General features: G+C 45.1%; 2 protein-coding genes across 7 annotated transcripts in view; one reads left to right on the forward strand and one right to left on the reverse strand.

The window, feature by feature from the left end:
* Positions 1-10659: 10659 nt before the first annotated feature.
* On the reverse strand, positions 10660-193181 carry PAX5 (paired box 5). Of its 3 annotated transcripts, none has more exons than XM_045515200.2 (10): positions 192126-193181; positions 178749-178914; positions 173406-173603; positions 166246-166310; positions 162750-162878; positions 130719-130894; positions 90038-90167; positions 53120-53221; positions 23332-23418; positions 10660-16672 (listed from the first exon to the last, which is right to left on the reverse strand). In XM_045515200.2, the coding sequence occupies exons 1-10, from the start codon at positions 192169-192171 to the stop codon at positions 16596-16598; spliced, it is 1176 nt and encodes a 391-aa protein (XP_045371156.1). In that variant the 5' UTR covers positions 192172-193181; the 3' UTR covers positions 10660-16595. The 3 variants fall into 3 exon arrangements, with proteins under 3 accessions (XP_045371156.1, XP_074217944.1, XP_010951182.1); XM_074361843.1 differs by lacking the exon at positions 192126-193181 and adding an exon at positions 184755-186005; XM_010952880.3 differs by lacking the exon at positions 192126-193181 and adding an exon at positions 184725-186005.
* A 30930-nt stretch (positions 193182-224111) lies between these two features.
* ZCCHC7 (zinc finger CCHC-type containing 7) overlaps positions 224112-288358 on the forward strand; it is a 214916-nt gene continuing 150669 nt past the window's right edge. For 2 of the 4 annotated variants that reach the window (XR_835149.3, XM_010952881.3), the window contains exons 1-2: positions 224112-224250; positions 228963-229593. Coding sequence is in view for 3 of the 4 variants with exons in the window: in XM_010952881.3 (XP_010951183.1) it covers positions 228984-229593 (610 nt within the window). In the remaining variant the exon portion in view is untranslated. Of the gene's footprint in view, positions 224255-224281; positions 224497-228962; positions 229594-288358 lie in introns of those variants that run through there. The other 2 variants (XM_010952882.3, XM_045515202.2) reach the window with 2 other exon arrangements.

Raw genomic sequence — 288358 nt, forward strand, 5'->3', positions numbered from 1 at the left:
TGGGGTGGGCGCCAGTGTTGGCTAAGCAGGATCCAGTGCCCAGGGGCTTTCAGAGGGCCTTGTGAGGGATGAAGATCACCATAGGGAAAGTCAGACCCAGGGAGCCCTCTGTAACTTTGATCTCTCAGTTTTGACTCTGAGTTCTCCTGGTCAGTACTTGATCTCTTGCCCTTGATTCATTGAGAATCACAGATTTATCGAGCTTTTGAGATGAAAGGACTGGAGAGCACGTGGTTCAACCTTATGTCCCCTACCCTGATGTGCAGATGGAGACACTGAACCCCAGCTGAGGATCTTCTGACATGGATATGAGGGGAATCAGGCAGGAAGATGACAGTTCTCTCTAGGGGGGTTCTCAGCTGATCCCCCCTGAGTTTCTGAAGCAGGTCTGGGTCCTCTGCCATCTTCACCCAAGTTGACCTTTCTCAAGCCTCCCTTCAATTCAGTTCAATAAACATTTATTCAGTAATGATTGACTGAATAAATAATAAAGGACTGTCTCTACTCTGACCCACGCAGTGTGCTATAGGCCACGGAGACATGGTGGTGGGGCAGAAACTGCTGCTCATGTGCCAATATCCATTCTTTCCTTTTCCCACAGTAACAGAATTCATTGCTGGACAAATAGGGCTACTCAGAATAAAGGTCACCCTTTCCCGTCTCCCTTTCAGTGATATGGTGCCATATCTCCTTGTCTTCTCTGTCCTGCTGCCTGGAATCCTGACGCCACCATCTTGGACCTCAGGGCTGAGGGACGCAGCCTGGGAGAGGCACGGATGCCTGAGTCTGGTCCCTGTGGGCCTCCTGCAGCCAAGTTACCACATCAGCCCCTGGTTACCAACTTCTAGACACCGTATGTGAGAGAGAGTAAACTTACATCTTATTTAAGCCACTGGAGTTTCAGATTCTGGAGTTTTAAGACATTCATAGTTAATTTGTTCTATTATAGGCAGGAAAATAACTACTTAACCAGGGTTTGAAAAAAAATCTTGCATTCTTTCTAGCTTTGCCAAGAAAACATTAGACTTTTTAAAAGGGAAATTTTATTAAGGAGCTAGATCCTCTGGCTGAAAATATTTTAAATGAAGAGCTATGTGTACATACACACATAGACACGCCCTCCCTACATACATATATGCTTATATATTATATGCATAAGCTAACTCTGCAAGAATACATGGGAAATAGAACTGGAGGCCTTGGGGCTGGGCTGGGAAGGAGACTCACTGCCTGCTTTTTCGTTCTGTTTGAATTTTTTTTGAACTTTTCTTTTTTGCAGAAGGAGGTAATTAGGTTTACTTATTTATTTTATTTGCTTTTCTTAATGGAGGTACTGGGGCTTGAATCCAGGACCTCGTGCATGCTAAGCGTGTACTCAATCAATGAGCTATACCCTCTCCCAGTGTCTGAATTTTCTAATCATGTGTGTGTTATATTTTTTTTAAAGCAAAAAATTTTAAATGAATGAAATACCATTTTACACTTTAGAGGTCTCAGTCCAGTCACTATCAGATGAAACTTTTCAGTGTTGCCAAATGGTGCTTCAGCTCCTCCTTGGGCGTCTCAGGGACGGGTGCACACTCCGCCCCAGACAGCTTCATCTCTCTGTGGAAGAGGAGACAATTGGCAGGCACACCAACCTCTCTGAACCCGTTTCTTCATCTGGGGAAATCATAGACCCTCCTCCCAGGGCCGTGGCATGTGCACCCAGCATTTGGCACGTCCTGACTCCTCAGCAAAGGTGCTGATGGCTGTTACCATCCCCCCACGCCTGCCTGTCCTTCCCACCTGCGCCGAGGCACCTCCCAGACACTGTGCCCCTATAACTATTGTCCCATACGGGGCGCTCCTCAGTGACAGGGACCATGCCCTACCTCAGTCCCCCCACAGAAGACTCAGCACATGCCCAGCTCAGACCCCAGCACAGAGCAGTGATCAAAGAGGTTGACTAGCTGAAGGATGGAGAAAACAGCGGGCAATTCACTTGAAACTTCAGATCTTCAGACCCCAGTTGATTCATGCTTTTTACTGGAATTTTAGTTCTTCTTGGATTCAACTTTAGCTGCATCAAGGCGTGCCCAGTGAGGCATGACAGAAGGAGGGCTCTGGGAGCTTGGCCTCATGGTATCACACAGCGAGTGCTTTTCTTAGGAAGAGTCAGAAAATCCCCTTGGCCTCTCCATCAGGACTTCCGCTGTGCTCTGTGCGGGGCACCAGGCTCTCATGAACTAAGCCTGCAGCCAGAGTGCAGTGACTCTGACACTTGGCTCCGGGGTCACACAGCCTGGCTTCACGTCTTGGCCCCACTGTTCACCAGCTGCGTGAGCTCTCCAGGCTCAGTTTGCTTATCTGTAAAAGTGAGGCTAATAATAATTTTACTTACCTTATGGGGTTAGTGTAAAAATTAAATGAGATAGCACATGTGAAATCAACTTATTATAGAGTCGCAATTCTTTGAGGGATAAACAAGATATAGCTTAATTTTTCCTGCAGTGCCTCCAGCTGTGCTATGTAGAACCCTCTCCTCCCCACTTTCTGCTAGGGTGGCAGGGCCTTTATTGACATCTTGGTCAGATTCTAGAACTTTCTAGCAGCTTCCAGTTATTAGAAGAGTTCCATTCTGGAATTTAACACTCTGTCGTGTTCTTTCTGAAACTTCAGTCTCAAGTGTAACTCAAAGCTGGTATTCTCCCCAGCTCCCCCAGGATAGATTGGACCTTTCCTCCAGCTCCAGCAGCCTGCAGAGAAACTGTATCACTTCTCTGTTGTTACATAACAAATTACCACAAACTCACTGGTTTAAAACAGCATAAATTTATTATCTCATAGTTTCTGTGGGTCAGGAGTGTGGGCATGACTTAGCTGGGTCCTCTCCTTGGGGTCTCCCAAGATGGAAGTCAGGGTGTTGGCTGGGGCTGCAATCTTAGTTAAGGCACAGGGTCCTCTTCCAAGTTCACTGCTTGTTGACAGAGTTTTGTTCCTTGCAGTTATGGAACTGATGCCCTCAGCTCCTAGAGGCTTCCTGTCACTCCCCGCCACATGGCTCTCTCCACAACATGACATTCTGCTTCTTCAAGGCCAGAAGAAGGGCATCTGCTTCTATGACCTCTAGATGCTCTTTAAAAGAAATCACCTGCTTAGGTCAGGCCCACCAGGATAATCTCCTTTTTGATTGACTTAAAGTTAACTGGTTAGGGTCTTTATTTATATCTGAAGAATCTCTTCTCCTTTACCATAGTGTGATAATCCCATTGCCTCCCCTCCCCTCCTGCATGTGGGAGATCTGGCTCTGCTTCTTCTGCTCCTTCAACCCCACCCTACCAAAGTATGTCTCTATGGCAGCCTCAAGCTTTCAGATGTCCACTTGCCAGGGAGAGGCTCTTTGGGGCAGAATTCCAGCAAGGCAGGCAAAGGATGTAATCATCTATGGTGCCCCCATGACTCTGTTCTCCTTTCTACTGTTTCAGTCAACAATAAACGCAAGGGCAGGTCACCAGATCTGCTGGCCAAGAAGATACCCATACAGGAAGTGACATTCCAGTCTCTTCCTGAAGATGCCTCCAAACTTCTAAGGGATCCTCTTAAAGCCACCCTCCCTGGGCTTTGGAGAGAGGCAGCTGCAGCTCTGCCCACAGGGCTATTATTGAACCTGCATTTTTTCCCTAAGTTCCCCCTGCCCCCAACTCCCTTTCTGTCTTCTTACATTTGTAGGGGTGGAGTGAATGGGGTGAGATGTTACTGGGCCATCAGATCCATTCTCTGAATTGTCACCTCTCAGCACTGCAGGAGGTGATGGGACTCAATTGTTAAAGGCTCCATGAACTTTTAGCTTCAACTTTGGGCTTTGGCTGTGCAATTCCTGGATAACGGGAAAAATCCACTTAAGCATCAGTGCCTGGGAGAGTTACTGCTCAATAAATGCCAGTAGGATTATTGTTCAAAACTCAACCCAACTCTGTAGTTAGAAGCAGTGTGGATCAGAGTGACAAGTTGTAGGACTCCTTTGGTTCTTCCAGGCCAGGAGTGTGCTAGTTCTCTAAGCCCAGTGTCAGCTTGAGTTCAGCTGAGGTGAGGGGCAGGGAGCTGGGCAGGACACACTCAGACCACTCTCTTGCTTCAGCCTGTGTTTCTTTCATTGCCCCAGAGTTGGTAGAAAAGAATTGGATAAAGCAGAGATTGAAATTCTCTGGAATACATGAGTGTCATGAGGATACAGCCTGGTTATCTGTCCCAGGTCTGTTGTCTCTTCTCTGGCACGTGGCTGGACTGAATTTCTCAGCCTCTCTTGCGGTTGGGTGTGGCCACAGGACTGGGTTCTGGCCAATTGAATGTGAATGGAAAGGAAAAACCTCCGAAGGCATGATCCTCCATGCTCTTTCCTTCTTGGTGCAGACAAACGAGATAATCTTGGAGGCCACACGTTGAAGATGGCAGAGCCAAAAGATGAAAGGAATCTGGACCCCTGGGTCACCTTGTGGAAGGCTCCCTGCCTCCTGGGAACACCCACATTTTAACAGTTGTGTAAGTGGAAAACAGATTCCTATTTTGTTGAGACAATGTGGTAATGGGGGACGTTTGTTACTTTAGCCAGCCTTAACTGATACATGAGTTCACATGGTAAATGAGGGGATGAGTCTGCACCCACAACGTCCATGCTTTAAGAACTTTTAGGAGTTTTAGAAGTTGGTCTGCCATGCTCTATAAAGTATGCACAATGTTTTAATTCCATTTCCCAGAAAGGTTTTCTTTCCAAACCCTCTTTGGGGGCCTTCCTTATTAAAAAGGCCCATTTATAGAAACTACTACTTAGCGTTTTTGGAACTTGTTATCCTATTCAGCAGAGTCTAAGTCAGGAGGCTTTGAACTCGGACAATTACTGCTCTTGATTAACAACAAGAACTGATGAGTTGGCCTTTCCAGCGTGCTAAGCAAACTCAGCCAAGCAGAAAATATCACTGAAGGGGAAACAACGGGAAGTGATTTTCTTGGTTATATTACGAGCTGTTGCGATATTTACACATGTTTGTGGATAATGTGGGAAACTCTGCTGCTTGTGTGCCCTTCCCGATGACACTATTGGCTTTGAAACGCCATGTTTCTCATTTGACCTGGGCTGTTAAACGTCATCCTGTGACTGCAAGCAGCCGGCCTGGGGAAAAACCACAGACCTGGGAGTGGGAGTGGGCAGGCCTAGGTGCGAGACCCCCGCCATGCTCTTTTAGAGTCCCTGCTCCTCCGGGTGACCCTGGGGCCAGCAGCCAGGCCTGGGGGTCAACAAGCAGCTCTGGCCTCGTACTGTTGGACAGCTCAGTGGCAGCACAGAGCAGCGTCCACTTCCTTGCACCCTCACCCAAACTGGGTATTTAAAAGAAGATCTTTTGTTGGGGGAGGGTATAGCTCAGTGGTAGAGCACACGCTTAGCATGCATGAGGTCCTGGGTTCAATCTCCAGTACTTTCATCAAAAAAAAAAAAAAAAAAAAAAAAAGCTAAATAAACCTAATTACCACCCCACCCCAAAAAAAGGAAAAAAAGGGATCTTTGTGAAGCTGAATCATGTTGTTTCTAATCTTGAATTGTACATTTACTACTATTTAGTATGTCTTCACTTCTGAATGACCTATGCATGTCTTTGACCCATTTCTCTATTGGGGATAGTAGTAGTTTTCATATAATTGCTTTCAACATCTTCGTATATTAAGGGCATTGCACCTCTTCACATTTTGTAGGTTTATTTTCCCAGGTTATTTGTCTTTTGTTCTTATTAAAAAAACATTTTTTGGTGTATATATAAAAGTAAAAGAAAATGAAAGAGTCAAACATTTCTGTTTTACCTTGAGACTTCCATCTTTATAAGCTTATGAAGTCACTCTCAATATGGAAATTTAAGATATATTTATCTATAACCCCCTAGTTTTATTTTTTTTAATTAAAAATAACTGTTTAACCCACCAGGGATTTATCTGAATGCAGGATGTGAGGTAAGGATCTTCCTGGGGGCTACACTGGGATTTGCTATCTGGGAGACAGAGCCTCTGGCTTGTGTGGGGCTTGGACCGACAGGGGTGGACATCCCTGGGCAGAGACGACATTGACAGGCCAAGGAGGAGTTGATGTGTTGAGTTGATGTGTTAAGGGCACATCCAGGCTGGGCTTGGGTTGGCGGGGGCTGGGAGGGGTTCTCTTTTTTCTCAGGTGATGCTGTGGACTGAATTGTGTCCCTCCAAATTCATATGTTGAAGTCCTAACCCCAGAGCCTCAGAATGTGACTATGTTTGGAAATAGAGTCTTTAAAGAGATAATTAAGTTAAAATGAGATCATTAGGGTGCTCCCTCATCCAATATGACTGGTGTCCTTACAAGAAGAGATGAGCTAAGTACAGAGGGAAGTCCACCTGAATACACAGGGAGAAGCCAGCCATCCACAAGCCAGAGAGAGAGGCCTCAGAAAAAACCAACACTGCCGATACCTTGATCTCGGACTTCTCCACCGCCAGAATTGTGGGAAAATACATTTCCACTGTTTAAGCCACCCATTCTGTGGCACCTTGTTATGGCAGCCCTAGCAAACGAACACAGGCGGGCTCTCTGGTAAGGGCCCTCAGACCTGGTTTTTGTTGGGGCTTGCAAAAGCTCCCATTACAGTCTTCTGTTGAGACTGAGTCAAGATAGCAATGTTCATTTTTTAAAATTATTTTTAGTGGGGGAGGGGATAGTTCAAGTGGTAGAGTGCCTGCTTAGCAAGCATGAAGCCCTGGGTTCAATCCCCAGTACCTCCTCTAAAAATAAGTAAATAAATAAACCTAATTACTACCCCCCCAAAAAATTTTTTTTCTAGTTATTTTTAAAATGCATACATTGCACATTCACTAAGAAAAATCAGGACATACAGATTAGCAAAAGAAATAAGATTACCTGGGGTGCTAATGCCCTAGTGGTCCAAACTCACATTGGCTGTGTGTCCTGCAGGGGGGCCTCCTCCTGATTTGTTCCCAGTGGTGGTCACCCGCCTCTCATCGGGCTACATAGACCATGTGTCTCTCCCAGAGACAGCTGTTACATCGTGTGTAGGGGAGGCCACAGCAATGCTAAGGCTGCCAGAAGAGTCCCCTTAACCCATCACCTCACAGCTGGCCAGGAGGGCCAGGGGCTGCCGGATCTGCAGGGGCTGGAAATCCACCTGCTCCCACCCCACCCCTCTGCAGCCTTCCCCCTCTGCTTGCACTCACCAGTGCCTTCTCCTCCTTGAGCAACACCGTCTGCTAGGAAAGACCTGAGCCCAGATTAGCCCTTACTTTTGACTCCGTGGCACCCACAGAGCCTCCAAAAACAGCTTGGGGAAAAGGCCACAGTGCTTGGTTAACTCAGAGGTAAACCATCTACCTAGTGTCTCCTCCTGACACACCCTTATTCTCATCCTTGGGGCTTTGTGCACGGTTTCCTCTGCCTGGAATGCCTTTGCTTCCTACTTTCTCTAAAATTTCCTGTTGGAATCTTGTCCACCCTTCACAGCTCAGCTCAGTAATCACCTCTTCCAGGAAGACTTTCCTGATCACCTTTCCCTCAAATGAATGGAATTCCCCCTGGGAGGCTATGCCTCGCTCTCTGCCCCACCCATAGGTGGCACTGGTCTTGTTGCCTGGAATTAAAATATGCATGTCACCTGCCCCAGATGGCAGGCTCCTTGTTGGTTCATTTCTACATTCCACCTTTGTTTTGGCCTGTTTGGGTTGCCATAACAAAAATACCACAAACTGTGTGGCTTAAACAACAAACATTTATTTTTCACAGTTCTGGAGGTTGGGAAGTTCAAGATCAAGGCCTTGGCAGCTTCAGTGTCTGATAAGGATCTGTTTCCTATATCCTCACACAGTGGAAGGGATGAGGGAGTTCTCTGGGGTCTCTTTTATAAGGGCACTAATCCCATTCATGCCTCCACCCTCCACCCCAAAGGCCCCACCTCCATATACCATCACATTGGCGAAAAAGTTTCAGTATGTGACTTTGTGGGGGATACAAACGTTCAGTCTATAGCAGCTCTCCTCCTGCATCTAGCATTGAGTCTGGCTCAGAGAAGCTTCCAACTAGAGTTTGACCTTAGGATGTAATATTTTTCCTTCTTTACTGCAGAGAAAATATCTTGGCAAAACTCACATCTATCATTTGGAAAAAATCTCACGCAATGCATACATGTGTTTCTACCAATGTCTCCCAAGCAAATGTTATGAGTTTTATACCCATTGGACAGATGAAGAAACTAAGGCTCCTAGAAGTTAAGAGACTGCTCACATCAGCAAACAGAGCATCAAGAACTGGAGCTGAGACTCCCAGCCAAGGCTGTTTATCTCTTTGCCTTTTTCACGACCCTGGTGTAACCTCATTCCCTCCCATGGTCACCTCTGTTCCCAGCACCCAGCATGGGGCCTGGCTCCAGTGGAAATTTGAGGAACAAATAAGCCTAAGCCTTAAGCGTCACGTGGCAGGCCTCAGGCATCCACTCTCCCTCTCTGTGATGGTCACTGAGGGTGGACGTGCTGCTGGAGGCAGAACATGCCTGAGCGTGTTCAGGGTGGCACTTCCACCCTCCTTACTGGAGGCCTTGCCCAAGACCTCCATTCTGCCGTCGTGTGGGGGCTGCACATAGCCTGGTTACTGCAGATACCCGTGCCCCATACCCGAGGAGGGCAGGCACGAGGCCTCTGTACTAGGAGAATCGGGGACAAGGGCTGCAGCATCCAGGACAGAAACACGGCTCTACCTCACCAGTTCCCCGTAGGTTTGGAGTCCAGTTTTCAGTTCCCAAATGCTGCTGCTGCTGCTCTTTGAAGTTTGTGCCTCTAAGTCCTGAGCATCTCTCTCTCTCTCTCTCCCTCAGGAATCACCTTCGTCACCATCCATTGCAGAGATGAATGGAGGCCACTCAGCTGGCTTTATTAAATATGAATGAGTCGCAGCCCATGGCCCCCATGCGGTCACTCGCCCACTCCATCTCTGGCAATTACTGCATCGCACACACTGTGCCAAGGGGCGCAGTGGTCCCTGCCTGCCCTTGCAGACTGACACCACCCAGCAGGGGCAAGGCTTTGGCTGCAGCTGCCTTGGCCCCTGATGGAAAGCCACCCCAGGGTTCCTATGCAGCCAAAACACTCAGCTCTGAAGGCACAGGGACAGGGCACCTCTCAGAACGTTCATGGATTCTTGGGCTCTGAGCTCTAGCCAGATATGGCCTGTGACTTTGGAGCCCAAAGACAAGGTCTCCTGGCAGGAGTGGCTTCTGAGCTCTGCTGCTGTTAGAGGTGTGTGGGGTGCGCCCAGGCCACTTAGGTTTCAGGCAATTAAAGATCCAGCCTGGATCAGGGTTAAGAGCGTGTGTGCATCATGCACCATTACTGAGCATATACTCGTGTGTGTTAACCTTCACAAGAACCCCCTAGATTATAAGATTCATGTTCACAGGGTCCTTGTTTCCCCAGTTCTCCAGTGTCCCCAGTGCTGGGGGCAGAATAGATGTCAACTACTCTTTGTTGAATGAATGAATGAGGTGGGTGTTACCATTTTGGAGCGAATGAAATTGAGGTTATAAAACTCAGCCAAGGTTTCCCAGCCAGTGAATCAGAGCCAGAAGTCAAATCCAAGGCAGGGGCTCAACCTTACTCCCCGCTGCCATGGTGGCTGGCAGCTTGGCTGGAACCTCTCGAGAATGGGGACTTTGCCTCTTCCACCTCAACCCAGGCCAAGTCCAAAGCCACAGCACACCATTCTAGCTGCATGGATTTGTTTTGACCCCGATTTTATCAGGAGAGCCAGTAAAACTCCCCACAACCCCAATGGGCTTTGTCAAAGTTGTCAAAGACCAGGGACAGGGTATAGCTCAGCGGTAGAGTATGTGCCTAGAAGCAATGAGATCCTGGGTTCAATCCCTAGTACTCCCATCAAAGTAAATAAATGAATAAAAGCCTAATTATCGCCGCCCCCAAAAACAAAATAAAAAATAAATAAAAATTTAAAATGTGAAATTATAAAAAATATTAAAAAAAAGAATAATTGAAAAATTAAAAAAAAAAGTAGTCAAAGACCATCTATGAAATTGTAAAAACAAATGAGATCAAATTCTTTTCCTGAACTTAAAAAATTACTTTTATTTTAGGAACCAATAAAATTATGGCAAATATTTACAAATAATTATCTCACATAAAGGTTACATAAAATCAATTCTTCACAAGTAACAGTCACTCATGAAAAGACACACAGATATTGAAACTACGCCAATCTTATTGCAAGTTTCTCCAACTAACCTAAAATAAATGTGTTGCAGTCAACCATTTAACTTAGAATAAAACCACAAATTCCAGATTTGACGAGAAAAAAAAAAGTGAAAAATTTAAACCAAAATCCCACCCCTGTTTTTTCCCAAGTCCCACCCGCAGCCCCTACCCTCCTCCCAACAAAAGAAAAATATGTCCAACATCTTTGGCAAATTGGCACTGCTGTAATTACATTCAAATATTATTACACACAAAAGCAACACACATCACTAAGAAAAAAAAAAACCACCAAAATTTCAAGTCAGTTATTTTCTACTAGAAAAAAAGAATACAAAACATACACATTTTTAAGAAGCTTTTTTTTTTTCAATCTATTGGAGACAGATCATCTCCCACTTTCAAAGGCAATTCAATTGTGTGGGTTTTTTTGTTGGTTTTTTTGTACTTTTTTTTTTTTTTTTTTTTTACAGGTAAGCATCTATGCAGGCATCACAAACTTTGGCGGATACAGTAGATATGTATTTCTTTGATGCTGGAAAGTCAGTCCCTAAGACAAAGTCAACCGTCTCAAAGAATGAAAAGCAAAATCCATGTGTCTTCCTGGCAAAGAGTTCATTTGCAATGTAATGTGCATTTCTACAAATACTCAATGTCCAAAGGCCACTGGGCAGTGAAAAACCAGGGCAGCAACTTCCAGCAAGAGTCAGGGCAAAACCCGAGTCAGATTTCCACCTCTGGCCCAAAGTCGGAGGCCCAGCAGCTGGGGCTGAGAAGTGGGCCTTCACTGCCTGCCAACCGCACTAAGTTGGTGGCTTGGGGCCAGGGCACGGGCCTGCCTCTTTCTGGGCCCCACAGTGGGCTGCTGCCAGGTCTGTTCACCTCCTCTGACCAAAGGCAAGAAGAGCAGGCAAGAATTGGCACGAGGAGACTCAGTGCTTTCTCTGAGTTTCAAGTATGTCTGAGATGTCAGGGTGCACGTGCATTATGTGCGTTTATACACCCACAAGGGCACGTATGGAGGGGAAGGCCAAATTTGGAGGCTCTGAGCTTTTGCAGGGTGTTTAAAATAGACTCAGGATTTATTTATTTTCTTTTTAGCTTTATAGCAATTAATTGGCTATTGATTGGTTGGAATGTTCAACTCTCCATTTCCTCAAATACAATAAAATAGTTTCATTAAAATGTATTCATGCTTGAAAATAAGGGAGCCATTAAATGGTTTCCTTTCTGTTCCACTCCAAGGGAAACGCACCGTTTGTAAATCAAAAATCCATCATCCAAAATCACTTGTTCTTAATGGTGCTTTTGGAGAAGATGAGGGATGTGGCTATGAGCATAGCGACTGTGGGGATCCGGGTGGCCCTGCAGCCACAGGGGTGAGTGGGCCCAGGCGAGGGTGGGGGAGGCTGCAGCCAGGCCTCCTCCGGCCTCAGAGTCAGGAAAGGGGGCACATCACTCCCAAGTCGTCCCTCCACCTGCCGTTCCCCTTGCTGCCCTCTCCCTGCCACGCTCAGAGCTGCCCACAGCTGAAGGACAGGACTCCTACTCCCTCCCTCCCGCCCAGAGGCCAAATATATTACCTGAGACCACCTCCCTCTTAGAATTCATCAAGATTCCCTCAGTAAACAGATAAACTGCTGCATTTTCTCCTTGTGTGGCTCAGGGGTCTAAGTTGTGGGAAGAAGAGTAGACTTACTGAATGGTGCTTGTGTTTACCCTTAACTTGGAGATGAGCAAAAACAGGCCCCCTGGGAACATGTGGATTGAAACACTAGAATGGCAGGGATGTGACCCCGAGGTCTCCTTTGATCCAGGGTGAGGGGTCCTGGAACAGGACCCCAGTGTTGAGAAATTACAACGAATGAAAGATAGACTGGTGCCTGCCTGCTCCCGGCAAGCAGCCCGAGTCCGAGGGCTGCAGCCTCTCATCAGGAGAGCGGGTGGGCAAGGGAATGTTCGCTCCCATCCCCTGCGGCGGCCCCGTGGGGCCTGGCCGTGCACACTGACAGTGGGTAAGTGTGGTCAACCATGAATATGCAAGAGGAAATCCTGAGGTACGGGGACAACAGGGGACAGGGGCTGAAGGGGCTGCTGGGAGGTGGGGCAGACCAGGCTAGGAGTCATGGCCTGACTGTCCATCTTTCCAATAATGTACTTTTGTTACCTTTTAGGAAATGCACTTGCCTCGGACCTCTCCGGGGCCAAACGAACTAAAGGAATGAATTCTCCAGGCGCACTAGTGTGCGTGCCTGGAAACTGTGAACGGTAGGCTCCTGCATGGGTGACGGGGCCAAGGCCGCAGAGCTAGCTGCCTCTTAGCAGGGTCACGGGGAGCTGGTCCACCCCTAGTGCTGCAGATCCACCCACTCTAGCCTGGCCCTGGCCTCTCCAGGGGCCTGGATTGTTCTCTACCCTTGTGGCAGTTGTGTCTCAGACATAACTTATTTCCACGTATTTGTCAGGAGCGCTTGATTTGTTTTTCAGATTCACTCTCCATGTCTTGGAGCTACATCTAACCAAACTGTCATCCAGAAGCGGGTGGCTGAAGCCAGAGGCTGTTGCTCTGGGATGTGACTTCTCATAAAGGGATTTCACCCCTCAGTGCCCTGTGGCCACGGCTGGGGCTCTTTCTTGGACACATGAAAGGCCCCAGCAGCACTGACCTCCCCTCAAAGCCAACAGTCCCCCATCCCTACCACCTCTACCACCTCCATATTGTTACAGCAAAGCCTGAAGTCTGTTCCACAGCAGGGAGGACAAAGAAAAGAGGAGTGTGGGGACATCTCATGATACTGGAGGCCTGCACCGTGGGAGTCAGGGCTGTGGTGCGGCGTGGGACCAGCTCCAATTCTCTGCAGGTCTCAGGCTCAGCAGAGGAGGAAGGAGTCTGGATGAAACCTCAGAAGAGTTGGTGGGAATCTGGCAAAGACTGCAGTTTTCAGTATTAATGGGAATCAAGTTGGACCAGCAGAGCCACCAACCCCCTGGCCCCACTGTCAGGCAAGCCTCTGAGTCCCTGCTTTTTCTTTCCTCATTGTGGGTCTGGGGGTTTCTAGGGGATTGAAGGGTATCTCTAAGCCATATATTCCCATGACAGGAACGTGAATCTGGAGAGAGACTGAGGCCTGGAGATCTGAGAATTCTCTTCACCTCTATCTTGCCGTGTGAACCTCAAATCTCAGTTTTCCTGTCTGTAAAATGGGCATTGTGATCTCTGTCCATGGGATGGTAAAGGATTGCAAAGCACCATACAAATGTCAGGTATGAAAGGGCTAACCCTAACTAAGGCGCCTCAGGAAAGGGATGTTGGGTTTGATATGTCATCAAATTTTTCTAGGTTGCAGATAGACTAACAGTATGAAAATTTTCTGTAAAATCTACATTGTCCTTTTCAAAAAGTCAGAGCTGGAACACGGGGCTGAAGGCCCATAGAGGAAAGCCCCAGGCCTCCTCCAGTGACGCTGGTGACAGCCCTGGCTTTGCGTTTTCTATTTAGAATTCTCTGGCATCTACTCAATGGCTGTGTCCTTTGGAACCTTCATCTCCAAGCTCCCAGGCAGCTCTGCTGGGTGGTGCGGGAACTTGGCAGGAGCAGGTACGTGTGCGGGAACGTGCATGTGCATCAGTGTGCTCGTGTGCTTCTGCCTGGCAGCCCAGGAATCAAATGGTTGTCTGATAAATACAAATGCAATTTGATGACCCGCAGAGCCTCATGGGAGAGAGAGAAAAGGCATGGAGGGGGCTCACCACAGGTCAAGAGGAGGAACAGGACATGGAAAGGGGTGCACTTGGGGCCAGGTGAGCTTTGCCGAGGAAGGATGGTGTGTGCCTCCAGTAGCTGGTTCAGGGAAGGCTGAACCTCCTCCCAACAACCTGAGACCACAGGAGGGACCAGGATCCAAGAATGTGGATGCCAGAGGTCAAGAGGCTTGTGCTGCAGACCCCAGACTCCACCAATTTCTCTGAAAGAAAGGGAAGGTGGGAGGGGCCAGGTAACATACCTTTCCTACCTTGCCCCGAAGGTGGAGGCTGGAGTCACTCCATCGGGCTCCTGGAGGCGGGCTCTGGCCCAGCTACGTCCCTTCTTTGCAGGGCAGGTTTGCGGATGGGGTGGGGATGCCCCCAGTGAGCTCACTGGTTCCACCTCTGCCCTGGATGACTGGACTTCCTTGGCAGTTCCACCAGCCCCAGGACACCTGTTCTGAGGCAGTGGGCCCAGAACCATTCCCTGCTGCCCTGACCATCAACCTCCCACCCCAGGGATGGGAGGATCACTGTGTGCCAGGGGCCAGGGGTCTGAGTCCCAGCCTCACCTCTGCCAGTCACTTCCTGGGGACTCCACCTTGCAGAGCCTTAGTTTCCCCTGAGGGGAGCTGACCTAGGTCTTCCTCAAGGCTGATTCTCACCCCACTAGGTGTTCTTGTTTTTCAGTAGGTCCGAATATTAGCAGGACTCAGGTGCCCACTATGCTTGCTCAGAAGTGGAGGGCCCGCCCCTGATGACCTGTCACAGCCCTGGCATTCTGGGAGAAAGAAGGGGAAGGAGAGAGCTGTTGGGTGATCCTGCAGGAGACCCTGCTGTACCAAGGCAGCTGAGGCTCAGAGGGGAATGGTCTTGCCTGGGGTCCCAAAGCAAGGCAGACGTGCAGCCAGGACAAGACTTCTCAGGCCTGATAACCTCAAGGGCAGGCCCTTTCTGCTTCAGCTCTTTGCCAACTTGGTGACATGCAGACATCCGGCACACTGTCACAGGAGAAGGCAAAGTCTACTGTCATTGCTGTAATTCAGCCCAGATTTGGATGGGGCCTCTCCCTGGCTGTTCTGAGTTGGCAAGAGATATCATGCAAGGAATTGGGGCCCCAGGCAAAGAGATGGTGGCCCCTGGCACCCCCATTTCAAAACCACTCCCAGTTCACACACCAATTCCACACTGCCTGTTCTGCTCCTCTCCCAGGAAGCTTTCCTCTGTACCCCAGATCCTCCCATGTGGCTTTTCCTGACCACTCAGCCCACAGTGAGTTCTCCCAGCTCTCCCTCCAGGCTCCGGGGGCCCTTGGCCATGGCCCTGCCCATCCAGCCCCGTGCAGCAACAGGTGGATACCCACTCTGCAAAGTAGGCACCAACCCCCACCCGAGCACCTCCATTCCTGGCGGCAAACTAGGCTCCACGAGGACGGGGAGGGGCTGGCCGGTAAGTTCTGGCTGACTGCTGTAGGTGTTTGTGGTCCTCGGTCCAGACAGAGTCCTTTGTGTTAATCATCGTCTACATGGCAGGGACAAGCTTGCCCAGAATCCACTTGCTGGCGTCCTGGAGAGTGGGAGATGTGTCCATGGTGGGTGAGCCTGGGCACACCTCAGAAAACATATCCGAGTTCAGTTCAGTGGTGTGAGGGGCTGAGGGGTCAGGAGAGCCTCAGGCCCCGCCTTGGACCATCATCTCCTGGGGCCCGTCCAGCCCTAACGTTCCAAGTCCACAATGCAATCAGCACCTTGGACAACATCTTACTTTAGAACAGTAGCTGAGGAATCTCCCAGACGGTTCTCTTTGAGTCCTTTAATATGGAAAAGAGCTGCTCACACTGCATTGGGCCCAGGGAAATGGGGGGCAGGAAGCCAGGGCATCTCCCCACATTGTGTTTCTCCTGGGGAGGGGTCCTGGTTGGGTGGTGCTTAGAGCAAAACCAGCCCAATGAGACTCTTAGTCCAGACAGTGAAGAAGTAGCAATGAGCAGGAGGCTGGGCCCCGAGGTGGGGAGGCTGGGCCCCGAGGTGGGCATCCTTAGTCTCAAGGACAGCTCCAAGCCCACCTGTAGGGGACACCCAGGGCAGAGGGGATGCTCTGTGCACAGGTCTAAGACATCCTGTGACGCTTCGGGAGTGCTGGATGCGTAACGGGTAGGCAGTCTGCTCAGTTGGACCCTTGGGCCCACAAAAAAGCAAGAAGGTATTTACATGGGTTCTGTTGAAGCAACAAAAGCAAACTCTCCTTCCCAGGCCTGGGGCAGGAAGACAGGTAGATGGTCAGACAGCTGGGGGGCTGGCAGGCTGGGCTGGCGCTGCAGGTGTCTGCAGAAGTCTGTTGGTTTGTGGAGATCCAGTCACCATCGGGAGAAGCTCAACGGACTCTTAGGAATGGACAGGTGTCCAACAGCCCTACCAGGGAACCCCAGAGTCCCTGGCAGGAAAAGGGGAGAGGGAGTTTCAGGCGAGTGGGGGGAGGTTGCTGGGGGACGGTCTCGTTCGGCCCCTCTGGCTGTCTTCGGAGGGGGCTGGGAGGCTATGGCCCTCAGTGATATGTGTCATAAGTGCTTGGCGCCTGCCTGGCTCTGGGGGTCAGTGACGGTCATAGGCAGTGGCAGCTGCAGGCGGGGCGGCTCCTCGGGCAGCGGCGCTGTAATAGTACGGGGAGCCTGGAAGAGACAAAGAGGCCGTGGAGGTTGGAGGGAGACCCTGTGCCCCCTTTCCGCCAGTGTCCCCGACCTCTGTCCTTCCTCCCCCTACCCCAGTCCAGGCCACTGTCCTCTCTCACCAAGATCTCAGTCGCTGAGTAGGGCCACTGCCTGCTCAGGTTTCAAGCCCTCCTCACCACCTGGAACTGCGGTGGGCAGGTGGGCCACATCCTCCCTGTCGCCTGTTTGGTAAGTAACATTTTGCTGGAACCCAGCTTTGCTCATTCATTTCCTTGTTGCCTGTGGCTGCTTTCGTGCGGCTACAGCAGAGCTGAGTATTGTTAACAGAGCCCTGCCGACCTCTGAATTTCCCTCCCACACCCCCCACCCCTCCCACTCACACTCAGGGACCCTGCTCCAGCGAAGTCAAACTCTGTAGTGCCTCCAATATATGTTAGCGCTGATGGCAGCTACAATACTGCTGAGCCCTTCCTGCCCCACTCCATGTCCTTTACACTTGTTGTCTCATTTAACCCCACGGGGCAGGAGAGTTAGCCCTGCCTCCGTGCCTTTTCCATGCTCTGCTTCCTGTCTGGAACACTCTGGCTACACCTTCACCCTCTTCCCTGTCTGCTGAATCGTTCCTCCCCCTTCAAGTCCGAGAGCCCCCCTACCCCGTCTCCTCCTTTAGTATGCCCTTGCTCTGAGCCCACGCTCCGTGGCAGGCTGGAGCATGCGCTCTGATGACTTCTTTCTGTGCTTCTTCCCCCTCGCCTGGACAGAGAGCCCCACAAAGGCAGAGGCGGGGTTCTGTTCTTCTCGGTGGTGTCCGTCGCCAGGAGCCAGGAGCCTGGCACATGGCATGTGCTCAGCTGGGTTCGTTGAGTAAACAAGTGACAGCACTGGGTGAACCAACCAGAGTAAAGACTTAACTCATTCATTTATTTTCCGCCCCTACTAGGTGCAGTGCTGGTCACTAATGAACAAATGCAGGCCAATGTTCAGAGTCAGGAAGGGGATCAGAGTGCTGAGAAAAGAGCTCTGGGAACTCATAATTATTCTGCAGGGTCACGCTTCCTGGAGGAAGCGGGCTGGGCTGGACTTGGAGGACACAAAGATTTGGACATGTGAGTATGTGGGAGAAGGGCAGGTGCAGCCCTGTGTCCTGTGACCTCCAGATGGAGCCTTTGTGGGGCCTGTTGTATCCATGTCGGGTTCCTCCTACTATCTCAAGGCTGCTTTCTTTGACTACATGCTTTGAATGACGCCGCCAGGAGGCCTGCTCTATGCTCAAAGTCCTCCCGAGGGCAGAAAGGGTCTGGGGTGGCTTGGGGAGACCAGCAGGTTCTCAGAACCACAGAGGTTAGAGACACCAGGCTGTCTCCTTTTTCAGGGCAGGAAAATGAGGCTCAACAAACCAACATCATGTGCCCAAAGCCACAGAGCCTCTCAGGGCCAGAGCCTGGCCTGGCATTTCAGTTGTTGGCCCCTGGCTCAGGACTCTTTCTGCCCTGATGCAGTTTACGGCATGTACAGCCATTTTGGAGGGTTGTTTCTCCAAGGGGATGGCAGCTGGATTCCTGTCAGCCATTGTAGACTACGTATCTACTGGGGCAGGAAGAGTAAGCTTCTTAATTTCCCACAGGAGGTGAGTTATATATATTCTGAAATCTCACCCAAAACCCAAACCAATTCTGGCAGTTCTGCCAGATGCCATAACTGGGCACCAAGACCTAGAGATTGCCAGTCAGGCTCTATCACTCTTGGCTGAGTGACCTTAGACAAGTAAATTCAATCTCTTGAGCCTCAGTTTTCTCATCTATAAAAGGGGATCACAGAGGGGTGACATGAGGGCGCCATGAGGTGAGGATGCAAAGGTGCTTTCGAAATGGACACTTTTCTAAGCGGTTCATATTCTTGAACTCTTAATTTCCACAACAGTTCTACCAGATAGGCACTAGTATTGTCCCCATTTAGCAGATGAGGAAACTGAGGCACAGAGAGAGTAAGCAGTTTGTCTAAGGTCATAAAGCTAGTATGTAATCAAGTGGGCAAGATTAGCATGTGCCACCACTCCTCAAAACCCAGCCCCAATTATCAGTCATAATTCTCCCTCCTCGGCCCGCAGGAAGGCAGTGTGGCTCAGGTAGCAGTGACAGTGGGGGAGCAGGCAGCGCCCTGCTGTGCTGTTGTGGAAGGCACAGACACCAGTGCCATGCGGAAGTATTCCCAGAGATGGATTTTTCTGCTGCCTCCTCTGTCACCTTCTTCATTGGAGCCCTGACTCAGATGCCTGTCAGCCTTCTCTGCTCTCTCCTCTGTGGAATGGGGACAGCATTAGGACAGTCACCCATAGAGTATCTGCAGTGCCAGCCCTGCGTCCTGCCTTCAGACAGGTCTGTGTGTGTGTGTGTGTGTGTGTGTGTGTGTGGCGAGGGCCAGCCCCGCAGGCCTGGGCATGGCACAGCAGCAGAACCACAGGGGCTGTCCCCATAGGAGAGGGACAGGAAATCCTGGCCCGACCCTCTGAGTTTCCCAGGGGTCAGCTCTCATCCTGGGCTCTGACTTGCTCTCCTCCCAAAGCCTAATCTCTTGGCCAGGCTGTCCAGTGGCCTCAGTGGGAGGGCCCCACGGCAAAATCAAAAACGCATTTACCATGAGCAATGAAAACGTCACCTCACAAAGTGCTATCTTCCTGGTGCCCATTAGACCTCCATCTAGAATAAACTTGTCTTTTCTTCTGTCATTTTTCCTCTCTAATTCACATTATCATCAATTTACTTCTTGACACAGTCATTCCGGGCTCCCACTCACTCTCTAATCCTTTTACAGCGGCCACAGGCACTCGGGTTCTAATCCTAATTGACCACGGCCGGCCTTTCTTCCTGCTGCCAGCCGCTGGCCCCGCCTGCCTGGGGCCCCGACGGGGTGTGGGATCCCAGACACCCCACCCCGCAGACAGCTCCTGGGGAGGAGGCCCAGCGGGGAGGGAGGTTCTTCTGAGAAGTCAGCCTGCAGCTGCAGGAGGTGGCATTTCCCATCCTCTCTTTGGCGGTGTGTCTGTGAAGGAGGCTTTGACCAGGCCAGCTGAGGCGTGGGCTGGGTGTATGAGGGTGTGAGCACACCTGAGTGTGTGTGTGTGAGAGGGTCCTACACGTTTCCACTGCCCCCACTGACCTAGCAGAGCACAGAGGAGCCTCAGAGCTGGTTTCCCCTCTGGCACCCTCCCCACAGAGCAGAGAAAGTCAGTCTACTTCTCCAGCCCAGTGGGAATCTTTCAGCTAAAGCCCTGAAGGCCCTGGGGAAGGGCAGGCTGGTGGCTGGAACAGGCCTGGAACTTATTTGCAAGACTATGGTAGAGTGAGCTGGCATCTCACTCATCTTAAGGAGGGTATGATCATTGCACCCAGGGCCTCAAGAGAGCATCGTGTTCAGCCCCCGCTTGAATAAAGCTGCCAGCCGCCATTATCCTCATTTTACACCTGAGGCAAAGGAGGCCCAGATTGGTTGATGAGCTGACGATGATTCCCCAGGTATAGACTTGGGCAGCACAGGGGTCATTTCTCATGTTTTTAAGAGCCCAACATTGTTTAGCCTTTTCTTGTGTCTGCAGACTTCCGGGTGGTGTGAGGCCCGCCTCCCTGAGTCAGAAGTCAGACTCGTTCTCCCAGCTGCCCTTGCTGCTGGGGCACAGGTGCGTCACCTGGGCTCTGCTGATTAGCTCTGAGTTTGACCTCCGCTGGGAGGGGAGCCGCTTGAGGAAGTGGGCTGACCGACTCCACCTGCTGGGGCTGGGTGGCAGAGGCACCAGCTCCGGGTGGTGGCCGGGCAGAGCTCTCAAGCACCTCCTGAGGCACAGAGCTGGCTGTTTGGGGGTGCCAATGGTGGGGTGTTTATGCTGGAGCAGCCCTGGAGGTGTGGCCGGGTGTGTTCCTGGCTATGTGTCCCACGTCTGTCTCTTTGGGCCTCCTGGAGATTCTGGGAGCCCCCAGTATTCCTTAATAAATTCACTTTCTGCTTAAACCCGCCAGTGTTGTTTGTAACTGAAAGCCTGACAGACAGACAGAATAACCTGGAATTTCAAAAACAGACCAGAGCTGTTCTCACCGCATATGTGGTCTGAGTATTTGGGACTCTCAAGGCTTGTTTCTGTGGAGAGATGAGCCTCTTCTCCTGGCTATAGTACTGTTCAGACTGAATCGGTCAGGGAGAGGAAGAGTCCCACATTGCACATTGATAATGAATACAGGCTCTAAAGTCAAGGTGACTCGAGCTTGAGTCCTCATTCTGCTACCTGCATGCTGTGTGACCTCAGGTAAGTTAATTAACCTTTCTGAGCCCCACACTTCTTCTATGAAGATAGTATGTGTCCCTTTGGACCACTGAAAGGATAAAATGAGGTAACCCATATGAAGGGTTTTGCCCAGTCCCTGCAAGTGCTCATTTGGATGAACAGAATTCTGATTCTTTTTCCTCTTCTCCACACTGGCTCTGGTTCCTCTCAAGGCACTGAGCACATCCCAGCACAGACACACTTGCCTAAGGCTCCCTCACCCCCAGCCTGTGAGTTCCCTGGGATAGAGTCCACATCTTTTTCACACCAGACACACAGCCCACCCATATAATTGGTGATGTGAACTGGATTTCACTCCAACTTGAGCAGCAAAGTCCTCGGATGTGGTCTAGTCCCATCCTCCCCTCGCCATCCTCTTGGGCTCCTACCTGCTCATACAATCAGGTACAGACTTCTGTCTGGCATTCAAGATCCCCCAACTGTGGCCCCACAGGCCACCCACCTCCTACTCCACCCCTTTGACACACTTGCCTGAGCAGCTCCTTTCCCACTTCTCTGATTCTTGAGCTCCCAGCAAATGAGCCTACTGGACACCTCATAAAAATTAGAAAAATGTGCCTACTCTGGGCAGCCGTAGCCTCGTGCTAGGCCTTGGGGCCTGTGCCATGCATGGGCTGGATTTCAGGCCCTACTTGTCCCCCTGTGCAGTACACATCCATACATGGAAGTCCTAGGTCAATATGGACCCACTGGGGTCATAGCCCCAACACAAGGGACCCCTCCCAGAGCCTAGCCCAGGCCACCTTTGTGCCACATACCCTGTGGATCCTGCAGCAGCACTGGGATCAGGGCCCTGAAAATGAGGCCGATTTACAGGGAGTAGCTCCCAGGCTCAGGCCTCCAGACCCATTCCCCCTACCCTAACCCCTGTCAAAAGACTGGTTCAGGGTCAGCCTTTGCCTCCTGAGACTGACAGCTGGGCCATCTCAGAGCCCAGAGCCTCTTGGCGGGGGTGAGTGGTTGTTTAAGGAAAAGGATTGGGTGAGTGGAGACCCAGTTCAATACTTAGAAATAATTTTTACCGAAACCAAAAAAGAAGTCTGAACAATCAGTCCACAGATTCCAAGAGGCCACAGAGAGTAAGAGCCCAGTCTTCTGTAAAACAAATCTCCAAGCACAGGGCCCGGAGCACTAGTTGGCGTTGTTCCTTACTTTACCTGAAGTTTTGCATGATACACCAAAATGCTTCAGGCAGCCCAAGGCTCAAATGCATGGAAGGATGGCAGCCAGGAAGGGATGGTGTCCCTGTCATTGTCCTAATCACCAAAGCAGGTTGGAGAAGGGGCCAAGGCTGTGACTTCACGGCCTCCTTTGCAAACCCATGCCTGGCAACTTGAGTCTGAAGACACCAAGTTCTTGCTTTTTTGGTGAAGTCTATGTTTCTCAGTCCTCAAATAATTCAGGATCCAGGGAATTAAGAAGGCCTTCTTAAGCTGGACAGACAAACCTGGACAGAGGCCCTTCCACATCTGCCCTCTGTGGGACTCCCTCAGCTGATTGCTGGGGAGGGTTCGGTGTTGCTGCCTGCAGTCTGATTGGCTGGCTCCACCCCCAGGGTGAGTGACATCTGTGAGCCTTGGGCTCCTGCTTCTTGCTCCAGAACCTTCAGAGCCTTTAGCTCCAGATGGCACTCACCAGCTGGTTTCCTGTAAGTTCATTGCAACAAAACAAAAGGCTCTCCTTGGCCTTTTGAGGGCTGAGTTAGCTCTGACTGGTCTTTGGGGTGACCCAAATATCTTTGATGATGTACACAGATCAGGCTGGCCCTCGCCATGGACAACTGTAGTCGGAGGCATGGGCAGAGACTGGGCACCAGCTGAGCTCGGACCCGGTAGGCCTTCAGCCACAGGGCAACCAGTTTTCAATGGAACTGGCTCTGGTGATGTCCGCGGCAGACATCACTGCGATATCCGTGACTCAGAGTCTTTATCAAGACAGACAGCCACTACCAATCAATTTGAGTTGGCCTCCTAGCTGCCTCTCATTTAGAGATTTCTCACTGAAATACTCAATAATTCTTAAGAAATATGTTACTCTTGGGCAGGCACTTTTCCTACAGTGCCCTTTTTTCATTTGTTCGCCTTCTTTGCCATCTCCCCTTAGCCACCAAAACATCTAGGGGAGGGCTGAGGCATGAGCAGGGCTGGAGTGGTGTTTAATGTCCTGAGGTCCCATCACAACTCCCATATTGCACGTGTCTGGGGCCAGCTACCCACCCCACCTCAGCGACCAGACTTCAGGATGTTGAGGGGCCCTGGCCCAGTGAGGGGGCCCGATGGGGCAGCCGATGGCCCAGGGGCCCCACCGGGTCTCCACCAGTACTCACCAAGCAGCCCCGGGTTGGGGAACCTCCAGGAGTCGTTGTACGAGGGATACTGAGGGTGGCTGTAGGGGCTCCCGGAAAACTCACTCCCTGCATGTGGTGGGCGGGGAGAGAAACAGGAACCAAATGTCAGGTCAGCTTTGGAAAATGCCAATGTCATTTGTCTCTTTCACAAACTGCAGTACATTGTGTAACCAATAAAGGCAAGTCCGGTCCTCCCCCTTATCAAGTGGACAGCTGTCATTGGCATTGTCTATACTTCCCCCTATAACCTTTTTCTTATTAGTGGGAGTGAATACCAGCCTCTCACACATGTACCATGAAATTACCATGTGCCAGGTGTTCCCTGGGGTTATTGGCCCATTTTACAGGTGAGAAGGCTGATGCCTAGGGTCTCTCACAAAATAGTCTGGATACACCCTACCCAAAACCAAAGCCCCAGAGTGCTTTGTTCTCAGCCCTGACTGAGGCCACTCCAGGACCCCAATGTGGATTCAGTGCCACCTCCCAAGTGTTTCCTGAGTGGCTCTGGACTGGGGAGCCAAAAATGACCCCAACGCCACTCAAGCCCTCTGTGCTGTGAATCCAGAGTTGGCTATTCCCGGGGCCTCGGTCCAATGAAGAAGACGAGACATGAACTCAGGCTCTCTGCCAGAAGGAGGCAGATGGCACTTTGCTGAGATGAAGGGACAAGCCAAAGGGCTGGGAAGCACAAAAAGTGAGTAGATTGGAGCCACCTGGGCATGGGGGAAGGGGCAGCTGTTAGCTGCTCTGGGCAAGCAGGAACTGCAAGCTGCACCAGGCTGGGGCCAGCGCTGGGTGTGGGCGGCAGGGTGGGACTGGCGGATGCTCCACTCCTGCCCAGCGGCTCGTGGAGCCGTGATGCTTTTGGCACGTCCCTGTGCTCTCACTTCCAGCCTCAGGAGAGCCTCTCAACCACTGGCTTCTCATAATCCCTGCCCTCAAACCTTGCTGCCTTGGCTCTGCGGCAGGACAAGCCCTGCCTGAGTCCTCCCTATGATGGGGCTCCTGAAAAGCAGGGGTCCCAGTGCCTGGCACCAGTTGTGCAGGTAGCTGACTGACTGCTGAGTGGCATTTTAGGCCACTGGTTACAGAGCACTGGCCCCTCCCTGGCAGCGGCAACAGGAGTCACACAGCCCCATGAGACCACCCTAGGCCCAAATGTGCTTCCATGGATTCTTAAGGATGCCAAAGGGCCGAAGGGCATGAGCCTCTAGAAGGACAGCCACTCAAAAGTCAGGACCTGGAGCACTACTCTTCCTCTGGAGGCCTCAGCCCGAATGTCAGGCCCCTGGGGCTCTACCAGGCACAGTAGGAGCAATAAAGCAGGCCTGAGGCCAGCCGCTCCCACCCCCGGGCCCCACCAGCCTCCTCCCCACTTTCACAGGCAACAGCAGGCAAAGCTTGTGTGTGTGCGTGTGTGCATACACACACACGCACACACACACACACACACACACACACACACACACACACGCAGACACGTGCGCGCACGTGCGCTCCTCCGCTGGCCTCTCTGGGGGCCACTCCCAGCCTGACAGGCTGAGCCTTCCAATTCTCTGTTTTTTATGCCTCAGTGGTCAGGGTGTCAGGTTCTGGCGGACGAGGGAGAGCCTGGTGACAGTGCCGGGCCGCAGCAGCCCAGCCTCGGCATATCCATCAGCACCGGGCATCTCCTCCTCCTCCTGGGAGGCCAGCAGAGGGGAGCAGAAAGAGCCAGCCGCCTGGAGAAGGGGGACAGCCACACGCCCCTCAGGGCTCCAGGTACCCATGGAGCTGCCCATCAGAGGCGCTTCCTGACAGCACTGCACCTAGCCTGGGGCCTCGGGCTACACGGGCAAAGGCATCTCCACCTAGCAGCATCACGCCCGTCTACCTGGCCCAGTACCAAGGCCACCTCTTCCAGGAAGCCTCTGTGATCTCCAGCCCCCAAAAGTGCAAATCTCAGGCATATTCACCTGGAGTTAATTAGTTAATTGTGTCCTTGTCATCCATCCTGCACCCTCCACCGCCCCCCCAACTCTGTCCCCAAATTGGCAAGGGGCTGTAAACAGCTCCAACTCTGCTAGAAAACAGTACCTAAGCCAGTGTTGCCCACCATCCTTGACCCCATTCCCATGAGCCTGGCTGAGAACCCTACTTGGATACCTCCTCCTCTGGGAAGCCCCTCTCCTGCCCCTCAGATGCACTCCGTCTCCTGCCACGCCCCACAGCACCAGGTTCACCCTGACCTGTGAGGGAGTCTCCTGAGACGTGGGCGCGTCTGCCCTGCAGGTCAGTGTCTGGCTCCGCTCTGCTCCACGTGCCACCCACCCCTGGTGTAACGCCCCATCCACGGCGGACAGTCGCTGCTCTGTGAGTCAGTGGTAGCTTGCCTGCCTCTACCTGTAACATGATGCTCTTGCACAGATATCCGCATGGCTCTCTCCCTCACCTCCTTCTAGACTTTGCCCCTATGTCATCTCTGAACCATTGCATTTCAGATGGAAACTCCTCCCACCCCATCACTCTTTCCTGCTTAATTTTTCTCCATAGAACAGATCACCATCTAACACATCTCGTTCGTTGTGCTTAAGTCTGCCTCCTCTACTAGGATGTGGGCTCCACGCGGGCAGGGAGTTTTGTCTGCCGAGTTCACGTCTCTATCCCAATGTCTGGCCCGGAGCCTGGCATCTAGCAGGCCCCGAAAACTCTTTGCTAAATGAGTGAAAGAATGGGAACTCCTCAGTCAGCCAGGGACACAGATGAGGCTCTCAGGACTTCCATCACTGTACCCATAGCCAGGGGTATGTTACGCCCTGCTGTGTGCAGGACTCAAACCAGTTTATCTGACCCACTGCCTGAGTTCCATCCACCACACCATCCTGCTCCTCAGTGGAAGAAATGAACCCCCACCCTGCCTGGTGTGTTAGAGCAATGGGTAGTGGGTTCCCTCAGCTCACACAACTGCCCGGCACAAAGGATACCTTGGGCCCTCACCTCCTTCCACAAACTGCTCCATGCTTTTGGCATCTCTCAAAAATACCAGCCCTTTAAATTCGGAAACCTTTCCTTCACGCATTAACGGAAAAGCCAGCTTGCACCCAGCGGCTGTCACTCAGGAGGCAGTGGGCCCTCTGTCTGGGAGGCACACAGCACACGGACCCTCCTCAGAGGCAGCTCGTGGCCTGTCTGGAGCTGCTCCCACAGAAGCCCCCAAGGACTCTTTCAACAACAAAACATGGGTCATGATCTCCTCCACCTCCAGCCCCTAGGAGCAAGCAGTCCTGAGGAGAAACCAAGACTGGCCCTCCTGAGAGCGGGCCCCACACTGCCGTGTGAGGGGGCGGGGGACGCCCACAGGGTGGGTGCAGGCGTCCAGGGGCAGGGTGAGAGGGAGCCTGCCCATTGCTTGGTAGGCAGCCCTCCACTCACTGGCTGTGTGACCGTGGGTAAGTGATTGAACCTCTCTGGGCAGACTGTTGTCATCTTGAATGTAGGGCTAATAAAAAAACACGTCATACATCACAGGATGGTGAGAAGTAAGCAAGACAATGTTATTGGAAGAACAAAACTACCCTCTCCGTGCCAAGGAGAAGGGGAAGTTGGGGAGAGAGGGAAGAGGAAAAGCCTCTTCTCAAGACTGAATCTGGCCCTAAGAGGACTTTTATAGCTTCCTCTGAGTTCTTGGATATGCAAAAGGAGGCCCAGAGCTTCTGTTATGGAGACTGGAAAAGGAGAGACAAAAGGAGATGCCCATGCCCCCTTTTGAGGAAGCAGCTGGGTGCTGCATTTGGGCAGCCAGTGGGGTTGGGATGAAAGACTGTGGTCCAGGAACACTGTGGACCAGGGGAGCCCAGGAACTCTGTGCAGTCAGGAGCCTGGGCCAGAGGCAAGTGTGTGAAAGTGAGCCTCCCCGTCTGCGTCTGGGGAGGCTGGGAAGAGAGAAAGGACACGGGTGGTCAGGAGCATCTTGTGGGCGTGACGCTCCATCTCACCATAACCCGGTCCAAAATGCTACAGCGGAGAACGCTGGGGCTCAGGGCCCAAGGGACTTGGCTTCACACTGGGTACCTGAGGCCGTAGCAACCACTCCCCTCATTCCCACCCAGCCCCAAGCAACTCACTCCTTCAGGATTAATGGGAAGAGAAAGTGGCCCCCTACCCTCCGCACCGTGGATTTATCTTACATCGAACCTCACCAAGCTCTGCCACGACCCATAGTCCCAGCTTATTTGGACTGGGCGAAACTCAGAGAGGATTTCTCTCAACCACCCCTCCCCCAGGGCCACAGAGCCAGGCAGGGACAGCAGGGCCCGAACACCCCACCGTATCCCCAGGTCCCAGGGCTTCTGCCATCCCAAGCAACCCTTCACTGAGCTGGGCCAGCAGGGGAAGAGACAGTCCTCCCCTCCCAGCCTTCCCCACCCCTGTTACGGCTAAAAATGTTCAAACACACAGCACAGTTGAAAGAATTTTGCAGTGAACACTTGTGTACCCACTACCTAATTCCACCATCAATATTTTCTCATACTTGCTTACTCTCTCTCTACCTCTAGTCTTCCATTCATCTTATCTTTTATGTATTTCAAAGTAAATTGGAAACATCAATACATTTTCCCCTAAGTACTTCAGCATGCATATTATTAACTGAAATTCATTATTTGTTTAAAAGTTTTTTCTTTTGATGTAAAGTGTACACATAATGAAATGCACAAATCTTAAAGGTACTATTGCTGCGTTTTGACAAATGTATAAACATGTGTAACCCAAACCTCTTTCAGGATATAAAATGTTACCATCACCCCAGAGAGGGAAAGTTCTCTAATGCCAGAGAAGGGGGTCTTTTGACCAACAGAGAACCCAGTTATCTGAGGATCGACCAAGTCATTTCCCCATGAACGTGAAGCTCTGAGATGAGCACGGGCAGCCCAAACCCCGATTGCTGAAAGAGGTCTTTGACCCACAAATCAAAAGCCCTTCCAAAGCCACTAAACAGAAGAAAGCTGAGGAAGAGATGTTCTCTCCTCAGAGACCCAGAAAGAAAGCAGAGGCTTAACAAATTTAGGATAAATAGTAGATTTCCCACAAACAGCACCATCTTTCAAACACAGAAGAGCAGGCTGTCAAAACCAATGAGGTAACTACATAGGACCGATTAAAATTAAAAGTTTCAAGGAAGCCACAAGAAAATGCACTGAATGCAGCTCTCCTGGAGATTCCAGGGCCGAGTATATCGTCAGAATCAGAGATGTTTTCAGTTTCCCCTTCTCTAAGAGCTCAGAGACGGCAAGAAAGTCAAAGTTTCCTAAAATTCTCAGAAGTGACAGGTAAACAGGCTCAGTGTAGCTCTTAATTAACCCAAAACGACACCTGCCAGATGATGGGGATTTGCAGAGCGCGCTGGGGGCCGACCCCATCTGCAGATGGTGGGCTCCCACCTCTGCTCGAGACCTTGGCCGGCTGTAATTAACATACAGAAAGTCTTTCAAAGTGACTTCGCAGCCAAGTTCTGTTTCTGAAGGATTCAAACTGAGCTTCGAGAGAAAATCTTTGCAGAGGACGAGGAGGAAAGAATGATTTGAAAGGGACCATGAGATTTCTCCAGCTCCTCCCTGTGGTTTTGTAGAATGGCATGAGGTGCTGTGGCTCAGGGGTCAGATGCTACCTAGGCAAATACAACACTGGGTGGGTGCAATACTGTAGTGCCCAACACAGGCACAGTCAGCCTTTCAAATACATATATATATAAATTGTATATATGCATGATTACATTATATACCACATGTGTTGTTATAATATACACATTTACACATAATATATACACACATATATGTGTATCCATATAATATGTATAATATATACATACCCTCATATGGGTGTATATGGATATGTGTGCGCGCGCACACACACACACACACACACACACACAGGATTCTGGGGCTCTGTCAAGTCTCTCTGAGTGACCTTGATCAAGTCCCTTCTCCTCACCAAGACTCGGTTTCCTCATCTATAAAGGTGGTGTGTATGGGAGAGATTTAAATAAATGACTTCAAAGGGCTTTCCCGGCCCAAATTCTTCCCCTTCCTACCCTCACTGCACCCACCCCCAGGCTGGCTCCCTTGAAGGCCAAGCTTTCTCAACCATCCTCTCTCTGGTGCAAGACCTTCCTGGGCTCCCGACAGAGAAAGGAAAACCCAAGCAGTCTCAGTAAAGGTCAGCCCTGTCAGCCCGGACAGCCCCGCACACAGAGCATCGATCAGGTCCTGGGAAAAACCTCTTCTCCCACCAGCCACGAAAGCCTTCAGAAAAACAGAGAGAGGAGAAAAACAGAGAGAGAGGTGGGGGGAGAGTGAGGGGGAGAACGCAGAGTGTGTCTCCTTTCTGCTTCTCGGGAGAGCCACGGACTTCGCAGTTGCTGGCTAGGTCACAGCGAGCCCGTGTTGGAGACTAAGGCTGAGGCCTGGCTCTGCCACTGACCAACCATGAGGTGGTGAGGTGACCATTCTGGGCCTCAGCTTGGTCCCATGTAGAGAGGAGGCTGTTGTGCCTTCAGCCCACCTCCTTCAGCCCACTTTTTGTAGTTGTCTGCAACTACAAAAACTTGAATGCAAGGGCCCTTCAGGGGACTTAGGGGAAACAAGCCCATGCTTGCATTACTGCCTCCAACATGGGCCACAGGGCGTGCACAGCCTCCAGCCGCTGGCCGCCCATCAGAGGCAAGAACCGGGGCCCTCGCGTCACATGGGGCCCACAGAAACATATGGATGGGTTGCCTAGGGTTTGGGGGGTTTTGTTTGTTTGTTTATTCCCCACACCGTACATTTCATCCCTGGCTGCCCAGTGTTTTAAAGGGGCAAGTGTGTCATCAGGTACAGAACAAGCAATTTACAACCGTCTCGTCCCCCAAGGCTGACTCCCCCTGCTTCTGTGACGTGCCTGGCCCCTGTAGGTGTTTCAGTGTGAGACCCTTCAGTGTGAGATAAGCTGTAGCATATTTTGAGCAGTTCTGGTTCAGTTTTAATCTGCTCTCTTGCTGTGGTATTATTCAAAAATTCTGTCCCAGTGCCCTCACCTAGCAAACAATGGACAAGACAACCTTCAAATGTCTCACTAGGGTGCAAGACAACAACCGATCTGTTGGTGGGGGAGGGCAGGGGGGTTCCTGGTTTCTGGTGTGTTCCCTAATCTGGGAGTGCCCACAGGCAGCACACTTGTGAGGATCAAGCCTGCAGGGTAATGCCCAGAAGCCTGGAGGTGGGATTCAAGGCCCTGTAGGATCTGTCCCAATGAGCTTCCCAGCCACACCCCTCACTGCTCCACTGCTCGAAAGCTATGTTCCAGGCCAACTGCTGTTCCCCACGTGCTCTGTGGAGCGCATCTCCATCCACTCATGCTGTTTTCTTCATCTGAAATGCCACCTTCCTCTCCTCCACCTTGTCAAGACCCAGCTCAAATACCACCTCCTCCAGTTAACCTTTCTGGATTGATCATCCCCACTGTCTCCTGAGGTCCCAGCCCTGGGTCCATCCCTGACTATGGCCCAGAGCACTTCCTGCCCAGACTCAGGGTGGTTGTAACCCTATCTCACTTTCCCCGTCGGTGAGTCTGCGGCTCCTCCTTGAGGGCAGGAGCCAGGACTGATCACATGTGACTGACGGATCCCAGCAGCCCCTGCCGCTCCCAGTGCAGGGCCCCACCCATAGTACCAATGCCGGCTGAGTGAGCATGGCCTGTGCCCGACAGATGTTCCTTGGGCCAGGCTCTTTCATCGTCAGACAGAAGCAGGTCATGAAATCATGCTTCAAAGCATTAGGGAAACACTGGTCCTTGATACCTGATAGAAGTATGAGACAGAAAGACAGAGAAAGGCAGCAAAACCACAGAAAAGAGAACTGGGCAATGTTTGCTGCAGGGGCCAGGGTGCAGGTCCACAGGAGGAAAGAGACACTCTCCTGAATGGCTAGGACCCTCACCAGGCCTCTCTGGGCCTCCCTGCCACATAATGACAGCACAAAGGTTGGCTCATTCCAAAAAAGCAACAAAGTTAAAAGAAGAATAAGAAGAGAACAAAACCCACTGAGAGTTAGAGCTCAGAAACCAGGACCAGACTGCATTTCATAGGGCCAAGGCTGGGCTGGAGAACTGGGAAGGTTTTTCCTTAGTACTCATTTGACCATCAGAAGATGCTCAGTACGGAAAACTGAAGACTTTCTTTGGGTGAAAAGAATGTGGCCAGAAGCCCCCATTCCACAGCCTACTCTGCCAAGCTGCAGGTTCTACAGAGTTCTGTTGGAATTACGTTGAATTGCATTCCCAAGGAAATCCAACTCACACATCTGCGATGGATGTCTAGCAAATTCATGAGTATTCTGGTAAATCCATTCAATTCTGCATTCACAGTGGCCCTACTCCATTCACAGCTCTGCTCTAGGCTCCCTCGACCCTCCCCAGGGATGGTGCACATGCTGCAGTCCTCAGGGAACTCCCTGTATCTAAGGGGATTCCTTGGACCTAGAACTAGACATTCAGGCACCGGCAAAGGGTGAGAAAGGTTTAGAAACAGAGCAGAAGTTATAATTTATTCTGGATGGGGTATCCAGGAAGGCTTCTTGTAAGAAGTGGCCATGATCTGGACCTTGAAGGACACTGAAGCTGCATAATTCAGTGGGTTACTGAAATACGCCCCTATGCACCTCCCACCAGAGTCGAAGTGCACTGCCCCTGTCCCCATGGAGGGGAGCCTGGGGTGAGGCAGCCTCCAGCTCCTCACAAAGAGGAGGTAGTTCTGCAGGACACAGCATGTCCTGGTGTGGAATGGCCACAGAGGCCTGACCCTGACCTCCTTCAATTCCCGGTCAAGGCAACTGCTGATGGAGCACACTGACCAATAGGCCCAGAAACCCTTGCACAGCTCTGAACCACATTGTGATTTTGGTAAATAATTGTAAAAAGGCGGGCACTGATACTCTGCACAGGTGGTGAGAGCAGCTGTGGCTGCCACTCTGTGTGGATAACTGAGGCTATGGGAAAGACCAAGGGCATGGAGCTGGTCAGTCCCTGTCAAAGCCCCTCAGCCACTTAACCTTAAAAAGTCACTTTACCTCTCTGAACCTGAGTTCCTTATTTGCAATGTGACACTACAACACTCACAGGACCAAATTTGAAACTTTTTGTGAATCAAAAAGTGTTCTATAAATTCGAGGGGCTAGATTTGATGCTTAACTCAGTCCTTGGCACACAGCATGTGCTCTGTGTGATGGCTGAAAAAATGAATGCACAGGGGCTTGTTGTTAATGAAAGTTAAATTTCCAGATGATTCTCTAATATTTCAACAAGTGCCTCAAATTCTTGATTGTAGGGAAAGCCTTGAACTAGGAGTCAGGGCCCCAGTCTTGCTCTGTCTTTAATGCTGTGTGACCTTGAACATGTGCCTTTCAGGTTCACTTAGCCTCAGTTTCCCCAAATGAACTATGGTGGGTGGGAGGTAGAGAAGATTGGTTTCCCATCTCTCTGCATTAAGGAATACTTTTTCCCTTCTGACTTCTGCTCGAATGCCCTTTTGCTTGCTTAAATGATGAATCCAACCCCATGCTCTTAGAAAGTGTTCTACGAGGCCTTTTTGTGAGCAAATAGACAATTTCCATCAGGCTGCCGATGAAGCTGAAACAAGTCCCCAGTCCCTATTATCAGCTTCCAGACTCAAAAAATAGCCCAGCCCCTTCCAGCTCAGAGGCCCCCTAACCTCCCGGCACATTCCCAAGCCTCCTGAGACGCCTTCTCTCAGCCCAACGTCAGCCCAAAGCTGAGTTACATTCCTGTGACCTAGACCTTGGCCTGTCCCTCAGAGCAGCCAGGGGTCCTCCTCTGAAGAACTCACCTCCCCCTTGGCTGGGCCTGGCTCGGCGCGGGGGCCCGAGCGTCCTGCCGCTGACTAATGAGAGGGAGGTGACATACCTTGCTGGGAAGTCACAGTGCTAGTGCCGACCCACACCGCCTGCCATCAAATTTTAATGCTGCTGCTGACATATTTATGGAATGCCTCACCAAGTGTTTGCAAGGAGACCAGACAAGATTTACCTCCACAATTACTACCTTGATGCGCAGGCTTTGCCCTGGGCTGGGAACTTGTGGCACAGCGGCCTGGAGCCCCAGGGTGTCCCGAGGATTGCACTCAATTCTGCACACCTTTCCTGCCCCCAGCTTGCAGGGCCTGGGGCCGGAGGCGGAGATGAATCGGACACGGTCCCTGCCCACTGAGAGCTCGCAGTCCGCAGGAGAGGGCAACATGCACATAAATTACTCTGGTCCTGGGTGGCTGAGGACCAGAGCACAATACAGGTAGAGAAGCAGGCTGGGCTGAAGAGGGGAAGGGAGTTATGTCTCGATCACAGTCAGGGTCAAGATGAAGCCTAAGACCAGGCTCTGCGGAGCCATCCAGCTGCTCAGCTCTCCTGGTCGCTCCTCTGCCTGGAAGGGCTCCCGGGCACTCCACCCCTCCCCTCTGCTGGCCTCAAGGTCTCAGCAGCCCTTCTCCTTCAGTAGCTGTGCCCCCTTTCAATCCTTGGGGTTCCCTCTCCCAAGACTGATGGATTGGATATAGCCCCCCCAGCTCCTCACCCTTCTTCACCGTGTTAAAGAATCCCCTTCTCTTGAAGTTGCAGGGCTCTCCCAGAGTGGAGCTTCCCCAGAGGGCAGGAATAATGTACAGGGACCAAGGCCAGTGGTTCTCAAACCTGGCTCTCCATTAGAATTACCAGCAGAGCTTTAAGAAATCCAGACAACTAGGCCACACCCCCTATTAGTTAAATCAGAATCTCTGGGATGGGGCCAGGTATCAGTATCAGACGAATAGTCCAAACTTCCGAGGTGATTCCATGCGCAGTGAGTTTGAGAACCAGTGGACAGGCACTTGCTACTCAGAGTGTAACAGCATCAGTAGGGGTCCTGGACCCCTCTCTAGTCTTACTGAACCAGATCTGCTCTGGAAGATGATCCCCCAGGAGTTTGTGTGCAGTAAAGTTTGAGAAGCACTGACGCACATTAAAGCGTTTCCCAGCGTCCTCAGAGGCACACTGTCTGGTCCCCTCTGAAACTAGGCCCCTAAGAAGGCCAACCTTGAAAAAGGCTAATTGCCACAGGCTGACCGCTAAGAGGGGCTGGCTGGTGTGGCTGGACTGCAGGCAAGTGGCTGGGCACCGCCAATACGTAGTGAGCTTGATAAGGCACCATGCCTCAGGCCAGTTCGCACAACCGTTAAGGCTGGACCAGGAGGCAGGAGTCCCAGTGAAGTCCTGTCTCTACCACAGACTCATTGGAGCAAGGCTCCTCCCCAGTCCAGGCCTCAGTTTCCCCATGAGTGAGAAAGTCAGTCCTGAAGTTGGCTGATGGAGTTGGCTGATGAATTTGGCTGATGGAGACCTCTTCTTTTTTAAATTCAACTGACACTTCCATCAAAGTCCCTGCCCTCAGAGAGCTTATAGTCTAGTGGTACAAATAGACAATAAACAAGACAAATAAGTAAAAAATAAAGCATACAGTATGTGTTAATGAGAAAACATAAGGTGGTGATATATTAGATAGGGTGCCTGGGATGGCTTCACCAAAAAAGCTGACTTTTGAATAAACAGGCGAAGGAAGGGAGAGTCAGCCATGTGCATTCCTATGGGAAGAGCACTCTGAACAGAGGGAATGGCAGGTGCAAGGGCCCTGAGGCAGGAACATGGATGGCAAGTTGGAGGGGCAGTGAGGAGGTCTGTGAGGCTGGAGAGGGAAGGTGAAGAAAGGCAGTTAGAAGATGAGGCCGAGGAGGGAAGTGGGAAAGAGGAGGTCATGTCAGAAGTTTGGCCTCTACTCCAAGTGAGCAAAAGAGGGACATGACCCTACTCAGATTGTCACAGGCTCACTCTGGCTGCTAAGGTGAGAATGGACTTAAGGGGACAAGGGTGGCAGTGGGGATACCAGTAAGGAAGATACTGCAAATATTTACAAACCTACCCATAGACTGGGTACCTCTGGCCACTTGGAGCCTAGTGCCAGGAGGCTGGGAAGGGCCAGGCTGTGTGGCCACCCAAGCAGATGGTTAGCTGGCCAAAGCCAAGGACACTCACAGGGTGAGGCCAGATGAGGACTGCTGGGTGGAGGGGAGGCACTTTGGATTCCAGTCCTGGCTCTGCGTAACCTGGGCCAGCCTCCTCCTCTCACGAGCCTATAACAAAAGCGATTACCAAGGCACCCACGGAGTTGTGGTGAGGATTCCTTGAAACTATGGATGTACCAACTGCAGGTTAACTGAGGAGGAGTGTGGCGGGGGGCAGGTGGTCCTGTCCTGTCCTGCCCACACCCAGCAACACCACACGCAGGAGGGCGATGCATCCCGATTCTCCACCAGGGGGAGCCTGGGCAATTCTTCCTGGAGCGGAAATTAAGTTTGCAGGCATCCATCCTGTCTCATCCAGGCAACTGCAGAAGCACACAGCATGGCCCACTGGGGTGGGAAGGAAAGCGCCCCTGAGCTGTCCTCCTGGCCTGGGATCCTGTGCTTGGCGGGGCTAGTCCTTTCCCACACGTGTTCTGAACAGCCCAACAGCATCTACTGAAAGGTTGCTACCTGGAAACCTAGTTCCATCAGGCTCACATCATGGCCCCCAAATAAGAAACCAAAGATCAGGTGGAAAGGAAAAGCCACCCACGGCTCAAGGCATTTGGTCTGAGGTAGGCATGGTGGATGGCTTTTAGTTCACCCTGCACATGATCGTGTGTTTGCTTCCTCTCTTGGTCCCCACGTTATTCAATGTGGCTTCTCAAACCTTCACTGAGCATCTGCTCCGTGGTAGATTCTGTGCTGGGTGGTGGATGGTGCTGTGATGCAGAACAGACTCAGGCTCATGAGCTTCCTTTGTCCCTCAAAGAGCCAGGAACCAGCTAGGGTTTTGAATTTCTCAGGGTCTCTCTCACCTCTCCATTTATCTAAATGGAGATTTAGCTGGAAAGTTCCAATAAGATTCCCTGAAAACAGGCAAAGGCGGCAGGACAGCCATGATGGGATGAGCAGGTTGTTCACTGCACAGGAGCAACTAGCTGATTAAGTATATGGGGACTGAGATCCAGCCTACCAGCTACCTGCCCAACCCTGAATCTTGGAGTGGGGCTGAATCCACTCCCGGGGAGGAAGGACCAAGGTCCTGAGAAACAGCCTGGGGCAACGTTAAGATAAGCTCTGCGGCTTCCCCTCTCTCTCCTGCCGTAGCTTCTTCGCTCTGCTGTCACAGATTAGGAGGGGAACAGAAGGATGGAGACAGTGGACCCCAAAGACTATCATACCTGGGCCCATCTGGGCTCTCTTCTTTCAATCCACATTTATTCAGAACTGAGGGTGTGCCAAGCACCGTTAAGAGGCACAGACTGCCTGTAAGTTGGTGCCATCATGCCTTTCACCGTGGAGGCGGAAGCACGACCCACCTCTGATGGTCCTGCATTTTCTCGTGTTAAAAGTTCTTCAAGCAAGCAAGGTTCGACTCGATTCCGGCCCTTGCCACTTGGGCAAGTTACTCTGTGCTGAGGCCTCAGCTTCTTCCTCTGTGAAATGGGATACCATCAACACCAGCCCGGTGGGGTTACTGTGAAGGGCAAGCAGGCTGGGAAATGACCAGCCCATAGGCGTTCTCACTAGATGTCAGCTACTTCGTGAAAGCCAGGCCTTCTCTCTCTTATCCTCATGGCAGCCCTTGGTGGAAGACCATAAGGATGCCTCCACCACAGAGACGCAGAGTGGGGAAGGCGAATTTTCCCGAAGGCTAGCCAACATGGAGGCAGGACCAAGGCCCAAGGGTGCTGAGTCCTGGCCCAGGGCATCCAGCCCACATCACACCCTTCTTAGCTTCCCCCAGTTCTCCATCACAGCTGGAGAAACCGCATGCATAGATTCGGACAGAGATGTTGCAGGTAAGGAGGAGGCTGAGCAGGGATGTGTTGTCAGGCCTGGGAGACAAAGAAGGGAGAGTGAGGCAGGAACTGGACAAGCTCCTTGTGGGTGTGCACGTGGGAGAAAGTGCCCCAGAGTCCCCCCTGGGCCACTTGCAGAACCCACGCACCATGAGGGCCCCTGTGCCCCAGCCAGGTCCTGAGTCAGAGGGCCCCACTCCACCCTCACGCTGCCCAAGACTGGTGGACTTGAGTGCCGGCCGGCCTCCCCCACCAGTCCACCCGCCCGCTTCCTCGCTTCCTCTGGCTGGCCGGCGTGGTGGCAGGCCCTGCCTGCTCCCCGGGGAGCCCGCCGCCAGGCCTGATGGCGCTGACAGAGGGAGGGAGGCCGCCAAGCTGTCAGTCTGGAGGTGCCCCTCGGAGCCCCTCCTGGCTGGAGCGAGGAGGGTGGGCCGGCGCTGGAGCTGGGCTGTCAGGGCCTTCACAGAGATGAGGCCGGAGAGGCGCTGCCTGACAGCTCGCCCACCGAATTAGGACCATTTGCATGCTAATTTCCAGCGCTCTAACGGGCTGGCAGGCTGGCTGGGGTGTGGAGTGTGCAGAGAGAGGCACTGCAGCCTCCCTGCCCGCGCTGGAACAATGCTTGACTGATCTAGCTGCGTTAACGAGCAAATTATGGTAATTTTGTTATTACAAATGCATAGAAATTTCCAAAGCGGGCAGCCATTCAGGGCAGCTCCCTGCTCCTCCCCGCTCCTAAATACTGAACCCCTGTTTGTACACATGGGCCTGGTACCCGCTTCAGGGACAGAGATTTCTGGGGGCCAGGCTTCCCTTGGAGCCCTTCCGGGGAGGCCCAGGGTGAGCTGGCCTTAGGCCAGAGCATCTCTTCCTATCAGCAGAGGAGTCCTGCAGCCCCAAACCTCACCCTCCTGTGCCCAAGGAATCCCTGCCTAGTCCCTAGGGCTAGCAGTCCCACAAACAAACCACACTCAAGCTGGTTTCTTTCCATTCTGAGCAGGTAACATAGATGCTCCGAGGTCTTGGGAAATTCAGTTATTTCTGTGCCCACTCCATGAACTGGGTTCATTACCCAGGAGGAGCTTAGGGATTGTCTGATAAATGAATGAATGAATGAATGGGAGAGAGTAAGTGAAGGAAGGAGGAAGGGAGGAAGGAAAGAGCAGGAAATAAGGAAAGGCAGGGAAGGCTATGGAGGGAGGGAAGGAAGGAAAGAAGGAAGGAAGGAAAGAAGACTAAAATTTATCTCACAAATGAGGACAATTCAGACAGACCCCACCCGGTCAGCTCACTGGTGGTGTAATTAATCCAAGACCTCAGCAGAGGAGTTTATTTGCCAACTGGCAACCCCTCCTGGCATTTATAATTGTCCACTGCTAAAATCACAATTTGTCCCAGTTTTTCTGGTGATCTTCTTTTTGATTAAAAGTATGTTTTTGGAACCCTGCTCTGGAATGCATCCAGACAGAAACCTTTTCCAAGAAAGTGAGCTCCCTGCTCACAGCAGCACGGCGGGGGTAACTCCCGCTGCAGGGCCGGCACAAAGCACTGGCTCGATGTGGGACCCTGTTAAAACCCAGCCCACTTGTGCGGGGCCGGCCGGTTCCCTCCTGAGCCTCTGCCTGTGGTCCACTGGCAGTCCTCTGATTTTATGACAGGGATCTCAGGTTCAGGCTGATGTTCTTGAAAGGTCAAGAAGCTGCCTCAAATCCATTTTGGAAGTCAGTGGGGGATAAATCATCAATTACGGAGGAGTGCAGCACCGAGGAAGGTCTGCTGCATGAGGGTGGGGGAGCCTGAGCCGGCTGGGCCCTCGGAGGGGCGTGTGGGAGGCAGAGACCAAGTGTGAGCCCAGACTTGGTAACCTCAGCTGGGGTCGTGGCCAGATTTTTCTCTCTGTCTGATTTTCTAATTGGGTCACAACTTCCAGAGGGAAACTAGACCCAGGAAAGGAAAACAATCATTTCTTTTTGTCCAGCTGCCTGACTGGGGGAGAAGCCGAGAGCGGGAGGAGCTGGGGCCTTGGCATGGCCAGTGGGTCCCAGGCTGAAGCTCCGTCCGGCCTGCATCCCAGGAGATGCCCTTGCAGCTGGCCAGGTAGGGCTTGGGGAAAATCTGGACTCAGGAAGAACATGCGAAGGGTGGCATGGGTGGGGTGGGAATGCTGCTTTGAGTTGTTCTAGAAGCCAGGTCACCCAGAAACCACCCCAGGAGTGCCAGACCTGCATGAGGTCAGGAGACACAATGCTTCCTTTTCATTGCTTGGTGAACAATTTTAGGGTAAGGGGAAGATATCCCACTAGCCTGGAATCGGGAGGAAAAGGACAGGCTGTTGCCACAGAAAGGTCAGCCTGGTTCTTCCTTTGACTTGCTGTGTGACCTTGAACAAGTCCTTTCCTTGACCCCATCTGCACATTCCTGGGCTGATTTCTAAGGTCAGTCCAGCCCTGTCCAGCCCTGGTGAAGGGAGAAATAGCTACAGAGTGTACAGGGGCCGTTTCTTCGAGGCATGTGTTAGAACAGACCCCACCCCACACCACATAGGTGCACCCCGATCTAGACCTGAGCTACCTGCCTTCAGTACCGCTGCTCCAGTCAGGTTCCCCCAGCTCCACAGGCAGGGCCCTCACTGGGGCTTCTGCTGAATCAATGCCTTTGCTGCTGTCCCCAGGTACCAGCTCTACACTTCCCCAAAAAGTTCCTGGGGGGTGGGGGGTGGTACATGGCTGCTCTCCAGATTCCAATTCCCCTGCAGCCACTTTCCCCGCTGCAAGTGTCTCTGGCTCCTTCCTGGGGAGTTCTCTTTCCAGGAATCCTCCACTCAAAGTAGCCTCAGAAAGTCTGCACATTCACAAAGTTCTGGGGCTGTGGGGATTTGCTTCAATCCAAGACTCCTTGGTACAGATCTGGGACCTCCCCTTATCTCAGATCTGCCTGCGCAGTGCCCTTCCTTCTCTTGGGTCATACAGAGAAGCCACAGTGTTTCTAAGAGTCAAACTCCAAATTGGCAAAGTCCCTCCTTTGTCTTCTGGACCAGACCTCTCACAAGCTGTGTGACCTTAAGCAAATCACTTTTCCTAAGCCTCAGTTTTCATCTCTGTGAAATGGGGCTGAAAACTGTACCCTCCTGACACGACGGTGTGGATATGCCGAGATCACACACGGAAAAGGCTTGTATGTTGTGAAGACCTGTCCAGGTGGTGGTTCATATTCTTCATGTTGTTGTGAACAAGACCTCAGGATGGCTGCAACTGTCACGCATCCTGCTCTGGCAGGACAATGCCCAAGACGTGTGTGACCTGGGATTGCTCCTCAGACAAAAGAACACGGTAACACAGTTGTCATCTTAAAATCTCCCTTCCTCCCGCTTTTATGTCTCTTGCTCTCTTTCCCACTCCTTCCCTCTCTCTTTCTTTCTCTCCTTCAGCCCTGGATCTACGTCTCCCTAGTCGGGTCCTTTATTTGTGCCGTTGCACATAGACTCCTTATAAAGAAAATTCATTTGTTCAGGGTCACCGCGTGGTTTTTCATTAAAAACAAATTACCCGCATTCAGGGAGGACATCTGGGCTTCTCGGGTCCCATTAATGACTATATTTCCAGCCTCCCCGGCCCGGTTGGGCTCCCCTTGCCTGTCACCCTGCATTCCCAGCCCCGGGAGGACAATGAGAGTGACAGTCAAGCGAAAGGGAAAACATGAGGGATGAGGGCGAGAGGCGAGTCCCCCGAGAGGGCAAGGAGGGAAAAGTGAAAAAAATAAATAACTCAAACAGAGGGTAACAAGGGCCATTGTCTCAGCGTCTTCCAGTGAAGAGCCAGAGCAAATATTGGAAGAGTGAGCGGGGGTGTGTAAGTGGAGCTGAAGCCCTGTGTAATTACACAATCGGGCCCCAAACCCCGGCCTCACGGGTTGGGAGGGGCAGGTGCCTGATTCAAAAAAATCCCACCCGTATCCACGGTGCACCTACTGTGTGCAGGGTCTGGGCAGGTGGAGGATTCCAAGAGGAGCAACCAGGAGATGGGAGCACCCGCTCACTCCCACTCTGACTGAGGCAGACTGCGCACTGTGCCCTGGCGGTGCTCAAGGGACAGAGGAGCCCCGGGGCGGGGTAGGGTGAAGGCCTCCTGCAAGAGAGAGCACTAGATCGGGGCCTAAGAGGATGTGTCGGACATGGACGTGGAAACCAAGGAAACCAAGGTCTTCCCCTGGCCCAGAGCCCATTCCCTCTCACTCGCCATGGGCACCAGTGGCTGGGTGAGTTCCCAGCGCCAGGCCCGGCTGCTCCCTGGACTGGCTGGCTGTGCACCCTGGGGAGATAAAGTACCTCTCTGAACCTCAGCTCCTTGCCTCTGAGATGGGGATACACATTCAACCTAGGTGCTTTCAAATTGCAAATTGTCATGGGGGTGGGTGACAGAGGTGGCTCCCTTATGGACTGTGAAGCACCGTGCAGGTTGGGGAGGCTTGTGTGTGGAATTAACTTATGGGCAGAGGCAATTTGGCTTCATTCAAAAGCATTCTCCTTCTGGAGGGCAGGAACCAGGCCCCACTGCTCTCTTTGCTCTGGAAGGCTCTGGGCGCAGCCAGAAGTTCTCTGGAGAGAAGTGTCCCAGGTCAAGTGACACTCAGGCTTAGCAGTGGCGGTTGGTCCAGCTGAGGGCTGACGGCTGATTAGGTCTTGGGGATGAGGGCTTACTTTTCAGTGGATCAAAGGGGAAAAACCCAGACGGCCCCAGTAGATTCAACCTGGGTTCTGGAAGGACTCCAGTATGTACAGAAGCACAGAGCGTCTCAGAACCTTTCTATTCGCCATCCCTGCCCCCCACTGAAGCATTCATTTTCCCCCTTCTCACTCCACCTCCCACCGGCTAACATGCTGCTCCATCAACCACAAGCCTGAGAATCCCCCTTCCTAGACTCCGTCCCTGACGCTGGCGGCACCACGGGGGACTGGGGAAGCTTTAGCTCTGCCCCTGGCCTCCCCATTCTTTGATGTGGACAATGGCATTTGCTCAATTTTCGCAAAACTCTCTGCAAAAGCTGCTTCAGACACACCAATTGTCCCCCACCATCCCCCTTAGATAGAAATTCTGGAGATGTCTATGCCTGACACTCCCAGTCCAGACTGGGTCCCCGCCTCTGTGCTCTGGGCTCCCGGAGTCCCTGAGCTCACCTGTTACTACACCTGACCCCACAGGCCCTACTGACTCACTCGTCTGCACTATATAGACTGAGACATTTTCTGTCCCTGTCTTAATGGATAAGGGCCATGGCTCTCCCCTCACATCCCTAGACTATGTCTGGCACATGTAAGATGATCAATAAATGCTGGAAGGAAAGGAAGGAGGGGAGAGGAAAGGAAGGAAGGGACGGGGAGGGTATAGCTCAGTGGTAGAGCGCATGCTTAGCATGCACAAGGTCCTGGGTTCCATTCCCAGTACTTCCACTAAAAATAAATAAATAAGCCTAATTACCGCACTCCCCAACCCTCAAGAAAAAAGGGAAGGAAGAGACAACGGGTGGATGGGCAGATAGGATGGATGGATGGATGGCTATAGCAACCTGATCAGCTCAAGGCCCCAATATTATTTTTTCTGCTCAGTACAGGTCAACAGGAGATCAGGGGCTCTCCCAAGCCCCTCCTTCCCAGACACCCAGGAACTTTCCTATGAAGGCTGCTCTTCACCCTCCCTTACATCACACGTTAAATGTATCACAATCATGATACTTTTTGCTTGAAAAACATGAAAGGCTAAGTTTCTTCTTATTAAGGGGAGGGGGTCGTGCCACCCCCACCCCCCAACTCACTGTCCTGCGGGAAGTCCTGGCTGGGATGTTTCCCTCTTTAAGTTATTTTTCTTTAGAAATTATTTGGCCACAATTAATTAATTTTGATCCACTATATTTCTCAGCAATCAAGATACAGACTAGGGAATTCTTACAAAGGGAGAAAAATCTAACCTAAAATTGTTTTTAAATGTGATGAATGTTTTATGAACACTAAATTGAATAGTTCCTGAAGTTAACCTAATGTTACAATTTGTAGATATTTAACTGAACATTTATTAATGCCAGTTTTCCAGTTTCCTTTTTTGAATTTCAGAGGCAAAAGGAGTTTGAGTCAGGCCTCAAGCTGCTGTCAATTCCTGAAAAACTCTTAGGCCCTTAGCCAAGGACCTCTCTGGGACTTCGCACCACCCCCCACTCTCCCACTCATTGACCTGTGGAAAGTCCTGGCTGGGATGTAACCCCCTTCTTCAGGAACTCAGGTCTGGTTGGGGCTCACAGATAATGTCCTGAAAGTAAAAGGAGAGCTGACTGGAAGGAGTCAATTAGGTCCTGCGTCCCAAATGGGCAGATGGCTGCTATCAGGTGGCTAAGGGGCCAGTCCAAGCCCTGCATACTGCGAGGTGCTGGCTCCTGTGGGGAACCTTTCCAGGAGGGACTGCCTGGCCCAGGCTCCTCTTAAGGCTTCATTCCTCTTCCTTTGCATGCACCCAGGTGAGCCAGGTCCAAAGCACCTTTTCCTCTTTTGCCCCAACCAGGACTCCACCACGGAACCAGAGAGAACTGTCCCCGGCCCTCTTGGCAGACTTTCTGGGCAGAAGTGGCACTAGGAGGCGATGCAATAGAATGGCTTACAATCCTGGGGCTCAGAGTCAGGCCGCTCTGCCACTTGTGGTGCGGCCAGGTGCTGAGGACGGCTCCCGTGGTGCCACTCTGCAGGGACTATGCACAGCTGGGCCTCAGCCCTTGTCTGATCCTGAAGGATGGTTTCCTGGAATTGGTCTCAGCCAGCAGGATTTAGGAGGATGAAGGCTCATGGCCCAGCAAGGCCACCCATTCTCCTGAAGACACCCACGCTCTGGGCTGTCAACCTGCATGCCACTCCCTGTGCTAACCTGGAGCCAACTTCTCAGGGCGGGGAGGGTCTTAAAGGCTCCCAGGTCCAACCTGCCCCCACTCTACTCCAACCAATGCTCAGATGCCCTCCAGATACTTCAATTTCTTCTAAAGCAAATCCTGACTGTATTCCCCTGATCTTCCCAAAAGGCATCACAACCCAGTTTTTGTTTATTTGTTTAAAGAAACCCCATTTATAGGGGCACCTCAGGAAGAAAGTGGAAGTCAGGAACCCAGACATGTGGTTTCTGGCACATATGACTAGGTACCGCCAATGCCATCGAAGGAGCAGAGATGGGGAAACTAACAAGTGGGTGGGACCCTGAGCCGCCCAGAGGAGGTGAAGGAGTCCTCAGCACCAGCTCTGAGCTCCCCCAGTGCTGGCCACTTCCTGGGCAGCCTGCCCTTGCCATGGGCTTGACATGTGTGAGAAAAGGCTGAGATGTATTGCCTCCTACCTCCGTGCTCCCCAAAGGGACGATCTGCTTAGATGATGGAACAAATTATGGTCATCTTTGCTGCCTCTCTTGTCCTAAGGTTTGAGACCCCAAAGCCTGTAAGAACTTATCCCAGGTGTGGAGGCTCTGAAGGCCATCAGTGCCTGTCACGGCAGAGTTAGGGGACCCTCCATGTAGAGACCTGGTGATGGGAGTGTGGGACGAGCACGTCCTGAGATCCCCTTCCTTCAGCTCCATCCCTTGGAAGTGATTACCCAGTTATACACGACAGCCCAGAGCCATTGCCTTAACATCCCAGCCCCAGACCTGAAGGGAAATTGGAAGGGAAACTGCTGCCTACATAGAACAGAGGTGGCAGGGCTTGGGAGCCCTCCAGTTCAGCGAGGGATGATATCAGCAGGCAGGGATGTCACAGACTTAGAAGCCCTTGTGCGGCAGGACCAGAAAGCACCCCTATGGAGCATCTAATCCGATCTCCCTGCCACATGCCTCCTGTTTCAAAAGAGAGCAGGAAGTCCCAAGGCCACGTCCCAAGGTCACACTGTGTCTGGCAGCTGGAATCAAAACCCAGGTCTCCTAAATTCCAGTGGGACCTTCATATCCCAGTGTGTGTTCCATCTCTGAGCCTTTGCTTCTGCAATTCTTTTCTTCCCCAATGAGGCAAAGCACTTATTAAGCCCACATGGGGTTCTTCCCCAGCCCCAGCATCACTTCAGTGCTGCATTCACATGGGGCTTTAGTTACATGGACTGTCCGGATTAGTCTACTCCAGACCCCTCATTCTCCACTCTAAGAAGGCACAGCAGCCTCACCTCTGACTCATTTCCAGATCCGCCTGGGCCAAGCCTTCCATCTGTCAAGGCTGCTGTTTGCAGCATTTTGTGCCCCAGAGATTTCCAGGGATTGAGGCTCTGGGTCTTTTCACGGAAAGCTCATCACCCAACAATGCCCCTCCGATTTCTCATACTGGCAAACTCACCCTTCAAGGTGCAGCTCAAATGGCCTTGGGGAAGCCTTCCCTGATTTTCCCTACCCCACCCTATGGCCTCAGCAGACCTAGCAGCCCCTCTCCTGCATTTTCTCAGTGCATTCCTAGATTTTCGCTCTAAACAGAGCATGCAGGGATGATTTTTTATATCTGGCTCCGCAACTAGACTATGAGATCCCTGAGGGGAGGGGCTGTGTCTGCAGCACCACACCTAACCCAAAACTGACACCCAGAGTCTCTCAGGAAATGTTTGAGAATGAATAAATGAACAAATGAATGGTCTCCTGCCATTTCCTCCTGGCTGTTCCTGGCATTCCCTGGGGTCAATTGTTAAGTTCCTGGTGTGGCAGAGTGAATAGAGACCACCAGAGGGCAGCAAAGAGTCAGAAACGAGCAACAGGTGTGCGCCCGGGAGCCCAGGGCTGGCTTTGAAAGGTGTGGAGGGAGTGTGGAAAGTGCCCAGGCCACCGAGGAGCAGGAGCCCTGGGAAGAGGGGAGTAAGAGCTAAGAACAAAGGGCACTCACTCTCTAAGCAAACACTCCCAAGCCTGATGCTTGGGCCACTTGGGGAGCACTGGTCCAACTTCCCACCTGATGCTCCCATCCCTCCACCAAGTCCTCACTGGCTTCTGCTGGCCCCTCCCAGGCCTGCCCATTCCCATACCTTCAGTTCTAATTTTGGCCCAGAGAGTGGGAACAGCACGTCAGACTACACAGTGAGGCCAGACTGAGCTTGGCCAGAATCCAGGCTTTTGCCTCCCTGCCTGGTGCTGAACCTCCCACCCCTCGAGACTGCAGGCCTTTCACAGAGCAGGCGAGGCTCGGAGTCAGAAAGGGGCTTGCTACAGATGAAAGAAACCCTCCCCGCTTCCCCTCCAGACCTCAGTACCCTTCCTACCTTACACAGCTGGTGCTTCGGTAACTGCAAACCTTCATTTCAAATGATCCTCAGAAAAAGCAGGCAGGGCAGCTCAGAGAGGACACAGAGTTCACGCACAGTCACACAGCTAATCAGTGCTGAAGCCACACTGCTTCCACAGCACCCGGGGGCAATTCCACATTTCTCTCTCTGGGCCAGACCTTGCCCCTGTGCTCCTGACTTGCTTCACCTGTCTGCAGAGCTCCTCTCTGGGATATCTGCTTGGCCTCCAAAAGTCGACAAGTCCAAATCTTAACCTTGCTGGTCACTGGCCTCCTCCTCAGCCAGCTCCCCTTCCCATCAACCCCACTTACCCAGACTGGGCTGGCTGGACCATGCTCCCACCACATGAACCCACTCCAGTTGCTGGGCTCAGCCCCCTGCCCCACCCTCCTCTTCAGATGGCCAAGGATACACTTGATACAGCCCAGTTTACAGTCCCTTTGCCAGGATATCTTTGTCAGTTGGACCCACCTCAAGTACCTCTGCATTTTCTCCAGGGCTGGCATTCAGAGTCTGCCCTGCTCCTGCTTGGCAACATTCTTGTTTATGGCTGGATTTTTCTCTGATCGGTTCCTGTATCCATGGGCTTCACGAGGTGTGAGCTCTGCTGGAGAGCTCTTGATCTGATGCCAGCCAGCCCAGGCCAGCTTTAGGCATGCTTGCCACGCCTCTCAACTCACCACCACACCCAGCTCAGACTCTTGTATAAATAACAGCAATAATAATAATAATAATAATAATAATAATAATAATAATAATAATAATAATAATAATAAAAATTATATTATATTATTATTATTATTAATAATAATAATAATACTTACATTGCACTTAATATGTGCCAGGTAAAGGTCTAAGATTTTTTACATATATTACAGTTGTCCCTTGGTATCTACCAGGGATTGGTTCCAGGACCCCCGAGGATACTGAAATCCATGGATGCTCAGGTCCTTTATATAAAATGGCATAGTATTTGCATATAACCTATGCACATCCTTCTGTATACTTTAATTCATCTCTAGATTACTTATAATACCTAATAGAGTATAAATATGATGTAAATAGTTGCTGGTGCATGCCAAATTCATTTTGCTTTCTGGAACTTTCTGTAATTTTTTCCCCAGATATTTTCTGTCCATGGTTGGTGGAATCCATGGATACAGAGCCTGCAGATACAGAGGGCCAACTGTACATCATTTAATTCTCACTCTTACTATCATCATCACCCTCATTTTATAGATGAGGAGGAAACTAGGGTCTGGAGAAGTTGTGTAACATGCCCCAAGTCACACAGCAAGTGAGAAGCAGGGTGGTGATTCTAAACAAGGCAGTCTGGCTCCAGGGTCCATGCTCTTAACCACCCAGCCTCCCTGCTTCACCATGTGGCTGCCACTGCGGGCCCTTGGACAGCCCAGCATCCTTGGCAGCTTTGTTCCAGCATTGGGCGGAGCTCTCCCTGCAGCCCAGCCCCAACCACCCCTCACCACCACCTTCTGCATTTCAACTACTATTGCCTGAGTGCTACTGTGGGCCAGGCACTCTGCCAGAACCAGGGACCCCAGCGATGAACAACACAGACACAGCCTTGTGTACTGCATAACCCTGATGTACTGTGCAGACCTGGGGGAAGGCAGACAAGGAAAGAGTAAACCACTAATTAAATTCCTTGTATTGTGCTTAGTATCATGAATGAATACAGCAGGATGCTTTGAGAGAGGCGTGATGGGGGTCCTGTTTTTGATGGTGTGGTGGGTAAAATAACACCCCCTTCACCCCCAAAGATGTCTACATCCTAATCCCTGGAGCCTGTGACCATGTTAGGTTATAGGGCAAAGGGGAATTAGGGTCGCTAATTAACTGACCCGAAGATAAGGAGATCATCCTGGATTATCCAGGTGGGCCCAATAAAACCACAAGGGTCTTTATAAGTGGAAGCAGCAGCCAGGAAAGAGCAAACTTGGAAGACGGCAGCACGATAAGGACTCAGTCCAAGGTGGGGCCAGAAAGCAGGCGATGCGGAGTGTCTATGAGCTGGGAAAGGCAAGGGAACGATTCTCCCCTGGGGTCTCCAGAAAGCACCAGCCCTGCCAACACCGGGACTGCAGCCCAGTAAGACTCACTTTGGATTTCCAAGCTCCAGACCTAAGATGAGAAATTACTGTTGTTTCAAGTCGCTAGTTTGCAGTAACTCATCACAGCAGCAAGAGGAAACTAACACATATTTGGTAATGAGGAAGGTCTCTCGGAGGAGAAGCCCTCAGGGGTGGGAAGGAGCCAGGCAGCTGGGCAGTTGGCGATGGGAACAGCAGAGGGGGCTGAGCCCGTTAAGCAGAGGAATTGCCCGGGCGAGGAGGTTGGCGCAGTTGCCTTGGTCCGGGGGCCCTGCGCCTGCCCCAGCCTCCTCGCTGGCCTCAGTGGCCCGCCCCACCCTCACCCTCATCTCCCACTTCTTCAAGAAAACAAAAGTCATAAGTTACTTGAGCGATGTAACTGAGCAGCAGCTAGAAATGACGTACACCAACCCACGGCAAGTGGAGCGCCCAGGACCGGAGGAGCCCGCCGGGTTCCTTCTAGGGCCTCCCATCAAACAGCTGCATTGCAAAGGCAGTTGGTTACCTTCTTAGACTCACTGAAGCCAAAGGGCAGGGAACGCCCCTTCCCTTCCCCCAGCCCAGAATTTTTAAGAGTTTCAAATGCCATGTCGATATCCGTTAGCTTGTGCAAATATCTTCAGGCAGGAATCAACTAGTTATACTGGTCAAGACACCATGGAATCTTTGGTGCAAAACTTTTGGCATTTGCTGGGACTTGATGAAAATAAAATCTGAAAACTGTCTCCGCTCTGAGCCGATGTGATGTGCCGAATTTGCTTTATTCGATGTAACTGATCAGCAAAGGGCTATACAGGGTTACAGAGCCGCAGGGACTGAATCTACGAACACTAGAGAAGATCAAGAAACAAGACAACCCCGATGGTGGAATCAAATGCGAAATAAACAAGAGTCTAAGCCTACAAGCTGGCAGTTACTACGGAAAAATGTAATGTCTACTTTTTCAGGCCACAAAGTTCAACCGCCCAAGTGTACCTTGGATGCCACTTGTCCTCGATGCATCCTAAAAGCAAACCTTGTCCGTGGAATCCTTCCCCTACACACGGAAGAGGTGGCAGCCAAATGTTTCCCAAAACCTAGGGTAGGAAAAGCAGCTCACAAGGTTTCGGTTTCCCTTGGGAGTCACTGCCAGGCGAGGAGCCAGGACGGTTCCGTATAGTGAAGCCGACCGTCGCCGTGTAACAGCCTCCAAGAGACAAAAGCGGAACAAACGATTCTCTGAAGCCTTATTCGGCTTGTTTCTCCGAAGGCAGCCAACATGCCCTTGGGGGTCTGTGAAATGGTGTTGCCTGCAGTCACAAGTGAATGACTGCCTCCTGGATCCAGCAGCCCCCGGAGTTATGAGTCAGAAACCTGAACAAGCACGAAGTTGAACCCCCAAAACATGTGGTGGTATATCCACATCCTAATCCTTGGAATCTGGCAACACGACTTATGTGGCCAAAAGAACAGGAGGTCTGCGTAGATGGGATTAGGTCAAGGATCTGGAAAGGGGACGATTATCCCTGGGTGGGCCCTGAACACGGCCACACGGATCCTTACGAGAGAGAACTTGAGCGAGACGCCGCACACACACACACATAGAGAAGGGACATGAAGATGGGGCAGAGAGAGGGTTGCAGATTGGAGTGACGCAGCCACTAGCCAAGAAACGCCAGGAGCCACAGAAGGTAGCAGAGGAAAGGAACAGGTCTCTCCCTAGTGCCTCCAGAGGGAGCACGGCCCTGCCGACACCTTGATTTTGGCCCAGTGATAGATACTGAGTTCAGCCTGCTGGGCTCCAGGACTGTGAGAGAAAGTTTTCTATTATTTTAAGCCACCAAATTTAAGCTAATTTGTTATATACATAAAATTCATATGTAGGTCAATATTGATTTTCATTTCTCCCTCCCTTCCTCAGCCAACACTCAGAAAAAAGGACCTTCTCTGTGCTATGGGCTATGAGGGGTGCGGAGGAGGCATAAGGCGGAGGGCGCGGCCTCAACCAGCTCACCTTCCGGTGGCACAGCTAACTGGACCACGTGGCATAACAAGCAATCAGGGAGCACTGTCCCCAGATCGGGGCCGCACCAGAGGCATCAGGGGTGGTAATGTTGCCGCTCAGCCCTGGGGGATGAAGCCGAGTCCCAACAGGCTGACATGGGAAGTTGTCTCAGCCAGAGACACAGAATAAGGAGGGACACCGACCTGTCAGAGTGAGAGGCAGAGTGGGGACCAGCGAGCGGTCAGGGAGGGGAACAGGCTGGGAGAGTTGGCCCAAAGGGCAAGTTGAGGCCAGACTGTGGTGATATCTGAGTGGCAGGCCTGGGACCTGGCTGCTGAAAGGTGGCCGTCTCTGCTGCGGGCCAACCCTGGGCAGTTCCAGCAAAGACCATGCGTGCGGGCCAGCACTGCCTCAGGAAGCCATCCGAGAACGGGCTTGGAAATCATACTGGAGACAGAGTCCCAGAGACATGATGCTGGTTTCGACTTTGAGGAACAGGAATGAAGGACCTGCCTGCTGAGCGTGGAGCCCCAGCCCTGACACGGGGTCTGGCACTGAATGGCTGGGGCTGCGTGAGACAAGAAAGCAGGAAAAGAAGGAGAAAGAAAAGGGAGGAGGGGAAGGCAGGACACATGGGGTCCCTGACAAAACGCTTGTCTTCCTTCCTCCACACTGTGCACCCTCCCTCTCCACAGTCTCAGGCAGCCACACCACCCGGCTGGCCCTGTGGCCGCCTGTGTCCAGCTGTTGCCAGCAGGTTTGGTTAGGCTGTGCCCTCGCGCAGGCCTGTGATTCCTGCCGCCTCTATTAATGGGCAAGGAGCCGCCATCCGTTCCCACCAGGGGCTCTGCCAGGCCCACGGCCATTTGTATCCCGAGCCTGGTAATTAGGGCTGGAGGAGTCATGGGGCTGGAGGGCAGGGTCTGTTCGGTTAAACTCGGAAAGTTCAGATGCTTCTCTGAACTCGGCCTCTTTGGGGGTTGCAGCGGGGGCCAGCAGGGCCGACTGGGTGGCGTCGGCTTCAACTGCCAACGTGCTATCGGACAGGACCTGGGGCCCCCACCTCCCACTCTGCTGTCACTGAGAAGCATGCGATGACAGACAAAGGGTGCGTTCCAGCTGGTGGCCCAGGACAGGAAGGAGGGCTGAATTAAAGGGCAGAAGACCTAGATTCGAGTCCTTCCACCAACAAGCTCTGCAGCCTTGGACATCTCCCTAACTTCTCTGAGTCTCAGTCTCCTGACACTCTGCCCTGCCCACCCCACAAGGTTGTAACACAGAAGGGCTCCTGGGAAAGCACTCTGCATTTGCTAAGTGCTCTGTAAATGCGAGGGGCCCGTATTGCATAAGTAAGCGCCATCTCCTAGGGCCACCCTAACTTGTTAAGGGCTGGAAAGTGGTGGGGGTGCTCTGGGGAGCACGAGGGCATGTGTCCCACTGCCTCTGCCTGCCCCATGCATGATGTCTCCCTCTGCTCTGCCATGGCCCGTCCTGGCAGCAGAAAATGCAAAGGCTTTGTGGGCGTAAACCTGGCAGGCCTTCCCAGTGTTGGCAAGACCCCGGGCAAGAGTACACACGGAGGCCATTTCCCATATGTCTCATATTTAAAAGTCATAAATCAAGCTAACAAACTGTTAAATGAAATATGCTCTGTCCTCCTACCTTGTTAAATACATCTTCACAATAACCTAGAAGGCCAGGAGCGAATTTAGAATTCTGGGACCTGCTGGCGCCTGCACCAGACCCCGGCTGCGAGGGCAAAGCCCACCTGAGCTCTGACCTGTCCAGCTTCCCTTCCCACGCCCGGCTCCGCTCATCCTCACCCCAGCTTTGGACACAGGTGTGGGTGCCCTGACTTCATGTCCAAGCTCTGTCCACACCATCCACCAAGAGCCAGTCCTTGGGCCCTGGGGTGCACGCACCTGTGACGTGGGCTGGGAGGAGACCAGGAGAGGCTTGAGGTTATTTGGGCAGGACCCCTGGGTGGACTAGAGGAGGGGTGTAGGCATGTCCTCTTGCCCCGTGGACTCCCTGGTCCATGGGTAGGGGGTCACGCCCCTGCAGCGTGGGAGGTGGCTCCTGAGCAGGGTTCCTTTTGCCTGGATCTAAGGGTGGTTCCTGCTGGGTCACAGCTTCTAGTCGTGGCTCTGCCTTCTACTTGCTGGGTGACTTATGCACAGCCCAGCCCCTCGCTGACATTTTGCCAGGTCCTGTTCAGGCTCCCTGTACAGCCAGCGAGGAGTGTTTGAGTGACAGTCAAGGGCCCCCCTCTCTCTGATGTCCCCGCAGGTACTGCTGCTGGTTGGTCCAGCCCCACTGCAGGCCCAGCTGCAGAGAAAGAGGCCGAGAGTGCAGACCTCTGCCTGATTTATTCAGGTCCACTTCTCAGAGGTGGAGAGGTCACTCGGGCTGTTTGGGGGGGATGCCCCCTTGAAACCCCGTCCGCTGTCTGCTGCAGAGACGCAGACAGTGCAAACTCACCAGGCACCATCCCTGTCAGCGTCGGCGCTGAGTAGCTGCCCTGTCCGGCGGGGGGGACGTGCGGAGGGTACCCGGGGAGAGTCGTGCTCGCCAAGTCACGGCCTGAGGAATCAAAGCAACAAATCACAGGGTGAGCATCTCCACCACCAGCTGCTTGTGTCCACAGCTTCCCGGACATCTGCACATTTGTCACGTCTGGATGCTTAACACCAGTGTGCCCCCAGCCCACATGCGCGGCACTCACACATACTCAGTCACACACACACTCAACCACCTCTCCAGCCACCCAGGCTCTACTCAGCAGGAACCAGGGATGGCTCTACAGTAACCCTGGGAAACTGGAGCTCTGGCCAGCTCCCCATGCTCTCTGTTCCCCAAGTAGGGCCTGGACTTCTCCATTTCCACACCTTTGCTTCTGCTGTGCCCTCTACAACCAGCCCAACACCACCAGACTTCAAAGACCAGCTCAACTGCCTCTCTCCTCTTCCTTGACAGCCCCCCACGGTGGGCAGGGCTCTGCCCGCCTTAGACCTGCATCTGGTCCTTACTGAATTTTCCCTCTTTGGGCCTGGAGCTTGTCATTCATTCAATGAAGGAAGCACCTCCTGACACCAGACACAGTTCTGGGCACTGGGACGAGGAGGTTAAACCCTCAGACCCCAGAGGCAGACATTCAGTGGGTGTGTGTCCATCTCGTTGCAGGCTGCCAGGTCCTGAAGGGCAGGGGTGATACTTCGTTCACCACCCACCCAGGAAACCTGCCTCCACCACGGGGCTTGGCACCTAGCAGCTGAACAAATGCGTGAATGAATGGAGCAGCCAAGTGGTCTGGGTTCCAGGCCGTGTGGAAGAAAACCCCAAGGAAGTAGAACTCTAAGGGAGGTGTCACTGAGGCTTGTCTGCCGCTCAGGGAGAGAGTGGGGCTACAGTCCTTCAAACATTGCCACAGGTATATCGTAAGGTGCTCATGCATCAGACCAACAGTCCAGACCCTGGGAGATGGGGCTGTTCAATGATTACCTTTTGGGCCCTGAGGACGGGACTCCGCCCTGTGGGTGGAATTGGCAGTAGCCCCTGAAAGAAGGAATGCACCTGCTGTCAGCCATCCTGGGAAGTGGGTGGGAAATGAGGTGGCCTTGGGACGAGGGAGCGAGGGCAGAACCTTGACCTCTTCTGGATGTGGACACTGAGGTCTGGGGAGGCCAGGAGAGGTCCAGCAGTGGCGGGAACAGCCCCTGACACCACAGAGCCAGGCTGGGCCCTGTGGAGTGGCGCAGGCAGGACACAGGTAGATGACTTTGAGCTCCAGCCCCACTAGCAGGTGGCTGGGACCACCTCTGGCCAACACCCCCAGTGTACTTTCCCACTTTACAGGATAATGAGACAGAGAAAGGTCAAGTAATTAGCCCAAGGTTGCACAGTAAGGGCCAGGGTTTGAACCCAAGCAACCCAGTGGTAAAGACCATGTGCTTAGCCAATCCACTCCACTCCACTGCCTTACACATGTACCAGCTGTGTTTTTGTCCACGTGTCTCCCAGCTGCGACACCAGGCAGAGCCCTGCCTTTAGGCCACACTGTCACCACGGCTAACTGGCTCCACCATGCAGAAAGAAATTCAACTACACAGTTTTCGCAATGTATGTGTTGGGGTGGGAGCCAAGACTACGTTGGAGGGAGGCCTCCTGTAAGATGGAGACGTTATCTGATGGGAGGCTGCCTGGTGCAGGAGGAGACCTGGAGCCAAGTCCCAGGATGGATAAGACGGTCCTGGGAAGGGAAGGGACTTGCCCAAAGACACTTAGCTAATTTGAGGCAAGGCTGAGACTGGAATCCAGCTCTTCTGTCTCCTAGGATTTGGTTCTTTCTTCAACAGAGGCTGCTTTTTTGATCACATCTGAATCTCAACAGTTTTTGTCACTGTTACATATGCTTTAAATCCCTGATCCCCAAAGCAGAAATGCAGTGTCTCGCCAAAGCATTCAACCCATGAAGCTAGATAAAAAGGCAATAAAATGAACCTAGGGACAGGAGGAGGAAGGAATTGATAAAGAAAAGAAGAAAATAATGAATTAGGAACCAGAAAAGCAGATCCAATAATAAATACACACAATAATAAATAATAAATACAACCAAGAGTTGTTAATTGAAAAGACCAATAACAGACAAACCTAGGGTGAGATTCAAAAAAGAAGACACAAATATCAAGTTAAGGGATGAGAAGATACAACTAGAGATATGGAAGAGATGATATTAAAAAAAAACACACACACAAGAAAATGCAGGAACGCCCTATGCTACTAAATGTGCAAATTTCACCAAAAGGCACAATGTCCTAGGAAAACGCGAGTCACCAAAATTAACTCAAGAAGTAGAAAATATGAACAGCCCATTCGCCTTAGAAAAATAGAAAAAGTTGTTTAAAATTATTTTTAAAAATAAGGTGCCTCGTCCATTTGGCTTCATGGGCAAGTTTGTTGGTTTTAGTTTTGGGCAAGTTCTTTTAAATCTTCAAGGAACACATACTTCTGTTATTAAGCTGATCCAAGATGTATAAAACTAGAAAAAAAAATCCTCATTTTGCCAACCTAGCATAATCCTGATATAAAAATTTAACAAAGGTGCAGAAAAAAAAATTAACAGCTAGTCTCACAATTTATTAATATGCACGCACACAATCTACCACCTCACTGATGAAACGAGAGAGAGAGAAGAATACACCATGACCAGGAAAGGTTTATTCCAGGTACCCAGGGATGCTTCAATATTAAAGCACTGGTTGGGAAATCATATTACTGTATCAGAGGAAAACGATATGATTAAATCAAAGTTGTGGAAAAGGCATGGGCTAAAATTCAATACTATTTCCTTACAATACCTCTTAGTAAGTAAGAACTGAAGTACACTTCTTTGATCTGATACCATTCTTAAACTGAGAGTCAATGTCATACTTAAGTGGTGAAATACTTGAAGCATTCTTATTTAAGTCAAGAACATGTCAAAGAAACTTACCACTGAAAACTGTCCTGAAAGTTTTAGCCAGTACAAGAAGACAAGATAGAGACAAAACAGGGATAAACCCCGGGGGAGAAGCCCCCTGAATGATCCTTACCTGGGTGTATCTTGAACCTGGAAAGAATCACAAGAAAATCAGCTCATCTACTAGAGTCAATGAAAAAGTCTGAGGAGACAGTAGGCAATGGAAACCTAGAGCCAACGCCTTTCTAGATCCAGTACTCCTCACTGTCTGTTCAGTTAAGTTTAAGTTCAGAGCTTTTGGTTTGGCTTCCAAGGCCCTCCTCAATCTGCCGCACCCCTACCCTTGACCCTTGACCTTGAAGTAGGAGGCTTATCAGCTCTGACTTCCCTGGGCCATTCCCTAAGCCTGACCCAAATTTCCTCTCATACTGTTCCTTTTTTAATTGCCCTTCTGCCATCCCTAACAATTAAACATTCCAGCCAATCTCTAAATTCTACCTTTAAGACCCTACGCTCCTCTGGGAAGCCTTTCTTAGGCCCTTCAAGTCTACGTGGGATCTGCCTCTACTGAAAGTCCCCCTTCACTACCCAATCCGAGTGCAAAGGAAGCATCGTGCGAGGGGGAACAGACACGCTGGAGGTGACGATATTAGCAGTGATAAGACAGTACTTTGTGTCAGACACTCTTACTCCTACATTCATTACCTCATTTTTTCATCCTAACCCCTGCGATTATCACGCCCACTTTATAAAGAGGGAATGAGGGATGAAAAGGGTAGGTAACTTGCCTGAGGCCACATAGCTAGTAGGAAGCCAGCTGACATTTGCACCCAGGTGGCTGAGTTCCAGCCTGAGCTGCTTTGGGAGGGATGGGAGCAGGTGTGTGGGCAGAAGGAAAAAAGAGAAAACAAGCAAAGAAGGAGGGCTGAGAACTAGGAGGTTCTGTCATTCAGGTTAGCAACTGGAAGGGTGAATAGATTAAAGCAAGAAAAAGAGAGCAGGGTTCAAAGATGGGCTGTTAGAGGCCGGAACAGAAAGTGGGCATCAATGCCTATTTGGAAATAAATTCACCAGTATTAGCAGAGCGCAGGGCCGCACGGTGCGGGGCACACAGCAAGTGCCCATAACTCTTCACAGGAGGGCGAGGGCGAGAAAACCACCCAGGGCCCTTTTGCTGATTTGATCCCCAATTTTGCTATTGAACTGCCGTGGGACTGGGCATATCACCCCACTCTGAGCGTCAGTCTTCCCAACTTTAAAAGAGAGCTCAGAGCTTAAGGATCTCCAAGAGCCACAGGCTCACGCTGGTCTGTATGTGCATATACACGCAGGATCATTTAGCTGTGAGTAGGTTTTTCTACCTTAAAATTCAACTGCACCTGCAGCCCTGGAACCTCCACAGTCAATCAATCCTGTAATGTGTGCTGCTGCTTGTCCTTACGACAACGGCAGGCAGTTCTCTGAGCTTCCACCCTCAGTGGGACCTTGTGTCAGCTCCAGCAAAGGTTCAGGACTTGGCCAACATGCGGGGGACGCATTCCATCCCCAGTCCCTGGGAGGGCCGTGTGCACAGTGAGGAGCTGACACGTGGCCACATACAGCCTATGAATGACTCTGCCTCTGAGTTCCCCACTCCTGGGGAGCTCCTTTGCTTTATCCATGGCTCCAATTTCACCCAGTGAAGGCCCCTAGAAGCAGAGGCTATAGCTTGTAGCTGTGTTTACCTTCCTTGGACTGGCCACAAAAGCAAAGTCTGAGTCATCCCTTGTGAAGGGCAAGAAAGAAATAAACTGACAGCGTCGGTCATCTCCAGCCCCTGAACCCCTGCCTGCTCTGTGCCAGGCACCAGGGTAGGCTGCTCAGGAACAGTAGTCCGTTTAACTCTCACAGTTTATACAATTCCCAATGGACTTTATGAGACTGTACTGGGAAGTCACAGAGGCTGACCACAGTGCAACAAGGAAAGGAAGGCACGCACTAATTAAGTGTGTCCGCTCTGCCCAGGCTTGAATCCTTGCTCTACCACACATTAGATACGTAGCCATGAGAGAGTTCCTTAGTCAATCTGAGCCTCACTTTCCTCATCTGTAAAATGGGGATAAGAATAGCCATCACTTATCTGGAGCCAGTAATAGCTAACACTTATGGAGAGGAAACTATAAGCCAGGCACACACATACTTGTTTATCCCCACAATAACCCTATTAGAGAGCTACTGTTATCCCTGTTTACTGAGGGGGGAACAGAGGCACAGACAGTTTAAGTGACTTGCTGACAGTCACACAGCTAGCAAGTGAGAAAGCCAGGTTTCATGCCCAGTCAGTCTGGCTGGCAAGTCTGCACTCTCCACCCAACGCTGTGCCAGCTCTGCAGCAACGACAGTAAGCTGCCTCTCTCGCGGGCGTTGTGCGGGGTCAGGGGGACGATGCACGTGGAACGCATGGTACAGCACCTGCCCACAGCCAGCACAGTAGAAGAGGGAATTCCTAGCCCCAAGCCTTAACTCCACCCTGATAAACCTCATCTCGAAAAATAAATGGTTATTTGACACCAAAAATGTAGGGAAAACATAGTATTATTCTGTTTTTTAAACAGCATAAATTCAGTTTTATAAAAAATTTAAAAAGAACCCTTTGCAGTTCCTCCTCCTGGAGGTACAGTGTACTTCTCTGGCCCTTCAGTTTGGGCTCAGCCACGTGCCTTGCTTTGGCCAACGGGGTGTTAGCAGATACTCGGCAGGTGGAAGCTCACTAGATGCTTGTGCGGTTGGGTGTGGCCCTCTGCACTTCTGCCACCACCAGGAGAACAAGCCTGGCTAGCCTGCTACAGGGAGGAGGGAGGCATGTGGAGCAGGGATGGACCCAACCTACAACCAGAGCCAAGCCCAGCCTAGATCAGCCAACCCCCAGCCAAACCCCAGGTGCAGGAGCAAGAGAAAAATGATTGTTGTTTTCAGTCCTAAACTTTGGGGTGGTTTGCTAGGCAGCAGTATCGTGGCAATAGCTGGTTGATACAAGACTTCGTAAATGTCACCTCTTCTTATTCTTATCATTATTTTCTGCTTAAGAACACCATCAAGTAAGTGAAAAGATGACTCAGAGACTGGGAGAAACATAGTTGCTAATGTTATATCTGATAATGTATTTAGAATATATAAAGAACACTTACAGCTCAATAATAAAAAGACAAAACAACCCAATGGAAAAATGGGGCAAAGGATCTGAATATACATTTGTCTAAAGAAGATACACAAAAATGGCCAATAAACACATGAAAAGGTGTTCAACATCATTAGTCATCAGGGAAATACAAATCAAAATCACAACGAAATACCACTTGGCACCCACTAGGATGGCTACAATCAAAAGGACAGATTATTACAGCATTGGAAAAGATGTGAAAAATGGAAACCCTTATACATTGCTGGTGGGAGCATAAAATGGTGTTGCCACTTAGAAAAGTCTAGAACTTCCTCAGAAGGTTAAACATAGAGTGACCCAGTAATTTACTCCAAGAGAAATGAAAACATATGTCCACATAAATGTGTACAGAAATGTTCAAAGCAGCACTATTCATAATAGCCAAAAAGTGGAAACAATTCAAATATTCATCAACTAATGAATGGGTAAAGAAACCGAGGTATAACCATACAATGGAATATTTGGCCATAAAAAGAAATGAAGTACCGATACATGCTACGACATGGGTGAACTTGAAATCATCACGCTAAGTGAAAGAAGCCAGTCACAAAGACTACATATTGTATGATTCTATTAATGTAAGTGTCCAGAATAGGCAAATCTATAGAGCCAAAAAGTAGATTAGTGGTTGCCTAGGGCTGGGGGTGAGGAATGGGGGAAAGGGAGTATCTGGTAGTGGCTCTGGGGTTTTAGGTGGGGTTCTAAATGTTCTAAAACTGACTGTGGTGATGGCTGCATGATTTTTGTGAGTGCACTAAAACCACTGAATTGTACACCTTAGATGGGTGAACTGTATGGTATGTGAATTATATCTCAGTAGTGCTGTTATTCTTTATTATTATCATCTATCATCGCCATCATCTTGAAAGAGAAAAAGTCATTTGACACCAAATAATATTAAACTGTTTCTGATAAACTGATACATAAATGTATCTTTATGGAAAAAATATATAATGAAAAAAGGATTGATAAATTGGATTACTTAATAAAACAAACCAAAAAAACTCCTGCCTGCTGAAAACAATATGAGCAAAGTCAGATGATAAGTGGCAGAGTGTAAGAAATTATTTGCAGCACAGACCATAGATAAATGGCTACTATCCCTATATATCAGGAGGTTGTAAAAATTGAAGGGAAAAGACCAAATATCCCATAGAAAAGTGGGCAAAATTCATGAACATAAACTGACCAAAAAGTATATATATATATATGTAAAATGACAAATTGAAAAGATGTTCAAGTTCACTAGTAATACTAGAAATGCAAATTAAATGCAAAATTGTACAGCCCCCTGTGGAGAGGGATTTGGCAATATCTAACAAAATGGTACACATTTACCTTTCCAACAAGCAATCCCACTTGTGGGGATTTACCCTGAATACACTTACACCTTCAGCAATACACAAATGCATACACACAAGGTAGTCTGCAGCACTGTCTGTAGCTACAAAGTACTAGAAACTAAAGGCCCAAACCCGGAGAACCCAGTGAACAAGCTGTCATGCGTGCACACCCTGGGGTGCTGTGCAGCCGTGCAGAAGAATGAGGGACCGGCGGCCTCATCCGGCACAGGAGAAAGAAGCCCAGGAGCTGAGCCCTGGCTTCCCCATGCCTTTGCAGTAGGTTGCCATCCTCCGCACAGTCGCCAAGGCTTTCAAATTTCAAGAGAAGTTCAAGTTCAGGTTCCAAGTGACTAACTTTGGAAAGTCTTGCGAAACAGTGGTAGGAAAGGACAAAAGTGACTGCTGGCATCAGAGGCAGGTGAGTTTGGAATGCTCAAAATACAAGCAGGGAAGGAGAGACGGGGCAGGGCTGACACAGCCACAGCTGATACTGGTGGAGGAAGGGGCTTCCGGAGGCCAGACCCATCCCCAGGGAGGAGGTGCTCCAGCCAGCGCAGACGGTGTCAGGCTTGAGGGGGCGTGAAGCCACCTTCATCTGCTCGACTTTCCCACAGGCCCCCTGTTGCCTCCAGAGCCAAATCTCGACTTCTGAGACTGATAGGGAATCACACAGGCCTAGGTTCAAACCCAGTACCACCATTTACTCTGTGAAGTATTATAAGTAATATATCCGAGCCTCAGTCTTCCTTTTATAATTGGAAAAAGACGATATTTATTTGGAGCAAAACAATGGTGCTTGCTGTGGCAGTATTAAGACAAGTCTAAATTCATTGCTAGCCTTCTCATGGAAGACTGGGGTCTATGTCCCCTTGCCTTGAGTCTGGGCCACCTTGGTGACTGGTCAACCAACAGAGCAACAGCTTCTTTAGAGGTTCCTAGGAGCCAGGCCCTGGGCTGGGTGCTCTATATGCCTTATCTCAGTCAACACCAACAGAAGTGGGTGCTGTTATTATCCCCATTCTACAGATGAGGAAATGGAGGCTCTGAGCAGTTGCTGTGCCCAAGGTCGTACAGCTTATAATCATGAAGGCTGACATTTCTGCAGCACAATATGCCAGGCACTGCTCCAACACCAGGCAGTGTTCCAAACACGGTTCACTGTGCTTTATAGATACTGACTCACTTAATTCTCAAAAACTCTAAAAGGTAGGTCTTATTATTATTCCCATTTTACAGATTTTGAACTAAAACACAAAGAGGTTAGGTTCGCTTCCAAGGTCCCACAGCTTGTAAGAAATGGAGCCATATCCAAACCCAGGCATTCTGGCACCAGATTCCTCATGTTCCCCCAACACACTAGGCACTTGTCCTTTTCTTTCCCCTAAACTGAAGGTCCCCTGACAGCAAGAGCCACTCAGGCCCCTCCCTCCCCTGGGGCCCAGCACACTGTAGGTGCTCAGAAAGTGTCTGCAAGGGTGAAACTAATCAAATGACATTGGTTCTGCCATCTGAAAGGAACTTTGGTTCCCAGCTGACCAGTAGCCCAGAAAGCCCTTCACCAGGAGCTCCACAAGGTAACTAGGCCTGATTTATCTGTTTTTTGCTTGGATGCAACTTTTTCTTTTTCATACAGCCCATTTCTAGGTAGGCTTTCTCTACGTACACTAATGGGGGGGAATGTGAATCCAATTAACTTCAAATTTAGCTCATAATGAACTTATCTCATTTTGCTACCAGCTCCATTCTCATCGTGTGGCAGTAATTAACCACTGGGGGTTGTCACTCCCAGACACATGACATGGAGATCCTCCCAGCCCCTCACTTCAAACCCTTACAGAATTCATTACCCTGACAGTGTGCAAACCCTTCACTCTGAATACCGCAGGGCACCACCCAGACTCCCCCTCTATCTGCCTGACTGTGTGGGTGAGCGAGAGAAAGAAGAAAGCAAGCCACTGAGAAGCCATGAATTATTGTGAACAAGATGGGAGCAGGATGCTGGCGATGACTCAGTGACCAGAGAGGGTCTGCCTGCCTTGACAGCCTGGGCTGGAGGCTCTGTCAGAGGAGGGGGGTCTCCACCCACAAACCCCAAGCTGTAAGGGAATGTGGCAGAGCTGGTTGGGGAAGGCTAAGTCCTTTGCAAACTGGTGATCGTATCCACCAGGGACTCTTACTGCCCAGGAAGCTGCACACCCCAAGTAGGGGCAATGGTGACTTGCTGTGTGACCTAAGGCAAGTCCCACCACCTCTCTGGGCCTTGGTTTTCCCATCAGAACACTCAAGCAGTAGGAACAGATGGCTTCTGAGGGTGTTTTCTGCTCCAATATTCTGTAAGTCAGATGCATCATTTTACCCTTGTGTTGATGGAAATGGAGGCTGGGGCCGGCTGCTGCAGAGAGGGGCACGGCAGTTCCTGACCTCGCCTCAGCACTCCCGCCTGCAGCACCAGACACCCTGGAGCCCCTGGCTTAAACCCTAGTGAAAGGAGGGTAAGCATCAGTCTTGTTTTCCTGCCTCCAGGACAGGAGCTTCCAGCCGGAGCTGGGGGCTGTCGGCCTGCAGGCACGTGGTTGCCGTATCGGCCCCCTCACCAAATATCCACGTGGATGGCCAGGCACCTGGGCCAGAGAGCAGCTCCTACTCAGCTCCAACTAGTTTTCAGAAGAAGCTGGAACTCTGGTTCCACTTCACTTGGGAATCTCCTCTCTATGTGACTTTTGACTTAAATCCAGTTTTTCAAATATACACTGAGGACCAAAGAAAACTTGTCCAAAGGCCATAGCCCTCAGACTGCCAATTTTCAACCTTTACCCATCCTCAAAGGCCTGAGTCCTGTCTGAACCACCCCACATCCCTACCCCTACCAGCTTCACCCGCTGCCAGCTTCACAGGCCTTTTAAGGACGTGAGCCCTGCCTTGGGTGTCCAGGTGACAACCAAAGAGGTAACCACCGTGCAGGGTGGAACAGGCCAGAGCACAGAGGAACAGCATGACAGAAGGCGACTGCTGGGAAACTGGGGCAAGAGCACACTCAGCTCCCTGGGGCCACCCAAACCTGCTGCCATCTCCCTCATTTCCACGGGTGACAGCCCCAGCCTCCCAACCATGCTGGCTTCAAAGACACCCTGCCTCCCTGAAGCCCAGTCAGTCCCCAAGCCCCTTCTGACTGTCCACTGCCTTGGTGCCTTCTCCTCTCCTCCCTGACCCTGATCTGCCCAGGTCAGATTGTTTCCTGGCAACCTCTCCTCCACCTCTGTCTTGGCCCTGCCCTGCCGTCTGCCTGGACTGCCTCTCAAGGCTTCTCTTTCAGAGCCCCGGCACCTACCACAGAACCACTCAGCTCACCCTGAAGGACAACTTGGAATCACACAGGAATTCAGTGAGGGTTCTGAAGCCAGCACTTCTGAATCTGTCTTGGTTCAATAATTTAACCAGAAGGGCAGACACGTCTACATTTTCCCAGAAAAACTTTCCTCAGAGTCACAGAGCTATGAGAAACCTTTTTGCATGTTAAGAACTATTATTTAAACATTATTTAAAACTTAAAAAGAAAAGGTCGCTAGAGTGAGAAGGATAGCCTTTCAATGTCATGGGGCACTATTTACCAGGTACACCCAAGGATCATACTTCTAAGAGAACTACCTGTATTTGATGATTCTTTACAATTTGATTAGAGCCCAGAAGTGGGTAAGTTTCATGTTAATGTGTAGATTTCTATCAAGTGGAAAAGAGAACCCCAAAGGTTTGGGTTTATTGCCCTGTAGGACATTAACCAATTTTGTATCTAATCTAGCAATTTTATTCCAACATTTTTAAAAAATGCCTTTCTCCATGGACGACATAAACCCTGTTCCTCAAATGCTCTTGGAACCACTTTTATCTTTTTATAGGTTCCCTCATTAATTTATGAGTTGAATAAAATCTTCACGTGTTCGTTCTATATTTGTACTTGAGTTATGTTCCTAAGTTTTTTAAAATTACACTTTGACATTCATTATAGGAAAAAGCCAACCATGCCTGAGTGACATGAGTTGAAGATTTTCAACCAACACCAAAGCAGGCGATAGTAAACAACTGCTACCTTAGGGGAAGGGGAGAGAAACAGCCAAACACCCGGGATCTGGGGAGGGGATTAATCCTGCCACACAATCCCCGGTGTGTGCACACATGTAGAACATACACCGCCAGGCTCGTTCGTCCCAGCTGGTGTTTGAAATGTGTGACAGTTTGAACGGGGGCTGCTCTGGAGTCTTCCTTTGTTCGGACCTGCCAGGAGTAAAGGGTATGTGAGCCGGGAGTGAGAGGGGGAGTGTCTCACCTAGAGGGGAAAGGCTGGCAGCGGTGGAGCCGCCCAATTCACCTGCACACAACGAATGTGCTAATTGCAGATGGGCCCGTGCAGTCATTAAAGCAGACCTGGCCGGCTCCGAATGACAGGTTTATTAGCCATTCGTTTAGGTGGTGTTATTTACTTAGAAATAATAACCCTCAATTTCTTTTCCCAAAATTACTTAATCCCCACTTTTGATTAATTCTGACTGGCATTCCTCTAATTGCCCTGGCTAAAGATCTAATCTGGATTTGCAGAGCAGGGAAGACAACTCTGAGAATTCATTCATCAGAGCTCTGTTTACTTTGCAGTCTCAACCCGCCCCATCCCTTCATTTGAACAGACTTCGTCTACGCCCCTGGAATCACTGGGAACTTCCAGACTCCAACAACTGTGTTTCCATTTCGAGAAAGTGTTTGGATTTCATCTGCCTGGCAATTTAGAGCAGACACTGGGCCTTGGTCAATATTTCCATGTACATTTATGACACGATCTTCCTCAAACTAGAAACTGTTGATCCAATGTAATAAACTGGCAAAGGCAGGGTTCTAATGAGCAAGGCTGAAAGCAGCTGTGCTACGCTCGTGGCTTCAGGCCTCCCTGCCAGAGCAAGCGTGGCTGCAGGGGCTGACGGAGCCAGTGTTTTCAGCAGGACGATGGTGAGGGCAGCTGTGGGCCTGCTCAGGTCTTCACTTCGTTCGTTCATTCATGTGTGCATGACCTGATCCCTATGGGGTTCTAGCACCTTTCTGAGTGCTCCAGAGGACCTGGGAGATGGGAACAATGGTAATAATAATAATGCCCACAACAATAATGATGATCATTTATTCAGCTCTTACCACGTGCCAGGCACTATTTGAAGTGCTTGTATGTATTATCTCATTTAAGTGTCACAGCCACCCTGGGGGATATAAACCTTTATAATCCCCAGGCTGCAGATAAGCTACCCAGGTAGAAAGAGGTGGTGCTGGATGCAAACTGAGGCCGCCTGATGCCAGAGTCTGTGTCTTTACCACCACCCACTCTCCCCACACTCTTCTGCTTCAACAGGTAAACTGAAAAATACAAAACACACCTCCTTTTCAACCTGCAATTCTACTTCTACGACTTTACCTATGGAAATACACATAAAAGTACACCAAGATTTACCTTTAATGGGAAGGAGGGAAGGGAGAGAGGAAGGGAGGGAGAAAATCCAAGTGTCTATCATAATGGCTAGGTTAAATAAATTATGATACTTCCTTATGACGGGATATTACACAGTTCTGAAAAATAATGGGGTAGATTTGAATGTGTGAATTGTGGAAAGAGCTCCAAGATACATTACTGAGTGAATAAAGCAAAGTGCAGAAGAATATCATGCACAGTGTGATTTTATTTGTGCTAGTAAAAAGTCAAGTCTGTCTGCTGATGGATGCATAAAAATGTTACTAAAAGTACACACAAGACACTGTTAACTTTGAGGTGAAGGACTAAGAATCGGAGGGCTGAGATTGGGGAAAGGAAAGATATTTTTTCATCTTATATTTTTCTGTATGGCTTGAATATTTAAACACATGCATGTATTACTTTTTGTTCAAAATTAACTTTTTGATTTAAAATTAACTTTTCTTAAGAACCAGACACTGTCTGTGCCCCAAGGAGCTCATGACAGTCTCAAAGGGGAGATAATAATAATTCTAAGATGCACGAAGTGCATACTCCCTTCTGGCCCCAGGGCTCCCACCTCAGCAGCCCCTGGGCCAGAGCTGTCACAGGGGGAATTCCTTGCTTTCAAGGACAGCATCATGATGCCAGGAACACCAAGTCACATATTCACAGCTCATGGTCCCCCTAGAACTCCCCCAAGCCAGCATCCAGCCCTCACAGGAGCAGCAAACACAGTGATGTCCCACTGATCTGAAATGTGCCATCAAGCAAGCTCAGCCCCGACAATTTGGCTGTGAGTAGCCGAAAGGTGGACACAAGGCCTGTTCCTAGAGCACCTCGAGGACCAGCTCTGCCAGGCCCAATCCTCGTCTACATACAGTTCCAACGACCTTAGTGGCTTGGATTCCCAGCCCCCAGCAGATTGAAAACAGCAATACAAGAAGGCAGAGAGAGACTTCTAGAGCCAGGCAGACTGACGTTAAGAGAAGTGACAGGTGACAGGTGAGCAACAAGGATGGAGACAGGAAAACAATATAATCCGACATAAGAAGCCCAAACCTCAGCAGTCCAGGGTGCTCGGTGAAGGGCAAGCGGCCTGCTTAGAGACCTCCAGAGGCTTCACTGCTGCATGGGGTGCGGTTCACTGTGCTGGTTCACAGAGAGGAACCTGGGTGCTGTCACTGGAGGGGGGTGAACTTCTGTCTCTCCAGCATGATTGTGTGCAACTCTTATCTGAGAAACTGATATGACAAACCAGTGTTTTGAAAGTTGGCTTGGGACCTATATAATCAGAAGTAGCAGATGGAGAAAAGCCCAATTGTCCATCTCAGCCCAGGATGGGTCCCTGGAGAACCCTTGTACTGTGCACGGCAACAGGAAAGACCTCCAGGAGATTCAATTGCTGACGGGAACCCCCCATGCCTCCACTCCTGGTTGTAGTACACGCCCACCCAAGCTGGCTGGAGGATACGAAAAGGTTTCCTTGCCTCCTGATGTTTCAGACCCACAAAGTCCCATGGCTGGACTGAAAGTTGGTGGTGTCTCAGTCACCCCCCAACCACACCCCCTCGACTCAGGGCTGACAGTATTCTCATTGTTTGCCCACCTTCAGGTTACTAATGTGGAAAACACTTCCCACATTTAATGGTTAGGAATGTCTTCCTTCCTGAGAGCTGGAGTCTACAGAAATAAGGTGATTTCTAAATGGAATGAATAAATGAACATACAGAAAGCATTGAGTTCTCCTGAGGTGAACTTCCAGATTGAGGGACATTCAATTTTTGTAAAAGGGTACATTGTGGCATGGTACAGAGGCCACCACCGGCTGGCAGTCTTGATTCAGACCCTGACTCTGCACTTGCTGGCTGTGTGATACTGAGCAAGTTGCTTGGCATCTCTGTGTCTCAGTTTTCTCAACTATACATGAAGATCTGCCTCATAGAATTGTTGCATGGATCAAGTCAATAAATGCATGTAAAGCCCCGAGCACAAGGCCTGGCACAGAGTGAGCACTCAATAACACCACCACGGCTCCACAGTTCATGGGAGAGCACAGCCAGGTCAGTCTTTGAAAGTGTGGCTCTGCTCACATCAAGCAGCTCTCAGAAACCTGCAATGGCTCCCTACTGCTGACATAACAAAGACCACACCGTTAGCTAAGAGCATGAGCCCACCCAGGGCCCAAATTCCAGCCCTGAATCCTACCAGCCATGTAACCCTGGCAAGTGACCCAGCCTCTCTCTCCTCACATGTTTAAGGAAGGAGGAAGGTGCCCCAACAGTTTCTCCCTGGTGGGGTGACTGTGAGTGAAGCGACTGCCTGGCTCGAGCCCCCATCACTGCCCGCTCCCTGTGCACGTGCACTGCTGTTTCTGATCACCCGTCTTCCTTCGTGCCGTGTAAAACATTTGAAGAAGGGAATGTGAAAGATGGTAAGTGAAGAAGGAAGCAGTACTTTATATGAAGGTGAGAGCCTCAGAACACTCATCCACCCACTGCTGGGTGTACCCACCGTGTGGTTGCATTCACGTACGATGGATGGATGACAGTCACTAGTTCCATGGGGCTCTTTTGATTGGCCAGGCACTTTCCTAAGTGCTTTATGCTCATTGTCTCATTTAATCAGCAAAACAATCCTATGAGATAGAAATTGCTACTATCATTGTTGCTGATACTGAGAGGATGAGCCTAGCGGTGAGGCACACAGGCTCCGGGAGCAGACTGCTGGATTCCAGCCCCAGCTCTGCTCCTTACTAGTTGTTTTGTAACTTTGGGCAAGATCCACCTCGTTTCCTCATCTATAAAATGGGGCTAATGATAACACCACCTCCTCAGACTGTTTGAAGGATTAAAGAGTTAGTACACGTGAGGCCCTTAGAAACGTGCCTGGCCCATGTCAGTGCTCCCAGCTATGCCTGTTACTACCCCCAACATTCAGAGGAAAGAGGCCATGGAAGCTGAGAGAGGTTAAGTAACTTGTCCAAGGTTACAGAGGCAGAAAATGGGCCAGGCGTGGGGATATGGGGAAACTTGCTCTTAACCACTAAGTTCCAAATCTAAGATGGGTTTGAAGTGAAGTCAAGCGTGGTGGGAGGCACCCACTGGACCTTTCTAGCTGAAGGGTGAGGTCGGGGTGGAGGACTGAGAGAAGGCCCTGAACTGGGAGTCAGAACGTCCTCCACTTCCTCATGGTGCCTTCAGGCAGGTCCCCCCATCTCTGAACAGTCATCTCGACCCCAGGCCATCCCCCTGGGAGGAGATCAGAGGATAGTAGAGTTGGGAGGAATGTGTATTATCAGGTTCTTTGCCCTCCTTCCACGTCTGGCTGGCAGCCCATTTATTTTAAGAAATAGTCAATAGGTACATGTCGAAGCTGAAAAGCTTGGACAGGTTTCTGGTCTCTTGTAAAGGGACAGAGGCTCATCACAAATCTTAAACCAGTGCCTTGGCCCGTCCACTTCTAGTCCAGAGGGTGTCAGGCTGGTGGATGTCATGAGATCCAGGCCCGGGACCCACAGAGCCCAACAAGACGACGCCCCCTACCCATCCAGTTGTTTCTCCAAACCACAGATCGAGCCTGAGATTGGAAACCACCGCCGAGGTGGCCCATGCAAGAGGCAGTCTGCACAGATGCACTGCTTGCTGGGAAAAACCAAGCCTGCCCCGCAGAGGCACCTCCCGGGGTGCACAGCAAATTAATGTGCTGCAGAGAACATGCATTAAATCGCCCTGCTGGCCTGCGCTGCGGGCTGCTGGAGCGCCAGCCCACCCCTCCCTGGCCCTCCCTTCCCAGATAGGCCGAGTCAGGTACCGGGGCCTCTGAGAAGCCCAGTGTAGCTCGGGCTCTTGTTTGCAAACCACTGCCAGTTCTGGCATCACCCATGCCCTGCCTCCCTCATGAGCCATCAGGAACCCCAAAGAGGATCACAGAGAGGTGAGAGTGCTTCGGGCAGCACGAGAGGGACCCTACCGAGCAGGGGCATCATGTGGAGACACGTGCACGAGTCGTCAGGCCGGGGTTCAATTTACCAGGTATTCATGATCTCAGTGCCCACAGCTGGGGAAACAGGCTCAGAGAGGCTCAGAGTCCTGCCCAAGGTCCCACATGTAGCAAACAGCAGACCTGAGCTTCAGTTCCTGCAGTTGGACTGTAGGCTTCCTGGAGGTGGTGGCACTGGAACTGGGCTTCTGTAGGGAGGGTTCCTCCGGGGGGATCAGGAGCAGGGCTCAGGCTGAGTCGGGTCAGGGTGGGCAGTGCTGGTGAGTCCTGTCACACCAGTGAAGGAGCCTTGAGGGGCAAAGTGCCTGGAACTGGTCTGAGCTTCCTCAGGCACAAGCAGAAGTTGGGGTGAGGTGAGTGGGAAGCTGGGATGTAAGGTATGAGGGCTGGGGTCCCAGAGGTGAGAACTGAGAGCTAGGCTGAGGAGAGAACACACATGTTCTGTGAGCAGCCTTCACACAGACTTGAAAGCCACTTTGGAACTAGTGAGCACCAGAGCCCAAAGGACACGAAAGGTGACCAGGCAGGGGTTCCAGCTGTGTTCCCTGGGGCCTCCCACGGCACCTCAGGGGCCTCTGGGACATGATCCTCCTCAACCACTGAACCTCATTTCTGACTGGTTTACATAAAGGGCTTCCCAGGAGGATTTCATCTGAACAAAAGTTCTCTTGACAAAAAATAAAGAAACTTAACAATTATTAGAAAATCACTAATTGCCTATAGTGCACAGCCAGGCCTGGGCCCGCAACCACCACAGCCCCTCTCCAAACCTCCTTTCCAGAGAGGGGAGGGCACTGATGGAACAAGTCAGGTTTTTGCCCAGAGATGCCTGGCATTTCTGTTTCTAAAGTTGCCATGCACACGTGTGCACGTGTGTGTATGATTTTTGTCAAGTCTTTGTATTTATTGAACTTGCTAGACAGGACCAAGTAGGGGAACACACATAGGCATCAGACTTCCCAGAAGTTGCCACTGGCTTCCTCCCTCTGTGCTACCAACAAATGGCTGCATCTCCATGAGCCTCACTCTACAAATCCACAGAATGGGAATACCCTTTGCCCTGCCTCCCAGGGTTCCTGGGCTTTGGAAATGGAGGAAGGAGAGAGGGAGGAAATGAGAATGAGAAGGAGGAAGTAAAAAAATGGAAACATTCAAACATGCAACCCAATGTGGCATCAGCTTGAGTTTTGAAGTCCAACAGGCCAGCACTTGCCACCCCTGCCAACCCAACACTATTTATGCGGCGTCCGTGGGTTATGTACTTTCTGCCCCTCAGTTTCCTTGCTTACAAAATGGGGACGTAATACCCATTTCACAGGGCTATTTGCGTTCAGAACCAAGTCACCTCAGAGGAGGAGCTGCATGGAGCCTGGACTCCTGGCCAGCACGCGGTAAGGGCCTCACCCCTCCCCTAGGGCTCAGGCCCTGGGTCTCCAGGTTCCCCCTCCCTTCACGAGCTCCTTCTGCTCCAGCCGTCCCCACCATAATGAACCTCACCGGGCAGGAGGACTCAGAGAATTAAAACATGCAATCAAACAGCTTCTTGACGGGAAATGCTTTAGAAATTTTCGGCTCCATTTACTTCTCAATCTAATTTTGTCCTCGGATGCACATTATGCGCGAGATGGGATCTCATGTGGTTTGCCCGCGCTCCGCACACCAGCAGGAGGCAGCCCACGTCTCAACTGCTGCTCTGTCTCTCCACCATAGCGAGTGGCATAATGAGGGCTCCCCTGGGCCACAGGGCCTGGCCTGGACACCCAGGCACCCACCACCCAGCCTCTCCCACCAGTGCCCCTAGTGGGGCATTGGGGGAGGCGTCACCAAGTCTCAGCCCCTCCACATCCACAGCCAACTTGGGCACCAGTGCAGACTCCTGTCACCACCTGCCGCTCAGTTATCTCCCTGCCTGTCTCGGGCCCCCTCCAGTAGCCCAGCCCCTCCGCAGACGGACCCTGCACTCCTCACTCCCACCACTGTTGGATCAAGTCCGGACACCCCGCTGCCCTCATTCCTGCTGGAGTAGTGTAGGTTCCAGCCCCCACCCCCAGATGGTTGGCTTTCCCCCAACTTGCCTCCAAGCCTCAGCAAGTGTTTCCGCCATGCCTTGGCAGCCCCAGGCAAAACCATCCCAGATGCCCCGCCCTGCCCCGCCCTGCCCTCTCACTAGTTCCCTCAGAGACCCTGAGCCCCCACCATGTCTCAGAGCTTGTCAGGCTGTGGGATGGCTGTACGGATGGCTGTCTGTAGAAGACACTAGACAGAGTACTTCCAGCTCAGGGACAAGGTCCCATTTGTCTGTTTCCCTGTGGGGGTGGCAGGGTGCTCAGCTGGGGCCAAAGAAATGCTTACTGGTTTATTCATTCATTCATTTGCTCAGAAAAGCTTTCCAGGCCACTCTTCTAGTTTCAGCCCTGTGTCAGGTGCTGGGGATTCTGTGCCCTTAAGAACGGGAGGCTTTCTCTTTAAGATTAATGGGTGATAACTTTCCACCTTCCCCACTGGAGAAAGGCCACCAGCCAAATCTCGGAGCTACTGAAGTTCTAGCAAAGGGAAGTGCCACCAGCCACCCCCAAGACTCCCCAGTGCTGGGACTGGGCCACTGAGTCCTTGCTTCTTTCCTCTCCCTTACTCTCTAGTCCAGTCACTCACAAAAAGTCACTCAAATCTTGAAAAAGTCAGCTCAACCCCAGCCCCAGGCCACAGGCCCACAGCTTCTTCTCACTAGGGCTTTCCCAGAATCCAGTGGAATCATTTCCCTCTCTCTCTGGGTGGTTTCTGGCCTATATGCAGATGCTCTTGGGTCTGAATTTAATGATGCCTCAAATCCTGTGGAAGGGGTTGGCTGTAGTCAATAAATTACTCAAAGAACAAGACCCTCCTAACTGCCAAAGCCACAGTGCTTCTCAGCCCCATCATCTTGGATCTCTTTGTTCACTCCTTAATTCTTCAAACATCTTTGGTCACCTGACACCATTGAACACCATTCTTTTGTTTAGGGAATTTTCTACCTTAAGAGTTCAGGCTCCTCGTTTGGGATTAGCAGATACAAACTACTATATATAAATACAATAGATAAACAGCAAGGTCCTACTGTACAGCACAGGGAATTATATTCAATATCCTGCAATAAACCATAATGGAAAAAATATGAAAAGGAATATGTATATACATATGTGTGTGTGTGTGTGTGTGTGTGTGTACAATGAATCACTTTATTGTACACCAGAAACTAACACAACATTGTAAATCAACTATACTTCAGTTAAAAAAAAAAAAGAGTTTAGATTCCTCCAGGCAGAAGTCAGAGCTTGATCTCCCAGCCTCCCTTGTGGCTCGAGCACAGGTGCCTTCCTGGTCCCAACATGTAGACACGTATGTGTGAGCTGTTAATTCGGAAACAAGTGACACAAAGAAGTAGGTATCTGTGGAGTCCATCTGCTGAGAGAGAGGTTCCAGTGGTGACGTCTGGTGTCCAGTGACAGCGGCATGAGCTGAGGGCTCTGTCTACAGGCCAACGTGTGGCATTTCCACAGGACCAGTCCTATGGTGTGGCTCAGGTGTGCTTCAGGTGCTCGGGTGTGGTTCCTGGCTGTGAAGCCTCCAAGTCTGGTTCTGTGGGCCTCGAGTGTCCTAATATCCTTTAGAAAATCCCTTTTCTGCTTAAGCAGCCAGAGAAAATTCTGTTGTTCCCACCCAAGAGCTGTGACTGCTCCAGCCTCCAAGACAGAGGGCATTCGCGGGCTGCTTTGTCCTTCACAATCGCCTCTTCCCAGGCTTCCTCATGGCTTCCTCTCTCCAGCCACCTTGTTCCCCAGAGTTTCTTCCTAGAGCTCTGCTCCTCTCAAGCCTTTTTGTCTATACAGCTTTACTGCGTGACTCATTCCTCCATGCCCATGACTTCCAAATCAGTATTCCCGGCCCTGACCCCTCCCCTATTGCTCTCTGGACATTTCCACCTGGGTGTCCCTGGGGCATCACAAAGTCCAAGTATCCAAACCAGCTCCTCTTCTTACTGTCTTTGTCTCAGCTGGAAGCTCCATTATTCACCCAGTCCCCCAAACTCCAACCAGGGGAGCCATCCTTGACTTCTGTGTCTCATCTATTCCCAACATTTGACTATTGTTAATTCCATCACTCGGAATTTTTCTTCCATATTCATCTCCACTGCCTGGGTCCAGGTCATCACTCTTTCTCTCCTGGACTTTGACAATCACCCTCAATGAGTTCAGTCTTCTTGCTGAGTCTCATCTGAATGACATCCACCCTCTGTCAAGACCCCAGGAAGGTTCCTTAGAAGATGCCACTCCCTACTTAAAGCCCCTCAAGGCTCCCCAGCATCTGGAGGTTATGATCCCAGGTCCGTGGTAGCCTCAGTGGTCTGACCCTACCTCATCTCCGGCGGTACACCGCGCCACCCCTGGGGCTGCTGGCACTTCCTCACCCACCCTGTGTTGTTCCTGCCTTTCTCACTGTTCCCTCTGTCTGGTATGCTCTTCCTCACCCGCCCTCCTCAGCCTGGCTAATGCCTTCTCATTCCAGTCAGCTCCAGTGTCACTTCCTACAGGAAGCCTTCCTTGGCCACCTCCCCACACAACCTTGGGAAGGCACAGGTGTCCCTCCTCTGCTCCTGTTACTTCTACCACATGCTTCTCTCATTGTAGTTCTACCTTTTAAAAACATTGAGCACTTTTGATGGGGCAGGAAACTTGCTAAGACTCTTCCATGCATTATCTCATTTAATCCTCATAACAGCCTTATAAGGAGAGTGCTATACTCATTTCCAGGTAAGGAAATTGAGGGTCAGAAAATTGAACTGACCGTCCCATGATTGATCAACAGCTAGACAGTGGTCCATCTAGGATTGGAACTCAGAGCTGGCTGACTCCATTCCCCAAATTCCTAATGGTGATGTTCTGCTGCTTCATCAGGGAATTGCCCTCTGCACCTGCCTGGTGTGGCATAACCTTGGCCAAGTCACTTCATCTCGCTGAGCCTCAGTTTCCTCTTCTGTAAAATGGGGCTCAAGTCTCTTCCTGCTACACCCCTGTCCCAAGGATGGAAGGAAGAAATCACTCTGTAAACTGTAAAGCATGGTGCACATGCAAGAAATATTGGCATACTTTTAGGATTTGGTTTCACTGACCAAGTTCTTTGCTCACCTTAGAATCAAAGGCCTGCCATTTCTCTTTCCTTTAAAGTGGGGAGGCCTCCCACTTTCTCCTCTGGATCAGATTGCCCCTGGGATTTTTAAAGTCCCCATCCAGCTGTTCCCATCCTCCCTCCCCAAACACAATTGTGACAGTCAAGCAAAGAAAGGCAAGAGGGGAAAAAAATCCATAAAGGCTCGGCAAAGCGGCGGCCAGTGGAATTCTCCAGCTCCTGACCACCAGTTAGTGACGTCAGGATTTATAACTGTATTAAATGGTGTGACAGGCAGCCTTGATATATCAGTTCCCCCTTCTTCCCAAATCACAGACAATAAAAGCTTTGGCAGTGAAAGTCATTCATCATCATAAAGACCTGAGACATCCCAGTCATCAATTTCACTCACATCCTTAATACACTGGAGGGAGTGCAGGAGTTGAGCACCTCGAAAAGGGGGAGGAAAAAACACGAAGAAAGATTGAACAGGAATAATTACAAAGGTCAAAGAAGGGATTCCTCTGGGCAAGGGGCAGGTGGCATGGGCAGGGCCCCAGGACCAGGCCCTGGGAGCCATGGAGTAGGAGCCAGCCAACACGGGCTGCAGGACCAGGGGAGGGAGGACAGGAAGCTCCAGCCTGGGTTCCACGGCTCCAGGCTGAGTTCCATGGTGGTCTTTTACTCTATCAGCCTCATTATACAAAAGAGATTCAAAGATAATAATAAAACCACAGGTATCTTTTGTAATCTACCCCCACATTGACACAGATGGCTATTCATGGCAGCTGGGGTCTTCTTTTGGGCAACATCTTTTGAATAACTATCCATGACTGACAGTACTGTTTGTGAAAGATCCCATAACACTGCCGGGCCAGCTGGAAAAAAGTCACAGCCCAGAGCCCCTAAGTGTACCCCCTGCCACCCCTGTCCCTCCCCTGGACCTTCTTGACACCCCAAATCCAGTCACCTTGACCATGATGCTTCCACCACAGGGACCAAGAAAGGAGATCCACCCCAAGGCTCTGGTAGATTAGGCATCCTCCCACCCCAGCCGGCTCTCAGTGTGAGGATCAGGACAGCCTGGCAGAGCCAAGCAGTCACCCGTGCCCACCCTGCCACCCCGTCGTGGGTCCCTGCCGGCTGCCCGAGCACCTGGGCCAGGGCGCCACATCCCTCTCCACCCGGACTATTGCTTGGTGCTTTTTTTCCTCTCAGGCAGGCAGGGCAACAGAGGGTGAGAAAGGCAGACGCGGGACTGGGCGTGGTGTGAAGAGCTGGGCGTTTGAGCTGACTTGTTCCTGAAGAGAACCAGGATGAAAGCGGCATGACCCTCCCCACGGGCACTTGACCAGGGGAAGGGGAGGAGAGTCTGTTTGAGGGGAGCAGTGACAAGTCTTTTTCTATTGCTTTCCTTCCTGAAAACAAAGCAACAAAAGAGCGCTCGGATCCAGGTGGAGAGTTGCTGGAAGTGCCAGGCCCTGACATGTGACAAGAAGCAGGCCAGGGAGGGGGCTGTGCTGCAGCTCTGGGCTTGCCAGGGAGTCTCCAGGTGACCCAGCCCAGGAAGGAACATGCCAGAAGGCACGCAGCATAAGTTTCCCAGGAAGAAGGAATCATACCACCTGCTGTTGCCTGCCCATCCACTCAACAGACCTCCGCTGAGAGCCAGCTGGGTGCGGTCTGACCTACAGGGTGCTGGCTGTCGGAGGGTGAGTCAGCCCCATGCCCCCTTCAGCCAGAGAGCGCCCGGGATTAAGATAAATCACGTCAGACACAACCCCTATGCATGGCCCATGTCCGCCCATCAGCCTTGTTTGTGGTTGGTTCTCCTCCATACTGGGATCTACCCAGCTTGGACCTCCCCTGGTCAGATGTCCAGCCTGCCTCTGACACACCAGGTTGGTGAGAAGCAGTGTGGCACAGTGGTCAGGGGCGTGGCCTCCAGAATCTTGATAGTTTGCATTTGAAACCTGGCTCTACCACTGAGCAGCTGTATGACTTTGAGCAAGTTTCTGTGCACCCCTGTGCCTCAGTTTTGCATAAAATGGGGATAATAAAACTTTCTCACAGGGTTGTTTTTTGCAGACTAGGCATATGTAAAGTGCTTAGAGCAATGCTTGGTGCCTAGTGAGTGGGAGGCATTCCTGCTGGTGACTCTTGGCATATTGGATCCTGTTCAGGATTGAGATCAGCTCTGGGGAGCGGGGAAGAACTCTTACCCTAGTCCCCACCCTAAATGCCAAGCCTCCAAATAGGCTATTTGACCACCCTATCCTTGAAGTGGGCATGTGACACCATCCTGGACCTGGGTTAACAAAGGCTTATAAAAGGAGTTAGTGGGTCTGGAAAGGCAGATACTCCTCTGTATGGGCAAGTCCGGATGGGCAGCAGGTGCCCCTGAGTATTTGTGCTGAAACCAGTCTTACCAAATATTTATAGAAGATCTAGGGGTGGGAGTAGAAGTCCTATAACCTCTCAGGTAATGAAAATAAAAGCTAAGAAAGATAAATTAGAGAGAGATTTTTTTTTTCTGGGCTGTGAACATTGATGGAATAAAAAGGCTGCAGATCAGTAGAAGCTAATGCATTCGGAGAAAAATAATAATTGTGATAATATCTTGAATTAAAATGTCCCTTTTGCTCATCAAAGATGTATGTGAGTGTATGAATCAATAACCTTGATAATAACCTAGGTGGGTGGAGTTTGGGGTGATTAGTAACAACCAATCATAGTAGCCAGCTCCTTTGTTCATCCATCCATCCATTCAACAAACACTTCCCAAGTACCTACTATGTTCCATGCCTCATGCTGGGCAGAAGACAATTCAGAACCTCATAGTCTATGGAGAAAGTTAAGCTGGACATAAATCATAAAATCATAAATCAAGGCATAATGGGATAGTAAGTGGGCTGATCCAGGGCCCAGAGAGGGGGACATCACTTTGACTGTAGGGTAGCTGGGGAGGGCTTCTTGGAGGAGGCAGCACTTGAGGACTGCTCCCTGAAGACATGCCCTGAAGCCATATAGGCAGAGACTGGGAGATCTGCTGATTCCTCAGTCCCTCAGCAGGTGCCATGAGAGCCTGTCACAGGCAAAGCCCTGTACCAACTAACATGCACCTTCCTGCTGTGGACACAGGATCTGAGCACCTGGCACAGTCAGTCAAAGAAGGAAAGGGCATAGCTCCTCACAGCTCATGTGCATTTCACCGCAGTTCTACAAGGAGCGGATGAGCCAGGACTATAATTTCCATGTGAAAACTGAGGCTCAGAGAGAGTGTCCCAAAGTCACCACGGAGTTACAGCAGAGCTGGAATGAAGATCTACGATCCTGACTCCAAGTCAGCCCAATACTCTTCTCCTCATGGCAGACTACTGCCACCACTGGACAACTGACAGAAGTATCCAGCAGAAGCAAAGGCTTGAGTCAGAACTGGGCGTGGCTGAGTTGAAAGATAACAAAAAGGCCGGCCTGGATAAAGGGTTCCTTTGGGCATAAATGAGGCAGATAGATGGCAGTGGACCAGTCAGGCAGAGAAATGAGGATGGGAGAGGGGAAAAGTTCCGTTCTGGAAGGCTGAGTCTGGCATGGAGGGCAGGCCTGATAGATGTGGGTTCCCTAGCTGTCCCACTTGGGGAGAACTTGAGTTCTCACTCCTCAGTGTCCCCATCTGCTCAATGAGGGAGCTGCAGTCATGATCTCCAAGGACCCACTAGCACCAACATTCCAGTCTCTTGACCCTGGGTACTTGAGGAGGGCACAATTGCCACAACACTGGAGCAGATGGAGGAGACAATGAGGACCAGCCACTGCTCCCCTGGGGTGATGGGAAGAGGTCAAGGAGAAACAGCAAAAGAGAGGCTGACTCCCTCCCAGATGATGGTTCTCCCAGGGGACAAGGGGATGTGGAGTCCTCAAGGAGACCTGTAGAGTGGGCACTGGGAAGGTGTGGCAGACAGAATAATGGTCCCCAGAGATGTCTACCTCCTAATCTCCTGTAATATGTCACCTAATAAAGCAAAAAGGACTTTGCAGATATAATTAAATTGAGGATTTTGAGACATGGAGATGATTCTAGATTATCCAGGTAAGCTTGATGTAATCCCAAGAGTCCCTAAAGGGAAAGGCAGGAGGGTCAGAATCCCAGAGACAAGATCTGAAAACAGAAGCAGAGGCCAAAGAGGACAAAAGATGCTACCCTGCTGGCTTTGAAGACAGAGGAAGGGGCCATGAGCCAGGAAGTGTGGGCAGCCTCTAGAAGCTGGAAAAGGCAAATAATAGGTTCTCCCCTAGAGTCTTCAGAAGGAATTCAGCCCCATCAACACCTAATTTTAGGACGTCTGACCTCTAGAACTGTAAGATAATAAATTTGTGTTGTTTTAAGCCACGAAGTTCATGGTAATTTGTTACAGTAGCAACTGGAAACTAATCCAGGAGGCCAGTGGAACATCCAGAACAGGAAGCCATCAAGCCTGCTCCACGCTGGACAGATTCTGCCCCTGGCAAGCACCTCCTCCAGCCCTTTGCTGCAGGGGACCCCTAAACCTGGCTCTCTGGCTCAGGCTGCTTTCCTGAATTCCAGATGTTTCAAACAACACTTACATAGCACTTACCGTGTTCCAGGCAGAGTTTTGAGTGCTTTTGAAATATTAACTCATTTAATCCATGTAACAAGGTTCGATTCCCATTTTTTAGATGAGCAAACTGAGGCACATACACACACAGTTGCAACTGAGGTCACCCATTCATAAGTGGGATAAGAGCTGGGATTCAAAGACAGGCAGTCTGGCTCCAGAGTCTGTACAAGAGATTCTGCAGTTTGATCAGCTTTCATAGACCCCAGCAGATGCCAGTCTAGCTGTGCTGCAGGTGAATGTGAGAGAGCTCTGCTTGAATACTTCTAATGACCTGGATCTTACTACCAACAGAAGCAGAATGGAACAGGGATTAGAGCAAACCAGCTCTGCTACTTACTGCTATATGAACTTAGGCAATTTCTTTCACTATTAGTTGAGACAAAAATAGTACCTAGTTTCATAGAGTAAGGGATGAAATGAACCAAAGCACGTAACAAATGTTCAATAAACATTAGCTATCACTTTTATTATCTCCGGAGGCAGCCTATTCCTGCTTCAGAGAGTTCAAACTGTTAAAAAGTTCTTCCTTGCACTCAACTAAAGCTTGCCTCCCTGTGGCTTCCCCTGATGAGCTCGTAGCAATCATACCTCCTCCCCTACATCCCTGAGCAGGTGAGAGGCAGCGGCCAGGTCCCTAGTCTGCTGTCTGTAAGCCGACAGCCCTGGGCTGCCCTTGGATGCCAGGGTTTCCTGCCCACTCCCCTTCCTGGACCCTGTCCTTCTCTGTCTGCAGCCCGGGTATCAAAAACTGAGAGGGATTCACCTCTTAGCCCTGAGGTACGAATTCTCTAGCCTTTATTGCTACAGAAAAGTTCACGAAGGTGCACTCAGAACATTAGAGAGGATGGAAGTTCTGAACCTACAGACATTGGGTGTCCATAAAACATGAAATAAAAAGTTTTAAAAATTGAACAACAGTATAAAGAGTAAAAACCCATTTGAAGAAAACAAACTATATGTGTATCACCTGATACAGTTTTTTATGCATAGAAAAAGTTCTGGAAGGACACACACCAAACTATCAACACTGCTGACAGCAGAACAGGCCAGGAATGGGGTGAGGGGAGACGGTCACATGTTGCTACATATACTTCCACACCATTTGCATTTATTTAACAATGGGCAAGATTTAAAAGGCATTATTAAAGCTGAAGGTGTTGTGAGAGACCAGACCAAGCTTCAGAGCAGAGAAACCAAGAGTTCATGGTTCTGCCAGAGAACGTTACACATGGTGTCCTCCACAAAATGTTCCCAAACCCCCTAGCCAAGGAGAAGCAATAGTTTCCTCTTGCATGCCTTCCTTGGCTTCTCCCTCGTATTTCTCTCTTTTTTTTTTTTTTTTATTTGTTTTGTTTTGCCTTGCACATGCATCCACATTTGCCTCCCCCATCAGACTGAGTATGTTGAGGGCAGGGAGACTACAGTGCGCAAGACCAAGCCTAGCAGCCTATGGTCTGATGCGAAGAAGGAGCTGGGTTTCAATGGAGAAATGAGTGAGTAAGTGAGAGAATGAACGAATGATGAGAGGCAGGTGCTCTGCTAATTGCCAGAAGCTACAGTTTGGTGCATTTTCTCCTGCGGATAATGGCAAGGCAGTGGAGATCTCTGACTAGGAGAACGAGCTAATGAAATCACTATTTTAAGAAGATGGATCACGGCAGGGCGAGCTGGGAAGCTGGAGGCCCAGAGACCTGCTCGAAGGCTATTCGGAAAGGTCGGCTTCCAAGCTGCCCGCTAGTGTAAAAATCTATGAGTGCATTACCAGGACGGCCATTCAGCTTTGTTTATTTTTATCCCACAAAATACAAGGTCAGAAACAACTAGAGTGGAGTACTTTCTGCTGAAATTATTTTTTTTAATTGACACTGCACTTTACACAAATATTAATTCATTTATTCAACAAATAGTTCTTGGGAACATTGTGCTAACCTGAAAGCAAATCATACTTTCCTTTGATGTGCATTTTAACTAAGGAGAAGCTTAAATTACATTTTGGCTTTAAAATGATCAGACCTCTGGCTTCTCTGAACCTCTGGGTATCCTTCCAAACACTTAGATTTCAAAATTCTAGTTTTGTCTAGAATCTGTAACTGTGAGTCTATTTAGCAAATACTTTAAACCCCAGTTGGATTCACCTTTCTGGAATGCAAATAGCCTTATATTTCTGGGGACAGTTCTGATCTTGGATATTGAGTTTTCTCTCTGGGCGTGGTCCCCAGAAGCAGGTTCATGACATTTTAGTTTGGACAGAGTGCGGCATCACTGCATCAGTCTGAAATGCCGAGTTGTTGCACATTCTGGAGGACTTGGCACTTGGCACTCCAGGCCCTCCCCACTGGATGTCTTGTACACTGAGCTGTTATTTGGGGAAAGCCATTCCAGGCAGGCAGAACAGCGTGAGCAAAGGCCTGGAGTCAGGGACGGGCAAGACCAGTTGGACAGCCTGTGGTTGGCCCTTTCTGGCCTGAGAGGGGGGTTTTCTGTTGGGCAGGAATCAGAGGAGACAGGGAGGATGAGGCTGGGGCAGGTAGAAAACTCATATGCCCACAGGGGCCAGAGGCCCCTATGTACTCAAAACGTTCAGTTAGCACATAACCGAGAGTGTCAGCAGGAAAGCCAGACTGCCTGGCCTTGCAGCCCACTTCACCGTATTCTAGCTGTGTGACCTTGGGCAAGTTACTAGCCTCTGTGCCCAAGGTCCCCGCCTGTAAAACGCAGCCCAAGACAGAACTTGGAAAGTGAGCGGAGCTGGCCAAGTGGAGTCTGGGGCAAACAGGAGAGAGAGTGCGGCTCAGGGAGGGCAGCGGCCCCTTCTCAACTCTACTCATGTGCAGCCACATGGGGATGCGGACCCTGGGGCATGGTCTTCCAACTTTCCAAAAGAAGTCAGACATTTTAGTCTTTATCTTCTCATTCTGAGGCACTTTTAAATTTAACTTTTTGATAGTGATATATTGATATACATAAGCTTCAAAAAATTAAAATTGTAAATGGTATTTAGTAAAAAGTCCTTTTCCTACACCTGGTTCACAGTCTCTGCCCAAACATGGTTACTGAGTATCCTTCCAGAATCTCTGTACGCTCCTGTGCACAAATACAAATACACATTCCCACTGCCCCTCCCTTCTTTACACAAAAGGTAGCGTTTTGTACATGCTATTCTTGTTCTTTTTCATGGACGATGTCTCTCCAAGATCCTTCAGGACAGGAGCACTCCCTGGTTTCTTCCTACAGGTGCACGGTACTCCACTGTATGGATGAGCTGTTATTTATTGGAATGGTCCCCTACTCACGGACATTTGGGTTGTTCTCTGATCTTTAAAGTATAAGATCTGATTTTTTTTTTAATTTTAAAAAACACATGCAGACCTATCAACTTCTGGGCTGGACCATGAGGACACAGAATGCCAGCCGAGGGATGTTCAGGTCGTGCCTGGGTCTGAGTCCACACATGGATGCCAGCCTGGATTTTGCAGACACCTCGGCTCTCACTTGCCAGTGGGAAAGGAAGTCACTTTAACAGAGAACAGTTTCAAGTAAGTCCTTTTTGAAGATTCTTTGCCTTTGAGGTTGTGAAATCTCCATCACTAGAGGTGACCAAGTCCTGACAGAGAATAGATCCCAGGGCTGGATGATGGGTTGGGCTATCCAACCTTGAGGTTTCCAGTAACTCCCGGAGTCCCTGAGGCCTGATTATGGGCTAGGCCCAAGTGGCAGGGGACAGAGAACTGAGAAATGGCCCTACTCTCTCAGCATCTCACTCATTTATACAGTTAAAAGGCATTTTCCCAGGCTGTATCTTCTGTCTGGAATGCCTTTTCCCCAGATCTTTTCAAGGCTTCTCATGGTTGGGATCTCAGATCAAATGCCACCTTTTTAGAGAGGCTCTGCTTTGTCCCCCATCCCTCTCATCACTCCCCTCAACCTCAGTCTTTCTCTACTCTCTCCTGTTTTCTTCAGAGCACCTACAAGTATGACATTACATTGCATTTTTTTTTCTGTATTTGCTGTGAATTGTCTAGCTATCCCCAGCAGGTAAGCTCAGCGAGAGCAGGGACCGTCCGCCAGGGACACCATCATATTCCCAGCCGAGTACAGACTGACAGCCCGATACACAGTAACTGTCGATATCACACTCCGTTCCAAGGCGCACAACTTGGACAGCCCAGCATCTTCCACGGGGTTCCTAGGGAAGTTCCATGGCTGAGCACCTGGTTACAGGGTATCATGCTGTATTGGAGCTGTTACTGTCATTTTTCCAGCACCTTTTGGCAGCCTGGGTACATAAGGCATTCTTCAAATTTTTGCTTTTATTTTTCATTAGGACTTCACTTTGAGTGAAGGGGTATTTAGTTGGTTCATAAAAAAAGGTTCATAAAAAACAGGTCAAAGAAGGTGCTGCCCACGGAGAGATGAATAAATGACTGTTCAGAGCAGGCTGGCACCTCACCAGACTTTTTGGTACAAGAGTCCAGGACCACACTAACAGCTACCATTCGTTAAGTGTTTATTATGTGCCAAACGCCTAAGACTCTGCATGGACGGTGCATGTAATCCTTGTAGGAGGCCGGTGAGCAAGTTCTATCTTGGGCCCCATTTAACAGGTAATGGGTACCTTGGGCACGGAGGCTAGTAAATTGCCCAAGGTCACATAGCTAGAATATGGTGAAGCTGGGCTTCAAGGCCAGGCAGTCTGGCTTTCCTGCTGACATTCTCAGTTATATACTAAAAGAAATGCCTTCTGGAAATTTAAACTGGGATTTTTTTAGTCCATCCAACCATAAGTTGGCAGCAGGCTGTGGAAGCCAGGCCCTGGGTGAGCTCCCGTTTCAGTTCTAACTCACTGGATGTAGCCTTGAGCGGGTCCCCTCCCCTCCTGGACCTGGGTCTCTCTGGCTGTGAAGTAAGCAGTTTTCTGCAGGACCCTCCCACCCTGCCTGTCTGTGGTCGGGGTATTTGCCTGAAGGAGGCTAAGAAGAGCCAACACTGGATACTGGACCCTCCAAATCTTCTTTCCTGCCCACACAATCTCAGATGCCCCCTTGGTGGCTCTCAAATCCTTCCCCTTCACTGTCTCACTATATCCTTGCAACAGCCAAAGGAGGCAGGTGGGGCAAGAATTATCATCCCCATTTCATAGACAGGAAAACTGAGACTCAGAGAGGACAATCTATTTGCTGAAAGATAGGCAGTTAGGTGGCAAAGTCCAAGATTAAACTCATTCCTTTGATTCCTGGGTCCAGTGCTCTTCCCTTCAGCTCTCAGCTATTGCTCAGATGAAAAAGGCAGAAGAGGATGGACTGACTTTCTTTCAAGTACCAAGTTTGGGGTACTGAGGCTCCAAACATCAAGCCTGGAGGATATCAGGAAATCAGAACTGGTGGTCTTGGGGACTCGGCAGCCACCTGTCTGTCTTTGTGGATGCTCATCCACTGCCCCATAAACAGTGTCTATTGCTTAGAGGGGACAGTGTCCAGGGGATGCCTCAGATCCCAGGACCTGGGTCATCCACCAGGCTGGTGTTTCCCAAAGTTGTTTAACCAGAAGTAGCCTCCCTCAGTCTCCTCCTGCCATTCCAATTTGCTGATGCAAAGAGATGGTCCTCAGGGGAAGGGGCCAGCAAAGACACAGGCTGGCCCCGTTCCTTTGTTCTCCCAGGCAAAGGATCAGGTGGGCACAGCTGGGGGCAGACTGCTGGGTCCTTCGCCGGTGCCCTGCCCTGGCAGGTAGGCACAGTGGCTGCCCCATCAGCAGGCCTGTGACCCAAGGACACACCTGCAGATAATTAGTCCCAATTAGGAAAGGCCCAAACTGCTGACAATGCAGGAATGGGCTGGCCATGTCACTGGTTTGTAAATGTCGAGTAGTTTCTGAACTGTGGCCCTGGTTGGTAGAGCAGGAGTTTAACTTAATATTTCATGTGGCGTATAAATGATGGAAAGACATTCACTTGTTCTCTAACGAGAACTTCCCTAGGCAGCCAGGAGGGTGAGGGCTGGGACAGAGCAGTATAGAGCCTAACCACCTTCCAGACCCCAGCCCGGCAGGCCTGGCTAGAGCCCCGAGCTGGGCTCCCAGTCCAGATGAGCGCCTGCTCCGCTCCAGGCCTCGTGAGGAGGGAAGAAGGTGGGAGGTGGGGCTGGAGACTCAAGCTCGCCTCTCAACAGTTCAGAACTGTGTCCAGGAGCACAGGTGGAATTAAATTAATGCTGTGTGGTGACAAGGAGTCCCACCCTAACAACTCCTGGGGGCATTCCTTCAAGGTGTTCTAATAGCTCTCAGTGGGGTCGTCAACTGCCCCCTTGAGGGTGTTTTGAACATTTGTGGGGGCTTTTATATGATTGACAGGTGTTATTGGCTAGTCATGGAGCAGCCCCACACAATGAAGAACCCTCCTTCACTCTGCACTACTGTCATGTCCTGCCAAACATTCATGTAGGGGAAAAATCTGCTTATAATTATTTAAATCTAGAATGGAACTTCATTTCCATATAAATGTGAACTTGCAGTTTCCATGGTCTTAATATACACTGAATTTTCTAGGAATGCAACTACCGTGTAAATCGAGCAAAGCTTGTATCTTGTTTTACTTGGAATGTTGCCAAAAGTTCCTCACCTATTTGTAGAATCACGCTCAAAGTACGTCAAACACAGTAAGTCTGTGTCCAGGACCATTGGGTTTACGGTGGTTCTGTACACAGGGCAAGCCCTCGGCTACTCAACTACATCTTACAGTTTAGACATGCTGAGTATTTACTTATCAAAGTACATAGTATTTAATTATAAACAATTTCATTTTAAAGTTTTGATCAACCTGGAATTTATTTTGATATAGAGAGTGAGGTATGGATTCAACAGGCCCAATTGTCCCAACACCATTAATTGAATGGTTTCTCTTTTCTCCACTGATTTGAAATGCTGCATTTAGAAGAATCCACATATATTTCGATCTATTTCCAGACTCTATGCTATTCCATTTGTCCCATTTGTCTATTGACTTCAGTTTCACTAACAGTTTTAATTGTTGTAGCTTTATCATAACATTTTAAAATACACTCTGTTTTACTCATTTCTTTATTTCAGAATTTTTCTAGCCACCCTTGAGTGTTTATCCAGTATTTAGTGTCATTTTGACAAGTTAAAAAAAAAAAAAACTCTGTTGGTATTTTGATTGGAAATGCTTTGAATGAGTAGATTACTTAGGGGAAACTGACATCTTCATGATATGGGTCTTTCTATCCTAGAACAAGTTGTATCTCTCCATTTATTCTCCCTTCGTGGAGTTTTAAAGTTTATTCCTCAGCATGCTCTCTCTCTCTTTTTTTTTGGTACTATTGTTAATGTTTTCCACTATTATTTTTCTATCCAGCTATTGTTTACTTATAAAAAAGCTAGTGGTTATATTTATAATATTATACTATTACATAAGTATTATATATTTATAATTAGAATAATTTCAATATTTTCACTTTAAGCATAATTCTGCCTTTGGTCTGAGATATTTATATTCTTTTTCTGCTCTATGATGTGACTATAAAATAGATAGTCAAAATAGAAACAAATCTTTGGTCAAGGTTTTCCTGAAAACCCAGCCCACATCCAGACTTGCCACCTGGGCCAACTGATGTCTTCTGCAGACTTCTGGACAGCTAATCCAGCCAGCTGGCTCTTAGCACCGACTTTCTACATCAGGGGTATTCAACTCAAATTCCTTTCCAGGTTAGACTTGTAGTTAAATGAGAGAGCAGGTGGGCAGGGCCTGCCATGAGAGGCTGCTGCCACTGAGCCCCTGCCTACCCGACCATGTGGGAATTTGGCCCAGTGTGGACAGATCTTCTGATTTTTCCAGGGAAGCCAGAGATCTAGTTTAAAAAAATTTTTAATGTTGACTCAAATTTATAAAAAGTCCTATGGGAACCCTCCTAACCATATCTGTGGGCTACATTAGCCCTTTGGGCAGCTGGACACCAGTTTGCTATATCAGTAGACAAGAATCTCAGAAATGCAACCAGAGTCCCAGCATTCACTGGATTATTTTCCATCTAAATAGGCAGATGGTAGAATGTCTTCTTGCGATCTACCTAAACCCATGAACCCCAACTGCAGTAACAAACCCTCCCTCTGCAGAGTAGTCCCCTTGGGGATCTCATTTGATCCCCACAAGGGCCCTGAGAGACCAGGACCATCTTACTGATGGAGAAACCAAGGCTCAGAGATGCGTCCAAAGTCACAGCAAGGAAGTGCCAGCACCAAGATTAGCCCCCAGATTATCTCCCTGGTAGAGGAGCTGACAACCGGTCTGGTGCTCAGTTGTAACCCTGCTGCTCACTAGCTGTGATCACTGGCAAGCTACTTAACTGCCCCAGGCCTCAGTTTCCTTGTTTATGAAATGGATGTGATATAATAATACCCACCTCCCAGGGCTCCCCCAAGGGTAAAACAAGTTCACCAAGTAGAGTGTCTAGTACTCAGTGACTACTAGATAAAGTGACTTACTATTATTATTAATTAGTCCAGACTTCTTTCTACCCTACCACCCTCACATCCCTAATTAGCTGTAGTTCCTTGAAAAGAATAAAGACCCAGAAGACCAAAGGCTGGGTCCAACTCTCCCCCTTTCTTCTTATATTGGGCAAGCCCCTCTCTGACACTTGATTTCTGCATCAGTAAAATAGGGGTGCTATCAGAGGACTTGTCACAGGGATTCATGGGACACCTGTGATGTTAGTAAAAGTTCATTCTGGCTGAGGCTGCCCACGCCACCCCCATCCCTGCCCCATTATTGATACCTCCCCAACTGCAGGCTCGGCTGCCTTCCACGTTCTTGGCCCATCTCAGATAGACAGGGGACCAAGTCACTCTTGCCTCCTAACTGATCCCACGTGATGCCCGGATCTGCAAACAGAGCCCTGGTTGCTCCTGCCTGAGCCCTATGAGCCCCAGTTTCAGAACTGGGCCAGCCCAGGCCTCAGTGCGGGGCCCTCCCTGCCCTGGAGCCTACATGAGGCTGGGACTGAGAGCCTGTCTCATCCGACCTCACCCCTAAAGTCCTAACCCAGGTCCAGCCCCCAGCTACCCTGATACAACCACAGCCCACTTACATTTCTCAGAACCCCCTGTCTCAGTCACTATTTACTGTGTCCTGCCTATCCGCCTGCAGGGACATCCTGGTACCTCAGGCTGGACCTCAAGGCTCTGGTCTAAGTGCCATCCCCCAGCCCCCCACTATCTGTCTGTTCAGTATCCAAGACTGCCCCCTGCCTGCATGGTTGGACAATCTCCCAGAGCTGATGGCCGAGTCTGTCCATCCATATTACCTCAGTGCTGCTGGAGCAGGGAGGGGCGTCTGCCTGTCCAGCCCTCCCAGTCCAGCCATTTCACGGTAGTGAGCCTGGTGGTGACCAGCCACTGTGAGATGGCTCTTAGATGAATAATAATAGTGACATGTGCTTGCCATGTGCTAGGCCAGAGTCTAAGCACCCTATACGTTTGACGCATTAATCCTCACAGCAACACTGTGGGGTAGGAGGTACAGATTTTACAGATTAAAGAACTATGGCCCAGAATTCTTATATAACTTACCCAAGAGCACACAGCTTGTTAATGGCAAGTTCAAAGCCAGCTGTGGGCCTCCACGGCCCAACATTTCATCTTTAGGCTGACAGCTAAAGTGGCTGGTCCCGGGCCTTCCAGAAAGGCAGCCTCAACCTCCTGCCCCTCATGACTCCACCTCTGCCTGGCAATCTGAAACCCCTGGCGACAATCCGACAGGACTCTCTTCATCCTCCAGGCTGAGGCCAACCAGGGCTGCCTTTCTTCCAAGACCTTTGAACACTCAGTCCCACCCACAGCGGGCCCAGAAATCACCAGCCTCTCTGACGCCAGGCTTCCCTGCCACTCCTCTCAGCCCGTAGCCCATCTGCCATTTGTTCTCCTCCGGCTTTATCAGAGCATGTCTCATCAAAGCCACAACTCTTGGACCCAGCAGTCCCCTACTGCCTCACCTGTTCCAGGACCTCATAACCTCATTAAAACAAAGATGGCCAGTCAGTCAAAAGCACCAAGAAACCATTTTCCTCATCACACACACATTCCCTCTCTCTGCCACTCACCCCCCACACCCTAGGTGCCCTCACCTGTCACAATGGGGTAGGACTGCGGCCCAGGCACGCTGCTCCCGATGTCGGCAGGGGTGGGGCTGGTCAGGTTAGCCTTCATGTCATCCAGCCCGCCAGCCAGCGAGGCCATGGCTGAATAATCGGCGGTCTGAAAGAGGAAACAAAATAGACATCTCAGCAGCGGGACTCTAAAACATCCCAGCCCAATGCCACCGCCACATTCTGGGCTCAGTCACCCAGCTGGGCCAGCCCAGGCCAGCACCAAGGCCTGCAGAGGGCTAAGATGCCCGGTATTGAGAGGGTAGATTCAGCTCAACAGAACAAGACAGTACCCAGAAATGGCAAGGCTCCCTGGGTGAATTGGTGGACAGGATGCAGTATAGCCTCACAAGAATTCAAACCTAGCTTCTTTGTGGCCTGCAGGTACCCCTCACCCAGCCCAGCTGGCCAGAGATGACCATCTTCCTCCATGCAGGGAGGGAGATATCAGTAACCTAAAGCAAAGCAGAAAAAGGAGTCTCATAGCCAGGAGGGTGGAAAGAAAGTTTCTGATTTAAGTATTCTCAAACCACAGGTGTAGAATCACAGAAACAAGGGTTAAAGGGAATCTGGGCCATTATCCCATCCAAATCCTCATTTCACAGATGAGTAAACTGAGGCCCAAAGGGAGGAGGACTTTGCCCAGGGTCAACAGGGGATGGTTTACCATAAACTCTTACCCAAAAGCCAAAATACCAAACCAAATGACTCACAGTTGGCCAGTGTTTTTGAACTCTGGAAGCACATAAACACCTGCATGCTGAAAACTGCAGTGTATACATCTGATTTACCAAGTCCACAGCAACTGTGTGCATTTGGCCCATGAGTCATGCTCCTTTCTTTAAGCCATTTCATGGAATCAGAGCTTGGGATGAGTCATTTCCTTGGCATCCGAGCCACTGTCAGAATGGTCTCCAGGGAAGGCTATCAAGATGCCAATGTGGATCTTCCCATTCAAAGACAGGCTTCAGTAGAAGCACGAGTGACAGATCTTATCCTCTCACCCACCTCCAGGCCTATCTTTTGGTAAAGAATATATCTGCAAACACCTAAACCAAACAATTTGGTTGTGCCAAGCTTTGGTGCAGGGAGTTTCCTCCAGGACCCTGGCATTGCCAATGGGGGACACATTCCTGTCTTTCCGGGGCTATGTCCTTGGCAGGCAGAGATGAAGAAGCTAGCAGTCTTCTGAAAGTAGTTTACAGACACCCTGGGTAGGATGACAAGGACTGAGCCACTGGGAGGGAAACCATAGGAGCCACCGGGCAAGTGGCAGGCAGAGCAGACTCAGACCTGGGCACTTTCCTGGCTCTTCTTTCTGCAAATGAATTAAAAAGTATTTTCAGGGCAGCTCAAATGCCCACCAGGATGGATGGCAGCCGTGAGTCTAAGAGGCATGGCAAGCCCAGTCACCCTGAGATGGATTATTGTCCAGAGCTCAGGGGTTCTCTGCACATTTCCAGCAGAGGCTGATTCTGAAACATGCAGAGAAGAGCACAGGCCTGAAGCAGCCCAGGTGCTTCTAAGGGAGAAGGACAAGATGAGGGACAGGCCTCCCCAACATCAGGAATCACCACTAAGCTGCAGTAATTAAGACAGTATGGGACTGGCACCGGCACAGATAAATAGACCTGTGAAACAGAATCGAGTCCAGAAACTGATCCACGCAAATATGGAACCTTGATATATGAGAGAGGTGATGTACAAATCAGCAGGGGAGGATGGACTCTAATAAACACTGCGGGGTAACAAGAAACAAGGGGGAAAAAAGAAATTGGATCTTTACTTTACACCAGACACAAAAATCAATTCCAGGTGGATTAGAGACCTAACTGTGAAAGGCAAAGGCATCTAACATGGTCAGCTCTAGGTCCAGCCAAAACTCCTTGGAAACAAGTCTGCCCTTCATGGAAAAGGAGACGAGTGGCCTGGTGATGCTCACAAAGGGTTCTTGGCCACTGTGAGGACAGTAATGGGTCCTGGCCAACCTGCTGTCCTGCTTCAGTGACTCCTCCTCCAGGAAGTCCTTCCTGACTACCATTCCCCAGGAGGCAGGAGTCCTGCCTTCACTCAGCTGGCTCCACCAAGTGGTACCAGGACAGTAAGAACCAAAATCTTCACGAATATGTCAAAGCTCACATTTATCAATCACTTACTCTGTGCCAGAAGCTTTACCTCTATTATCCCATTTAATCCTCACAACTACCCTCTGTAGTAGGTTCTTTGTTATCCCTATTTTACAGATGAAGAAACTGAGACTTCTATTATAAAGAGGAAGTAGCTTGCCTAATGTCACACGGCTTCTAGGTGCCAGAGCCAGGATGCAAATCTGCATCCATCTGATTCCAAAGTCTTGACAATCACCTTAATGATTTTCATACTGTGTCCTAACCCTGTATCACATGAAATCAGTTTACTAGTACCAACCTTTTAAAAGATGAAATTAGAATGGACTAGGACAGAAAATATCCAAGAGTCTCAGACAGAAAGAGTAAGTCCTGTTTCATTAATCTTTGTTTCATGTGTAAGTGGATATGTGTGTACTAGGTAGAGATAACAATGTATTTCTTCCTATAGGTCACACCCAGCAGAGTCTTCATTCCACGCAGCAGGGAGCTATTGGGAAAAGGTCACTGACTAGACTTTATCCAACACAGAATGGGACTTAGTCATGACATTAGCCTCCTAATTTGCTAAAAACAAATTTGGAAGTAAAGCTCATTGGAAGCTCCTCCTTCAAGGCATTGCTGTGTGCAAAGATGGGAGGTCAAAATGCCTCTGTGAGGGTCTCTGGGGTTTCTGGGCCCCCAGAGTGGGGACAGAGCCTCCCATCCCTCTTTGTTCCCGAGTGTCCTAGTGGAGGCCTGAACATAGTAGATGTTTAGAATTTGTGGAGCCTCTTGTGTGCAAGATGCCATGTGAAGACCAGACATGCCCTTTGACCTGCATTCACAAACCTCAAGGGAAAGGACATGTGGCCCTGAAGCTCCACCCAAGAGGGACAAGCACACAGAACCGTTCATTTACACAGGGTGGGAAGGGGTCAGGAAAGGCTTCCTGGGCCCGGCTGTATTTACCCTGAACCCAAGCAATCCCTGCCCTCCAGGCTGAGAAGAGCTGAAGGAAGGCTCAGAGGTGAGAAGACTGGAGTGACCCCAAAACAGGGCACATGCCAATAGCTGTAGGAGGTAAAAGCAGAAGAGGTTAAGATAAAAAGAAGACAAGCTGGGATTTGACTCGGAGGAGCCTGCACAATGAACACTTGGATGAGCAAATGAGTGAGTGACCCTTATCCTCAGGAAAGCCAGGCAGGCTCTCAGCCTGCACCCCTCCCCTCCCCACTGGCAGGCCTGCGCCTTCCCAGACTCCAGGGTAGGCAGCTGGGTCTACAAAGGAAAGCCTCTGTTTCCCAAGAAAGCATAGCCAACCTGCGTTTAAGAAAATGGTAGGAGGGTGAGTGGCCCATCCTGCCTCTTAACTTATTTAATGTCCAGATGAAAGAACTTTTTGTTATTTGATCTTGTTTTAGTTAATAAATTCAGTATCAAAGTTTGTCCAATCGCTTCAACAGTTGGGTTTGAATCATCTTTTCAAGACACAAAACCTTCAACTTGTGTTACTGGGCGTCCAAAAATCCAGTCCTCCAACCACCAATGGTTGCCAGAAGGTAAAGAGAACTTTCCTAAAGAGCTGGGGCTCAGGGGACAGCAGGACTCAGAAACCAGCCTTCACTGCCCTTTGCCATTCGTGCCTCCCACCATCGCCACTTGGCAGGGCTGGCCTTGAGCCCCATCTCCTTCTCTGGTGGGATGCCACAGCTCTCACTCTGCTCCTGCCTGAGCCAGGGGATGCTGTCATTTCACTAATTTCTCATCACTGTCTGTCCCTCTGAGCTGCCTGTGATCTTTAAAGGCAACTGCATTCTCCCCAATCTCCTGGGTTTCCTGGCACCTCACTCCCCCGGCTGGCCCCTCAGCCACTCCAGGTACTGTCCTACCTCTGCCTGGAGGGCCCATCTCATGCAGTTACTTAGAGAACTCCTACACAGTCCACAAGACCCAGCTCAAATGTCACCTCCTTGGTAAAGCCATTCCTGGGCCCCACATTCCTACAAAGAAATCATGACTCCCTTGTCTATGTGTCCATACTTGGTGCTATTTTGCACAGACCTCTATTATCACACTTCCCACTATGTATAATGGCTGTTTGTTTGTCCCCTCTAGGTTGCCTTGAGAGCATAAAGCATGGAACAGTCCTAAAGCCCCTTAAGTGCCTGTTACATGAATCAATGTATGGTCCAGCAGCATGACATGCCCCACAACATTCAACAAGTAACTGGGGAGTGTTGGAACAAGAGCTCCAAATAATATGCTAACCTCTCACCTCTACCCCTCAATGAATCAGGTGACCAGAAAACAATGTCCTTGCCTACCATGAGGTAAAGTCCCTGGGGAAGTGCCGTCACTGGTCTGTCACAGAATATCAGGCATTCAACATTGATTAGAGGCAGTTAAAGAAAACAGCCATACAAAGAGCCTTTATTTTAACCTCTGGAGACATGCCCGTCAGAATATTCAAATTCCATGTCAATATTTCCTATAAGTCATTACCAGAAAAAAGGCTTCTTTTCTCCCAATGAATGGTTAATTCACCTCTGAACAATAGGAACATTGGAAACCACTCCATAACCCTTTGTGCCTTGGCTGCCAGGAAGCTCAGTCAAATTCAGTGCTCAATCACCACAACCATATCATTGCTGGCACCTCATGCAATGATCTTACTCTTTCCTCTGCATAATTTCTGAACCTTTTTTTTTTCAGCCTTAACTTAACTATCTTAGATATATGTAATTATTTATTTGCAGGACAAATCCATTGTGAAAACGGAGGCTGGGAGAGGTAGAAAGAATCATAGAAAAAGAAAGGTGGGAAAGAAGATAAGGAGAGAGGAAGATAAGCGAAAACACATTATTGGTGCCTCTTTTCCGGTAACAATGGCATCTATTTCCGTATCTCATAGTGACTTGGGAAGCCAAGGGCTGAACAATTGGGTGCAGAGACCCTAGACATACACACAGTCACATATGCACATGTGTGTTGGTGGACTTACACCCTTGGGAGCACAGCCACCTTTTCTCCCCCCATTGCTCCTACCCAGCCACCAACAACCACAGGCAACAGCTGTGTTCCATCTCTTGCTTCTCCAAGCTCTTGGAGTTCTTTCTAACGGTGTAATTTTGGGCTTCTGCTTCCTTCCCATCAGGGCCCCTTGACTATAACCCAGGAAGAGAAACGAACTCAGGTCAGCAATTCACAGACTGTCCATTCCAAGGCAACCAACTGGGATAAAACTTCTCTGCCCACTGCCACAGACTCCTGAGAGGCCTCAAGGTCAAGCCCACCATGTATGCACACCATCCTCTCAGACACCACGCTCCAGATGACAGACTGTCTTGCACTCTCAAATGCTCGAGCTGGAAGGATGCTCAGGGGCATATCTCCCAACCTGGACAACTGAGACACAGGGAGGAGAATGGACTTCTTTAGCTAATCTGTACCTGCATCACTTATAGCTGCTGATCCTGTGGTAGAAAGAACAGTGAGCTAGGAGCAATAACAGGGATCCTGCCCTGGCTCTGCCTGTTTCTCACCTGTATAACCTCAGGCAAGACGGGCCAGCTCTCCTAGCCTCATTTTTCTCATTAATAAAATGAGATTTATGTGTAACCCCTTGCTGCCTGCCTGCCAGGGCGATTATGAGGATCTGAAGGATAAGGAGAGGGATCACACTTTGGAAACTAAGCAGCATGAGGGGTCAAGGAATCCTAGAAGGGACTCAAGGAGGCATGTGCCCCAGGAAAGTGTGTGCTGGGGGTCATTTGGGTCCCTAGGAAATTACCTGGAAAAGGACTGCCTGGGGCTGCACCAAGTATTGTCTCATCAGCACGGGGCACCACTGCCATAGCATGGAGGAGAAAAGAAACACAGACACGTGAGAAGGAGGGCAGCACAAAGTGGGGCAGTGTAGGGGGCAGGCTGCAGGGCTGGCTGCCTCAGATGGCCGCCTGGGGCCACAAGCTGCTGAGCTCCTCCAGGCTCACTGCCGAGCCTCAGGTGGCCCTCAGGAGCTGGGCCAGAGCCAGGCCAACCGCCTCGATCCTGAAGGACCAGACACCTGCCCCACTATGTACCTACCCAGAGGAGGGCAGATGCTAGAGTAGGGGAGGCATGTCCCCAGGGCCTGGCCTGATGACCTGAGATTGAGGAGGCAGAGAGGCCTGGGGCCTGAGGCAGCAGGGGTGGGACAGGGGTCTAGGGGCAGGTCTCTACCTTCACTCGCCTAAGCTTTCCCATCTGTCTGAAAACTTGCCCTGATCTCTAAGTCCCCTGCCAAGGCTGACGCTCTTTGCCTCTGACACTGGCCACATGACAAAGTATGGATTCCCTCTTCACTAGATGAATTCCAAGGCAAGAAAAGACAGATGGAGGGAAATTCTATAAATTACAGGAGACTTAGAGACACAACAGTTGGATTGCAATGTGGACCCCGATTCCAACAAACAAGCTGTAAAAACTACAACTGTAAAAAAAAAATACTATGATATATGATGAAACGATTGGAAATGCAAACATCGATTGGGTATTTGAGGACATGATGGGATTGACTAACTTTTTAGGTGTGATGATGGTATCATGGATCACGGCTATGCTTTTTAAGGCCTCATCTTGCAGAGAGTCATTCTAAAATATTTACAAAGTGATGTGATGTCTGGAGTTTGCTTCAAAATAAAGCGTGGTTGACCAAAGGTGGTATATGTGTGTGATGGCACACTAGTCAACAATAAGAAGGGACAAGGTACTGAGACAGGTGACAACATGGGTGAACCTCAAAGGACACTAATTGAAAGGAGCCAGATATAAGTAAAATGTCCAGAACTGGCAAATCTCCACACAGAAGGTGGAGCAAGGGTTGGCTGGCACTGGGTGGGGGGGAGAGGATTAACTATAAACCCACACCAGGGCTCCTGTTGGAGTGATGGAACTGTTCCAAAACTGGGCTGTGGTATTAGTGGTACAATTCTAAGAATTGCTAAAAATCACTGACTCATATATTTCAAACCAGTGAATTTGGTGGTATAAAAATTATACTTCAATAAAGTTGTTAAAGAGTAAAGTGGAAAGGGGAAGCAGGGCTATCAATGAAGCAAGCCTGGAGTCGATAACTGTTGAATCTGGGTGATGGGTGCTTAGAGGTTGATTAGACTATTCCATCTACTTTTGAAATTTTCCATAATTAAAGTAAAAAAAAAAACCCAAACAGCACATATTTGACTCATGGCACCACTCGTGGGCACCCACCAGCTGTCCTACAGATACCTGTGGAATAATGAGAGGACTGAAGGGGCCAAGAGCAGCCAGGAGTTTGCTCTCTTGAATCCCTGCATCTTCAGGGACCCATGGTTCCAAACACAAGAACATGAGGCCTCTTGTCTGCCTAGCACTGTCCAGTTTGCAAAGTCCTTGTGAGTCCATTACGTCCTTGGGAATTCTGGGGTGTGAGGACAGAGATGGAGCTCAGAGAGGGGACATAGATGTGCCAACTCCAAGCCCAATGATGGCCTATCACCCTAGAAGCAGAGTTAGAATTCAAGAAGACTTCACTCTCAGCCCTGAGGGCAAAGCTCAGTCAGTTAGGGTGGGACCTTCTCCTCTATGAAGTCCCCTAGCCACACATGGAACCCCATTCCTGGAAGAGCTCTGAATCTGTAGGCAAGAAGGAGCAAATTTCCACACTTTTTAAACCTGGGAACACAAAACTGCGCCTGTTGATTTCAATGAGTTAAACTGATTGTCAGGGAGCCTGGAGACGCGGCCTGGCCTTGGACTCCCGGGAAACCTGGGGCAGACCTCTCTCCTCTCGAGGCCTCATCTTCTAAATGAGGGAGGCAGACCAGAACCACAGGGCCCTTCTAGCTCTGAGGCCTCCCCGGGGTCTGTGCCCCGCACAGGTGGGTCCTCACCATGTGGATGGGTTTCTCCCTGATGTGGTTGAGGCTGGGCTTGGGCTACACTCTCTGGGTTGGTGAAGGTACTACTATTCTACCCAGGCCCCTGAATTCAGAGGCCTGGCAGCCATCAGGCAGGAGTGTGGCTGAGGAAGCCCACCAGCCCTGGGGCCAGGAGGATGCATTTCAAGTCTGACACAGCCAAGTCCGTGCTGTGAGCAACTAGGCCAGGCACCTCACATTCTCGGCCCCTTTTCTCATTTGCAACATGGGGATCTAGGACCCTCCTCACAGGGTCATGAGAAGGCACACAGGGAGTGATAAGAATGTCAAGTCCTGAGGGCAGGTCTTTTTATTCTCATGTTTTAGTCCTCAGAGCCAATCAACACCAATATCCCAGTGAGTTTATCAACACCAATATTCCAGGATGATTTTGCAAGATGTTGTAACTGGGAGAAACTGGATAAAGGTATATGGGATCCCTTTGTATTACTTTTTACCACTTCAGTTTAGTCTACAATAATCTCAAAATAAAAGGTTTAATTTTTAAAAAGAGTTAAAAAAAACCAACAACAAGGTTTTAGCATTTCATCCCCACTAAGCCAACCAAATAAGGATGAATCGAACTTGAAAAAGAAAAGTTTGCTGAATGGAGAGACTATGAATGATGCCTGTAAAAGTACTCCATAATCTACAAAGCTCTACCATTAGTATCAACTAAGGGAAGAACTGCCAAGAATTCTGAATGGCCTCCCTCTTCCAGGAAGCCCTCCCTGATTTCCCCTCCTCTGTGCTCCTAGAACCCCTAAGTGGGCATATCTCTACCACTGCACTTATCACTCTGCATTGTATGCTTAATTGTTCAGGGCCCTCATTCCCCAACTACAGTGTGAACTTCATGAGGATAGGGCTGTGTCTCCCTCATCTTTGTGATAGCAGCTCCTGGCCCAGTGCCCAGCTCTGAACAGATGTGACATAAATGCCTGTGGAACCAAATGAACTGGGACAGGTACCATGGCCTGGCTCTGCCAATAGCATCAGAGGTGCTTCCCAGGGTCACTGGGAGGGTAAGTGATCTCGAAGTGCTTTTATTCATCAGAAAGCACGTGATAGGCATGAATGAGGCGCGCTTGTTATTCATTTGGTTCTCCAGAACTGTGCCCGTGCTTGGATCAGCGTGGTCTGCAGTGGAATCAAGGGGCTTCCAAGAAGAGACTTGCATAGTTTAACTGACTCATCTCTCCCTACTCTGTCTACAGCCTGCCAGGCACCCCTCCAGTCACTCCCAGGTGGTGTGGGATAGCAGGGGAAGCCCCAGGGAGGAGACCGAAATCAGATGTTGTTGTTTCTGTCCAGAAGAAACTTTTTCAGCAATGACTAATCAGGCGGTCCCCCTCTCCCCGGACCCTGGCCACTTAGAGAATCTTGGTGCGCCCCAGATCTCAGGGCCCAAAGGAGCTCAGGGGTTCTAGATGCTGATCTTTGGCCGATGCTTGAAACTCACCAGCAACGGGGAACTCCCTGCTTCCTGAGGCGGCCACTCCGTGGCCACGCAGCTCTGGCTCTGACAAAGCACTAAGGCCTCCCCACTTCGGTCTGGAGTGTGCTGTCTGGGGCCCTTGCTCCCCTCTTGGGCATAAGAAGCTTGCTTCTGCTTTTCTTGTCGCCTCATCACCTGATTAACTCAGGCTGTTCTCACAGTCAACACAGAGCTCATCACAAGCTCACTTGAAATGGAAAATGATTTTGTATACAATTTTTTAAAAAAGGCATTCATTTTCTCCCACTCCTAACCAGTGTGCTATCTGCAAGCCAGAATACTCTGTGCTTATAAACCCTCCCTGGCTTCTCACTGCCTCCAGTAATGTTGACACAAACAACACAGGCCCCAATCCAAATCCAAACCTCCTTTTCTAACTTCAACTTGAATCTACCGACTTCCAGAACACCACCCTCTGCTCCAGCCACACCACACCACACTCACTACTGAGCGCCCCAGTCATTCCACTCAATGCCTTTGCTTACACTGTTTTCCATCCTCACCCCAGTCCAAATCCTTGTCCTCTAAGGCCCAGTTCAAATGCGGTCTCCTCCTGGATGCCTTCCATAAGTCTCTCTGGTTGAAATAAATCACTCCTTTCTCTGAATTCCCCTAGCATCACCCCTGTACGTCATTTAGGACACCTGTCCCATGCTACCGTATCCCAGTCATTTGGCACCATCTCTGCTCTCCCTTTGAGATGAGGAGGCTCCTACAGGCTGCCTGATTTGAATCTGGGTCCCACTAGTCGGCCTGGGCAGGAAATATTCTGAGTGAAGCTGAGGGAGGAAAGGAGCAAAGGAATCTGGGGCCCACCCTGCACCCTGAAAAATCTGTAAGTGCAGGAAGACAAGGTTCAGAGCATTCCAGCTCTTGTTCTCCCAAATGCAAGAGAAGAAATGACAAGACTTGGAGCACAAAGCTCTACGGCTGGAGGACGAGAGCCAGGACCCAGCAGCCCAGGCCTCCTGAATGATACGAAGATGCAGTGGAGGAAATTATGTGGAGGAGGGAGGGGAGCACCCCCTGTTTGGGGAGCCCCAGGGTCGGTTCAGGCCCTGGCATCCAAATCTTGATGTGGAGAAAAGGAGCAAGAGTTCCAAAAACAAAGTTCCATCTTGGGGCAGCCAAATTCCACCAGCTTCTTCCAGGGGGTCCATGGTGGGGCCTGGCTGTCCCCTCCTGCTATAGGGAAGGGAGGCGGGCAAGGAGGCCCACTACCCCCAAAGAAATGGAGACCTCTTGGCTACCAAGGGGCCTGAACAGGGGCAAAGGGAGGCCCTCCCATCCTGAGGTACCTGGTGTAGGCATGCGGGGCATCCCAAGATGCTCAGAGCTCACATTCTTTTGGATTTATTTCCCAACTGCGAGAAGACAGAAAGGTTATCCTGGGGCCATAAAGAAATGAAAAGATTTCCCTCTGTACTGCAAGATCAATGTGTGTAGGGGGTGAGCTCAGATGCTCCTCCCCTCACCTCTGCCCTGCGGCTGCTGAGTGGTGACACATATATGCGCGCACACACTCACATATGCACACACCTCAGGCCAAAGGCCACATCTCTGCCCCTTCTGCTCCTCACCAGAAAGAACCTTCTAACAGGCCATATTCTGAAAAGGCAAACAGGCACCTTTGGGAGGGTATGCCCTCTTTGTCACCAAGATTTGCTAGAGCCAGACACCGTGCAAGAAGCACCAGAAAAAGAAGGCTGAGAGGAGTGGGCCTCCCACAGCTAATTTGGACTCCAATACAGAAGACTCTACCAGTTCTCACCTGAACCGTCAGACACAGAAGAAGTCAGGAGTACTTGCATTTCCTGGATGCTTACTACACTCCAGCTACTGTTCTAGGTATTAAAACACATTCATTTATTTAATCTTTAGAATGACCCTATGGGGTAAATATTATTATCCCCACCTTACAGATGATGAAAATGAGGCATAAGGGGCCAAAATAGCGTGTCCAAATCATCACCCCCAGCAGTGGGACTCCAAGTCTGAGATCCTGAATGCCACCAGACACCACCGTCCTCCACCGTCGTCAAAATCCATCCTGGTACAGATGAGAAAACTGAGACCAGGGAGTGGAGTGAGCTGCAAAGGAGGTGTTAGACTCAGGTCCTGTCTGATCCCAAAGTCTCTGTTCTTCACCACGATTCTGCAGTGCGTCCCGATGGGGTCCTGGGCCCAGGAGAGGGAGGCCCAGGGCTAGGCCAGAACATCTCCACAGCCCTCATGACCCCCTCAGACATCTGCCTGCTCCTGACCTCCACATGTGACAAGAACATTCCTCCTCCCTGAATGCCCTTTCTCGTCCTCTCCTCCAGTCCTTGGCTATCTACCCCTTCACGTCCCGGCTTGAGAACAACCTCCTGTAGGAAATTCTTCCAAATGGGTTCAGCCGTAGATGGTGTTGCCTTCATCCTTTATTCTCGTCACTCAGTCTCAGAGGGCAGCCTAAATTATAAACTCAGAGGACAGCCATGCTCAGATTTATGTCGGCATTAGCAAGTTGTCTTAATATTAGTGGGACACAACAGAGAAATAAATGAAAACATGTGACATTGTCAGCACTGTTAAGGGAAAATCAGGCATTGGACTTGTTCGCTTGTTTGGTTCAAGTGCTGGGTTCTTTACTGAAGGCAACATTCTGGCTTTTAGAAAGATCAGAAGCCAAAGGAAGGAGACACTAGGCTTAGGTCTGAGCTATTATGCGTAAGCCCAGATTTTAGCTAATGTAAATAACAGAGACAAAACCAGCACAATAGCAATGGTGTTTCTGTTTATATGCCTCTTTATCAAGGTTAACTTAAGAGCTTTTGCTTTTAATTACTGAAAATATGTTTGCACTCTGCAGTTATGTGTTAATGCCATGAATCTTGCATTTCGTACCCGGAAAGAAAGCGTGATAACCATTCTTTGTGCCAATACCTATAATTTACTTAAACAAGCAAGCCATTGGCCTTGAGACTGGATGTGTAAACAAACACACTTCTGAAGGTTTGGTTTGAGCTTGGTTTTTTAACAATTTCTCTCTCTCTCTCTCTCTCTCTCTCTCTCTCTCTCTCTCTCGCCTCCGCCCCCCCACCACTCACACGTTAAATTTAGCCTCCTGGTTTTATTCCCTTCACCTCTCTTCCACAAATCAAACCTCAAATAATATAAAACTGCTGGCTAGGAAGAGGCTTCCCACAAATAAACAAAAGCTTTCAAGCCAAAGGCAGAGATGTTCACATCTCCCCATGCAACCATCTCAACCTCCTCTGTCTGCTCCAACACAACAGCCTCTGGAAAACCCAGCTGCCCAGGAAAACCCTTAACTCTCACGTTTTCATTTCCAGGAGAGAAAGAGGTTTGATCCCCCAAATAAAAGGAAAAGTTCAGTAATAATAGTGAGCTGGGAAAACCCAGGCAGACTTTTGCCTGCCACCCGTGTCAAGCTCACAAAGAGAAAAAAATCGTACCATCCAACATGGTTGGAAGAGTTTAATCCAAAGCAGTGCTAATTAATATCCCTGGCTTTCCAGAAGCCAGTGCCACATACAGCTGCGAGGGCAACAAGGCTGTTCTCCCTTCAATTTTATGGGAAGAACATTTTCATTACAAAGCCTCCTCCCAGACCCTCCTCTCTCGGCCAGATTAGCCGAGACGGAAGCGGATGATCTATATATCAGAACTCCTTCTCTCTCCATTAATTTTATTATTTATATCCCATTTTAGAAGTTTATTGGTGCAACTCCCTGTGCACCTGGCCAGAGCCTTGTGACAAACAGTGGTATCTTCACACATCTTCTACTCAGGGGGAGTTGATGAATTGGTCAACAGAACGTGCCAACTTTTTGAAAGTTGCTTTGGAGAGGGAGCTGACGCCAGTGGCATTTCCTGCCTCCCCTCCCCCACCCCTCACACACCATCTTTTTAAAAAACGAATATTGAAGGTTCTAAACTCACTCATTTGTGAAATATATGTGGACTTGATGGCTTAGCATGAGCTCTGGGTGCTTCCCCAGGGACTCTCTAAAACCCTAGGGGATGCCCTACGTGCCCCCACCCAAATCAAGCATCCCCAGCTGTCCCAGCAGAACTGACCCATTTTTAACTCAAGCTGCCAGACCACAGGCAGGCCTGGTGAGGCCACGCGTCTTACCATTTTATTCTGAAACCCCACGTGCTCAAAGCTGTCTCTTTCCAGCCTCCTAAAGGGACCCCAAATCCAATCTAAATGTCTCGAATTTACCTGTTTGTCTTTTATACATATAAATAGCTGCATTTCCATTCTCTCTTTGTTTCTCATTTTCATTTGGTTCTAATATCTGCATGTAAATGTCGGAAAATAGCATCTGTAATTGGAGATTATGAAGTATGGCCAGCTCCTGACAGGCTGCTAAGGAAGATGGATTATCCTCATTTTTCTGTAAATTTTGTCAATTTTGGAATTCATAAGCTATCAACACTGATCAAAATGGGACTTCACAGCTGTGTCAAAAAAAGAGCAAGAACAAGAGAGAGAGAGAGGGAGCGCGCTCTGGAAGGCGGGTGATTGCGTGCACGGGCCGGGCTGCAGGCCGCTGTGGCGTTGGCGCAGCAGATTGGATGCCCGGTGTCGTCCGCAGCCACCCTCCTTCAATTCGCCCTCCCCTTCACAATGGCACGGAGGCCACCCTGGAATTCGGCGTGGGGCTGCCCAATCCCCAGGCTAAATCAAATAACTAAATCACGCTACTGGAAGGCCACAAATCCTGCAAGGCACCCACTCAAACCCGAGGCATAATTCACTGCGGGGCGCGGCCTCCCTTATTTATCCGCGGAGTCTGCAGGCTCCCTCCGCACAGGCCTCCGAGATGTTCTACTCCTTCCAGACCATCACGGCCCACTTGAGGCAATTGTGTTGGTCTCTCTCTCTCAATTTTCCCATTACTGGGAGTAAGTACTGTTGGGACTCTGTAATAGCCCGACTGCAGCCCATATCAATAACAGATGAGGTTTAATCGTCCAACACAAAAATTATTTAGGCGCAGTAAGGACATTCAATGTCATTTGCATAATGGCATTTCTATCGCACGCACCTAACCCGTCTTGCATAAACAAGGCCTTGGGACCATAAATAATAATAAATCATGACGTCTGCACGCCTCTTGCGGTAATAGGAGTCACTCTTCGTGGAAATTATTTCAGCAGGAAATGGGCACTGTAATTTTAAAGACATGTGGCGCACGGAGGTGCGGTAAATCACGCCTGCGTACGATCCCCGGGAGCAGCCGGGGACCTGCCCCGGGCCCACAGCGACATCCCGGGGCGACAGAAGGAGGGGGGCGGGTCGTGAGGGGGAAACATCCGCGGCCTCTAGAACAGACACAGGAACGTGCCACTGTTCCAGGAAACTGCAAGCGGGCAGGACGCTCGGAGCCCAGCACAGGAATAATCGGCTTTGGACCTGGAGACGCACCCAGACCTCAGGTCAGAAACCGTCTTTGTTCCAGGAGAATGGAGGCTCCGTGAGGGCAGCGATTTTCGATTTTGATCTGCTCTGTTCCTTGTGCCTGGCTCGGGAAATATCCTAAAGACATGCAATGAGAGGAGATCCCGGGCTCAGTGAGTTGATGAGTCCTGAAAACAGGTTAATGTGAGACAGATGGAGACACAGACCTAGGGGAAATAAGGCAGGAACACGCACAGAAGTGCAGGTACCACTGATCTGTGAGTAACAGAGTGAAAATGTCCGATACACTCTAAACCGTATTGCAAAGCAGCTGTAGGGTACAGGAAAGGCACATATGGGGGATGGGGAGTGGAGCAGCGAAGCCAACAGACTGGGGAGGCAGACACAACTGGGAGAGAATCCCAGCTCGACTCATCTCAGACCCACTGCCTCCCGCCTCCACTCCCCAGCTTCCTGGTCTGTCCAGCGGTCTAACGACAGCACAGGCAACCCTCCTTTTCTGCAAGGTCTGCATTCGCAGACACCGAGGGCAGACCGCAAGCGGCTTGAGCATCCGCGGGGTTTGATGTCTGCTGGTATCCTGGATCGCATCTTCCACGGACAACCAGGGATGGCTGTATTAAGCTCACAGAGTGGTTCTGAGGGTTAAATGAAGTACTGTGTGCAGAGTAACCAGCACTTGATCAAGCTTTGCCATCATCATTATTGGTAAGACTGCTGTTATTCTTCAGGAAGCAACAGCAGTGAGTTCAAGTACAACTCTGCCTGTGTACAACTGGCCGTGGGCCTCAGCTACCTCTGGTCTACCCAACAAGAGTATTGTAAGACGGCCCCTGCCTTCCTCCCAGAGCTGCTAAGACACTCAAAGCTCCTTGTTAGCATAAAGTGCTGTCTGCATGGGAGGGATGGACATTAACAGACTTCATGAATGTGAGCAAAGACAGAAGGGGAGAGTTCCCAATGCCTGCACCATGTCATCTCCTGCCACCCCTGGCAACACCCTGAAAAGTCCCTGCTTTCCAGAAAAAGTTCTGACAGGATACATACCAAAGCAACCACAGTGTTGCCTCTGGGAAGAAGAAAGGACTGAGATTGGAGCTGTTAGTTTAAACCATATCTGTAATGTGTCATTTTACTAGAGGAGAAGTACTACTTGTGTCATTGGGATTTTTACAGCTGATGGAGTTTCATACCTCTCTGCTTTGGCACGCCCTATTCCCTCTACTGGAATACCAAAAGCTATGAACATGCTGATGGAACAGCAACTAGGGGCCATTTAAAAGCAACCACCAAATTTTTCACCCAAAGGAACTGAGAGAAACAGTAGTCATTTCTCCATCAAGTCTGCCTTTCCAGACCAGGAAGCCTGTGCAGGGAATGATGTAAATCACAGGCACCCACGATCTCTTCAAGGGGGTGGCTCCAGCACCAGCAAGGCCACCTTCAGATTACACACTGACCTCACCTTTGCCAAAACGTGGAAACTGCTCAAAGCCAAGTAAAGTCTGGAGTTTAGTTATTAGTATTGTACCAATGTTGGTTTCTTAGCTTTGACAAGTGGATCATGGGTATGTGACGTTAACAATAGGGGAAACTGGGTGAGAAGTATGTGGGAATTTTCTGTACTATCTTTGCAACTTTTCTGTAAATTTAAAATTTTTCCTGAAGAAAAAGTATATGTAAAAAAAAAAAAGCAGCAGCAGCAGCAGCCAGACTTCACACATAATAAGAGAAAAGCCCATTAAAACCACAATGCGTCCTTTTTCATCTCTCAGATTAGCAAATGAGTCAAAAGGTTGATGCTATGCTGTGTGGGCAGATGGGGAAACTGGTCTTCTCACTTCAGGGAGGAACCTCTTTGAAGAGCAAGGGCTCTATCTTTCAAAATTCACAGTGCACGTACTCTGATGCAGCCATTTCACTTCTGGGAGCTTGTCCTGCAGGCATAGTCTCATGTGGACAAGGATGCTCACTGCAGCCTTTTTTGAAAAAGAAAAAGATTGGAAGCAACCAACAGGAGCCTTGTTAAATAACTTTTGACACCCCATAGAATGGAACTCTATGTGGCTGTCAAAAAGAATGAAGCAGCACTCTATCCAGATGGAACAATCTCCAAGAAACATTTGTTAATGGAAAAGAACAAAAACAGAACAATAGGAGGGGAGTTTATATTTTATACACACACACACACACACACACACACAAACCTTACCCTCACCAAAGTATTGTATGTAAATCTCTAAAGAATACAGAATAAACTGGTAACAGCAGTTGCTTCCCAGGAGGGGAACTGGGTAGCAGGAAGAAAATGAGTGAGGAGGAGACTTACTTTTCACGGTAGACATTTGGTATTGTCTGAAATTTTTAGCATTTGCATGTACTACCCATTAGCATTTTTAAATTAAAAAAAATAAATTGAGTATTGGTCAGGTAAGTGGCAATGAGCATGCACTGCCTGGACTTGACCAGGGCGGTGGCTGCACCTGTGGGCCCCGGAGGCCCCCATCTGTCTTGCAGGGTGCCCCGCACACCTCTGCATCACGTGGCATGTCTGGCACAAGTTTCCTGGGTGGGGAATTCAGCAGCTGGCGGCCGGATGCATGAAATCCTGTGCCTGTCTATGTATCTAGAACCCTGCTCTTCTCCTCAGCTCAGAGAAGGACTGAGGCCCTCCTGTATCAGACCCACAGCTGCAGAGAGCATCTGAGCTGGAAAGGATGGGGGGGTATCCCCATTCATCAATTTTCAGATGGGAAGTTGAGGTCTGATGAGAGGAAAAGACTGGCTCAGGGGGACACTGCAGGGAAGTCGGTTAGCCCAAATCAGAGCTCAGGTTTCAGGAAAAGCAACATTTGCAGTTGGGCGCAGGAAAGAAACAGGCTCCATTTCTCTGGCTCTCAACTGCTTCATTAGCGAGATGGGAATAAGAGTGTCTGTCTGCCCTTTGTATCCCAAAATTGTGAATAGGGATCAAATAAGGTCACAGGTAAGAAAGCAGTCAGGGGTCTTCTCAGCACCTTACATGGACAGAACAACACCCCCCCACACACACACACACGCTATGTGCTGGGTGGGCCTTGAGGAAGATCCAGGATGGGTACATGTACCAACCCCTGCTCAGTTGCACAGGCTGTGCTTAGCTGCTGACACAGCTTTTATGTTAAGCTTGGCTCCAACTCAATCAGAGGTACTGTCATTATTACTCTTCCTTTCTGCAGATGCAGAAATTGAGGCACAGAGAGATGAAGTGAATTTCCCATGATCACACAATTAATAGAATTGCAACCTAGATCATGTAGCTACAAATGCTATTAATGCTGATGGCAGAGCTTTCAGCAGAGAAGCTGCTAGCAGTTGTGGAAGCTGGCTTTTTCTCCAAGATGCATGGGCACAGGAACACCGGTTGCCATGAAAGGCCATGGCCAACGGGCAGGGTCTCATGGCCGGTCAGCTACCTTCAGCACAGCCGACTCTACCCCAGGAAGGCTGCAAAAGCCCTGACCATTCACCAAAATGTGGACCACCCACTGACCCTTCTCTCCCAGCCCCTTAGTCTTCACCCAGCCCTGTTTCCCCCACTCAGAGCCTCCTCTGTCCTTAGGCTTACTCTCCTCCAGCGTTCACCCCATCTCACCCAAATCCACGTATTCTTCTCCAGCTTAGTCCCACCATCCCCCACCTCAACCACTTCACACCCCTGTCTCTCCATTTTCTGTGACATGAACAGAATCACCTTGCCTGGTGGCTCTCTGGTCTGTCTGCAGGACAGCTGAATCTACCTCCCCAGGGACATTGCCTGAGGTGAGTGCAGTCGTGAGGTCTGAGGTGGGGAGCTCCAGCAGATCTGGGTGACGTGCCCAGATCCTCCCCAGTGTCCTCTGGCTGGCTCCTAGCATCCCACAGGCACTAGCTCCAATCCACTTCTCATCCTTTCCTTTCCCTCGTTTTAAATGGCTATGCCCGGCCTCCAGAACACAAGCCTGAAGTTTTATCACCCAACACTTCTTTTGAAAATCAGAACTTCATGGTAAGATAAAGCCTATCTTGTTCGCTTACTTCAACTCTACGGAAGACATTGCTGAGGATTTGTGGATTAGTTCAACATTTGCACATGCACACAAAAGCCACATCTTTGCAAGCTATTTAATACCCGAAAAGAAGGCCAAGGGATCTCTGTATAAGGATTCGGGGTAAAATAACACTGCAGAAGAATTTTCATAATAAAATCAGAAAAGATACATGAAAGATTTTGAGAAGAATAAACGAGTGTCCAAATAAGTGTGCCTATTAGTTAGCCATTGCTGGATTAACCTTATTTATTCATTCACTCACTCTTTCATACCTCATCACTTTCCAGAAAAGATTTAAGGCAGCTCACAATGGTGCAAAAAAAATGCAAGGAGGCAGGGAGGGCAGAAAGGAAAGCAAGAGGAGAGCGTAGAATGGAACTAATGATAGTCAACTGGCTTGCATGGGCGGTGCACTACACAGGGACCCTCGCTCATTACCCCCATTTTGTAGATGAAGAAACTGAGGTTTAGCAAGGCCAAGGAATTTGCCCAAGATCATGCAGCTGGTAGATGATGGACTGGAACTGAACCCAGGCAGTTTGGCTCCAGAGCCCATGGGAGCAGGGCTTTAAATGCCACACTCTCCACATCATTAAAGTCAAGATCAAGGCTGAAGGCTTATGAATTTTCTATAGAAGAGAACACATCTGGTTCTCCTCGATGCCACTTGGAGAAGAGGAACCTGGTGTGTTACTTTACAGAGTCCATGAGATGCAAACTACCCATTGCTCATGATGCTCTCAGATTAGGCAGGGGTCCTCCTGGGCCTCCCTAAAGAGCGGGCTGAGAAATTATGAATTCCTCCAGACCCAGGGAGGATGAACACAGGTTTTTTTCTTAGGGTGTCCCTCAGCAGGTTCAGGCATCACCCCCAAAGTGCAACTCTGGGGGGACCCCACAGGTGGTTCAGTTACTCAGTTGGCCCATCTGGGAATCATTTTAGAATAAATGCAAGACTCACATAGTGCATGTTCTCCAATCATCCCTAAACACTGCTTCTTTGAACCAAACTAATAGCAACAGGAAGCATTTTGATTCCTAACAAGAGGCAGGAGGGAAGCTCCTCTGTGCCCACAGTTCAGTGTAGACCCAGATGGGAGCGGCACTGACACCCTCTTGTCATCACTGAGGGGTCTGGCAGGGACCTGGGGCTGAAGCCTTAGAGAGGTGAGCAGAACAACTACCTGCTGCAGGGACAGGAATCTCCTTACAAAATTGTTTTAGATCCACTCCAACACACAGATATTTAGATGATGGCGACCCTGGAGTTCTCTTCCACTTAGCACTGTCACAAAGGTTATGTCTCAGAAGATATTTGGGGCAGATGTAGGCACACTCCCATCTCTGGCATTAAAAACACAAAGGAAATAAAACTCCTTTTGGACAACTAGCTTTGATCAATGCTACTTCCAGTACCTTCTAAGATGAACTCTATGCCAAGATCCAAAGCAAGTAGCTTGTAAAAAGGGATTGCTACTTATAAATCTATTTAAAGGTGGGAAACAGGTCCTAAATTCTAGAATACTTGGCCCACAGCCATTCTTTCTGGCAAATTGGATCAGCTGGTCCAATTGTTTGGGCCACTCATAAATGAAATAGAGGAGTCTATCTTCAAATCCCACCACTCACCAGCTGTGTGGCCTTGGGAACGTTACTTAGCCATGCTGTTCCTCAGTTTCCTCATTTGTAAAATTAAGATAATAAAAGCACCCCCCCACACACAAAGGGGTGCTGAAGGGATTAAACGAGTTAATACTTGCAAAGCGCTCAGACCAGGGCTTGGCACAAGGTAAGTGTTCCACTATCATAAAGAGGCATGGTCATGGCCTGGAGAGGACCTTTTCTTCATCCAAGAAAAGAAGCAAATTAAAAGGACAGCATGTAGGAAACTTCATGCTGTTCCATCAGGAGGCTCACAGAGGGCCCTGCCCAGCTTCCTTGAGCCTCGGGAACTCAGCAATGACTAGCAAGGCTGCTCTGAGCATTCCTGTACGTCTCTCCTGGTGCACAGATTGAGTTTTTAAATCAAGGAGCTATTATGGGGAACCAGTCTGAGATTTAGAGAAATCCAAGCAGTTGACCTCAGTTTGTGGAGCCGGGGAAATAAATGTCCCCATAACCAGCCAGACTTGGACCCACATTCACCAGGTTGAAAGCTCTAGAGATTATGACCCCAAATCTGCCTCTAGCGTAGGATCTAATGGCCAAACTTAGGTCCTCCCATAAGATTTTCCTGGCGCTAAATTTCTCTAAGGCAAGGGGGAGTTCATCTTTCAAGGTAGTATGTGAACATTTCTGAGTTGTTTGGCCCCCAAGCACAAATGTGGCTTTCTGACTCCCAGGTCATAGAAGGGAAAACCAAGTGCTGGTGAGAGGTCACAGGCTCACCAGGCCCTTTAGGGTTAAAGTCCATTTTAAGACACGAGGAAGTCACTGGTGAGCTGTGAGGCACCCCTGGGAGATACTTGAGACAACTTATTTACCAATAGGCAAGACCCTAACAGAATGTGAAAGCCCCATGGCCCACTTTCTGTTTTTTAGCCCCTAACCTCCCAAATCACAAAGAACAAATGATGTCAGCCATGCCCAGAGCCAAAACAGGAGGGAAATGTCTACCTAAATATCCCTTCCAAAGAGGATCAGAAGCCCAGAAAAAGGTTAGTAGCAAGAGAATCTATAGTGCTGTCCCCAGGGCACAGACAGACGAGGACTTCCCCAGATTTATTCCATATGCTGTAATTTAACACCCAGATGCTATTCATAAATGAATTCATTGAGAACAATCTGTATAAATTAATACACCTATTCCTAAAAGAGTGTCCCCCAGGGAAGCAATGCTCCCCTTCCCAGCAGCTCCAGACACAGCCCCATCAGCCCTGCCACCAATCCTCACACCCCAGCATCCAAAAGTGATTGAGGGCTAAAGTTGAAAAGACATAAAAATCACACTGTGTAAACAAATCTACTGCATGTGTCTTGCCAGGCAAATATAATATAAAATTTTGAATCTTGCTGTGTATCAAGTACCATTCCTTCAGTTTCCTCATCTTTCTAAATGAGGAAAATAAACACCAAGATGGAAGGGTTTTTTTTTTAATGAGAATTAAGTGAGGTAGTACAAAGTATTGAACCATATGCACCGTCCAGATATTATATTATTATTTGTATGTTATATTCTATTATAATTCATTATATTGCGCTGTGTGTGTGTGTGTGTTTAAACAGGCTATTCAGAGTCATCAGATGCAGCCCCTCACGCTCCAGCCACCTGAAACTACCCGCTTTCCCCTTAAAGACTCTACCTGCACAAGGGTCTTTTGCTCTTCCTCATTGCCACCCAGCAGCCTCACCCTCCTCCCCACCCACTTCCCACACAGCTCCCCAGACTGTAAGTTCTGTCTGCATCATTCAGGAATTCTCTGAGGATGTAAAGCATCATGATAACATCTATTGAGTGTTCCCGTGTGCCAAGAGCTGTCCAAGACCTTACACACACAGCCTCCTGTTCTGTCCTCACACCGACTCTGTTTGGGGCACGCTAGTCTCCCCACCCCTCTTGCAGATGGGGAAACTGAGGCTCAATGAGGTTAGGCAACTTGATCAGATCATAGGAGGTGCAGGCGCCAGGTTCCAGAACCAGGAGAACTCCAGAGCCCTCACTCTGAACCACCTTGCCATGTGGCCAACATGGGTGACCAATGCAGTGCTGCCTGGGTTCCCAGACAGGCCGAGAATGAAGGGGAGTGGCAGACGTCCCTGAGAGCACAGATCTGTCTCCTACCTCTGTCTCTCTCGAAGTGAGATAGACCTAGGAGACTGGAGAATTCCTACCCTCTGTTGTACCAAAAGGGAAATATTAATTTGCTTGTTTTAAAGGAAAATTCTTATAATGCAACCCAGAATTAATAATTTATTACAGAGGTTTCTTTGCTCCTCAGGCAGAGGTTCTAAAAGTGATACAAATTGTTATTTTGATTGCTTTAATGGGATTTTCCCCTCAAAGACTGAGCTCATTTGCCTGTGTAATCTGTAGCCAAACAGTGCAAACAGGGAAAGCCTGGGGAGGAGAAAGTTCCCAGCAACTCCATAGCGCAAACGGGCCATCGCGTCTGGGCCATCTCTCTTCCCTCCCACCCGACATTACAGTCTCTCTGCCTCCTCTCCAGTCCATCCAGCCCTGATCCCTTTCCCATCATGACCCTGTCTCTCTGCCCTGAGGAATCCCAGTTGTGGCAAAATGCTCCTTGGTGATAATCGTAACAACAATAATCAAAGTAACATTAATCAAGTGTCTCTGCTAAACCCTTTTATGTTCATCTCATTTAATCTACATAAGCAAAATGACACAGAACTGTTATTATTTCATTTCACATATGAGAAAACCGAGGTTAAAGCAGTGGTAAAGCCAAGTAGGTTTAAAACAGTAACTTTGTACATAAGAAGAAAAGCTCATGTTTGTCTGGGAAGTGATGGTGACCAGCATGCTCAAGTCTAGAAGTAAAGAAAGAATCACACAGATTCTGGAGGTAAAACTGCAATCACTTATTACCAGAATCTCCCAAGAGGCTCAAAAGTAACAAGACAGGCTGTAAAGTCACAAGCAGCTGCTCCAGAAGCCTGTGCTCTTAAGCACAATGCTGTACTGCCCCCAGCAGTCCTCCAGATGTGGATCCCTGACTTCTGCCCCAGTGGAAAGCAAGTCTCCCTCCTCTCCTGTGACTTCCTAGGGGTCTGCACACCCATCGTTCCCCAGTGCCAGTCCCAGGCCACTGCTCCACCACATCATCCTGCCACAACATCTCCTCCTCAGGACCCCACGAGTCCCTCCATACAGTTAAAGAACTGCCTATATCCTTCCTGACAGATGCCCCCTTCCGGGGGACCTCTCACTGTCATCTCCATTTGTCCTTGACCTCACTGAGCTACCTCTTTGACTCCACTGGTCTTGATCTCCAGCCCCCAGCCCCAGCCCCAGCCCCATGGAGGGCCACAGGTAGGACCTGATCCTGCCATGTAGAGCCGGTCTACCTCTAAGACCTCACCCCCAAGCTCCTCTGAGCACAGCCTCTCTTCATCTTCCCTTCACACCCTTATCCCAATAAGCCAGCTGCAGAAGTTACAACAGGTGAATAAAGTTATCTGCCCAACTGTGGCCTGAAAAGATGATAACATCATCAGTCCCCTTACCCCGATCCTGGAATTGTCCGTATCCCCTCAAAAGCACTGACACTGAGTTGGTCTATGTGATGGTCTTCAATAAAGTCATTCTGTTTTGTTTCACAGCCAAGACATCAGGAAAGAATCAATAAATCCATCTTTTCTCCAAAACAGAAGAGAGGAAAGACAATCCCACCTGTCATAGAATGCCAAAGCTTAGAGCTGGAAGGGACCCTACTGATCACCTCTTCCAAGCCCCTCTCTGATGCTTGAAGACTTTCCTCAGCCTTCCTCCCAAGTGGCCATGCCACCCAGGCCAGACATTCCCAGTGACAAGAAACCCACAGTCAATCCACACGTGGGAGTCCTCCCTGTTTGGAAAGTTTCCTTGGACTGAGTTGAAAGCTGCATCTCTCTAATTTCCACCGAGTCCTGTGGGACTAATTTCCACCCCTCCTCTGTGGGAGCCTCTCTGAGGTCAGATTACACTCTTGGGTTTCCAGTGAGCTTTCCCCTTCTCCCAGCCAGTCGGCTCCACTTCCTCCACAAGTGCCTCACAAGACAGGTTCCATGGGTGGGGAAGCCAGGTGGTGTAAATGAGGAGCAGGATCAACAGTGGCTCCAGGCACAGGCTTGGACTCTGACTGCCTGGCTCCAAACATTTCTGCCTATGGGTCTTTGGACAAGTTGTCCTCTCTCCTCTCAGTTTTCTCATCTGTAAAATGGGAATAATTTCATACCACCCACTTCATAGAGCATTGAGTAAGGAACTACATAAAGAGTTCAGCCCAGTTTCCTGGCACATACAAAGTGCTTAGTAAATATTAGAGGGGTGTCCCCTTCCCCAACCTGGTCACCTCCTCTGGTCATCTTCCAATTAGTTGACCTCCTCCTTAAGGGGAGGCACTCACCTGCAAACCCCCATGACAAGTGTGGCCTGACCAACACAGAAGAGTTCACGTTCACTGGCAGCCACGTGACTGAGTTCGCAGACAACTAAAATCCCTACATCCTTCTCATCAGTTCTTCTGTTATCTTCATGCTCCCTTGCCTCGATTTTCTGAAATGTTACTTTTACTTATTTTCTGAAATGTTACTTTTATTTTTTAAACTTTTTTCCTTGAATTTGCCTCTAATTTCTCTGTAGTCCAAATTCTTTTACAGAGAGTTGGGGGTTTTTTGTTTTGTTTTGCTTTGGTTTTGTTTTGGTTTTGTTTTGGTGGTGGTTGGAGGTAATTAGGTTTGTTTGTTTTTGGAGGAGGTACTAGAAACTGAACCCAGGACCTCATGCGCGTTAAGCATGCACTCCACCACTGAGCTATACCCTGCTGCCTTGAAGTGTTACTTTATTACTATGAAGTTATTATTTATGAAACCACTGAGCCATTCCCATACCAAGGCCCATCCGCTCCTGCTACAGCTCTTCACGCATACATACGAGTTTAGAAACTTCTCTCTGTAGGTAGCCCTGGCTCTCTGAGACACAGATTAGGCAAGAAGTAGGAATAGGGTCTTTCATTTCTATTTAACATAATTCTGTATTATTTGAACTTTTTGCAGCACATATGTGTTACTTATTCCTTATGGGAATTTACTCTGTTGTTCTTTTTCTAACTTTTTTGAGTTGAATGCTTAACTCATTACTCTTTTATCTTCTGTTTTAAGTAAATGCATTTAAAGCTATGCATTTCCCTCTAAGTATCACTTTAGCTTTGTTCCACAAGTTTTGATATGTAGTGTGTTTGTTTGTTTGTTCTTTGTTTTGGTTGTTCAGTTCCAATATTTTAAAATTTTCATTAGGATTTCTTTTTTGACCCATGAATTTTTTTCAGAAAATTGGTTTTGTTTTTTAACTTTCAAACATACAGAAGACTGGAAGCCATAATTTGCTTTGGACTATTATTTTGTAATTTTAGTGCACTGAGATCAAAGAACATGGTCTATGATGTGGATTCTGGGTGTTGCTGAAATTCATTTTCACAACCAGCACACAGTTTCTCTCTGAAAGTGGCTTTCCATGTGTGTTTGAAAAGCATGAATACTCTCAAATTGTTGGCCTTCGTCTGTCTATATGATCAAGCTTGTTATTCACCATGTGAGAAACTCACAAACATCCTTGCCAATTTTTTGGTCTATCCGTTAATAAGAGGGGTATGAATGTTAAAGTCTCCAAAAAATTATTGTGGGATATTTTTTCTTTTGTTCATTGACAATTTTTGCTTTAAATATTTTGAGACTCTGTTGCTTAGTATATACAGGTTCAGAATCGTTATATTTTTCCATGAGTTTTCCTCTTATCGTTGAATAATGGTCCTGTTTGTTTCTGAGGATACGCTGGGCCTTGATTTCATCTGGGTGTGATATTACTCTATTACATTTTATTTAGTTAGTATTTGCCTTGTCTCTATTTTCTATCTCCCTACTTGAAATCTTTCAGTACCATTTTGTTTTAAGTTAATTCCTATAAACTGCCTATTTCTGAGTTTTGGTTATTTTTCGTATCTTCTGTATTATCTAGCAAATTCAATCTATTTATATTTATTGGGACTACTCAAATATTTTTATTTATTTCTACCATCTATTATCTAACTTTGTATTTTTAATTGACTATGCTTTTTCCTTGCTTCTTTCTTCTTTTCCCCAGTATTCTACTGACTCACTGAATGCTCTATATAATCTCTTTTTGCCTATTCTTGATTGGAAGTTATACATTCCATTACTATGCCTTTAATGACAACCCCTGATTTACTTACCAGCATCCTTGACAGTTTATCAATATATTTATCCTCCACCTGAGTAATATAAGGATCTTAGAATTTTTAACTCAGATCAGCCCACCCTCAATCTTACATATTATTATTGTCTTTTTTTTACTTTGTTTTTACATCCCCCAAACTAGTCATTGTTTTATAGTCAATAGTTATTTAAATTATTCTTTGTGTATCAATTATTTGGGTACCATTGCTTCTTAAACCCCATTCCTTCCTTTCGTATTTCATATCCTTCTCATAGGCAGCATGTAGTTGGAGCTCATGTTGTTATTTTTTTCAGGTACTCTAACAGTCTCTGTCTTTCAGTGGGTAAACTTAGACCATTAACATCTAAAGCAATTATTGATGTAGTTGTATAAATATCTACTATGTTTGTAACTGTTTTCTATTTGTTGAACTTGTTCCTCATTTTTTCCCTGCTCCTTTTTTTTTCCTTCTCTGGGTTTAATTAAATATGTCATATGATTCCCTTTTATCTGCTTAGCACTACTGAACTGCATACACTTAAATATGGTTAAGAGGGTAATTTTTACATTATGTGTTTTTAATCACAATTTTAAAAAAAAATTTAGTCAAAAAAAGTTTTAGCAGTTGCCCTAGAGTTTTCAATATACATTTATAACTAATCCAAATTCATCTTCAGATAATATTATACTTCTTCAATTGTAGTACAGGTACCTTCTAACAGCGTATTCCCAAATCCGCCTTCCTGTCCCTTGTGACAGTACTGTCATTCATTTCACTTAACCATATGTTATAACCATGTGGATACATTGTTAAAATTTTTACTTAAAAAAACCCAGTTACCTTTTAGATTAAGAATAGGAAAAATCAAAGAATTTATTTTACCTTCATTTATTCCTTCTCTGACTCCCCTCCCTTCCTTTTGTAGATCTGAGTTTCTGACCTATTTTTCTTCTCCCTAAAGAATTATTATTTTTTTTTTTAACATTTCTCACATGACAGAGCTGCTGTTCATGAATTCACTCCATTTTCTTTTGACTGAGAAAGTCTTTATTTTTCCTTCACTTTGGGGATATAATTTCTCAATATACAGAGTTCTAGGTTGATGGGTTTTTTTCTTTCAACGCTTTAAATATTTCACTCCACCCTCTTTCGTTTACATGGTTTCCGACATGAAATCCACTGTGATTCTTACCCTTATTCCTCTTTAAGTAAGGGGGTTTATCCCACTCTGGCTTCTTTCAAGATTTTCTGTCTTAGGTTTTCCAGTGTTTGAATATGATATGTGTAGGTATAGATATTTTGATACATCTACTGCCTGGCATTTTCTGAGTTCCCCACATCTGTGGTTTGATTACCTGCCGTTAATTTTGGAAAGTTCTTGGCCATTACTACTTCAAATATTTCTTCTTCATTCTCTCTTCTCCCTTTGGTATTCCAATTATGCATATATTATTCCTCTCAAAATTATCCCATCTTTCTTGGATTGTGTCCCGTTCTGGCTTTTGATTGGTGTCTTTGCTTTTTGATTTTTTTTTTCTCTTGCATTTCAGTTTGGGACATTTCTATTCACATATCTTCAAGTTCACTGACTCTACATGGCTGTGTCCAGGCTACTGATGAATCCATCAAAGGCATTCTTTGTTTGTTAATGTATTTTCTTTTTATTCCTAGCATTTCTTTTTAGTCTTAGAGTTTCCATCTCTCTGTTTACATTGCCCACCTGTTCATTCACGCTGTCTACTTTTTCCATTGGAGCCCTTCACATATCAATCATATTTATTTTAAATTCCCCATCTAATAATTCTGTGTCACAGCTAAGTCTGGTTCCGATGCTTACTTTGTCTCTTCAGACTGTGTTTTTTCTTGCCTAACTTTTTGTCAAAAGCTGGAAACAATGTATTTGGTACAGAAAATGAGGAAAATAGGCCTTTAGTATGAGGTTTTACATTAATCTGGCATATCTCAGCTGTGACTATATTCTGCTTCCAGATTTTGCAGTAGTTATTTGCCCTGCAACCTTAATTCTCTGATGGGTCAAGAACAGTTGTTAATCTTCAGTTTTCTCAACTTTATTTCTTGTTACAGATATGGAAGTGATGACTCCCAAGCCATTTATACATCAGAGATAAAACTGTAAGTCTCTCATATCCTTCTTACTGAAGTACATTTGTTAGCAGTTCAGCAAGGTGGTGTGCATGGTAAAGTTTCTCTGTCTTTGTCTAAAAATGTTTTTATTTGCCTTCACTATTAAATGATCACTTGTCTGAGGACAGGTCAGTTGTTATTATCTCTTAACACTTTTTCTATTGTCTTCTGACGCCTGTTGATGCTTTAAAAAGTGTCCTGTCAATCTAAAAGTTATACTTTCTCTCTGGTTGCTTTTAATTTTCTTTGTCTCTGATGTTCTTCAGTTTCACTGTAGTTTTGCCTAGGTGTGTATTTATTTTTATTTACCTTGCATGTCATTTAGTATGCTTCCTCAACCTAATGACACATGTCTTGCAACAGTTCTGTTCTATAAATTCCTTAGCCATTATTTCTTCAAATGTTGCCTCACCTCTACCTTTTCTATTTATTTTTCCAGAGCAACTATTAGATGTATATTGGACCTTCTCATGAAATATTGTTTTATCTCTTACTCTCTTTTTCATATTTCCCAACTCTTTAGATTTCTGTGCTGCATTCTTGACAACTTCCTCAGCTCTGTCTCCCAAATCACTAATTTTCTATTCAGCTGTATCTTACCTGGTATTTAGCCATCAGCTGAATTTTAAATTTTGATGACTAAAATATTTATTCCTAGAGAATTTATTTGATTATTTTCCTAACCTGCTTATTCTTTTTTCACAGTGTTTTATTCTTTTGTGGTGTTTCTAGTCCGTTTTTCTCCTCTCAAGTCATTTTATAGTCTCTTTCAGATTGTGTGTTATTTTAGGTTCTTGGAGTACTAATATCTCCTGACTTGCCTTGTTTCCTTGTTTGTTTTGCAATTTTAAAATTGTGAGCTCATCTTCAGCAGTTGGCGTTTACTCTGTAGGCATGTTGTACATCATGGACTGTAGAAAGATCCAGATGAGAGCTTTTCATGCACTTTTGCTCGGCATCTCAAGAATTTCACTTATATGAGCCCAGTTTTTATATTAATTTCTCTTCTTGGGTTTCCTGTGAATAATATAAAGTGAGATACCACACCTGTATGTGGTGCAGTTGGATATCAATTTTTTATGGGAAACTTTTGCTCTCCTCTCCATGCAGAATCAAGTTTCCTTGTGACTTTCCTCAGACTATAGGTGAAACTGGCCTAGTGCTCATTTCATGGAAAGTGAGGTCCTTCCAGGTTTTAATTTTTTGCAGGATTTTCAGTTCCAACTCCCATATCACATAAGTCTGAGACCATACCTTCTGTCTTAACATCAGCATCGAAATTCCAGCCCCTGTTCACTAGGAACTATATCCAGGACCAGTACCCTGGGCCACTGGGACATTAGCTTCTGCACATTGAGTTCTGGCCCTGAGCGTCTTCTAAATTTCCAGCTCCTGAGTATTTCCTTTTATTTAAACCTCAGATATATATAAGAATTAATTTATTGTTATATTTGAGCAATATTTCTATTGTTTGAGATGGGAGGGAAGTCTGCAATAGCTAAGACCTTGTTATCAGAACCAGATATCTATGTCCTTTTTAAAAAATTTATTTTGTAATTTATAAAATAATAAATGTTTGCATTTTTAAAAAGAACTTTGTGAATAGCCAAATTCCTTAAACCAAACTTGCCGCACACTCTCAAAACAAGCTTGTAGGACTGGAATTACCTTTCTTTGGTCTTTCTTGCCTTTCTTTATTGCAAATATTGGTTGGCATCGTTTAGGGGGGAATATTTCTACCCAAACGTCAATTTTCACACAGTACCTTTGGCTGCATATAGTGCTGTTACTTTATGCCACACAGCACAGCACAGGTGGTCAATGTCACTGACATGGCAAATCTGTAAAAATTTCTTGGATGAATGAATGAATAAATGAATCAAAGAATATCCCAGCAAGGTGCAGGCAGCTCTTTGACAATTCACTTGTAATCTTTAAACCCCACGTACACAGAATTTGCCTGTCATCTAGAAGGATGGAACAGACAGGAAGAAAAAATGTAAACAACCCAAAATAAAAACAAGAGATAGATTCCCAGTTTGTTTTATCTCTCAGAGAATGTTAGAGCTGGAATAAATCTTAAGGATGACCCAGTCTAACCCCTCACTCCAAATGCAGAAACCATGACCCCAAGAGAAGTGACTAGCCTAAGAGTCCAGGGGTCTATCCCGTGCTTTTACACTATGGCAACTTGCTCAGTGTTCCCTCAAACATTCCCCGGTCTTGTAAAACAGGCACGATTTTTCTTGGGAAGCTATCCCTCTGCTTGATCCACAGGAAGACAAAGTATACTCAGAATTCTCAGGTGTTAAGAAAATATTTTTAAAGATGTTTACAAAAAAAAATAGTGATCCTCAGGCAAGATTCTAGGTAGTAGAGCAAATGAAGAAAGCTGAGATTCTATAGGAATCCTAACCCTAACCCTAACCCTAACCCTAACCCTAACCCTAACCCTAGGGTCACTCAGGGATGATGACAGTAGCAGGATAAGGGACAGTATGGCTGGTGTAGAGGCACCCAGTACCTCTGGAGACCTAGAGAGCAAGAATTCCAGCATGATAACTTGTCATTATCTCATTTCAAGGGCAAGATGATAGCCAAGTTAAATCTTGCTTAAGCATCTCAGTGTTCAGGAAGAGGGTTCTAGTCCCTCTCATGCTGGGAAGAACTGGGCAGAGAACTCTTGCCCTTCTCCTGCCACTCTCTCCATCCTCCTGTAGCTCCTTTCATGGGAGGAGTCACTCATCTGACTGGTCAAAGCCCAGGACATTCAATAGACCATGTTCACCAGTGGGCGTATCATTGTGCCTTGAGGTCAGAAGCCTTCCTCTGACTCATCAGGCTACCAGGTATCAACTAGATCAGATCACACCTGCTCCCATAGAAAACGCAGCCATGCCCTCTCTCCATTCCATCTTCACCATCTGCAGCTGTGTGGGTAAACCATATGTTTCTCTAAGCTCTAAAACAAATGACCTTCTCTCCTTCACCATTCCCCAAGACCCTGCACCAAGCCCTCTTCAGAGAAGTCAAATGCAAACTACTAACTCTGCGCATCAAGAGCTGAGTTGATGGAGTAGAGTTGATGGTGAGGTACATGCCTGTAGATCGAACCTTCTCCAAATGGGGAGGACATTTTCCCAGGGGTACCCTTGGGCAGTAGGAGGTCCCAAAGCCCCAAGGTAGTAGTACGTCATCCTGGAGCATCGAATTAGAGAATCTAGGAATGGCTGCCCCAGAGCACCTTGGGATTTTTCTTAGTTTAAGCTGGGCTATTAGAAAGGCTGCATTCTTGAGCTATGTGGTCACAGCAGCCCTGTCTCTGCAGAAATGCACCAATTAGCATGTGGATACTGTTGGGGGCTGTGCCCATCACTTCTACAGGGCCCCCCAGTGGACACTCACGTGACAGTTTTCTTTCCACTCTAAGTATAAGAAAAAACATCGCTTCCTTTGGGGAATTGGCCTATTTTCCCCTGGTGGACGATGAGAAGCACACAACTGACTGTGTTTCCCATTTTGCTTTGACCGTCAGGAAGCTCACAGTCAAATCTGAGTTCAAGTCTAGTAACTCTGGGGGCCTGCCTGGAGATATATATATGTGTGTTTGGTGTGGGAGGTGGGGGTGGGGGATAGTGGAGGAGGAAGGGGAGAAACAGTGTTATAATGTGGACACAATTCTGGGGCAAAGCCATGCACTGGAGAGAAGGCCAGCCCCAGACAGGGCAGGCAACCATTTCCAGGGGTACAGCGAACAATTTGCACCTTGGCAATAACCTCTCAACACTCCAAGTCTCCTCACAGCAGCCAGAATAATCTAATCTGTATTGGATTGGAGCTTGATAGTCCCCGGTTTAAAATCTTACAGAGGCTTCTTGCTCTCAAGATAAAACTCAAGGCCCCAGGCCTGGTCCACAAGCCCCTCACAGCCAGCCCCTACCACCTCACTAACTGTACCACACACCCCTTTCTGCCTCCCATGCCTTTTTGGTTACTGGACCAAAGTCTTTCCAGCTTCAGGCCTTCGTGCAGGCTGTTCCCTCTGCCTGGGACACTGTTCCCACCACCCTTCCCTTCTTGAGCTCAAAGGTGCCATCCTCAGATAGACATTCCCGACCTCCCATCTAAATGAGGTCACACTCTTCACTCTCAGCACACCCTGGATCTGTGTCCTTACGGCACCCATCACACTCTGTAATGATTGGTAATGATACACTGTTTTTACTGGCATAATTATTTTGTTAAAATCTGTCTCTGTTGCTATTGGGCAAATTCTGGGAATCGCATGTCTTTGTTACTGCTGTGTCCCCAGCACTTAGCACAGTACTCGGCACAGAGTAGGTGCTCCATATGTATTTGCTAAAATCAATCAATCAATCAATCAGGAGGTATCTCCCTCATGCAGAATTCAGGGAGCTGACTCCAGAGGACTGGCTACACCCACAAAAAGCAGGGAGCAGAGAATGTGGCAGTCAATCATTTTCAGAATGTTACTGAATCTCCCTCTGCCTCAGTTTTCTCATCTGCTGTGGGAAGATTACACCACATATACTCTACCTCATAGGGTCACTGTGAGCTAGGGTGTCATGTGAGAGGTTGTTGGGGCTTTTTAATTAGTAAATTCTTCATCTTCAATTATGCATCACACTTTACCAGCCCCCCTGCAAGCTGTGGCACGTGTCGGCAGGACATGGGTCTCTCTGCTCCTCCTCTCCACCCTCTACCCCCTTGAGGCCTGTTCCTGAACTCCCGGGCAGAAGATGCCTGGAACTGCGTGTGAGCAGTGAGGCCAGCAGCAACCACTGGTATCCAGACTTCTGGCCCTGGTGTCTTCACCAGAAACCCCACCTCTGTTCTGTGCACTAGAGGAGCTACACTCATCATTGGCCTCCCAGGACCTTACAGCCTCCAGCCCTCTGATGCTCAGAACAATGGCTCCTGTGATCCAGGCTCTGCCTACCCTAGTGAAGGTCCCTGGGAGGAAACTGCCCTTCAGTGACCCCGCCATGCTGTAGCATAAATGCTCTTCTCCTTTTGCTGCCTCCCCTACTGCTCCGCCTCTTCCCACCAGACCTTCTCACTCTCCTTAGCTTAGAATCATTCTTCCTGATTGGAAGGACCTTGACTTTTAGCTAATCAAGACCTCAATGGATTCTTGAACTTCTACTACAGCATATATAAAAAAGGAGAGATTTTCCTTATATGCCTCCAGTGACAGGGAGCTCACTACTTCACAAGGAGGTCTACTCAACTATCAGAGAGCTTGAGCTATTAGAAAGTTCTCTTAGCCTGTCTCTTCCCCTGCTCACACCTCCAAGTCTTCCCTTCTTTAGACCAGACAGTCCCATTTCTCCAGTCATCCTTCCTAGAAAAGAATTTTAATCACCTCTTCTGAACAAACTCTGCTTTGTCTGCAGTGGCGGAGCCCAGCCTTGAGCACAGCCCTGAAAGGGGAGGGGCTGGGTGAGAGGAGCAGAACCAGCTCACAACAGAAGAGGACACTCAATGTCCCTGACTTCACTTCTTACCTCCAGAGACCACGCTGGTCTGTGGGGCAGCCCAGCACTTCTCAATTCATGCTCACCTCCCAGGGTGAGGAGACTGGACCCCCAGGTTGTGTCTCCAGGACATTGCCCACCTGGAAGAATTGGTGGGCAGCCTGATGGTGCTTCAGCTGTGGGTAACCTAGTGGCCATCAGCCTGGACTCTGGAGCTGGGGATGTGGCTTCTGACTTGGCTCCATACTTACTGTGTTCCCATGGCTAAGTCATTGCACTGATCTCACCAAGCCTCAACCGTCTTGTCTGCACAATGGGGATAATAGGAGTTTTGTGACTTTGCAATGAGATGGGGCCGGGAGGGTTCTCCTCAGAACAGAGTCAGGCCCATGGTAAGCTATGAATACACAGTCACTACAACAATTACCACGGTAATGAGTAGAACCCAGTGCATTGATGAGCTCAAACAAGATGCAAGTCATTGTAAGCTAAGTGGGTCAGCGAAGGCCTCCCAGGTCAGGCAGGACTCCTGCTGGGCCAGGACAGCATTGATTTAGAAATAGACTGAAAAAATCTTCCATGCAGGGAAACTGTGAGGAGTTTGGAGTGAGAACAACAACATTAAGAAAGTAATAAGAACCGCAGTCCCTGCCACCCTGCATGCTCAGAGCATCCCTGGGGTTCCCCCGCATACACATACACACACACACACACACACACACGGACTGTTCATGGCCTCAGACAGCAAGAGCCCAGCTCATGTGGGGCAGTGAGGGGTCAGGCCTGGCTGCATCCAGGGCATCCTGTAGGCACACAGTGGGCCATAGGGGAGGTGAAGGGTCATGATGAAGATGAAGAGCAGGGACTGGGGTTCTGAAGTGGGAAATCACGAGGAACTATTACATGAGGATGAACTTCAGGAAGAAAGCTCCAGCAGTGAGTGGCAGCAGGGACAGGGCAGGAGGCAGGAGTCCCCCTGAAAGCTGCTTCCAGGTGAGCAGACTAGTCCAGGTCACAGACTCAGGGCTCTTCAGGGCAAACTGTCCCCAAAACAAAACAGAACCTCCTTACCTCCACATTCCAGCCCTCTAGGGTTTAGGTCCTTCTGGTTTTTCCAGCCCCAGTGTCCCTGACTTTCTTTCACTCAGACCATATTCCAACCGCCTAGACCAGCCTACAGTTAGTTCCCTGCCATACTTGCATCCCTCCACACCTTTGCCCACACTGTTCCTTCTGCCCCGAATGCCCTCTCCAGCCAACTCTCTACTATCTCCACAGAGCTGGATCCTGCCCATCCCTCAAGGCACAGCACCAATGACACCTCCTCCAGGAAGCCTTCCTTCATTCTCAGCCTGGCACAGCTGTCTCCTCACCCTCTTCTCTCCCTACTTGCTCTCCACCTGGAGCTCCCTGAAGAAAGGAAGTGCATCCAGCACCTTATCTTTTTCCCTCATAGCCTACAGCCCTTTTTCTAACTCAGAGTGTTCAGGCCATCCCTGATGACAAAGTTCAGTCATGCTCAGAAACACAAACCAGCCCCGTTCCAGGAAGAAGACGCCCACGGGAGTAGGCAATGCTTAGTCCCAGGCCCACCAGTCTGGAGAAATACCACCAATCAGAGGGTAAAGCGGCTCCTGAGAGCAGGAGGCATTTCTGGTGGCTTCTCTGTTAGACAACGGACAGGCCTTCTCCCGGTTTAACCCCCATGACCTTTGAACTTCCTGGGAGGTCAGCAGCACGTCCCCCTTCCCCAGCTGTCTTTCTGCTTCTGGCCCGATGGGAGGGAGGGCCCTGGGCCCGTTCCATTTTGCGCCCGTATTGATCTGTTGGCAGCAATGGGCTGGATAATTAGCCAGGAATTAGGGTTTCTATTACAGCCAGGAGGCTGCTCCAGCTGATTTATCACCTGAATAATTTACTGTGATTGAAAGGAAATTAAAATGAACTCCATTTGACAACTGTGAGCTTTTATGGGCTTTAGTGAAGGCTCAAAAGCCAGATTAATAGCCTGGTGTTGGTTAATAGTCTGCCGAGAGTAAATACGGCAGGCTGTGCGCGGTGGCGGCCTTCCTGCCTCGGCCAGAGGAGGGACCAGCTCCCACCAGGAGCGTGGCGTCCACTACAGTGTCAATGCGAGTTTTACTGAAACAGATTTCACTGTTGGAAAGACACCCGCACTCACACCACCCACTGTTGTTTCTTTTTTTTTCCTTTTCTCCTCCAAGGTGATTTTTACTTACTTCACATGTAGATAAAAACAGAATTGCTTTTTCAATAACCATTTTGAGAAGGAAGTGTTTCATTGTCCCAGGAGTGCCTGTACATTAACCCCTTCTATCCAGGGACAAGGGTTTACTAAGTTCCCATATAAAAGGGAGAAGCCTGGGTCCATCCCACTGGGGCAGATCTTGGTGGGAAAAGCAGCCAGGTGGGCTCTGAGCTTGTGAAAGTGACAAGCGGGACCCCAACCTCACCCTAAAGAGATAGAGGTTCTTCCCATGGGAGGTTGGGCAGGATGATTAAGAAGGACTTGACCACTCGAGCCTATGGCAAGACTCTGAGGGCTCTGGAATGACTGGCAGACTCTGGTTGCCAAAGGCTAGTTCTGAAAACCAGCCAGTCAGAAATCTGGCTCCTAGAATTGTTCGGGGACATGGAGACCCGTGTAACCATCTTGCATAAGATGAACAAAAGATCCTGAAGTCGGATTCCAGCTCTACAGAAGCCTTTTGGCCCTGAAAGTGGGGTGAAATGACTAAAAAAAAAAGTCCCAATCTGTAAAATGGGGCTCACAAATCTTGCCCAGCCTGCATAGCAGATATTTACATGGAGACTCTGAAGAGAGGATGGATGGGAAAGAGCTCTGAAAACTGCAAAGGATCACGTGCAGGGGAGGATCACTGCTGCTGTTGTTAGGCTGTGTCATCAAAATCACAATTACTACCACCCCAGGTATGGAAACAGGTCCAGAGAAAAAGCGACTTGCCCAGCAGAGCAGAAGCTGGACTCAAGTCGAACTCCCCCAATTCCAAGGCCAGTAAATGTTCATTCTTCCCCACAAGCTGCCACTAGACCTTGGAGACCAGATATGCTCACAAATGGCAGAAGTGCCGGCCCCTTCCTGGCACCACTGCCATGCATTCTGGGGCTCACAAGGCAAGGCCTCCAAGGGCACGAGGGGCACGAGGAACCTGTACCCTTGATGCGCGTCCTTTCCCAGCCTGCGGGCCCTTGCTTGGCCGTCATTTGTCCAAAGTGATTGGGAATGGGGAGCTAGGGTATGTCATTCATAGTCCAGTGCCTGTGTGTGTGCCTGGCAGCCCCACGGCCTCACCTCCCATCTCTCCTCATTACGGCCCATTACGGGGAGGTGAAGCAGATTAACCAGAAAGCACTGAGTCAGTCATTATCCCACCAGAAGGCCCCGCCTCAGAGCCCACACAGTCAGAGACAGGCCCGCAGTGTGTCCGCGTCATCCTGAAGGACACGGCACAGCCAGACTGCTGCAAACGGAGCCCTCACAGAGTCTGTAAGTCAGGTCTCTCCCCCGAGACCCATCTTCCCATGGGCCTCTCGACCTGTCCCCCAACGTCTCCTCCTCCATGACATCCTCCCTGATGCTCCTAGCTGAGGCGATGTCTCCATTCATCAGGGCCCACAGACCCTTACCCAACATCATATTGCCCCTTTGAGGCTGTGGGCTGAGCTGGTGTCTGATTCATCCCATCCTCCCTCCCCTGGGTGCAGGCACTGTGCCAGACTCACAGCCACTGTGCAAGAAATAAGCATAAATAAGCATATGAGCATCTGAGCAGGTAACTAAATGGACAGGTGGATGGACTCCTCCCGAGTATGCAGCCCTACGGTCTTCCCAGTTTCCCAGGGCGTTCCGAGCTGAATGAACTATGATTAGGTTCTGAGTTTCCGTGAGAATCACGTGAAACAGAGGGAAATACAGTCCCTGACAATGAATGTCTGAATTAAGTGGATAAAGGCTTAATAGAAACGCCAGATTTTTTTTGTGCAGAGGCCTTGCCCTCACTCAATGAGTGACCTCAGACAAACCCTGTTCCCTCTCTGGGGCTCTAAAAAATGAGGGGATTGATAGCTTGCCTCTGTAGTCCCTGCTGGCTCTAAAATTATGTGATCTTGTTAAAGGTTAGAAGATAACTTTTCTCCCAGGTTCTGGAGGGAAAGATTGGTCTCATCCAAGGAAGTTTCCAGGTCGAGTCCCTTTTCTTTCTCCTCCTATGTCAGATGGAATGTGGCTTCAGCCACTTTTCCGAAGGGCTTTGAGCAGTGAGAGAAGCTGTCTGCGATGGAAACAGCCTCTTCTCCCTAAAGCGCAGGACCTAGCTTGTGTGAGGTCAGCTCTGGCCAGCACATATGACTGATGTCATTCCCAGAGGAGGCGTCACTCAACTTGTAGGAAAAAAGACCGAAATTTTGAGCATAGTCTACAAGAGCAGGCCCAGATCCCCAGCATCAGCCCCCGGCCTTCCCCAGCCCGTTCCCCAAAGCCCAGCCACACTTTCTTTCCTTTCCTTACTCCTGCAACGCTCCCTCTCACCTCAGGGCCTTTGCACTCACTATTCCATATGCCAGGCATATTCTCCCCACCACATCCCTTCAGGGCTCAGCACAAGTGTTCTTCCCCCAGAAGGCCCCTGTGGCTTCCAGGCTGGCTCAGCACCTGCTTTGTGCCTTCAGAGAACCTCCGACATCCCCTCCTCGGCACCCAGTACATCTATAATCCATGACCCTTCAAGTAATCCTTCTTTATTGTGATTCTTCCACACCTCAGTAGGCTCCCTGAGGGCAGGTCCAAGCCTGTCTTTTTCATATACCTAGTGCCTGGCTCCATGCTTTGTACATAGTCAACATTCACTAGCGCTTGTTAAGTAACTACACGACTTGCTGGGTGGCCTGAGGCAAGTCTCTGTGCCTCTCTGGGCCTGAGTTTCCCCATCCAAAAACAAAGTGGCTAGAAGGTCTGTGAGAGCCCGCACGGGAGCTGCACAGAGACAACCAGACTGTCATAGGATGGTGGCCCCCGAGGCCTCGCTCACTCCTCCCCACCCGCGGTCCCTGCCAGCACCTTTTCTCTCCCTGGGAGCCTGTGGAGGCAGCCTATGTTGTTCTGAGTGGCTTTTTGGGAAAACTTGAGAAGCATCATCTAATTAGCATGTAGAGGAAGCTCAGTGAGGCCAGTCCTCACCACCAGGACCAGCTGGCAAGTGCTGGGGAAAATCATTGCTCATGGGCCCCTCTGACTCTCCCACCAGATGGGAGCTCTCAGCAGGCAGGAGCCCAGCCTGAGCTGCCCATGCCTGCGAGGTGTCCAGCCCAGGGCCTGTCACAGAGGGGGCACCAGGAAACCGTCTCCTGAATTAAATCCGGTACTTTGGGGACCCTGTCCAGGCCCTGAGAGCCTCTCATTGGGCAGAGCCTTTCTGGTCCCATCTCCGCAGCCATACGCAGTGACTGCGACTCGGCCCAGGTTAGAGCAGGGGGCTGCGCAGCAAGGGGCCGTCCTGCTTTCTTCCCTCTCTTACAAATGACCCCAGCTGGGAGTTTGTCCAGTGAGACACTTCATTTCCAGATTCCTGGATTCAGTTCTAAAAGCATGACAGGAAAATGTGACAAGAGGGCTGACAGTGGGACACATCATTGCCCTTATACCATGGTTTATGACCAGACGATGCTTATGTATTTCCACCTGCACCCTGACTGACAGGATAATGACCCAAGACCACCTCAAGTGGCCCAGAAGATCATTACCTCACCGTGTGTGAAGACCCCAGGGAAAGGACACCATCACTCCGCAGTGCCACAGCAGCGAGACGCGCCACAAGCCCCACCGGCCGGAGAGACAGAGGCACCAGGCAAGAAGTCACAGGAGCCCCAGACATGTCCTCCGGACCTCAGTGGGATGCTGCCACTGGCTGGGTTTGGGCGAGAATGAGTAGAACCTGGCGCTGTCACCCACATCCCACCGATGCCTTCTACAGGGGTGACCCAGGCCTGCATGCGAGTGGTGGGTGTTGGGGCAGCAAGACTCGGGGCATACCTGCTCAGGCTTGATGGGCTCCGCGGTGGTGAAGATTTCCGAGTAGTGCTGCCTCTCAAACACACGGTCCAGCACCTCCAGCTGCTGCTGCGTGAACAGGTCTCCCCGCATCTGCTTCCGGAGGAAATCTCTGCCCGGCAGTGAGTGACCGTTTGGCACAGGAGACTCCTGAATACCTTTGATGAGCATGAGAGAGGAGGGGTGAGTGCAGGCTACGCAAGCCGCTGAGGAAAGACATGTCAGACCCTGGATTAGGAAGAGGGTGTGAGAGACCCCAAAGCTCAGCTCCTTGCCTGAGAGACAGGAAACAGGGGCTCAGACGATGGGGTGGGTCTTTGGCCAAGGTCAGCCTGCAGGTTAGCGCACAGCCAGCCTCTCACAGCCACGTGCCAGGCACAGCATGAAGCCTGCATCATCACATCTAATCTGCACAATGAACCCAATGTAGATGGTGTTAGTTCCCCCACTCTGCAGATGAGAAAATCAAGGCCTAAAGAGATTAAGTGATTTGCCTGAGGAATGGAGCTCAGGTGGACTCAGAGGCTTAATCACCAGGTGCCACTGCCTCTCCTGCACTGAAGATCCCCTTGGAAGTACAGTTTTGTCCCAGAGCTGATGTCCTTACCTGGGACATTTGCCACCACATCATGTGACCAGCCAATAAAACACTGTGTTAGGAAAGCTATAGGGAAACAGATGCTCTCATGCAATTCTGGCAGGGGTCTACTGGTCACACACCTGTGACGGACAATTTGATAAAATCTATCAAGATCACAAATGCAAGTTCCTTTTGATAGAGCACCTCTGGGAATTTATTTTATAGCCAGACTTACACATGTTGGAAGTGATATGTGTACAAGATTCTAGTAGCCAAAGACTGGAAACAATCCAAGAGTTTTTTTGTAGGAGCTGGTCAAATGAGTTATGATACACTCACACGGCGGAATACTGTGCAGCAGCAAAAAGGGAAGAGGACTCCCTCTGAGTTGATATGGAAAGATCTTCAAGACACATTGCTAAATGAAAAGCAGTAAACAAGGTATAGCCCAGTGTGTATAATATACAACAGTTTGTGTAAAAAAGGAAGAAAATAAGACTTCATATGCATTGTATGTGTGTGTATGTACATACATAAAACTCTGGGAAGCAACACAAAAAATATTTAGAGTGGTTACCCATTTAGGGAGTTAGGAACTAAGTGGATGGAGGCAAAAGAGGAGGGAGACTTTTCATAGCATGCTTCTTTTCTTTTGCTTTGTTTTGTTGTAGAACTTTAAATGTGTTGCCTATCCAAAAATGTAAATTACCAAGAAAGTACAGGATTAAATTCTCCATGGGTTCTGTACTGTTAGCTCTTCACACTGTAACAGTCTCTGGTGATGATGTCTACATTTAAAAGAAAATATTACAAATTATCAACTTAAAAAAAAGGAAATGTGTTGAAATATCTTTTGTGGGCATTGGGCTTGAACCATTCAAAATGGGAGGGCAAAAGTTTCCAGTGAGGAAATGGCCTCGGGGCCATCATTCCCCAAGGCCACCTGGGATCGAGCTGCTCCTGCAGGGCTGCCCAGAGACACGGCTGGACCCCAGGGCCAGAGGTCAGGCTCTGCCTTTGCCATGGGAAGCCCTGGGAGGGAACCAGCATGTGTCAGGTCTCTCCCCAGCAGATGCCCTTACACAGGCCTTGCCCAGTCCTCCCTCCCACCCCCAACCCTACCAGCCCACTGCTGCCCTAGACTTCGTCCGTCATGTCAAAACCTCACCCACGTGAGGAAGGAAGCCAAACCAAGGAGCTTGAAGCAGTGGGACACTGTGTCACTGAGATACTGCCCCAGGTGGGTGCTTCCCCAACTGTCCTATCTGGGGACAATGGCAATACAGGGTCTAACATTTGAACAAAGACACCAGCTTTGGTTGTTCACATGACTGCTGGCCTTTAAGAGTTCCCCATGGAGTCTGATAGCTCAGAGAGCTCCAGCATCCTCTACACCAAGGGCCTTCAGAGGTGGCTCATGAGGCCCCTGAGAAAGTGGATCCCAGATCAATTTTGATCCAAGAGGACACCTAAGCTGGGCAGCGGACTGAATGACCAGACACCCAAACATGTGGGGCCAAGGAGGAAGCAGGTCACTCTAACTGTTGGCCTCCAGCCTGAAACCTGGGGCCTCCTCTGGAAGCCTGTGACTCTGACCCTCCACAAGACGGCTCCCTGCTCCTGCCTATGGGACATCATCCTTAGAGCCCCATCTTCTGTCATCCCTGTCCCCAGGGGGATCATTCGCACAAGGGAACCAAGACGAGCAGGATGTGGGGGCTCATTGCCCAGTCTGTGTCTGCCCAGCAGTGTTCTCCCACTGGCTGGCATCTACCAAATGTCCCTTGTGTGCACAGGTACATACACACACACACACACACACACACACACACACACACACACACACACACACGGGAAGAGGGCTCAGCCGGCTCCTCTTCAGCTATTGCTCTAGCCAGTCATCCTGGCCCCAGTCACTCCTGCCAAAGCTTGATCTTGGCCTGGGTCCCCAGTGCTCCCACCAAGTTTCTCCCTGTCGGAGAGAAAATGTTCACTTACACGGAACTTCTCCCTGTCTACCAACTTCACTTGTACTCCACAGTCCCCATCCTACCAGCCAGGCCCCAAACTCCTAACAAAGGCTCCTTCCTGTCTGCCAGCTCCTGACAACTCCTGCCAAGGCCTCACCCTGCTGAGCCCAGGTGGGCAGTGCCCACTTCTCCCCACCACTCGGGCTGCCCCAGCAGACATGTCCCATCTCTGCCTCTGTGGGGACTCTCCCCGGCAGCCAGGCAGTCTTTCTGCAGATGTCCTCTCCCATGGGATTCACAGGCTGGGCTCTGTACACATCTCAGAGCTCTGGAAAGGCAGTGCTTTACCTCCACCGAGGAAGCTCAGACAGGGTGGCTCGGCTGAGGGTTCCTGTGGGCAAGGTCATCATCTGGTCACCGAGTAGGGCCTGGCACAGAGTTAAGGCCCAGAAGGCATGCCAACTCAAGTGCACGCACTGGGGGTCCTTGGAGGCTCAGCCCCCAGGACACCACACACACTCCAGCACAGGCCTGCACTACATTTTCCAGGAAGAAGGCTCCCCACGTCCTGCTCTGGCTGTCTGAAAGTCACCCACAGCACTGTGGGATGAGCCCCGGGGGATGTCCAGGCTGTCTTAGTGACCTCTGAGTGGGGGTCTGCAAGGTGGGAAGAGCCACCTCTCTGGACACGCACCCCCACTGTGATCCCTCTTGCTGCTCCCACCCAACCAGCACCTCTACCTGCTTTCTCTCCTAGGGAGGGAGGTGACATCTGCCCTGCCACTTTGCATAGATGCCAAAAGTCTGTCATTTCCTTAAGAAGGCCTGGGGCACTCTGATCACTTATTCATTGAACAGATATTGACAAAGTGCTTACTCTGTGCCAGGTAATATTAAACAAACAAAAAACAGAGGATACAGTGATGATCCAAAATAGAAAGGCTAGCCCACCTTAGTCAAGTACTCATACAAATAGATATGAATACAAACTGTGATTAGTGCTAAGTAGGAAAAGTGTAAAAATATATTCATATGATCATGAGTAACGACCTCACGGGAAGGAGTCAGGGAAGTCTTCCAAAGGGGAATCTTGCTTGAACCGAGAGTAGAGGACAAGATGCAAGCAAGACCAAATGGCGGGTGGGGTGGAGAGGGTGTGCCAGGCAGAGGAGACACCCAGAGAGGAAGAGATGAAAGGAACAGAGGGAGTGGAGGAAAGAGACCCCCAGAGATACTGAAGAGGCAGGCAGGGGTCCCCCCAGGCAGCCACAGAGGCCACAAAATCCAGAGATAATCAGAGCCTCAGTGAGGAAGGAGTAGGGAGCCACAGGATAGGGCTGGGGAAACAATCACCCTCCACATTTTTCAGTCTTAGGGATTGAGCCACTAGTTCCTTTAGATCAGGCTGTGCTTTCTAAACCCTGCTCCCAATGTCTGGAAAGACTAGGAACTGGCAAGATGAATTTTGCATTTGTGGGCATTTGAAGGTGATGCCTGGAGTCAGCCTGTCTGCCAGAGGTGATCCACTGAGCCCATATGTAAGGTAAACCATTTCTCAGTGTCATATACCTTTGTGCCAGGACAAACACTAACCATGAGCATGCATGCTGCCTCCTCCAGGATGTCTTCCTTCATGCCCAAGTCATTTCTCCATCTGACCACTTTCCCCCTCATCTTAGGAGTCAAGCCCCAGGGCTCTTCACTCTCACACAGCACTATTAGCTATCTTGGGGGGAAACACCACAGTTAATTCATCTCTGTCAAGGAGACAATAATTTGCAGGATAAATGAACAAATTAGTAATACCACCTTCACTCCCTAGGTCTGGTCTGCAATTGTCACAATCCCTGCATCTGATCGCGTTCATTCATTCATTCTTCTCTCAACCATTCTGCTCTTACCTAGCAGGCGCTGGGCTAAAGCTGAGCACAAAGTAATGAACAAAAGCTGGACCAGCCCTGTCCTTACGGAGTGATGTCCAGTGGAAGAGGCAAACGTTAATTGAAAAATAATCAGACCAGTAAAGGTGCAAGGGCCAAACAAGACAAATGCTCTGACAAAAAGGCTCACGGTTCTCAGAGGCCAGGGACACAGCTGACCCGCCTCTGAGTGCCGCACACAGTGGGTGAGCACAAGCCAAACAAACCGATTACATGCAAAGAGAAAGCTACAAAAATGAACACCAGAAAATCACCCCTGCACAAGGACCGGTCTGAAACTCCAGGCCTCCAGAGGACACTTTCATGACGTTTTTTCATCCGCAAAGATGCTGTCTGACTTCATGGAGGAGTGTGGGCTCGGAGACAGGCTCCAGAAGCATTCGGACCCATTCTATTCCAGGGAGAAAAATCTGAACTCGCAATGTGAATGGTATGCTTAAATATGTGGACAGACATGGGCAAAAGTACAAAGGTATACAGGGGGCATGGTATCTTTAAATCTTTTTTTCTACTCCAAATCAAATAATATGTAATAGACCCAGTGCTGGGCTTAGTCAACCATGGCTCGTAGAATTAACATTCTGGAAGCTAGCTTCAGGGGAGCAAGGGGCAGGAAGCTCTGTCTCGGGGAGCAAAGAAATGCTGGCTTTAAATTTCAGGTTAAACCAATGTTATTCACAACCCGGCTTTGAAGCTAAAAGCTTTACACAATCGGGTCTGGTCACGCAAAGAGGGAGGAAGCAAAATAGCCTCAGATTCCCATCTGTCAAGAGAAAGCTGTCTCTTGTGTGTCTTCAAAGATCATAAACCCATTGCGTTTTCCTCAGAGCACAGCAGATTCAGGGATTTTGCATTTTTCTTCAAGGGTTCTGGTTTGTTTCTTTAAAAATCATCATGTACTTTATGTCTGCAGATGCTCACTAGGAGGAAAAAAAATAAAAACAAACAAGAATTTCCATAATTCCTTCTGGCATGGCCTTTGGCATGCAACCCCAGCTGGAAGTCCAGGAGCCTGGGGAAAGGAGGCAGGAGTCACCAGGTCAGCCTCCAGCCTTTCTCAGAGTCCCATTTCTCTACAAAGCCCAGCCCAAGACAGAGCCCTTCCACAGACTCCTTGATCCTCACAGTTGCTCCTCAGCATGGCAGGGCAGTGGCAGGGCCCAGTGGGAAAAGGGTTGGGAGCCAGCAGACCTGGGTTCTAGCCCCAGCTCTGCCCTTACTTGCTGTGTGAGTCCAGACAACTTTCTCTCCCTCTCTGGGCTTCAGGTTCCCCATCAATAAACTAAGGAGGCTGAGTCAGTCATTTCTAACCATTTCTTCTCCAAAATACACCTAGATTTTGTCTATTAAATAGTATTAAATGAGCATTAACCTATTTTTCCATTTTGGTTGCTCGTGCAGTCTTTGTAGGACTCAATATTCATTCCATTCCTAAATGACTGCTCGAGCCTACCCTAGGGGATCCCACTCTCTTTGCTAATACTTGGTTTAGTAATGGACATGGGAGGAGAGCGGTGCTGTTGGGGGAGGTTCTCCGAGGAAGTCAGAGACAGGAGAAATCTTTTTTTCTTCACTGGGCTACATTTACTTTTGATCTTTTTGAGATTGTGAAAGTAACTCCCAGATCCCACCATTATTGCTTTCATGCACTATCGCATGCCCCATCCTTACCCCAGGCCCTGAGGTCCTCTCCCAGTCTGCCCTGTAGCGCTCCAAGCAGACTGACTTCCAGCCAGTTAGCTGCTTCTGAACTCTGGCACCCACCATGCTCACAGCCTGCCTCCCCCAGTGAAGATGGAGACAGAGCCGGGTCTTGGCAGGTCATTTGCCACAGGAGTCTAGAGCCAAGGCAGCTGGGAGCATTGAACTGGTGTGATCTGGGACATTTCCAGCTTCGGTCAAGTGAGTCCAGAGAGTGTGGGGTTGGGTCTCCCCAGATGGCCACCGTAGCTAATTCTAAAAGCAACCCATAAAGCAGGGACCGATCATGCTAACTTGCAGCTTTAAGAAATTGTTTCAGATCCAAGGAAAGCTTGCTGAAGGCAGTAGTGGCTCCAGAATTTCTCCATAGGAGGAACTAGGCATGGGTTATAAAAGGGGGATGAGGGCGGGCAGGATACCTGTTCTAGGGATATGTTAGCCAAATGCCCTGCATGCAACCGAGAGAGCATCATCTGTCCCTAGCAAAGAATGAAGGGGTACTGACAGAGGATGGGTACACAGGCTTCTCCAAGCCCCCCAATCCCACACTGGATGGAGGACTGCTCCATGCCAGGCACTGAGCCAAATCATTTTCCCATCCTTAAATTTCATTGATCCTCAGAACATCTGGGTGAGATGCACATTGGGTTTTTTTTTTAATATTTTATTTTACTGTTTGTTTGTTTGGGAGAGGAGGTAAGTAGGATTATTTATTTACTTATTGATTTTAATGGAGTTACTGAGGATGGAACCCAGGACCTCGTGCATACTAAGCATGCACTCTATCACTGAGCTATACCCTCTCCTCTGAGGTGCATATTCTTACCCCATTTTACAGATGAGAAAACTGAGACTCAGAGAGGTTGAGTAACTTGAGGTCACTCAGCTGGGATTTGCACCTTGGTCTCTTATCTGCAGATGCAGTACTCTCTCCATTTCCCTTTATTCCTCAGGTCAGCCACTAAGACCAGAGCCCTTATGATGGTAAGCAGGACCATCTCGAGGGCTTTTATAAGGATTAAATGAGATAATCTCTGTGACACACTTAGCACAAAGTTAGTGTCCAAATAACAGCAGCTGCTGTCATCATCATTTTCACCAGGAAAACCCTTCCAAGGCTTTGCCAGGACAAAGCCCAAGCCTCCCAGGCCTCCACGCCCTGCCCCTCCAGTCAGGGTCACCTCTCCAGTCACCCCCCAACACCATCTTAGCAGGCCCCTCCTCATTCCCCAAGTGACCCTGATGCTACCATTCACTCCGTTCCCTCTGCTGACTCGCCCTTCACCCCTGCCCATCTAAGGCTCAGCCTAAAAGCCACCTCGTCTCTGAAGTCCAAAGGCTAAATTAATTGCCCTTTCTTCTCGGTCTCCTCAGCAGGTTACATAGGCCACCGCTATTATCCTGGATTTCATCCCCTTACAACCCATCCTGTGAGGTTGAGCCTCTTGGAATCCCCATTTAAAGCTGAGGAAACTGGCAGAGATAATAAGTAATGTGTTCAAGGTCATGTGACAGGGCACTTGCACACCTCTTAACAGGTCTTTGAGTGAAGCTGAGCATGGTGATGGATGTGGTACAGCACACCAGGGAGGCTCAAATCCTCATTCCATCTCTTACAAGACTATGATATTTGAGAAACTCCTTTAACCTCTCTAATCCTCCGTTTTCTCATCCATACAGTGGGACAATACATAATGACACCCAGGATTGATGAAAGAATTGAATGAGGATACATGTCAAAAGCTTAGCGTAGTACTTGGCACATAGAAAGTGCTCAATTAACACAGAGGTTCTAGGATTATTCCAGGTATACCTCATTTTATTGTGCTTTGTTTTATTGCATTTCACAGATAATTGTGTTTTTTATAAATTGAAGGTTTGTGGCAACCCTGAGTGAAGCAAGTCTATCGGTGCCATTTTTCCAACAGCATTTGCCTCACTTCACTCTGTATCACATTATGGTAAGTCTCACAATAGTTCAAACCCTCCACCAGCAAAAAGATTACAACTCACTGAAGACTCAGATGATGGTTAGCATTTTTTAGCAATAGAGTATTTTTGAATTAAGGTATGTACATTATTTTTTAGACATAATGCTTTGCACATTTAAGAGACTACAGTATAGTATAAACATAACTTTTATATGCATTGGTAAATCAAAAAATGTGTGAATCCCTTTATTGCCATAGTCAATTTACTGCAATGGTGTGGAACCAAATTCACAATTTCCTCAAGGTATGCCTGTATTTCTTTCCTTCCCTACTGAGAGTATAAGCTCTCTGAGGACAGAGGCCATGTCTGATTCACCTCAAGCTTGGGTGTTGTGAACCAATGTTTGTTGACTGAATGAGTGACCTAGGAACTCAAGGGGCTGCAGGTCTGAATGGTTCAGGGGAACTCAGTAACAGGACAGTCTCTGGCTTCATCAGAGAACTCGGGAGAAAACCTCCGGGAGTGACCTCCATTATATCAGTGATCCTGGAGGAGGAACGAGTGAACCAACTAAGAGTTTATGTTCTACGTTCAAAGAAAGATCTGAGGTAGTTAAAAAAATTTTAAACAAGAGGATAAGATATGCTACCAAACTAACTTAGCTGAGCACTAAGTTTCCTGGCGATGCACACCAAAAGGAAAACACAGCAAGTCACAGAGTGCTCAGAGTCCAACAACAACAAAATGCCATTGACTCTTCTACTCAAAATACTTCATGGAACTTCTTTTCTCCACATGGTGCTTTGAAGGCTTAGTGTGACCCAGAGATGACTAACAACACAGAGGTGGGTCCTGGAGGAGGGACCATCTGAGCCAGAGCTCAGATAAGGGGAGGGGACAAAGTGCTGAGATAAGGAGATCAGATTCCAGGGCCAGACAGCAAGGTTCAGACAGCAACACTTTCAGGGAAACTACTATGAGCCATGCCCTGTGCTGGGGATCAGGGAGGCAGGGCTGGAAAGGTCCCGTGGCAGCCTAGAACCAAAATCGATGTTCTGGGTGATTTTATAAATGCCATCCTAAACCAGGGCTGCACTCTGAGAAAAATCAGAGCGGTGTGGAGGAAAATTCCATTGGAACGACCATTATTCAGCCATTAGTTTCACTCAATCTTTCTTCTCCGAGAAGGAAAATGCGAAATTGTAAAATTGCCAAATACGTTCAGGTTCAACCAGAGTGAATCTGATTGTGCTGTGTGTTACCCAATGAGTCATAGGCTGTCAGCGAGGGAAAGGCCCCAAGGGACCGATGATTCCACACTCAGGGATGGCAAAGGGATTTGTCTGGGGCCAGAAGGCAGCGCCAAGGTGAGCTAAGCCCAGGAAGACATGAGGCCCTCAATTCCTATTTCAAGTTTCATGGATCCATTCATTCCTGAGCCACATGCACCAGACTCCTGCTGAGTGTCCGGCCCTGAACCTGGCACTAAAGCTGGAAAGGGATTTAAGTTCTAACTACTGCCTTCAAGTGGAGGACATAGACGAGTGAATAATTCCAATGTAGCAAGGTAAGCCAGGAGCCTGAGAAGCAGAGGCAGCCCTGGGAGCCAAACGGTAGTAGCCAACCCTTCTACAGAGCTTCCTCTGTGTCAGGCACTATTCTAAGCACTTTATCTGTTTAATCCTCACAACAACCCAGTGATGCCAAGTCTATCATTGCCCTCTCCCATTTTATAGATGAGGAAACTGAGGCACAGGGAGGTTAAGTACCTTGCCCAAGATCACATAGCTAAGAGATGGAGAAGCTGGGATCAAAACCCAAGCAGTCTGGCTCCAAAATCTGCTCCTAACTCTACTCTAAACCATCCCACTTCATCCAGACTGGGAGCAAGGGTGATCTGGAAAGGCCTCCAGGGAAAGATGAAGCCCAAGGCTTAAGGATGAGTAGGAATGAGTTAGCTAAAGAAAGGGGCAGAGAAGAAGAAGTGCATTCCAACCAGAAGGAAGAGCATATGCAAAGGCCTGGAGACACGAAAAAGCACGGTGCATGGAGAATGGCTATAACGCAGTAGGATTAGACTCCAGGAACGGGGGAAAGGGAAAGGAACCACGTGTGCAAGGTTCTTTCCTCCCTGTCTAGCGACTCAGTACCATTATCTGTTATCCATTATCCAGAGCCTAATATACACTCTGATGTACAAACAGTACAAATACATTATTGGAGCTCTCATGGTGTTTGTATGAAGAGATGGAATTTCTTTGTGCTTAAATAAACCAAGATAACCTCAAAGAATAGGCAGGAAGGAAGTACTACCTTGTGCATTTCCACGGAACAAATCTGTTCTCTCTAATCCATACTGTCCAAGTCCATTACCTCATACACTAGTACCTAATTACTCCACCTTACAGAGAGATATGCATGCTTATTAGGAAGGATGTTAACCACCATAGTAAAAATATTCCAAAGCAAGTGAAATATTACTAGGAGCAAAAGTGATTTGTTTCTGTGAATTGTGCTTTGAGATGAGATCAAAGAATGCTAAAGGCTTCATTTTAATTACACCTGGAAGGACTTATCCACGGATCCATTTTTGGCTTTCATGCACACAGCAGTCTGCCCCCCACCCCCACTGTGCAGAAATAAATAAATAAAAAGGGTTAAAAATCATATTTACATTTGAGTTTTTAAATTACTGTCTTTATTTTTTTCCCAAGGACAATATAACTAAAAAGAAGGTTCATATTTTGAAGTGTATCTATCTGATCATTGCACAAATGTTTTCAGAAGAAATCACTATATTTTTCCAAGATGGGTATGGGTTTTGTCATAGATCAAAGTGAGAGGGAGGAAAAAAAGATAAATCATCAGAGATCCAAAAATACTTTTCATTTGGAGAAGATATCAGGCCATTTCAATGGGCCTGATGGAGTCCCTGTTCTGTCTCCATTACCCGAGGCAGGCAGCCCCAGCCAGGAGCCAACTACCAAGATTATATTCCCCATAAGATGGTCCCCGATATATATATATATATATATGATCTTCAACCTCTATTGATTGACCAATTTCACAAGCAAAGACTGGTGAAATGAAGCTGAAATGAACATCATGCTTTAACTCATTGAACCTATCAGGCCTGAGTTAATCTCACTGTCCACTGTCTCTGATAGAATTCAATTGATCAATCATGTTTCGGTGATAGTACCATTTCACTGGCTTATTGCTTCTTCATTTCAGAGCTTGACCTGTTAGATATACTCAGACTGGCTTCGACTCCTCTTGGATACACAGAGATCAGCCTCTGTCTGCCAATGTGTGTCATCTCCTGTCCCAGCTGAAAAGAACTCAAGAGGCTTTTGTGTATATCTGTGGTGTGTTTTTTCACCAAACACACACATCAGTGGTGGATTTATGATGTCATGGGACTGAACAAGCACAAATTATAAGAGGGGCTCTTCATTCTGCACTGGAGCACCATCCTTCACTTTCACAGAGCTAAACTGAGGTGTTTGGGCTCTGTACTCAGCAGGGGCATGTTCCTGGATTATACTGGCAAGTGCATGTGTCCAGACAGAGTAAGGCACGTGTGGAAGTGGTAACAACAACAATAACAACCACAATCTCCACTCCTCAAGTATGCATTCACGCCGAAACTTCACATTCATCAGCTTCTCTGATTCTTGCCACAACCTCAGGAAGTGGGCAAGAGATGATCATTCCCATTTTACAGATGAGAAAATGAGTTCAGAGAAAGGGAAGTGGCTTGCCCAAGGTAATACCATAGAGTTATCAGGCCAGTTGAGCCTGAGAGCCCTGGTGTCTGAGCCCCTGAGTGCTGCACACCCTGCTGAGGCCGACCTGAAGGCAATTTCAGACCTGCCGCATCACTTTGGGTACACCACTCTGTCCCTGACTACCCGGATGAAGGAAACAGCCTCCAAATTCAACTCAGAGAATTCTAGAGCTTAGGATGGATTCTAAGATTAGCTGCAGCATCTTCTACAGCTTAGAAACTGAGACCCAGAGGGCAGTAGACAGTTTTCCAAAGTCACCAAGGCTCTCAGCGGCCCAGTCGCGACTCAAACCTGGATCCTAGGCCCTAGGCCCAGGACTTTGCGCTTTCTCTCAACACTTCCCCTGATTCGTGCCAAGCCAATGAGCTCCTACCAACAGAGAGAACTTCATTCTCCACTGTCAACATGACCCAGTGTGCTGTTTTGGTTCCTTCGTGGCATTTAATTTAATTTTCTCAACTACAAGCCAAGATGCTGCGCTTTGGGAAATCCGGGGACACGGGCTCTGCCCGGCTGTCTGCCTGGGGGAGGTGGCTCTTGGAGCCACAAGGCTGAGCCCAGCATGCAGGTCTCTGGAGGAGGCCAGGGCAATGACAGTTTGCAAATAAGCCTTGCATCTGCTCAGAGCTGGCAGAGTCTGCAAACACACTAATGGACTTCCCTCTGCTGGCGGGGAGCTGGGGAGAAGCAATAAATAAAGTAGGCGCCTCTGGGGGGAGCCATTGCTGAGGCCAGAGACAGGGCTGAGATGAGGGGTTTGTTAAGGGGGCAGGGAAGGGCTTCTGGGCCTCCCACCAAAGCATGCTGCCCTCCAGTGCACTTTCCAGTAAGCCCAGTCCCTACATCCCCGATCCCCCAGTCTGTGTTCCAAACTGTCAGACTCTTGTCTGATTATACCAATACACTTACAATTCACTCCAGACAGAACAGTTATGGAGTAGAGGGTCTCATACGGTCTGATGTAGCCACAGAGTAGAGCAACCCCACTGGAGAGGGACGAGACAGAGGCCCAGAGGTCAGATGGAGGCCCTCGCTCAGGAGAGAGTGCATGATGGGAATGGTACCCAGGTTAAGGGGCAGGTTCAGGAGATGACAAAGAGGGAAAGTCTGCTGGAGTTGGTGACTCACTGGCAGTGGTGGACAGAACGCACCCCTGAACTTCCCTGTTAGACGCTCTGGGGTGTCACTCACTGAGGCCTCATCTCACTCAGAGCAAACCCCACAGTGGCTCAGGGCTTACAAGGCCGCACTGTATCTGGGTCCCTTGCCCCACACCTGACCGCCCCTCCTCCCACTCTCCTTCTGCTTGTTCTGCTCTGGCCACACCAGCCTCCTCACTGTCCCTTAATCATGCCGAGCACACCCCTGCCTCCCTCAGGCCTTGGCATGTGCTGTTCCTGCCCTCTGGAACATTCCTCCCCAGGTATCGGTTTGGCTCACTCCTCCCTCCCCTGGAGTCTCTGGCCAAGTGTCATCTCATCATTATGACCACCATCCACAAACCAGCATATCCCCTACCCTGTTTCATTCTCTATCTCCTTACCCAGCTTTGTGGTCCTCCAGAGCACTTAACAACACGCTGTTTATTTTCCTTATTTATTTATTCTCCACTTCCTCATTAGAATGTCACTCATGAGAGCAAAGGTTTTTGTCTGTCCCGTTCATTGCTGTGTCCCCAGCACCCAGAATAATGTCTGGCACACAGCAGGCACACAAGAAACACTTGTAGAGTGAGTAGATAAAAGTGGACATTTCACTGAATGTGTAAAAAAAAACAGTTACAAAGGAGACAGCCACTCCTTTGGTGACCCCCTGTTGGGAAAGAATGGTCACTCCCTCCCTGAGGGCATCTGATGCTCATCTCCATGCCTGGCCTGGGGCTTGAGAGACAGAACCCCCTAGGGGAAAACAAAAGGGGCCACCAGGCCTTGCCCATCACGGAGGCCACAGTGCCCAGCTCTGAGTCAGGAGCCAGTAAAGCGATGAATGACTTCCCAAGGGAGAGGCCCAGCCTTGGAAGTGTTTAAATGACAAAGATGGTAGCGCATGGGTGCCAGCTCAGGCTCTGCCACTTGCCAGCTGTGTGACCTTACACATCTCATCTCATCTCATCTGTGCAATGGGGTCGATAAATCCTGCCAAATCTGCAGTGTTTGATCAGAGCAAGCAAGCCAGGGGACCCCGAATGAAACAGTGCTGTCTGCACAGAGAGCATCTCGTGTCAGTGATGACGACAGGGAGTGAGGGCAGGAAAAGGGAAGCCATTTGCCTAATTAAAAAGGACAAGATGTGTACAGAGAGGAGCACCTGGCTAAGCTGCATTCCTTGGTTCAAGTGTTCATTCATCTTTTGCTGGTGCTCTAACCCCAAGCATATCCCTCTAAGGGGAGCCAATTCTCTGGCAGGGAGATAGAGTTACGTTTCAAGCATGGCAAAGTGCCCCAAGAGAGCCCTGAAGAGCAGGCAGTGGGGACCCTGAGACAGAGAACCTATCTGGTGTTGGGGGTCAGGGAGAGGGGTCAGGAAAGGCTTCCCGGAGGAAAGATTTGGACTTGGGAGCATGAGAGAGTAGGGAAAAGGTATCCCAGAGATAAAACATGGGTGGGGCTCTCACCAACTGTGCTTCCCGGGAGCTTGGCACCCAAGGAGTATCCCCAGATACACATCAGGCCATGCTTCTGTCTCCCCAGCACCGGGCTTGCAGACAATAATGTACAGTATAAGTAGAATTTGCTTTTTCACAGGGTCACAGAACTTCTCAAAGGAAGAGACGCCTGGAGAGAAACTCGTTTGTTGCATGGATCTCAATAAGGGTGAGTTATCAAATCAGAGGAGATTTTGGAAATCTGTGAGTTACTGGTATTAGGGAGGAGTTATGCCACTTAGTGGGCAGAGCCAGGGGTGCTTCCCAGCCCAGTTCAGTGTGGTGAAGGGTTGCCCTGTATCCTACACATCTTTGGAATGATTCATCATACATTCAAATTGGTGAAAACTCTATGAATATTTGAGCCATTGACCTTAACTCTGTCACATATATACACAGGAACTTGTGTTTTAAGCTATGCTGACTTTTTTAGGAATCCAGCCTTCACATAAATTGAGGGAAGATTATGCTTTGCTTTGGTTGGAATTTTATCAGGACATGTTCACAATTTGAGAAAGTCAGTTTGCTGATGGCAACACCACCAGAAGTATTTGTGTTGCCAATAAACACAGCTGTCCACATTTGTAGCTGCCACATTTATGGTGATTCTACACATAAGTGCAAGCAACTGAGTACTTTATTATGTCTTCTGGTGTAATCATGCCTGAGCATATACATAATGAAATACATTTTACTATGACTTTATTTTTCCCTTTTTTGTTACAATTGGAGCATTATATTAATTTTTAAATTATGCATATAGGTAGGTTATATTTTCTGTAAATTTCATTTTAGGATGGCAAAGGAAGCACTACAAAATATTTGCTTTAAAGAAGGGAGATTGAGCTGACCGGATTTAAACTCACTGCATATGATTTCCAAGGCCCCTCCAGTTCTTCCAATTAGGACTATCCCATATTAGAGACTATCTTCCTGATCTGTCTTTCTGAAAAAGGGGTATCTCCAGGAAAGAGTTCCCCAGAGTGCTTTGGAAGGACAGGAATACAGGTACCAAAATTAACTCTAAAATAGATGTACTGTACTTCCTTGGCATGAATACTGAGAGTTTGTTCCCAAAAGACAACACTGGACCCCTGCTCTCCTTTTTAAAAACCCACTTTCAGTGCAATCATCCAGCTTGTCAGAGCCAAGAAGGGACCCAGGTTCTGTGGCAGCTTCTCCCTCCTGCCGGGTCTCCTCTCAGAGGTCTGCATCAAGGCAAAAAGCAAAAACCACGGGAAGAAAAGACACCTTGACAAATCAGTGCTCCTGCTGCCCTGCAAACATGCAGAATGCGCTTTGGAGCTGGGAAAACACAGGAGGTGGGGCTGAGACTGGGTGACGTGTAAGAGCAGGAGGGGGGTTGCAGGGGGTTTATGTGCTCCCTCTGCTACGAACAGAGTGGTCAAGTACACAGGCTCTAAAACTAGACTGCTTGGGTTTGAATCCCAGCCCTGCAACTTGCTGGCTGACCCTAGACTGGTTATTTAACCTCTCATCTTTTCCATCTACCAAACGGAAGCAGTAAAAGGACCTACACTTCTTAAGGCCTGCATTGAGCACAGTGCCTGTCACACAGTGAGTGTTTCAATCTCACTGTCAGCTGCACTGGTCACACTGCAAGACTGGGCTGGGAACAGAAACCTGGGTCCTGGCTCCGTCTCCCTCTGTGGCCCATTCACACTCTGCTGGCCCTCAGAAGACCATCAGTTCCACCCCCCCCCCACACTTTACAGATGAGGACACTGAGGCACAGAGAGGGGAAGAAAGTGGACAGACCTCACACAGCAAACTAGTGTTTGATTCCCAGTCCAGACTCCTTCCACAGCATCATGCTGCTTCTTGAACACGCTAAGCATCGGTTTGTACATCTGTGAATGAGGGTGGTTGTCACAGGGTGGCACCAGGGATCACTGAATGCAATGACAAAGGGAAATATCCTTAGCAAGCCCTTATTAATCTTTGGCAACTCAAGGAATTCAGGCCACTACTCAGGACACAGTAGGTACCTGACTCATATTTATCACATGCATTGCATGATCTTCTCTCACTGGCCAGTAAGTTCCCCAAAGGCAGGGGCCTGTCATATCAGACTACCTGACACATGGCTGGTTCTCAGTAAATATTTATAGTGAATGAATGAATGGTAGCATACCTGAAAACAGAACTAGGAGCGGAGGAGGGCGAGGAAAAGGAACTCTTTGTTTTCCTAACCAGAGGGAAAGCAAGAGATTGAAAAGAAGAAAAAGTCCACCCCCTTATATACTCCTACATCTGTGCTCTGTGCCAGTCCTCAAGCTGAGCTCTGAGGGAGCCACTGGGATAAAATGGAGCTGGACCCTGCCCTTGGAATTCAGAGTCTGATGAGGGAGACAGAGAAGCCTTCAGGGGCTCAGAGGTAGCCATGTGGCTGGAAGCCTCTTTTGTGGGGACAAGAAGGGCTTCCTGTGGGAGGTGCCATGCCACAAAGAATGCGGATGCAGGCAGGGGACAGAGATGGAAGGCCCTCTCTTTAGGGCAAAGGGTACAGAGACAGCATCACCGCATGTGATGGGCTGAAATTTGTCAAGCCATGCCCCAAGAAGCAGGGAAGCCTTTGTGCCTTTTTCTACTTTTCCAGTGGTGCAAGAGACAAAAAGTTGATGTCAGGGCATCACTCAGCAAGACCAGAATCCCCCCTTAGCCCCGGGGTCAGAGGGAAAGAAGAGGCTGCAGAGACACCCAGGAGGACCAGCCAATCCAACAAGCAAGCAAGGAATTGATGAATCCCCAGCCCAATTCTGCACTGTGGTCCAAGATAAGAGCGATGTGCGTCGTCCAACCCAGCTCCTCGGTCCAAGGCGGCGGGGCAGCCCGGCCTCTCCTCCGCCGCCTCAGGGGCTCACGCGGTCCCTCGGGCTCCTGACACTCTGTGGGCCGGGATCCGCCGCCGGCGCCCCTCACCTCGGCGCGCATCATCTGCTCCGCTGCCCAGCTCCCGGCTGCCGCCGCGCCCGCGCTCCCCGGGGCCCGGAAAGCTGGCATCCGTTGTTACCATAACAAACTCAATTGTTCTCAGCAGGGCCCCGGCAAATAAAGTCATTCATTACGGGCCTCTCCCGGCCGCCGTGGGCTGCGCGGCAATCAGCGGGCCGCCCGCCGCCCCCTCGCGGGCCGAGACACGCGCCAGCGCCGGTACCTGCCGGGGCCCGGCCCGCGGCGCCGCGGCCGCCACGCTGTGCCCGCGGCCCCGCCGAGGCCGCGCGGGCGGGGGGAGCGCCGGCCGCCGATTAGTTTTATCTCCGCACGTCAATTGACTTATACTGATTGGCTTCCTGCCGCCAAATGTCAATTAAATTGCAAATGCTTGGCGGAGGCCGGGCGGGCGAGCCGCCTCCTTCCAGAGGGCGCCGCGCGCTCCCTGCTTTTTGCGCCATGTTCTGACGCGGTTGGATGTCTTTCTCCAGCCACCCCGCGCTGGCAAACCCCGATGCCCTCCTGGAAGGCGTCTGTCCTCCGTTATGGGCCGAGGTGGCGCCCAGAGAACAGGGCGGAAGAGAAGGAGCTGGCCTCTCCCTCTCCCCTGGGCCCTCGGCCCCTTGGCGGGGCTTTATTCGAAGGATGGCACGGCAGGATCCCTGAAAATTCCTCAAAGATCCTAGCAGGTGACTCCTGGCGCGACCTTGAGCAAATCCCTTCCCCTCCGCTCAGGCCTGTCTTTCTTCTGCCAAGGGGGCTTGAAGGCAATGGCTGCTGGGGGCCTGGGTCTGGGTGTGCCAAGGGATCAAGGTCTAGAGAATCTCATTCACTGGGCGCGGACTCTGCAGACTCTGATCTTCCCAACAGCCCTCTGACGTAGGTGGCACTACCCTTTTACAGGCAAGAGAATTGAGGCAAAGGTTAAGGAAGTGGCCCCAGGTCTCTCAGCCAAGGAACCCACTGGGTTCCAGAATGGGCAGCGGAACTTCAGAAGCCTGTGGCTTCATTATTGTGCGCTGTACTCACTGTGAAGAAATAAGAAAGGGAAAGGGACAGGGCACTAACCCAGACCTGGGCACCTGCCACTGCCAAGAACTGCACCAGGTATTTTACATCCATATGAAATTCTCATAGTAACTGTATCACCTGAAGATTATAGTCCCTATTTGATGGATGGGTAAACTGACCCTTGGAGAAGTTAAAGAATTTGTCCAAGGTCATAGAGCAGGCACTTGAACTATGAGGACACTCTCATACCTACATAGAACTTAACAGTTTATGGCTCCTCCTGACTTGGCACAAGACTTTGAGGAAGGTGTTCTTTCTCTTTTCCAGGTTTTCTCAAACCCTGTGATTCCCCATCCTATGATCCAAGCCCCACCTCAAAGAGGCTTCGAGCAAAAATGATTCAGGCTCAGGCTCAGGCCCTGCTCATCCCCCCTCCCCATTCTGCCGGGAGCTATGGAGGGGGACACAAGTCATAAATGGAGTTAAGCTGGAAAATGCTTAGGGTCATGGGAAAAGCAGGGAAGGAGGCTCTCAGGAAAGAAGGCATTTGCCAGAGGGACCATACATTAGGCCCCCAAAGAGATGTGGTGGGTTTTGCTCCACTGTCTCCCATAAACCTCCGCCTTTGCTGCTTCTGTCTGCCTCCTTAAGGCTATGTCTTGGGAGAGAGGTATGCAGATTCTTAACTGATAAAATGTGCCAGCGTCTAAAAGATACAAACCTGACCAATCATCCTTTTCAGAACAGAGATGTTAGTGGAACAAAAGTACCATTCAAAAGTGCTGGATGGCGTTTGTGTCTCAGACAGAAAGGAAACGAAGAGAGAGAAGATGGAGGAGGAGGGAGGGGGAACAGCAAGAAGCAGGGAGGAGGGAGGAGGCAGAATCGGGCACTGAAGAGGGTTGTCCGGGCTCACTGCATCCCAATCGATGACCCAGAGGGCAGGGACCTGGCTGAGATCACACGGCAAGATAGTGGCTGAACTGGAGCCAGGAACCCAGACCTCTCCACCCTGTGACAGGCTTATCCTGCCTCTGCAAGCTGCCCTCAGCTACAACTTGAATTGTTAGCTTCTGAAACGTGGAGCTAAAATTCTGCCAGTGTAAATTCTAGTGCATACATCTTTTTCCTCTGACCCTAGCCTGAATAATCCTATCATTAGACTTAGCGATATAAATAAAAGAATCATTTTCAAAAGAGAGGAAAAACAAAAGAGCTGGGAATGTAGAAAGTTCTCAACAAAGTCTTCTTGAGGAATCTGGATTCAGGGTAAAAACTCTGCTCAGATGAGAGAAAAAAAAATAAACGATATTCTTAAAATGTGCCATGTGCCAGTGCTGGTCAAAGTAGTATAGGTAACGTTTTTTTTTTTAATCACCAGGAAATGCAGAAATTACTATCCCCTTTTGACAGATGAGGAAACTGAAGCTCAGAGAAGTTCAGGCCCTTGTCAAAGCTCGCACAGCTAGTAAATGGCAGGGCTGGGCCCGGACTCCAGTCCCTCCACTGTGCTACCCTGCTGCGGTGCGAAGTCCACCTGTGGGCAGCCAACTGCCCTTGAAGGTGACTAACTTGAAGATGTGACAGGGACGTGTGCACAGCAGTGCTGGGGGAAGCTTCACAAACGGATGAGAACCTGAGTAGGAAGCAGGGTCTGTGCCTGAGCTCAGCTTGGCAGGGATGGGGATGGCAGAACTGAAACAAGAGGTGGGACTGATGCCCCCTGTAGGGGAGAGTTGAGGGCCTTCCCACTGATGCCACCCTATGTGACACTCTGGGAGAGGCAGACCAGGGTGGCAGGTAAGGCTATCGAAGGGGTCCAGCTGCTCAGGGTCCAGGTGCAATACCGCCGCTCTGGAGCTGTATGACCTCGGGCAATGGCCTTGATCTCTCAGAAGCTCTCTAAAATGAGGATGATAAGAGACTTCACCTGGTATAGTGGTGGTTAGTCTTAAATGTGTTAATAATTTAAAAGATACACAGCAAACACTCAATAAGTGCTCACCACTAGAGTTGGGTTCCATTTGAAGCTATGATCCATATACACCTGGAAAATATGCTCAGGTGACCCTTCTGGCAAGTCACTGGTCAGAACTGTATTTCAGAAGTGCCCCTGGGGCTGCTATGTGCAAGGTGGACTGTTTGGAGACATTGGGGACATTGGAGGTGGGGACTCCCAGGAGGCTACAGCAACAGTCCAAGCAGGAGGAGAGGGTGCTCAGGAGCACGGAGAGAAATGAGCAGGTTCTTGAAGAGCTAGGACAGAGATGCAGTGACCTTGAAAAAACACCTGCCATGAGGCTTTAATCTGTGGTCACAGGCAGAGGCACCAACTCTCTGAGCTGTGAGGATGGTAGTCCTGCTTTTGGCTAATTTAAGTTGCCAGGAAAAAATAATAAAGAGCAGCCCCTCCCTCTCCTACAGCACCAAAAAAGATTTCAAAGCATTTTCCAATCTGCTGTTTTATATAGCAGACTGTGAGAGAGATGTTACTTTAATCTCCACAGATGGGAAATGAGCTGGCCAAGGTCACACAGACAACAGAGAAAGATTTTGAATCTAAATCCAATGCCAGTGGTCTTGCTACCACACCACAGAATGTCAGACTGCAAAGAATCCCTAAAATCATCTGTACAAATCTCCACATTTTAACAACAGGAAAACAAGACTCAGAGAGAAGTGACTTGCCCAAGGTCACACAGCCAGCAAGTCAAGGCTTAGAACAGAACTGAAGACTTGACTCCCAAAAGGGTTTGTATCAAGACACCTATACCATGAAGGTGAAGAAGGATGGATTGATCCCCAATAGCAATGGCCCAGACTAAATGCTGGCAGGGAAGTGAGACTCAGGAAAATGGTCAGCCTACCTGGGCACAGCTGCCCCTCACCAAGTTACAAGCATACCAAGCTCACAAATGGCCAGTGCACACTGCCCTGTCACCCCTCTCCTCCCTGACCCTGGACAGCAACTAAGCTGTCTTGGGTCGATGGTGCCACCTGGTGGCTGGTGCTAGGAAGTGCCTGGCCCCCTGGTTGCTCTTCATCATCCTCCTTTCTAGTCTCTCAAGGGGCCATGCCTTTCTCTGTTCCTCTCATAGCTCAGTTCATTTCACTACAAGCGTATCTCCTCTAGCATCTTTTACCCTCCCTTTCTCAATTCTTTCTAAATGAGCTTAGGACATTCTCTTTCTCTCCCTCTCCTCCATTTTAGTCCATTTATTCAAGGAAGGACTAATGCAAATGATAACTTGCACCACTGAAAATGAAAACTGGAAATTTCAAAGTAAAATTACACACACACACACACAAACACACACACACACACACACACACACACACAAGGGTGACCAGCCACGAGCATTCTGGAGACACTCAGAAGCCCCTATGGAATCAGAACAAAAATCTCCCTTTTCTCAATTGCCTTTCACACCTGCTTTTCCTCAAAGGCCAGGAGTCAAGACAAATACTTTATTTCATTTTATTTGGTTTCATTCCTAGTCAATAGTATTTTCTGGGGGTTTTCCCACCAATGCTATGCCCAGGGTGGGGGTCTTATAAGTCTGTAGGTGACTGAGAGCTGAGCTGAGATGAGGAGACATGCCTGGGTCCCTAAACACCCACTCCCCAGGCTCCTAGGGAGCACTAGGTAGCTGTTAGTGGCCCTGAAGGAAGCCGGCTGGAGGGAGATCAGACCTAAAACTCCACAGGTATTCCGCTGGAAGTGAAAGGAGCCTCCATAGCTGTGCCTTTCTGTGGGAGCTCAAGCTTAGGAGAGAACCAAGAAGCCCTGCATGCCCCAATCTGCTTCGTATGAGCAGGGACCAGGACCAACATGCTTGCTGGGAGGTCATCACTGAGAACCCAATTGCCAGCCTGCCAGTCATGCTTTACCTGGCTTGTCCTGTATTTAACATGCTTTTGAGTTAGTTACCAACAGTTAAAAATAAGGAAAAAAGACAAATGAACTTGTATATAAAACAGAAATAGACTCACAGACATAGAAAACAAACTTAAGGTTACAAGGGGGGAATAGGGTGGGAAGAGATAAATTAAGAGTTCGAGATTTGCAGATACTGGTTGGTATATATAAAATAGATAAACAAAGTATAGTGTATAGCAAAGGGAACTATATTTGATATTTTGTAGTAGCTTATGGTGAAAAACAATATGAAAACAAATATATGTATGTTCATGTGTATCTGAAGCATTGTGCTATACACCAGAAATTGACACAATTGTAAACTGACTATACTTCAATTTTAAAAAAGAAAATAAATAAAAATAAAGAGATTTTACATATGGCTTTTCTTGGGAAGAAATTGGGAATTTTCTTGGGAAGAATTTGGAAGGAGGATTTCAAAAGCCCAGTGTGTCTTGTCACTCCCTCTCCAGCTCAAAGGCCTTTCATGGCTCCCACTGCCCTCAGGAGGAAAAAAAAAAAAACAGGAGAAATTGATGGCACCTTTTTTTCAATTAAAACCACTTAACTGGAGTCCCTCTCTGTATGAGTTATAAGCAAGCTCAGAGTTTGCAGCAGCCTGAAGCAGGTATTCTCAAAGTCTAGTCCGTAGACCCCTTGAGCGGTCCCCAAGACACTGTCAAAGGGTCTGTGAGGTCAAAGCTATTTTCATAATAATGCAGAGATGTTACTGGCCTTCCTCACTATGACTCTTTCTCAAGTATTCCAGGGGCTTTAGGATATGTGATCTCACAACAGATTGGATACAGAAGCAGCTATGAGACTCCAGCTGTCTTCTATTAAGCCAGACATTAGAGATTTGCAAAATCATAAAGCAATGTCACTCTTAGTCTTTTGATTCGGAAAATATATTTCTTATTTCAAACAACATATTATTTATGGTACTTATTACTGCTATTTTTAGTTAATTAACAAATATTATAAAATTTTGTCCATGTGAATTAACCTACGTAAATTCAAAAGCTCCTTGGGATCTTTGATCATTTTTAAGAGTTTAAAGAGTTTCCAAGACAGACAGTTTGAGAACCACTTGTCTAAAATAATGCCAAGACGACTTGAGATAGGACCATGAGAAGCTCGGAATCTTGGTACCAAAGAGAACCTTAGGAACTCCTTGATCCCATGTTTTAGATGAGGAAACAGGTCCAGAGAGAGGAAGGGATTTCCTGAAGGTCACCAGCAAGTCAGCCAGAGTGAGGACTGGAACCCAGAGCCCAGGTTCCCTCCTCCCTGGCTCCTGCCTCAGGAGCCTCTGGTAGTTGGGGTGCTGTGAATTCCGTGAACTGCAGTTTGCAGTCAAGGATTAACTATAGTCCAAAGCCAGAGAGGAAGAACCATGAGATGCTCTGCCCCACAGGACAGCATGCATTTGGGGTGGGGAAGAAAGCCAAGTCCACTCCACCTTGAGCTCCAGACGGCCCTGGCAGGGGCCTGCCACCATGGATGTGACTGTCTCCTCTGCTGTCCGCTCAGCTGCTGATCCCACAACTCTCATTCTGCTTGACTCCAGAGCCGACTCACACTCTCCGCCATCACCACCCCCATCCCAGCCCTTTATATCCCCCAGGGCTCTCCCGGACACCAGTGCACAGCCCCGTGGGAAAAGCTGGTAGGGGGAGAGGAGAGGGGCCCTGGGCCAAGCAGGTGTGCAAACAGGCAGGGGTGGGGGAAGGGTGTTTAGTGGTGTTGGCTCTTACTCACTGAATCAAAGTGAAACTCAGGGACCCAGGAACCAGGAGGAACCGAAACCTGACCCCCCCACCCAAGGGACAGACCCTCAGCACCAGGGAAAGGCCCAAGGAGCCCCTCTGATTGACCACCTGGCCTCAAGTCCCCTACTTTACCGAGTAAACCTCTGACACTTGTCTGCCTTGGGCTCAGCTGAGGTGCCGCTGACTGCAAAGCCGGAAGGACAGGAAAGTGGCTAGCCAGGCTGGGAAAACCAGGCCCCTAGCATCACTGCTGCTAAGTGCCCCCTGTGCCTGGACTACCCTGTCCACAAGGGGTGGACTGAATGAATCCAATCTCACTCTTCGTCAGGGCTGCCTACGAGTGAGGCTCCTTGGCCCTGCCCTCCTACCTCCCCTACTTCACCCACCTCCTGCCTGAGAGCTTGACTGCCTCCTTCCCTGACCACACATGTGTGCAGGCATGCACACACACACACAAACACACACACACACACACAGCCCCATCCAGCCTGGTCAGGCAGGGCCCGGCCTCCTGCAGGCTTCAGCTGCCACAGACCAGACTCAACCAGACTTGTTTCTCAGAGTCCACACTAGGACTCTGGAAGCTCAAAGCCTTAAGGGTAGAGAAAAATAGAGCATAAACGCCGTGAGCAAGGTGAGCAGAGGGCAGTCTAAGGACCACTGGCCCAGCAGCCCCACACGATTGTTGCTGTGTAGGAAAGCCCACCCAGTGTCCCAATTTGATTTTTTCGAAAGAAAAGCCATATGTGAAACTGATTTTTTTTTCCCAAGAAAAGCCATATGTGAAATCTCCTTATTTTTAAATGTTGGTGACTAACTCAAAAGCATGTTAAATACAGGACAAGGTGAGTGAAGCATGACTGGCAGGCTGGCAACTGGGTTCTCAGTGATGCCCCCCCAGCAAGCATGTTGGTCCTGGTCCCTGCTCATACAAAAAGAGAACTCAGGGAAGGGACCCCTGCATGGCATCCAGGAAACACCTCGTGGAAGGGCAGGGAGGGGACCTGCCCTGCTGAAGCCCCAGGAGAGATCAAGACAAAGTGATGGTCATTTCCTTATCTCTCTGCACAGCCTGTCTGGTCTCCAAAGCTCCATGCTGGCCCCGGATGAATCCAAGGGCCTCAGCCAGTTGTGAGGGACCAATGGCCCAACACTGAAAATTCCCCTGGGGAGTAGACCAGCTCTGGAAACCAGGCCAGGCTGACAGACCAGCCTCAATGATGGCATTCCACGTGGAAGGCCTTGCCTGGTAAGAGACAGGAGAGCTCAGAGAATGTGCAGGGACTAGATGCACGGAAGGGATGGGGAGGAGAAACAGGCGGCCAAGGAGGGGAGGTCAGGGCTCACAGTCAAGAGTTGAGACCCTGGGGTGATAGGCTGACGGGGCTGGGCCAGGGTTGCTGGTGGCTTTCAACAGTGGAAGCAGCAGATGGGCCGAGGAGAATGGAGGAAAGGAGGGGAGAAAAGAAACTAGGATTTGCCACGTCAAATGGCAGTGGGATACCAAGGATGTTCTGAGCCCATTCTGTCCCTCTAGGTTTTCTGGGTTTTTATTATGTGACCTAGTCCGACCCTTTCTCTTCTCCAGACCTGTTTTCTCCTCTGAATAATGACGAGGGTGACACATCCCAGATGCTCTCCAAGGCCCTTCCAGCTCCAACAGGGGCTGGTGACATCCAAGCTGGTGACCCCAAATCCTCCCAGGGCTCCACTGCCTTGTGTACCCAGGGCCTCATTTTGTGGAAAACTGTGGCTTAACCCTTTTATTCGTCCATCAAGGGGGCTGAAGGTCCGGAAGAAAAGGAAGCAAAGGAAAGCCAGTGGCCCTTCGCTGTGCAGCTGACACCTGGGGGCGCTGTTGTTCAGTCTTGGCGCCCACAGTGGCTGACTGTTAACAAACAGGAAGTCGTGGGGGGCAGAGGAGCCGCTTTCAGCTGCCAAACAGAACTGCGGCTGGAGCCTGCTTGCCCGCAGCCTGTGACTCGCCTCACACCCTCCAGCCCAGCCGCGCTCTCCCTCAGCGGCCATTTACTACCCACCAGGCCCTGGGGCGAAACCGTTTGCCAGAATGGCTTTATTTTATCCTCCCAATAATGCACAACTTGGGCCCCCTATTTTCCACATGGCAAAATGGAGGTTCACAGAGATTAAGTAATTTGCCAAAGTTTTCACCACACAGTCTCAAATCAGTTGGACCCTGGCCTGTGAGCCTGGGTCCTTGCCTCAACACCTCATCTTATCTGGGGGCCTCCAGAGATCTGTGGAATGTTGGTGCCACAAGGGCTGTCTACAACTCCTGACTCAGGAATCCTGAGCTTTTCCATGAATCCCATTCCCTGTTGGGAACTCTGCTGCAGCCTCCTGCCTTCTGTCCCAAGCCCAGGAGCAGCAGATAGGGTCTGAGTGTCCAGTAAAGGAAGAGGGTCCTAAGAGAGGAAAGCCAGGGCCTGCCCAAGGTCAGAGGAGCCCTGGGGACCTGTGTGGTCTATGAGCTTCTGAAACCCCTTCCCTCCCCCAAGATGGCCTCCAGGGATGTCTGCAGGGCAGGGCTGAGCTGGGGCTGCCGGCCTAGAAGGGGAGAGGGCAGCTGGTAAGAGAAAAAGCAAGAGCAAATACAAAAAGGAAGAGGGTGAGTGGGTGAGAGTGTGTGTGTGAGTGAGTGTGTATGTGTGCTCATGAGAGAGCGAGAGAGAGCGAGAGAGCGAGAGAGAGCGAGAGAGAGCGAGAGAGCGAGAGCGAGAGAGAGCGAGAGAGAGAGCGAGAGAGAGAGCGAGAGAGAGAGCGAGAGAGAGAGAGAGAGAGAGAGAGCGAGAGCGAGAGAGAGCGCGAGAGAGAGAGCGAGAGAGAGAGCGAGAGCGAGAGAGAGAGAGAGAGAGAGAGAGAGAGAGAGAGAGAGAGAGAGAGGGAGAGAGAGAGAATGAGAAAAAGAGTGAGAGCTGGACCAAAAGACAGAAGCAGACACAGAGGAAGTCTCGGTAAACAGGACACAAACAGAGGCAGACAGCGCTGGAAGAGGTGCACCCCCAAACAAAAGACACAAGGAGAGACAAAGGCAGAGAGGAGACAGGCGCCCCCAGGAAGTGGGATGGACATAGTCATGACAGATCCCCTAAATACTCCCAAACCTCCCCGTGAAGGAGGGTCTTGCTGGACTTGGCATCCTTTGAAAAGGACAGGGCACCTCCGGGTTTTGGCTGCCCTTCCTGGGCCCTCTTCAGGCAGAGGGCAGTCCAGAACCCAGAAATTCCACCTGCAATGTGTCCTCCACCGCCCAAAAAGAAGCTTCTGGCCCCCACAGTCCACACTGGTGCTAGATTGGCCGCCTTTCTGAGCTACTGAAAGGGATTCGCACTCGGCTGACCTCTGTGTGTTCAGGGCCTTTCAAACTGGGGGAATGAGAGGAGGGGGAGGTCGAGGAGACCTGAATGGGGGCCCTGGAGATGGCGGAAGGAGGCCCCATCAGAGATCAAAGGCCCAGGAAGGAACAGAGGGTCTGGGGCTGCCCTTTCACCCATGGCCGCTATTCAAGGCTCTGCCTGCTCTGCCAAGTCCAGCCCCGCCACCACCGCCTCTGGGCCTTCCGGGGAGGGAGGTACTGCCTCGGGCTCTGTCCCTGCAGCCCAGCAGGATTCCTTAGGCCCAGGCCCCAACTTTCTCCACAAAAGCTCTCAGCACAGTTCAACCAAGAGATGAAGCTTTGTCTCACACCTGGGTAGACCCTGGCCTGACTCTCAGCCATCCACAAGCCTCCAAGCAACTTTGTGCACCAGTCCTACACCAAAGGGCCAGGCTGGGGATAGAAACACAGGTGATGTGGCCCCGTCCAGCCAAGTCCACATGGATGGTGCACTCAGAGTCAGACAGCAGGAGGGAAAACAAGGAGGCAGAACCACTTCCAGATGCAAGGCAGTGACAGAAGCACTTGACACCTAGATTGTAACAGACCTCAGAAGCCACCGAGTCCAAACCAGAATGCCTGCTTTGGCTCCTCTGCCCCTCGTTTGTCCAGTTCCTGCTCATACCTCCAAAGACAGGGAGCTCACTACCTTTCCAAGCTGACACTTCTAACCTTGGCCCAGCCTGGCTGTTGTCTAAAAGCTGTTCCTTGCACTGAGCTGTGATCTGCCTCCCTGCAGTTTCCTTTAACCAGCTCCATCTCTGCCCTCAGAGGCCCCAGGGACCTTATATGCTGCCTCAGCCACAGAACCGTTCATCTGAGATTTGGACACAGTGGCTGGTCTTGGATGCAAATGTTGGGGGGAGAATCCTAGAATTTCTAGCCTAAAAAGGCCCTTGGCAATCCATTGATTTGACAGTGTCCTAACTTGTTTGTTTTTGTTACAGAGTTCTACTCAAATAGAGCTTTCCATGGAAGCCAAAAATACCAACAGAAACACTCCTGGTTGAGGAGACTAGAGATCCCCAACCCCGCCTCCCCACCATCCTCACTAATTTTGAATCTTCTACAGGCATGTGACCAATCTATTCCACCAAGGAGCATTTATTGAGCACCTACTATGTGCCAAGCACTTGTATTCAAGCCATGTTATCTAATACTGTAGGCACTGGGCACATATGGCTTTTGAGCCCTTGAAATGTGCAACAGAGGAACTAAATTTTTAATTTTATTTGATTTTAATTCATTTAAGTTTAAAAATAAGCCTTGTAAAGTATTTTTTTCCTTGATAATGTGCAACTTTCTATGAGGACCCTTCCCAGATCTTTTTGGTCAATGTCAGCCCCTCCCTGTCCTGCCCTCCAGCTCTGGTATCATCCTCCCATCACAGCATCACCCCACATCACCCCACACACTGGCCATCAGAGGGGCTTTGGGCTTGCCAGTCTTGCCCACTGGCCTGAGGTCTAGAGAGCAGGTCCTCTGTGATGGAACTCTCCCACCAGCCACCCCTGCCCTGAGGCCTGGGCAGGAGCATGGCACCAGGAAATGCCCACAGGGTAAAACCCAAGTCCAAATGCGAGATGACTTTGAACCAGGGCTGAGCAAGCAGCTCCACCCTGCAGAGCCTCAGTCACCTCATCTGAAAAATGAGGAGGAGGACCCTCTGCCATCTTCCTCTTGGCCCTCTATTGACTCTCTTGCCCCATGGCCCTTCCCTCAGGCTGCCGAGAATAACAGTGCCACAGTCTGCAGCCTCAGTAGGCCAGACCCCCGGTGCACCCAGCACTCTCTGCGTTTCCCCAGTGGCTGGTTCCTATGTTCTCACCACACTTTTGGCAGCATCCCACCTGCTGACCATGCCCTTCTGCTTGAAACTCTCCTCACACCGTCCTCAGGTTCTGTCCAGCCCCAGGCTGCTCCACCTCCAAAGCATCTCTCTGGAGGGGCTGAGAGACAGCAGGTGGCCGGACAATGCTGGGGAACTGAGGCCTCAGGGGCTCTCTCCCCTCCTCCCCACCCCAGGCCACACCAGCTCTGTGGCTTTGCCAACATGGAACTCCCCGAGGCCTTGCTTTCCTCCTCTATAAAAAGGGAGTGGCAATGTCTGCCTCTTCAACTCCCCTTGAAGCCAGTGAAAAGATGCTGGGAGATTCAGAGGGAGGATGGGAAAGGGCAGTAGGAAGCACCACACTATATTCCTCTCAGGCAGCTTGCTGATGTGAGTGAGGGCACTTCTGCCCACCTCTCTGCCCAACCATATCCAGTCTCGGTGATGCAGGGCAGAGGAGAGAACGGGCCCTCTGGTTGCTGCTTGAGTCTCCCAGTCATCCCAGTCCTGGAAGCTTCCAAGACCAACACATCATTCTCCCTTAGCCCCAGACCACAGACTAGATCACGTCCCAAGTCTTGCTGGGGATCAGGGCTCAATTATAAATTCCAAGACTGAAAGGATCTCAAAGATCATCCAATCCTGCATCTGATTCTTGATACTCTTATAAAGCAGCCCAGCAAATGGCCACCTCAGCTCTACTAACATACCTCTAGTGACGGAGCACTCACTACCTCCAAGGCAGTCCCTCTTTGCCCTAGACCACTCCCATGTTTACAACGTTATTTTTCACTCTTATCTGAACTCTCCTCTGCATCTGCCACACACTGACCTTTGAGGCCACACAGCAAAGTCTCATTCCTCTTGCCTTCCATGTCAGCCCTCCAAATATTTGAAGGCAACAATCTGGTCTTGCTCATTCTTCTCTGCTTAGTACCAAAACGTCCCTAGAGCCTTGAGGTGTTCTCCAGATACCTCTCCATCCAGGTTATACCCATCTGGACATATCCCAGTTTGTGACTGTCCCTCTTAAAGGTCAATACCCCGAGTGGGCCACAGTCCTCAGGAAGGATCTGCCCGGCACCGAGCAGTCTAGACGAACACCACCCGCATTCTGACCTCTCTGCAGCTTGAGAGGATAAACCGTGACCACTGATCAGAGACTGAAGGCCAATACAGCACTCCACAAACACGGTAACACAGTCCCCCCAATTCAGGACCCATCTGTGTGATGGTACACATCACACTTGATTTTTTTTTTTTCTTTCTTCAAAACACTCTGCCTGGATCCCTCAACCTCTGGGGGAGCCTCACATACCTGTCCCTCCACATGATCAAACACAGCGGAGCCCAGCTTGGGCACATCTGCTGTGAGTCCAGGTGACACTGGGAGAAAAGATGACAGCGTCAATCCCATAAAGCAACAGTGATGGTAGGCCCATGCCTCCTGCAGTAACTCAGCACAGCAACCCGCCGAGTTAAAGACTTCTGACATCTGCTCCGAGTGTCAGGAGCAGGGGAAAGAGGTGAGGCAGGTTCCAAAAGCTGTGAATCATCCCCCACGGACCCCCCACACCTCCAAACAGAGGCCATGGGCCCAGCTCCTGCACTGCCTGGAACACACAGACCTCAGGCCAATCCACCACTGGGCTGACTCAATTTTCTAGTTAGAGATCTTAAATACTTAGGCATGTGTTCACAAGAACATACGTCCCTTACAGGGAGCCGAGAAAGGGAATTGTGCCGAGGAAGAGAATAACTGAATCAAGATTTCTGTCACGCTGCTCTCAGGCCCTCGACCACGGCCCCTTTTTTTTCTTTTCCTGATAAAGGTTTTACAGACTCCCAGGGGGTCATTCTCCTCTCAAACCCATTAACGTCAACTAGCGCTGGCAGCGTGTCCAGGGAAGGAGACCCAGGTTAAGGCGGGCCCATGTCCAGGACAGAGGCGGCCAGCCCCCGAGGCCTGGGGGGCACGCTGAGGGCTGAGAAAAACCAACATGGAAGATGGTCATCTGTGTTATCCCCGGCAGGCCCCTGCACCCCCTCCTTCCAGGCTCAAGGCAGAGATGAGATGATAAAGAACTTCCTCAATCCCCTCCATCCCCACATTGAAGGCCTCTGGGAAGGGGTGTGCTCAGCTCCTCAGAGAACCCACTTGAGGACCCCTCTACCCCAAGTGTGCCCCTCACTCGGCCCAGGCCCTCTCTTTCCTCAGATCCCCCCCAGAAGGGGACACTGCTGCTGAGCTCCACACCCTGCCCTCAGGCATCACATCTGCACGGGCAATGGCTTCTTAGAGGCCGCAAAGCACGGGCCACAAGGGCTCTGTCAGGCCTACCTTTCTCCTCCAAAGGACTGAAGTTGGGAGGGGCCAGCGAGAGGTCCAGTCCCAGCGGGGGCCCTGCCTGCCTCTCCCAGAGGGCTCAGCCCCTTCGCCGTGGTCACCGAAGGGCCTGGGCCTGGCGCCTCCGGGGCTTCGCGGGTGCTTGCGCCCCTGACTGAGCGCCCCGCCCGCCCGGAGCCAGATCCCGTCGGGTCTCGGAAAGGGCCGCGAGGGAATCTCTTACCTTCATCTCTCTTGCGCTTGTTGGTGTCGGCACTGGGGGATGTGATGCCCAGGATGCCACTGATGGAGTACGAGGAGCCGGCCGAGTCCGTGCTCACCGAGGACACCTGCGTCACGGAGCCCGTGGACACTGCGCAGAGGGAGAGGGCGGTCAGGGCCCGGCAGGGGGCTGGGGGCGGCGCCGGCGAGGAGAGAGCCCGGGCCCCAGCCAGCCGCCGAAACCAAGGCACTCCCCCTACGCGGGACCGGCCGGAGCGACGCGGGGCCGGAGCGACGCGGAGAGCGCGGGGACAGGGCGGGTGTGTGCTGAGGCCACTCGCCCTATGGCAGTGCCCACCCCTGGGCGATGAGAGCGGCCCTGGGGCCACTTACCCAGGTTCTCTGGGGAGGTGAGGGGGAGGATAGGCAGCAAAGAGAACTGTCGGTGCAGGAGACACGGGACATTGTACGAAGCGCACTCTCTCAAACCCCATCCTGTCCACGCAGGAGGCACGCGGATGGAGCAAAGAAAGAGGGGAGCTGGGCTCCACCACCTGCCGGTGCTAAAAAAAGACCTACTCATCAGGCAGGCTCACTCCTCACTTACACACCCACCCATCCACGCAGACCTAAGTATCTGCACACTCATACACACAGCCAACACAACGCCAAATGGCAGACTGTTTCTTTTACATTTCCTCAATGTCTATTTCCCCTTCCAGTTTACCTGGATTTTAATATTTAATATTAATTCTATAATATTGATATAATACATAATGTACTGTGTACTATATAATATATATTGATATATATAATAATGATAACGTTTTCTGAGAACTTACTCTGAACTAAGGCATTCGGGCTTTATCTCATTGGATTCTGAGAACAAGCTTGTAAGGTAGATTATGTGGTTATCCCATTGGAAAGGTAAGAAACCCAAGGCTCAGAGAAGGTAAGTGACTTGCCCAAGGTCACACAGCTAATAAGAGGCAGATTGGTGACTGGAACCCAAGAACCAACGTCTTAACCCCTATACCAATCTCTTCCTCACTAATTAATAATGAAAACAGTAATATGCTTCACATTAATACAATGCTTTTCATGCAATGCTTGCAGTAACCTCAAGTGCTATTACTCATCCCCATGTATCAAATGAGGACCACAAGGCAAAGTGATTTGCTCAAAATCATCTAGCTAATAAGCAGTAGCATCAGGACTCTGCCCTGGGTCTACTGACTTAAAGTCTAGATTTCTTCTGTCCAGAAATGTGGACCAGATCTCTAAGATCCTAAGACTAAGAATGGAGAAGGGGAGGTTTGTGCAAGTTTCACACTAACTCCTGGCCCCAGAGTCCCAAGGGGGAGACCATTCGATCATCAGAGTCCTCTTGAGCTGTGCAGCTGAATTTCCATTTCTGGGCTGTGGGATTTCTTTGTTGGTTCATTAAAACCTACAGACCCATTTCAGACACATTTCCTTCGGCTATAACTATTGACTCTAAAGTGTAGGAAATTACTAGAAATGGTGGTGATGGCTTGAGAAGCTATTTGTTGCTTTCCTTGGAGCACATCCAGCTCTTGTTCCTATGGACCTAAAGGGAGCAGGGCCTTTCTTCTTATATTTGAGTTTGATTTTAGATCTTCCTTAGGAGACACAGAAGTAGAAATCGTTAACTTCTCTTTTCCTTCACCAGAAGCTGCTCAAAATAGATTTATGCAAATCTCACAACCTTTTTTGTATTAAGGTGCAAAGCACAGAGGAAGAAAGAGGATCACACGTCATTTGGTACTTTAAACAACAACCACCATGTATAACCAAAGTTCACCATGTTGCTGACAGAGATGGTATCATTTGTTCCAATATTTTGCGATCACACTCAGCTCAAAAGACAAGGTTCCAATTCTGGCTCCACCACTTACTGGTCATGTGACCTTGGACTAGTTATTTAATCCCTCTAAACTTTGATTTCCTCACTTCTCAATAAGTTTATAAACTATAAGGGCCTGAACACATATAAGATATGGTTTTATACAAATTTCTGAGACAAGGCATTCTGCTAACCGACAAGTGGAATTATTCCTCTAACCCGACTGAAAGAATATTTTCAGTTACTCTTAGTTTGATATTCAGTGCTACATGACCTGAAATGGTTACAGCTGCGAGTGAAATCCCAGCCATGAACACTTCTCAGAAACCTTCCCCAACCCTCTTCACCCCAGCTCAACAGAGCTGGTCCTCCCCTCCCTTCTGCTCCCACAGCACCCTGTACTTTCTTCTGGAGCCTTATGTCAGTGTTTTGCAAACTTCTCTTGGTTACATTTCCCCATTAGACTGAGAAGCCCTCGAGAATGGGGATTTTGTCCTGCCTTCTTTATAGTCTCTAACACCGTGGGCTGCATAGCAGGGGCTTAGAAAATACCTTTAGAAGAGATTACCAAATGAAGAATTATTTTATAGAAGGGAGAAATTCTGTCTTACCTTTATCCAGAGAGGCAACCATGAAGAATCAGAGACCTCAGAGGGTACTTGGTTTGTGCCCCTCAGTCCACAAATGGGGACACTGAAGCTCAGAGAGGTGAAGGGACATTCACAGTTTACTAGGTGAATTAATGACAAAGCTGGAACTATAAGCCAGGCCTCTGCCTGTCCCCTATCACCATGGGGAGTTCAAGTTTTCAGGTAAAGAAGGAGAAAAAAGGGTGTAATTAAGGTGTGATTAAGCGGAATTGACAGGGACTATGGCAGCCAGAACTCGCTGAATGGTGGCCTGCTTTCTGATAATAGAATAAACTTCCCCTCAACTAACCAGAGGTGTTTCCTTTATTCCAAATGGAGAAATAATATGCCTTGAGTAGACATATGTTACTTTCATCTCACAATCTTTGCAGGGAAGGCAAGGGAAACTTCTGAACTCCTAAGTAGTAGGAAATATGACTCCCATCCTTAGGAGTCCTGCTTGATCTCAGACTTCACCCATGAGTGTCAGAAACCCCACTGGTAGCCCTTGACAGTTCACGGAGCACATGAGATCGAAGCAAGAGAGAGAGAGAGAGAAAGTTTGGGAAGTTTTGCCACATCTTCACTCAAGACTGCAAGTGCACAAAGAATTGTAGAAGGGCTGGTTGATAGAAGAAAAAAACACATTCAAAACTACTTACTGACTAATGATGCAGAAAATGTTATGAATAAGTATCCCTTTCTTGATTTATTACTTTAATTATCTGACATTCTATAGACCCCCATTAGTGAATTTTTTTTTTTTTTTGGCTTAGATTTCAATTTTCTGTCTTCATGGTGAAAGCTATTTATCATAATAATCAGTAAAATTCAAAACCTTTTAGCAGTATTTATAAAATTCATTTACCAGGTTCAGCCCTTGGAGAATGACAAAGAAGGTGCATTAGTACGTGTGCCAAAGTGTTTTATGCAGAATTATCTGTCCATAAGAATGATTAAAAGTTCTTTAGAGTATTTGGAGCCCATTAGATTTTTAAATTTTTTTAAAAAGTTCTTCTTACCTATGCTGTGACTGGAAGCTGGGACCGGCTGGTTGGGTGGCTGCTGTACTTTTGTCCGGATGATCCTGTGGGCAGTTGGGAAAAAAATAAATGGCTATTTACCATCATGGAGGAGAAGAGATCTAAACTAGCTATGCATGGACAACAGAAAACCCATACCAAGCTGGGTCCTGGGTCAAGCGGGGGCAGGGATCAGGGGAGATTATGAACCCAGGTTGGGAGTTGGGAGTTTGGAAGAATTACAGAGTAGTCCCAACTCAGCCCCTACCTCCCTGGGTGTCTTTGGGTAAACTGCACCCCTCTCTGGGCCACAAGTGCCTCTTCTGTAGAAAGAGATTGATGTGTTAATATTACAAATAGGCATCCTGTTCTTGGGAGTGGCTCCAGCTCCATAAGGAACTCACTAAGTTAGAAAGTTCCTTCCCTTCCCTAGACCTCAGCCTCCCATCTGTGGAAAGAAGGCACTAAACCAGGTGACCTCCCTGTCCTCTGGTAGCTCTCACATTCTGGTTCCTCTGCCTTAGAGAGCCACCAGAAGAACATCCCCGCCAGTCAGAAATTACTGAGGGGCAGGGGGAAGGGATGTTTATGTTGCTATGGAACTAGAAAGGGTTAAAGTGCTTGGAGGAGAGGCCTGGCTTGGCTTTGCCAGGAGAAAGCCCAAATTACACAAAGCCTCCATGGAAGGGCTCCCTGGGGCTGGGAGCCAGGGTGTCCTGGCCTGTTTTCCCAGAGACATTGCTCCAGTTCTAATATGAACTTGATTGTGACCCTGGGCAAGTCCATTCCATTGTGGGCCTCAATACAATGAGTGAGTTGGAACAGACCACTCTTTGCTTACTTTAAGTAATTGAATCCTTTTGGGGGAGAAAGGAAGGAAACAAGGAAGGAAGGAAGGAAGGAAGAAAAGGAGGGAGGGAGGGAGGGAGGAAGGAATCTTATGAAAAAGCCCAGTGTATAAAAAAGATAATCGCGGCACTGCCTTCCCTCTGCTACCTGGCAGCACTGACGTCCTTCTGCAGAACCTTGGGCTCTGAGAAGTTTCATTTGTAAATTTTCAGCTGGGACAGCACACGAGGCCTCCATGAGACCCCAAGCCTGATGCATCGTAGAGCTGCTGACCAGGGTTGGGGCAAAAGTCCCTCTGCGGTCTGCAAGAAAGTTCCTTCCCTGGCATTTGAGAGAAGGGTGAGTGATAATAAAATGTGCCACTTCTTTGGAAAAGTTCTATTCCAGCCTCCAACTATAACCTTTTGAAAGAACATTTATTAGAGTTTTTCCTAATTATAAAAGGACTTTGTGCTCATTGTAGACTATTTGAACAACAAGTATAAAGAAGACGTCTAAAACCACATTTTGGTATATTTCTTTTATGCTAGCATTCCTGTGCATATTTGGAAATAGCCATTTTCTCTTAACAAAATCAAGATTAAACTATATATACAGTTTTGTGTCCTGCTTTTTTCACTCAGCATTATGTAAGAAGCTTTTTCACATTCCAGACCATTCTTTAGGGAAGTTCATTTCAAGCTGCACTGGTCTCCAGCTTGTGCACACAAAAAGGAAGAACAGAAGTGGCAGGTGCCTCCCCTGAGCCTCACTGGGCCATGGCCTCTGCCCTCGGTGATCTCACAGCTCAGGGCTGGGCACTTAGTGTCCTCAGCTGACAGCCTGGAATGAACAGTTCTGTTCACACTGCAGCCCCCCACAGGCCCTCTGGAGCCCAGGCCACTTGAGCTCAGCAAAGGGCTTTTTGCCCCTTTCTGATGAGTCAGCATACGAGTGTTGCCTGAAATACACTCCGAGTGTTTGTTTTCTCCAATATTCAAACCACTTATTTTAACTAAGCAAACATGGTGCGTTCTGCCAAAGACCCGGGAGTGAGGCAGTCTTTTTGACTACCTGGAATTAAGCCAGCATCTGACATAATTTTTGGATTTTTGTGTATGTCACCTTCTCTGTGCATAGATGATGTGTGTCTACAGAGATATAGCTAGATGTGTGAATATATGGACAAACCAGATATAAACATGATTCACCTATGTTATGGTTTACATATATACAAACGTATGGTAGAACAGATCATAACTATTTCCTGTTGAAGTCCCACATAAATTCCTAACTTTTTGAAACATTGTCTTGCCATTAACTTTGTACATAAGCAAAGCAAAGAAAATTATGTTTTCCTTATTTTTCTTTAAAATATTTCTAAATCATTGGTAAAACATTATCAATTGTTATAAATCATTGAGAGGCAGTTGCAGTGGAGTGAACAGGCTCCAGAACCAGACTTCTGGAGTTTGAATCCCAGTTTTGCAATTTGCTAGCTATGTGACCTTAGGTAAGGACCTTCCTCAATTTCTTCATCTGCAAAATGAGACTAAGACTCATTCCCACCTCCTAGGGTTATTAGGAGGATTAAATTAATTAAGTACTTAGAACAGTGGCTGCTGCATAGTAAATTCTCGGTGAATGTTAGCCACTGTTATCTTCACTGGTGTCTTCATAAAGATTAATGACAAGCTTCAACCTTAAAAGGTTCATATTTTCTACGAATGCTTCAAAAACACATAGGATCCCCTTGGGAGCTGAGGAGGGGAAGGTAGTCATCCACACCCTATTTTAAGGCTGAAATGGGACTTTCCTTATGAGGGAGACCTGAATTGTAGGGAACCCTTCAGAGCTGTCCCCAGAGAGAGAGATTTTGCCCACCTGCTTACAGCAGCTGCCAAGAAAAGAACAAAGAGCATCATCTTCCATTGAGAAGAAATGGGAGTGGGAAGAACAGGACTGTAATTAAATCATAGCAATTCTAAAAAAATTTAAAAATTAAAAAATTAGCAAGCAATCATCAGGCTTTGTCACAATTAGAGCCATGCTCCAGACATTTTCTAAACCAGAGACAGTTGGGGCTAATTGGCAGTCAGCATTCAGAGGTACAGCCTTTACTTTGCTGAGCATGAGCAGGACCCTGGATGCCATATAAACATCCTAGGTGGTCCATTGGAGAAGGAAGCTCAGCAATCAACAAATTCTTACGAATGAAGAAACTAAAGCCCAGAGTGCTCAAGTGACTTGCCCCAGGTCACACAGCAAAGTCAGCTCCCAGGCCTGAGTACTATTCTTTGAGCCACATGCAAAGGAAGTTGTCCCTCTGCTAAAGACTTCCTATATGAGGCATAAAGTCTATTTGGATTCAAAATCCATCTAGAATCTGAAGATTCAAAGTCTGAGGAACTTTAGATATTGCAGGTATTTGTAAGGATCCCATTTCAGCATCCCCCCACTGCTTTGAAGGGCTAGGTCTTCTCACTATCACTCCCACCCCCACTCCACCCCCACATATGCAAAATTACATTGGAAGGGAAAATCATGGTACCTTAAAAAAAAAGAAATGAAGCCATAGGGCTGAAGAAATACCCATGTCTACCACACTCACCAAATTGCTATCGGTGCACTAAGAATCTTGGGCCATTCGCTATGCTAAGAATCCAAAAACCAGCGGTCCAATTAGGCCAAGCTGGGAAAGACAAGCTGGGTGACACTCAGGCCTGCGACTGATGCGGAAAAGAAAGAGGGAAGGGATAAACAATGCCGGAAGGCTTGCTGCCCAAGTTAGGATAAAGAACAGAGTTTAGCAGTGGTCATCCCCAGGCCACATTCATCCCTGGATAAGTTTTGTTTGGCCTGTACAGTATATTTATCTTCATTTGAATTAGTTGCCAATAGAGGTAAGTTGGGAACTTTCACATAAATACATAGATTTCTAGGTTCTCTTGAAAGATCAGAACACACAGCAATACTGGCCCCACATTCTCACAAGACAACCACGGGCTGGACTTAAAAAGGGCTGCCCCTCTAAGCTGGGAATGTCACTCAAGTTTCCCCACCACTTGGTCCCTTGTTTAGAGCTGCAGGACTGGAACAGACGAAGGAAGACTCGTTCCACCTGGAGTGGGGGTCAGCTCTAGGACAGTCACCTCCAACTGACACTCAGGCTGGATTCAAAGAATCCCTCGTGCAGGTTGTGCACGTATTTGTCCTTAAGAAGCCACATAAACATGATGGTTTGTGTCCCAGGAAATCTCCCACAAGCCTAGCAGAACTGGTTCAATGTTGCTTCACCCCATGTCAGTCATGGTTTCCCAGGCAAGTCCCCTAGAAGGCAGCAGGAAGGTACACACTTCTAGGGGTGGAGGGTAGAGAAGACGCAGTGGCCACCAGCACAGCTGCAGATCCAGCTACCATTCCCTCTCTAGCTGCTGGACATAGTGAAGTAGTGAGAAATTGCCTCACAGTGACACATGGGCTGGGAGAGGGAGCTATGGACCCTTTTACACAATGACATTTGCAAGACAGTTATTTAGAAGCTGCATCTGTTTGAGTGCAGTGGGATCTTCACCTTTATATGGAAAACAAAACTATGCTGGGAAGGCTCAGGCTTTTGGGGGGTGGGGGAGGCAGCAACATGAGGCTGTCCCACATGTAGTTTATTTGCATTGCATGGTCTGTTGCTAGAGACACCAAAGAACTCTCACTGAAGAATGTGGTGGGGAGCCAGAGAGTGCTCCTGGGAGAAGCCCCAGAGAGGAGCACAGGAAAGGGCTATGGATCACAGGAAGCCCGCAGATAGGCGGCAAAACATACAGGCTGCGAGGCTCGGGAATGGAGTGGGAATGCAGGCGGGATGACTGCGTCTCCCTGCCTCTTTCCTCACTGATCCTCAGTTCTGTCCTGGCAGAGTCCTGGGGGAGTGGTAGAAAGAGATGGCCCTTCTCTACCCATCAGGACACCTGCTCTAATCCCATCTCTGCTCAAAATCACCATTCCTCTGCACTCCCCATCTGAGCCTTTGTTTCTACACCTGTCACAGGAGAGAGGTAAGCCTTGAGGGCTACAGGAGACCCCAGATGTGGAAGCACCTTGGAGGCGCAGCCAGTGGGGCCACCAGGCCACCATTATGGAGTGGGACACCCAGGAGGCCCCTGAAGCTACAATTAGCAGTCTGACCCCCCCACAGCACAGTTCCAGGCACAAAGCATCAACTGAGCCATGACTTCCCCAGACATTCATTCAGGTGCCCCCTTCACAGCCTTAACCACATGTCTAATCACTGTGTTCTGTTTGCCTCATACATTTCTTTCAAGTAACTTACTTTTTGGCTTAAATAGACTTATTTTATAAGGCAATATTAGTTCTTCACTCTAAATGGGGGAAGAAGTTCATAAAGTTCACACTCACTGGTGTAATGTGCTCATTATAGTTTTCTAAAGTCCATTCAGGGGAGGGTATAGCTCAAGTGGTAGAGTGCTTGCTTAGCATGCATGAGGTCCTCGGTTCAATCCCCAATACCTCCTCTAAAAATAAATAAACCTAGTTATCTCCCCCTGCCAAAATAAACTAATTAAATAATAAATAAAACAGAAAGCTAAAGTTCATTCAAATAAATTCATCACAAAACAGTTTTCCTCCTTGTATGACAGAAGGTAGAAGCCAGGGCCCTGCAAATGAGTTATGCTTGTCCTGCAAGGCTTTTTTTTCATTGACATTAGTTGCCACTGCTTAAAGACAGAGATTTCATAGACACAAACACACACATACATGCACACACAAGCCCTAGTTTCTGGCTTCTCTTTAAGAATGGAAAAAATCTGGCTAACCGCAGGCCCACAGTCCTGGCACATTTGGCTGGAACTGGAAAGCAGCTGCCCCTTCAATAGAGCTTGGTCTGGCCAGGATGCCACAGACCCCGCCTTCCCCTGTTGTCTTTTGCCTGGGCCGCTCCCCTCGTTGTACCATCTACTTGGCCTCACTTCAGCATTAGAGTTTGTGACCACCACGGGTAACCTGTTATATTTCAAACCACCAATTACCTGTCTACCCAACGTTGACAAATCTGTGGGCCCCAGAGCCTGACCACGGGTTTGAGGGGAGCTCCTCTGCAGAGCAGGCTGACGGCTCCTTCTCTACTCTAAGCAGTGCCAGCCTCACTCCACGTTAGGGCTTTCAGAGACCTGGGTGGGGGAAAAGTCATGTTGCTTTGTGTCATGGAAATCCTTCAAAGAGCCAGATGTAGGGAACTCAGAAAGCACATGGAGCCCCTCATAATCCAGAATAGAACAGAAGTTGGTCCCCCCAAACCCATCACAATAGTTGCTACCTCTCCAGCAATTGTGTGCCTACATCGGGCTGTCCAGACTTCTCAGTGAATGCCAGACACCCTCCCTGGACCAGGATACTCCCTAGAATAGAGATGTAGAGACTCTCTGCCTGATGCCCCTTTCTCTTCGTAGCACCTTGCAATATGTCAGAGCCAAGGTAACGATTTGCTGAGAGAAAAAAAAAACAGGCTAATGGTTTATGAAATAGCAGGACTCAAAACATCAACATGTACACTCACACAGTGATTCTGTGCATTTGAGTCATCACAGAAGGAATAACTGTCAGGACCAGAGGGGATCTCAGAGACATTTTGGCCTCACAAACTCATTCTGTGGGGGGTGAGAGTTGGGGCAATTGGGAAGAAGGCAACCCCCTAACTCCACAGCATCTTAGCATCTTGGATGTCACTCTTGGAGATCACAGACCCACATTAGAACCACCAGGGTCCTGGGCTTTCTGAGAGAGGAGGAGCTTTATCAAAGTCACACTCTGAGTTTGTGGCAGAGCTAGTTGCAAGGAGTGAAAATCTCCCAGCTCCAAGTCTGGGTTCTGCTCCCCACTTGGTGGCTCAACCTCTGCCCAAACTGGAGGCAGGGCTTTTCCTCCTGGGAAGCTCTGAGGTGGGCTTGTGCTAATCTTGAGCCTTGGCTCTCAGGGAAGTGACAGGCCTAACAGGACAGTTCACTGTTAAGTGCGCCACATGCAGAGGCAGGTGCTGAAGGGAGTGCTGGAAATGACTCGGGGCTCAGAAGAATCTCCAGCAGCCAGAATGCTGGCATGGCCTCCTCTCCCAGGACCTAGGACGCCAGCCCACTTTGGAGAGAAAAGAAGGATGACAGAGAGATCCATCCAGCCCCAGTAGCATCCCTCCTATCTGATAACCCCTATGGGGCCCCGGTGAAAGGAGAGACCAGCGTTTCTAAAAAGGCACATGCAGAGCTCCCAGGATCCCCCACCTCAGCCAGGTCCTTAGTCTCCCACAGGCACCAGCCCCTTACCTGTTGATGGAACTGACGCTGGGCACTGTGTCATTGTCACACACCCGTTCTGCCAGCAGCCGGTCCCTGATCTCCCAGGCAAACATGGTGGGATTTTGGCGTTTATACTCAGCGATTTTTTCCACCACTTTGGGTGTGGCAACCTTTGGTTTGGATCCTCCAATTACCCCAGGCTTTATGCTCCCCGTCTCATAATACCTAGGACCCAAGGAGAAATGAGTTTAGCCAAGAGAAACCAGGAAAATGAACATCGGTAACAAAATAATGGACTGCTCTGTCCAGAAACATCCAGATCTGTGCTGTCCAATACAGTAACAATTAGCCATATGTGGCTTTTGAACATTTGAAGTGTGGCTCATTTGAATGGAGATCTGCTGTGAGCATCAAATTCACACCAGGTTTTCAAAACTTAGTACAAAAAGACAATGTAAAAAAATCTCATTAATGATTTTTCTATTGGTTACATGTTGAAATGATCATCTTTTTTATGCATTGGGTTAAATAAAATATATAATTAGAATTAATTGTCCCAGGTTCTTTTTCCTTTTTTTAACGTGCTACTAGAAAATTTTAAATGTCATACATGGCTCACTTTATATTTCTATTGGACAGTGTAGGTCGGAATGCTATGCATTAATTAATTAATTAATTCTGTTACACTTATCTACCATTTGACAGTTTATAGACAATTTTCCAGTCGGTTTTCCCATTTGATCCCCAAGACACTTCTAAAGCACATAAATGTTTTGAATGAGTGAATGAATAAACAAATAAGTCCCCATCTACAGATATAAAACAGAGATCCGTAGAGGTTAAACGGCCTGCCCAGCGTCACACAGGACCCAGTGGTCAAACTGGGACTGTGGCCCAGCCTCCTGAGCTAAAATTTCCCCAGAAAGTTGGCTTTTAATTTGCCAGCTCATCCAACCTCTAGCAGCCCCATCTGCATTCTGTGAAACCATCCCCGAAAATGTAACTTCTTTTTCCCTAAGAGAAAAACAATAACCCTGATGTAAAATTAAAAAGAGAGTTGGATTCCAGAACTAACTGGAAATATGAGTTAAATATAAGTCAAAACCCAAGCAATCCAAAAAAAAAAAAAAAAAAAAAAAAACCAACCGCAAGTCACAGCAGCTCTTCTGGGGACCTCCCCTGAGGTAAATCGCTGTTTCTAAGGACATTTCCATGCTATCAGCTCTTCCTCGTTAACGCAAATAGGATGTCAGGGTTTTACAGAAAAATCGAGACCAGGGAGAAAATGCCACGAAAGATCATTTCAGGGGAGAAAAATTACTTGATTCCTTTTTTGAATCTGAGCCTTCACTGGATGTCTCTCTCAACATTTACGGAAGAATTCTTGACTTCCTTCCTCTTGCAAAGGAGATTATCTTGCAGTTGAAAAAAAAATTTTAACGAAAAAGACATTTTAGGGATGACTGGAAATTTTTCAACCTAACAAGAGTTTATAATAGGTAAGGGAAAGTGGTGATTCTCCCATGGGATGGGTGCAAAAGGTAACCCAGAACAATGACTCGTTACATTTAAAGAGTTGCTGAAATTCTCAGCCTGGGTAAGTCTGGTTATGGCCAAGTTAGTGAATATTCTAGAAACAGATGAGATAATTTAGGTGCCGTGATGTGGATGTAGAAATTCTATTTTTCATTAAGAGTGAGTCATGGACAAATTTGGACCATAAAGCAAAACTTAACCTGTCCTCCCTCTTTCTGTAATTGCTGAAAAATTGTTATTAGTCACAAACAGGTTTTAAAAATATCCAAGAAAATACATTTTGCCAGAAGTTTAAAATGTATCTCAATCAAAGCACACAGCAATCTCTGCAGCCTCCAATTATCCTTTCGATTTTACAATAGAAAATCATTTGTTGCTATCAACACAACAGCTCATTATTTAGGCATAATTCTTTAAAGAGTCTTCCTTTAATTACCTTGATCCTCACACCAATCCTGAGAGGCTGGCAGGGTTTTTCAAAAGGGAAAACTGATGATCAGAAGATTAAGTGACTTGCCCAACTCCCTTCTGGAACTTAGAAACAGCCCTGGCCTTCAAACCTGACTCTGAATCTAGTGCTCTTCCCGTGAGAGCAAGATGCTGCTTTAATTATAAAAATTAAAATACTACTACTACTACTAGTAATAATCCCATGCAATTGGAGAAAATTTTACTGTTTACCAGGCATTTTCATGTGCATCTTATCACTCGTTCACTAACTCAGTCAATAGTCACAGAGGGTCTGTTAGAACAGGCACTGTCTTGGGGTGGGGATTACAGACACACAGAAAACCCTGTGCTCAAAATATGTTAGTTGAATTTGACTGTAATATTCACGCCGTGACTCTGAGCGGATGGCAGGATGAAGCCCTCACCCCCTAGCACTTGCCCTGCTTGGATGGCTGGGAGTGGCAGGGCCCAGGGCCCTCCATCCATCCCACCTGCACATGGCCAAATGTAGGAGGCTATGGTCTTGACCCAAGAGGTCTCTGCCTTCCTTTTGACTTACATATGTGCCAAGAACTTAGCAGGCAACGTTGACACTCCAGAAAACCCCAACTGGCAACTATGTCAGGTAAGGATTCAGACTAAATATCCATTCTTTCATCTCAACAAAACAGCCACACAGCCTTTTGGCTTATACACAATAAAATGAACAACAGCCACTAACACACAGTGCAGTTTGGTGCAAAGAGCATTAGTTTGAGAGTAAAGAGGTGTAGGTGCTAGTCAGTGGCTCTGACATAAAATTGCTGTGTGACCTTGACCAACTCACTTAGCCTCTCTGGGCCTCAGTTATCCCATTTGTAGAATAAGACAAGGTTGTTTCCCCTGCCTGCCTTGCAGGGCTGCTGTGAAGACAGGAATGCAGAATGGTTAAGAAAAAGCTTTGCAAAACATAAAGAGCACGTGTTGCGAATTAAAATGCTCTTAGTGTTTATTACGGTGTAACATGCCACCCAGTTCCAAATGGCCTGAACCTCCCAGCCAGGCTCCAGTGAAAGAAGACAACGGCCAGGCTTTCTGGGTGGATTTAAATGGGCCTCACATGCCACTGGGCTGTGCCTCGCAAGCCCCTCCGGAGCCTTGAGCTCTGTGAACTGACTGCCCACACTCCTGGCAGACCGCCACCTTCCCGAGATGATTCTGCCTGCCCCAGGGACTCTGTTTGCCTTGCCATGCAGCCTCTGAGAGCCACAGCCACCACACACCACATGCACTCTACAATCTGTTACCCCGTGTGCGCCCATCAGATTCTTCGGTGACCAAAAATTAAAAAAAAAAAAATCAGTGGATAGAACACCTCCAGTTTAGAAATTCCCAGTCACACTGTTTTAGGGCTGAACTTGTTTCTTAAAAGGCAGTTCTAATTAGAGTGACATTTTGTCCACTGTGGTTCTTAGTTATGAAAATAATGAGCTATGAAATTCCAATTTATTGTTGACAACTTTAACGGCCAGGCACCGGCGCGGCGCGTAACTTCCGAGTGCCACTCTACCTAGTGACAAATCTATTCCGGGCCGCGGGAGGCTGCTGGCTGGGCCTGGGAGGATCCCTGTCTCCTTCAGTCTCCAAGGGAGATGTGGAGGGCTCCTGGGAACCAGAACACGAGGACCCGGCATCTGGACATCCCCTCTGAGAAGGGCTCAGCATCCTGGCCGGAGAAGATTTCAAATAGCAAGAAAAATTTCGGCTCAGCAAAGACATCTCAGCAAAAACAAAGGAAGGGTCTCCTTTCTCTCTCGCTGTACTTTCATACAATGAAGAGGCTTTCCAGGAAGATATCAAAGGTCCGCTCAGCTCCCAAAGTCTGACGCTGAGATGGTCTAAAATATTTCTCTTCTCTCTCTATCTTGTCTTCATTCATCTTTCTGTTTCTTGTGCTCTCTCTTTTAAATCAATCCATCTCCATTCTCTTTGTGTTCTTTTCTCTCTTTCCCTTTTCTCTATCTCCTTTCTCCTCTGTTTTTTTCTTTCACCTCTCACTCTCGTCCTCTGGTCTAAAACCCTCATCTAACAAGAACATGACGCTGTGGCCCTGATCTCCTTCTTGAACTCGGGCTGGGGCTTATTTGCTGCTGAGTGTTACAGGAGTGGAGCCCACACTCTCCACAGCTGAGATGACCCAGGAAGGGCAGGGGATATGGTTCCTAAAGGGGCTGCCAGACCCTGCAACTTCTTCTCTTGTCCCCTAGAAGTTTTCTCAAGGTTAAAAACTGTTGTTCCCTCCATCTGAGAGAATTTCTCAAATCCCAGCAGACGAGAGGGAAAGCAGAAAGTCACAATGACACTGACATACTTCAAAATATTTATTTTCTAATCAGGCATCTGTTCTCCAACCATAATGCAAGCTGCAGGCCAAAGGTTGTTTTCTGATCTGGCAAGAGAAATCCTGGGAGAACACTGAACAACTAAACCCAAGAATGTTCCTGGCTGCTGGGGCAGACCTATAACCACTTCACATGCCTAGAAACACACTTGTGGCTTTGTTTGGGGGGTATGGTGAGATGTGGATGATCTAGGAATCCTTAAGGCCTCTTCCTGGCCTCAGTGCTGACTGGCTGGATGGATCTGAGTCAGTCACTTCGCCCTTTAGATTTGTCTCCTCATCTCAAAACAAGCTTCCCTGGACCGTCTCACCCGAGAAAATAAACAGGTGCGTTAAGAGGCTGCAGAGCCCTCTGGGAAAATAGGCATTGTTAGTATTTTGCTTGCAGCAAATCGCCAGGTCAAGTGGCAACTTTCAAATGTCAGAACTGAGTTAGTATTTGTTTGGGTTTCTTTTTCCCCTTCTCTAATTTAATATATATTTAGGATGCCTGTCACTATGAAGGAAACAAAACATATAGAAGGAAAATACTGCAGCCCAAAATAATAAGGTAGATGTTAACCCAAAACTGAAAATGACAGCTGCCTTTTAAAAATGGAATGTGCTTTTTGAAAACATTAACACGAAACATTGAAGTCTGGTTATGTGATTTTATAACTTGTGGATTTTCCACCCAGCCCTGCTCAGACCCTGATCTCACCTAAGATGTGTAGGGGAGATTCCCAAGAGCCTCGTATTCTTGGGTTCTTTGGTATAATTCACCAGGCTTTCAGAAAACATGTCACCCTCCTATTTGAGTCACCTCATTCCATAACAGGGGTTTCCCAGGACTACTTTGAATTGAATGGTCCCTTGAAAAGGCTTTGCAAACTTTAAAGTACTGTGTACGTGGGAGAAGTGCCACCGCGATTCTCACTGTGACACTGCTACATTGGACAGCTGCTGGGTCATGTTTTAGGTCATTATCTGAAAAATCAAGGGAAGCCTGAAGCTCTTGCTTTTACCTGCCAAGAATTTTGCTGACACAACCATGGCTGACTCGAAGCTGCCTGGAGATGTCGCAGGGCCTGACACCTTGATGAGCAAGTTCCACTATCCTTTGGCGGACTACATCCGGGAGTGGCCGTCCGTTCACAAAAACCCCCCCAAGCTGATTCACTCCTCCATGTCCTGAAACAGATCAGAAACAAAAAGCAAGGGAAAGGGTGGTTAGAACCAGTAACATAGGAGTAGAAGCTCTGTTTTGAGCACCCAGAGCCCCTCTGATCAGAAATGGCTGTGGGTTGGATGTCTTGAGCCCAGAGTCTGACTGTGCAGGCTATAGGAGCACCTCAGACTGCTTTTTAAAATTAACCTTAACCTTTGTCCATCATCAGCCATTCAGTTGGGCTGTTGATGGCAGGCATCCCCATACTGTTTCCTTTAGTTACTAGCATTTTCTTTGTAATTTTTTTGAACAATAGAGTAAGTGAAAACCTCAATCTATATTAGGGATGCAACTTATTACATACATGATGCTAAGGTCTAAGATGCTAGGTCTAAGAAAGATCTTGGGGAGAAAATACATTTTGAAATACATAAGATTTAAAGAGAATTTTAAAAATGAAACTCTTTTCCTTTAAACAAATATCTTTAAAAGTGAAAAAGACTACTCTAATAAACCTAGATCTCAGGAAAAAAAATTTTTTTTTTTTTAAATCAGCAGTCTGATTCAAGGGCTAAGGACAAAAATAATTTTTAAAATAGTATCAGTAGAGTACTGGACAAAACTCAACCACTGCCTTGATAAAAACTCTTTCCTTAAGAAGATGAGGCTCATACCTCAATAAAGACAGGGGAAAATAGACAAACAAAAAAAGTGAGGCTGTCATACAGACTTGACCACTGTACCCTCTCAGAGCACACAAAAAAATGGGTCAAAGGATCACATTCCACTCTACTGCATTAGGATTTGTTATAAAAGAGGTTCCCTGGAATTTTGGGAGTGTTTTGCAATTGATGAGCAGCTTTAAGTTGGTTCAGGGGAAATAAAGAAGCTGGAGAAGGCTTCCGAGTCCCAGGTTTTACAGGGGCTCTGGGGTGGATTTTAAGTAAAAGGATCCCAGGAAAGTAACTCCTCCACTCGATAAGTTCCCTTCTCTTACATCAAGGTCCATCTGGAGGGAAACAAGGATCCAAGTAAATGAAGAGCCAAACCAGTAAACACAGAGTGAACCAGTGTAACATCACTGACCTTGTAGCTGTTAATCAGCCACTAACTGTCATCACTGAGGACTGTCAAAAGCCAGAAGCCACATCCAAGCATTTACCAATGCTGCTAGAAGCTCAGAGGCCGAGGAGTGGGAAATCTCCTCCTAAACTGGGAGTTGCCTAGGACTGAACTGTACCAGGGAAGCCAGGGGCATCTCAGAGGTCACACAAACACACACAAACACACACACACACACACACACACACACCCTTCAACTCTAAAATATAAAATAGCCACCTTATCTCAGCTATTCCCAACCCCTCACCCCCCGCCAGCAATCAACTATTATCCAGGTTCATGAACAATATCCGAAATAGAGGGGGAAAACTACTCATAACATAACCCATTTCCTAAAACCTGCCAAAGCGATTCACTGAAGTTTCCCATGAGAGTCTGAATTGAATATTTCCCCAAAGTCCAAGCTCAGACTGATTCCAAGAAAAAAAAAATTTTTATAGATAACAACAGTAGTTAATTCTAGTTCTAAGCTGAATTTCTCCAATTTTCAAAATGAGCTTTAATCAGTTTTTATTGTTCTAAAACACTCCAGACATAAGAAAAAGGAAAACCATCCCAAACAGGATTTTGCGTTTAGGAACACAATTGCATAGTTCATCTAAAACAGAAAGACTGCAGCCACCCTGGTCAAGGGTTTTAAGAAAGCTTTGTTCTGGGGTTGAGAATACTAATAATAAAAAAAAAAAGTGTTATATGGGTCTTTCAGTAACAGGCTGGATTTAAGAAGAAAGTAAATTCAAAATTGGCAAAAGCTCATCTAAGAGGACAAAAAGGAAGGTAAAAGCACTGAGCACACTTTTGAGATAACTGTTAGTCCAGGCATTGGTGCCATCTGCGAATGCCTATTCTCTACACTACTGGCAATTTAAATTTTCTGCCCAAAACACAGTGGCAACCTTCAGAGGACTTAAATACCAAAAGCAGTCCTACAGGACAGTGAGCTTTGGGGACCATCTGCATCATGGGAAAAAAAACCCCAAGGATCAGACACCCTTAGGTGACAGCAGATCCCATACCCTCTAGTCTTGACCCCAAAGGCCAGGCTACCAGGCCCTTCCAGAGTCTGATCCACATGTCCATTGCTAACACCAGACCCAGCATAACCTGGAAACCCCCTATGTCCTTCAACTTCCAGGAAAGGCCCCCAAACCCATTTGGCCCTCTCTGTTTCGGTCTCAGTCCGATCTAAAAGAGCATTTCAAGGGTGGCAAGCTGGTGATTTAAAACTGTGGTCTGAAAAGGCAATGTCTCTCACTTATTGGAAAGAAGTGAAACCAGAAACCTGAGAGAAGGGAGGCAGGAGGACAGGGAAAGAAACAAGGAAGAGGTGTGAGGGGAAGGTTACAAAGAGCGAGAACTAGATGACATGAGACAGACAACAAGGAGAGAGAGCCTGGAAGGGAGGCCTCAAGTTATAAATGAAGAGGAGGAGAAAAAAGGAATGAACTTGCCAGAATGGGAAAGAGAATGGAAAGAAAGGCGGATGCAGTGTACAGTGGGAGGCAAGAAGAAAGAAGAGAAAACAGAGGAAGCCCAGCAAGGGACATTTGGAGGACAGGGGACATCTGTGGAGGGGGAGACCTTTGTTTTCTGGGAGCCCAGCTTCAGCCCTGCACTTTCTCAGAGAACCCAAGTCCCAGCCTCTACTTCCTGTGGACTGAGTGAGGGCTCCTCCTGTGGGAGGTGCTGGGGGTGGGGGGGAGACACGGACTCAGCTATACTTTTCAGAGTCAAGTAGAATTTACAGAGAGACTGACACAGAGACAGATACGAACAAATCAAGGCAGAGGCCAGGAAACAGACAAGGGAAACACAGCCCACTCCCACAGGGCTGAGAGAGCAGGGTTTGGAGGAGGGGAGGGCAAGAGAGAAGGGTTGAATTGCAGATGCCCCTGGGGCCTTTGTGGCTCTGGTCTAGAAGGTGTTGGCCTCCACAGATGCTCCTCAGGCCCTGGTAAGGACATGCTGCCCACCACAGCGCCCCTGTCCACACCCCCAAAGACCATGGCTGGGCATAGAGACTTGGGGAGAGGGTCTGTGCTGACTCAGTGGTAGATTGAACTGAAGGACCCACAGAGTCACTGAAATTCCTCCTATTGGCACGGGAGAGGATGAATGAAGGAACACACAAACATGCAAACAGAAACATGGGGAAAGGGCAGGGATGAAGTCTCCTTAATGGACTTTCTAACTGGCAGACAGGTGCTGGCACACATGGATAGTGGTGCCATGAATACAGACATAGTTAAGCCAGACAGATAGCACCTTGCACTTGTGTGTAGCCACCCAAATGTTCACCGCCCAGTCTCTGGAGTCTGAGTCCCTCTCTCTCCTCTTCCGTAAATCCTCAAAGACTGGTTCAAGTTTTGTCCATATGAACTTCCTGTCAGTCTTTTTGTCTCTCTGACCTCAATATCATACTCTGTAAAATGGGTGTAGCTGAACGTTTAGTAGACGCTCAGGTAGGAGACTGGCTATAAAAGTGCTTTATAACTTGCGCCTGTAGCTGGGGGTGGGGGCAAGAAACATAGAAGCCCATTTCCTGGCAGTGCCTGCCCCTCCCCCTACAATTTCCCCACAGAAGCTACCCTGCTCCAGTGGGGAAGAGGGGAAGGGAGTTGGGGGGAAGAAACTGACTAAGGCCAGGAAGGAAGATGAGAAGATGGGACTTGGTCTTATCCTCTACTAACCAGGCAGCCTCTCAGGATCTACTGTGCACACCTCCACTCAATCTCTAACAAACTAGGGCCCCAAAGCCAGGCCTACATTGTGCTAGCAAATAGCTTTGGGCATCAGAACCAAGGGCATTTCCAGAGAAGCCAGCTCTGGAAGCTGGGCTGACTGGGGCCCAGCCCCCACCATCCTGCAGGGAAGATTGAAAATGGGAGGAGGGAGCACTATTTAAGGAGGGGGCAAAGGACAGCGGAGATAAGGAGGGACAGAGAAACAGGCATTTGCAGTTGGCTAACCCCCACCTGGAAGGAGCTGCCTCCTTCACCCTCATGTACAGCCGAGAGGCCACCAGGTCTGATGCCATCTCCCCAAGGGCCCAGGCATGACCTCTGGGCCGCCAGGCTCTGTGCAGAAGGCAGTGAGGGTCTGTGGATTCCCGCAGGCAAGGATAGAAGCGCAGGGGCCAGCCCTCCCCATTTTTGTCCCCCAATCGCTCCTTGGCTGAGCTACCAGCTTGCTCACCTCTCAGAGTACTGACCCCAACTCGTTTGTTTTCTGGCTCACTCTGTGATATCAGAGCCTCCCTTGAGCCCAGCTGTCTGCGCAGGAAAAGGCTGCCGGGGGTGCTGGGGTCATCATGGACTGGAAACCGTTTTGGCACAGGCCCCAAATGGTGAGGAATCGTTTGGGCTAGGACAGAAGCAAGCGGCTTCTCTGCACAAATCTCCTCACAGCTTTGGTGGATGACCTCGGACTCGGGAAATTGACACAAAGAGAAACTGACTTGCCCGCAGCCAGCCCCAGGAGCCTAGATCAGCATTTCCCTGCTTACCAGGCCATTCGGCCCTTCAGGGCAGAAATGAACATATTCGCCCCAGGAAGCTCGACTTCTCTCCAGCCGGGTCTCTGCTGCCTTTGTTAAACAGAGGACCCAAGGCTAAGGAAGCAGGATCCTGGGCTGTCTGAAGGCTTGGGGAGGGTTCACATCCCAGGAGTGACTCCTTGACCAGCGGCCCATGAGGACTCAAGCTGGGCATCTGGCTGGATACCGCCGAAGCCTGGTGCCTTACTCTGGCCCAGCCCTGCAGCGCTCAGAAGGGAAATACGATTCGTTCCACTTGGAATTTCCTCGAAATCTCCGAATCTAATCCGGCGTTAACTCACCGTGAGAGGAGCGCTTATCTCACAGGAGGCTGTGCTAATGGGTGAACTGGCAGATCCCAGCGGGTCAGGCAACCAACCAGCCTCGTCTGTGCCCAAAATGACCCTTCCCGTCTCCTACACACACGGCATCTTTCAGAAAGCAAGGGTGCCTGTATGGTAACCGGCTTCTTTTTGATTTTCTTTTTAAGAGGTGAAGCCATCAAGAGGCAAGCGTCCTGCAGAGACGACTTGATAGTGCCTTTAAGGATCTCTGTATGAACTGGCGGCTTCTAATCAGAAGCTCAGCTCAGGGAACGCTACTTCGTTGATTTTTCAAATCCCACTCCTCAACTCCAGGACGCTTTTGGAGCTCTGGACTTGGTATCCTCACCTAGCTCTCAACCTCTTCCTCCACACATACAAGCACACATGCACTGCTACAGGCCCCACTTTCCCTCCAAGCTCCAGTTTTGTTCAGACCCACGGCTGAAAAAGACACCACTGGGGTTGGGGTGTGGGGTGCTGTCTGAGACTCAGAATGACCTCTTCTTACAGCTTTGTGCCCTCCAACTAGCCTGGCCCAGAGCCCTCTCCGGGTCAGAGCCAGGATTCTCTCGACACGCTGAGATGTTGCTGCTGGAGCCTCGGAAAGGCTGCAGCTCGCTGCCTACACTACCCGTTGCTGGAGGCGGGATTCCTGGTGCCAGGTGCTCTGGCCCAGTCGGCCAGGCGCGTTGTTCCACATACCATGCCTGGGAGCCCTGTACTTTGCAAAGTTTACTGCGTAGCCACAGAAGTCCTGGATCCTCCCGTCCTTAGTACCTGCCCCGCGGTCCGGCACCCCCAACCCCGTCCCGGCGGGAGAGTGAGAGAAGCGAGCTCGCCGCCTACTTACTATGCATGGATGCAAACGGGTCGTGCTTACAGTGTATTTCCATCAGGGCGCTCCAGACTGCAGGCCGGCCCACGCTGCCGCCTCTCGGCGCCAAGGGGCTGCCCAGCGCGGCTAGGGAGCCACGCCGCCAGGCCGAGCACTGTGCGAAATGGGCTCAGAAATCACTGCGGGAGCTTCAGGGCCTCTCAGAGCCTCCCTGCCGGAGATCACCGAGAGCTGCGCCTAGAGGCGGGAAACGGCGCTAGTGCAGTCGGTCTGCGAGTGGTGCGTCCAACTCCTGGTAGCTCCCTCCCGGGCTGTCTCAGGCAGCGGCTTCGCACCCGGCCTGGGCTAGATGCCGCCAAGGCGCCAGCAGCTTCGGGGGCATAGTTTAGGGGCCTGCCTCCGGGACGGCCTGGAGCCCCCGGCCTCCTTAGGAGTGGCTTTAAGGAGGCCTGTGGGACACACAGCCCTTGGCTTCACTCAGGGGGCAGTGAGGCCCACGGGCTGACAGGCTGGTTCCGCAGCCTCGCTGCCTCTGGAGTCTCTCCTCGACACTTCGGTCTCCACCAGATCCTTTCTCTTTCTGTTTCTTTGAGTCTCTGGATCTCGGACTTGCTGCTTCAGCCTCTCTCCACCCGGCTCTCCGACGTCTCGGAAGAAGTTGCAAAGAACTTCTTCTCTGGCGGCGCTGGGGCCCCACCGGGTTCTAAGACCCTTATGCCACTGACTTGGGGCCGAGACTCCGGAGTCCCCGGGAGCCTGCAGCCCTCACACCCTGGAACCCACTGTCTTCAAAGTTCCCGCGGGCCCCGCTGCTCCCCCATCGCCGGAGCCAAGAATACGAACAACAACGACAGTCTCCTCATCGCCTGAGAATCTACCTCTCACCCACTAACTCTTCAAGCTTCCTCTCCCTTCTCTCGGAGGTCTGATTCGAGTGTCTTTCAGTTGCCTCTTCCGGGACGGCCGCCGCGCCTGCCCCAGGCGTTAGAGCGAGGGACAGAGAAGAGAGTAAGATCCCCTCCACCGAGGCCGCCGGGACTACCAATACTGAAATACAGCCTCTGTCGGCTTTGACTGCCCGCGCTGCCGCTGCCGCCGCCGGCTCTAGCCCTCCGCCTGCTCGGCGCGCACAGTGCTCCACCACGCCGCCCCGGAGCCGCTTTCAGGACCCGCTGCGTGTGGACAGCGCCGCCCGGGGCTCAGCCTCCCTCCGGGCGGGGGCGGGGCGGGGGCTAACCTGCCAATCACGCTTCATCAAGCCAATCAGAGAGGTGGTAACCGGCTCTGGCCCGAGACATCGTCCCATTGGCTGAGCAACCGGCGGGCTCCGCCTGATTAGCCGATACCTGGGCAATGGGAGAGAATGGGGGGCGGGGCCCAGGCTGCGGCGCCACGTTCATTGACAAACGCGCGAGGCGAAGGCCTAGCGGAGCGCGGATTGGGGGAGGGGGAAGGGGAATCCACATAGTGCCTGGAGAGTCCCGCCGCAGGTCTGGCGGGAGCCTGGTTTCCCTGACGCGGCACTGGGACCCTGGGATACCCTGAAGGATTGGAGGCAACCAAGGCGGGGATGGGTTGGAGTATAGTCTCAAGAAGACCCCCCCCCAAACACACACACAATGGATGTTGGAGGAAAACAAGGAGCCCAGTAGATATCTGGCTTTCAATTTAAGCACCATCAGACTCGCAATGGAAACGTAGTGTGCGCACATCTGCTCGGTTCTGACCTCAGTTTCCTCATCTGTAAAATGGGCAGAATTGGCTTACCGCGACTTTAATAAAGGCTCCTTCCAGCGGAAATATCTCATAGTTTTATCAAGTGCTTATTAAACCTATGCCACCACCTCCTCATCCACCCTCCTCCCTCGTTCTAACAAGGATCCCCAATTCTGAGCTAACTGTAGGCAGAGACGCAGAGGAGAAAAACCTCACACTTCTTTAAAGTTAATAACCAGGGTTCTCCTGGGGAAGGGATCTATCTGATGCTCTGGACCAGGATGCTCAAGCACTGAGCCTTTAGTCCCTCTTTCCAGTCTCAGACCAGGAGCTGCCAGACACTTTGGGGGATCATGATGTGCACAGCTGAAAGATTCTGTCTACAGGGGCAATTCTGCATCTGGAGCTAGGCCTCTTGGGAACTCAATGAACCCAGCCTCTTCCAGCACTAATGAGAATGCCTAAAGCAGGCAGGTGGGAAAGCGCTTTCAATCTGCAAGGGTAGTGCAGAGCTGCGCTAGGTGATTTACTATGCTGCAGCTTTCAGTTGTCAAGAAAGCCCGACTATTCCTTTCCTGGGGAAGTTCTTGCCACTTTTCAAGACAAAATTGGTGGATTTCTAGCAGAACATTTTTAGTCCAGAAGGGCAGGGTCTTTGACCAGTGAGACTCAGTTTCTTGGGAATGTGAAGCCCTGGACCACAGTCAAAGAAAATGGACTTTGAAAAGTGACAGCCATTCTATATCCAGGAAGCACCTATTTCTGTGAGCACCTACATGTGCCCGGAGCCCAGCCCTGGCAGAGTTTCTGAAGACTCCCCTGTCCCAGAAGCTCGTGGGAGTGTTCCCAAGACCCACCGCTTCAGATTCATTCTATATAAATATAAATCCACCAAAAGAAGGGCTTTGTGATGCCTGCTCCGGAACTGGGCTTGTAAGGAGAGCAGAGCACAGGTCGACCCTGGGAGGACTCCCAGGTCATTCTCTGCTTCAGTCTCCTCTCTCTACCTCTGCCCAATTTCTCACACTCCTCCATGGGATCAGCGCTCGGGCCCACCTTCTGTTCCCGTCCCAGACCCAGCTGCCCCTAAACGGTAGCTAAGTTTCCGGTGCTGACACCGTCCCCACCCGCTCCAGGGCACAGCTGCAGAAAACAGCCCCAGGCAGACCTCTGGGGTCCCTGGAGGCTGCAGTATGCACTGGGGAGGAGTGGTGGCATTATCTCTCCTTTGTCAAGAACCCCGCCTGTCCGGGTCTTCCACACACACCCTCCCCCGACTTGGAGCAGGAAGATGGCAACATCGTAGAGGGAAGGGGATGAGTTAGGGTTCCCTACTTCGCTCCACCCGGTGGCACTCTATAGATTAGAAGTGGACTAAAAATTCGACGTGGTGGCTCTACATTCCCACCGGGGAGGTGGGAGTATGGGGATGCCCTGAAGAATGCAACCCATGACACCTCCACCTCCAGCCCCACTCCAGTTCAGACCTAGAAACTCAGATTCTAAAGTCTTAGAGCTAAAAGGGAATACATTTCCCATTTTACAGATGCGGAACCTGAGGCCAAGATGGGATGCAAGTTGTCCAAGATCACATAGCAAGTCTTGGGTAGAGGAAATGCTGCTAGCTAGAAACCTGTTTCTTAAGGGTTTCTCCAGAGCCACTCCTGGGATAGCAGGGTGTTTTTTGGGGTGTGGGGTGGAGGGTGGTTGTATGCTGCCAAATCAAAGAACCCAGCTAGGATATGCCCATACGAACCAGTTTTCCTTCTGATACTAGTGTAGCTTGGATCGAATCCCAGAAGCATTGCTGGGGTAGAATGGAACCACATATATTACCTGAACAGAAAGAGCTCAAATTCCCATTTCACACACAAGGCTTTTGGCTTCAGGATGGTGTTGAGCAGCCTAAGCTGGGTGGCAAAAGCAGCTCTCTTTCTCACCTTTTAGTGTGGAGCAGAGGGAATTCCCTCTGGGTGCGGGGTTATTTAGAGCCACCTGAGCCTGCTGGCTTCCTGGAACTTCTAATGCCAAGAAGCGCCATCAGATATCCTGGCCACCTAACTCAGCTTTACAGGCCACTAAACAAGGCCCAGAGAAGTTACTTTGATACACAGCGATTCCTTGACCAAGCCAGGCACTGCGCCTCAGTCCTGCCTCCGACAGCTCACTAGCCCAACAGTCTGGGTCCAGGAGAGACAGGCTATCTGGGAACTGGTCTCCACGACTCTGTGCTGAGTGCAGTAGGTGACGCCATGCACAACGGTCTCATGGTTTTGTTCCCCCCCCCCCCCACTCCTACCCTCTCTCACCATGACTTTGAGTCTGGCTTTTTGCTAAGAGGGAGGAGGCCAGGGAAAGGAAACCCTCGGGAAAGAAATTCAATTTGTGTAAATCAAATTGCCTTGGGAAGTTTTGCTATTGAAAGAACGCTCATTGAGAATAATGTTTGAGAAGCCACATGCAGAGAAACATCCACCTCTATCTTTAGCCACAAACCGGGCTTTACTCGGAACACACTCCCTTCCTGCCTCCCTACTCCCTCCTCTAGGCCAGCCCCTCCTGTGCCCAGCGGTGTCTGGATGTTGGGGCTGCTATGGCGCTCCGTGGGCCTGAGATCAACTCCAGACTCCCAAAGTCCAGGTCTAGCCCATTTCCCTGTTCTTTCTCTGGGAAAAGCGAGACCTACAGAGCTCAGATTGGTTGCTCGGTTGGAGAAAGCCAGAGATGCTACAGTGGTGCTGTCCTAACTCGGTGGATCCTCTCTAACCCTCATTTTAAAAGCATCAAAGATAGAAAGCAATTGGCCCTAAGTTAGTCAGCTAGTTGGGTCAGAGACGATTGATTCTTGAGTGATTCCTGTACCTGGCCCAAGTCTGTTTGTAGGAATTGTGGATGTGGAAGAAAAAGCGAGGTGAATTTAACCAGATTTTTCAAGAATTGTGTAAAGTGCCTTTACCAAGGTTTGTTATCCTTACCAGCGCACCGGAAGGCCAGGGGCTCTGGTACTACCTTTCTCTCTTTCCCTCCTCCTAGGGCTCAGCTTCCTCATGTGTCTAATGGGGGGAAAGAACCCCTGAGATGAGGCCTCCAGAGGTTCTGAAAGATGAAGCTCCATGGGTGGAGGGAATTATTCCACCAGGCTCATTCCAGAGCCGGGGGAATGGATGCCAATATCCAGGCAGGCAGTATTCAGCCTATCCCAGCCTCCCTGCCTTGGGACTCCTTAATTCCCACCTAGCTAACTCTTGTAATAGTCCTTTCTCTCCAGGGGGGCCTGTGGGGAGGAGGTGTCTTCTAGCAAGAATGAGAGGTTTAAGAGCGGAAAAATCACCTTTCAGTCCTACTCCCTCCATACCTTCTTCTGTATGGTCTCAGATAAATCCATGTCCCTCTCTGGACCTCAGTTTTTCCTTTTTTGTTACCACAAGGAAGAGGCTAGAGAAGAAGATCTTTAAGTGGCTCCCAGCTCAGTTCTGACTACATCCAACCTCAGATTTACAGGTAGAAGGGCATATCTGACTTCCCCAATATACAAATGGGGAAACTGAGGTCAAGAAAAGGTATGGAATATAGTTCTGAAGGAAGGAAAGGGCCGTCAAGTGACCCATAAAAGGCCTCAGAGTTGGGAGAGGGGAGAAGCCCCAGCAAAAACCCAAAAACCAGACTGAGACCCCCTCAGCCTGGCCAATTTCTCAGCTCCTGCCTCTTCCCCAGCGGAGGCCCAGACTGGTGCAGACAGACGGAAGTGTAGTGTTACCTGAGATACCCGCCCTTTCCCGGGCAGGGCCCTTACCCAACCCGACGGTGAAGAGGGGGCGTGGCTCTCCAGATTTTTAAACTCTGGCCAGCCTAGGGGCCCCCAGCCCCACCCAGGCCTGTCTCACAGAGGAATGAAATGCTTTATTGATTAAACGATTATTCAGGCTATTGAACTAATCAAAGAGCCCATCGACCGCCATGAATTACATTCTTCGTAGACAGCTTGTCAGGAGAGGCAGCCGGGCCAGCCACACAGACCCTTTATGGGACCCTCACAGGCCTCTGACCCATTCCCAAGCCATCACACCCCCTTGTCCCTGGTGCAGACACCTCTGGAGTCTTACCTACTAAGGGACCCGCAGCGGGGTATGGGGGTATGGGGAGAGTAGGGGAAGGAGCAGAGGGGGTTTCCAGGTTCCCTTTCCTGCACCTTCACCCTGGGGAATCCTCTTCAATTCCCTGCCTCTTAGATTTCTGCCTTCACTTCTCTTCAGTTATGATTTTGGAAACACGTATATGCCTAGGGAGTTTCCCTGGGCTTGAGTTACAAGTTCACCCCTCTCTCTCTCTGCTTTTTGACCTGTATTTAGGGCTGAGGTAGAGGTAGGGGCTCAGATCCACAGAGATGGGGGAAGGGAAGTTCTTTCAGGGCCAGAAGCGTGTTTGGATGGGGATTTAGCACATTTGGCCTAGTGAGTAAAAGAGGTTCCCATACCTGGCTTTTACCTCAGGGCAGACAGAGGCCTTCTGCTGCCTGTCACCTCCTCTCAGACATAAACACACCATGCCACCCCTTGCCTGGGCCTGAGGAAGGCATATCTGGCTCTGTGGCAGGAAGGTCTCTGTGCATACAGGTTCAGAACTGGATGCCCAGATTATGCACACATGTCCACCCACTTGTGCTCTCCTCCTGGCACCCACAAGATAAACCTGAGCATACAGTACACACACACACACACACCCCAGTGGCAAAGACCTGTCTAGGTAAAAGCTAAGGCAGACTGAGGGGGTTGTCCCTAGAAATGTCATGACTAGCGTACAGGTAGGCTGCCTCTTCTCACTCGTCAAGGTTGTGTCTGCAACAGGAGACACTTTTATACGAACGGTAGGCTCAACAGTACTCACAGAGTGAAGCAGTATACACCACACACTGAAGAGCTGCACACCTCCACTCCTGTTCTCTCAACAGAATGGGACCTGAGCCTGGCTGATGGTAGGCTTAGTACAACAGACCCCCACAGACCCTAGACCCATTTTGTGCCTAGAGGCAAGCACTTTTGTAAACTGGCATGTATACAGTGAACAGCTGTTGACATCCAAAAATGGAGGGGTCGGTGTAACCACCTTATTCTCACTTCCAGAACCACTTGGGATGTGACAGGTGAACACAGACCCTTAAAGGAGTAGATGTACACTCAGACACTCATACAAAATATATATATATTTGCCACTCAGACACTCATACAAAATATATATATATATTTGCCACTCATAGACACATTTTGGATACTCAAAAGAACAGTACTCAGGAACACGAACTCAAATGCATAATAACACTCATGAATATAAAGATACACATACACAGTCACAAAAATTCTCCAACACACACTCAGAAATTTTGGTATTATTTATACAGGGACACACAAACTCATTGTCACTCATGCACGACCTGAGCCCCTATGTAAACACACAGACCCAAACTTTCAGACCCCCAGATAAACACTCACATAAACTCTCAGAGAAAAACACAGGCAAACCCTCAGACACTTGGACTGATGCAGAAGTGTGTGAACAGATTGGTGAGAAGAAACGTGCCGCAGACAGATACGCAATCCCTGCGAAAATGAGGCGGACCCCCTCCCCCAGGGCCGACGTGCTTGAGGACCAGCGCCCGGCTGGGTCTCTGAGTTAGCACGCCTCGAGCCCGTATCACCGTCCTACCTGTCCTGCCGGTCCGAGGAGTCGGGTAATTTTTCTCTAAATCCATTTTGATTTTTCAGAACTTGATGGAATGGACAGGGGGAAAAAAGTTTCCACTTTTTTGTGCTTCTTTTTTTTTTTTTTTTTTTTTTTTTTAGGTGCCAGGGGCCGCTCACAGGTCGGAATAATTCAAGCCTTCCGCTCCCCCGCCGAGCTGGGGTAGCTGATCACTGAGCTGAAACTAAACGTTTTAGGTGGAAAAAAAGCGTCCGAAGGCACCGTGAAATGATTAAGGAACTAAAGAGCTTCTCGCCATGTGAGATCATGTCCTGTTCTCGCCAACATCACAAGATGTCCCCAGACACGCTGCGCCCCAGCGTGCTGCCCCGCACTGCCGGCCCCGAGCTGGGAAAGGGTGTCCGCGCTGTGCGGCCCGGACTGCTCAGCTGGCCAGACGGGCCGGGCCGGGCCGGGCCGGGCCGGGCCGAGCCGGAGCAGTGCGGGAGGCGGGGAGAGCAGCAATGCCGCCGCCGCGCCGCCCTGGACTTTTATAGGGGGTTGGAGGGGGAGGGAAGGAAGGCTTCAGACGGAGCCGGGCGCTAGCCCGCGCTCTAACGCAAAGGTACCGACCACAAGCGAGCCGGGATCCCTGGCCTCGCGGCTGCACCTTCTACAAACTCCAGCGTCTGGGTGTCGCGGCCCTCTGCTGGGTGCGTGGGGTCGGTGACCTCTTTAGGTGCAAATCCCGGCACTTAAGCGGGCGCAGGCCGCGTTTTTGTTTTTAAAGAAATTAACCACCTTGCCAAGCAGGTGCATTTGAAATGGGTGCAGAGGCAAGCAGTTTTGCCAGGCATAGAAGGGGGCGTTCCAGTTTCTTCAGATTCACCCCTAGGGCGGCGCCCGCCTCCAGAGCTCCTAGCCACTCCACCCCCACCCCAAACCTGCAGCTCTAAAACTATTGCTGTATCCCTGACTCTAGGGCAGTGCAAGAACCCTAGAGATCCTAGGTCCCACTCCTGGTCCCGGAGTCCATCCACACACCGTGTTCCATTTTGGCCCAGAGCATAGAGGTTAAGCTGTGAAATGCTGGAGATAAAATCCGGGCCTCCACTTTGGAGAACCCGGGCTGAGCAGAACCGTCTCAGGAGGTCCAAGAGGTTGGCAGGAGTCCCAGATACCTTACTCCGGCCCATAGATGGAATCCCTTTGCCCTCCAGCCCGGAGACGTTGTGGCATCCCCGAGCCCCAAGACTTGATTTCAGAAGGGAAATCAGCCCGAGAGAGACCGGGCAGAGGTTTGGCATGTCCAGCCGGCTCCCTTCTGCCCAGGCTCAAGACTTCCCTCCCCTTCTCCCTCCCCAGTCCCGAGTCCAGCTGCTCGGCTTGGCCACTGGAAGCCCTTGGGGCCCCGCTGCGAGGTGGTCACAGGGGCAAGGTTCTCGAGGGCGGGGGAGCGATCCGCAGGAGGACTCTTGGCCCGCCGGACAATGGCAGTTTTGAAAAGTGAATCGTCCTCAGCGAGAGTGTTGTTTGTTTTTTGGAGGGGGTGGTCACGAGGCTGGGCCTCAACCTAGTGGGGAGAGCCCAGAGCTCGAGAAAAGGGGGAGGGGGTGGCAGCGAGAACCGGACATCGCTTATCCACTGAGCCGATTTCGCCACAATCGGAAACGTGGCTGTGGATTCCCCGGTGCCCCCCCCCCCAAGTAGTCTGCGCAGTCCCCCTGCGCCGCCTCTTCCTGCAGCCTACAGGTCCGGGTCCCTGCCCCAGCGATTTGATTTTTTTGGCCATCTCCGAGCGCTCGACTCTTCCTCCGCAGCCCGGCCCAAGCCTCAGCTTCTCGCCTCCCGCCTAGTCCGCGAGGGGAGGCTGCGCCGAGGAGTAGCGGCCTGTCCTCGCCTAGAGATCAAAAGCCCTCCCGGAATTGACATTTCACCCCCAGTTGGGGGCGGGAGTTGTTTGGGTTTTTTTCTGTTTAGAGGGTTTATTTTGTTTTTGTTTTCTTTTATCAGTGAGGCAGTCTTTTGTTTCGGGTGTTTTGCGTGTTGGTTTTTTGTAGATTTCATTTTAGCGGGTTTTGCTCTGTGAGTCTTGGTCTTTTGGGTGGGGTTTGTTTTCTGTTTTGTGTTTTGATTTTGCCTGCGTGTTGCACTTTGTCCTTGTAGGCTGCCTTTCTCTGTGTCATTTGGAAGGCTATTCTTTCTGCGTGGCGTTTTGATGTGTTTTGAATTTGTACTAGTGTGTGACGTTTGTGTTTTTTGCGTTAGGTTAATTTTGTGTTTGTAAGTGTTTTGTTTTCTTCGATTTTGATTTTGGTTATACGAGCCGTGCATTTATTTGGATGGGGGTTTTGGTTTATGTTTTCGTGTTTTGGCTTTAGTTTTTGTGTTTGTGGGATGCTTTGGTGAGTTTTGCGTGTGTGTTTGGCTTTGCGGGGCTTTGGGATTAGGGAGGGGACATCGGCCACTACTCTGTTGCAGTCTGCACCCAGGAAAGGCCAAGCATCAGGAGCTGAGGGTTCGCGGTGCTCCGAAATACCTGACCCCTGCGCCGCCGCGTGGTACTCTGCACGCTACAGACCAGCGCGAAACAAATGTGCGTTCCCGAGGGGGCGCCCGCCCTTATTCATAACCCCGCGGGTCGTGTGGCGCCAGAGCCCGGGTCAGAATTCACAGACCCCACCTCCGCTCGCGGGGTACCCAGGCCCAACTGCCATCCCCTTGCCCACCCTGTCTGCTGTGGGTTGATCTCCCTTTGCGTCTGGCCAGCGTGCTTCGGACCTCACGGACTCCCGCAGCGTTGGACCCAGGGGCAGCTTCCCGCCGCAGAGCAGGTGGCGAACCTCTTCGGAGGATCCGGAATTGATGCTGCGACCCTAGAGATACTGGGCAAGGGGCTATGGACGCGTGGAGTCTAGGCGCAGATCGGCTTTGGGACCCCCGAATATCCCCATCTCACTTGTCCGCAGCCCTAGAATCCTAGAAACCCAACTCCGCTCAGCTTTCGGTTTGGAGAGCTTGCCCTAGTTTGCAGCCATCGACACACAAATCCACACTAGAAAATACGCATGCACAGCTAGAGAGCAAGAGCGAGCGAGCCGGCGCCTTGGTAGCAGCGGCCTGCATGGCGGAACCAGCGCTGGCACCACCTCAAGGGCAAGCCAAAGTGTAGTGACCGGAAATGTTCCAACAGAATAAGACATTTTTTTCTGTCCACGTTGCCAGAACTTCTCCAACCTCGATACACAGGGATTTGTTTAAAGTTACACCAAGGAGAAAAGGAGAGGCAAATGTAGAGAGACAGAGAGACATGGTGGCTAAGTCGGCGATGAAACGCGGGGAGAATCTATAGAGAAAGAAATGTGGAGAGGGAGAGAGACAAGACTGTGCGGAAAGGCAGATAGGAGGCCCAGGAAAGTGGCTGGTGCGGAGGCTCCTCCAGGCCCCCGCGCGCTCTGGCATTCTCTAAGAGGGAGAAAGCAGAAACCGAGAACAGAGAGTGACAGCAAAAGAAAAGAGTAGCGGAAGGGGTTGGCCTAGGCACGCTGCGAGCATCGCTCCAGCTAAGACTCTGCAGTCGAGGGAGGGGAGGCCGACGTCGGGAGGCGAGGAGCCAAGGTCGGGCTCTGCTACTCGGCCAGGAAATAGCCGAGGACTCCAGGACTTGTGGAGCCGAGACTGAGGCTCGATTTCGGCCCGGTGCTCCCCTCTCCCCGATGCCCCCATCCTGGAATCCAGCAAAGGTTGGGCCACCACGGTCCGCCCCTGGGCCTCCCTCTGCGAGATCCCTGGGAAACGTTGCGGAAAACGGCCCCGGCTTGGGGTTCTTGGGCTGGAGCTGGCTTCTGAGGGCGGATGGGAACAGACGTCCAGGCAAGAGGCGAGGGGGAGGCCCCGCCCTAAAGCTGGCGGCCCAGTTCTGGGAGCTGCTGAGGCCGCAGCTGGACTCGCAGGATTCGGGGTCCGCGCCGCGCCGCGCACGTGGCACAGCACCTTCGGCAGGCGGCGCCCCTAATGCCCAGCCCCGCCCCGATGCGTTTGTGGTGTCTGGATGGTGTCGGGATTGAAGGTGGACGCTGAGTCGCGGCGAGTATGTTCCTCGCGGTATAAGCTTGTGGCTTGCCTAGGGGCGGCGCCCCCGTGGTTGCGAGCGCCTCTCCACTGGCAACTCCCCGGGAGCAGAGCGCAAAAACCGCGCGACGCAGGCCAGCGGCCACCTCAGGTTTTCAAGAGGCGCCTGCGGCGGAAAGGAGCTGAGGAATGGTTTGGGTTGAGGTACCCATTTCTACTGGCATTGGGGTCCTCTGCACATAAAGGGCTTCGAGCTCTGGTTTCTGGCTCCCTGGGACACCATGTGCTAGCGGTTTGCCACCCAGAAACACGGGTAGTGCTGGAAAACACGATGGGCTGTGTTTGGGGAATCTGAAGCTCGAGGTGGATTATTTTATTGTTGTTTTACTTTACTGCCTTTCTTGCTTTAATTAAAAGTGTTACTGAGAGAAGCCTCAAACAGTCCAGATCCGGGTCATTAGGATGGGTTCATTTCAACTCAAATCCTGTAAATTCAATTCAGTTCCACGACTGTTTTCCAGCGCACAGGTACACATGGCAGACATCAAGTGTATGTGGTATACTTATGCACAGAGACGCGATATGCAGGCAACTCTTGGAGAATTTTGGGATAAAATTCACTATCTTGGAGTTACATTAGCAATATATGAATATGGAAAACAGGCAGTCAGTTGTATTTAAAATTTGCCAACACGTTCCAGCAAGCCACTGTTACCTAAGAATCCAAAACGGGGCATTGAAAAAATTTACTGGCACTCTGATTATCCAACACTGAAATCAAGTTTAAATCAGTTTATCTCCTCTTATATTTCCTTTTATATTTAACAATACCGTGATTTGTAAGTAATAAAATCATATTTGGCCAAAGTTAGTTTATATGCAGGATGTTTTACTTCTACCAATATTTATACAATGAATCGTTAACTCTCCCCACCCCTTTTTTCCTCCTATTTTTCCGTGTAATGTAATGTGAACTTTAAATATTCATGCGCCAACCCAGACCTGCATTTATTTAATATGTTTCAAACTAATAACATTTTAATATGATATAATTTGATACCATGAAGTGTTGGAAAATAAAGGAGCCTACTTCACAAGTGATTTCGAGTGCGTGCACAGGTTTAACGATTCTTAGAGTTTTTGGACGCAGATCAGAATGTTAAATGGAAGTAAAGCACGCCTGTAAGCAGGCCCTTCAGTGTTCCCCTTTCCTTCATTTTCCACTTTCCTGTAATAACTTCAGAGCTGTGGGAGAGGATCAGAGCAGGATGGGGGTGTTTTCCCTGGAGCCTGTAGTGTGACCTTGCAAATCGCCAAGTGAATGCCTCAATCTCATGGCAGGTTTTGGACTGGCTTTTATTATTTCTTTTGCGAGGAAGCCTTATGGAGAGGAAAGTGGACTGCGGGATATGAAGTCTGGATTTGAGAACATGCCTGATATAAAACCGTGTGCTCTAAAATTCTTTCACATTTGCTGCTGATTACCCATTTTTAACAAACTGACCGGCTATTTGCTGTAGCTTCCTCCAGGACTCAGCCCAGAATAAGAAAGGGAAAAGAAGCTGGGCTTGGGTCCAAAGGGCCTTTAAGGTGAGCCCTACATCCAGCTCAGTGTCAAGTGATCACCAGAGACACTTCCCAAAGTGCTTATATTCTCCTTTACTTTGTATTTGAGGTGGGGGTCAGACTTTCAGACATTGAATGCCAGTCGACTAAAAAATTGTCAGCAATAAGAAAAATTAAAGATGTCCTCTAATTTATTTTCAGTCAGGTGAAAGCCATTTGGCATACCAAGTTGGTATGAGGAGCTTATGAACATAGAACAAGAAAGTAATTTTCCCCCTTAATCATGAAAATATTTCTAATGGGAAATCTTGATGTGTATTGTCCTTACAAACACGTAAGTGTCTACCCATAACACAAGGAAACTAACAATCCACTATTACTTAAGACTCCAAAATGCAGCATTGAAAAGATTAGAGGTCTAGGACAAAATATTCATATTAAAAGAATCATACTAAATTATTCATGCTAAAATTTCAAAGAAGCAATTTTTAGGACAAATGTTGGTAATTTTCTGAAGACATATTTATAAATTCTCCTGGGGGAAAAAACAATTAAGGAATATCTATTCAGATTTTATATTTACAGCATATGTTTATATATATTACAATTATGTGTATTATATATTATATATAGTTCTGTGCATTGGCAGGTGGAGAGCTTGAAGATGAGCTTCTTGTTAGGTACAAATTCTGACAAACAAGGTATGAGATAGAAACAGTTTGGTGAACTGAAAGAGGGGGCAAATTTTTCCTAGTTTAGTGCAGCAGTTGGTGTCTCATTGCTTATGCAATTTGCACATAGACTCATGTACCTCATGAAGTGAGAAAAGAGAATTAGGCGGGGATGGAAACCTGCCGGTGTCTGCAGGCGGTGCCTCAAAGCACTCCTTTGGACACACCTTCCTGGTGGTGGGGAGTTTGCTGCCTCTAAACCAGGCCTGACCTTTTGTCTTTTGACCTCTGATGCATGAAATTAAGTAGCAAAAGAAAATGTGAAGAAAAGGATACAAAAACATGGAAAAACAGCACTCCTTGACAATAGTCATTGTATCAGATCATAGCGAAGCTGCCCTGCTCAGCCGAGAGTGCTTGTTTATAAGGCTTTGGGTCTTCCTGGCCACTGGCGTTCCTGTTCTCCTTTGTGGGCGATCTGCATCTGTTGGGGGAGGGATTAAGCACTCTTTTTAATTAAGCTCAGAGCTGGGTTTTGTCCCAGCTCCAAAGCCCAGATAGCGAGTGTTTGGTTCCTCCATTTCCTCTGAGGCCCTCAGTGCCGGCCTGGTGCCCAGGCTGCACCGGCTGGGACAGCTTTGGAGACCCAGAGGACTGCTCTGCCCCTAATGTCCTTTTGGCCACCCAAGCAGAAGCTGTTTCCCAGGTGGCATGGCGGAGGAGGAGCAGCGTGCTTCCTCGTCCAGATACTCCAGCCACATACTCCAAGTGGCTAGCCCTCTACTCTTTCTCTGGACCCAGTGAGGGAATCTGATGCTTAAGGCACTAGAGTTCCCTGCCCCCTCAGCCTCAGGGGTCAGCACAGTGCTGTCCACTGTCATGAGTACCAGAGAGGAGGGTGAGACTGCGTGCAGAGGAGCCCTCAGGGACTCCCCACACAGCAGTTATTCAATCCTCACAGCCACCCTGGAAGGGGTGCCCAGCCCTGTCTCAAGAACCAGGGTGTAATGACACTTGAGCCCCAGGCCCTGCCCAAAAAGGAGACAGACCTCTACTTAGACCAAAGAGCATGAGGATAGGTGGTACCAAAGGGGGCCTTGATAGAACCGAGCAGGGTGGTCAAGCCAGACTTTGGAAAGGGGGAGGCCATAGGGGTAACCTAGATGAGTGTAAAAGGGTGAGTAGGACTTTATAAGGTAAATAAAGACACAAGGAGCATGATTTACAGATGAGGCTGCTGGGTATCAATGTATATGCAAAATGCTATGAGAAGAGCTGACTAAGGGAACTGGGGTGACAGGAATGGCAGATGTCTCTGAGGGAAGGAATTCACAGTGGCTTGGGGAGTTGGGCAAAGGTAGGAGACTGGATAAGGTGGGCAAGCCCCTGCCACACCTCCCTTAAGAGGGCCAGATTCTCTCCTTCCCAGATGGAATGGCCCCAAGGGGAAAAGGGAGAGACAGGGGAAAGGTCCTGGGACCAAGGAAAGAAACAGAGGAAAGTTTCATTTCTATCAATTTTCCACTTTCTGTCCCTGGAAGTCTGCAATGTTCATTAAAAAAACAAAACAAAACAACTTAACCTGGAAAAAAAGAAAACAAAAAAACACCAGCCTGGAATGTTTCTCCTGTACCTTAGTAAATCCTGTGCTGTGGGACACCATCCCACACTACAGTCAGTGGCCACCACTCACTGCTGAGGCCACACAACCTCCCTTATCTTTGTCCTTGTGTGTCTGAGATGGGGTCTTGTATCCAGTCCTCATGGTCAGGGCTCTACTTCTGGGACCTCATCTCTTCCAGCAGTAAGTCACTCAGTTCTCTGTTAATAGTAGCTTCTAAGCTTCAGTGTGAGAAGAATCACATGCAGATCCTTGGGTTCCAACTTCAGCGAGCTTGATTTAGTTGTATGTGACAGCGCCTGGAACCCAGATGTTTAGTAACTTCCCCGGGTGAGTCCGACACAAGAGGTAACTGAAGCATCCATTAAGAAGCACTGGCTTAAAAGCTCTTCCAGGGCGAGGACTAAACCTTGATTCACTGACTTCTGCCTCCCTCTCCCCGAAACCAGGTCTACACCTATCCAAACACTGGAACTTGGAGCTTGTTAGTGTGGCAGCACCGGATCCCAAATGTGTAAAATGACACGTTTCACAACCCTATTTGTGAACCATTCCCAATATGCCCCCAAAGTCCCAAAGAATTATCTATCCCCTCCTACTACTTTTGATTCAGTTCCATTCAGCAAAGATTGTCCAGTGCTTAGTCCTAATGGGGAGATGAGACTGCTGCCCTCACATTGTTCACAGTTGGGTCAGAGATATAAGCCTATAATATGAGGTAGAACCTGATCAGGCTTTTAACTAAATACAGTTAGGAAAATGAAGGAGGAGTCCTTTCCTGCTAGTGGGGGAATATATGAAGATTTCTTGAAGGAGGTGGTATTTGATCTAAGCCTGGAAGACTCAGTTGAAAAGGATGGGGAGAAGAATGCTATGGGGGAGGGTGTAAATCAGTGGTAGAGTGCATGACTAGCATGCACAAGGTCCTGAGTTCAGTCCCCAGTACCTCCCCTAAAAGTAATTAAATAAACCTAATTCCCACCCCCACCTCCAAAAAAAAAAAAAAGTGCTACATGTCAAGGGTTTAGGATGAGAAATGGCTTGGAGACAGAAAATGCTTGGCCTATTTTGGAAATGGCAGAGCCAGAGAATAGAGCGTGTTCCCTGGTGATGAAGCTGGGACCAGCTGAGAAAACGGAATCCCCAAGGAGGTACGGTAGCTTTAGAGCAGTTTTAAGGTTTGCAGGTGGCACTCATAGGAACATCTGAACTTCCTTCTGATCTTTGCAAGACCCTCTTTCTTGCTGAGCCCCTCTGGCTAAACAGAGGTGACTGCCGCCCGCTTCTATGGGCTTTTGTGTCTGCATTATGCCTGGGTCACTCCACGAGTGAACATATCAGGCTCCCTCTGGGACCCAAACTGCTGCTAATGCCTTTGTCACATTATTATAGCAATTTGTCTTCTTGCTTTCTCTCGTGAGAGCAGGGACAGTGTCAAATGCTCATTTCCGACTCTGACGAATGAATAAATATAGTGAAGGGGAAATCATCTGTGGACTGGGCCTCTGCGGTCCATGACTCTAGCTCCCACTTTACCAGATCCTAACAGTATGACTTCAAATCTCTGTCCCTTAGTTTGCTATCCTGTGTAATGGGGAGATTAATTGCCATTCTCTTAACCTACCTCTCAGGGCTGTTAGAGGACCAAATGATGTAACAGCCAGGCATTGCTGCATGACTTATTGTTACAATGGGTTTAGATCTCCCAATGTTGTTTAAAGAAAATGTTTCTTGGTTGACTAAATATATTTCTCCTTTGGTAGAGGAGCTGATGACCCAGCACTTGACAGGAGCTATGAGTGAAGGTTTGTATAGGAAGAGGCCGACAGTACTCATGTGTTAAAAAATTGTGTGGTTCTTTCTGAAGCATCCTCTGCTAGCACTTCAAGAGAGAAAGCAAAGAACAGAAAATTCAACTCAAGCACATCTGAAAGCCATAGGTTAACAGCTGTCATGATACTGCTGCTAAATTTCTGAAAAGACAATGTTGGATCTAGAATTTCTGCGGATAAAAAAAACACAGCTGGGTGGAGCTGAAAGGGAAAGCAAACCTCCGATCCTAGGGGGAAAATGAAAAGACATAATTGCAGTCAATTGTGCACTAATGAGACAAACTCTATTGTACACACACACACACACACACACACCGCTCCTATATTTTGTAGAGAGAATTTTATTCTGTGGGAAAGAAGGCTCAGAAAGATGTCATAAGTCATGCGTTCTGTCTGATTCTCCACCAGGCCTGAACCCCAGGAGTCCTCCAGTGGGAATTCTTTTCAGAGAGAAGTTAGAATAGGCCAGAGCCTCTAAGGTGGTACAACTGGTAGTATATCAATTAATGTATTGCTAATTAAGTAATAAATCAGTAAATAGTTCATTAATAGCACAGGGACTTGGGGTAGTGAGCATCATTAAATTGTATGAGTTGTATCCAGGCTGGCTTCTTTACAGCATCTCAGTAAATAGTCATAGCCTGAGATTGAATACCTCCAGGGACAGGGAGCTCACTAACCCCTTTTGGAATTGGTTCCAAAAGGAACCAATTGGAACTCCATTATGGAATGGCTGCCAGAAAGTTCCTTTCCTCATTGAGCATGCATTGGCTGCCATGCAGCATTTGTCCATTGGTCCAAGTTCTGCCCTTTGGTCCAATGCTCCTAGTCATTGCCCTCGGGAAAGAACAAACAAGGTCGCACAGTGAAGCTTCCTGCAAAAATATCTGCTCAGACAGTACAAGGGGGATTTTAACATCCAGCATGATTGGACAAATAATCCTAGCTGGAAGGGCTGGTCTTGGAATGTCAACGGGGGGAAGCATGTTCAGGAGTAAAGCAGGAGCAGGATTATGGGCCTGAGAGTCCAGTGTGCAGAACATTTCTGGAAACCCATTCCCATGGCCATGTCCCCTTGGGGTACAGATTCCCACATAAATCTATCTTTAAAAGGACATTGCTACAACCACCACTGTGAAATCTTTGTCCCTGAGACAGCCCTAGAAGGTCATTGAATCCAGTGCCTTGCCCCATTTGACAGAGGGAGGCACTAAAGCCTAGGGAAGGAAACAGAATTGCCAAACTTTCCACACTAAGGTAGTGGGAGGGGCAGGACTAGTGAGAGTAGCAGACATTTCTTCAGTGCTCACTATTTACAGGGCACTGTGTTTCACATACATTACCAGCACGAGTTGAGTCACATCTGAACTTTGAGGCTCAGAGACATGGAAACTTGTTCAGGATCACTCAGTTTGGAGATAACAGAGCTGGAATTTGAAAGCCAAATCCAAATTCACAGCCAAATTTCTTAATTGCTAACACTGTATAGCTTCCTTAAAACCCAGTCCTCCTCCCGCCTCTACCCTCCCCTTACCCAGATTCTACCCCTGTTTTCCTCCGTGATACCATACTGACTCCTAAGGAGAAAAGATCCAACTGGACACAGTTCTGGAGGATTTGCAAAGCACTTTCATGTCTTCTTACACATTATCTCAAAAGACCCTGACAATGGATCTAGGTGGCAGCCTGGGCAGAAATGATCATTTCACAAAGCAGGACCAGTTGGGGTCCCTTTGATCTGACAGGACCTTCTCTACCACAGTGTATATATACGAGTGGTGGCCCAGCAGGTGGAGTAATGCATAATGTAGTAATGAGGACCTGGGCCCCACTGACAAGAAAGGGAAGACAGACATATGAAGCTTGGCTGGGGAAACTTTTAATCCAAAAGAAAAAAGAGAACATTCTCTTTCTTCATATGTTTTAAATAGAATAATGAGATAATCCTGGGTTAAAAAAAATCACCTCTAGGGTTTATATTTTAATTTATTCTTAGAAGGGTAGGAGGGTCTAGAGGAAATGCAACATGTGGGTCTTATTTTATGATGTGCTATGTTAAGCCACATTTAATCCCGTCCTTCAGTGAAAGGACTTAAGAAGGATACAGCAAAATGTACCTATCTGTTGCTTTCATTGTACTTTTTTCCCCCCAGATTTTTATTTAGTTCACAATGTTATGACAATAAAGGAAATTAAAAGGAAAAGAAAATTATCCACAATCTTATCATCCTAACAAATGAACTGTTCAGTGTTCCTCTTCTGTCCTGACTTACATGCTGGCTAAATTTACATAGGTAATTTATTAATGTGGTTACAGCTTTGTATTCAGCTTTCTTACTTAACAGTTTATCATTATAATTCCACATGGCCTTCATAATTATAATTTAAAAATAAACATTTTAGTAATTATTTTAATGACTGCTTAATACCCTTTTAAATGGATATATCACTCCCCAGGAATGTATATTTAGAAGGACTCAAATTTTCACTATCACAGATAATCCCAAAGTGCATGTCTTCATACCGCTCATGCTCTTCCTTTTTTTTTTTTTTTTTTTCTCCTAAAATCCCCAAATCTAGATTTACTGGGTCAGAGGGCCTGAATTTTTGCCTGGTCCTTGTTCTTGATATCTATGAGAAAATCAGTTCGCAAAAGACTTTTACAAATTTATGTTGCATCCAGTAATGGATGAGTATGATAACTTCATACCACCCTTTTGCCCCAACCAAGGGAAATCTACTAACAAATAAAAGATAATTTGATAAACAACACTTTTACTCATTAAATAAATGCTTTGACAAACCTGTCATCAGCTCTCTATTCTCTTACCTATGTTGCTATCACAACTTAAACACCTTTACCAAGAATATGAAGGCAGCAGCAAAGCAATTGTTATACCCACCTTTTAGCTGAGGAAACTGAGTCTCAACTTAGGGTTTTGCCAATGGATATCCAGTGAATAGTGGATGTGCTGAGGTTTTGGTGATACCATTATCTGTAGTGAACCAAAAATGATTGCATTGGTCTCTTATAACCTCCTGGCATATCTTGGGGTGTTTGCTAATCTTCTGGATTTTTGGAGAAGTAGGGAAAATATGTCCACATCGGATCTACTTGTAAATTCTTTTAACAAGCATCACAGACCTCCTTGTCTCCAATTGCTACTCAAAAAAATGACTTCACTTTGGAGGAGATCTTTGATATATTCTTGCCAGAGATTCTCTGGACTTCAGAGCTAGAAGGAACGTCAGAGATAATCTCATCCAGCTGGCTTATTTTAGAGACAACATAGCTGAAGCCCAGAGAAGAGAAAGAACTTGGTTTATTCAAGTAGTTGGCAGGAGAGTCAGTATCCACCTCCTTTTCCACCCTCCGGTTTAAAATGTTGCCTCAGCACGTTAATGGGTCACTTGTGATTTTTGAGGTGGTAATAAGTGAATATTTTTAGAAGGATTTCAGGGTCAAAACCATTTGGGAAACCTGGGTACCTTATGTTTCTTTTGGAGCTGTTTGGTGAAATAGGTCTAGTAACAGAGTTAAAATAAAACAGGTTTATTAATTAAAGAACTTCCCAAGTCTTTAGTACTTCAAATTACTTTTTTTTTTTGTGGGATATATTTTTTTAAGCAAATTTTTTTAAACTAGATTTTATTTTTAAATTTAATATTTATTTGTTTGTTTGTATTTTGACTCAGTAGTCCAAACATATGGCTCAAATTCAAAAGGCACAAAAGGAACCTGAGGAAAAGCCTCTTCCTACCTCTGTCCCTCAACCACCCAGGTCCCCCCCTCCAATCTGGTAATGAATGTTCCCAGAATACTTCCAGAAGTAATTAGTTCACAGGTGTACACTTAACAATATAGCTTGGTGTCATATGCTGGTACATAAAGAGCCTTCTCATTCTGTTTGTTTGTTTCTGTAACATGATATTCTGATCAATATTTGACTCTACAATTGGAATATAATCTCCACCCTCAGGCAGCACACTGTCCCCTGGAAAAATGAGGTATCTTATGGCCACTAAAATAGGTAGAAAGTGCTCAGGGAGGAGCATGCAAAGTGTGGTGGGCATGTGGAAGAAAGAGAAAATCACTCTCAGCTAGGTTTCGTTTGGGGTGGGAGCTGGAAACTGAGAAGGTACCTGCGGCAGGTGAGTCTCAGATGAGGGAAAGGGCCGAGCTGCTATTCATCACGTTGATCTTTGTTTTAAAAAAAGGAAGCCCAGAATGTCTGTATCTGGCCAATCCCAACATTTAGATGCTGAGCACAAAAGCTTGATTTTTATTAGCTATATTTGTTGCCCATACATTGGAACCGGTCTTAAAGTGGAATCAGACATGTACATCAGATATCATTTGGAGTAATGAGTGTATTTTCCTAATCTTTCCAACACCAACCTTACAACTCATCTCCAATAGCATGCATACTAATTAATTTGTTTTCCATATAGTAATAAGATTAACAACCTCGCGTTTACACGGGGTACTGAGTCATGTTCAAATAAAACAAGTTCTAATGAGAAAAATTGGATGTAGCAGCAAATCATGTCCCACTCGGCAATCCAGGTTTCTGTGTGTTTGTCTGTCTTTGCCACATGTATTTGTGTCAGGATCTCACTGTAAACAAGATGATTTCTTTCATGTTGGGTTAGTCTGGGTAAATTTGTTTAATGAACAACAAAGTCATTGTAAACATTGCACAAATCTGAGAGCCTTGCAGCATGGCTAGGAATCTTTTAAGCTGCTGCAAAAAAATAAAAGGTGTTAACCACGAAAACAATGGTGGGGAAAAACACCACTAATATATCAAGGCTCTTATATATATGCAGCCTGGCCCAGCTGTCTGTGGACAACTGATGAGTTTGTGGGGAAATGGAATGTGACCTTGAACATCGCTCAGCTTCCCCTAATCTGGGCCTCAGTTTCTCCGTCTGTCAACTGGACAGAGTTGTCTAGGCATGTGAATGTCCCTTTGGAATCAACTGGGGGATCTTTAAGAAATGCAGATGGCCAAACTGTCCTACTAAATCCCAGTCCTTCTAAACCCCAGTATCTGGGGGTTACTGTCCCAGAATTTGTATTTTTAAAAATAAGTTCCTCAGGTGACTTGATGACCAGCCTGGTGTGGGCCCCCCTGGACTAGACAGATTACCAAGGACTCTTCCAGCTCTTATGTTCTCTTTCTTTACGATCTCATGACCTCAAAAAAACACAAAAAACAAAAAAACCAAAACCCATCTTGAAAAATACTGTTGCTTTCATCTGGGCCAAGACAGAGAACTGTGTATTGGGGCAGGAACCTGGATTCTAGCTCTTTGACAGATGGAGGCACTAAGGCCCAGAGAAGGATCAAAAGTCACTCTATTCTGGATCTCAGTCTCTTCATTCACAAAACAAGGCCATTGGAGCAGGAAATGTTGCAAGGCCCTCCCTTTCTGACATTCTGGAGCCCAATTTCCAACCTCTCTGAGATTCATCCATTTGCACATAAACTGCTGTCTAGTTGACTTTCAAGAACAAGAGGCTGGCATGAAGGCTGGTCGTGGTCATCTGCAGTAACCTAGTCAATCTCTCTGAGGCCAAGGGAATCTCTTCTGGCTCCTCCTTCCTGGTGGGACCTGCTCCATCTGGCACTTTAGTGAAGTAGAGCCATGAGAGTGTGTCCTGACTGACAGCCAGGCACTTCCAAGCCTCTTGGTGTTTCCCCCAATTTCAGACTCAACTCATTCTAGCTTTTCTTGCTTCTTTGGGGGCAGGATCTATAGCTCCATGTTGTACTCCCCACCATTCCCAGGCCTGAGGCCCCTATGTAGTAAGATGTGCAAAGCACCTGAGGAATGAATAAATGAGTGAGTGCCTAATATTCCGTGCCTCTGTGCCTCTTGGTCCTCCGTGGGGCCCACGCTCAGTGAGGCGGAGGGAGAAGAGGGCTTGCATGGTCTACCCACTGCGTAGAAGTGAGCAAAGCGCTTGGCCACTTTGCCCAAACATAGAGTCTGTCAGTTTTCTAACTTCATATGAATGGGATCATACTCGGTGTATTCTTTATGTTTTGCCTCTTTTACCCAATGTTATTAAGTTACTCATTAAACTATACACATGTGCTTTATGTATTTTTCAGTATCGGTACTATATTTCACACTAAAAGAAGGAAACTGAGGGAGTCCAAGATAGTTCCTGTTCAACTGTGCCCTCAAGAGACAATCTGGAATGTCTTAGAAAAGGACTCTTTTAGTCTTAGGAAAAAGGGACTCAGGAATCAGTAAGAAGTTTTACAAAAGGTCAGGATTCTTGGGGAAATTTTCACACTTGGGGACATTGCCTGAGAGCCTCTCAATTACCTTCCGTTTTTTCCCATCCCTTAGCGAGAAAAATTCACTCAACAACTGCACTGCCCTCCCTCACTTCCTACATCAGACACCAGCCCCTGTGCCTCCCCCAGCAAGTCCCCTAATCTGTCTGAGCTTCAGTTTCTTCACGTGTAAAATGACGTGAAGAATCACTGCAGCTGGTGGCGGTGGAGTGGGGTGTGCACACATAGACGAGGTTTCAGGATCCAACTTGCCATACCTATGACTGGGTCTGAATCTACACATGTGGCAAAGTCACAGTGTGGAAAATGGGGGCTATAGGTTTTGTGTTGCTAAACCCAAGAAAGAGTGGGGGGAAATCATTTTCCATCAGGAGACCCAATTCAGCAACACTTCAGTATTACCTGCCTGGGCTGCCTTGTGCATCGCTCTGTGGGGAGTCTGGGTTTAATGAAGTAGGATAAACCACACAGGCACATTAGTTAGCCTCGGCACAGGCAGGATTAACTTTACACTCCATTTGCAAGAGCAAAGCTCCTCTCCTAGAGTTTGTTATAAAGGGATTTAGAATCACAGAATGATAGAGCTGGAAGAGAGCCCCTAAGACATCATCATAATCCTCCCCCGTCATTTTACAGAGGGTCAATCTGAAGTCCAGAGAGCAGAAGGGACGTGCCCAAGGTCACCTACTGAGTTAGCAGCAGTGCTCAGGTTGGAACCTGATCCCTAGGCCTGTACCTCTCCGTATTGTCATGGATTACTGTATAGTTGTCTTGTAACAGATCTGTGTTGCACAGGTCACATTAGGGACATTGTGATCTTGGGTCATAGTCTTGGAACTGCACCCAAACCTAGGGGCTGATGGTAGGTAGCCCTCATAACAGCAGCAGCAGCAGCAGCAGCAGCAGCAGCAGCAGCAGCAGCAGCAGCAGCAGCAGCAGCTAACACTTAATATAACACTCATAATGTGCCAGGCTCTGTTCTACGCACTTTCAAGTTTTTAATTCATCTGATCTTCACAATAATCCTGCAAGGTATTTATTATCATGTACATACTAGTATCATCTTCATTTTATAGAGGAAGAAACTGAAGCAGAGAAGTCAAGTAACACACTCAGGGTCGCAGATTGTGAATTGCTGAGCTGGGATTTGAAGCAGGAAGTCTGGCTCCAGAGTCTGGCCCCTCCTCATCCAGCCCCATCTACCTCTCTTCCTAGTCCACCTTTCTTCTGGATGCCCCTCTGCAGTACACATATACTCCTCCTCTTCTCATGAGTATTGCCCTCTGCTCTGGCCATGCTGCACTGGGAGGTGACGGTTGCCGAGCTTTTGCTCATGTTCATAACTTTTCCTGGAAGGCCCCTTTCCTATCTGTACCTGTCAAAGATCTTCAAGGCTCAAGTCACATGCTCCTCCTCCACGAAGGCTTCCAGTCTAGAATTCATCTCTCTTCTCTGTGTTCGTGTTGCTTAACCTTTTGTGGAAGGTGCTGAATGTTTTCAAGAGAAATAGATGTTCTTCCAGACCCACCCTCTACCCTTCTCCCCTCTGGTGTGCTGGCAGGTTGACCTCTGTAGACTCCATCAACCAGATTTCCTTGCCCTTGTAGTTTTTTTTTTTAAATTAATTAATTTAAAAAAATTGAAGTATAGTTGGTTTACAATGTTGGGTTAATTTCTGGTGTACAGCATAGTCATTCAGTCATACGTATACATATATATATTCCTTTCTATATTCTTTTTTATTATAGGCTATTACAAGGTATTTAATTTAGTTCCCTATGCTATACAGCAGGACCTTGTTATTTATCTGTTTTATCTGTAGTAGTTAGTATCTGCAAACCCCAAACTCCCAATTTATCTCTTCCCTCCTTCCCCCTAGCAACCATAACTTTGTTTTCTGTCTGTGAATCTGTTTCTGTTTTGTAAATAAGCCATTTGTGTATTTTGTACTTTCTTTTTGGAATGGGAGGCATCAGATAGAAAGCAGAGGGCAAGAAAAGAGAGAAGTCAGAATACTTATTTCTTTGATGCTGTGAAAAGGACACATCTGGCGACACAGGCTTAAAATGATGAAAACAAGATGCTGTTTGAAATTTTCCTATGATTCTCCGGTCCATCAGAGCAAGGGGCAAATTCTCTAGCATAACATTCAAGGTCCTTTGTGTTCTGGTCCCTGCCCTGCTGACAGTTGCATCTCTGTACGGACTTCTGTGTAACACATCATACCAAAGTAGTCTGAGGTCCCAAGAGGGACAAGAAGGTGAGGGGAACACAAAGGCTGCCTTCAGTACCTGAAGGGCCACTAACAGTGTCATCAAATATCCCTCTTTGACTAGAAGGGTCAGGAGAGCTTCTGACCAGTTCCTGGAGCCAGAGGCTTTTGCCAACAGCCCATCTTGGAGAAGAGAAGCAAGGATGAGTCCACAACATGTGTGAAGATTGCCTGAGGGAAGCAGTGGAAGCCAGTAGGGACATCAGACACTGGGAAGTGGGGGGAGTTGTAGCAGGGCCAGTCAGGGCCAACGAGGTGGCCTGGACCCATCCTGGAGGTTAGAAGAGCTGAGGAGGAGTCAAGAATTTTGTGCTTCCCAGAGCTGAGAGCCAGGCTGATGAGGGGATGTTATGGAAAAGCAGATTTGGGCTTCTGCAAGGGAATATTTTTCCACTAAGTCTGTTTCTGTTAGTCAGGCTTCTTTTGGGGCTGCAAGTGACAGAAGCCCAAATCAAGGAAACTAAAGGGGAAAAGAGATGATTCGGTTCATGTAAATGGGTAGTTCAGGATAGAGCTTCAGCAACTTTAGAAACTTGAAGGATGTCATTGGATGTCTGCCTACTCCTTGCCGGTTCTTTCTCCGTGCTAGCTTCATTCTCTCACTGTGCAGATAAGCATCATAAACACAGCTGCAGACTCCAGTCTTACCTTGCTCACGTTCAGTCACCCTCATTGAAAAGCGTATATACAGACTTAGAGAGGGACTCTGATAGGTCCGGCTTGCATCACCTGCCTAGTGCTGAGCCCATCACTTGGCTGGAAACAGGCACTATGATTGTCAGGCCTGGTCACATGAGGAACCTTATCAGACAGGATCCAACTAGGAAACAGAAACCACTCTGAACACAGAGAATTTATTGGTTATACATAAGTGAGGAAAGAGCTTCAGGAGCATTCCTGAGAATGGTAAAGCAGCTCAGATATTACCAGGCCATTGCTAATCCTAAATTGAAGGGATGAAGGGAGAAGGTGGTGCTGTGGGGGTCACCCAGTGGAAGTCAGGACAATGAGGGATCTGTGCAGTGGGAGCTGGGTGTAAGCCATGGAAGAAATGCAGCTGCAGTACAGGACTCCGACACCATCTCCCCCTCTACAGAGGGGGACAAATACCCTGGCTTCTCCCTTTCCTTTCCCTCCAGTCTCCTGCCAATGCTTCCCATTGGTCAGATCCACCAAAACCCAGCTCACATGGGAGACTGGGACTGAGTGTCTCTGGGGTCATAACCCCCCGACTCCAATACAGAGAGGGGAAGGGGAAAGGCAAGGAGGGATGTGAGGCCAAACAGACCAGGGAGCAGCACACCACCCCTGTGTCCTGTCAGAACCACATGGAATGAAGAAGTAGCATTTCCCCCGAGAGGCTGGTGCTGTTACCAGAAGTGGGGAAGGGATGTTGGACAGTATTTGCCAGCTGTCCCAATATGAAGTGGGTTGCTTTGTGAGGTAGTGAGATGACCATCCCTGAAGGTGTGAACAGAGACTGGATGCCCATCTGTCAGGGGTCCTACAGGGGCACTGCTGAGTATATGGGAAGAGGGACAGGACTGTTTCTAAATCCCTTCTGTTCTTACCTTGTGTATTTCCTAGTTTTAGACATGTTGTTTCTTCCATAAGCCTAGGCCATTCATTTCTGTGATTAACACAGAATAACAAACTTGTAGACTGCAAGCAGATTTGATTTGTAGCACATCGAGGAATCTGGCACCATCAAGTGGGCCACTGATTGTATTTCCAGCTTGCATCTGGTCCTTCCTATTACATCTTTGCTCCTGTGCCAGAAGTATCATTGCCAAAAATGGTCAGAGACTTAAAAGTTTACTTTTGCCTTTTGGCAGAATCAGTAAGCTGGGTTATTAAAGTTTTGTCTTCCCTCTTTGAAATTTCCAAAAGAAAAGAAATCACAACAACAGATCTTGGCAGACAAATGCTGGAGAGGCTGTGGAGAAAGGGGAACCCTCCTACACTGCTGGTGGGAATGCAGTTTGGTGCAGCCACTATGGAAAACAGTGTGGAGATTCCTCAAAAGACTAGGAATAGACTTACCATATGACCCAGGAATCCCACTCCTGGGCTTGTATCCAGAAGGAATCTACTTCAGGATGACACCTGCACCCCAATGTTCATAGCAGCACTATTTACAATAGCCAAAACATGGAAACAGCCTAAATGTCCATCAACAGGTGACTGGATAAAGAAGATGTGGTATATTTATACAATGGAATACTACTCAGCCATAAAAACCGACAACATAATGCCATTTGCAGCAACATGGATGCTCCTGGAGAATGTCATTCTAAGTGAAGTAAGCCAGAAAGAGAAAGAAAAATACCATATGAGATCGCTCATATGTGGAATCTAAAAAACAAAAACAAAAACAAACAAACAAAAACAAAGCGTAAATAAAGGACAGAAATAGACTCACAGACAGAGAATACAGACTTGTGGTTACCGGGGGGTGGAGGGTGGGAAGGGAAAGACTGGGATTTCAAAATTGTAGAATAGATAAACAAGATTACACTGTATAGCACAGGGAAATATACACAAAATGTTATGATAACTCACAGAGAAAAAAATGTGACAATGAGTGTGTATATGTCCATGAACGACTGAAAAATTGTGCTGAACACTGGAATTTGACACAACATTGTAAAATGATTATAAATCAATAAAAAATTAAAAAAAACAGATCTTGGCATAGAAAGAAAATGAGACAAAGAATGTAATCATAATACTAGTGAATGGCTTTTAGACTGACATCTGTACATTAAGAAGATGTAAAAATACCAATTTCATGCTCTGACAACTTATTCTGCATCAGGGGTGGGGTAATGCCTTATGTCAAAGCATTACATAATGTCAGCTATTCGTGTGCTCCTTTGATGAGATATCACTGGGAATGGGAAAGATGTCTTAAAAAGAGGGAGGGGAGAGGGGAAGCAGAAGGAAAGGAAAGAAAGAATGGCAAGAAGAGACAAAGGAAGAAAGAAGCTTTCAAGTCAGAATATAAGAATGACTGTGCAAAGAAAAGTTAATATATACATATATATTTAAACCCTACATACAAACCCAAATATAGGCTACCATGGGTAAACATTATTCATTTCTCTTTTGATTTTCCACAGTTAGAATATCCATGTTTGATATCTTTTCTTTCATATGTGTAACAGTCTTATTTTTTGCCTAAATTTTTATAACATTGACAGAAATCTAAATGTAAAAATTCATCCATGATCCTATTGCTCCAGCATATCAAACTTGCTCTTTCTGTTCCATTCTAGCTCTTGTCCAAATGCATAATTTCACACAGTGGCTAACATAGTAGTAAAAGTTCACTTGCTTTCTAAGTTTTATCATAGGAATTTCTCCATGTTATCAAATGGACTTCTCAAAGACCAATTAAATTATTTAAAAATATCCCAAAGTCTACTTGTGCTGAAATTTAATTATCCATTCTTGCATCATTGCACCTTTAGGGTTCCCTCTTATTTTTCCATAGTTACAGATAACGGCAGATGCATACCTTCCTATATTCAATGCATTCAACAGACTTTTATATGACAGGTACTGTTAGGCAATAGGGATTATCTGGAAGGATTCTGTTTCAGGGTCTAGAGGGAAACAGACAAACACACAATTACAATTCAGAACACTAGCCCTCTGCTACCCAAAGTTTTCACTGACCAGCAGCTTCAGCTTCACCTGGGAGCTTATTAGAAATGGAAAATCTCAGGCCCCACCCCAGACCTACTGAATCAGAATCTGAATTTTAACAAGATCCCCGGGTGATTTGTGTGCACATTACAAGTTTGAGTAACTGCCAACCCCAATCCCCTCCTGTCTACTTTGGTAGGTCATTTGATCAATCATTCCCAAGTCTTTCCTGCCTATCGAACCTTTTCTCTACTTTCTCACAGCCACAAACATGCTCAGGTCTTTCCTATCTTAAAAACACACTAAAACCCCTCAAATCTTGATGTTGTTCCCTCTCTGCTATGGTCCTCAAAAGCCTTGCCATGTGTGTCTCTGTAACCTCATCTCCCACTTCCTCTCAGATCAGAGCACATTGGCTTCTGTTCCCATCACCTCAGTCAGGCTGCTCTGAAGATGGGCACTGGAGACCTCCTGGCTGTCTCATCCAGTGGACTCTCTGGTTTTCACTTGGTGTTATCTGATGCCACAATCGATCCTGTCTCCTAGGCTCTCTTCTGGAAGTCACCACTCCTTCTCAGTTTTCTCCTACTTCTCTAACCGTATTATCCCAGTATCTGATCCTTCCTCCTCCTTCCTTTTGTGCAAGCTCCTTGATCTGTCTCTTAAACCTTGGGGTCCAATCCCCGAGGTTCTGTCCCTGATTCTCTTCTTACTCTTCATATTGTCCTTGAAAAAGCTCATTTCCACTCAAGGTTTCAGTTGTCATCTCTCAGTTAAAGACTTCCAAATATACAACACATGGATATACAGAGCTCTCTCTTTTGAGTACCTTTCTTCTATATCCAGTTGCTACCAGACTTCACCACCTGGATGACAAAGGCATCTCAAAATGAATACATCTAAAAGTAGTCCCCTTAAAAATCTGTTCTTTCTCTGCTTTCTGTTTTAATAAACAGTTCCACCAGCCACTCAAGGATTCCTCTCTTCCCCACACTGGACCAGTCACTATGTATTGTTAATTCTACCTCTTCCACGTCTCTTGGGCCCATGCTCATTGCCATTTTCCTGGGTCAGTTCTTGTCACTTCTCCCCAGGATGACTGCAACAATTGCTCAGTTGGTCTCCCTGCCTCTGCTGTACTATCTTTCCCTCATCCTTTCCCAATCTAAACTGATGGTATGATTTGTAATATGACAATATGATCTTATCATACTTTTGCTATAGCTGCTAAACTTTTCCAGGGATGTTCAGACTTATTCAATTAAAACCTTGGGAGGTAGGGCGAAGACAGGAGAATGTTGCCATTCCACTCTCCCTTGATGGCAAATTACTGAGCCCCAAAATAACATCCTTGGCTCTGTGTGGAAAGCTGTACAGAATCAGCAGAATCCTGCTCCGGGCTGCAAGGTCCCTGATGGACTTTAGAATAGCATGGTGCCCCCTCAGAGGAAGGCTACTGAAACTAGAGAATTTTTTAAAAACTAGTGCATTGACCCTGCCTGCTCAGGTAGTGGCTAGAGGATTTTACTACTTCCCCTTTCTCTGAGTGCATCTCTCTAGGCCTCTGCCCTCCTAAATTCTGCTCATACCTCCTATTGTTCAACCCCAACCAAAGACTAGAAGACATGGGAGACAGTCCATAGAGATCAGCCCTCCCAGAGCATTAGAGCAAGGTACAGAAGAGTGGATCTGGAGGGGTAGAGAACATACACAATCTAGGATTCACATCCAAGCTTTCTGATATCTTAATGCATTGTGGGGCTCCAGAGAATAAAAATGGTAGCAATTGGTCAGTTAAGTAGACTTTTTTTTTACTTTGTATAAAGATTTTTAAATTAAAATTTAATTAAAAATACTTATTGATTTTTCAAAGTTACAACATGAATACACATTTGCAACAAGGTATAGCAACCCAAAAATCTATTAAGTAAAAGCTAAAGCCAACTTCTCACTATCCTTTCTCTTCTTTTCAACCCACTTCCTAGATGAAGTACCTTTCCAGGATCTGTTCCATATCTATTGTCTAGCTTCTGGTAGTTTTTTGGCAATGACAGGTATAGAAACATCAGCTTGATGTTTCATCTTCATCTTTACAAAATGTTTTCCCTATATGCATACCTTTGTGTCCAAATTTCCCCCTTTTATAAGGACACTAGTCATATTGGATTGGAGCCCACCCTAATGATTTCATCTTAACAAATTACATCTCCAACAACCCTATTTCCAAATAAGGTCACATTAGGTACTAGAGGTTAGGAATTCAATATGTGAATTTTTGGAGAACATAGTTCAACCCATCATACTAGACAAGACTTTAAGTTAGCTGCTTTAAATACACTCAAAGAGCTAAGAGAAACCATCACAAAGAACTAAATGCAATCAGGAGAAAAATGCATCAATAATTAATAAAGAGATACAAATTATAAGAAAGAACCAAATGGAAATTCTGAAACTGAAAAACACCATAGCTGAAATTAAAAGCTTACTAAAGGGGTTCAAAAGGAGAATTTATCTGGCAGAAGAAACTATCAGTGAATCTGAAAATAAATCAACAGAAATTACCTAGTCTGAGGAATGGAAAGAAAAAAGAAAGAAGGAAAATGAGCAGAACCTAAAGGACTTAATGGGACATCAACAAACATCAATGTACACATTATGGGAATCTCAGAAGGAGAAGAGAGAGAGAAAGGGGCATAAAGAATATTTAAAGAAAGAATAGTCATAAAAGGCCCACCCAAATCTCATGAGACACATAAACATACATATCCAAGAAGCCTAACAAATTACAAGCAAGGTAAATTGAAAGAGATCTACACTGAGACAGATTATAATGAAACTGTTGAAAGACAAAGACAAAGAGAAAATCTTGAAAGCAGCAAAAGAGGAGCCACTTGTGTCATACAAAGAATCGTCAGTGCAATTATCAGCCAATTTTCTCATTAGAAATCATGGACAGCAAAAGGCAGTGGGATAATGTACATCAAGTGCCAAAAGGAAAAAAAAAAAACCTGTCAACTAAGAATTCTATACCTGGCAAAAATATACTTAACAATGAAGGAGAAAGTAAGCTATTCCCAAATAAACAAAAGCCAATGGAGTTTATCTATAGCAGAATTGGCCTTCAAGAAATGCTGAAGGAAATCCTTCTGGCTAAGACAAAAGAACACTAGATGATAACTCAAAGCTGTATGAAGGAATAAAGATCTCTGGCAAAGGCAACTATGAAAGTAAATATAAAGCTAGTTTTACTGTATTTTTTGGTTTGTAAATCCTCTTTTTGTTCCTATATAATTTAAAAGACAAGTGCACAAAGCAGTAATTATAAAGTTATGTTAATAGGCATAGAATATATAAAGATGTAATCTGTGACAATAACAGCACAAATGGGGAGAAAGGCGACTCTGCTATATTGGTATGCTATGGAAACTAAATTGGTATCAATTTAAATTCAATTGGTATAAATTTAGTATGTTATCTGTAATCCTCACAGTAATCACTAAGAAAGTAACTAAGAGAGATACAGAAAAGGAAAATTAACAGGGAATCAAAATAGTGCTCTAGAATAACTCAAAAAAAAAAAAAAAAGAAGGCAGTGCTGGAGGAATTGAGGAACAAATAATAGATCAGACATATAGAAAACAAATAGCAAAATGGCAGAATCAATAATCACTTTAAATATAATTGCATTAAATGCACCAATGAAAAGACAGAGATTGGTAGAATGGATAAGAAAACGTGATCCAACTGTATACTGCAAGAGACTAATTTTTGACACAAAGACATAAATGCAGGGATTGAGTCTGTTTTCCCCAACATTTTCCATGCACAACACAGAATAGGCACTCAATAAATATTTATTTGAATGAATGAAACAATGAAGGTTATTATCAATCTTTTAAAATTTGTCAATCTGATTTATAAAAATGTGTATTATGTTTTAATGTCCATTTATCTGACTATTAGGAAGATTGTTTATCTCAAGTTAATAACCTGTTTTTAGTTCTCTGTCTATAACTACCTGTTCTAATCCTTGGCTCTTTTTCTCTGGTAGTATTTAGGTAACTAATTGACTTCTGGGAACTCTATATATTATGGGTGATATCTCTTGGTGTAAGTGGGGAAAATATTTTCTCCCACTCTGCGGTTTGTCTTTTAATTTTGTTTATGGTATTCTTCTCCTTATAGTACACTTTAAAATATTTTTTTCTAATTCACTTAGAATTTCATCTATCAGTAAATTATTTTTTGAATAGTACGAGGTAGGCTGTAATTTCATGTTTGCAGTTCTTTCAGGTACCATTTATCAAATTTTCCATCTTTTCTCTACTGATTTGAAATGTTATTTTTATCACATACCAAAATATACAAGTCTATTATTTCTGACTTTCTGATGTTTATTCCTGCTCCAGTACCACATGAGATCCATTTTAGTCCTGATAGTCTGTGGTTACTCTGCTGGACCTCACCTGATTTGCAGTACTCTTTGTGGTCTACAGCTACTGTCTTATTTTCAAAGATACATGCCATTTAACATTCTGCCACCCAGTATAGCTCCTAGCCAATTCCTGCCCACTGCTTTTCTGGTCCCATTTCACACAATTCTATCCTGTTCTAATCTGGTCAAGGTTTGCCCAGGTGGTCTTTGAAGAGAGGATACTGGGGCCTTTGCTAACACTACTTGAACAGAATCTGAGTTTGTGTCTTCTAAGTAGCCTGGAACTTTCTTTGGGTAATATTTCAGTCAGATAGATAAGACTTCCTCTTGTGCCAAGAAACCAACGCAGACAATAAAACTTCTCACTTTTCCTGCACAGCTGAGCACAGTCACAGAAAAGAGAAACTGAGAGAGTGAGTTTTGAGAGCAACAGCACGTCAGAGAGAAAGAAGCCATTCTCAAGAGAGAGATGTTTGAACATCCTGAAGAAAATGTGTGGTAGTTCCAGGACTTTAATAGATCTGTCCAGTAGCTAAACAAGAACAGGGATTGCTAGGGCCATGCAAATGTATTTGTTGAAGACTGTACAGAAAGTGTGAAGTTTGAGGTTTGCAGATAGGGAGACTGAATCTTCTGAAATTAGGTCTGATAAAAGAAATACACCACACAGATGCAGACTAGTAACAGCCAGAGAAGAATATCAGATCCAGAATGAAGGCAGAGGAAAAACATATGGACTCTGCCAAAATATAGATAGTGAAGGGGGAGGGAATAGCTCAGTGGTAGAATGTGTGCCTAGCATGCACGAGGTCCTGGGTTCAATCTCTGGTACCTCCGTATAAAAATAAATAAATAAACCTAATTACCTCCCCCTGCCAAAACAAAAACAAAAACAAAATAGAGAGCGTTTAAGTCCCACCTTGCTGAGGATTTAACCAATTTAGTAAGAGACAATGGATATTAATGGTTGAAACACAAAGCATAACATCTATAATTTATTGTATATAATTCTGCTTATGTTGACTTTTATAGAGCTGTATAGAGCTCATCTGATAGGGTAACCTTGATTATTTGCAAATGATTTTTTTTCTGTTGTCAACCTAAAGTCCTGAGTAAAATAATTAATGCTAATATCATTACAAAGACATGTCTGGACAATTGCAGGCATGATTTTGAAGTCTAGGACAGGCAGGTGAAAAAGCTCCCCCCTTAAATGATGAGACCTGAATAGGGTCTGTTCCTGACTGAGCATGTGTGTCCCTTCATGCATTAGAATCTGTGGGTCCAGGCTTATAGACATTTAAAATAAAGGCATGCCTTTTGGAGTGTGCAGCTTCTCAATATGTTACTGATGACATGCTTTGAAATTTCTTGTATGAAATCTGATGATTCTTAAATACATTAGAATCTCAATAGTTTTGCTAGTCAATGTTCATTATATAGTCACTTAGATCTAAGCCTTGAGGAATACAATTCCAACTAGGAATAATAACAAATGAGAATAGAGCCCTTGAAATACTAGCTCCTTATCCCTAGGATTTTATTATAATGAGAATATTATCATTTACGTAGTTTAATTTATGGTATATATTTTTAAAGTTTCATGATTTTGTAAGGAAAAGCAGTCTCTAAGAAAAATTAAAAGCCATTTATATGAATGTCCAAATTTTCAAGAATGATTTCATGGCCTGGATGAAAATTGCGTGCTCTCCCCATCACCTTGCAATTTGAAGAACTGCAAAATCATGAATAATAAAAAAGGATGTTAAACTTTTCAACAAATCCAGATGGGTACCAATGTCATTGAGAATTCCTGAGAATCACCTTGATTGCTGCTTCAGACTAGGAGCCTGAATTGAATATCATTTACCAGTTGCAACATATGGGCTTTAGTGACAAGTTTCTATAATTACATTTTAAAACTGTACTGAAATTAAGTCTGTATTTGTGGCTAATGAAAAACACCCAAACTTTAAAGGGTAACATTCAGTCATTTCACTTGCCAGTCTCTATTTCTGCCTCAACCTTTCAGACTTTGGTGCAATCGAAAGAATGATGGACTGTGAATTGGAAGCTGGTGTTAACATTTTTGCTGGGAACTTGCAAATTCTTTCTTCATTTTGGGCCTTAGTTTTCCCTTCTGCAAAATGAGGGAGTTGTCCTAGATGTCCCTTTCAGCCACTGTCCTAGAGTTTCTTATTCTACAGTCACTGGATGAAGAGAAATTGTCGATGAAAATGACAGCGCAGCCATAAGAACTTGAATAATTTTTTGCAGGGCTTGAGGCTGGGCATAAAGAAGACGTACTCTTCATTTCCCATATTAGGTAGCAGGGAACTGTGTGCATTTGTGGGTTGTGTTGCTCAGCATTCCTACTCTCCCCCATCTCCCTTTCTCTGACACCAGGCCACCTCTGGACACTTGATTGTTTCTCAATACAAGGCTCACACTTGTCAGTTTCCTTCACTTATCTTGTTCCTTTGACAGAAGATTCCCCTGTCTTCTCTATCTGGCAAACTCTTATTCATTCTTTTCAGCTTTCCTGTTAATTTTATATTTTGATGTAATTTCAGACTTAGAGAAAAATGCAAAATTAATAGAAAGAATTCTCAAATACATTTTACCCAGATTCCCCAAATGTTAACTTTTTACCATGTTTGTGTTATCATTCTCCTTGCTCTCTCCCTCCTCTTTGTCCCCAACACAATTTTTTTCTGAACCATTTGAGAATCACTTTCAGACATGATGCCCTTTTACTGCAAGTTCTTCAGTGTATAGCCGAAAAAAGGACATTCTCTTATATAACCATAATATAAATTTAAAAATCAAGAGAATAACATCTATACAGCACTGCAATCAAATCTAGATTTATTTGCATCTTGCCAGTTGACCCAATAATATTCTTTATGGCTACAGAAAATCCTAGAGCATGCACTGAATTTATCATGTATCATGTCTCTTTACTCTGCTTTAGTGCAGAACAGTTCCTCAGTCTTTCTTTGTGTTTTATTAACACTGATGTTTTTGAAGCGTTCAAGTCAGTTATTTTGTAGAATGCCCCTCAACTTATTTTTGTCTCATAGTTTCCTCATGATTATATTTAGGTTATGTGCTTCTGGTAGGAGTACCACAGAAGTGCTGTAGTGTTCTTCCCAATGGATCACACCTCACTTTTTTTTTTTGAGTGAAAGTCCCTCTTTATCCCCCTCTACTCCCACTCCCTCCCACAGAAGTCAGTAACCACTGTTATTGATTGGCATCCATCCAGCATTTTTCTATGCATTTATATACACACATATATCTATATATAGTCACACAGGTCCTTTAAAACTATAACAAAAATGAGTACAGAATACACCTATTGCTCTGCAATTTGCCTTTTTTCCCTACTTAAGTGTATGTCTTGGAGATCTTTCTATGTCAGTATATATTCATCTCATTCTTTTAAAAGCAGCATAGTTTTTTTTTTATAATAGTATAGATGTATCCTTGTTCTATTGGTGAATATTTATACCATTTCCTTTTTTTCCTATCACAATCTTTCCACATACATTTAAGAACACAGCTCACTTACAATTTTGATGGATCCTGTCAATTAGCTCCCTACAAGACTTTTCCAGTTTGTATTCTCATCCACAGTATATGAAGTTATTCACATTTTTCTGATTATCAGTGACATTGAGCACCTCTTATAGTTCATAGCCTTTGGGATTTCTTTGGTGAGTTGTCTGTTGGTGTTCTTTACTGTCAGAATCCTGGATTGGACCACTTATTTGGTCTCCTCCTCTTCAGGAGGCTTCTCTACTTCCTCTAAGCAGCTAGGTGCTCCCTCCTCCAGTGTTCCACAACACTGTTCATACTGCATCTAGGCCTTCATTTAGCAAACAGCCCGTGCTGAATCCACTCATTCCACAGTGGTTTTCTGTGACCCTGCTATATACTCTGCCTTGGGTTAAGTGCTGGGTGAGAAAGGAGCAGGTCATCATAGTCTCCACCCTCATGGAGTTTAGTTTTGAAAGACAGCGTTGGTGTAGAAAAGAACATGGGTCTAGGACTCAGATTAGACTTGAGTTTGAATCCCAGTTCTGTGACTTAGATCAAGTCACATGGCCTCGCCAAGCTGCAGTTTCCACACTGGTAAAATGGGCTAATACTCCCTTACAATATATCTGAGACAAGATATCTGAAGTGGCCAGCAAGGGGCTGTTACATAGCAGGCTTTCAGTGAATGAACAGTAATGGAAAAGGCAACTGGTAAAAGTTCAAAACGATTAGTTTTCAGAGGTTCCAGATACTACTAATAAACTAGAATAAAAGGAAGGAAGTTGCTCCTCCCTCTGCAATGGAAGGGTAAGGACGAGTCATTCACCCAGGGGGAATTTTTGTGAGTGCCACCAAATACATAATTAAACATCTTTAAAAAAGATAATACTTGTTCTACACAGTACACATTACCTAACAATCTAATAATCTCTGTGGCTCATTTTTCTTATTGTTTCCTCCTCTGCATAATGGGTCCTCCAATTTTACCTTTTCATTGTATCCTGTCCTCCTTCTTGGCACTTACCATAATGTTAACTAAAATTTCTACTTATTTTTCCTTGGTCAAACTCTTAGACTATAAGCAAGGTATCTGTATTCTGCTTTCCCAGGTAGACTGTAGCTCTATGAGACCAGAGACTTCAAAAATTTAACACTCTATTTGCAATTGCTAGTACTGCCTGGCTCTTAACAGACGTTAATTGAACATTGGCAAAAATAATGTCAAGCTTATCTTTCAAGACTGTTGCCAAGGGCTGATGAAGTGATAAAGTACTTCCTTATTTGTAAAGTTGTACAGTTGGGTTTATTACTACCAACTATCAAAACAAGGTGTAAGAAGAAGAACAAAAGCCAGAGTCTCCCAACACAATCTGTTGCCTCTGGGGGCTTCCGAGAGACCAGTATTGACTTCTACCTTTAGCAACAGTGCAGCTCTTCAAGGTTCACAAAGAGTTAAATCTGTTGCCTTGTGTTCTAGGAAAAAAAGAGCCGGAAGCGCCCCAGTGTAAACTAAGTTCAACTTCAACCTAGAAGTGGAAGAGACCTGCCTAAGGTCACCCAGCTCAAGAGAGAAGGATCTAGAAGCCAGGCGCTCTCAAAGAGGCTTCTCCCTTGCTGGGGTTCCCCGGGTCTGTCAGCCAAATCGCCTGCCCTACCGGCCCTCGTCCCCTACCGGGGTTACGGCTCAGCTCCCGCGCCACGTGGCACTTGGGGAGTGTCCCCAGAGGTCAAGCAAGGAGGCGGAGCCCGGCCTAGGAGCCACCCTGAAGCATCGTGGGAGATGTAGTTTTTTTTTTGCGGGCACAGAAAGGTGTTAGCCCTCCCCGGTTTCGCTCGATAAGTAGCATCTCTACCGTGCAAGTCATTCAAATATGGTGTGCCCTAGGGTCTCTGAAACAAGCTGTGGAGGTGAAAGAGCAAAGCAAGAAAGGTGAACCAAAAGATTATCAGCAGGGAAGGGAAAGGGTTAACAGTTACTACGCATGCGCTTGGAAGGTCCGGCGGGTGGGCGGGGACGGAAGACGACTCCCGGGAGTTGTGTTTTCCCCGGAAGTGCCTTCCCTCCTCCCGGGTCCGCGCGGACGCGCTTTCCTTACCTCATTTGTCCTCGCCCCTCCCCGTCCCTTTACGCGTTTTGGTTCCTGGTTGGTGCTTCCTGGTCGCAGCCGCGGCAGTGAGTATGTGTGATGGACCCGAGCCGTCCGCGGCCGGGATACCCCTGCCTCCCTTCCGCCTCGCCCTCTGGGCTGTGGAACTAGCGCGTGTCCCTTCGCCGGCCTCCGCATTCCCCGTTCCTCACTTGTAGTGGGACTCGGCTGGTGGCCTCTCAAGTCGAGTTCTGCCGCACGCGACTCGGCTGACTCGCTGGGGTGTCCGCTTCTGCCTGCTCTTCCAAGGCCTGAGGTGGTGGTTCAGAAAGGTCTGGGCGCCCATGGCCTCGATGGGAGTGCCGTTTCTTCCTATTTTACCTCCCCCCGTCCCTAAGATTCCCTTGTCTTTTAGGGAAGCCGGTCAGTCAGCTAAACGCAAAGGGAGCTCGGCCTTTGAGGACGGAACAGTCCTGGGCTAGCTTCAGCCTCAGCTGTCACAAGCAATAGCTGCAGCTGTGGGACCAGAAAAATTTCGGGACATGAGCCCCTTCCCGCATGTAAAACAGGGAGACTTGGACTGTGTTATCCCTCACCTCATGAGAGCCGGCTGTTAACTTCAACTTTAAGAGCTGCGGATATAGTGAATTGACTGGGTGAGAGTCAGCAGGCCCGAGTTCTAGACGCGGCTCCACCACCGACTCGCGCCGGTGATTGTAGAAATCTCTTCAGGCTGAACTTACCTTAATTTCACATTACAGGGTTGAATTAGGAGATCTTTTAGACCCAGTGGCTAAACAAATGTCTCAGAGCCCATTTCTCTTATGTATAAAATGAGCGTTCAATTTAATGACTTTCAGGTCCCTCCCAAAACTCTTGACTTTGTGTTTTGAATACTTAGGCTATATGTATATTTTAGACAGGTATTGTGCTTAGGGGACAGTTCACTGCCGCAGTTTTCATGAGAATCTGAGGGTGGGGAATGAACTGAGGAAGAAGTGGAAGTGAGGGCTGTAAAATAGTTACAAGGATAAAATACTACGTAGCAAAATGAAAAAGGTCTGAGGGAAAGATGAAGAAAGTGTTTTGAAATAGGATTAGTTATCATAAGAAGACTTTATATCAAGAACAACTGGACTTGTCTGAATAAATTTAACACAATTTTCTCCCATCAACAACTTGTATTCTGTCTTCCTCTTTCTATATTGACCATTGTTTCACACATTTGGATTCGCTATCACAGATTTACTTCAAAGTGAAAGTCACATTTGAAGAGTGGACAGAAATTTTAACACTAGAGACAACGGTGTTTCAAATCTGTTACTGTCAGGATAACTCACTATGAGTAATTTTTCGTTGAAATTAAACTATTAATCACGTTTTAATGAAAACGTGGCTTAAAATCAAGCTGTGAATTTGATTTAAATCTCCTTGAGATGAATAACCATCTCATCAAGAAGAAACATCTAGGCTTAAAGTCATTGAAGACAAGAGCAAAACGTCTGGAATGATCAGTTGATAGACTGAGCAGAAGTATTGGTTTTAAAGATTGTATAGTAAAATCTGGAAGCTTAAATAAGCCTTAAGTTGTCTAGTTTAAGAACAGTGAATGAATATTGCTCCCACTTTTGAATGGTGAGAGCCTTTACAGTTATTCTCTATAGCTGTTTTATGTTTGTTAAGCCATTTAAATTCTTCAGATAAGTTTTAGTCCCAAACTGATATTTTAAGTTCCTATGTAAGAGCCATCTTTTTTGGTCATGGGATTGCTATAGTCTTTGGGTACCAAAGAGTCTTTGGGAGGCTCTTGGATGTAGACTGACGAGTTCAAATGTTATGCTTTTCTTTCCAATTAAAATACCTTTCACAGTTTTTATATTCCACTGGGAAGTAAAATGGATATTTGTGAGGTAAATTTAGGTGTTAGAACCAACGCAAATATATCTTTGAAGGGAGGTTTTTAAAAAATCTTTATTTGAAATTATTAATTTTTAAAAAATCTTAGTGAATACTTGTCTGAGTAGTCAGTGAAATATGACTCAGTTTTAGCTATGTTCCTAACCAGCTAAATAATTTTGGATAGACCTCCTTATCTCTTTGTACCTCAGTTTCCTTATATATAAATTGAGAAGGTTTTATGAGATAATCTGAAAGGTCTCTTCCAGATTTAAAATTTCGTGACTTCCATAGGGGCTTTATATTACTTAGCTAAGTATCCTTGAGAATTGTGTACAATGATCAAAAAGCTGAGAAATCCTTCTGAATCAAGACATATATATATATACACATTTGTATATACTTTTTTCATATTCGTCCTCTTAGTGTACATTAAAAAGTAAATTAAATGCACTTGAATATAATTAAAGTAGTAACATAAACCAAAACAGCCTCAGGCAAACCTTAACTCTGGCATACATAAGCTACATAAATAGAAGAGCAGGTTATGCTGAGCACAATTTTCAAGTACAGAAGGTACAAAATCCTCTTAAAGGCCATAGGGGCTAAATTGTTAAATTCATTTTTCTACATTTCAGGGAAAGAGATAAACCCTTAGGCCCGAGGAAGTCAGTTTTTATTTTATTTCTGTAGTTTATTTTTGGCATATATTCACAGGTGTGCCTATGGCTCTATTCTTAATCCCTTTCCTTTGGGATGGCTCCAAGAGTAGTACAAATTTGTAACTCTGTAATTTAGCTCTTTAATTTTTTCTGTGCTGCACTGGAATTATGTTTTATCTTAAGTCCACACTGGATCCTCAGGTTGGGTCCAGTGAGGATTTTGAAGGAAGCATAATTCCTTTGACTTCTTTTAGAATTAATTTACCTATTAAATAAAAAGGAAAGGATTCATCTTTTATTTGAATTCCTCTGAGGCTAACATTTCAATATAAACTGATAAATGATATGAGCATTATTATTCAGACAGCCACATTCAACTTATATGACAACAACAGCATAGCAACCTGAAGGACATTTGCAAAAAGGGAATAGATATCTTATACCTTTTAGAAAGAAAAAAGACACTAAATGTTGGGGCTTTCCCCCCTACCTTTATTGAGATATATTGGTAAATGACACTGTGTAAGTTTAAGGTGTACAACGTGATTTAAAATATGTATATTTTGTGAAATGGTTACTGTATTAAGTTTAGTTAACACATCTGTCCCCTCACATATTTATCTTTTTTTGTTGTTGTTAGATTATTTAAAATTAATCTTCTCAGTAGATCTCAAGTATACAGTACATTGTTAACTCAGAACTTAATCATCTTTTCCCCAACCAGCTTTACTGAGATATAATTGATGTATAACACTGTATAAGTTTAAGGTGTACAGCAAAAGTTGGTTTCTTTATTTCTGTAAAACAAGAAACTCCAGCATGAGTGTAGTACATTTTTTGGTTCCTGTTCATTTGATTCTTGGAGACAGTAGCTTCTGTCATCAAAAGTACCTGGACATTTTGGGCAGAGAATTGGTAAACTAAGAAAACAATTAGCCTTTCTAAATTATATCTGTATAGCTAAAAGTAGAGTGGAAAGAATAAATTGTCATTGTTATTGTCCTCTAGACTGTTCCAGATTTTTTTTTTAACAAAAATAAGTGTTTTTTTCCCCCAGAGTTCTTATCTTGATCAATATTCCATCAGTACTTAATTGAAACACCTGTGTAGATTTTTGGTTGATGATATGAGGCTATTCAGAGTAGTTGGAGACAACTACAAAATTCATCTCATCATAACTTCCATATTTTAGGCACATATTAGATTTATTAGAACTGAAGAACAAATGTTTGATGAAACTGTTCATTTATTCATTCATTAATTCAACAGACATTTGTAGAGATCCTGCAGAATACTCTTTACTCTGCTTGGCTTTGGGAATCCATTGTTTAACAAAGTGCATATAGTTCCTGCCCTCCTAGGGTATGTGATTTGTGTTTGTGGGAGATTTACATTGCATTAGTAATTAGAAATGTGAATGTTATGAAATGTATAAAGTGCTGTGGAAACTATAAAGGGTTGACAGTTTAGTATGGTGGGTCAAGGAAAGCTTCCATGAGGAAGTGACATTTAAACTGAGTTGAAGGATGAGTGGGATTTAATATGCTCATAGTAAGAAAGTAAAGTGCGCCGAAAGCGAGTTTTACCTCAATTTTAGGTGATTAGTTTGTATTTTATACACATCTTTATAGCTAGTAGAGAAGTAGCTAGGTTTATCAGGTGTTTTTATGTATTCTTTTGGTCAAGGATCAGAAGGCTATGAGATTAATTTTTTTAACTGAGAATAAAAAAACTACATCCAAACAGTAAATATGATAATTGTGTCCTTTTGTGGATTTTAGTCATAGTTGAAGTAAAATTCCTGTCTGAGAATGTATACCTAAAAAGGTGAGATACAGAACCAGGGAAAAGATGAAGAATGGATGGAACAGTAGTGCGAATGACTTAAAGTATTTTTGTGATTTTTAACACTTTGGGGAAGTGTTAGGTGTCTGAAACAGGAGATCTCACTCTATTTTTCCTTTTCAACATACTTGTGAAATATGACATTTCCATTAATAACTATAACTCAACTTGTTGGTAGTAATTGTCATATGGGAGGGGTGGGCATTATTAGAGTAGGTCATAACAATTTAGAAATCCTTGAGAAGTGGTACTACTTTGAGAGAAAAAGGTATTTTAATATATCATTGAGAAAAATGATGGCCTTCATAGAAATTAAGAGGTGACATCATTATGCACTAAGCAGGCATGATCTGAGCTGTTAAAATATATTCTTTTTATCACTTTCTCTTTTACAGCATCAAGATTACTGACTTTCCATGATGTTTGGTGGTTATGAGACTATAGAAGCATATGAAGATGACCTTTATCGTGAAGAATCATCTAGTGAACTGAGTGTTGATAGTGAGGTGGAATTTCAGCTCTACAGCCAAGTTCATTATGCCCAAGATCTTGATGATGTCATCATGGAGGAAGAACATGAAGAGAAGAACTCTGGGAATTCTGAATCATTCAGTAGTAAGCCAAATCAGAAGAGCTTAATTATCCTTTCAGATAGTGAGGTCATCCAGCTATCAGATGGGTCAGACGTCATCACACTGTCTGATGAAGATAGTATTTACAAATGTAAAAGAAAGAATTTTAGAGTTCACACAAAAGAAAAGACCCAAGGTCCTTCTGCTTCTCTTCATTCTAATGAGATGGCAGATAAGAAGTGCAAGAGGGATATCGAGAAGACTAAACCTGGAGAGCGATCAGGTACAATCCAAGAGGTCATGATTATAGAGGTCAGTTCAAGTGAAGAGGAGGAGAGTACCATTTCAGAAAGCGAAAACGTTGAAAGCTGGATGTTGCTGGGATGTGAAGTTGATGATAAAGATGATGATATCCTTCTCAATCTTGTGGGATGTGAAAAGTCTGTTAATGAAGGTTAGTATCATATTGGCCATTTTGAAAAGTAGTATCATCTTTAATAAGGAAGACTGCTTTTTGGAGACAAAAGACCAATAGGGTCTGCTCCATTTAATTCCTCACCTTTTGGTCTTGTTTTTTGGCTTGTTTCTCATGAGACTCTTTTACCAATGGCTACTTTAATGGTGGTCTGTCTGAACGTCAGAAAGAGTATGTCACAATATCAAAGACACTCTGCTTCTGCTGTAAGCAAATTCATAACTGCTTCCTCTGTTTGGCTAGAGCCATTTCTGGACCTGAAATCTTAGTTCCCCTCTCTCTCTGCTTGGTACCACAGGTGAGTACTCCATCCACCTCTGACATTGGCCCTGTGCTCTCATTTGCCAACACTGTTGGTTCTGCCTCTTCCTAATTGATTTGCTTACTAGGAGTTAGCCAGATAGCAAGCACGCAGAATGCCTGGTACACAGAAGATATGGAATTAGTGTTAAGATTTTTAGAAACTTCATAGTTTGTGAGGTAGGAAACTATGAAAAGCTGTAAGTCTACAGTAGGCTGTAGGAAAGAATGCAAATGGTTTATCCTAAATGGTTTTCTTTTATATCTTCCCTGTACATTGTTGTAAAATTGATGGTCTTGAAATGCCCTTATGGTACTTTACTGGTGCTCCCAAATGTTTAACTGTCCTCACCTGTCCTCAGAGGAATTGGTGGTGTTGAATATAGATAATGCTTTGGAGCCCCAGAGGTTGACAAAGTTTTTTTTTAAGGAGCCAGATGAAATATTTTTAGGTTTCGAGGCCATAGGATCTCCTAACTACTTAACTGCCCTTGTTGTAGGAAAGCAGCATGATACCTGAAGAAATGGGATGGCTATTTCAGCAGAATCTTATTTACAAAATTGATGTCTGGCTCAGGCTGTGATAAGCCAGCTCTGAGGATCTGACAGCAAAAGGAAGAAAATAAATAGAATAGTAGCTAGAAAATAGAGCAGAATCAAGTAAAGTTTTTGTCAAAATAAGAGATTTGATAATGTTTTTAAGTAGAAGGGGAAAACCTTTTGAAGGCAAGATTAAACCCATTTGATGGATTGGGGTGGCAGAGGTAAGTAAGAGATGGGATCAGGTATATGTGTCTGAGTTAGTCTTAGAAGGAAGGAGGCATTTAATTGCTAAATTACCAAATATTTATAGAGGTAGAGAAGAAAGAATAAATTCAGGTGGATTGAGGCAGATGAGGGAATTTGTGAGGATGTGTTTGATTTTCTTGGGAAAATGAAAGTGGAAGTGGGCAGGGGATACTTAGAAGCTTAGGTGCTACAAGGAGTAGTCTTAGGTGTGGTTCCCAATATTTTGAAGATGACAACCTCTTTAACTTTAGAACAATTTGTAGACCCACCAGGTGACTAAGGTTATATTTTTAGTATTTGTTAATTGAAAAAATACATATTAGCAAAAAACTAACCAGTACTCTCATGTGTGACTTTGTATTTTATTAACCACAGCATTGTCTGCACATTTGAAAAATATAAGGCCTGTCTCCCACATATATGTCCTTATATAATTAATGCATCCCTCTGGCTACACATTGGGTTGATTCTACAGCTCCTCAGGAGTCTGAAGCTCCTAGGCTGAAATCATTGCACTAACGAGTCAACAATAAGAGAATAAAAAGATTGCTTAGAAGTAGTATTCAATCAAAATGGAAACAGTATGAACTTGTAATGAACTCACTTGGAAGGATTTTATAACTTTTCCCAGTAATACCTGGGGCAAGATGACAGAAACCAAATGATCCACAGTTTTGCAAAACATTACAGAAGGTCAAAACAAGCAGTTAGCCTATTCTTTCTCTAAATTGCCTTCCCTTAACGTGACACCTAGTTTTATCAAATACTAATGTGTTCATAATGATCAACCACTTTTCTTGAATTTAAGTTCTCCATGTCCACCATGCTGAATATTTCCATTTGGGTATCTCATTGTCATTTCAAATTTACATACTGAAAAACTTGATGAATTTAAAAGAAAGCTTATCTTTCCACAGAAAGAGGAGCAGGTTAACTGGATGGTGGCTTACAATAGAACTAGGGTTTCTCAGGGCAAAATGAAAGGGATTGAAGAGGGCTGGTGAGAATCGGATAAAAGGTAGGAGAGCCATATGGAATTGAGAATTCTAGAGGTAAGGGACTGATGGACTTAGGTATGTCTTTTAGGAATGAAGAAAAGGAAGCTGGTAATCAGGTATGTAGAGAAGTCTCTGGAAAACAATTTTAGTATTTTACAGTATAAACACAATAAGAAATATGGCTATTCTTGAACTGCATTTGGGTTGGGGGTGGGATATTTGTGTTTATGGTATTTGTATTTTTATTGAGGTGAAATTAACATAAGATTAACCATTTTGAAGGTTCAATTTGGTGACATTTAGGATATTCACAATGTTATAGAACTATTAGCTCCTCTAGTTCCAGAACATTTTCATCACAACCAAGGAAAACCCCAAAACATTTTCACCACATCCCAAGGTAACCTTGTACCCATTGAACAGTTACTCCTTATTCCCTCCTGCCCCAGACCCTGACAACCACAAATCTGCTTTCTGTCTCTTAGGGTTTACCTATTCTAGATATTTCATGTAAATAGAATCATTCAATATGTGACCTTTTGTGTCTGGCTTCTTTCAGTTAGTATAATGTTTTGGAGGCTTATGCATATTGTAGCATGTATCAGTACTTCATTCCTTTTTAAGGCTGAATAATACTCCATTGTCTGTATATACATTTTGTTTATCCATTCATCTGTTGATGGACATTTGTGTTCTTTCTACCTTTTGGCTGTTGTGAATAGTGCTGCTGTGAACATTCATGTACAAGTATTTATTTGAATCTTGTTTTGGGTATTCTTTTGGGTATAAACTAGGAATGGGATTCTGGCATTTCTGTATTTCAGTTTTTGAGGAATTGCAAAACTTTTCCGCAGTGGTTGCACCATTATACCCCACCCCACCGGTAATGTATGAGGGTTCCAACTAACTGCAGTGGTTTTTATATGACTTATCATGTTGCACATTTCAGTTTGATTTACTAGTACACTCTTTGTTATTTCTTAGCTTTTTTTCTAGTATTTGTTTTTTTATAGTTGTTGCTTCTGTTGGCTTATGTTTTTTTGGAATGGCTTTTTTTGCATCAGATTTTCCTTATATGTTTTCATCCATTTAAGTTTTTAGAAACTAGTTCATTCTTATAGGTATATATTTCTTTTGAGTTTCATGTGTATGTAATGTATAAATTTGTTTCACTTTTTTCCTGCAATGTTGGTAAAAATATTTGATTCAAGACCTAAGTAATTACAAGTAATTCTTGATTCCAGACATTCAGTGTATGTTCCTACTATCCATGTGGAAATTTTTCCTTACTGTTTTTTGTTCTAGTCAAATTGAACAAATTGTGCAATTCTGCAAATTAACTTGCTTGACTCTTACAAACTTACAAATATTCAAATATATATCCCCTATTTTGTTTCCTTGACCTGCCAATGCCATAATCCTATTTCTTTCCAGTTAATAAGCAATATATTCAGTACTGATGCCTATTTGAGTGTGTTGTTACTTTCTAATCATTATTATCCTATTCATAAATAGGTCTGGGGGTAGATCTGGCTCAGTTTGTATAATAGTCTTTAGAGAGAAGATATTTTCACATCAGTGGAAGTTTGTGGAAATTCTGGCATACTTTTGAAATGATGATGATTGTTAAACAGCAACAATAATGATTTTGTGTACTGTTCCTCTTCCTTTCCAAACCCCTCGAACTGTGGCATATTTGAAATATCAATACGATAGAAGTGATTAGCAACCTGTTGAAGGCAGGTCTTTTCCTCAGAAGCCTTATTATAATATTTGGAGTAATTCTTTGCTGTGTATATTACTTTGTTTTTCGTTAAATGTTAAATGACCAAACATTTAGTTAGCATCTACTCCATGCAGAATACATAGAAGGGATTTAAAGTAGTAAAAGACATAGTTTTAGCCTTAAGTGGCTTAGTGTTTCATTGAAGAGACGAAATATAATAAGAAGCTCAAGTAATTTATGGAACCCTCCTTTTAACCATGGGAGTTAAGTCCCTTAAAATCTTGGGAATAGATACGGTTGAAAACTTAACACTTAATAAAAAATGGGATTAGTGAATTTGAGGTAGTACATGAAAGTATGAAGGACTATGTAAGTGCATCCATATTTTCCATTTACTGTTGTTAAATTTGTAGTAATGAGTGCAGCACCACTCTTGTTCTGTGGAAATGTGAGGATCTTTCCCATTACTTTAGTTCCAGTGAGATATATAAATGTTTTGCTTTAATACACAATTAGAATACACAATCAGGCAGATAATGTACAACTGGGAGGCATTTTTTCCCCTTTCTGTTCTTTCTCTAAATGTTCAGTACTTTTCTGATTTTCTAATTTGAAGTTGTTGATTAGCTTCCTTAGGATCCGTTGAAGCCTTGGGGATGCAGCAGTTAGGTAGTGTGCTCACCCAAGCCTTCCTCAGTACATACGGCTTTATGATGAGGGCTTTGCTTGTAGTACATTCACACCAAAGCATAGGCCTTCAGTGCCTGTTACATGTGGCTCTCAGCTCTCTCTACTGAGGTGGGTAGGAGTTTATTTCTAGGGTCTAGTCATCATTCCTTCACTTTTCTTCACTCTTTCCTGAGACTTCTTTATGCCTGCTCTATCATTTGTCTTCCTTTTAAAATTCTCATCCTTTACTTTCTTTTATTTATTACCCCAGTAGGAGTGACTTGCAATTCTTAGATACTAGAAAGGTAGATCTCTTGGTTGAAGAAAAGATGCACCAAAGGAAATCAGCATGTTTTTTAATTTGTGAAGGGGGTCTCAAGTTTGGGGAGAACTATTGTATAAGATAGCCAAATGATGGGGAGAGATAATAAGTTCTGTAGGAATTATACAGGAATAATCAGCAACTTATTTTCCTGCACAGGGAAGAAATATTATTAGCTCTAGGAGTAATTGTTAACTCTTTGTTAATTTTTTATTATGGAAATTTTAAAGTATACAAAAACAGAATCTTAGTGGACTCAGTGTCCCATAAACTAGCTTCAATGATTGTCAACTTAAGACCAATCTTTTCTTATCTATAACTCCATGCCCTTGTATTATTTTGAAGCAAATCACAGACATCATTTCATTCATTCATTTGTATACATATACATAACATTATATATTTCAATATGTATTTCTGAAAGATAAAGATTATTTTTAAGAAACATTATCATACCTAAACAAATTACAAGTAATTCTTTTATCATTAAATAATCAGTTAGCCTTCAGATTTCCCTGTTTAATTAATTTTTTTTCCTTACAGTTTATTTGAATAAGAACCATTTATTGTAATTGGGTGATAAGTGTCCTTTAATCTATAGGTTCTTCTTTTATCTCCTTGTATGTTTTGTCTCTTTTCCTTATAATTTTTTTTCTTTTTTCTTTTGTGGGGGAGGTAATTAGGTTTACATTTTTGTTTTTTTAGGGGAGGTACCAGGGATTGAACCCAGGACCTCTTGCATGCTAAGCATACACTCTACCACTTGAGCTATACCCTCCCCGCTTCTTTTCCTTGTAATTTAATTGTTATACTAACTGGGTTGTTTCTCCTCTAGAATTTCCTGACTCTGAATTTTGTGATATTTAATATACTCCACTGTTCCTTTGTTTCCTGTGAATTGGTAGTTAGATACAGAAGCTTGATTAAATGCAGGTTTCTCTTCCTGTGACTGTGCTGTCAACTAGATGCATAGATAGGTTCATTTGTTTCATTTTGCTTTTCATATGTTATTTTTCAGTATTACCTTTTGAAATTCAGTTTGTTTCATAATTATGTAAAATGTTTATAAGATTTCAAATCAACAAGACAAGGTAAAATATATTGAGAGAAGTCTATTTTCTGTCCAGTCTTCATCTTGTTCCCACTCTTCCTCTTAGGGGTAACTGTTAAAAGGAAATTGATGGTTTGTCCTTACATTAAAAAAAAAAGCAAATATGTATATAACTTCATATTCACCCACCCTCTTGAAACAAACAGTAGCATATTATCTACACTTTGCTCTGCCTTTTTTTTTTTTTTTTCTGTTAACAGTGTATACCGGAGATCAGTCCATAGTCGTATGTAAAGACATTTCTCATTTCTAGGACTGTGGACTATTTTTGTGTCTTCTACACTTATCTGAGCTGGACACATTAGGCATGTAACAAATACTTTTTGGAAGTGAATGAATAGTAATTTTATGTAGTTGATGAATAGTATACTTGTTACAGTTTAAAAATGTATTTTAAACAAATGTATAATAGTCTCAGTCCAATTTCAGAATCATGCTGTGTATGTATTCCTGGTCTTGTTTTGTTCTCATTTAGTAATTTTGAAAGATTTAGATTTAGCAAAAAATTACATAGTTTCAGATTTTAAAAGAAATTACCTTTTGAAGAATGAAGAGTATAACATTTTTGAAAGTTGAAGAAACCTTATTAGTTCCTAGTATATGGTGTAGAATTTTACATTAATGTAGAACTCCCTCGGTATGTACAGTTTGGCGCATTGTTCTTTTAGTTTGTCAGCATTTGGCACATAGTGGATACCTCGCAAATTTTGGGTGAATTTAATTGAAGTTCGCCCTTCGTGTACAGAGTAGTGCTCTTTATATAGTACTATAGGAGGCTGAAGTGAAATTATGGCTTTAGTGAAATAAAATCACAGCTTTTGAAATTGAAGTAAAATTATGGCTTTTAATGATTTAGCACAGTAAGTCTTTTAACTGTTTTTTCTGTCAAGTCACTTTCAGCCCTAAAAAATATACATATAAAGTTTTGGATATAATTTCAGAGGATGAAAAACTCATCTAGAGGCAATTGCTGAATCCCTGGTATTTATTAGGCACTCAACCAAGACTTGATAACTAATTAAAATTGGAGTAGAGTGAGTTACCTATTTGAATTTCAGTTTTTCAAATATGTCATATTTTATTTGATCTGGGTCTTTACATATGCCTGGATCAGTTTCTACCTTGTCTGGCTAATGCCTTATCATCCCTCTCTCAGTTCTCAGTTTAAAGTTTACTTCTAAAATGAGGTAACGGACGTAGGTTCTCAATCAGTGGTGGCTACTAGGTCTGTTACAGCTCCACAGTTGATGCTGTGACTTTGGGTAACTTAATTCCTTTATTGGTAAAATAATACATTTTATTTCATTAAGTTTATAAGCCAAAATGAGACAATGGATAGACTAAATTAATATAGTTGGGAAGAGTTTTGACAAGTAAGAGGAATTTACTATTACTGTGACAAGCATGGGCACATAGCTTCCACTTGCTTTTCAAAAAAGTTTTCAAGTGTTTTTGTGAACCCAAGTTGTTTTTGGACAACATGTCTCTTGTATGGCACTTTATTTCAATAAATTTTATTTGATTTGGTGACATTTTGTGATCTACTAGCTAAAACCTAAATCTGAAGTCTTTAAATTAATCCAATAATTACTTATTGGATGCTAATAGTGTACATGTCACTATACAACTAAGGTGATGGGATTTGAGAATTGCTATGTAGTCCCTGCCTTTAAAAACCTTAAAATGCATGACAGTATGGCAAGTTCACTGTAAAACTAGAGTTAAATACGTTTCTACAAATATAAGAGATGCCCCGGCACAGTACATAATCATTTTCAGATGAATGTAATAGACTTTTTTAAAAAGATTACTGTGGATAGGCAAAGTACGCAACAGAATTGAGAAGTAGCCCTTTGAACCGAGTCTTGAAGAATGGATAGGATTTAAAGTTCAGGTTAAATGCAAAGAGGAAGAATAAAAGCTGGAAACCCTAAGACTGTATGGTACCATTAATGTTTAATTAATGGTTTAGTATGTGACTAGGTATGATTAAATGTTTTAATAACATGTCCTTTTAGAAGCCACCTCAACCTAAATGAGAAAGGTATTTATGTTCTGTGTATGTTCATAATGCTGTTGGAAGATTTCTTGGTCATTTTGTTCCAGTGTTTTCTACCTGTTTTCTTGTTCATGTCTGCTTTTTCTTTCCCTTTAAGAAAAATTGGATATTTTATGCAACTTTATGGCGGATAGAAAAATTCTCTCAGAGGGACCAGATGCTATGGGTTGGTCAAAGGACATGACCAGCTATTTAAAATGTGTATTTTATGCAGGGTTGTTCAAAGTACAGCCATGTCTTAAAATACAACTTTGGCTTCTTATAGCTTGTGTTCTTCCTTACCATCTTTTAATGGAGAAAAGAAGCACATTCTGTTATTTTGGAAACATTAATAAGTTAAACCTTGCTTTCAATGGCCCTGAAATCTTAAAGGTGGTATTTTCCCCCCTTTCTGCATTCATCAGATAACCAGTTAGCTTAATTTCTGTAAATACAGTTTCTTGAGAGATCTTATGGCCTAATAAGTCATTAAGAGTGGGTTGCTATTTGATATACTTCTCATTGATGTATAGTTTAATTTCTCTTATAATTGAAAAATGGCCACATGCTAGAGTTCCAGTGACTGAGAGCACCAAAGAGCTCCCTCTCTGATGTTTTCAGCTTTTGTAAGCTTGTACTACACAATTCTTAAAGCTGCTTTTGAACTGTGTCTCTAGTTGTAGCATGTCACCTTACACTTAACTATTGTGAGGGCATCTTTTTATTTAATTTCTAATTAGCATAATGACTTGCGCTGTGTTATTCACTGTTCCATGGTGAAGTTGTCATAGGGAGAGAAGAAATAAAAATGTTCAATTTCAACTTTACTTGTGAATGGAGTGAAGTTTGAAAGCCTTTTATGGCCATTGTTCAGCAGACTGAAAATCTCATTAGAAATCCCAGAAATGCTAAGGCAGCTTTGGGTTGGATTTTAATAACATTTTGGAATGTTGATATTGTATGTCACTAATTTCTGTGATTTCACTGTTGATCAGCAACTTAGGTATGCGTTCTTCCAAAGTCAGTTTATGACTTTTAGTCTAAGTTCATTTACAGTAGCTTTTCTTTTCAATAGCGTTAAGTACCTAGGGAGGGAATTAAATTTTACTATTTTTTTTTCTTGACATTTCTTTTAGAAACTGATTTGATGTTCATATAAGATATGGTAAATTTGTTGGAAACTGCTTAATAAGAAGATAGCATGTTTATTGAACTACTGACTTAGTTTAGTTGCCAAAAAAATATTACTTAGTCATCTTATCTACAAGTCTACTTTTTTTTTTTTTGAATGGTGAAGCATACAATTAGATAGCAACATTGTCCTTCTTATCTAATTGTCACAGGAAGTTGAATCCTGATGTCTCGGTAAAGAGTGTTTAAATATAATTTTCCTGTAGCTGTTTGCTATAATCTGTTGCATATAGAGATTACTTGTCTAAGAGGATAAATATAATTTATATATAGATAATATGATCAGAAGGTAAAATTTGATATGAACTACATATAATTAGACTCAACATTTTTCAAAAGAAGTACAGAAATGGAGAACATTTATGTTTTTTTCCCTTGCAAGAGTAAAGGCTACTCAGATTATCATGTCTCTTAAGTAGATCCTGTTTTTAAGACTTTACTAAATTTGTATTTAATTTCAGGATAATTTACTAATCTCTTGTTAACATTCTCTTGGTTATTAACACTTAATGAAGTAAAAGTGTTGACTGATTAGCAAGTTTTTCAGCCAGAAGTTTTTAATCTCTCAGTCATTGTTTATCTTTGTTTTGTTACAAATTAAAGTTATTGTTGTGGTTAAGTTCTTGGCATTTTTTGAGTTACTTGTTCATTCTACTGATAATAAGGAAATAAATATTTTAATTGAGCATCCATCATGTGTAAGGTCACATTTTCTTTTTAAATTACATGGATATACTTAAGAAAACCTACAGGAATAGATCTGACTTGTTCTTTAGTTTTTGAATCTTGATCTAATAGCATTAGCTCTGGATAGAGATGTAATTCTGGGTATAAAAATTGTTTTTGTAATACAGATTTGGATTCATATATAAATTCAATCTAATAATGGATTATTTAAAAGTGGATCTTGTCTGCTAAATGTGTGTACCTTATACTTCTATGACATTTTACCTTAGAATTTCAGCTTTTGTTACAGTTTTGAAAATTAGTTAATGGTGGACATGAGAGTATCTGCTCTTATCCCTATCTTTTACAAATACATTTTAAGGGAAGATAGCATTAATTCTATAATGAGAAAAAATTTGTACCCTTCTCTTCTGCTTTTGCCTAAATATATAGTCAACTTACAATTACCTCAAGATGAAAGGATGGCTGTGTAGAACTACTCATTGAGAGAAAGTGTTTTCTTGGCAATTCCCTTGAAGTGCGTAGGTCACTTTTGATTTTGCTTTGTAACTCAATAGCGTCTGTAACAGAATTATCTACTCTAAGGAGGGAAAGCCCTAATTTCTAGAAAAGTTTTCAATACTCTTTGCATATTTGTAGTTAATGAGAAATTTTAAAGATGTAGGAAACAGACTGGTTATGGCTGATAAATAAGATTGTTAAAATAATTTAAAAAATTATGCTTTGAAAAGTCAGGTGAGAGGAATTCAGGACATAAAGGAAAACCGCAAATTTAACTGAAGAAAGGAGGTTTTCTTTAAAGAAAAGGCATGCAACCACAATCTTGTTGCTCCTTATATTACAGTAGCCATTTTTTATTGTTAAATAGTCTGATTTAAACAAAAATGAATTTAGTGGTTTTATTTAGAAACAACATTACTTTCTACTTTGAAGGATGATTTTAATTGCCAATCAAATTTCATTGTTGAAAAGTCACCTCACTCTCCTATAATTAGTATTTTGCTCTTTATTCATTACCCTGTATCTACTCCACTTCTTTTGGTTTGCTTTCGAAATTATATAAATTTTGTGAGAGAATAAATATAACTTAAATATTGCTAAAAGATTTCTTATTTTAATCTAGTATGATTGGTTTTTATGTGTTCATATTATTCAACCTCAGTGTATCTACACAGGGGAGTTACAAGTAAAAACCATCAGGTCCTAAGTTGTGGAATATTTGTATTGGTTCTTAATACCGTGACTACTCTGATTGTTGTATAAATCCCCTTATTCTTCTGTTTGAGATGTTCTAGTTTGGGAAATTTCCTTTATTATCAGATTTAACAGATAAAATTTAATGGTTGTACCACAGATCATCTAATTTTCAAGCCGTTTTGGTTAGTTAAACTAACTTTGGTATATGGTTCTTTATGGGTAGTCTAAGAGGAGTTGTGTTGAGCTGTGTGATTGTGCCACCACTTAGGTTGACATCAGTAGCGAAGGGTCTCATCTCTGACTTTTTCTTCCTTTCATTAAATTTTTAAATTGCTTTAACATGATTTAAGTATAGAAGGAGAGAGAGGTGTAAAGCAAATTTCAGATTTGCTGATTCTCAGTATCAAGTAGTGGGGATCCTTTCTCTTCCTTTAGGTATATCACATACATATGTATATTTTGATTTAAGGGGAAAAACTTAATTTTCTTTATGAATAATATGGGTAGTTATTATTTATTATTTTTTTAAATTAATAAAACTAATAAAGTTTGTTTGGAAATCTCAAAAGATCTGTGGTAGTATACCTGCAACCTCAGCAGTCTCTTTTTATCTATACAGATTTCCCTGCCTATTGTGGCCATTTGCTCTAATTTAAATTTCCCATGGCTTTGGGTTGCAGACTTGGTTTTCTGCAAGAGTGCCCATGCTTACATGGTCATATATTCTGGGTGACTTTTTCACTTTTTCTTTTTTGTTATTTTGTTGATTGCTAAAAGGAAAGGGGATTTTTTTTTTTTTTAACTTGTTTCTTTGTTTTGATCTTTCTTCCTTGGCTCATCTATTTGTGTGTTGTTTTGTTTTGTTTTGCAGATTGGGAAGAATTATTGTGTGGATTTAGATCCATGGGGACTAGCAGGGAAAAACTAATTTTGTTCTTGGTTTTGTTTTTCTAATAACAGTAGCAGTTTAATTTTTGAGCCATCGAGAAGCTCAAAAGATATGTTAGCCTTATGCATGAAATTGATAGAAAGTTATTAACCCCAAAATTTTCTATTCATGGTCGCTCTACTGTTGGAATAAAAATGTTATAGTTGAACTAAGTAAATCCTAGAAATACTAATTAGCAGTGAGTAGTACTGTTATAAATTTTTAATTTAAATATTATTGTATGTTCACAAAATATTCGTAGAAAATCAGTTGTAATCTGTTATGTGATTTTTTTTTTTTTACATTCAGTTTTTGTTGTCCATGGTGTGTACGTATTTAAATAGACATGAATACACATTTGATTGGAGACATACATTTTAACTTAACCAGATTTAAAAGTTTCCTTATTCCTGCAGAATATACTTATTTTTCAAATATGAAGAATTTTGTTTTATGAAGCAACTTTATGCTGCTGAATGTTAAGTAGAGTGTTGTAGCAATTTACATACTGAGTAATTCATTACTGTTGTAAAGTAAAAGTAGAGGCCTCTAGTCTTAACAGCTCCCCCAAGTATTTTTCCATTAATAGGTGAAGTCTTTAAAATGTCAAATTAATAAGGTCAAAGCTACTTCTGTTTTACTTTTGTTTTATGAGGGTATCATCACACAGCATTATTTAACTGAATTTTGTATTCATTAAATTAATACACAATAATAAAAAGGTCCTTTTTAGTATTTAAAAATTGTAATAATTTCATAATATACCATGAAAAATGATGTGATTTAGTATTAACTAATAGGCTAAGAGAACTTCCGAATGTTGATAAATAGGATGAAAAAGGATTAATTTTGATATGCATAATTTTAGGGTTTTTTGTTTGTTTAATTGATTATACACCATGACAGTGTGGTGTCTAAAATTCTTTTTCTGAATCTCTGTTAAGTACTTTGGGAATTGGGGTAAGGGCAAGTTTTCTTTCTGTGTCTGCTAGTTGTAGTTTTTTTCTTGTGATTTTAGTGCTCCTGGGGTATGAAACTGATTTATAGAATTTGATATTACCAAGAAACAAAGAGTATTATTGAAATTTTGTTTTCTTTAACAATTATTTTCTAGTTATTATATTTCACATTTTGATTTCTATCAAAAGACTCCTCAAGAAGCAGTTTCCTTTAAAAAACCATGAGAGTTTCAAACTAAGAAAATGTATACCGAGAGTCTAATTAGCTTTTGTTTGTCTATGGCAATTAAAATAATGTTTTGAATTCTACTCTTTCATCATAGTTATAGAGACTTCATAAGTTTGTAAAATCATTCTAATTCTGATTAGTATTTTAAAAGATATTTTATAAGTTTGTACTTGATGTTCATATGTAATTACTGAGAAACATAAATAACCTCTAAAATATATTTCTATCAAATCAGCGTATTCCCTTGAGTTGAAAAGTGATCCAATTGTGAAAATATGCAGCTTTTAAAATAACACAGTTCTTCTGTTAGGATGTTTTACCAGCAAATGTTCATGTAAAATGTTATTAGTTCTTAAAGCTGATGGTACAGGTTTTATTGTGTGTGGCTTGAGTGGGAGAGCATTATAGAGCCGAACCTGAAATTTATTAAGGAAAGAACAAACTGGTGAAGTGCTTTCACGCTATTAAAAAACTTCACAGACAGTCGTCAGACAACTTTTTTTTTTAAAGGTCATGATTGCCTGATGCCTTTTCCAGCCCTTATTTGAAACTCTCGTTTTGTAGGATTTGTTTTTTGTTCCCCTTCTCTCTTTCTTCTTTTGGCAGTAAGTAGAAGATTCTTTTAAAACTGAATGGCTAAACCTGTATAGTAAGTTTAAAAGTGTAATGGAAATACTTTTATTCTTGATATTTTCTTAGGCCAGAAAATGCTGTGAAGGTAAGCTATTGAGGGTAGAATTACATTGTGCAGTGTGGAAACTGTTTAGAGTTTTCTTTTTAGAGAAGTGGAGTTTGAGTTAGGGCTTTAAATAGGGGATTTGTGGAATATTTCGCAGTTCTCTTATTGTTTGGTAAGTTTGAGGTTGTTTTTATGTTTCAGTGTTATAGTTGATTGTTGTTATTTCCTGAAAAATAATATTCTGTATATTGGAGAAGATAGAGAGTGAAAACAGAACAAGAACTGGGGGGAAAGAAAACCTTATTCCCAAAATATTACCTAACCTGAGAGGTGGAGATTTATACGCCATTGTAGATTTTCAAAACAGGGAGTGCTTTAACTCTCTTTTTCTAAGAGTTCATTTAAATTTTGACATATTTCACAAGTTTGTGGGTAAGTATTACAATTTTAACTCTTGTCTTTATCTTAAATTAATTTAAAACTTACAAAATTAATCAAACAATGCCTTGAGGCTAGTTGCTAATGTTCAATTAAGTTATCGTGTTTAGTTAAGTAATAGTTCTTTGACTATAGTATTTTTTGATTTTATTAATATGATAAGCTACGAAAGGTCTGTAAGAGTGCAGAAATTGAATTATGTGAAATTAATTTTGATATTTTACCATAGAGCCAAAATATGTCTTGGTGTGTAATAATTTTATTTCTTAATATTATATGGATATCTATTGGCTTTCATTATGTAGAAAATTTAGACCTTTTAATTTTAAATATTGACAGAATTGTACTTATTTTAAATTGCAAACTTGAAGCAAATACATAAAATATGCTAGTGGTTGATTTGTTTAGACTTCAAGTGACTGGACTTTATGAAATAGGAATAAAGCTTGGGATTTTATTTTATCTAAGAAAATATACTTAATTTAAAAGTATTAGTATTAGAACTAGAGAAATCTTGTCAAGTAGAATAAAACCATATCCATAGTTATTTTAAATCACTAGTTAGAGAGGACGATGTGAGATGCTAATATCTGTTGAAAGTCATAAACTGTTTTGAAAAGGATGAAAGGGGGAAAGTAAACTTCTTTCAGGCAGATTTATGTCATTTTGACATTGGATGTTATTTGTGGATTCATGTCACAAAAGCCTACAAAACTTACAAAAGAATTAGGTGTATTTTAATTCAGTAGGCTTGCTGAAAACTATTTTGTGATAAAGCTAGAAAATTTATATATGGTATTTTTCTTTTTTGAAGTTTAGTGATTCATTCTTGGTGCTTTGTCTGTTTCAGTCTTTCTTGTTAATTTAGACATATTTGATTATTTGTTTTAAAAATTTGTTTCCAGTAATATATTATTGGCTTGGATACATTCTTACTGTTTCAGTGATACTTCATCCATCTATGACATTTTATCAGCCAGCTATTATTATTTCATTGTTCTTTTTGTGGTGGTATAAGGTTTAGACTTCACATCTAAAGAAAGAGCTAGTGTGTATTACAGTGTATATGACCATTTCTAATTTGACCTGTTACTGTAAAGAAGGCTAACAAGTGTGTATGACTAGCCCACCCCTTCTGGAGCAGTTGAAAACAGGCCTCAGAAGACTCAAAGGAATTCTTTTAACTTCTAGCAGGGCCACGGGGTCAATGTCAGATTTAGTCATGCTGTTATTTTAGCCCAGTGGTCCAGAGAGATGACTGAAAAGTGAGTCTTTTATTTCTTTTTTTGTGTGGTTATTAACAGGATTAAATGTAAGCCATTGTGTACTTAGTACCAATTAGTTTCTCATCTGAGAGGTTCATTATGATTTTTTGTCAGCCTTCGTCTTGTAATATTTGTTTCATTGTTTGATTAGTTAAGGGGCTGAATGGATCAAAGAGAAGTTTTATAGCAGTGCTTTTAAATTCATTGAGAATTTTAATAAGTAGTCAACTTTTCAGATATGTAGATTTTGATTTAAAAATGGACCACATTGAAAATTGGCAGGGAAGATGGTGAAGTTAAGTAGATTGTTTAAAATTCTTCTCTTCCTGTTGTATTTTTCTTTAGTATTAAAAATAGGCTGTCTTTATTATGTTAAATGATATTTTTATATTTTTAGAAGTTTGCTTCAGATTCTTATACATATTTCTAAAAATTATGTTCAGTTTGTTATAAATACATGATTATTGTTTGGGAGGCTCACACACTAAAAAGATCCTTCAAAATAAAAAAAAAAAACTCTTACAGTTTCTAGATTAGAAACATAGATTGAGCTGTTAAAAAAATAAGAATTGTACAATAAAGATAATTGTCAGGTTTAATCAAGCCTTTATTTAAAGGGAAGCAGCCTGAAAATTGATACTTATATGCTATTATAAAAAAGTAAAAATGCTAAGTTGTATGAATTTAGAGAAAAGAAGCACACTTAACTTTTAAAATTACTTATTAAATTGATGGTTTTTAAAAAATCCTTGACTTTAAAAAATTCTATTAAAGTTAAGATTTTCATTGAGTAACATTCCTCATTTAAAATACTGAGATATTTCAGTAAGATTTTGGACCAAAATTGTTCTTTTAAGTTGGATTAGAGATGCTGATTTCAATTAGAAACAATGAATAATAACCCAGAATTAAAATAGAAGTATTAGTTTGTTAATAGGTAATTATCTGGAACAGTAGGTCTTATGCCCATTATTGAAATGTATAACACACTTTTTTACATGCATTCACCTTTGAATGAAAATACCTGTAGGCTGGTTCAGGTTTAATGTTGAGTTCTTTTTGACACATTAAAAATGATCAATATTAATTTGAACAAGTGCAATTGCTATTTGAACTTATTCTTTTAGATGAGTTGCTTGACTTATCCCTCATTATTTGATATACCATATTTAGATATTATACCCTCGTACAAAGTCCTTTGCTTACTGCCAGAGTTTTTTGGTACCTAGATTACTTTATTATGAAGTTGGTTATTCAAGGTTTGATGATCTAGATAATTATGAAGCATTTAGATTCTGACATACAGGGTTTTTTTCTCAAATTGATATTGGGCATAGTGAATTTATAGCCCTTGCCTTTTAGTATTTGTGTATCCAGTTTTCTTAGTAATACATTTCTATTAAGTCTATTTGGGTGTTATTTTTCTTTTCTCTTTAACTGTAATTTGGAAAGGATTTAGATTCTCCCAGTGAAAAACCTTGCTTCTGACCACATGACTGTATGACCATGTTACCAAATTACACTTGCTTTACCATTGTATAGCAGTCTCTCTTTATTCTCCCTAACTCTCTTTTTAAAACTAAAAACGTGTGGTAATTGTATTAAATTGCCAGAAGGTTTTTAATTAACAGGAAGCAAGTTAATGGTAACTTCCTCTGTTGATTTGTTGTTCATAACATAGGAAAGTAGTTTCTTTTGAGAGAGGAATGCAATTTTTGCTACTCAACACGCCCACAAGATTTTTGGAAAAATAAGAGGGAAGTCTTTAGTATAATGGCCTTATATATGAAAAGAGCAGATTTTAGAATAAAAGTCAATTTCTTCTTTTATTACTTTGTATTTGACTTTAGAGGAAGCTGTTAAGTTGAAAATCTGACTCAGTATCAAGTGCTCTAATGGTCGTATAAGTTAGGTAATTTAAAATTAATGAACACCTGTACTGACTGACCTCATATTTTAAAAGCATAGCTAATAACATCAACTAATTATAACTACTCTCTTAACTTAAAGTTGAAATAACCTCAGGTATCTGATAGAGTAGGTCCAGAAATTAGTATTCAAATAACAAGAAGGGTAGGTGAAGGACAGGCTATCCTGAAGATAATTTATTAGGACTTCTGTTTCTTTAGCATCTTTAATGTAATTGTAACTATTGTAAGCAATTGAATCATATATATCTATTTAGTAAACAATTACATCATCAATAATATCTAGCCCTCATTTCTTATAATCGCTACCCAAATACCTTCAAATTATGCTATTTTAAAAATGATTCAGTAGAATCTTGGGAACTTAAAAGTAATACTGTTTCATCTTTCATCTTAAGGCCACTACAGAATATTCTTTCTTTATGAATAAAGTTCTAGAGATAATAGACTTTGTAATGTAATTGAAAAATGTTTTGTGTCACAAAAACTGCTTTCGTTTTGCACTTTTTCTAACTAGATGAAGCCTAACAAATATTGCAAAAAAAAAATTCAAAAACTTTTTTGACAGTGTCTCATATTGTCTAATGTAGAGATATAGTTGTATGATCTTAATTTATTCTGTAAAATTAAAGCACAAAGTTGGGAGAGAACCTCTCAGATATCTAAGTCCCAAGAAGATAAATAGAAGTTGAGTAAAGGGTGACTAACATAGAGACCTAGTTTTTGAGTCAGCTAGCTAAATTTTATATCCAAAGCTTTAAGCTTTTGGGCTTTTACATTTCCTGCAATGCCAATGACTTTCTTTTGTAAAAGGCGCTACAATCATGGTAGAATTAAAAGTAATAGCTCACATAATGTTTTTTATTAGCATCTAAGGAGCCATTCGTATTTGAGTATATAGTAACTTAAAATTGATCTTTTTTTAATGGCCTTTTAATGCAAACCAAACCTTTGTGGCTTTTGAAAGAAAAAGAAAGCATTATTTTATTTTAATTTGTATTTGATGAGTTTTATTTCACTTTGCACACAGAGTCCTATAGATCCTTATCCACAAAACAGTTACTTATATACTGTGATTTTATTGGTTCAGCCAGGCTCATTGACCACTTAAAAACATGTAGGTTTTAAAGTCACTGTGTCAGCTAAGTTTTGATACATTGCAGCATATGAAAGTTTGATTATAAAGAAATTTCATAAAGATGCTCTGTAAGAGCACTGATGGTAATGATATTTATACCTGTATCCTTTACTGACTTTTATCTGATGTCTTAAACTCAGTAGTTGTTTCTTCATATTGAGGAGGAGAAAAGAAGGCTATACTTGGCTCTGTTGTTAACTGTTTTTTAAACCTTAGAAGCATATTGTAGGAATTGAACTGAAGGGTATAAACTTGTGATTATTTATGATACTGGTTGGGAATAAAGACATAAGTAATCTGAGACAGCAAATGATAGCCAAAGAAATATACTTCATACCCATTCATGCAGCCAACAAATAATCAGGGTGTTTTGTGAGTCACTGTAAGTTGTGCTAATCCATACAGAGATGAACCAGGCACAGACCCTGACCTCAAAGATCCTATAATTTAAGAAAAAAGACAAGAGATGAGTGGTGTAAGAGAGCTGTTGGGGTGTAGAAGATGAAAGACAGTGCTTTCATGAGGGTGGAGTTATGTGGGAGAGAGAGAATATTTCATGATTGGTGCGGCAGCAGACTCTCTGTTTTGAATAGGGAACTGTTTCTCAGACTGGGTTCCTTAGGCTACTAGAGTCCATTTTAAGGGGATGGTCTTTGAGTGCTATATGAATTGTTAAAATTTGTATTTTTATTTTGATGTTTAAAAGGTATTATGCAGGTTATAAAGAGAATATATTTTAGTGATAATTCACAATTGAAAGACATTTGTTAAAGAATGAGACTTCAGGCTCTTAAATTAGTGTTTCTCAATTTGGGATTTGTGGATGGATTTGATGTTCAAGAGAACTTTTCTTTTTTAAAGGGGTTCATATATTTCTTAAGTCTGAGAAACAGCCTTAGGCTAATATTTTGTACTCTCTGAATCACATTCAAATTGATGGCAGAAAGTAGCTGGCTCAGAAGAATGTGAATAGCAAGGGGATCCATTTTGGGATTAAATTATTTTCTGGCAACAAGGCAATTCAGAAAGTTAGCTGAGAGTTCACTGTAAGTCCCAAAATTCTTTGAGCTTTTTTTGTAAGTCACCACCATTTAGGAATTGAGTTGGTGGCAGTGCTGATGAATGGGCATGGCTTGTGTGATTTTAGATAATAATGAACTACAAATTTATTAAATGGAAGGTAAAATTCCGAAGTATACCCTGAACATAAACTGGTCCTATTAAAATGGTTTCTGTTATAAGTCTTCTAGTTCTGTAAATAGTAAATAGCAAATAGCATCTTGTACAGTCGTCAAAGTGTTTATGTAATTGATTACTTTTAGAGTCAAGTTTTACTTTCTGCCTATAGTTTTGCAATAAATTAGGAGACTAATTTTATTAAAGTTAATTAAACCTAGATTATTCTGTAGAGTATAGTTAGACTTTTGTTACATAAATTGTGGAGAAACTCATAAGGGATAAATGAGCACTTAAATTTATAGTTTGTTGTCTCTAAAGATATTTGAGTTTCAAATTGGCCAAATAGAACACAGTAAATTTAGGAATATCTATATCGAATATCCCAAACTTTTCAGAATTTGGGGGAAAAACACTGAAGAATATTTCCCTTTATTTTTCCCCTTCTTTCCCTCTTAAATTTTTTTAGGGATAAAAACTGCTCCCCACCCCTCCAGCCCCTAACCAACAAACAGAGCTGACCAAAGCTAGAATTAGATGGTGGCTTTCACTGTCTTACATTTTTCTGAAATTTTTCCAGGCTTTTTGGGGGATTTTCTAGAGACTACTATTCTTACCTGGGGAAAAGACTGTTTTAAAAAGAGAGGAAGCTAGAATGACATTATTTGCTCACATCATACATAGAATAATTCTGGTTCATCTGTAGTTTCTTATTTTCTTATAGTGTTTTGCATGTATTATATGCTACTTTGAGGATATTTTATTACCATTTGAGCTTCTTAATAGTTCATGTGTCAGCTTGCCTTTATATAAAAATATATTTAAGTTGCTTTGACAGGTACTTTAAATAGCAAATGGGAAACACATAAATTCAGTGTTGCCATGTTCTCTTTTGTTTTTGCCTTTCTTATTTTTTTAAATCCCTGAGCAATGGTGAGCATTTCTCATAATTTCCTGTGCACAGAAATTCCCTGAAACATTAAGAAGCTGCTAAAAGACTCAAGCTCTGAAAGAAGTCCCAAAGATACATCACTGCTTGACTGCAAACATTTTTAAGAAGTCACTGATTATAATGAACACAGCCAGTAATGGCAGTTTTTCCTCTCCTTTTCATGAGAATGTGACAGAGTGTCATTAAGGTTTTAGAAATGAATGCTCCTGAGGAAAGGAGGATCACTAGGACTACAATGATGCCCAGTATGTGGCCGTGGGATTCTCAGTTGGGCTCTTTTTAGGTTTTTAATCAGATTGGAGAAGGGGGATGGAGAGGAAGGGAATGGGAATAGACAGGAGCTTTGGGACACCTGTACACCAGAGTGTTTTACTTTCTCATTGATCTCTTTAAATGTTGAATTTGTAAGGTCTGATGTAGGAAGGTAAACCAAATTCTAAATATTTTGAGGGCCAATAAATAAAATCATCCCTAACTGTATATTTTGAAGCACATAATTCTTTTTTGCATTTAACTTAAACTGTTTGGATGTATTAAATCTGAAATTTCATTTAAATTGTAATTCCACTTCTGCTCTAAGGGTATTGTTTTAACCCATTGTTGTTTTGTATGGTGATAGTAATTGCCCTTGATGCATTCTGCAGGTCAATCAGATTGTATCACAAAAGAGGGCAAATAATAAATTTGTGCCAGAAACAGCAATGTCTCAGGACAGGAACAGAAAAACATATTTTTGCATCAGACATTGGAATAACATCCAGAATGCATTGCATCACATATATATGCAGATCTTTAGTAGGGTGGAAAGAGGAGTTATTTTTAAGTATACAACAGTAATTTCCCCCTTTAGATTTCTTAACAATAACAAATGCTATAAACCGTATATGTAATGCATCCTAAAATTAACATCTGCGAGTTTGTTTTATGATTTTTTTCAACATTACAGTGTGTGTATAGGGCTTGAGAAGTTATTTTTTTTTCTGTTTAATAAGCCTTAACATAGTATTTCTGAGCAGGTTTTTCTTTCCTGTGAATCACTGTAGCATTGGAATTTGAAAGATACTGTTTATCTATTTCTTTTTTCTCACGCAAAATCAGAGAGAAATTTCTAGAATATCTCAAGTCTGTTTCTCAGTGAGAGTAAAGTTTTTTCTACCTAAAAATCATCCTTCTATACTTCATTTTACTTGGGAGTTTTTTGACGTTAAAGTCCACATAGGAAAAGGTAGCTTTCATTTTACTTTTTCACATAGGTGCTTAGGTTTTATGAAAAATTATAAAATGATCTTCATATGTTAAAGCTTTAAAAATTCTTTTTCCTTTGACTCTAGGATTGTGTTGGGGCTTTTTTGAATTCTGAATATAAAATTATGGTTTGTCTGTTGGTAGGCTTTCTGGTAGCTCAGTGCCACACGAGTAATTCTTTATTTTGGCAGTATATATCTCCACATAAAATAAAAACCCTCATGAGCGCCCTCCCTCTTTAAAAATGAAGACTAGAGACCAGCAGTTCCTGTCTCTCACTGGAAACCTAGGCTTAAGTTAGAGCAAGCTAACAGTGATGGTGGCGTATGCTAGGAAGGGTTTGAGAATTTTTTCCCTCAATTTTTAAAGAAAGATTTCCAAGTTTCTACAGAGGGTTAAATAACCTGCCTTGAGTTATGTAGGAAATTAGTGAGACCTGAACTTCCCCCTTTTTCCCTTTTTGTCCTGTTCGCATTTACTTTTTTTTTTTTTTAATAAACTTTTGATTTTAGAATAGTTTTAGGTTTATAGAAAAATTGCGAAGAAAATTCTCACGTGTCCTAAACCCAATTTCCCTTATTAGTAATACCTTACAGTAGAAGTATGGTACATTTGACAAAATTAATGAACAAATATTGGTATCTGATTATTAAAAGTCCATACTTTATTCATATTTCTTTAGTTTTTATGTAATGTTCTTTTTTGTGTCTTGGATACCACATTACATTTAGTTGTCATGTCTCCTTAGGCTTCTCTTGGCTGTGACATTTTCTCACACATGCTTTTGATGACCTTGTCAACTTTAAGAATTACTGCTCAGGTATTTTGTAGAATGTCTCACAATTGGGATTTGTCTGATATTTTTCTTACAGTTAGTCTGGGTTTATGGGTGTTTTTGGAGGAAGACCACAGAGGTGAAGTACCATTCTCATCACATCTTATCAAGTGTAAATGCTGTCCACATTACTTAGTATGATGTTAACCTTGATCACCTGGCTGAAGTAGTGTTTATCTGGTTTTTCTACTGTAAAGTTGCACTTTTTCCCCTTCTCTTTTCCATACTTTACTTTTTGGAAGGAAGTCCCTCAACACAGCGCATACTTAAGGAGTAAGGAGCTAATGAGGGTAGGATATATACAATATACAATATATAAATTATTTGGAATTCTTCTGCATGGGGGATTTGTTCTTTCTCACTCATTGATTCATTCATTCATATCAGTATGGACTCATGGATATTTATTTTATACTTTGGGTTATGATCCAATACTATTTTATTTTGTTTAACTTGTTCCAGCTTTGGCCTTTGGGAGCTCATTCATGTGGCTCCTGTGTGTCTTTGACATAAGCCCATCATCATCATCATCATCATTTTTTAAAGCGTTTTCTTACTTTCTGGCACTACAAGATGCTACAGGCTCATTTTATAGTTTTCTTTCCCCAGACCTAGAATCAGCTATTTCTCAAAGGAGCCTGCATTCTTTTTATAGGAGAACAATACTAGAAATCAAGAGTTGATCACTCAGTGTTTGTCTTTACTTTTAACATAGTTTTAACATAATGGATTGGGTCAAATCAGACATATTTGAGTATCTGCTCCTTGATGGTATTATATAAAATTCAGTGACTATTTCCAACTATCCATGTCCCCAGTGGTTCATAAGGAAGATTTGGTTGATCTAGATATTGCCATGATATCAATTTAAGACTCTTTTTGTTTATTTTTTGGTTTGTCCTGGTTCTTCCCAAAAGTCTTTCAAACTTTTTATGTTTTGCATCTAAAGAAACTTATTCTGTAAGTTTATTAAGTCTTTTATATTTTCATAAAACTCATATTAACATTTGAGCATAAACTCTTAAAAATTCAGTTATTACTTCTCAGAACTTGAGATGTATGCTTTTCCCACTTTCAGAATTTTCAGACTCTGGATGGTTTTTAACTGGGCAGGTTACCCAAACTTTTGGTATGATTCCTCTCTTTAGTATTACAAGGTTTTTAAACAGTCACAGTATAGGCAGTATGCATTGGGTGCTAGGATTATATAGAACATATTAATGGATTTTATTTAAATTAGCTTTTTAGAGAAACTACTGTAATAAGGCAGATTATTAATAGTTAAGCCCTTTGAGAGTATAGTGATGATTCGTCATTAAAAATCTTTGGAGATCTTGATTACTCTTGAGAGTGGCAGGAGTGGGGTGGGGGCAACTCTTTTTTTCTTTAATAGTAGTCCCTTTCTAATTTTTCCCTTTCTTCTCAGGAATTTTTTTCCTATTTCATGACTAGATAGGACTTTTTCTTCTTCTTTCCTTCTCCAACCAATCCTAGTGACCAGTTTGGTAGGCAGTGAATGTGTAGTGGTTAAGAGCGTAAGCTTTGAAATTGAGATGTAGGTTTGATTTTTGCCACTTAAGACTAGCCATTTCATTTTGGGCAAATTTCTTAAATTTTCCAAGTCTCCTTTTTCTTCATCTGTAATGATGATAACAGTGCCTATGGTAGCTCACAGAGAAAAAAATGTGACAGTGAATATATATATGTTCATGTATGACTGAAAAATTGTGTTCTACACTGGAATTTGACACAACATTGTAAAATCATTATAAATCAATTAAAACTTTAAAAAACAAACAAACAAACAAAAACAATGCCTACCTTTTGGGTATTTTGTGAAGATTAAATGTAGTAATGCATGTGGAATGCTTAACCGCAGTCTTTGGAGCATTGTAAGAGCTAAATAAATGTTGATAACTAGTGACCCTATCACTAACCCACTGTGAAAGATGAACTGTTTGAAATGTCAGGCTGCTCCATAGGCAAGAATATGGTATAAATATAAGATTGTTTAGAAATGTATATCTTTATTTGCATGGTACATAATAGTTAAGTGGAGATTATTAATCTCAGTTCAATTTTTTAAAAAGTTAAGATAATGATTATAGTATTTTATAAAATAATCTTAATGAGTTTTACTTAACCTCTTCTGATTTTATTAAAGTCTAGATAATTGATAATTTAGAAAATTAGTATATTTGGCTTTTGGGAAAAAATAAAATCCATGTAATTTTAAGACATAATCAGATGGTACTTAATATTCTGTGGATCCACATTTGTGAGTGTTATAATTACACTGGATATTGGAAGATTATAAAAGATGGCTATTAAGATAACATTTATGTAGTTTACTTAGCAATAACTAAGTCAACCAAATTGATTTTATTAGTAAGTAATAGCAATGCTTTTATAGTTTTATTGGTTTTAATAGTAATGTTTTATTATTGAATATATTCTAATAAATGGTTGTGAATTCTAATTCTCCCTTTAAAGTTTTTTTTTCATATGAATGCTATTATAAATTCAAGTTCAGTGATTGGATATCTCATGCTCTTAATTAAGGACATTGAGTTCTTGTAAACTGGCCATTGATGTGCTAAGAAGTTGGATATTAAAGAGTACTTTAATTTTTTTTAAGTCCTTGTTCTCAGAGAGAAAGCCAGTAAATTTCACCAGGTTTCAGTCTCCTGTCTTATCTGCCTACCTGAAATATACTGTCTTTGTTCTCTTCTTTAAGTTCTTCCAAATATCTTATGAACTGATAATGTTAAGAATATGAGTACAAAGAATGTTTAGTTTTGGCATTGCCTGTCATGCAGTCTAGATGCTCCATCAGTTCACAAATATTTATTGATCGCTCCCTTTGTTAAGCATTAGAGATGCCTACAGAGGTGACTATGACTAGAGTTCTTGACCTGTCAAGAATATCACCACCCAGTTTACCATCCATCTGTAGCAAAAAGTGACCCCTACTTTGCTGTAGATTCTCATTATTGACAGTTTGGACATGTTAGTTCATGTGTATTAGCTATTATTTTGTTTTTGTTTTATTTTGGTGGGAGGTATGCTAAAAATCTTAGGGAACCAATAAACATTGGGGTCAGATAGGCTTTATCCTCATATCTTTTGATAGATTTCTTTGCTTTAAGCTATGATTTGCCTTTCTTGTTTCCTTTTTCCCTTCCATCCTTCCTTCCTTAGTAAAGCTAAATTTTCCTGACTATTTACTTGAATTAAATTTTCTTTTTCTTTTGATATAAGCCATTTTCATGAATTTTCTCCAAATGCATACATTAGCATTTTAACTAATTTGTTTTTTAATGGCCATTGTGGTTCAGTGTATTTTGGCCATATTTTAGCTTTTCTTGAACTTCTCTCCTGACCTACATATTACTGAAGGGAGAGACCACATTTTATCCCTTATTATATACCCAAAATCATACAATAGAGTGTCTTGTATATGGCAGGTCTTTAGTAAATGTTTGTTGAATGTATTCTCTAAATGGAGTACAATTTTTTTGAAATTCTTTTTCATAGAATAGATAATCTAAATGTCTATAAAAGAGTTTAAAAATATCTTGTATAAACATTTTTGACTTTTGCTTAAGCTATTAAATCCCTTACAAAATAGGTCATTGTTAAAGAGATGGCCACAGTTATACTATAAGCCAAGCTCTGTTATTCTGGTAACTGAAAGTTTATGAGCTTTTTATAGTAAATGGATTTCCTGGTCTAAGGTGTTTTAATGGGAATGTTTAAATAGATATGCCTTCATTGCCATTTTTTCCCTCTGCATTTGTTAAAATGGTAATATCACTTTTTTCAGTCTCCAAATTAGTTGATATTTATTTACCTGTTACCAATTTTTTTAATTAAAAAATTTTGGGGGGAGGTAATTAGGTTTGTTTACTTATTTATTTTTAGAGGAGGTACTGCAGATTGAATCCAGGACCTTGTGCATGCTAAATATGCACTCTACCAGTTAAGCTATACCCTCCTCCCACCAGTGTTCTCTTCATTAATACCTTTACCCCTTCCCCTCTCTCCTCTTCTCCCTTCCCCTCCCTCCCTCCCTCTCTTTCCTTCTCTCCCTTCCTTCTTTCTTTCCTTCCTTTTGTATAACAGTATTATTGTGGCAAGACATTGTGAAAAGTAATTGGGTTTCCTGGCCTAAGGAGTTTGTACTCTAGGAAAGTGTTTCTCAAACTGTGGGTTGTTGGACCCTTGTGGTTCCTGCAAGATCAAAACTATTATTTTCATCATAGTAAGATGCTATTTTTCCTTTTTCACTGTGTTGATATTTGCTCTGACAGTGCACAAGCAACAGTGGGTACAAACTGTTGATACCTCAGCACAAATCAGTGCTATGGCACCAAAATTGTGCTAGTAGTTATTGTATTGTTAACCATTGTAAACTCAGGTTTTGCTCAATGTCCTTATGAAGCAGAAAAAATTATTCAGTTTATTAAATCTCTACCCTTACCACTTTCCCCTATTATTCTGTATGACAAAATGAGGAGTACACGTAAAGCACTTGTGTTGTATCCTGAAGTGTGATTGTTGATTCAAGGAAGAGCACTTGTTTAGTTTTGTGAGCTGAACTAGCCTCTTTTAGTGTGAAACATTTTTACTTTAAAGGACAACTGACAAGCTACCGCTATTCAGAATTGGGTATTTTGCAGACATTTTCTTGAAATTGAACCAAATAAGCATGCCACATCAAGGAAAATAACCACCAACATTTGTTGCCAGTGGTAAAAATTTGAGCTTTCAAGCAAAAATTAGAATTTTTGAAGACTTAAATATATTATGGTGTGTTTGACGAAGCTTTCCAATTCTTAAAGACTTTTCTGATGAGATCCGCTGTGATATTAACAAATGTGATTTTTTAAATTATTGTATAATGAAATGGAAAATCTTCATAACTCTATGAACCAGTATTTTCTATATGACCAATACATGATGTTACAAAATTGTGCATTGGTTAAAAGACCCTTTCAAGTTACAAGATAGACCAGAGAATTTTTATTTTTTAATTTTTTGAAGCTTGTTTTAATTTTATTTTTTAATTTTTATTTTTGGTAAACAAAGTTTATTCTTGGAAGAGCAACTCATTGAGAGATAAAGCCATTTTAAAATGTACATATATGTACTGTTCATTGTTTCTAAGAACAGTTTAGCGCTTTAGCTTTTTAAACTTATGTAGTTATCAAAGGAATAAAGCCAACCACAAAGTAAGAATCAATAGACTACAATAATCCAATCATAAAGGACAGTCAAATGTGCTTACACATATTTAAGAAATGAATCATATAAGTTATAAATAACAAGTAGTTAATTTATGCCTTTTTTTTTTTTTAAGATCCCACATGTAAGTGATATCATATGGTATTTTTCTTTTTCTTTCTGGCTTACTTTGTTTAGAATGATGATCTCCAGGTCCATCCATGTTGCTGCAAATGGCATTATTTTATTCTTTTTATGGCTGAGTAGTATTACACACACACACACACCCACACACACCCACACACACACACACACACACCCACATCTTCTTCATCCAGTCATCTGTTGATGGACATTTGGGTTGTTTCCATGTCTTGGCTATTGTAAATAATGCTGCTATGAACATTGGGGTGCATGTGTCTTTTTGAATTATATTTTTCTCCAGGTGTATACCCAGGAGTGGTATTGCTGGGTCATATGGTAAGTCTAGTTTTAGTTTTTTAAGGAACCACCATACTGTCTGCCATAGTGGCTTCATCAGTTTACATTCCCACACCCTCTCCAGCATTTACCACTTGTAGACTTTTAAATGAGGGCCATGATTGGTGTGAGGTGATATCTCATTATAGTTTGGATTTGCATTTCTCTGACAACTTATGATTAGACCAATGATTTTTAATATTAACAGAGTACATAAAAGTTCATTGATATAGTTTCACCTTCTACATTACAACTAAGTTTTGTTAGAGTATCAAAGAATATTCACAATTATTTGAATAGGCTATTAGAATATTCCTCTTTTCAATTACATATCTTTGAAACCCAATTTTTTTGGTAATATTTCAGCCAGAACAACATACCACAACACACTGAATGTAGAAGCACTTATGAGGATCCAGCTGTATTTTATTAGACTAGTCATTGAAGAGTTTTGTAAACACAACCAGTCTTATTGCTAAATTTTTTTTTGTTTTGGAAAATAAAGTTATTTTTAATAAAATGAATTATGTTAAATTAATTAATACTTGTTTTGAAAATTAGTCAACTTTAATTTCTTACATGGTAAATGTTAATAAATAACCCACATTAAAAAAGGCTTTTTGAGGGCTCAATTTTTAAGAGTATAAAAGGGTACTGGGACCAAAAAAATTGAGATCCAGTCATCTAGTATAAGCATAGAGGACAAATATTCAGATATAGGAAGTTTGCATACAATGATAATTTGGTAATAACTGAGAATGATAAAATATTCTTTCTGTTCAGAGAAAAGAGGGAGTTTATCTCTTGCTGAGAGAAAACCAGGAAAACTTCATGAAGGAAATATTAATCTAGGTCTTGAAAGAGAATGTGTAGTCTTTCTGGAGACAGGGAGAGGAAGATACTGAAGATAGGGAGGATCAAATGAATACTGTTCTTTAAAAAATATTTAAGTATGTATATACATATAGATATAGTATCACTTTTCTTCATCACTGTAAATTGATTTGTTGAGACTGAGGGCTGACCATTTTTAAAGAATCAGACTTCTTTGTAATTATTCCTTTTTCATTGCCTGTCATTTCTCCCTGCAAATCAAGCTTGAGAAACCTCTGGCTAAATGCAAAGAATTAATGTTTCTGTTTCCACGTGTAGATGCAGATACATAACATGGACGGTTGTATTTATTTATTTAGTCTGTCCTAAATAGAATCTCATGATGGAGTTTTATTCTGTGTAATTTTCTATATGTTTGTCCATTCCTGTGTGCATGTATGTTCTTCTGTGTCCTTCTCTGTTTTCCCGCTACCCTCCGTTTTCATTCTGGTTGTGTTTCTATTTTGCTTTGATCAGACTTGCCTATTGTGCCTGTAGTTGATTCTCTGATACGCGTCCCTCCTTTCCCCCTTTTTTCTTGTTTTCTGTTCTTTCATTATAGAACTAGAATAGATTGACATACTTATTTATATAAGATGGGCTTTCTTTTTCTTAACATAAAAATTAGAGTAGTGATATATTTTACATTTACATTCCCCCCAAAAAAAAATAACATTTTTACCAACAACAAACCTTGATGTATGTGTGTGTCTGTGTGTATATATGCACACCTTTTCCTTTAGGTCTAGAAGCTTGAGATTTTTCTTATAACTTAAAGTGCTTATTTAGGGAGTCCATTCAGTTTCCTTAATATTTTATGTACTTAGTAGGTCTCTTTTGAGGGTTATGGTACTGGAAATTGAATGTGATATTTGGATTCACTAAGAAAATATGGATATTTCTTCCTTGATTAGAGTAGATAGCCCTTTTGTCTGATGCTATCAGGATCTGTAGTCATTTACTTGATTAAAATGGAGAATCATGAAAAATGATATGTATGAACGGTAAACATTTTAAACGGTATGCTCATTTGGCAATCTTTTGGTGAGTCAGGACTTTTTTTTTGAGTATCACTATCACTCTGCTGATTGAAGTTTTTGTCTAACAGGTTTGGGAGTTATTTGTATGACATTTCCCCCTTAAGACTTGTATGTTTTATTATAAATTTTATAGTAATGGACATAATGAATGCATATATTTTTAGCTGATATGGAAACAAATGTTTTCTCTTTCTAGAGTGGATTGACGAACATGTTTATTACAAAGATACATAAATTATAAAATAACTGTGGTAGCCGTCTCGTAATTCTCCTTAGAGTCTATCATTAGAAGAAGGATTGTGTACACAATATGTGAAAGATCAAGAAATATGGGGTAGCTTACAGTGGCTGACAACTTGGTTTGCAAGTGGCAACAAAATATATTAGTTTATCTGCTGAATAAAATTAAGCTTATTTTTCTTTCTGCTGAGTATTAATTGTATTATAGTATGCCACAGCCACTTTCAATGCAATTCTCCTAGTCTTGGAACAGCAGCCAATTCCAGGAATTAAGAGAATTAGGTTACTTTGCCTAGTGGCACAAAACATACCCAAGGTATTAAATCATTGGCTTGTCTATTTGAGGGCACAAACAGAAATAAAGTTTAGAGATAAAAGATGGTTTGCATGCTGTTCACATTTATTCATGTGACAACTTTAACAGGTATATTTTTCTATTTCTGTCTGATTCATGTAATCCTTTTTAAAACAGATTTTCAGTTGTAGTTACGTCCAGAGGTGTAGCTTTTTAATAAAATTTTAGGATAAAGACTAAATTCAGGATTGAGCTACAGTAATTTGATGCTATTGGCTATGAAAATATTTTAATCTATCTTTAGAATACTTAAGCAAATATTAAAATAAGTGGTTACCTAACAGATGACTATTATTTAAAATTTTTGAAAGTTTTTTTAACCTCTTACATCAAGTATTATAAGAAACCAATTTAGTAGAGGGAGAAATTAAAATTTCGTTTTAACTTTACTATTTCCAAAAAATGATGTTATTTTTGTACTTGAAGCAGTAGAAGCAGAGATGAGATAGACAATATGAGAACCTTTTGATTTTGTTAGAGTAGAATTTGGTCAGCTTTTATAGTTGAATTAGTACCGTATCTCTAATTTTATGAGATTTGGGGAAAATTGTTTCAACTTTTCATGCTCAAACTCTAAAGGTCTTGCAGAAATCTTTGCCTTCCTGTTCCTATGACTGTTGCTGTTCCATTTGTAGTTTCATGAATGTAGGAGAATGTCTTTGGTTCTGTAGAATCTCTGATCTGCTCTTTGCTCTAAAATATTCCAAGAATAAAGGGGAGAGAATAGCTTTAGAATAAACAGAAAGACACCAGGAGAGCTAATTAGTCCTTAGGATCTCTGGCAAGTCTGAAAAGGAGTAAAGAATACAGTGATTAACCAGAAATCACCTGTGTAGCATAGATCAGGCTTGACATTAATCCTCAAATAATTTAAACTTACTTCTTCCAAATTAGTAAAATTTAAAGCAATTCCCTTAAACATTAAACTTGAGGGCCTTCTATGGTGTACCTTGTTCAGAGTACCACTGTTGTACCTTGCCTTCACCCTTATGGCTGCCAGGCACTCCGCTCTAATTACAATCTTTGGAGATAATGCTTGAAGAATGTTGCAGCTGGAAGGCCGTAAAAGGCAAGAAATTTCCCGATTTTGTTTTATGCCAGGATTTAACATTATGTCCCTAGGCTCTACCCCAGGTCTACTGAATTAGAAGCTATGTAGGTGAGACCTAGGATCCTGTGTTTCAACAAGTCCCCCAGTGTTAGACTGGCACAGAATGATTGGAGATCACTGTTTCAAGGCCAGTGCTGTCATGAAAAATGACATTTTCTAGATGAAAAATCTCAGGCTCAGAGGAAATAAGAGACATATCAATCTGTATTCAGTCTGGTCCTCTTCTCTGCATGGCAGCTACAATTTACAGAGTATTTTGAGGTCAAATCATGATAGCTACAGAACTCCTTTAGTTGGTGGACCATGCTCAAATGCCTCTTAAGAGCTAGCATTTCTACATGTGACCCTTCAAGACCTTGTCAAGGCAGACAACATTTCTTTTGCTATAGCAGGTGGACATAGAATCCTTGGCAGGAGAATAATCCAGGAATTTCCTCCTTCACATTAGTATCCTATGAATGAGCACAATTAGATACTTTGGGAAGTTGCGGAGAAGTTTTCAGAAAATAGCTCTGAATAAAACCTATGAGTGAAGTGTCATGTTAGCAAAGTGATACTTTTGTTTAAAAAAAACTTTGTTAAAGTATAATTGACATACTGCAAACATTTAAAATGTACACTTTGATAAATTTTGATTTATGTATACACATAGGAAGCCATCACCATAATCAAGATAGTGAACATATCCAAAACCTTCAGAAGTTTCCTCATGCTCCTTTGTAATCCTTGTCCCTTGCATCTCTCTGTCTTTCTTCACTCCCAAAGAACCAGTGCTTTCTGTCATGGTAGATTAATTTTGCATTTTCTAAAATTTTATATAAGTAGAATCATACAATGGGAACTCTTTTTATTGGGGGTAAGACTGACTTATTTCAATCAGCATAATTATTTTGAGATTCATCCATAATGTAGCAGATCTCAACACTTACTTCTTAGTTGCAGTGTATCCATTGTACAGATATACCACAGTTTTTCCATTCACCTGTTGGTGGACATATTAATTGTTTCTAGTTTTGTCTATTACAAGTAAAGCTGCCAAGAACATTTGCCTTAAATGGACATATATTTTTTTGTTTTGAGTTGCAGTCAGTTTACAGTGTGTCAAATTCTGGTGTTCAGCACAATTTTTCAGTCATACATGAATATACACATACTCATTTTCATATTCTTTTTCACCACGAGCTACTACAAGATCTTGAATATATTTCCCTGTGTTATATACATGGACATATGTTTTTATCTTGAGTAAATACCTGGAAGTGAAATGACTAAATCATGTGGGTATATGTGTTAATCTTGATGCTTATAACTTTGCTAAAAATCGCTTATTAGTTCTAGAAGTTTTGGGGTATTTTCTGTATTGTTGAATATGTCATCTGTGAATACAGTTTGACGTCTTTCTTTCCAGTATGGATGACTTTTATTTTTCCTGTTGTATTGCCCTGAATAGAACATCCAGTACAATATTGAGTAGAAGTGGTGGGAGTGGACATCTTTGTTTTGTTTCTGATTCTGAGGGAAAAGTATAGTGTTTCACCATTATGTACAATGTTAGTTGTGGGTTTTTTATAGACACCATTTATTGAATTGAGGAAATTTCCTTCTGTAGTTTGCTAACCATTTTTATCAGGAATGGATACTGGATTTTGTCAAGTGTTTTTTATGTGTTTTATTGAGATGATCATGTAGTTTTTGTTAACATAGTGAATTAAATTCATTGATTTTTTTGGGTTTTAAATCAACCTTTATGCCTGGATTAAACCACACTTGGTCATGATATATTACCTTTTTTATATATTGTTGAAATCAATCTAGTAAGGTAATGTTTAGAATTTTTGCATATATATATTAATGAGGGATATTTGTATTTCTCTTCCAGTGTCTTTGGTTTTGGTATGAGTAATGCTGACCTCATAGAATATATTGGGAAACATGCTACTTTCTGAAAGACTTTATGCAGGATTATTACTATTTCTTTCTTAAGTATTTGGTAGAATTAACCAGTGAAGCCATCTAGGTCTTGAGTTTTCTTTGTGGGAAGTTTTTTAACTACAAATTCTTTTAATAGACATAGAGCTACTTAGGTTATGGAGTTTTTTCTTCAATAAGTTTTAGAGGTTCATGTTTTTGAAGGATTTAAAAAAATTTCATCTGAGTTCTTAAATTTACTGTCACAGAGTTGTTTATCATAGTCCCTGATCATAATATGTATAGTCTTTAGTGATATCACCTCTTTCTCTCTTTTTCTTTATCTGTCTAGCTTGTGATTAGTTCATTTTGTTGATCTTTTCAAAGAAACTGCTTTTGATTTTTTGGTTTCTTTGATTTTTTTTTAGTGTTCTAATTTTTTGTTTTTAGTTTTGATCTTTATTATTTTATATTTTCTGTTTACAATGGATGTTATTTGCTCTTATTTTTCTAGTTTCTTAAGGTGGAAGCCGAAGTTGTTGACTTGAGACCATTCTTTTACTGCTATACATTTCCCGCTAAGTACTGTTTTAGCAGCATCCGATAAATGTTGATATTTTCTTTCCATTTGTGTATATTCTCATTTCCTTTCTGATTTCTTCATTGACTCATGGGTTATTTAAGTGTGTTACTCAATTTCCTTACATATTTTGGGATTCTCCACAGAGCTTTCTGTTGTTGATTTCTTATTTAGTTCATTGTGTTCAGATAACATACTTTGTATGACTCAAATCCTTTTAAGTTTATTGAAACTTGTTTTATAGCCCAGAACATGGTCTCTCTTGGTATATGTTCTCAAAAAGAATGCCTAAAGAATGACCTAAAGAAAAAATTTGGAAAAATTTCAGCAATGATTTAAACTTTTGTCTGTTTCCCCACTTTGGATACTTCAAAATGTGTTAGCTTACTTTAAATTATCCCACAGCTTACTGATGCTGTTTTCATTATTTTTCTTTCTTTTTTCTGTGTATATTTTGTTTTAGATAGTTCTTACTGCTATGTCTTCAAGTTCTCAAGTCTTCCTCAGTGTCTGTTCTGCCACTAATTCTAGCCAATTTTTTTTTTAGTAAAAGTAGATTTATTTAGAGAGATACATACTACATAGGGTGTAGGCTGTTTCAGAAGGCGAGAGAAAGGCCACGAGGTGTGGGGGTTGGGTGCTCAGATTAAAGTAAAAGTAGATACACACTCCGTAGACAGAGTGCCGGCCATCTCCAAAGACAAGGGAGCAAGAGAGATTGGCCACGAGGCACGGTGTTGCTAGTTTTTATGGGTAGACAGTGTGTTTTTAATCTGAGATACTATAGCTTTCATCTATTTGTTTGATTTGGATCTTTTTTATATCATCCATGTCTGTACTCTTTTTTTTTTTTTAACATAAGGAATATAATTAGTACACTGTTTTAATGTTCTTGTCTTGTAATTTTAACATCTGTGTCAAGTCTGGGTTGGTTTCAGTAGACTGATTTTCTCCTCATTATGAGTCATATTTTCATGCTTCTTTGCATAACTTCCAGTCTTTGATTAAGTGCCAGACATTAATTTTAACTTGATTGGTGCTGATTATTTCTATTTTTCTAGATATATTTGTGACCTTTTTTTTGGGATGAAATTAAATTACTTTGCAATTATTTGATCCTTTTGGGTCTTGCTTTTAAGATTTGTTAGGTGGGAGCAAGGGAGTGTTTAGTCTAGGGCTAGTTAAGCCCCATTACTGGGGTAAGACCCTTCTAGGTGTTCTACATAGCACCACATGAATTATGAGATTTTGCATCCTGGCTAGTGGAAACAAGTGCTATTCCCATCCCCATGTGGGTGCCTGGTACTAGTCTGTCTGATCCTTTTGCATGATTCTTTCCCCAGCCTCAGATAGTTTTACACATGTGCTAGATAGTCTGCTAAATACTCAGTGGGACCCGCTGGAGATCTTTGTGATTGTTTCTGTCCCCTTTATACTGTATCTTTTGAACTTAACCTGCCTCAGCCTCCCTCGGCTCTCAGTTCTTTCTCTTAAACTCTTGGTGTTTGTCAGGGTCTGCCTGGGTTCCCACTCCCTGTGCTATGGCCTGGAAATGCCCTCAAGGCAATAAGCTAGAGCAGTGGTAGGGTTTACTTATCTGTCTCTCAGGTACTTTATTGTCTTTTATTGTCTGACATCCAGTGTCTTAAATACCATTGTTTTGTATATTTTGTCTGGTTTTGTTTTTTTGTTTTTGTTTTTTTTGTTTTTTGGTTTGTTTTGGTGGTTTCAGATGGGCTGGGAAATCAGTCTGGTACTTACTCTTGTGTGTAATAATTTCTTGAGGTTTGACTTGTGCTGTAGACCACATTAAACTATTTCATCTGTACGCCTAATGGTTTATATATTTGGATGCCAAAAAGCTTAGTTCTAAATCAGCTTATTGGGAAAATGGGGCTTCACTTTACATTTGGAATTGCCTTGTATTTTTGGCATATTCTAGCATACTCATTATGTCCTCCATAATGCCTGGTAAAACGAATTACAAAAAACAAAGTACTGAGTGTGGATTTATGGACTCAATAAATTAATAAATTAACTTTTAAAGAGTCAGAACCTTTCCTATATCCTGAGACATCATTCTAATCCTGTGCAGGTTATATAGCAATTCTTTGAACTGTTGAAAGATTTCTTAACAAGTTCCAGTTTTTGTAGCTATGTTAATTAATAATCTTTGTCTTAACAGTAAATGAAATGGTAAATGTAACTGTAAATTCCTCTGATCATCAGGAAACAAAAATACAAGAGTTATAGTCAGAGGAACCTATTTATAGTAGACTTTAAAATGTCTAGGTCCACTCACTAGGATATAATCTTTCTCTCTCTCTCTCTCTCTCTCTTTTTTTTTTTTTTTTTGAGATTTGGTATCAAATCAAGGGAACCATCCCAGTTGATGTCAGGACGGCAGTTACTTGTTGAGTAAAATTCTATTACTCTGGCATAAGCTCTTTCTAAAAACACCCAAATATTTTTATCTGAGAATGGAATCAAACTAACACTTCACTAGGGGACTTACATGCCAAGGGTGAGTTGTCATCTTGAGAGATGTGTGGAAGACTTGTGAGACTCTTCTATTTTGCCAGCCAGTTGTTTGTCAGCTTCTCTGACCTAGATCCAGCTCTAGTGGGAATTTCGCTATAGTTGTTTTATCTTAACTGCAATTGCCCTGGTAATCCAACCTGCTGGTTTTGTAATTTAAAGTCTCTTAAATTCTTTAAGATAAATGTGTGTGGGTTTTTTTTTTTTTTTTGATCATTGTGTAATGATTTTGTAACATGGGTTTATTGTTTCCAAAATGTGTTTTTATTATGTGTATGTACTAACATTCCTTTAGATACAAAATGGACTATAAAGAAAATTTCCAGAATTTTCAAATTCTGGTTCTATTTCTCATTCATTTTAATTATTGCTGTGTTCTTCTTGAAAAAAAAAATCTTGTGGCAATGGAGTAGGTTGCAGAAGTCTCTGTGGCTCCTGACGTTGTTGTGCCTTCTTGGAGCCCTGTTAACTTTACCTTTCTTGCTAAGTTTAGTGAGCTTATTAGTGGTAGCAGTTTTCCCTTGGTGTATCTATGTCAACCTGGTATATAAATTTGTAATGTTGAGCAGTGGGTAAATTAAGAATTAACTTAATGTGTTTATTAGCCTTATGAAAAAGGCTACAAAATTTAAATTTCTAATTGAATGGTCCAACTCTCATTACATTAAGTGTAGCTGTATCTTTGCCAGTTCTATTTGGTTAGGATTTTTTTTGCCTTAAATAAGAAGTTTAATCTGGCCAATCACCGTTGCAAAGAGCTTAACATATATTTCCTACTAGTTGTCTTATAAATATGTCTTTGATAGAGATGTTTTTAACCTTTGAAAAGATTAACCTTAAAAAATAATTAATGCTGAGGTACCTACCACTTTTTTCCTCAAGCAAAAATAGAAACAGTAACATATTTTGGAGGAGATACTTATTCTAAAATTTGGGAATATAAGTGTTAACCAGTGTGTCATATAGGTCTGATTTTTTTATGGATTGAAATTTTCATTAAAAATGAATTTTTGAAATTACAGGATCTCAGGGATGAAAAAATTTAGAAATTATTTAATGCTAGTTAATGTTAGAAGTAGGTGTGATACTACTGTTGTGGTTATTTAGGAAACAGTCCTTAAAGTGATGTATGCTAAAATATTTCATAGGTAGTCTTTGTTAGAAATGGAGCAGAAGTACATTGTTGGTAGTGGAGAGAATTAGGTGGAAGAATTGCAGTTTCCCCCAATGGTAGCATCTTGCAAAACTATGTAATAGGTATATCACTACCAGGATACTGGTGCTCTAACTTTCATTTTCTGTGATTCCCAACTACCCCTTCTGCTTCTGCTAGTTTGTCCCCACTCCTAGAAGTCCTTCTCTCCGTTTTATATCTTATGTCCCCATCTCCCACAAAACTGTATTGTCCCTTTCATTATGGGTAAGCAGAATTATCTGTCTTGCAGGCCATGTAATCTGGCCAATGTTTCCATCAAAATGCTTGTATTTAATATCAAACAAACTAAAATAAATTAAATAAAACAAATTAAATAAAAATAAAATACTATTGTTGTAATCACTACTTTTCTGTCTTTTACTGAAAATGTAAAGTATTAGGCTGAATCACGTGAAGTTGATGTAATGGCTGAATGTGGCAATTTCATATTTTTCAGATGAGCATTTCTTTTTTTTTTTTCAGGTGAATATTTCTTTAGCCTTAAGGGTGAAATACACTTTTATTAAGTTAGCCTCAGAACTCTTCCACCCCATAGATTGTTGCTTCAGTACAAAAATTAGCACCAAGTTTTCAACAATAGTCAGTCTCTGTGTTTTGAGGAATATTGATTGTTTTTATGTTGGTGGTCTAGTATCCTTCCTGTTGTAGTATTCACCTTGGAGTATGCATATTTTTAAACAGTAATGCTTCTTAAAGCCAGCCACTGCCTTCTGTCTCTGACTGTGTTTAATCTACCACTGTTTAAGCATTGAAGTGTCCTTGGATTTATAGAGTTCTTTTAATCCAAAGCCATTTACAAGAAGAACTGAAGAGACATAAGATGTGTAAAGCTCAAACAGTGGAGCATAGCTATGAATGCTGTAGCTGGGAGGACATCAGCTTGCACTGCCACAATCTGTACAGAGCTAAAGCCTTGGGACAGTGGTTCTCCACTGGGGCTCTTTAGTAGGATAACCGGGAGAGTTCTTAAAAGCTACTAATGACCAGGAATTCTGGTTAAGTTGGGGCCTGGGCAACAGCATTTTTAAAAGCTCCTGCATATATGATTCTAGTGGTCAGCCCAAGTTGAGAGCCTCTGTTTTGGACCAACTTTGAAAGCAAAGGAGGAGGTCAGGAATATCTGTCAATTTGAAAAACTCAGTATCGTGACTCAAAGACTAATCTTTGTGCAGCATGGGAAGCACAGCTGGATTTCTTTTATTTTTTACCCCCGTGAGTCATGCCTAAAGAGAGTAGCTATTACAGTGATCACCTGCAACAATGAAGAATAGCAGTATATCATTATAGAGCTTAGAAAAGTGCAGATGCAGTTTTTGTGAAGGCTGTAGCTAAATCAAAGTGCCATGATAAGACAGGTGATCAAGACTGTTATCATCAGTGATAAGTCATGTTGATAGCATTTACACTTGAGATGATTGTGGTAAGAATGTCACTTTATCTCTGTGGTCTTCCTCCCCCAAACCCATAATGGCAGCCCAACCATAAGAAAAATAGACAAATCTTAATTATGGGACATTCTACAAAATACCCAATCAGTACTCCTCAAAGCTGACATGGTCATCAAAAAAGAAGGAAAGTCTGAGAAACTGTCACAGTTGATAGGAGCCTAAGGAGACATGACAACTAAATGTAATGTGCTGTCCCAGATGGGATCCTAGAACAAAAAAACAACAAGTGAAAAGTAAAGAATTATAGAGAAGGTACAGATTTTAGTTAATAATGAGTCAATTTGGTTTATTAACATTTTACAAGTGTACCATACTAATGTAGGATGTTACTAAAAGGGAAAACTGGCTATGGGGCATATAGGGACTCTGTCCCAGTCATTCAGTGCTATGTACTGTTTCTGCTTTCTGGCCCTCCCCCGCCCCCCACCTCGAAAGGAAAAAAGAAGAAAGGGAAAAGGGAAGAGAGGAAAGAAAGGGAAGGTAAAACTGAAGGAAGGAGGAAAGAGGAAAAATAGAAGGAAGAGAGAAAAGGAAGGGAAGAGAAAGGAACAATGGTTGGCACTTGAGCCTTTATAAAGCAGTCAGCTTTCCAGTCTGCTGTTGGTTGAATTCATGGAAACAGAATGTGTAGATACAGAGGACTGACTGTCCTGTGTCATTTTATATAAGAGACTTGAGTATCTGGATTTTGGTATCTGTAGGGGAGGAGGCGGGGGTCCTAGAATCAATCCCCTGCAGATACGGAGGGCTAACTATATTTCAAAGGTTGTGAGGATGAAACTAAATTATAAATAAAATGTAAAAGATGTAACTTGGTGTTGGTACATGATGTTGGAATAATTCACGATAAATGTAAGCAGTGATATTAAGTTCAGCTGTTGTAGCAAAAGTATTTGAGTTTACAGATATCAAGCAGTGGAAGTAAATTTTGGGTTTCAGTGGAAAGACAACTGAAATAGCCACTAGATTTTTTTTTTATGGATATTAACATTCCAGTTGTGTACGGAGCTACAAGTGACTAAAATGGACTGCATTTTTTAAGTAGAGTGAATTGACAGTTTTTTAAATGCGTTTTGCTGTGTATAAATCTAATGATGTATACTGAAAAGTCAGTCATTTTATTTTGTGAAGCAACATAATGTTGCTTGTTTTATCTATGTCTTGGTAAAGTGTTTGGTTTACCTTTCTTATGTTTGACCAAATAAAATCAAGAATATTATGTCATTGTTTCTTTGCCTTTTGCTGTGATGTAATGTTTTCTTTTTTTCCTTAGCCTAGAATGTATCTTGATTTTCAAAATAACCAGGCATGTTATTTCCCAGAAACACATAAGCATACCCATGTAAATCTTCACTGATTCCTTGAGAGGTGGTGTGTTTTTTTTCCTTTTTCTTTTAAAAATTATTTATTTGTTTATTTATTTATTTATTTTGCTGGCAGCCTTAATAATGTTTTCATAAAATGTGATGGATTTATAAGTCTGTTTAACATGCCTTTCCCTTTTTGTCTTAGCGCTTTGCTTCTAAGTTGCAGATGCAGTGGCTGAACAATACGCTGTGTGGTGTGACAGGTAAATTTCCCAATTTACCTGCCGTAATAGTGTGCTGTGTAATGCTATTCAATCATTTCTGAATTTTACTTGCCTGATTAGTTGAGTGAAGCAGATTTTCAATTTAAATGTAACTTCATCTGCTTGATTAAAAATGTAACAGAACATTATCTGCTGCAAATAAATTTCAGTGGAAGAGATGATTTTGCCTGTTTAAAAATAACATCTGTTTATATTGGCTGGAAGCAGACGATTAATACTTCTCTAATTTCGAGGTTTACCAGTCCAGCTCACCTGTCTCTTTGCATGGATAGTTGAAATTGATGGCTGTCGAGTATAAACATTTACCTGTTGATGTTTAGTTGATGGATTTCTTTTTTAAGGATAATACAGAATCCCATCATTGGGCATTCATTTATTTGCTGCTCATCAAGATGATTGACAGTTTTGCCAACAACATGGAAAAAGGATCTTCCTTCATGATGCATACGAGAAAAATTTTACCCCTCAGTGATGAGTGCCCTACAGAAAAACAGATTCTTGTGAATTCTTTTTTGTAGTTAGTATTTATTTGAATTCTGAGTGTAGAGACCATGAGTATAAATTTAAGTCAAGTGTGTAGTAAATGAAGGTAGGTAGTACTCTCCTGCTGGCATCTTTCATCAAGTGATTATATGTGTTGGCCAAACAGACAAGGAGGGAGAAAGATAGGAAAAACCAAAATGGTTATTTTTTTCCCCCAGTGCTTAGCATAGTGTTAGGCATGTAGTAGACCACTCAATAAATATTTATTGACTTTGAATTAAATATTAGGCCTGGGGTATATTTGATATTCTATAAATGCAACAAACTAAATTTAATTGGTTTAAGTATGTAGTTAAAATTATAGCAAAAAGAAATTATAGAATGCTAGTTTGTCTCTCTTTTTTTTTAAAAATAAATGAAAACTTCTGTATAGGAGCTTATTAGAAGTAGATTTTTCAATGCAGAATTCTCCTATAAATAGCCTCTAAAATTTTACTAAGTAAAATTTAGTTTAAAAAATAGATGTAAAAAATTCTAACACTAGTAAGACAGTAGTACAATTCAGTGGTTTTTAGTATTTAGTATATAGTAAAACAGTATTTTTCAGAAATTGTTATAGTTCCATAATCTCAGAAAATACTGGGATTTTTTTTGAATGATGTATTTATTTTGGTAGAGTAGTCTGAACATGTCACTTATTTGTAGATGAATAATTTTGCATTATTTTGATAACATTTTTGTTGTGTTGTCCTTTGTCATAAAGCAAACAAAAATATTATTGGAGTCGAAGTTACTGAATTGATATATTGGAAACTCTTGTTCGAATTATAACACTTAGGACTTCTTGGCCACATTATATATAATTTAAATAAAGACTCTATAGTCTATATTTTTCAGGCAGATATTTAGGGAGATTTATATCAAAATATTTTCAATCAACTAATCAACAAAATTAATCAGTCTTTTTTAACCTCTAGTCAGTTTTTGGATATCTTGGATGATTTGGTTACTTTATTTACAAAAAGTAAATATTTGGGGTTTCAGTCTTTTCAGATCCATCAGAATAATCCTGGATATTTAGCAGAAATTTTTGCCATAGTGCTTTAGGAGAACAGCTCAAACCGTAAAAATGTAGATATTTAAATGTGAGCATATGTAATGGGTAAATTCTTGAATTATAAATTTGTAATTATATCATGTAATGAATTACTTTAATCATATTTAAATACTCAAGTTAAATCTGAGATATGCAGGTTTTTTAAAAGCCAGATAAGATCAACATAAGAAACTTAGACTATTTTATGCTGTAGCTTTCTTTCTACTTTCTATTTATTTATTCATGGTGTGCAAAACATAGATGAGGTTTTTTTCTGTTTCACTTGCTCGGATGATATTCAGTGAAAAAGAACGAACTCAGAAGAGCAGAGTCTATACCTAAAGAAGAATATGCAACTACTTGAAATTGTATCAAGGTCTTTAGAGTCTTCAAAGACTTGTGTTAGTGCCTCTGATGTTTTAACTTTAAGTTGTCATGTATGTTAAAAGGGGGTGAAATGACAAAGAATGTTCATAGCAGCATCATTCATAATAGCCAAGACATAGAAAGAATCCAAATCCCATCAGTTGATGAATAGATAAATCAAATACAGTACTTTCTTAGAATGGAATATTATTCAGCCATAAAAAGGCATGAAGTACTGGTTCATACTACAATATGCATAAACTTTCAAAACATTATGCTAAGTGCAAGAAGCTAGACACAAAAGGCTACATATTCTGTGATTCCATTTATGAAGTGTCCACAGTAAGCAAATTCATAGAGATAGAAAGTAGATTAATAGTTGCCAGAGCTTGGGAAGAGATGAGAATGGGAGTGACTTTAATGAGTGTGGGGTTTTATGGAAGATGTTCTGGAATTAAGTCATGGTTGCACATCTTTGTGAATATATTAAAAGCCACTGAATTGTACACTTTAAAAGGATGATTTTTATGGTATGTGAATTATAGCTTAGTTTAAAAAAGGAAAGTGTTAAAATAGATAAATTTCTGGTTTGTAGAGAGATCATTACCAGAAGAGCTTGTTACTGTTCATTCTTCTTTGATAGGTCAGGCCTTAATTTGAGGCTGAGAGGAATGAAACTAATGGGGTGTAGGTTTGAGCCTGGCCTTTTTTTATGAATTTTTTAAAAAATTATAAAATTGCAGTTACCAGTCTTTTATAAAACTTTAAGAATAGCATTTTAATTTTTATTAGTCATGGAGTTATATTTTGTCTATAGGCTATACTTAATATTACTATCATTTTTACTTATATATTTTTATAAATCATTTAAAGATCCATAGTTAGGTTATAAAAATTAAAAGATGAACATAAGACAGGCTTGTGGAAAACTGGGTATCTTGAAATTGTGCTGTCATTTTTTTTTCTGAGGTCTTAGTGTACTTATTTCAGATTGAGAGACTGGCAAACTCTAAGGTAGATTTAGATAGTATGTAAATATTTAGGAAAATAAGAGTGATTTTATATTAAATTTATGAAATAAAATGTATTCTCATAATATGTTGATTAAAAACTTTTCATAGCAGTTTTTGCATTAGAAATCTTATAAATGTGCATTAGCTTTGTAAAATGTTTGTGTAATCAAAATTAGACATTTAAAAATTTAATATACAGTACCATATGTGTCTTTCAAATTGTGAAAACATTCATTTTGTGACTCGAGAGAGAATAGATACTTGAATATAAAATATTAGTTCAGTTTTCAAAGTCAATCCACTTAAAAATACTGGTTGCCTTAGAGGTCAGTCCTTTTAACCTGTATGCTTTATTATATGAAATGTGATTTGTTTTCAACCTGCTGCAGGAATCCTTTTCCTTCAGTTATGTTTTAGAGCTGCAGTATGAGTACATTGCTGGGTTGATTCTAGCTTTTTAGGGCTTAGGTCCCACTGGCACTCTTAGCAATTTGATTTAGCAGCTCTTTCTTTTTTATTCCATTGAATCATTTGAAAGGTCTATATTCAAAATGTTTTGATCTACAAAAATAATAATTTTATATGGTTCAACCGAGCAGTGAATTGCTTAAGGTTACTAGGCAAGTATGAGTACAATTTGAGTACTAATAGTAAATGTTTACTTATTGTACTTTTCTGAGCGCTTTACATGTATTAACTCATTTCATCCTTACAACAACCCAGTGAATTGATACTGTTGTCACCTCATTTATAGATGAGGAAATAAGCCTAAAGAGGTAATGTCCCTAAGTAAGTAAGAGACTCAGGACTTCAACCTGAACAGGCTTGCTCCAGAGCCCGCATACTTTGACAGTGCTGTGTTGCCTTCTACTCTTTAACCTAACTCCCTCTTCCCCATCTGGTAGTTTTGTAAATTCAAGCTTAATTCTTTGTCTTGCCTTGAGCCCCTTTTCTTTCTCTTCCCAGTGTTGGTTAGATAGTGGGCTTTTATTGCATTGTGTTTATATTGTAATTATATTATTCCAGATGTATTTTGTAACTACAGGAATAGATACTCAAAAGAGTCTTTCAGCAGAGTCCATTATACTTGTATCCTGCATGCTACTTTGTAAATTTCAGAAGCCTTCTCTAGTTCAGATCAGTTCATCTAACACTTGTTGAGTGCTTTTGTGTCAGATCTTATTATGTAGCAACATAATATGTATCATAATGTTAACTGAATTAATAAATTTAGGAATCAACTTAGTCTGTGTCATGTGAAGATTCAGACAGTATTTTGGATCACTGATAAAGTGAGTCGTTCCTGTGTTATTCAGTCCTTAATGGCACTTTTCCAGATTCCCATTATTGGCTTCCATCAAGGGAACAATCATTTAAAAAAAAATATGCCAGAGCTGGGAGAGCAAGAAGTGTTCCATTTTTTACTGGTAGGGCTTGGCAGGATCTTGTTTCTGCTCCCTAGTCTCTTACTCATCCTGAATCCCCTGATACCTCTCTTTCTGGAATTCTTCCTTAGATTTCAGAATCCCTCATAAGCAACTTTCCCTGTGTCAATTGTTAGCATCTCGCTGGACTCCTTCCTACTCCTAGCATGCATTGTCACCTTGAACCAGACTTTAAAACTTAGTACAAAATTTATTTGTCTATATTTCAGGAGACAACTGGCAGAGACCAGGCTGACAGTTTCTATATGTCATGGGAGACAGCTATAGTTAGTCAATCAAGGTGCCTTTGTCTGTCTTCAAGTCCTAAAAACACGTTTTGCTATTGTATGTTCAGACATATGAATTGTGACTATCCACCATCATTTGGAAACTTGTTTGGCAAAACTCTACCATTCTGGGTATTTCATTTGATCTGATGTTGAATGATATAATAATGTGGATACCAGGTTACAGTTTGTAGCCTTTAAATAAGTAAATTGATTTATTGTTTGTGTATAAGTGCAAGTCATTCTTGTTTCCTACTTTCCTTAAGGAGTGTATTAATTCCTAGTGCTGCTAGCATGGTCTACAAACTTGATGGCTTAAAACAGCAATTTATTCTTTCACAGTTTTAGAGGCTGAAGTCTGAAATCAAGGTGTCTTCAGGGTCAGTTGCTTCTGGAGGCTTGAGAGAACCTATTCATGCCTCTTTTCTAGCTTATTGTGGCTGCCAAAAATCCTTGATATTCCCTTGTTTTATAGATGCTTCATTCCACTCTCTGTCTTTGTCTTCACATGGCTTGCTCCAACGTATGTGTGGTCTCAAATTTCCCTCTCCTTTCTCTTATAACGTCAATTTAATTATATTTGGAAGGCTCTTATTTCCAAATAAGTTCACATGCACAGGTACTGGGGGATTACAACTTGAACATACCTTTTTTGAAAGGGACACTATTCAGTGCACTTTAATAATAGGTGTCCATTCATATATTTCATTTTTCAAAATTTCAGTTTGCTTAGCATCTCATTATGCAGTAAGTCTACTGCACTTTTTTTCCTGACACATATACATAATAATATTTAGGAGGTTGTATTATATCCACCCCTCCTTATTACTCAGAAAAATGAGCCTTTCATGATGGGATTTTTAGGTGGGCAGGAATCTTTTTTGTTAAATATACTTTGTTATCTTTTTTTTCAGGATATTAAAAATATGTTCTAAACATATTGTGTGATATATATTTAGTTTAATATTGTTTATTTTTCAATGCTTATTCCTTTAATTTTATCTTCCTATCCCATGTCTTATGGATAGCACATAAATACATCTTGAAATTTGGGGTAGGAGAAGTAGGAGAAGTTAATCCACTTCAAAGGCTGACATCATTTTCAAAGTACCTGATTCCAAAGATGAGCAGAATATATTTTATTTAATAGCTATGAGAGGTGGATTTTCATAAACTTTTATCTGAAGTAACTAGATTCACACATTTGGCATAAAGGGTGTCATGAAAATGTAAAGTTCATTAATAAGCTGTATATTTTTATCCCCTTGAATGTAATTTAGAGATTATATACTGTAATAGGATTTATGACATTATACTGTTTAATCTTTAGGGTGTTACAAACACATCAAAACAATTGGCAGAAACTGAATTTTGCTGCATTTTAAGAATGTATTAGTATTACGGAATATCATGAATTTTACTTAAAAGTAAACAAAATTTATACTCTTAGAATATTAACGGATTCAAAGTCATTTTTTTCTGCAGGCCAAGAATAAAATCTTTAAGAACTAACAAGATGAATTAAAGATGAAATGATTTATTTCTAAGGTTAGGCTTTAATTAATACATGGGGGATGATTTTGGCATTTCTTCAAAGTATTTGTTTCTGTGTATCTGAATTTGCACCTTCTCAATAACCTAACTGGGATTTATAAAATGGAACAGTCTTTTCTCTCCAATTTGGCACTCAAAAGGAGCTTTCACTTACAAAAAAGTAAGTGTATTTTTCTATCAGGAATAGGTTGCCATTCTAAAATAAAACAAGCAAAAAACAATTGCCCAGTGAACCTTATTCAGCTTTTTTCTTTGTGTACAGTAAATACATTGATATTTTACTGGCATAAAATGTATTTTATTTGAGCCTTTAAATCATTATTCATTGTGTTTTTTGTATGATTGATTGATTGATTGGCAAGAGGGGAGATAATTTGGTTTATTTATTTTAATGGAGGTGCTGGGGATTGAACCCAGGACCCTGTGCATGCCAAGCATGTGCTCCACCACTGAGCTGTACCCTCCTGCCTTATTTATTGTTTATAACTTCTATAATTTCTTTTGTTTATAACTTCATTGTTTCATTATTTCTAATTTCTTTTATGTTGGATTTGAATAGTTTAGATTGTAAACTCCTGAAAGGGCAAATAATTTCTTTTCAGCTTGTGGTCTTGACAGTATCATGCACAAGTAGATACTTACAAGCTGTTTGATGTCATTGTTTCTACTTTGGGGAAGAGAGAATCAATGGAAAAGAAATGAGGAAAATGTCTGCGCTGTCAAAGGTCTATGGAAATCAGGTTTTTCACTCAGTTGCCCTTCTTTAAAACATACAAGTAGTAGTTTTACAGTCTTTTTGCCCTACTTTGAGTTGGGGGTTGTTTGATATATTGTTTACCTTATGTATTATATCTACATGCACTGAAAACCCCATCAGACACTTACACCTTTTGTCTTCTGTTTTCAAACATATTTTAAAGATCTCAAAAAGAGAGGGGCTATTACCATTTCTGTTGCCATCTCTTATTCCTGTTGTTCAAGTTTCATTCTGCTGTCATATTTCCTTTCTCTGAAGAACTTCCCTTAGTAGTTCTTTTAGAGCAGATCTGAAATTCTTAGTTTTCCTTCATCTGAGATTATCTTTATTTCACCTTCATTCTTGAAGGAGATTTCCCCTGAACATAAAAGTCTGAGTTAACAGTACTTTTCTGTCAGCACTTAAAAATGTCATTCCACTTACTTCTGGCCTCTTTGGTTTCTGATGAGAAATTCTCAGTCACTCCAGTTTTGTTCCTCTGTAAGTAATGTAAGTAAAGCTGAAAATTTGCGTTTTCAGCCATTATTACCTCAAAATTTTTCTTTCTGAATATTAGATCTCTTGTTATTGTCTCACAAGTCTCTGAATCTGTCTTTAAGGTCAGTGGCTATTTCTTCTATCATATTTATTTGGCTATTAAGCCTGTCCAATGGGATTTTCATTTTGGTAACTGTATTTTTCAGTTTCTAAATTTTCCTTTTGTATCTTTATATCTTTTATTTCTTTGAAGAGATTTTCCATCTTTCCACTCATTTTAAGAGTGCTTGCTCTGTTAGGCATTTTCATAGTAGCTTCTTTTAAAAATCTTTGTCAGATAAATCTGTGTATTTCGGTGTTGGCATCTGTTAATTATCATTTCTCATAAAATGAGGTTTTCCTGGTTCTTCATGTGTCAAGTTATTCTGGACTGTATCCTTGACAATTTAAGCATTACATTATGAGACTGTGTCTTGTTTAAACCCTATGGTGAATGTTGGTATTTTTGCTTTAGTAGGCAATCAGTCTGATTGGATTCAGGATGCAAGTTGTAACCAGCCTCTTGCGGGTTGTGGTTCTAAAATAAGTTCCTTGTACAAAATCTTTGCAATGCTATCTGAATCTGTACTGCAAGTGTGCCAAACAGTGGCCAGTCTGTAAACTGGGTGGTTGTCTGTCCTGTAGTTCAGTTCTCAGAGTCTATGGTGTGCTATTTTATTTTAGCATCAGCTCTGTGCATGCACAGTTTAGGAGTGAGCCCAGAAGTTCATAAACAGCTTTATGGGATTGCTTTCTGAGCTTCTCTGTCTTTACAATCTCCCCAATACTTTTTGGTTACCTGGGCCTCCCCATTTTGATCCTCCAGCCACAGAGTTGGGGATTTAGTTATCCCTTTCTGCTGCTTACTTCTCACAACTGTGCCTACATTTAGGGCCAAGTAGCTGAAAGATAGAAAAAAGTAAGCATGGAATTTATGCCATCCTCTTGAAGAAGAAGTTTTCCTCCCTCAGAGTTTAGACTCCAGGATCCATTGCGGCTGCTGTAACTTCCTCCTCCACCGTCACAAGATTGCTTGGGGGCTGGGGTACCAGAGAATATTGAAAAGAAGACAAACATGGGGAATTTTCTCTTCTATGAGCATTAAGACTCCTTTCTTGCTCTTCAAGCTACAACTAAAGAACTTGGCCTGGAGTTCCCTCTTTCTGCCCGTTTTTAGGTTTCTGCTCTGTTGAGTCTAGCCAAGAGAATAATAAAGAGGGAAAGATGGTAAACACATCACCAGTTTGGTGATAATTCAAATTCTGATCTTCCCCAGTCTGCCTGCTAATGTTTGCTCTTCAGGGTCCTTAAATAGCTGCTTTATGTATTCTGTCCATGTCTTTATACCTGTATTCAGTGGGAAAGACAGGGTAGAGTGTGCTTATTTCATCTCATCTGGGTCTGCAACTCCTGATGTATTTTTGAAATCAACCTAAAGGCCTAGCATTTGAAACTTTAGGTATGAGAGCCTCTCCTCACTCTGATTTCGTGCCTCACATTGTTGAAGAGTGCACGTGTTAGAACCCACATGAGGAAACTGGCCTGTTTATGGGTACATTAAATGGGCAAGTTTAGAAAAACATTTTGGGGACTAGAAGCCCTTGGAACTTTTGCTTTGTAGATAAGTATGATAAATAAATCTTTTCCTATGTAAAAAGTAATTTTACTTATTTGTGTGTCTTTCTAATTTGTCGTAATTAAGATTCCAGTCCAAATATCTATCCAAACATTTTCTGGCAAGTTTCTTTTTTGTTTGCTGTACTGACTAAAAGTGCATTAGGTTTTGCTTTGCATTTTTTGGAAAGTATGTTGAAATTTTTTTTCCCATATATTTTTTCCCTCTTCTCTCCTCATTTCTCCTTTCTTCTGGTCTTTCTTTCCTTTTCTTTCCTTTTTGTATGCTTTCATTACTGTAATTATTCAGCCCTCCCTCCCACCCCAACCCCAGTCCTACTGCCTAAAGGGGTGGATAGAACTTATATAGGGGTGCTTCTCCAAGAGTTTAAACTCTGGGAAAATAATCTCCCCCACAACCTCCAAATGCTTTCTGCCTCTGCTCTCCCCCTGGCTAATTAGAATTCCAAAGGGCAGTAATAACCATTTAAATTAATCGGATTATACCTGCAGTTGCTAAAGGTGAGGTTCAGGCTTTTAAACCCCCTGTTGATAAACCCAAACACCAATCAAAACTTGGTAGGAATTCAGTATTTTCATTTCTGCCCTAAGGAAGAAAACCTGAAAACTCCATGACATAAAGCTTATACAGACTGCTCTACCTGTCCACTTGCAGTGGTCTAGTTTCCAGTAATGCAGGGAAGCTCTGCCATTAATTCAGCCTTCATTAGGAGACCAAAGCTAAATAGCTTGATCTTGTGGAAATACATTTGCATTGTTAGTGAAAGCCCTTTGGGACAGAGCTGTAGAAAACCACCTAATAGTAAATAATCCTTTAGTTAAATGCAAAAGAGCTAAAAATTCTTTTAGCAACTGATGTTGCAACAGTAATTTGACAATAGAAGTCTCCCAAGAGACATTAAGCAGGTGGAAAAACAGCTATAATTTCACAGCCATAGATAAAAAGGAGTGGAAATTGAATGACCAGTCTTAAGACAGAAGAAACTCTACCAAAAAAGAAGAAACTACAGGTTATCCAGTCCAAAATCCCTCATATAGGTGTTCTTTCTCCAACATAGTGGGCATGGTCACCTAGTCCTTGTGTAAACATCTCAGTAGTAGCAAATATTAAAAAGGCAGCCCATCCCATAATCAGATGGCTTGTCAGAGAATCCTGACCTGAAATTAGTAACTTAATTTGTTTTCTTTCATGTTATTCCTGAAGTCATAGAGCATTATTTGAATACAGCTACATGTTTGACTATTTTTCCCACTCTGCATTCACTGACCCCACTACTAGATCAGGTATATATATTTGAAATTTAAAAATATATTGGAGAATAAAATGTTTAATAAGCATGGCCATAAGAGAGTACTGTTCATTTTTAAAGAAAGAAAAGGAATCCAAAGAAATGTATATTTTTTCCCCATGCAACAGGCTGTTTTTCAAAGAATTATGCTTCTCACTGCTAATGTGTGTGTCTGCTATTGAAAAGTCTAGATTCAGGAACTAAGTAAGAAAAATTAGTTGGTTTGCGAAAAAGACATCTACTGGAATCTGCACAGCACTCCTTCAACAAAGATATCTGCTAGTCAATAGATGTCATCCCCTACACCTGTCTAAAATGACTCATTTCTTTTCCTGATTACCACTTATGGATTTTTCCCTTTTTAAAAAAAACTTTACACAAAATGTAAACTTCATACATTGGGATTATTCTTTGGTCCAGATCTTTTCTTAGAATGAAATAAGCTTTGGGATGCTTATTTAGATGTTCAATGGAACAGTGTGGAGAACAGTAATTGTGTTTGGGCTGAAGAATTAATCCATTTAGTCATGGGAAGCATTACTTAGCTTTTCCTTAGCAGCTGAATTGTGATGCAACTTAGGGGCTATTTTAGGATTTTAGCCTCAAATAGAAACTTTTAGAAATGAAAATTTATTTGTATTGATGAACATATGCTTTTGAATCAGCCACTGAATTAATTTCAATGAAAGTGAAATTGTTTTTCAATTCACAGTTCTTATTTTATGTTTAACCATGAATTGAAAGCTACGGCTTTGTGTTGCTCAAATTAAAAACAAAACAAAACAGATTTTTAAGTCAGAAAAATACATTCTAATAGAGAAAGTGATTTGATAATTAGTAAGTGGGGTGGCTTCAGAAAGAACTTATAACTTCAAAAGTTTCTGATAGTTATTGTTATACTTTTGTACTGTCAGTCAGGCATTGTAATAAAATTACTTGTATCAACTGTAGTTATTCTCATATAATAGAAAAATTTACTTCATTTTGAAATCTAACAGACCAAAAATTGGTGTTGAGAAAGTCATATTTCATCTCAGAAGAATAATTATCCCATGTTATATAAAATGTTTTTTTTTAATTGTTAGTTTAAATGATTGGATAAAAGGGACTTCCCCACTGATAAAAGCTACCTGCATATATGCACCTGTACTGTAGTCTGTCAACTGAAGAAAAATCTAGTAACTTTTTAAACTTTGTGCTTATTGCAGCCTATCTATTTACGCTGTTGGATTTGTCCCTTGTTTCATATAACATTTTATATGTACTACCAATTAACCAGTGTTTATTGAGCATTCATTGTATGCCTTGTACAGAGTTGAACTGTACTGAGATGGATGGATATATATACTAAGACAGAAAAAGAAACAAATTCTGGTTTTAGTCCATACCTTCAAAGCTGTAGGTTGACTGTTTAGCTTACCTCCAAACCTCTTTGTAAGTTTCCCTCACAGAACTACCCCATGTGTGTCCGTGTGTATGTGTGTGCGGAGTGGTAGTGAACCTTTTTACACTTTGCAGTAGAGTTTTTTAATGACAGATTTATTGAGATATAATTCACATACTATATAATTCACCCATTTAAAGTGTACAACTCGGGGCCGGGGAGGGAAATAGCTCAGTGCTGGAGTGCATGCTTAGCATGCATGAGGTCCTGGGTTCAATCCCCAGTACTTCCATTAAGAACAAATTTTTAAAAAGTGTACAATTCAGTGGTTTTTAGCCTATTCACAGAGTTGTGTGACCATCACCGTAATTAATACTAAAACAGTTTCATCACTCCAAAAAAGGAGTCTGTGCCCATTAACATCACTCCCCCAGAATTCCCAAAACTCTCAGCCCAAGGCAACCACTGATCTACTTTCTGTCTCTATAGCTTGGCTATTGTGGACATTTCATATAAACAGAATTATACAATATGTGATTCTTTGTGACTGGCTTCTTTCGAGCCATGTTTTCAAGCCTCATCCATGTTGTAGTCACATGTATCAGAACTTAATGCCTTTTAATGGCTGAGTAATATTTTATTGTGTGGGTATACCACATTTTGTTTAACCATTCATCAGCTGGGTTGTTTTCACTTTTTGGTTATTAGGAATAATGCTGCTATGAACATTTGTGTACAAGTTTCCCATGGACTTATCTTTTAAATTCTTTTTAGTATGTCTCTAGGAATGAAATTTCCGGCTCTTACTTATTTTCTCTTTTTTAGAATGCATAATTTACTGCGAGCTTAATATCTGTTTCTTTCCTTCTAACCTCCTTGGATCTCTCCAAATTGGGCCCAGTTAATTCTCTTACTATCCCCATCTCTGCCTCAGAAAATTGTATTTGCCTTTCAAGGCATGGCTCAAATGTATCTCCTTTGTGAGATCATTTCCAATCTCACTCACCAAATAATTATTTTTGTATTAATATTTAGCACTTGACACATGTTGCTGTTGTATCAAATTTTATGATAGTTACATAATGTGATTATGCATATTAGCCTCACTACGTTTTGAATTCTTGAATATAGGGACTGTCAGAAATCTTTGTTTCTTTGTTATATAGCAAAATACCTGGCATACAGCACTTAGTAAGAGTTGTTGGCTTAAGTTTTACAGTATTCTTGCCCGGTTTCTCCATGGTATAAATCCATCTTACTAATTTCCTATTCCTTACACTGGCATTTAAGACTTTCTGGTTTCCACCTCATCAACCAAAGCACTCGTTGTCTCTCCAGATTTTCTTATTTTCCAGCTTCCTTGCTTCTTCCTGCTTCCCCCCTCCACCGGCAGAATGTTCCTTTCTCTCTCAACCTTTCGAGGTAGCCTTCTTACCTTTCAAGCCATTTGTGAATCAGGTACTCAGACACATTCGTAAATGACATTTAAGAATGTTTATCTATATTCCTAGGGTCAGCCTAAACCTTAGAATCTGTATTACGCATTTATCTTCTCTTAGGTTTAGACCAAGGAACAGTATGTACATTGAGGCAGCCTCTAGTTTTCAAAGCCTATTTTACAAATTACTGGTACAAGTTAAAGACTATAAATACCTATATCTCTAACTCCCTAGCCGTCCAAAACAATTCTTCCCTCCTTCCTACTCCTCCCTACTACTTTTCTTTTTTATTCCTATTGTTAAGATGTGCTTCTTTTTTCTTGGTAGGTATATACCTGGCTTTTATGGTAAAGTAGAAGATAACTAACTACTTCATTCTTTGCTGAGGATGGGCCCGTGGCTGAGTTGTTTCATAGGAGGCACTGATCTGAGTAACAACTGTATGTTTGCCAGAGAGACACCTAGGTAACTTCGTACCTTTTGGTGCCAGATATTTCCTAGGCATGTCATACTGGATTTCTGCTTTTCTGGAGGACACACATTTATTTGTGACAGTTTAAGGATACATTTTAGTTTACATCAGTAGAAGCAATATTAGCTAGACAGTAACCCAATAAATAGGAGCGAGAGTGTGGTAACAAAACCAGTCTATTCTTAAAAAGAGATTGATAGTTTCATGTACAAGTACCAAAATTAACTTACCTTGGGTTGGTAGCTTCTGTTTATTTTTGAGAGCCTGACTTTAGAAGGATGGTAGTGATAAGGCATGAAAGTCGAATTATTTTTGAGGGGCCAAATGCAGCTTAAGAAAGTTTTACAGATGAAAGAGATATTGAGTGTTGTATTAAAAATAGGTGGAGAAATACAGCATGGCAGAAAGAATGTAGAAAGTGTATGAGATTGAGATAGACCAGGGGTTTCTGTTTCAATTTTGACACAGTGAGCCTCAAAGTTTCTCTGCTTTCAAAAATAGAGATTATAGTACAAAGGTTATTTATTTGGAGTGAATGAGAACCTGTGAAATGTACTTAGCACAGTACCTGTACATAGATATGCCTACATATAGATATTAATTCTTTCTTCTCATAAATGTTAAGTCAAATTGCTTCTATCCTTTTACTTTCCTCTACCCTCAGGAATTTCCTTCTCCCTCTTTCCTAGTCAGTCCAAATCTATCAAAGTTTACCTGAAATCTCATCTCCATTGAAGCTTTTTCCATGTGAACTTTGTCATCTGATTTTCTTCATCTTTAAAATGCAAGATTGAATTGAATGCCTAGCTCTTTTCTGCTTTTCATTATGATTTTTAGAACCGTACTTAGACATTGATACTGCTCTTTGAACTCTTCTGGCACTTACTTGCTTACACCGCACAAGTAAGCACTCTGATTGATTTTGTACTTGGTGTTAAGTTTTCATATGAATGTGTATATATTGAGGACAGGCTCTAAAAATTGCACAAATGCTACTCTGTCTGTACTTATCACTTGTACCATAGTGGCATTTGAATGTATAGGGGAGTATTACTCTTGTTTTGTTGGGTCAGTATTTTTAATAGAAAGTTAGATAATGGTGAGAACCCCATTTGTAATACATAATTCCACCATGATTTAGGAGCTAATACAGAGGTCTGATGAGAGATTTTAGAACCTACTTAGTAAGACAGTAGTGTGGAATGAAATAGAAAGAGCCTTGTAACTTAAAAGCAAGAATCTTAGATCACATAGGTAGAAAAGAAAGCAGGGTGAAAATGGGATTTGGTATAGAGAATTGAACTATCTGGAGTAATGGTACTTAGGAAATACATGTGAAAAAATAATAGAGAGTGTGTGGGGTTAGACTAATAGACTCGAGGTATTTGGAGGATTCGGGTGGAGCTTGGGTTTGCACAGACATGCTTTAAGTTTAAATAATGTATTTATTATTTTCACGGAGCATTTATTCTTCTCAAAGGGAAGATTTATTTTGGGTGTTGTCCTAGTTAACTTCAAGAAGGCTTCTGTGTGAAATTATGCTGGAATTAGTTTTAAGGATGTAAATCCCATAAATCCACAGCTTGAGTAACAAATTGAATCTCTAACAAATACAAGGAATTTAAGAGAAAAACCCCACGTATAAAAGAATACCTAGTATTATATTACAAGCAGTTATAGATATAGATAGATGGATAGATAGATAGATAGATAGATAGATAGACAGACAGACAGACAGACAGACAGACAGACAGATAGGTTGATTCTGTATCCAAAGGATATTTCTATATGTCATTAGAGCACGGTCACTGCCTACTCTCACTTAGGTATTGCAGAACTAGAGCTCAATTTTTTGGATTCTGGTATCTTTTGTAAAGGGAAAGCCCTTATGAAGCACACTACATTGCATATCTAAATGCCTATATGATTTTGTTGAAAAATTCAGTCAACAAATATCTGTTATATTATAAGCCACTACAGGCACTGTAGAAGAACATATAACACAATTACATTGTTTATTCTCTTCCCATCTCCTTCAGATATATGAAAAATACAACCAAGAAGTAATATTTGTGATGTGATCATGTAAACCAGTGTGTTTTGTGTCTAAGGTAGCAGTTCAGCAAGTGGGACAGTGACTCTTATGGCACAAATATGCGATGTTGCATGGAGAAAGAAGTAACTGAGTTTGAATCCTGGAGAATCTGGCATAGAGAGACCAGAAAAGATTGCCAAATAATTTTGAAATAAGAATCAACAGAACTTGGTGACTTGATAAAAGGGTTGGGAAGAGAGGAGTGAGAGTTTTGATTGCAAGATTGGGTGATTTTTAAAATGATTCTACCACTGACAGAAATAGGGAGGTTTGGAGAAAGAGCCAGTTTAGATGTAAGATTGTGAGTTTAGTTTTAAATGTGCTGAATCTGAGTTATCCATATATTCGAGTGAAGAATTTGAATCAAAGGTACTTCAAGAAATAGGACTAGAATGTTTGCTTCAAGCTTGAAGATGTAAGTATATGTAGATTTATGGACAATATCTCAGAAATCATGTAATCCACTAATTTTTAGATTTGGCACATCCAAACTTCTGCCTTTTGTGTCTCTGGGTCACATTGTCCACTATGAAATAGGTTTGTTATATATTTTGAATGAACAGTGAAGGAATAAATCATTCTTCTTTACAAAGCTATTTATTAGAATGGAATTATATCTATAGAAGCAGGCAGTTTGCCAGATCTCTCATAGACTATAATACTGTCTGCTTAATTTAACAAGTCCTTTGCCAAAGGATATTCAAATTAACAAATGTAACTTATTATGCTGTAGCAAGTAAAAGAATATTTGATTGAAAAGAGACTTAATTTTAAGAAACAGGCATATTTTAGTGGTGTAGTGATTTTGAGACTTCTGAAATGAGAACTCATACCTTATAGAAAATATTTTGTTTCACATATTCTATTTTGTTTTTCTTTGATGTCTGGGTCTTTATTTCATTATGACCAGTTTCAGCACTATGAAAGTTAAATATATTAATTTTAGCTGGTTACTATTTAAAATTGAGTAACTTCTTCCCCTAGTGTGCTCATTTTTGAGCTCCCTATTCTTTTATGTAAATATTTGATTTATAAATATTATATTTACCTTCTATTTAATAAAATATAATGTTATGATTATTTTATTGCATTTGGAAACATTAAAAGTCCTCCCAAAATAATCTGGGATGTTGTTAAATGGCTAAAACAAAATCTGTATAGTCTTTTTGTCTAAGTAGAAATTTTAAAATTTGTAGTATCCACTTTTTTTGAAGGACAAAGCTCTTATTAATGATATTAGGTAATTGTTGGGTAATTATTAAATATTGTAACATGTTAGTTAAGAAAATTTGACGGCATGATATGCTTGTTATTTGAGTATATAACACTGTTTTAAATTGGTTATATTTTATTAAGAGTAGGTCACTTTTATTTTATTCTTATAAGGGAGGGGAAAAAAGCAATCCAGAACAATAATCAAATCTAAGGTAGAGCAAGTTGTTAAACACTTTAGAATTAGACTTTTTTTTCCCCTTCTAATATGATACTTTGAAGGCAGCTGCTGCAGATAAACTCTAGAGCCCCAGAT

This window comes from Camelus bactrianus, chromosome 4 (assembly GCF_048773025.1).
Source record: "Camelus bactrianus isolate YW-2024 breed Bactrian camel chromosome 4, ASM4877302v1, whole genome shotgun sequence".
NCBI lineage: Eukaryota > Metazoa > Chordata > Mammalia > Artiodactyla > Camelidae > Camelus > Camelus bactrianus.

Excerpts from the sequence above, each read along its gene's own strand:
- PAX5 (XM_045515200.2), bottom strand. The coding sequence starts at position 192,171 with ATGGATTTAGAGAAAAATTACCCGACTCCTCGGACCGGCAGGACAG. Across the intron at positions 53,222-90,037 it reads GTCCTACCCCATTGTGACAG|GCCGTGACTTGGCGAGCACG; the intron begins GTGAGGGCACCT and ends TTGATTCCTCAG. Across the intron at positions 16,673-23,331 it reads CCCCAACCCGGGGCTGCTTG|GCTCCCCGTACTATTACAGC; the intron begins GTGAGTACTGGT and ends TGTCTCTTCCAG.